This window comes from Acanthochromis polyacanthus, chromosome 4, assembly GCF_021347895.1.
Source record: "Acanthochromis polyacanthus isolate Apoly-LR-REF ecotype Palm Island chromosome 4, KAUST_Apoly_ChrSc, whole genome shotgun sequence".
Classification (NCBI taxonomy): Eukaryota; Metazoa; Chordata; class Actinopteri; family Pomacentridae; genus Acanthochromis; species Acanthochromis polyacanthus.
Genome location: NC_067116.1, coordinates 33,049,590 through 33,293,135, shown reverse-complemented (window position 1 = coordinate 33,293,135; position 243,546 = coordinate 33,049,590). Strand labels below are relative to the sequence as shown.

At 40.3% G+C, this 243,546-nt stretch overlaps 11 protein-coding genes across 20 annotated transcripts; 4 read left to right on the top strand and 7 right to left on the bottom strand.

Annotated features, from left to right (window-relative positions):
* Positions 1-9,926: 9,926 nt before the first annotated feature.
* Positions 9,927-19,658, bottom strand: plcxd1 (phosphatidylinositol-specific phospholipase C, X domain containing 1). Of its 3 annotated transcripts, none has more exons than XM_022216040.2 (7): positions 19,081-19,658; positions 18,813-18,936; positions 16,037-16,179; positions 15,827-15,955; positions 12,802-12,957; positions 10,874-11,054; positions 9,927-10,796 (listed from the first exon to the last, which is right to left on the bottom strand). In XM_022216040.2, the coding sequence occupies exons 2-7, from the start codon at positions 18,925-18,927 to the stop codon at positions 10,552-10,554; spliced, it is 969 nt and encodes a 322-aa protein (XP_022071732.1). In that variant the 5' UTR covers positions 18,928-18,936; positions 19,081-19,658; the 3' UTR covers positions 9,927-10,551. The 3 variants fall into 3 exon arrangements, with proteins under 3 accessions (XP_022071732.1, XP_022071733.1, XP_022071734.1); XM_022216041.2 differs by having other exon boundaries at positions 18,813-18,933; XM_022216042.2 differs by lacking the exon at positions 19,081-19,658 and having other exon boundaries at positions 16,037-16,136; positions 18,813-18,933.
* Positions 19,659-22,189: 2,531 nt separating this feature from the next.
* Positions 22,190-36,500, bottom strand: jade3 (jade family PHD finger 3). Its single transcript, XM_022216038.2, has 12 exons — positions 36,300-36,500; positions 31,905-31,973; positions 31,709-31,768; positions 31,255-31,337; positions 31,001-31,158; positions 30,702-30,892; positions 30,305-30,516; positions 28,407-28,574; positions 28,202-28,318; positions 26,318-26,776; positions 25,503-25,620; positions 22,190-24,943 (listed from the first exon to the last, which is right to left on the bottom strand). Exons 3-12 carry the CDS (start codon positions 31,755-31,757, stop codon positions 24,138-24,140), a joined length of 2,361 nt encoding a protein of 786 aa, XP_022071730.2. The 5' UTR covers positions 31,758-31,768; positions 31,905-31,973; positions 36,300-36,500; the 3' UTR covers positions 22,190-24,137.
* Positions 36,501-38,340: 1,840 nt separating this feature from the next.
* rp2 (RP2 activator of ARL3 GTPase) lies at positions 38,341-45,733 on the bottom strand. The gene is made up of 5 exons (XM_022216043.2): positions 45,423-45,733; positions 42,666-43,334; positions 41,701-41,815; positions 40,726-40,811; positions 38,341-40,628 (listed from the first exon to the last, which is right to left on the bottom strand). Exons 1-5 carry the CDS (start codon positions 45,582-45,584, stop codon positions 40,545-40,547), a joined length of 1,116 nt encoding a protein of 371 aa, XP_022071735.1. The 5' UTR covers positions 45,585-45,733; the 3' UTR covers positions 38,341-40,544.
* A 5,216-nt stretch (positions 45,734-50,949) lies between these two features.
* On the top strand, positions 50,950-100,285 carry slc9a7 (solute carrier family 9 member 7). 2 transcript variants are annotated; one of them, XM_022216049.2, is made up of 16 exons: positions 50,950-51,665; positions 54,406-54,608; positions 54,695-54,772; positions 61,604-61,680; positions 61,786-61,898; positions 62,006-62,111; positions 64,459-64,600; positions 64,704-64,809; positions 66,733-66,821; positions 69,097-69,210; positions 70,074-70,185; positions 70,271-70,424; positions 86,037-86,100; positions 88,504-88,586; positions 91,730-91,835; positions 96,527-100,285. In XM_022216049.2, the coding sequence occupies exons 1-16, from the start codon at positions 51,392-51,394 to the stop codon at positions 96,788-96,790; spliced, it is 2,085 nt and encodes a 694-aa protein (XP_022071741.1). In that variant the 5' UTR covers positions 50,950-51,391; the 3' UTR covers positions 96,791-100,285. The 2 variants fall into 2 exon arrangements, with proteins under 2 accessions (XP_022071741.1, XP_022071742.1); XM_022216050.2 differs by lacking the exon at positions 96,527-100,285 and adding an exon at positions 96,387-96,511.
* A 1,766-nt stretch (positions 100,286-102,051) lies between these two features.
* On the bottom strand, positions 102,052-106,770 carry chst7 (carbohydrate (N-acetylglucosamine 6-O) sulfotransferase 7). Its single transcript, XM_022216047.2, has 2 exons — positions 105,391-106,770; positions 102,052-103,059 (listed from the first exon to the last, which is right to left on the bottom strand). The coding sequence occupies exon 1, from the start codon at positions 106,679-106,681 to the stop codon at positions 105,413-105,415; it is 1,269 nt and encodes a 422-aa protein (XP_022071739.1). The 5' UTR covers positions 106,682-106,770; the 3' UTR covers positions 102,052-103,059; positions 105,391-105,412.
* A 5,581-nt stretch (positions 106,771-112,351) lies between these two features.
* Positions 112,352-122,798, top strand: tubgcp5 (tubulin, gamma complex associated protein 5). Its single transcript, XM_022216048.2, has 23 exons — positions 112,352-112,725; positions 112,840-112,893; positions 113,446-113,554; positions 113,770-113,866; positions 113,959-114,038; positions 114,146-114,281; positions 114,409-114,526; positions 114,961-115,050; positions 116,190-116,283; positions 116,374-116,626; positions 118,000-118,202; positions 118,287-118,402; positions 118,484-118,752; positions 118,855-119,053; positions 119,374-119,562; positions 119,652-119,834; positions 119,956-120,040; positions 120,122-120,242; positions 120,680-120,831; positions 121,406-121,531; positions 121,930-122,018; positions 122,238-122,338; positions 122,487-122,798. The coding sequence occupies exons 1-23, from the start codon at positions 112,592-112,594 to the stop codon at positions 122,531-122,533; spliced, it is 3,045 nt and encodes a 1,014-aa protein (XP_022071740.1). The 5' UTR covers positions 112,352-112,591; the 3' UTR covers positions 122,534-122,798.
* A 2,530-nt stretch (positions 122,799-125,328) lies between these two features.
* cyfip1 (cytoplasmic FMR1 interacting protein 1) lies at positions 125,329-163,207 on the top strand. 2 transcript variants are annotated; one of them, XM_051947171.1, is made up of 31 exons: positions 125,329-125,613; positions 134,973-135,090; positions 136,005-136,094; positions 136,643-136,720; positions 137,574-137,675; positions 137,781-137,962; positions 138,920-139,016; positions 139,363-139,491; positions 139,595-139,699; positions 140,521-140,612; positions 140,710-140,827; positions 142,343-142,465; positions 142,593-142,718; positions 142,802-142,968; positions 143,295-143,442; positions 144,779-144,932; positions 145,043-145,199; positions 146,121-146,217; positions 146,772-146,848; positions 148,394-148,502; positions 148,595-148,714; positions 148,920-149,119; positions 151,484-151,571; positions 157,627-157,770; positions 157,998-158,088; positions 158,856-158,986; positions 159,106-159,178; positions 159,907-160,001; positions 160,147-160,385; positions 161,443-161,590; positions 162,548-163,207. In XM_051947171.1, the coding sequence occupies exons 2-31, from the start codon at positions 134,974-134,976 to the stop codon at positions 162,710-162,712; spliced, it is 3,762 nt and encodes a 1,253-aa protein (XP_051803131.1). In that variant the 5' UTR covers positions 125,329-125,613; position 134,973; the 3' UTR covers positions 162,713-163,207. The 2 variants fall into 2 exon arrangements, with proteins under 2 accessions (XP_051803131.1, XP_051803130.1); XM_051947170.1 differs by having other exon boundaries at positions 134,970-135,090.
* On the bottom strand, positions 151,612-154,913 carry LOC110945676 (fibronectin type III domain-containing protein 9). Its single transcript, XM_022187264.2, has 2 exons — positions 154,728-154,913; positions 151,612-152,825 (listed from the first exon to the last, which is right to left on the bottom strand). Exon 2 carries the CDS (start codon positions 152,751-152,753, stop codon positions 152,118-152,120), a length of 636 nt encoding a protein of 211 aa, XP_022042956.1. The 5' UTR covers positions 152,754-152,825; positions 154,728-154,913; the 3' UTR covers positions 151,612-152,117.
* nipa2 (NIPA magnesium transporter 2) lies at positions 163,130-169,410 on the bottom strand. 3 transcript variants are annotated; one of them, XM_022201951.2, is made up of 6 exons: positions 169,082-169,410; positions 168,078-168,308; positions 167,329-167,385; positions 165,403-165,493; positions 165,114-165,274; positions 163,130-164,322 (listed from the first exon to the last, which is right to left on the bottom strand). In XM_022201951.2, exons 2-6 carry the CDS (start codon positions 168,214-168,216, stop codon positions 163,667-163,669), a joined length of 1,104 nt encoding a protein of 367 aa, XP_022057643.1. In that variant the 5' UTR covers positions 168,217-168,308; positions 169,082-169,410; the 3' UTR covers positions 163,130-163,666. The 3 variants fall into 3 exon arrangements, with proteins under 3 accessions (XP_022057643.1, XP_022057642.1, XP_051803132.1); XM_022201950.2 differs by having other exon boundaries at positions 169,238-169,410; XM_051947172.1 differs by lacking the exon at positions 169,082-169,410 and adding an exon at positions 168,687-169,064.
* Positions 169,411-170,241: 831 nt separating this feature from the next.
* On the bottom strand, positions 170,242-175,760 carry nipa1 (NIPA magnesium transporter 1). Its single transcript, XM_022201945.2, has 5 exons — positions 175,553-175,760; positions 175,382-175,429; positions 174,505-174,595; positions 172,919-173,076; positions 170,242-172,728 (listed from the first exon to the last, which is right to left on the bottom strand). The coding sequence occupies exons 1-5, from the start codon at positions 175,683-175,685 to the stop codon at positions 172,217-172,219; spliced, it is 942 nt and encodes a 313-aa protein (XP_022057637.1). The 5' UTR covers positions 175,686-175,760; the 3' UTR covers positions 170,242-172,216.
* Positions 175,761-175,920: 160 nt separating this feature from the next.
* Positions 175,921-233,118, top strand: herc2 (HECT and RLD domain containing E3 ubiquitin protein ligase 2). Of its 4 annotated transcripts, none has more exons than XM_051946927.1 (91): positions 175,921-176,063; positions 177,469-177,577; positions 179,096-179,189; positions 179,392-179,523; positions 182,069-182,291; positions 183,887-183,987; positions 186,183-186,324; positions 187,304-187,408; positions 187,522-187,693; positions 187,909-188,082; positions 189,551-189,739; positions 189,874-190,025; positions 191,036-191,193; positions 191,290-191,403; positions 191,496-191,747; positions 191,835-192,028; positions 192,110-192,310; positions 193,417-193,645; positions 193,780-193,904; positions 194,492-194,670; positions 194,761-194,945; positions 195,033-195,188; positions 195,287-195,472; positions 195,583-195,759; positions 196,237-196,340; positions 196,434-196,584; positions 196,694-196,908; positions 197,011-197,143; positions 197,380-197,507; positions 197,669-197,864; positions 197,955-198,088; positions 198,460-198,636; positions 198,718-198,854; positions 199,030-199,181; positions 199,750-199,941; positions 200,057-200,244; positions 200,338-200,530; positions 200,637-200,819; positions 200,913-201,097; positions 201,387-201,534; positions 201,619-201,815; positions 201,937-202,167; positions 202,263-202,401; positions 202,667-202,813; positions 203,534-203,676; positions 204,289-204,556; positions 204,663-204,805; positions 204,947-205,045; positions 205,130-205,298; positions 208,408-208,533; positions 208,668-208,776; positions 208,863-209,002; positions 209,091-209,281; positions 209,391-209,496; positions 209,672-209,763; positions 209,865-210,040; positions 210,387-210,498; positions 211,463-211,544; positions 211,624-211,858; positions 212,167-212,344; positions 212,683-212,764; positions 213,037-213,208; positions 213,291-213,435; positions 213,869-214,094; positions 215,170-215,341; positions 215,655-215,841; positions 216,445-216,588; positions 216,676-216,867; positions 216,959-217,112; positions 217,236-217,343; positions 217,437-217,568; positions 217,746-217,904; positions 218,065-218,183; positions 218,931-219,056; positions 219,169-219,324; positions 219,425-219,739; positions 219,854-220,068; positions 220,208-220,385; positions 220,473-220,634; positions 222,616-222,707; positions 222,788-222,927; positions 223,112-223,296; positions 223,473-223,670; positions 223,802-223,885; positions 225,954-226,095; positions 226,205-226,399; positions 226,664-226,776; positions 228,960-229,150; positions 229,226-229,331; positions 229,418-229,630; positions 232,193-233,118. In XM_051946927.1, exons 2-91 carry the CDS (start codon positions 177,506-177,508, stop codon positions 232,463-232,465), a joined length of 14,487 nt encoding a protein of 4,828 aa, XP_051802887.1. In that variant the 5' UTR covers positions 175,921-176,063; positions 177,469-177,505; the 3' UTR covers positions 232,466-233,118. The 4 variants fall into 4 exon arrangements, with proteins under 4 accessions (XP_051802887.1, XP_051802886.1, XP_051802885.1 ...); XM_051946926.1 differs by having other exon boundaries at positions 223,109-223,296; XM_051946925.1 differs by having other exon boundaries at positions 191,290-191,409.
* The last annotated feature ends 10,428 nt before the right edge of the window (positions 233,119-243,546 follow it).

Here is a 243,546-nt window from a genome sequence, read left to right as displayed (position 1 = left end):
AATGTAACATAACGTCATGTCAGGTCTTTGCTCTTCCTTTTTCTGCCTCACGTAAGTTAACCGCTAATTATCAATGAAATAAGTATCCAATCGACTGAGCCCGTAACACACGTGCTGCTCAATATCCAGAACACCATTTGGAGTCAGAGTTGTGCGATGGGTCGTTTGAAAAAAGGCAGAAGTATCGCTCAGTGGGAAGAGTGGCTGATTGGCACCCGGGAGGCCGGGGCTCGATTCCAGGTGTGAGTGAGTGAGTGAGATGGGCATAGGGAGTATAGGAGTGAGTGAGTGAGTGAGTGAGATAGGCATAGGGAGTATAGCTCAGTGGGTAGAGTGAGATAGGCATGGGGAGTATAGCTCAGTGGGTAGAGTGGCTGGATGGCACCCGGGAGGCTGGAGTTCAATTCCAGGTGTGATTGAGTGAGATAGGCATAGGAGAATCGGAGTGAGTGAGTGAGATAGGCATACGGAGTATAGGAGTGAGTGAGATGGGCATAGGGAGTATAGCTCAGTGGGTAGAGTGGTTGGCTGGCACCCAGGAGGCCGGGGTTCGATTCCAGGTGTGAGTGAGATAGGCATAGGGAGTATAGGAGTGAGTGGGTGAGATAGGCATAGGGAATATAGGAATGAGTGAGATAAGCATAGGCAGTATAGCTCAGTGGGTAGAGTGGTTGGCTGGCACCTAGGAGGCCGGGGTTCGATTCCAGGTGTGAGTGACATAGGCATAGGGAGTATAGGATTGAGTGAGTGAGATGAGTATGGGAGTGAGTGAGATAGGCATAGGGAGTATAGCTCAGTGGGTAGAGTGACTGGCTGGCACTCGGGAGGCCGGGGTTCAATTCCAGGAGTGAGTGAGATAGGAATAGGGAGTATAGGAGTGAGTGAGTGAGATAAGTATAGGAGTGAGTCAGATAGGCATAGGGAGTATCGCTCAGTGGGTAGAGTGGCTGGCTGGCACCCGGGAGGCCGGGGTTCGATTCCAGGTGTGAGTGAGTGAGATAGGCATAGGGAGTATAGGAGTGAGTGAGTGGGTGAGATAGGCATAGGGAGTAGAGGAGTGAGTGAGTGAGATGAGTATAGGAGTGAGTGGGATAGGCATAGGGAGGACAGCTCAGTGGGTAGAGTGGTTGGCTGGCACCCGGGAGGCCGGGGATCGATTCCAGGTGTGAGTGAATGAGACAGGCAAAGGCAGTATAGCTCAGTGGGTGAGTGAGATTGGCATAGGAAGTATAGTTCAGTGGGCAGAGTGGTTGGCTGGCACCCGGGAGGCCGGGGTTCGGTTCCGTGAGTGAGATCGGAATAGGGAGTATAGGAGTGAGTTAGTGAGACGGGCATCGGGAGTATAGCTCAGTGGGTGAGTGAGATAGGCACAGGGAGTATCGGAGTGAGTGAGATAAGCATTGGGAGTATCGCTCAGTGGGTAGAGTGGCTGGTTGACACCAGGGAGGCCGGGACTCGATTCCAGGTGTGAGTGAGTGAGATAGGCATAGGGAGTATTGGTGTGAGTGAATGAGATAGGCATAGGGAGTATAGCTCAGTGGGTAGAGTGAGATGGGCATAGGGAGCATAGCTCAGTGGGGAGAGTGAGTGGCTGGCACCCGGGAGGCTGGGGTTCGATTCCAGGTGTGAGTGAGTGAGATAGGCAAAGGGAGTATAGGAGTGAGTGAGATAGGGAGTATAGGAGTGAGTGAGATAGGCATCGGGAATATAGCTCAATGTGTAGAGTTGCTGGCTGGCACCCGGGAGGCCGGGGTTCGATTCCAGGTGTGAGTGAATGAGATAGGCATAGGGAGTATAGCTCAGTGGGTAGAGTGAGATGGGCATAGGGAGCATAGCTCAGTGGGGAGAGTGAGTGGCTGGCACCCGGGAGGCTGGGGTTCGATTCCAGGTGTGAGTGAGTGAGATAGGCAAAGGGAGTATAGGAGTGAGTGAGATAGGGAGTATAGGAGTGAGTGAGTGAGATGAGTATAGGAGTGAGTGAGATAGGCATAGAGAATATAGCTCAGTGGGTAGAGTGGCTGGCTGGCTGGTTCGATTCCAGGTGTGAGTGAGTGAAATAGGCATAGGGAGTATAGGAGTGAGTGAGATAGGCAAAGGGAGTATAGGAGTGAGTGAGTGAGATAGGCATAGGGAGTAGAGGAGTGAGTGAGTCAGATGAGTATAGGAGTGAGTGGGATAGGCATAGGGAGGATAACTCAGTGGGTAGAGTGAATGGCTGGCACCCGGGAGGCCGGGTTTCGATTCCAGGTGTGAGTGAGTGAGATAGGCATAGGGAGTGTAGGAGTGAGTGAGATAGGCATAGGGAGTATAGCTCAGTGGGCAGAGTGGCTGGCTGGCACCCGGGAGGCTGGGGTTCAATTCCAGGTGTGAGTAAGTAACTGAGTGAGTGAGACAGTGAGATTGGCATAGGGAGTATAGGAATGAGTGAGATAAGCATAGGCAGTGTTGCTCAGTGGGTAGAGTGGCTGGCTGGCACCCGGGAGGCCGGGGTTTGATTCCAGGTGTGAGTGACATAGGCATAGGGAATATCGGAGTGAGTGAGATAAGCATTGGGAGTATCGCTCAGTGGGTAGAGTGGCTGGTTGACACCAGGGAGGCCGGGACTCGATTCCAGGAGTGAGTGAGTGAGATAGGCATAGGGAGTATAGCTCAGTGGGTGAGTGAGATAGGCATAGGGAGTACTGGTGTGAGTGAGTGAGATAGGCATCGGGAGTATAGGAGTGAGTGAGATGGGCATCGGGAGTATAGCTCAGTGGGGAGACTGAGATAGGCATGGGGAGTATAGCTCAGTGGGTAGAGTAGCTGGCTGGCACCCGGGAGGCCGGGGTTCGATTCCAGGTGTGATTGAGTGAGATAGGCATAGGAGAATCGGAGTGAGTGAATGAGATAGGCATAGGGAGTATTGGAGTGACTGAGTGAGGTGAGAGTAGGAGTGAGTAAGATAGGCATAGGGAGTATAGGTGTGAGTGAGATAAGCAAAGGGAGTATAGCTCCATGGGTAGAGTGGCTGGCTGGCACCCGGGAGCCCAGGGTTCGATTCCAAGTGTGATTGAGATAGGCATCGGGACTATCGGAGTGAGTGAGATGGGCATAGGGAGTATAGCTCAGTGGGTGAGTGAGATAGGCATAGGGAGTATTGGTGTGAGTGAATGAGATAGGCATCGGGAGTATAGGAGTGAGTGAGATGGGCATCGGGAGTATAGCTCAGTGGGGAGACTGAGATAGGCATGGGGAGTATAGCTCAGTGGGTAGAGTAGCTGGCTGGCACCCGGGAGGCCGGGGTTCGATTCCAGGTGTGATTGAGTGAGATAGGCATAGGAGAATCGGAGTGAGTGAATGAGATAGGCATAGGGAGTATTGGAGTGACTGAGTGAGGTGAGAGTAGGAGTGAGTAAGATAGGCATAGGGAGTATAGGTGTGAGTGAGATAAGCAAAGGGAGTATAGCTCCATGGGTAGAGTGGCTGGCTGGCACCCGGGAGCCCAGGGTTCGATTCCAAGTGTGAGTGAGATAGGCATCGGGACTATTGGAGTGAGTGAGATGGGCATAGGGAGTATAGCTCAGTGGGTAGAGTGGTTGGCTGGCACCCAGGAGGCCGGGGTTCGATTCCAGGTGTGAGTGAGTGATTGAGTGAGAAGGGCATAGTGAGTATAGCTCAGTGGGTGAGTGAGATTGGCATAGGGAGTATAGGAATGAGTGAGATAAGCATAGGCAGTATAGCTCAGTGGGTAGAGTGGCTGGCTGGCACCCGGGAGGCCGGGATTCGATTCCAGGAGTGAGTGAGTGAGATAGGCATAGGGAGTGTAGGAGTGGGTGAGTCAGATAGGAATAGTTAGTATAGGATTGAGTGAGTGAGATGAGTATAGGAGTGAGTGAGATAGGCATAGGGAGTATAGCTCAGTGGGTAGAGTGACTGGCTGGCACCCGGGAGGCCGGGGTTTGATTCCAGGTGTGAGTGAGTGAGTGAGTGACATAGGCATAGGGAGTAGAGGATTGAGTGAGTGAGATAAGCATAGGGAGTATAGCTCAGTGGGTAGAGTGGCTGGCTGGCACCCGGGAGGCCGGGGATCGATTCCAGGTGTGAGTGAGATAGGCATAGGGAGTATCGGAGTGAGTGAGATAAGCATTGGGAGTATTGCTCAGTGGGTAGAGTGGCTGGTTGACACCAGGGAGGCCGGGACTCGATTCCAGGTGTGAGTGAGTGAGTGAGATAGGCATCGGGAGTATAGCTCAGTGGGGAGACTGAGATAGGCATGGGGAGTATAGCTCAGTGGGTAGAGTAGCTGGCTGGCACCCGGGAGGCCGGGGTTCGATTCCAGGTGTGAGTGAGTGAGATAGGCATAGGGACTGTCGGAGTGAGTGAGTGAGATGAGTATAGGAGTGAGTGAGATAGGCATGGGGAGTATAGCTCAGTGGGTAGAGTGGCTGGCTGGCACCTGGGAGGATAGGGTTCGATTCCAGGTGTGAGTGAGTGAGATAAGCATAGGGATGATAGGAGTGAGTGAGATAGGCATAGGGAGTATAGCTCAGTGAGTGAGTGAGATAGGCATAGGGAGTATACCTCAGTGGGTAGAGTGGCTGGCTGGCACCCAGGAGGCTGGGGTTCGATTCCAGGTATGAGTAAGTGAGTGAGACAGTGAGATTGGCAGAGGGAGTATAGGAATGAGTGAGATAGGCATAGGAAGGATAGCTCAGTGAGTAGAGTGGTTGGCTGGCACCCGGGAGGCTGGGGTTCGATTCCAGGTGTGAGTGATTGAGACAGGCATAGGCAGTATTGCTCAGTGGGTGACTGAGATAGGAATAGGAAGTATAGGACTGACTGAGTGAGATGAGAGTAGGAGTGAGTGAGATAGGAATAGGGAGTATAGCTCAGTGGGAAGAGTGGCTGGCTGGTACCCAGGACGCCGGGGTTCGATTCCAGGTGTGAGTGAGTGAGATGGGCAGAGGGAGCATAGCTCAGTGGGGAGAGTGACTGGCTGGCACCCGGGAGGCTGGGGTTCGATTCCAGGTGTGAGTGAGTGAGATAGGCATAGGGAGTATAGGAGTGAGTGAGTGCGTGAGATAGGCATCGGGAGTATAGCTCAGTGGGTAGAGTGAGATAGGCATGGGGAGTATCGCTCAGTGGGTAGAGTGGCTGGATGGCACCCGGGAGGCTGGGGTTCGATTCCAGGTGTGAGTGAGTGAGATAGGCATAGGGACTGTCGGAGTGAGTAAGTGAGTTCGTGAGATGAGTATAGGAGTGAGTGAGATAGGCATAGGGAGTATAGGAGTGACTGAGTGAGATGAGAGTAGGAGTGAGTGAGATAGGCATAGGGAGTATAGCTCAGTGGGTAGAGTGGCTTGCTGTCACCCGGGAGGCAGGGGTGTAATTCCAGGTGTGAGTGAGTAAGATAGGCATAGGGAGAATAGGAGTCAGTGAGTGAGATAGAGCTCCCGGCTCTCTTCCTTTTTCTGCCTCACGTAAGTTAACCGTTAATTATCAATGAAATAAGTATCCAATCGACCGAGCCCGTAACACACGTGCTGCTCAATATCCAGAACACCATTTGGAGTCAGAGTTGTGGGATGGGTCGTTTGAAAAAAGGCAGAAAAAGGAAGAGCAAAGACCTGACGTGACGTTATGTTACATTATGTTATGATACACATTTGGACACAATTAATATGTTTTGTGAATTTTTCATGTATTTTATACTGTAATTATGAGCATTACAGCTCTATAAGTCCCAGGTCATGTGATCTTTTGGCTAAATAGATTTAGACCTGCTTCATTACACAGACTTTATTATTGGTTTTGGAGACTATTAATATTTTTTTAGTGAGTTTTTAATTAATTTCAATATGTAAATATTAGTATTTTAGCTCAATAGCTCCCAAGTCATGTGACCTACAGACACCAAATCTATGCAGGATTAGAGCATCTCATAGAGTGATCAAGACACAGCACTTTTTACTCCATCTGGATACTTTGCATATTTTATATTGATATTTAACTGTAAATATTAGCATTTTGGCTCAATAGCTCCCAGGTCATGCGACCTCGAGACTCCAAATCAATAAGGATTGACAGGACTATAAAAGGTGATCAAGACACACCAGGTTTTATTACATTTGAATGCTTTATGAATTTATTATTAATTTTTTACAGTAAGTATTAGCATTTTAGCTCAATAGCTACGAAGTCATGTGACCCAAAGACTCCAAATCTATTTGGGATTATAGTATGAAACAGACTGATCAAGACACAGCACTTTTTATACCATTTGGATACTCAATGAATTTATTATTAATTTTTTACAGTAAGTATTAGCATTTTAGCTCAGTAGCTCGCAGGTCAAGTGACGTATTGACCCCAAACCGGTGCAGAATGATAGTGCTACTAAAGATGGTCAACATACGGCAATTTATATTTAATTTCTGGTCTTTATTGATTTTTAACAGTTTTTTTACAGTAAATATTAGCTTTTTTGCTCAATAGCTCTCAGGTCATGTGACGTATTGACCCCAAACTAATGCAGAATGATAGTGCTACTAAGGATGGTCACCATACGGCAATTTATATTTGATTTCTGGTCTTTATTGATTTTTAACATTTTTTTTACAGTAAATATTAGCATTTTAGCTCAATAGCTCTCAGGTCATGTGACTAATTGACCCCAAACTAATGCAGAATGATAGTGCTACTAAAGATGGTAAACATACGCCAATTTATATTTGATTTCTGGTCTTTATTGATTTTAACAGTTTTTTTTACAGTAAATATTAGCCTTTTTGCTCAATAGCTCTCAGGTCATGTGACGTATTGACCCCAAACTAATGCAGAATCACAATGCTACCTTACCTGGTCAGCATACGCCAAAGAACAAGAAATAGTTTGGCTTAAAAGATTTTAAAGCAAAAAATTAAACATTTTTTAATGTAAGTATCAGCATGTCTTCTCATTTCGGTCCAGATCATGTGACTTTTCGACTGAGGTTTATTTTATTATCACACTAATAGATCACTGGGATGACACACATCACTTTTTATTTGAATTCACAATTTTTAAGACAGACAGACAGACAGATAGATAAACAAGTTTTCAGCTTCTTATACTTCAAGCTATTTATTTAGTGTAAATATTAGCCGTACAATTCGAAAGTTAACCGTTAAGCTGAGTCAGTTACTTAAAACATCCCTGTATAATACATCTGCGAATGCAGCGCTTTATTTTTTAAACCGGAAATAGTTGATGCGCGGTCGTGCATTTACCGTAAGCTGACGATAAGAGCGCACTGAAAAGTGTGCGGCTGGCTTGACTACGGAGAAACGAGAGGCGGCTGGCTTGACCGCAGTCATTTCTCAGTACTGGACAGATGTAATGACAGAGATTAGGTCAGTAATACACCTGGAATTAGATTTTTACTTTGTATATCCCCATAATTTACTCAATTTGCACCATAACCAACACTGCAGGGTCCTAACCTCAATGTTTAAAATTATTAGGTAATTTATAACAAAAATCTGTTGCTTTAGATGTACATTAAAAACAACAGTGTCTTGATTTGACATTTTTTTTATCCGTTACATATGACCATCTCAGACCAGTCTTTTAATAGGAGCCTTCACCAAACACGCCCAAAGGATTGAATTACTCTGCAGGTGTCGGCTCTTTATGCTGAACTCTGGAAAATCCGGTTTTTCACTGTGCATCTGAATACAATGCAGAAGGGCGGTGGTGGAGTATGTGGGTGTGTGGGTGGGGGGAGAATTACCAGCGAACCTAAAAGGAAAACAAGTGAAGCTGGTGACAAGCAAATCCTTCGACTGTAGAACCCCAAAGTTCCCCTAAACATGTGGAGAAAGACAGTAAGTGCCCGTGATCCAACTCACTCCATCCTATTTATGAAACATGGAGGAGGTCAGATCCTGGTCTGCGTCTGAATCGTTGCTTCTGGAACCGACTGGCTCGCTGCTGGATGCGTTCAAAAGTGTGCAGACAAATTCTACCTTTGTGTAAATCAGCTCCTCCAATCTGATTGGTCGGATCTTCATCCTGCAACAACACAATGACCTAAAACTCGCTGCTTGTGCAACCAAAGCTTTTATCAGGAATAAAACCTGACAGATCTTAGATCAGTCACACTACTGAGCGTTTTACCAGCTTAAAACAAATATTAACTGAAGGCAGCTGCTTGAAAGACCTTAAAAATCATTTTCAAAGAAGACACTAAATGTTCACTAATGTCACTGCATCCCAGACAAGATGCCGCCTTTACACCCAAAAATCCTTTGACATTTGTCATTGAATTTACATTTGCTCATATTAAAAAGATTACTCAAGATTAGGATGCTTCTTTGCATGAATGACAGTGATAAAAATCCTTACTTTTGTATCATTTGCATGTTTTATCTCAAATTCAGTCCCTTAAAGTAGCAAAAACATCACATTTCTCTCTCTTGCTAACAGCTACCTCATGAGAAAAGTACTTTCACCTTCGGCTACAACAGTGGAAACAAATGCCAGCCAGGAAGAGCAGCTCCTGTTACTCTGTGGGTCAGACCTTGTTTAATTTTTAGTGCGGGACACTGGCTTTAAATTATGGAGAGAGAGTTACAAAGCAGAAACTGCACAGTTTAAAGGATAAGACAAACTGATGTGATAGAAAATGAGAGTAAGCAAGACTGAAATGATGCTTTAAAAAAAGTCGCATATATGTTTATCAGCTTAAGGAAATAAAATGATCTAATTGCATATATATATATATATATATATATATATATATATATATATATATATATATATATATATATGTATGTATGTATGTATGTATGTTATACTACCACTCGTGGAGACTTGCTGGTCAATCATGCTGCTGCACAATGTGATTGGATTTTATTTATTAAAATAAAAGTGATCACAAAAGAGAAACCACAAAAACCCTAAACGGAAGAAGATGCATAATTAGGATTATTTTAGGATTTCAGATTTAAAACTCAACTATTATTCAATTTTTAAGCACAACAATGAAGCAGAATTGGCAAATTTTAGCCTCCTGCATATTCAAATGTACTATATTTACTTTTACTCCTTCTAGTAAAAGTAGCCACATCAGAACTGATTTTAAATTTTGTTGGTTTTTAGAACTCTTCATGGGCATCTGACAGGTTATATTACACTATAAAAGCCTGGTTGTTGGCAGAAACAGTTTGACTGTTCCTGAATCTTACCTTGAGACTAAAAGTGGCTGGACTTTATAGTTTATGCTCCTAAACTACCTTTTTCTTTCTTTTAACTGCTGTGCCATTTTACTGTGGTTATTTTAGAAATTGTCTGAGTCTTCTCTGTATTTCAATGCCTGCATTGTAGAGCATCATATAACTTTGTTTCAGGAAAGTGCTGTATGGAAAAAAAAAAGTAAAAATTATTCCTCATTAATTGAACAACACACAGTCTATAAATTTCCAGTGGCACATTCAGCCTTAAGACTAAATCCATTATTTAATAACCACTCGCTACCATTAGTGGGAGTTTCCCTTATGTTATAAATAGCTTTAAACCTCAGGCACACAGTCAGACGATATAAGAATAACAAACTCATCCGAGTTGAAAAGTTTTCTGTGAATTATGCACCTGTTTTTCCTCTTGTCGGCCATTATTGTGGAACTGAACTGACCCCAGAGTCGCAGCAGCATTTCACACAACTGATGTAATACTAGCTATTCTATAGAAACACATACTGCAGGAGAAAACAAAAGCTATTTTCCCCTCTGTGGCCCTTTAGGGACCCCATGGTTTGACATTCCCTGTGGCCAAAAACACTGAACACATGGTGACCTTATTTGTGAGACTGAAACAAATGGTCCAGCACAGGTGTACAAAGAGGAAAACCTCATGAGCTACACTTCCAAAATGAAGTGAAAACATACCGATCTAAATAAAATGAGATATTTTGCATAAAAATGCTCATGTTTATTGGAAAAGCTTATCTCCACAGGCACAGCGGTGCAGCGTCATGTTAAATCAAGGCTGAACCTCTCGGCTAAAGTAGTAAAACAGTCAACGTTGGGTTCATGCAAGTAGGTTTTCCATGCATTTTGCATAAGTTTCATGTCTTTTCTACATTCTCTATGGGTAAATAAGCGTATTGTAGCTGATACAGTTTACTGCTCATGTTATAATTATAAAAGTTTGTGTTCTACATTAGTCATATGTGCTCATTGAATACGTTGTGCTTACTCGTCTAAAATGCCTACGTTCAGGTGAGATTAGCTGGATCGTTATTGCTTTGGTCAGCGTAACATAAACCTGGCTGCCTCGCTGACTTGTGAAAACTGATACAGTACATTGCATAAATATTGAACTGAATGTAAACAAACAAGTGCAGGTCAAAATATCCAAAAAAAGCAGCTTTCAGACTGAAATGCACATGTCACTGCGTCCAGCAAGTGCATTAATGTTTAAATGAATAATTCAAGTATTTTTCTGCCACTCTTAACAAAACAAGCTTGAGTGTATTTCATGCTGTGATTCACATTTTTTCGTTGCTGGAGAACCATGCTTATTGGCAGAAAGTCATGAGGACCATTTCAGTAGTTTCTCGTTCAGTGTAACAACAGTCGGTACAAAGTGGCTCTCTGTGATAAAGTCCCCGGCGATGATGTTCAGAGAGCCGACTCTGGAGCCGGGAGTTTGTTCTTTAACCCAACTGAGCAGTGTTGGGTACGTGGACATCACTAAGTCCTTCAGGGACTCTGTCGGATGTGTACAGATGTACTTCAGGTCTTCTGTCAGATTGATTCCTGTGACAAAGAAACCTCCTGAAACACAAATCGGCAGACATTAAATGCATCCTATTCATTGCATGTGTTTGATATCATAGGTAACAGTAAATTACCTGGTCTGCCATGTTGTTTCCTGTGTTCGAACTCTTCAATAAGAGCCTCAGCTTTGCATTTGTTGGCCCACCAGTAAGGAATGTGCGGCCACAGTTCACTGTGACAGCTGGAAATGGTGTGTTCATAGGACACAATCACTTGGTAGCCTAAAGCCCACAGGTTTCGAAGAGTTAATGGTTCCTGAAAGCAACAAAATAATGGGGTTAGTTTCACTTCTGTGTGACCTCTAAGGATGTATTGATCAGCTTCATTTGTTCATTGGTTCCTACTGAAGATCTAAATCTCCACAAAAGACGTCCCAAATATCTGGTCTCACCAGTTGGGCACTGTAGTTTTAATCAAATGTTAGTCAAACAGGAGTATGTAGTGTATTTGTTAGACTGTTTTCAGCTGTGGACATATTTGGTGCCTTAGTGACCATCTACATCTGGATCGATCAATCAATCAATCAACTTTATTTCTAAAGCACTTTAAAAATCTACACTGTTGACCAAACTGCTGTACATGTTAAAATAAATAAAATACTAATAAAAATACTAATAAAATAGTGTGAGCATAAAAATACCACATAAAATACAGGTTGTACAATAAAAGCCAGCTCTAAGCTGAGCCATACGCCAAGTTAAAAAAATGTGTTTTTAAAAGAGATTTAAAAGTAGAGAGAGAGTCTGCCAATCTGATATGTAGTGGGAGCTCATTCCACAATTTAGGAGCAGCCACAGAAAAAGCACGATCCCCTCTCGATTTCTTTTTAGCCTTTGGCACCACCAGTAAAGCCTGATCTGCTGACCTCAGTGAGTGAGATGGGATCTGCACATCACACTAAAACCATCAGCCTAATATTGTGTAGGTTCTCCTTGGGCTACCAAAACAGCTTGAACTCTCTGGGATAAGAACAGAGGACCTCTAGAGGTGTCCTGTGGCATCTGGAACCTGGACATTGATAATAGCTCATTTAGGTCCTTTAGGTTGCAGAGTGGAGCCCCCAAGAATCAGGCTTGCTTCGGTCAGATTGGGATCTGGGGAGTTAAGAGGCTGAGTCGACACCTTGGGCTCTTTGTCGTGTTCCTCAAGCTGTTCCTGATCAGTTTTTGCAATGTCCATTATCTGTGGGGATTTTCAGTTTTCCAGGTCCTGGTAATCCTAATTGGTTCAGTAGAAGTCAATTAGTGTTTTGGTTTTTGATAATGTTTCATCTATCATCCAGTTGGCTTCCTCAGGAGTCCAAGGTATTAATTCTCATGTCTGACAGATAGATACTTTATTAATCCTGAGGGAAACAATCCACCTGCATGTAAAGGATCACGTACGTTCCTTTGAGAACAACAATGCCCACTAGTGAGCCTCGGCAGCTCCCTTCTGGACAGAGAAGATAGATGGTTTGAGATAAAAGTAAGGGGTGGAAGCCACCTCTGTACAAAGGATGGGGTCTATAACACCACTTATCAGGTACTTATAATGCAGTTCTAAGGTTGCTCCCCAGTTAATTTCACAACTATTCACACCTTGCAATTTGACTGAACTCTTCACCACACGGTTAAAACTGAGGAACCCTTTTGGATGAAAGTGAAATATCTTCAGGAACCAAAAACTTCTGGTTGCCTTCTACAAAAGCGCTTAAGTTTGCATTATAATGAGATCATCAGTGCCATTAACTTCAACTGTAAATGGTTTTAATGTTGTGCTTCATTGATTTACATCTGACTGAGTAAAAATAAACTACAGTGAACATGCACAGCCGCAGTGTGCCTCACTGATGTGGTGTTAGTTTTCTGACAACAGTGGAGCTCTGCTGTACAGAGGAATAAGACACATACAACTTTGGATTCACAGCTGTTTTCTGGGATTTGCTGACAATAAGAAACTTGTAAAATATAATGAGACTTAATTTTTAAATTCATATACAAAAGAAGAAGCACAGCTGTACCGTTTTGGGGCAGAGTTTGGAGGTGAATGCGTTGCGGATGGTTGTGAGCAGCAGCATGTGCAGCTCCTGGTTCAGGCCGAGGAAGTGGCTGAAGGAGAGGATGACCACCTCTTTGGGATGAGCGTCCAGCCACTCTCTTATCTCCATCAGGACGGTCTGTCAGCGAAACACAAGGCACCATTTACAAATCACAGCCTTACTGTAAAAGCTTGCAGCGCTCTCTAAACTTGTAACGCTGCCAGGTGCAGTTATCAGGCAGGACTGCTTTTTGGCTTCAGTCTGCAAAAAGATGAAAATATCAAAGTCTGTAACAACTTGAAAGAAGTGCTCTGGATAGATTAGTTTTTTCTTCTGAACACTGCAACTTTGCAGGAGGTCTCAGGAGATTTAAATACACTGCATTTATCATGTAGTGCCTGAAATACCTTCTGCTGCATGGCGCACGACTTTCATCCAGGAATTGTGAAGCAATTTACATGGATTGATTGCATTGTAATGTGACTTATTTCAGAAAATGCATTCATTCAACCTAATGGGAACAGCTTAGTCTAACCTTTTTAATGTTCTCTCAGAGTCTAAGCTGAACTAAATGACATTGTGTCAAAGAAGTCATCACTGACTTTTTGCTTTTTTCAGAGGGCCAAAAAATATCACCGCTCAACAACCAACGCTGGCATATCATCTAAAATCAGCAGGCCAGTGTATCTGCATTAGGATGGTACACCACTTTTTGTGTTTAATGCTTGACTCTTTGAGTGTGAACATCTCACAAATGGCACATTTTTAATATGTCTGGTTGAATAATTTCTGGGGGCTGCACAGTGGGCTAGTGGTTAGCACTTTCACCTTGCAGCAAGACGATCCCGGTTCAAATCCCGGGGTGGGCCTGGGATCTTTCTGCATGGAGTTTGCATGTTCTCCCTGTGCATGAGTGGGTTTTCTCCGGGTACTCCGGCTTCCTCCCACAGTCCAAAAATATGCTGAGGTTAATTGGTTCCTCTAAATTGCCTGTAGGTGTGAATGTGAGTGTGATTGTGTGTCTGTATATGTAGCCCTGTGACAGACTGGTGACCTGTGTAGGGTGTCCCCTGCCTTCAGCTGGGATAGGCTCCAGCACCCCTGTGACTCTAGTGAGGATAAAAGCGGTGTATAGAGAATGGATGGATGGATGGATGGATGAATAATTTCTATATAACATTGGGTAAATTCAGTGAGCCTTGTGAAGCCTCCACTCTCATTCAAAAGGGAAAAATTCTGTCATGAGGAGAATTGCCAAATCAAATAACTAAGTCAAAATGATTGAACAAGCTGCAAATACTAGCTTTTTAAATTATTTCTAACTCTTTAAAGCTAATAAGGCTAGCCAATAGGATGCACTTAGTACACTGTAGCCCGTTTAGATTATTTAGAGAAAACATGCAGATTTTTTTTCTCCACAATCAATCGATTGGTGGAAGCGTTTGAACGCCTTATCTTTGGACCTTCATGCCATCTACATATGTTCTCCACAAGATGCATCACCAACAGTCAACACCAACCTTAAACTCATTTAATTAACAATCAAACTTCAAATTGATGACGTGCTCCTTGCTACTGAATGTGAACAGTTTTGGGTTATATTTATGATTGCTGTCATATAAAGTGCTTTCTAACTTTTCTTGTGTTATTGAAAAACGCCACGTAGCCCTATACACTGCAGTCAATTCCGCCTGAAATTTCTACTGAAGTTCGCTAATATCTATCCATCTATTCTCTATACACCGCTTTATCCTCACTAGGGTTGCGGGGGGTGCTGGAGCCTATCCCAAATATGGGACGTGCAGCGCGAGGTGCATGTTCACGAAAACTAGCTATTTGTGGATTGTTTACTGATTTCAAGACATGTTTTGGACAAAATATTTTACTGGCTTGTTTTGTCTGGATGTCCAAGGTTGGATTATGGCCGTTTTTTGCGGAATATTTTCATCTGTGACTAGTTATGAGCCTTCAAAGGTGTTGTGCTGTTTACATTATTAGTTGTTTGTTGGAGAAATGTGTTTATATTACCCGCTGTGGTAATCACATCTGAAAGTGGTTTATACTGGCGGATTCATGAGAATCTAAGCTTTCCATGGGTGTATAATGTTTGTATAATCGCGTTTGCAGCTTCAGACATTTAAGGAAATGCTTATGCAGATCTCAAAGCATCCCGCGAGCGGGCCGCTGAAGCTTAACGGGTTTAATAGAATAATGCTTTGCGATTCATGTCTTCTATTAATAGGTGGGAAATGTGATTGGTTGCAGATTTTCAACCACTCTCTATTCAAGATGGCTTCTCTGATGACGATTTGGCACCGAAATGTTGTAAATAATGTATTCTTGGAAGGTTATAATGCATTTTTGCAAGTTAGACGGTTTATGGGAATATATTTGAAACTACTTTCATCTGCTTGTCTCTCTCCTACCCGTCTCATGAAATAGATGTGCAGGAGTCCCGATGATATATAATGCCTACGTGTCCTCGAGTAAAACTACATAACTTAAAAAAGGAAACTTTCATTCATTTGATGTAAAAATCATCCCCATTTAATTTACACAACTCAGTGGTTTTGCTGACACAGCTACCCTAGATCTAGCAGCATATGGTGGTGAATGTTAGCAAACTTCAGACAGACATTGCTCCATATGTGACACTGCTGAATAAGTATAATAATTCTATAACTATTTGCTTCTTGTGCTTGTGTAACACCACATTTTAACATTTTCAGTTACCTTGCAATTGTCACTTGTGGTCATAGTGTTCAGGAAAAAGCACGCAAGGTCGACACATCAAAAATGATAAAGATTATGTTGATTCAACGGGGGTTTTCTTTTTAACAGAACATGACAAATAAAACAGTAAATTTACAGTTTAACGTATTTTCTGGAGGCTTTAGTGTCAGTGTTGGCTGAGCTTAGTCCTTTTCTGTTTTTCTCTCTAAATGCAAATTAATTTCAGGAGCATACATTTCACTGTGACAACTTCATTTGTGTGTCTTTACTTCACCTGAACAGTGAGCGTGGTGTAAACACCGTGGTAGAAGTACAGATCGGTGGAGCTGTCGTTGGGCCGGTGAGCGATTCTCAGGTCACAGTATCTGACCCCACAGTCCAGCTGCTGCTTTATAGTGAACTCCTGCAAGACATCACATGCAGAATTCATTACAGGAGCTCCGCTTTTTAGTGTCACTAAACATATTTCACAATGACTAATTACCTGTGTTATTGCCCACTTGTACACAAAGGGCCGAATGAGCGGCTTCATGTACTTGTCCAGCTTTTGAAGCAGGTCTGGCTGCATGAGGTCAACAGGGGATCTGTCGTTCATATCCAGACAGTAGGTTATTGCATTGTGGCTGCCTAAATGGGGCAAACATAATACACTTAATCACCATAAGACATGATTGGTTCATGCAATAGCTGCTGAGCTCTGAGAGCTCAACACGCTGCAGTTCACATATTTCACAACACACAAAGGCAATGCAGCTACAGAAATCTGGTTGGTGAATTTGCAGCCCACAAATGTCACAATATCACATTTTTATAACAAGATTATTGTAACCAAAAGAGTTTATGATAACAGAATGATTACAGTATTTGTAGAAATTTTGAAAAAAAGATATCTTTAATTTTGTTTATTGTCTATTTCTTGCACATTTGATGCACTCAAAATACAAGTGAAGAGAGTCTGGAAACATATTCGGAACAAAGTGTACAAAAAAAGGACAATTAATCAACTAAACTGGCAGTGAAAAGACAACCAGATGAACTGATAATCAAAAAACCTCAAGTCCAAATGTCTGCCATCATTATAGGGTGTCCCTAAAGTCTGGACACATCGGCAAAAATATTTAAATCTATTGAAATTAATCTCTATTTGATAGCCATATTTAATCTGTGGAGGCAAAAAATATATAGTTAATGAGAATTCCTATATGTCCAGACTTTAGTGGAATCACCTTCTGTATTGGAGTTTGGACCAGAGGCCTGAACCATGGAGCAAATTCAGTATAGTCTGGATACCAAAGCTGATGATCAACTTGTTAAGTAATGCAGGGTTTCTGAGTCTAGCTTTGAGTACGTTCATCTTAAAGGGGCTGTTTTGGTACCAGTTCACCAATCACAAACATGGACAAGAACACACTATAAACATAAACACAGGAAGGAAAGCTGATTTAAAAAAAAAAAAAAAAAAGCAGAGTGTGTGAGTGTGTAAGTTAACAGACTGATCAGTTTCCCAGCCCCATCATTAAGGTGTGAGTTAATTAAAACTGTGTATTACATTAGTGTGCTGCTTAGATGCAGACTTTCCTTATCAGATAGTTTTACTCTCACTCTTGCATCTCCAACCCTGGTGGTGTTAAATGGTCTTCAGTGCAAGTAAAGAACAAATATTTAGATATTTAAACACAATTCAAACCAGTAAGAAGGCTTACTGCTAATCTTACAAGCCCAAAAGCACATTCAGTGCTTTTATCATTTTCTTTTTATCGTTATAGCACTGTAAGTCCTTTACAATGATTGTGTTGAAATTGTTTGTAGGCAGCAGGAAAAAAAGGAAGCAAAAGAGACTCAAAGCAAAAGCCAAAAAGTTTCCTCTGCTGAGAGTCTACTAAAAAAAAATTAAGTTTTTAATTGCAATTTCAAAAATAATTTAGAGTTATTTTGCTAAATATTGTCATTTTGTTAATTACAGATAATAACTAGTAAAATCACTGATTAAAGTACTGAAGTTAATCATGTGCTCATCAAAAAAATTGTATTTTTATACATTTTTACACTGTTTGTAAAAAATTACATTATTTATTGCATTTTAAATCAACAAAAAACAATATTTTATTTTTTTATTTTATAGATATTTGCTATGATTTAAAAGGGAAAAAAATGTTAATATTAAGGACTGACAAATGGTAATTTTTTAACTGTTATTTTACAGATTTGTTCAACTGCAGATTACAGAAAAAACACATTAACATCATGACTAAAAAAAAAAAAAACATGACAAAAAAATAGACCAAATTTGTGCATAATATTCTCTTACAAACAGTAATGTGTGCTTTTACACACTACCCTTTTTTTTTACACATTGGTGACGAATGCTGTTTCCTCATATGTTGTGACTCGGTAATCTTTCTGAAAACTCAAGAAACACTGTTTTATAAACACAGTACAGAGGCATAACTGTTGTTGGCTAATCCCATTAAATCAGTACCTGATGAAATATTTTACTGATGTCAATCTAATACTTGCCTAGTTAGCCTTATAATCCAACAGTTATAGCAGTAAAATTACACACTTTTACTGCATTTAAATACCTGAAAATATCATTATTGTACAGATATTTCCCAGTATTTTACAACACAGTGTTCCATGTTTGTTTTCTGGCACAATTGCTGCTATACTAACACTTTTTTAATTTCTACATAAGTTGTTTTACAGTGTATTTCCTATATTTAATATCTATGCTCCTTGAGCCCCAATAGGATTTTCTAGGAATGTTGACGGCATTTTCCAGGAGAACTAATAATAGGCAGATACCTCAAACATATTTACCCTTTAAAGCAGTGAAGGCCCACAGAAAACCCTGAGTTAAACCTAAAGCTACTCTGCTAAACTTAAATCCTGCTCTGTAAGGCCTCAGGTAGATACTGATGCTTTACAGTGCAATAAAATAACATATCAGTATTTTAATTAATAAATATCACTGCTATCATCAATATTGGCAACTGTATGTTTCTGTACTTAATTATTTGCGCTGCTTTTCTGTATTTGGTTGTGTTTTTAGTACATTTTACTATGGAGTAGGCTACATGTGTTGTGATGTCCATCTCATTTGTTTGCCTCCTGTTCATTTGCATCTGTTTTCTTTAGCTGCAGCACACTGAGCTCTTCCATTGTCACCTCAAACTGCACGTTTGTCATTACTGTGGTTGCACTAAAGGCGCCACGCTGCTGCTGAAAGCCTCCACCTGACAGCCACATGGCAGCTTTACCTGGGATGGCCAGGTGGTACAGGGGGGTGTCCCACAGGGCGCAGGGCAGCTCAGACATCCAGCTCTCCATGGGCAGCTCAGCCAGGCTCAGCTCGGACACCAGCACCGAGGACATGCTGAGCTGCTGATGAACACACATGTAATGATCACAGTCTGTTATTGTGGGAGGCGGCTGCAGTGCATTCTGGTTAGTTTCGGGGCTGACATTATTCTGCGGGAAACTTCAGTAACGTGAGCGGTGCAGCCCTGTTTTTGAGCTCGCACTTACTTGATCAAACTGCTGCTTCTTCCTCTTGACGCCCAATCAGCCGAACCGGACCAACCAGCCGCCAACAGAAACTCGCTGTTAGAAGCCAGAAACAGCTGCCCATCGCAGATCAGGAGGAAGTGTCACGTCTGTGGCATCAAACATGTATGATGCGAACCGCTGATTTAAAAAAAGAAGAAGAAGAAGAAGAAGAAGAAGAAGAAACGCGTCCTTCCAGCAGCAGCAGCAGCTCAGCCCGGTTACCTTTCACACCTGCTCGGACGCAGAGGACGCAGGGCCCGGAGCATGTTTAGATAATCGATTATCCATAACCGATCCGGGTGCCGGGACGCTGGGTGAGTCCCGGGACGAGCCGCCCGGGTGTCCGTCGGTCCCCGAGGTGCAGCAGGATGTGCAGGAGGGCGGCACCGCTCCGGCTCACAGATCAGCAGATGCAGAGTCTCTCCTCTTAAAGAGCCCACTGAAACAGGCTGTAATGAATCACACAGGGACGACTGGGATGCTGCTGCTGCTGCAAGGCTTTCTGGAGCTGGAAACTACCAAAAAAATACTGCAGCAGTGTTGAGATCTGTACACAGAGGCTGCTCATGGTGAAACACCCGGAGAGACCTGGTGGGTGTGGACTCAGGTGTGGCTCCTGGCTGGCTGGGCTTGCAAGTGGGTGGAATAAGCCTTTAAAACTATGAGTACTTGGACGGTATTTGGGAGTATTTTGGGTTTAATAAATCTTTGAAACAGTAGCTGCAGTGACAGAAAATAGCATTTCAGGTGGAATATACCTTTAAAATCATAAGTTACAGAACATATTGGGTTGAACAAGCCTTTAAAATTATAAGTACATGGACATAAGCATCTAATATCTAATATCTAAAGTTGTGGGCAAAAAAAAGTACTATTTGGTTACAATAAACCTTTAAAACCACAATTATTTGGACAAAAAAGCAAAAAATGTATTTTAATTTACAAGTTGTGGAAACTATTTTTTTTTTTTGCGGAATAAGCCTTTAAAGTATAAATACTTGGATGGTATTTGGTCGTAATTTGTGTATAATAAACTTTTGAAACAGTAGGTGCACTGACAGAAAATAGTGTTTTGGGTGGAATCTACCTTTAAAATCTTAAGTTACAGAACATATGTAATGTAACAAGCCTTCAAAACTGTAAATGCATGGACATAAACATCTAACACCTAAAGTTGTAGGTTAAAAAAAATATTATTTGGTTACAATAAACCTTTAAAACCACAATTAGTTGGACAAAAAATGCAGTATTTTGAATCACAAGTTGTGGAACCTAAGTAATATTTAGGTGGAATAAGCCTTTAAAGTTATAAGCAATCAGACAGAATGAAGTAATAAACATTTAAAACCATAAGTTGTTCGACAAAAAATATTACTTGGGTGGAATACAACTTTAAAATTACAAGTATTAGACAAATGTTTTACATTTTTGGTGAAATAAACATTTAAAATCGCAAGCTAATGTCACCTTGTCAGAACTCTTTGAATCCAATAATGATTCAAAAGAGTATAATCTGAACAGCGAGCCTTATTTAATGATGAGCTGTTTACAGTTCATAGGTTGTGATTTGACACAAGCCAGAAAAAGTTGGGAACTGTTAGCCTAGATGATAGAAAAACTGAGGTCTCCTTTCTTAAAGATGTGAGGAAGATGTTTCCAAGCAAACATAGCCATATTCAAACTCCCTGAAAGCTGTAGGTCCACTCCAACTCCCGCTACTTTTAAATCAAAGCTCAAGACTTTTCTGTTTGCCACTGCTTTCCTATTATAGTTTATTTTACCTTGTTTTAAATGCAAATTGTGATTTTAAAAAACAGATTTCTAATTTTCCTTTTCTTTTTTCTGCTTTATTATATTTGTCATTTTAATCGTGCCCTTTAATGCTTGTCTGAATGGTTCCAGTGCTTTTAGTGTTCTCATGTAAAGCACGTTGAGCTGCCTTCGTGTGTGAAATGTGCGATACAAATAAAGCTGCCTTTCCTTGCCTTGCCAAAAGTTGTAAATGGTCTCATGATTTACTACATTTTAGAAATAACGGTTAAGTGTTAAAACGGGACATTTCAGCGTAGAGGTCAACCTTTGGACTTAAATGGGCTTCCCAGCAGGAAATTGATTGAGTTGTCTGTTTGTTTGTGATCATTTGGTTGCTCGGGTCTTTCTCAGCTTTTTCAGCAGCTCAATAAACCCTGAAACAGCACTAACCAGTGAGGAGAAGCAAACGAAAAGAAAAAAAGAACTGCCTCCAGAGCCAAACTTTATGACCTCCTATTGAACCTCAGTAAACACTTTCCTTCCTGTTTCTCCGTATTAAAAGCCTTCTGCACTGCGCATATTGTATCACATCATTGGTGACGCACAAGTTTAGGTTCTAACGACACTAAAGACTGCATTTAATTTGGTTGTAACAGCTCCTGGTTGTTCACACTGACGCTAAAAGTGCTCAGAGCCTTCATTATGTAACATTATTAGCTGAACCTGCTGTGCTCATCGGTGTTTTTCCTGCCTCAGAATCTCAGACTCTTTGGCAGACGACTACAATGACAGTTCGCATGATCGGTCAGCATAAAGTAGAAGCAGTGAGTCTTTATTTGCCTTGTTTGTCACAAATCTGTGTTTTTCTGTCTATTCTGGCCATTTGTGAACAACAAAAATGAGATATACCCTCAAGTAAACAAACCCCCAATTAATAAAGCAATGAGAAAACTTTATTGCTTTTCTGATTCTCAGTTCTTATTAATTTACTGCTGGTGATTTTCCGTTGCTCTTAAAACTTCCTCTATGCAGTAAAACCCCGTTTATATTCAAGATATGACCCACATACAGGTCTATTTGCAGACGGTGGCTTTTGTTGACGTGACAATGCTGCCATCTAGCTTTTATTTCAAACAGCTGATACAAAGCGTAAAATGGTTTTAAAAATAGCACTATTTACGTGTATTTTCCTTCTACATTCACATTCATTTGAGCTAAAACTATGCAAAGGCTAAACATGATGCACGGTTCACTCGCTTCATTGCTGCTAGCAGATATACAGGACATATTTATTGTAATGAGTTTTGCATAAATTCACACAGCTACACACAGAAAATGAACATTCATTTCAACAATTTATTGAAAAACGTACTTTCCAAATGAGAAAACAAAAAGTGTTAATGCACCTGTTTTGGCAATTCAAAATCCACTCCAAACTCAACAGTGTTTGATGTCGCCTGATTGTAGTCGTGTGCAACATAATATCAAAAAAATTAGAAGTGAAAAGGCAAACAGAACAAAAATGAGTCCTTGTTGATGTAGTGTGTAACTGCAAAATGTTTATGGGTGATGAAGGGTCACAGTTGGAGTCCATGGATGCCATTTCTGTCCTGCTTTCTCTTGTCCCAGTAAAAATGTAATTCACATCAGATTTGTATCTAAATGAGGGTCTCTTTACAGGACATGATGCCACATTACAGTTCAGTGTGTTTACTGGAGAATGACGGTGAAATATCATTTAACAACTTTCACTTAAACATGTCTTTTGCAACGTTTCAGCTCAATCTAACACCGAGAAGTTCCAAACCTTTCATCTGATTCTTTTATCACAAATCAGATTTAAATTAGGGGTAGACCAACATGGCTTTTTGAACACTGATACCAAGGAAACCAATAACAGTTGGAAACTATGAAACTGGTCTATTACAATTTAGAGGAACACAAAACTTTGTTCATATTAATTTGTTCATTCACATTTATATATATTTTCCCTTTAGTGTTGTTTTAACTGCAATAACTGGTGACACTACAGGACATCAGAGTGACTGCAGATACAGCATATCTGCACTAATAAATGTATGGGGAAATGATTACAAAAAAATAAAAGAAGGAAAAATGCCAATCATCAGATCCAATAATTGGTCGACCTGCAATTCAAATCACCATTTTGTCAATTGTATGGCATTTTTATTAAGATACCTTTAAACAGCAAGGCATTTGCAACATTTTTTGTTGAGTAAAGCAAAGGTTTTGTTGTAAAACGGGTTTAAAAAAAATAGGGTATTACTCAAACATATTGACTTGGCATCTGTATAAAAAAACTTCTAAATCCAGCCCTAATAAACCATTCATGCCAAGTTGTTGAGTGTGAAATCAGGGACATAAATAACAGCAGTGACTCGAGGTTTCACAGCTCGTTTTCACAATTTAAAAAGCTGTGATAGTGAGGACTGATGGTGTCATGATCTGAAAACACAAATAAAGGCAAAAGGCAGTCTGAATGTCATCGATCTGTTCTCAGTTTTTGTTTTTATGCATCCAGTTACTGAAGGACACATCTTGGAATGTAGTTATGCTTTCTTCACTTTTACACATTTCTTCCAGTCTTGAGATACAAACTCGGTAACTCACGTTGCGTTTTATCTCACCAGGATGTGGTTTAGTGTAACCAGCCCTGCATACAAAAGGCATTTTTTGTCATCCGAAGTGACTCAACTAACTTGAAAAATGTCATCAAATCAGTGACCCACTTGTGACTGATAACATGTGAGAATAAGTGCAGCAGATGCTCTACAGTTCACTACAGCATTTCTATCTGTCTTGCCTGTTTTAATTTTTGACCATGCTGACTTTTGAGTATCGATAACATGGAACATTTGTGGTTGAGTTACACATTATTTACATCCCAATTTGACTTTTTTTTTTCTATACAGCAGTTTCAGTTAAAGGCAAATCAAACCTGTGTCTATCCAACAGGAGTGTTTAATACAAAGTTGTGCGCAGTACAATTTAATAATGGCCACAAACGAAAGGCAAGCACGATAATCTCAGAAGACTGACATATTTGTTCCTTTCTACCCAACGCTGAGCTTCTTCATAAATCCTGACAACACCCTTCATGCTTCTCCTGCTGCTTGTGTTCAGCACCGTTAGCACTGTGGCTTGGTCCCTGATAGAGATGATGATGATGATGATGATGATGATGATGGTGTGGCACTTGGCCCAGACTGCCGGAGGGTCGGGAGGGAAGAACAGCAGCAGTGAGTGGAGTAAACAAACAGCCGTCACCTCTGCATGCTGTGTCTGGAGCTCAGTGACTGCTTCCCTTTCCTCGGAGTGTTTGACAGCCCGACCTGCCGCCTGCGTCTCCCTTTGGCCTCCGGCTCTGAATCGCTGAGCTCCAGGTCTGGACAGTAGCCGTCGCTGTCCTGGTAAGCTCGCACGGTTTTCACTTTGTGTTCAGAAACAGGTTTGGCCCAAAGCCTCTCCTTGGTTGAACCCTTTCGGGACAGTTTGTCAGAGGCCCGCAGGTCCTCTGTGGTCCGTACCAAGTTAATGGTTGCCTCTTTGAAGGACCTGCCAAAGTGCTCTATGGCTGACTTGCGAAAGCTGCTCTTGTCCAAAGCCTCACTTGAAGTGTCCCGGTCACTGGGCGTCTGGCAGGAACTGTCCTTCTGAGCCACGTACTTCTCTAAGAGGCCGTTAGGTTTGGCCGAACATGTTCGGTCTTGGTCCAGTTTGCCGTTACTGTTGGAAGAATGGCCGTGGAGCGCAGCGTGCAGAGCTAAAGGTTTCCCGGTTGGTTTAACGGGCAGTGCCGGACTGCTCGAGTGACTCGAGGAAGACAGTCGGCCGTTGGAGCGCTCCTCTCTCAGACCTCGGCTGTGCAGCTGAGGCTTCCCCTGACCGAGTCCTTCACCTGTATGTTCAGTGACATTCCCACTATTGTCCGGGCAGAGCGGCCCATTGCCAGACTTGGAACCGGAATTTCCATTTCCAAGACTCGAAGCTTTGGGCATTTTCAGCTTGAGAGTAATCCTGGGAGTAGGGCGAAACAGCATACTCTCCACTGGGAACGAAGCAGGAAGACCTGCAGGAAGAAAGGCAAACTAAATGTAGTCATTGTTCGTTAAGTAGTCTTAGATAGCCTGATTAATCTCCCCAGCAATTTGTCAGAGCTGAAGAATGGTCTGGTATGGAGAAGAAAAATGCTCTAGCATTTCTATTCATTAACAAATAACATTTCAATTCAACTTTATTTATATAGCGCCAATTATTATAACTACAAATTGTCTCAAGACAGAATCCATATGCCTGACCCCCCAGAGCAGCCTTAAGGCGACAATGGCAAGAAAAATTCCTTTTTAACGTTAAGAAGCCTTGAGCAGAACCCAGTTCTTTATATGGGGGGGGACTCGTCTGCCTGCTGGCTGGCAGGTTGAGAGGAACAGAAGAGGGAGAGAAGTAGAAGTAGAGGGGGAGAGGGAAGGGGAGATGGGTGGGCATTGTGATGGTGCTAAGTCAAGGCCACATCAAATGAGCAGCAGAGATGACAGACTTATACCTGAAGGTTACACTGAATGAGTCAAACTATTCCTGATGTAATATCAAGCTCTTGGTGCTGATTATAATTTGACATTTGTGCTTACCAGCAGAGACTTCTTGGTTCATGAGCTTCACGTGTAAGTTGAACATCTGCTCCTGAGCTTTACTCTGCAGCAGCTTCAGCTTCTCCCGTCGACTCACCATGTAACACAAATTCCTCACCTGCACAATGAGAAAAATGTCATTATGTTAATTTAAGAGTTTAATTTAGAACTTTGAATCACAGTGGTTTAATTGTATTTCTGTCACTTGCTGGAAAAAAAAGCTTTCAGTATAAAACTGGACACAAACTGATATAAATGACAAATGTAAAACAGAAATAACTGATAAGAGCCTAAAGATCTGGCTTCTTTCTCAGTCAGTCAAGCATCAGGATTCTCCATTGAAATCAAAGTATATTCCAAACTTCAGGTCTTGCCCCAAATTCAGTAAAGTCCACACTTATATGATTTCAATCTGTTGCAAAACGATGAAATACAATTGAAAATTTGATTGCAACAAGAGAGTTCAGCTTAGAAAAAAATTCTTTAACATTTCAACTCTGACCCTAAATCAGTTTTTTAATAACGTCTACTGAGGGCAGACAAAAAGCCAAAGGCAGTTATGTGCATATTTTTACCAATATCAACAAAATATGCAAAATATGTTTAGAAGTTGTTCAAAAAATAAACAGCACTGAAAGACGACAGTGTGATTATTGACCAAAACATGAATTTTAACACAAACCAGTTCTGAATCAAAGAAATGAACACAGTCAAGTTAAGAAATACAACCTACACCGAGACTGGACATGCTCTGTAATCTGAAAGAAGCAACTCAGCACTAAGGAGTCTCCACTGCAGTGGAAAACAGCACCCACCCTCTCCAAATCTTGTCGCAGGTGCATGAACATCCGCATGCGTGTGTGGATGCTGTCCTCCTGCGGCTGCAGCACCAGGTTCTCCTCGTCCTCTTTAGGGGGCAGCAGAGCTTTGTTGAAGTTGGATTTCCTCTTCAACTTCCAGTACTGATAGATGAAGTCTGCCAGGCGCTCAGAGAGCCCGAGGGCCTGGGCCAGCTCCTCCAGCTGGATTAGAGTGTAGAACTCCTCCTCCAGCTCCTGCAGTCTCTGTGCCCGCTGGCCCACCTTCCCCGCCTCACCAGGGGGTTTAGAACGAGCTGGGCTCAGGCCCGCCTCCCCAGACTTAGATTTGCTGTGCTTGAGGCAGTAAGACTTGAACTTAACCTCATCCCCCTCATCCAAGATGGTCTTCATCTCCAGGCTGTGCTCAAAGGCGCAGGTCACATGGAAGGGGGTGGTGCAGTTCTTTACCGAACACTGAACAGAGGGGGAAAAAAAAGGACAGGAAAATACATTTACATGGACTATAACTCAACTGCTGTCAGTAAGAAGATTACGGTAAGAGCAGGATTTACATAATTTGCAGAGTGTCCGTTTTTTTCAGCAACTTAACTTCACACACTGAACAAAATGAATTTCAGTTGGTTTTAGTTCAATTGGTGGGGCAGCGGCTGACTGTCGCCTCACAGGTAGAAGGTCCTGCTTTTAAATCTTTTCAGCTGTTGGTGTGAATGTGAGCATGTGTGGTTGTCTGTTGGCCCTGTGACTGTCTGGCTCTCAGTGTTGACCGACCTGTTCAGGCCTGAAGTCAGCTGGTCTAAGCTCAGCCCCCCACACACTCTACAGGTTAAAGTTGTGTATAAAAAGGATGGATGTTTCATAATTAGATTACTGTCTGGAAAGTAGTGACTGAACATACAACATACAAGTTGTACAATAAAGGCACAATGTACAATGTGTGGAAAAAATGTGTAATTGTGATTTTTCTGATAGATATTCAGTTGAGCTGCGCGGTGGCTAGCTAGCAGTGGCACAGATAAAAGATCCCCAGTTTGCGTACCAGCCTGGGATCTTTCTGCGTGGAGTTTGCATGTTCTCCCTGTGCATGCGTGGGTTTTCTCTGGGTACTCCAGCTTCCTCCCACAGTCCAAAAATATGCTGAGGATAATTGGTGATTCTCAACTGTCCCTAGATGTGAATGTGAATGTGATTGTTTGTCTCTTCATGTAGCCCTGTGACCCGCAACCTGTCCAGGTGTCCCCTGCCTTCACCCTAAATCAGCTGGGATAGACTCCAGCCCAACTGCAACCCTAATGAAGACTAAGTGGTGTATAGAGAATGAATAGATACTGTGATTTGATTTGCAACATCATTTTTTAAAATCCTGCTTCAGATCAATATACTCTGTAACAGATGAAAACATGTGATGTGAAATAATCGCTGAGATTTCATCAAAAGTGCGACTGTCATGAATTTGTAAAGCCACCGCTACAGTTCAGACTCTGGGTCAGACACAGATCATAAAATATTTCCTAAATTGCAGCTTTTGCAATTTGCTTGCTGCGTTGTTTAAAATTTCTGTGATTTAGATGAGAAATGAACTAATTGTTCATTACCAGAAGTATTTATGATGGTTCTTTGTCACGATGTATAAATGTGACCTTCAAGGAATAGTTTAAGAAAACGTGGATCAATACCAGTCTCCTGTCTGTATGCTAAATATGAAGTTAGTCTGCAAACTGATTTGCAAATGCCAGAGAGTTGAGAGCTTAGTGAACAAAAATGAGTAAAAAATGACTTCCACAGGATGCAACACAGCCCCAGAGCACTAATGATCTGTCACACCAGACTAATTAGCTGAAAAGCATTCCACAAAACTACCAGAAACCTAATAGCACTCACCTGGATACATGCGCCTGTCTTTAGTTTGCACAGACTGCAGATGAGAGACCAGCGGCTGGGTGGGATGTGGGAGACTTTGGTGATGGGCTCCATCCTCTCAGGACAAGCGATGCTCACCTACACAAGCAAAACACAATGACAGACTTACACTTACTGCAGAAAGACCTGAAGAGATGAGGAGGATATACTGTCAGGGTTTATTTACCTCTGGTATCCACAGGGCACAGCTTACATGTGCCCACTTGGTGCCAGCACGTGTTGCCTTCATGGCACCGCCCTTCTGGGGACACAGAAGGCACTGCGGGTCAATGCCGAGGACACACGTCCTGCACAGCCAGTTTCCAACAGGCACTTTAACGATGCCGTAACAGGCCTGTGGGGAGAACAGCGGGTTGGAACATCGTGTGAGCAAAGTGAACTTACAGTAACGTTCACACTCAGCAGGATTGGTTTAATTAAAATAGATAATGCTGCCGTTTCTCTGTGAACTGAAGTCACGTTGTCCTGTGTTTCACATTAACTGGAGGATAATGAATCGACACTGGACAATGACTTCGGGTGGGGTTTGTTTGCTATTTTATTACAAAGAGGCTGTGACTTTAAATCAGTTAAGAATAACTTTCAATATTGCTCCGTTTCTTTTCTATTTGAATGGTATTAACATGAGTAGCAAACCTTCTTCACTCACATTTAATACATCTGTGGATGTGATGTTGTTTTGTTCCACATGTTGCTGCCATTGTGCTTTTTGTTTATTAGAACACCTATTAAACTGGAGAACAGCACTGTTTCACTTCAGGTACTTCTCTACGTCAGGGAATTCATGTCTGTTTCATTAGGATGTAACACTGGTAGAATATTTAGAATTTCGTCGAGGCATTGGACAGTCTGCAGAGAATTCATGCGGCTTCTTAGTTGAATCTCTTTGGATTCTTGGTTTCTGGAATCATTTTTGAAACGTGTGTGATAAGTCAGCCATAGGGAGGTACCTGTTGTCTGCACAGGAAAGTGTTAATCAGATTATGCTATAAATGATCAAAGAATTATATTATGTACACAAGCATATAATGACATATAACAGAGTAAGAGCTTTGTATCATCCCCTGTTTGGGAACATGCATATATATATAAAATCTGCATCCTATAAAGAAAGAAAGACCTTTCTTGCAGACTAGCGATATTTGACCCTGTGCTGTTTTGCAATTACTTTGAACAAGTGTGAATGCTGCCATCACTGTGTGAACCAAGATCCACCTGTTAATGGAACTCTGATGCAGTTTGACTAATATATGAAAGCAGTATGGAGCAAAAAGGAACCAAAAGCAGGACAGAATATTCAAGCACAGGGGCCATGATCTGTACAGCTCAGTGCAGATGTTGGAACTATCACCTCCCTGCAGTCTATCTTAGTTTGAGTGTGCAACAGAGGAATTCCCACTGCTGTTTTGACTCCTTTATATGCTGTTTGTGAGCTCTCAGCAGGTTAAAAAACATCCCCATAATTACACAAATCCAGCATTTAACTCTGCACACAGCATTGTTTTGGAAGTTTCGGAAGTTCGGCAAGCTCCTATTCAAAATATAAATGCTGCCTTTTGTTCTGTATCTATGGTTTCAGTATTAAAAACATCAGTTTCAACACTAAGCAGACCAGCACTAACATGTATAATTTCTGCTTTGGTTCAGACCATGTTAGCTGAACTCCAAGTGTGAACGCATCCTGTGTCTGTGTATAAGTGGCTCATTCACTGTCAGCAAAATTTGAAAATATTCAGTCAAATGTGGAGACAGAAAAATCATGTCTCATGTTTAAAAGTAATCCCCAAATATTCAGTCTAATGATGTAAAATAAGGCAGAATCATTCAGCTTTTCGAAGGATGCAGGAAAATGATCTCAGATGAACAAAATGAACAGAGTTTGAAGTCCCATTCATCAGTATTTTAACCTGTAGTTATCTGATAGTCACTTGGCCATCACATTTCTTGCTACTGAGAACCCTACAGTCACATTATTAACTGACAACTGTTTTTTTTTCATTCAACTGATAGACTGTCTGATGAGCAAACATGCTGCCTGTATTATTAAATTGAGATGTCGTCCACCTGGTGCACACAGATGTTGCATTTGTCGCAGAACACCATGTCGTTTCCTTCTTCGCTGTCTGGGGAGCGGCACACATCGCAGATGACGTCCTCGTCGTACTCAATCCCCAGACCCTCCACTGTCTCGATGGCGTGGTTCATGTTGTCATGGCACTGCCTCTCCAGCGCCTCCATGGCTCGCTCCATCGTCAGCTCGTCGATGGGCTCCTCCCCTGAGGACAGACCAAGGCAACAACCCCGCACAGTCAGAGAAGCTCCAGCACTGTTCATCCTTAATGCTCCCATTTCCAGCTTAGGGAGATCGGTGTCTTTAGATACTGACTGTTCTGTACAACATCACCAGGAAGCACACTATGAATTTTATGCTGGATTATCTCTTTACAGTCCTGTTCCTTACCCATGCGTTCCAGCTCTCGGTTGAGTGCGTGCAGCCAGTAGAGGTCCATGTCGTCCAGATCGTAGCGACACATGATCTCTGCCAGCTCTTTGATGTTGACATAACCAGGTTCTGTTGACTCCGAGCCCGAGCACTGGACATACTTCCTCTGGTGTGTGTAAAGAACTTCTTTGGGCTTCTCTGCAATAATTCTGAACATAAAACCAAAACCTGTCAGCACTGGAAGGCTCCTGTAAGGTATTGCCATAAGAAAGTAGCACATTTAGATAGATTTTTCCCTGTTCAGACCTCTGGATTACCTGACTGATGCTTCTGGGATGGTGTCTGGACTTGCAAGTACCTGGACTCCCTTCTCCCACTCCTGCTTCCAGGTGTCTGCCAGCAGGTAGTAATCCTCCGGGCAGACATGGTGGGAGTCGGGCAGCTTCATGGCACTGATCAGGTCTTTTCTGAACACCTGCAGGAGAAGCCGAGGCACACAAGTAGTCAGTAAATTATAATTAACAACACTCAGTGCTCAGCAGTCTGATGGGATGGTTAGGATGGGTCTTACTTCAGCCGGCTTCTTGGGGTTGGAGGCCGGGGTTCCTGGTTTGCTGCCATACTTGTTAGAGGAGCAGAAGGAGGTCGAAGGACCTAAACAAAGAAAAAGAGTGCGACATTCAACATCTAGCTATCAGGAAGGGTCAGGACGGACGGTTTAATGAAGTGAGTTTTCTGTTAGCTGTCTTAGTGTATCTACCTATCCACACTCATATGTGTGTAACTACTGCAGGTGAAATGGATCACTGTTAGCACTGCTAACTCAGGAACAAACTATCTTAATTGGTTTCTAAGATATGCAAAGAAATGAGACGATACACATCTAAAAGCACAAACAAAACACACTTCAAACTGGCTTCATGGTAACAAGTTTCAGAAGATAATCAACCCTTGGATTAATTTTGCGGACCAGTAAAGAAAATGAAATGCAGTCCAGCTGAGGTTATCGGGTCTCTCAGACTTACTCTCATTGTCAGAACTGTCACTGCTGCTGGAGGATCTGAGACGTTTCATCCTGTAACATCCTGCAGAGGAGAAGACCAAAGGACGGACATTAAAACATGGACAAAAATGGCTTTAAGGTCCTCTAAAACAAGAGGCTTGTGTTTCAATCCTTAAACAAATCTCTTAAGATGCAATACAAAGAAGACTGTTACGTACCATAAATTTCACATTGAAAAGCATGCTAGTGGATTCTTCTGCTAAACCGTTAACCCCTTTATTTTATTCCTGCAAAAAAAACACAAAAAAACAAAACAAAGGTCAATCTGATAAGTACAAGAAATGACCACTATAACACAGAAGATCTCTTCTGACTCTGCCTTGTTGGGTCTCTTCTTTATGCAGAATATATATTTTGATCAAATCAAATAATGATTTGATCAAAAAATATTAGAAGAATATTCAGTACCAACTCTAAGGTCTAACAGTAAAATAAGTCCAGGCTAAGTTCATATATTTTATTTCTCTTACACTACTAGCTGATGATGTCAGAAAATACTTTAATGAAGCTTAACATTGTGAAATACTAGGAGTATGAAGCTGAAGAACTGAGATAAATATTTTGTTGAGACATGTGGAATGACGTTATATCACCTGGTAGGCAATAAAACCACCATTACAAGCTGTATCTTGCTCAAAAACAGGCTCAATAGATTACGAGAGGCAGGAAGCATTCAAGTAAATGTGATACAGCTTTCGATGAAATGACACCTCTGAATGTAAAAGTACAGCCAATGAAAAGTAAACAGACATTTTCAAGAAATTATTCAATGATGAGAAATGCAACACCTTCAAAAACAGTTTATATCTGCAATTAATAATGATAATTTGCCATGAAAATGCTTCAGGAAAATTTTAATTATCCTTCTTGGAAAAGCATGCAGTCAAAATAGTTTTCAAACGTGTTTTTTCTAAATATGATGAAACTAAATGAATTGGGGCTGCAAGTAACAATGATTCTCACTGTCAGTCATATTATTGATTAATCAATTAGTGTTTGACCCATAAAATGTCAGAAAATGGTGAAAAATATCAATAAGTGTTTCCCAAAACCAACCCAAACTGATGTTTAATGTTTTATCCACAACCCAAATATATTGAGTTTACTGTCATACAAGAAGAATGAAACCTGAGACACAAGAAGTTGGAATCAGAGACTTTTTAAACATTTCATAGGAGATCATTTAGTTTAATATTATAATTCTAAATCATGAATAGCATGTTGGAGCTCTAATATGAATACTACAAATGATTAAATGTGGTAGATAATAATTTTGATAAGATCTGGTTCTGGTAAATAAAAAAAAATAGAATTTTTAAAAATAATTTGATTACTGTAAAACATTTAGCAACAAGTATTTAGTTGCAAATTATCCTCAGGGTTTCTTGGTGCTTCGGCGCAAAATTCAACCCAACCCAGAGGAAATGAAGCGATTAATGAGGAGGTGAACACACAAACAAAGAATAGCAACAAAAAAACAAATAAAACATTTAGCTCCGAAAGCTCGAAACTGATAGCCTAGCCGCGCTAGACAACCCACGGCAACGAATTTAATTCTCTGCCAGGGTGGGTCTAGTTACCCTCCATAAGGCTCGAGGCTGGATTCTCCTAAAACTGGCCGGACAAATCACCATGAAGTGTAGAGTCAGAAGGCGGGCGTAACGAAGTGACGACAGAGGCGTGATGATTCTGACAGAAACAACCAGCGCACAATAAACAGTTATCTTTCGACTCGGCTTTGGCCACAGCCCTTAAAGATTTGAAGCTAAAATTCAACTTGAAAGATAAACAAAGGACGGCACTGAAGTGTTTCATTGAGAAGAAAGACGTATTTGGACTTATGCCGACGGGATATGGCAAATCCTTAATATACCAGTTGGCTCCGCTGGTTGGGAAGCTAATGGGACTTAGCCACAATCCGCCGGAGCTCTAGGAACTACGTCAGCCTATTCGTTGCACTGATTGGTTGTATACCTACCCAATTGCTGCAGAGTGATTTGAAAGACAACCTTTTAGCCCGCCTCCCTCCCTGTCAAGCAGTCCTAGACCCTTGCGTCTTCAGAATATGGGTCTAGCACTGCTAGGCTACGAAACTGAAACATTTAGTACAAAGTCTGCAAGGCCACATGAATTTAGAGACGTTTTCCATAAATATTAATGAAGAAAGTCTATGAAGTGGACTGAGAGGTCCAGGTGAATTAGTATGGAATAATCCTACTACAACATAAACTTACTTTAGTGCAATTTAAGGGCAAAAACAATAAAAATCAACACTTCATGTATGAACTGGACATCATTTATCCCTAATTTAATCAGCAGTGCTGGTCTTGTCTGACTGAACACACATTCAGAGATGGAAACGTGTGTCAACAGCAGCTGCTCTGTGTTTCCAGTGCTCTGCTGTGCTTTGTGTTGCAGAGGACACACACTTACATACATCAGTGTGTTTAACTTATACTATGGTATGTAGAGGAGCTGGCTTCGTGCCTTTTCCTCCTCCTGTCCTCATGGGGAATGTGAGGCATGTCCTGTCTGTTGAAACAGCGTACTGTATGCGAGGCAGCTCCGGGTTTGAGTCCGTCAGTATTTTGAAACCTTAATGAGTCGTCCCGGCGGTTCAGTCGGCTAAAGGCAAACACTGTGGACTGTGGTGTCTGTCCCGTTTCACTTCCCTTCAACTGAAACTCAGAAAACCAAAGACTCTGTCTGCTGAGTTACACTTTAATGATCCACTGATATTGTTAGTAGGTTATACTATAGGAATCAACCAGTTATTGGATCTGGTATTCACCTCAGATAGCCCTGTAGACTAATGTGTGACCAGCAGCTACATCCCGTACAAAGTGTGACGTCGCAGTCAGCGTTTCAACATCTACAGGAGTCCTGTGGTTTTCTGTGTTTGACAGGAGGGGCAATAGGACTGTCTGCATTAGAGATCCACAAATTCCCTGGAGCCAGTCAGAATCAGTTTTACTGCCGTGCAGGTTTTGAGGTGGTAGTCTGGTGCATTACAGTGAATTCTGACCAGTAAGGACTTTTTAAAGAACGGAAAAAAGATTTTTAAAAAAGCAGGTGTTATAGGTCAAATAAACATCACCATGTGTAGTAAATCCAGGGACTTTTAGATAGTAAAAAAGCAATAGAAATAATTATAATATACAGGAATGTGCAAATTTACACAGCATTATTATTAGTAGTATTACAACATTGTGTATACCATCATTAAGAGTACACCTATGTGGATGTGTGCACATGGGGAATTCCTGCTGAAATACAACATGAATTGACCTGTGTGTCACGCCACTCCATACAATCAATAGCAAAGCTTTATAGAGGACTATGTACATGCTCAGAGAACCACAGGGAAATTCTAACCCTTACGTACTTTGAATTCTAATATCAGCAATTTAAAAAAAAAAAAAAAGGCATAACCTGGACCAATCATTCCAGATTTTTACTTAAATAAAATCTTGTAATACCGAACAACAAAACTGGCAGGTTGAGAGTGGTTAGATAAAAGTTTTGCACTATTTGTGTCATGTAGTGCTGCACTTTTGCCACACATTGACTCACTGACCTTGTTCATACTGGGTTGTGGAATGCTGTCCTGCTCTTTCTGAAGGGCTCAGTGAAGTTGATGGTCACTTTTGGGGACAAAGATCACGTTGTCGGACACTTGCAGCCACTTGTGGACATTCAAGTGCCCGGTTACTGCCCATTCTAGTCTTTTTTCTTGTCATCTGTGGCTTTGTGTTAATAAACAAAGCTGCATTTTAAGGTGATATTTGTAATCAGTTGTCAAAGGACTGTGTGTACTTGTCACACATGACTAAGATGTTGATAAACTCAGTTTTAAAGCAGCTCTAACACGTTTAACGCTTAAAATGAACCTTTTCTCAGCTATTATAACATAAATTACAGTTTTCAATAGAACATCTGCATGCTGTGATTGTACTTCTATATATTAGTATGTGATTTATTTACTCTTGTTATGACATAGCATTCAAGTAGCTTCTACACTACAACAGAATAACAGGATAACTGGCATTTAGTTGTGGCTTTTACTGTTTGCGTGGCAACTCCAGCCTTTCATTGGTCGCCCCTGTGAAAAACCTCTGGTGGCACCGCTGCTCTTCTAGTCTGTACCGTCCTGGGAGTAATATCTGTAACTTTACTGAGCTCTAACCACGCTGGGTGCTTTTTAAAACCAAGCCCACAGAGAAGTCTTGGCGCCAAACACACACTCCGGCCTGCTGCTCCCTCCGCAGGCTGAGAAATCAAACATGGGCGCCACCACCATACAAAGATGTCACTTCCTACAGTCGTTAAGGCCACTATTTCTAAAGCTAAGCCGGGTTTATTTTTAGCCAGAAACAACTATAAGCTCTCAGAAAGACGTCAATCAAATGCTTCCGTTAAAAAAGCGAAAATATCCTCAGAAAAGCAGAAAAAGGAGGAGGCCCCGTGGCCTGGATAAACCATCCAGGGCAAATCCTGGCACACTGAGCCCCACTGAACACACGAGCATATTGTTCACATTCCTCCCATCTTACCTCCAGTCCCCGCTCGGCTGTCCGCTTTATTCCTGTCACAAACACCCGCAGACAGCTCTCACAGACAGATAGTAGTAGAAAAACACGGGCTCCGGCTGTAGATTTGGGTTAAATGTGGGGTTTTTGTATCCCAGCACTCAGTGGGAATCTACAGGGCAGCAATCTGTCCACCAACACGGCACAACAGCTCTATTGTACCGCGCGTCCCGCCGGGTCCTAAACCCCGCCGAATTCACCGCCAGCCCGGGTGCGCTCGATTTCTCCCCTGGCGCTAACCTCCATGTGTAAAACAAAGAAGTGGCGTGATCAGATTTGTACATCAGAGGACATATATTTTGTTGCTGTTGTTTTGCCTTAGAAAACAGTCAAATCTCATGACTGTCTATGCATCCCGCATGTTATTTACTCAATTACAGTACATGTTATTAATGTTTACTACTGTGTAATACCACATTTCCTACTTGTGCTGCAATATTACAGTTGAACATGTGCAGCTTTACATGAATATAATTTACATTCCTTAATCTATTTATGTTACTTAAAGTGCCCCATCCCTCATCAGTCAGTTTATTTTTAATTAACTGTTCATACCACATACATACCATTTATCTTATTGTTACTCCACCAAGGAACAAGGCAGAGTTATGTGACGACTGGGGTACATTTGTCCATCTGTTAGTCTGTCTGTCTTTCTGTGCGCAACAATACTCAAAAACGGAATAACAAATTTAGAGGAAATTTTCAGGTAAGGTCAGAAATGACACAAGGACCACCTGATTAGATTTTGGCATAGATGTAGCTCCACGGGATCCACGGATTTGTTTCAAGATTTCTGTACCATTGCGAGATAGCAGAAACTGTAACTATGACAACAAGTGAATGCTATGTCAGCCGAGTGCTGACAATCACATGATTGCGATCCTACTACAAATACATCCTTGCTGATTTATTAGGACTTATCTGTCGGAAATCATACAATGACTAAGCAGCGTTTGCAGAGTACCACGCTGTCTGAGTGCTTTTTCGGTTTGATTATAGAACGTCCTGTGCTTTGTGTTTTATTTACATTTCCACGCACTCAACAGAGTAGCGCTCCGAATTCCATGCAGATTGTAACTGAATGCAAAACTTCCAATTACAATAAAGGCTTTCTGATTCTCATTTCTACAGACAGTAGAGAAATGTTTGCTATACACAGAAACATCTGCCACAAGAAATGGAATGTTATGTAATTCTAATTTCACTTGAACTTAAATATTTGTCTAAAAATGAATGTGAATTCTAAAATTCCGTATCCAGTTTTCAAAATTCAAATGATCTTCTTGTAATTCAAAACAAAATTCCTTGTGATCCATATTCTAGTGATTCAAATTCAATTTCAGTTTTGGATTAATGCATTGAATTTGAAGTTATGTAATTGAAATTCCCTTTTTTAAATGCAAATTTTTTTAAGTTGAGCAATTTAAATTCAAAATGATCTTGAATTACATCACCCCAAATCGAATTTAATGGACTGAAATTTAATTCAATCCTATATTTAATATTAAATTCTGCTCTTGTGTATTTGTAAATAGAGACTGTTTGCACTACTTTTAAGATTTTTAAGACTTTCATCTTGCACCTTCTGTTTGCACTGAAAAGGAGAAACTCTCCAATCTTTTTGTACACTGCATGACAAAAGACATTCTGTTCTGTTTTCTTCTATTCTATTCTAGTATTTTAAATTCAACTTACTGTGACACACTATATTTAATTCAGTTTGACTAATCAATTCACTTTTTAAAAAAAATACAGTTGAGCAATTTATGTGACTCAGTTTCTACTAGCACATAATTCTGTTTATACACTATCCTGTGATACACAAGTATGAATGAAATACATGATAATAAATAATTCTTTTAAATTCATGTAGAGTCCCTGTCATCCAGAATTGTGGGTGCAACTGGATGTTATACCGCTCATCTTGCATATAACTTCAGTATAAATCAATATTTGTCCAGGGCCTGAACAGGACAATCAATAACCAGTCAGAGAATCAATCTGATCTTCTACGGCTTTTATTGTGACTCTGCCAACTGATAAAGACAGGCTGTCATTTAAGTGTAGAAACGACAAATTACTGACAATTGTGCATCATAAAGACACGACGCTCTACAAAAACTGTATGCTGAAGTACAAAAGTTTTACCATACAAAAGTACATCACATGAAGTCCCTATGTTTTATATTCTCAAAGGCAACTGTACAAAATGGTTTGATTTAGGAGACTTAATTTCACTTAGGGCTGAAAGACTTGAAGAAAAAAATCTATATTTTTTCAACCAGATACTGCAATTCGATTTGTGATAGAAGTTTTTAAGGTCAAGCTTTGGCTCAGTGTTTACTGTGTAACAGATTTAAAGCATGTGATGGAGCATTACACCACGTGAGACACCGCTAAAAGTGTAACTACGACACAACAGGGACGGCATGAATTTGTAAAACCACTGTCATGACAGTTAGAACCTTAGATCACATGTGCTGCAGAATTGGTGTCTATGAAATAATGAGACTTGGCTCATTCCAGAACCACAGCATGCATGCCTGAACCACGTAGTTTACATTGATTAATGGGTACAAACAACATCTGAAAGCTTCAATGTGTTCAGTTAATAAAACCTAATTACAGGGTTCGCCTCATTATTAAATAGCCACACTTCATGCATCCTAAATTGCAGCCTTTTGTGATTTGCTAATTGCATTGATTAATTGTTCAGCTTTAATTTAACTTCAACAAAACCTGAACATATTTTATTACAGATAAATGAGTAAATTACAGGCAAAAATGGCATAAAATCCAGCTGTTAGCCACTGAATAGAACAGTTAATAATAACCTGAATGATGCCATTTAAGGAGGTGGAAGTGAAATAACTGAAACGAAAGCTGCAAACTGTGATTCACCGAGGGAGACGGCACATTTTAAATAAACTCTCCATGACTCACTCTGCTGAGAAATGCTCGAATGAGTGTCTTCCCATTAGAAAAATGGTTTTAATCGCTAACAATTAGGCAATGCGGGTCTCCAACACCAAGAAAAACCATTCGCTGATTTGAAAAGTGATGTTCATAAATCACCTATGACAGACAAATTATTGGTCGGACAGGCATGTTTGCATTTCCCACTGGTTCAAAAATAACTCAAAGTGAACTTCAAAAGCTCTTTACAAAAGAAGGACAAGTTGATCAAGTTACAAAGAGGAACCAAAGAGCTTCCCTTAACTCTGACGCCCGTTTGTCATCTCACATATTCTCATTATTTGCAAATGTCAGCTGATAAACCAAGTGTTAGTGCAGATGGTGGTGATAATGGCAACTATAGTAACTAAGGACAGATCATTTACTATATTGTGAAACGGTTGTTGGCTCAAGTTTGTCAGACTACAACAGTTTTCATGCAGCTTTCTTTCAGTCATCTTATTTGTAGAGTACAAAATGATATCACACATAATGAATCTTTTACAAGAAATCTTAATGAAGGACATTATTTTGCTCCTATACAAAAAAATGACATTCACTAGAGATTATAAAACAATAGTACAAAATTAAAAAGAAAAAAAAAATCACATAAGGTGCCTTCATCAAAAAACCTACCATTGTACACAATTTTGTATAAACAGCAAGTTACACACAACCTTTCACAAACCAGCTTTGGCCTACCTAATATCCTCCTACACAGCATTTTCCAAATATACACATTTTAAAAGTCCACTTTCTAAACTACAGACACAGATAAATCCTCATTGGAAATAAAAAATACACTTTTTATATACAAAACATTTTCCCTCAGGCATTCCTGTGCTTGTTTTTTTTTTTTCACTGCTATGAATGTTTTCAGACAGTAATGAAACGCTTTAAATAAAAAGGAAATTACATTTACAGCAAGGAGCTACATTCACAATGGATAAAAGCAACAGAATTACCAAATACATTCATAGAAATATAAATATTCACAGCACTCGCAGCGACTAAATGGATCAGTGGTTTACAGCAAATGGTTCTGAATGATAAGGGGTGGACTGCTGGAAGTGAGTTCCTCTATCCAAAGCTTTGTCAAACACAGTCCTTAACATTTTCCATTCCTACCTCATTTTTAAAGACGTAAAGAGGCAAATAGTTATTGATCATACTCAGCCCAGTCCAGTGGACGGGCAGGAGGGGTAGAAAAATCTCAATCAATTCAGGCGGTTTGCTTTGATATCAAACCCATTACAAGCCCATCTGCATGTCAGCGAAGTTGAAGAAGTTGTCCACGTCTCGTGAGGATGTATTTTTGTTATCAGAGACAAAAACCTGTGGAGAACAACAGAAAATATTCTCAACATGTAGGATTTATTTTAAAACAGTGAGCCTGTAAAACAACACATGCAATAAAACACAGTATTATTACCTTGGTCCCATTGAAGATTTCACTGGCAATGTTCTTGCAGGCTTCCACAACTCCGTCTCCGTTCAGCTCGAGGGCAATGACGGGACCTTTGGTAATAAGATACGAAGGTCATGTTGAGGAAACTAAGCTGTGTAGTTTTCAAAGGTGGGGGTACAGGCTTGTGATACTCATTGCTGTGATAAAAAGAACAAAAGAATCTAGACACACAATCAGCTGTCTGCCAAAAAAACCTGGAGAAAAAGAAACTAAAAGAAACGTTGGCCATGTACGAAAGAAAAATGGAGAGAGCTCTTTGTACGACAGCTGGTTTCAGTCATGTTTCTGTCGAGAGGTGAAGATGACAGTCCATCAGTCATGCAAGTCAAATGTTTGCCATGGTAGTACTAATACAGAAAAGATGTCTCCATCTGCCGTGAAGCATATCAAGTCTTATGCTAAAAAGTTTTTAAAAAATCATCTCAAGTCAGGATAAAAACTTATGGGGGAGTTTTGGGGGTTTTTTTGCCTTTGAATTTTCTCTGCAACAAGTACCACATCTGCACGCAAACACCAGCAGTAAGAATGGTATCATTCAAAATCCTGTAAGCATGTTCACCAGAAAAACGTTAGAAAGCAAAAGGCACACTGTGGCATGGGAAGGATTACATTTTCTTTTACATATTTGGGTGTCAGAGGGAATGCAAAAGAAACAAGAGCTTTAAAGTTCTCGTTGATCGCATTACCAGAAAACAGGAAACTAGGGAACTGACCTCTGCTAGCAGTTTACGCGTTTTAACACACACATTGCTTCTTTCACTGTTGTAATACAAACACTACAACTCTTCTTGGCACATGTAGAGTATAAATATGCTGCTGCTGCTGTTGGGTTTATGAAACAGTTTTGTCACAACACATCTTACATACGTGGCTGAGCTCCAGATCAGCTAATTTATTGGAGCAACAACAACAAAACACACACAAAAAAGAGAAAACTACCTTTAGTAATCCACTCCACGAGATCATCTGCACTGTTCTGAAATACTCTCTTCACATCTTCAGGTCGCATTGAGACTTCCTTTGTCTGAATCAGGACAAAACCTTTCGCAGTTGCCTGTGAAATTTAGATGGAAACAAGTTATGTAATAAACTGAAGTTATTTAAACAATCCTCTATGCATACCCACAGAGGACACAATCTTGAAAGATGCGTCTTACTACCACACGTCTTCACCATCCCACATGTGGATCCGGTTTCATGCTTATGTGGTAGAGTAATGCAACAGTTCAAACATGACTGGAATGTTTGGGAAGCAGCACAGCCAGCTTAGCATGGTGGCTGAGCACTGGAGCTAAAGTGCACAAGGCCTTGTTGGTAAGCAAAAGATTATTATTATTATTAGCAATATTATAGAATCTGAAGTGATAAACATTGAACATTTTTGCCTGAAACTACTAAGTAATGAAAACCCATGGCAGTGCACTGAAATGTTAAACATATTTAACATTTCTCAAGTAAAAAGAAGTATAAAGTAGTAAAAAGAAGCATCCCTTTCACTCTTTTCGAGTCCTAGTCGGATATTTATTCAGAAGAAATAAGTGGTTGGTTTGATAAGACAAGTTATCTTTGATCTACTTTTCTCCTGAGAGTAATACATGCTTCAGTGGTGACGCAACTCATTTCACTTGGAGGATAACGATTGCAGATTGTAATGTGTGTTTTGGAATAATCTGAGAACAGTGGACATAAAAACGTGATTAGATTTCCTCCATGTGTGTTAATTTTCACTCCTACTCTTTCCTGTGATAACTGTGCTTTTAACTTTCTTCTAACTCACCGAACAATATTTAAAACGATTAAAACGGGGCTGTGTTATCACTGATAGAGCTCTGATGCTTCACTCTCAAGCTATCGGCATTTTATAAGTTGTATACAAACGCAGTGAAACCTTGTCAAAATCTCACCTCATCAATCAGTTTCCGGGCATTTGCAGTCGTGTACTCTCCAGCGAAGAAAACAAAGAGGCAGGACTCCTCGCTGTCCTTACGCCTCCCTCCTTTTGTCAAAGGCACAATGCTGCGTGCAGCTTCAGCGGAGATCCGAACCGACTTGAAGTCAGACTCCGGGTCTGGCGTCGGAACAAAATCCAGGACAGCTGAAGCCTCTGGCAACAAGCTCCAGTTGTTCTCTCCGGACACCGGCGTGAAGTCGTGGATGTTGCTCCAGTTGTTGTTGAATATGCTGAGTCCGGCATCTTTGAAGTGGAAGGCCAGCTCGGGGTAGTAGTACTGGAAGCAGCCGAACTTCATACCGGTAGAGGACTCGATGATGGGCTGAGTGGCGCAGCACAAGAACACCTCCATCTTTTTACAGTCTCGTGTGCGAAACTGCTGACAGGCCACCACGCACTTGATGTCTTTGCAGTCTCTGAAAAACACGCTGCCTTTGACAGGTCCTAGAAAGATGCGGCAGTTGACGCAGTCGTCGATGGTGATGGTCGCCGAGTGGTCGAACACATAGATGTTGCAGTTCTCACACTCCTGGATGACAAACTGTTGCCCGTTGAGTTTTCCAGGCAGACGACCCACCGTGACGTCTTTGAGCCCTGTCAGCATGTAGTCTTTGGGGTCAACCTGAGTGGAGAGAAAGATGAATAAATAAGAACTCAATGTTTTTTAACCTATCTCAATAATAATATTTAACTCTCATTCTACCAACAATTGGCATATCTGACTATTTTATTTTATTTATTGACTTACTTACTATTATGATTACTATTATTTTTGGCTTTATGGTTTTACCCTTTATTTTCTTTTATCCCACTTGCTTTTCACCCCCTTAAATAGATATAGCATTTTTGGTGCTTTTATCATTTTATTCAGGGTTGTGGTATCGATTTATTTTGGAAATCTTTTACCATGTTTAACTCTCTTCCTCCACTTTTCCCTGTCTAGTCATTTTTCTTGGCCTCCCTGAGTATCCTTATCATTTTCAATACTCTCATTTCTTCTCAAAGCATTATTAGTTGTGCACATGATGTCATCTGAAAAATATGTTGTTTTTTTAATCCACATTAAAACTTAGAATCAGATTTACTATTCTTTTATTCAGGTATCATTTCAAGGACATCATATTTACATGTCTCAAAATTGAAATACAGCAAATTTGGCCAATTCTGACCTCTTTTCCATTGTTACATAAAAAAGGCCCCAAAAATCATCACAACATCCTGATCATGCTCAATAATATTCACGACAAACTACTTTAGTCTTATCCTGTATCACAAAACATAAATATTTTACTTGATAGTTATGAAACATTCATTTCTGACTTTAAGCATCACCTTCACAAGAGCAACTATTTTTTTACTGTCCTTTTTTCCTCACTTCTATCACACTGCTCAACAAACAACGGCTCAATTTCAAGTCTTGATGTTTCCAGCCACATATCTGATCTGCATTGTTGATCTCTGGATCCCTTTTTTGTTCTTTTGGCATTATGTATGTGTTGACACAAACTGTAACACACTGCTCCTACTAGTGCAACATGTACATGATCACTTTTAATATACGGTTTTACATGTGGCTTATCTTTAACTGAGCTCAAGAGGAAATTTGTGTCCAACTTCTGCAGAAAGACTAGCAGAGTGTCCCTACACTTCCTGATAATGCACAATAGTTTAAATTAACACCTATAGCACACATGAAGTCAACAAATAGCTCCATCAACTGCAACTGCTTGGAATTAGGTGCTTTTGACTGGGGAACTCCTATGACCCGAATGTGTTGCTATATATTTTTTTTTAAAAAGCACCACTTGTAAAACAGAAACAGAAAGCTATTGCATAGAGTGATTCTTAACAAAATGATGGACACGAATGTGAAAAACTGGTTTGACAGACTATAGACTGTTACATTAATTCGACACTAACAACACGCTGTACATCACTGTGCCTATTTTTATGTTTCACTTCAACAATTTGAGTCTTTCAGTGCATCAGTAGTGCTTGCTTTTGACCCCGTTAACTTGCAGGTGGTTTTCGGTCTATTTTCAGACTGTACAACCGGATTCGTGGTGTTGTGTGCTAGTTTGTACAGCAAATTTAAAGTGCAATATCCCGTGAGTGAAACCGGAAGTTGAACCACCACCTCGTTAACGCCTATAATGTCTGAACAGGCCTGAGTTAAGTGAGGTCAGCAGTGGAGCAGGGAACTACACGGTGCTGTGTAGTAATCCGATAATGAGATAAAGCTGGAAAGAGAGAGAGGGAGGCTTGGAGCATGAAAACTCAAGAGTGTTGTCAATTTATAACGAGCATTGCATGCCTCTCCTGGCTGAATTATCACGATAGTTGTGCTGCTGCGCCACGAATCTCTGCGACTAACTGGGGTTAGTTTACATTGGGTGCTGTAGCACTGAGGAAATCAGTTTAGAAATGCATTTATCATGTTTAGGCGACGTTTTCATGTATATTTACATCACAGCAGACAGTTATCATTGATGTTTCGTTACACAAACGTGATGTACATGTTTAAACTAACGGTGTAAGCTCACTGCACCTCTCAGACTAAATTGGCTACCTGGAGGCGCCTGGACACACAAGGTAAGAAGTGTTCGAGGTTCAGGTAAGCTAAAATTAACCAGCTAAGAACCCGATTTACCAGAATACTGCCATTAAGGTTATTTTAGCACTTTATTTTGATTTTTTCAGGAGCCGTTACCTTTTCTCTCTTATCCCAGCTATACTGTTTCGGAGCCTCGTCGGTGTTGTTGCCAAGGGGAACCGCGTTACTTGTCGTAGTTTCGACAGTCGTTGTTGTCGGCGTACGATCCTCTTTTTCCGACGACTTTCTTTTGGATTTCTTCGAAAAGAAGCACCCCATCCTGCTTGTTCGATAGTGACCAGTTTTATAACCGTAACGTTAGCTTGAAGAACACGACAAATGTGCGGCAGAAGCTTAGCCACTTCAGTTGACAAGTTTTTTTTAGCTTCCCGTTTCCCTGCTTCGTTTCGCAACCAATCGATAACGTGAGGGTCGCTGTAGTAGCCAATCACAGAGCGAGATGATGTGACGTAATCACGCAAAGGAGGTGTGTGCCCATGAGACGTTTAGGGACAAGTGTAGGAAAACATAAGATTTCTGCAAACACGGTGCGTTTTAATTCCCTTTTATGTACAGAAAATGTAAACAAAGACAAACCAAGTGTGCCTGTATTTAACTGTTTAAAACAGTCGCCAATAACTAAAGTACAATGTATACATTTTAATATTTCATGAGATTATATAAAAACATGCAGCAACAAAAATATCTGCAAAATAAGCAAGGCAGCTTTTTGCTATATATATATATATATATATATATATATATATATATTGCAAATATATGGGTATGTATAAGTGTGTGTGTGTGTGTGTGTGCATAAAGATGTATGTTCGCCAAATACTGACTTTGTTACATTTTGCATTGTGAAAAAAATAGTTCTGAGTTTTTTCTTTACAAAAAAGCAGCACAGAAACCAGGATGAAACTTCTGAAATTCATTTTTAAAGCAAAAATAAAATATATGAAAAATGGATCACGAAAAAAATAGGCCAAAATTGAATAAAACTTTGTAAGATCAACTTCTGCAAAAACAAAATGTATGAAATATTACATATTGAAAGCACTAGCAACAACCAAGAGCTATTGAGGATTTAATTAAATGTGCTAACTGCACCTGTCGTGACTGTATAATATATTCTAGTGTAATGATGACATTTATCCATCGTCTCTGTTTCTGTGGAAAAGTACAATTAGTAATGTTGCTCATCACATAGCAGGGCTCTATAAATTCAGACTAACATCACCACTTTCATGAGTGGTGAGTGAGAAGGGAAATCTAAAAAAATGTTATTTTACTAGATTCCCATGAACGCACCGTTATTGCCACACTCGACACACCCCTCTGGGTCAATTTCAGTGAATTTTACTTATATAGCACATTAGAAATAAATGAGCTAAAATACTCTCCAACAGAAAAACAGGATTAATTTACCTCACAGATTTATTATTAAGGTTGAAATCTGACTGAATTACCTGAAACATCAGGGTTAAGAACCTACAATATTACATAGACTAAATTACTTTACTAATTCAAAGGTTAAAGTCTGTTCCTTTCAAACTTAGACAGAAATTCTCTCAAAATGTAAAGATGCCCTGTCAGCAAGCATATTAGCAACAGTAGAGGAAGAGACATCCGTGAGAGTTGTTTTCTTTAACCATAAAAAGTAGCTTATACTTAATGGCTTGTGTAAAGTGTTTTTACATAAAACAAAAACATGTGTTGAAATAGTATGACTGAAAAGGTCCTGATGCAAATAATTCATATTGATTTGTGGTAGTTTTGCTTTAACTGCCTGTCCGGTTTATAGCTGCACTTGGAGTGCTGATAAGAAATTTGGGTTACAATAAAAAACAATTATGCAAAACCCACCACAGCGACATGTAACCATCCAGTCGCATGTCAGATAAGCTTGCAACTTAAGCCACTCTGCCACTCTAATAATAGGTAATCTCCCCCTCATGCGTCTGTGAAAGATGCTCTGAAGCCTGTCCTTTTTGTACATCCCCTTTTCATTCAGTCTGCATGTGTAACCACGAGGACTGACAAACAAAATGCTAAAGCTGCAGAGCTTATATAATAGCTGTGTATGGAAACTTCTCTAGGAGTATCTGAGTGTTAAATTTAACAGAAAAAACATCCGGAGAGAATTGAAAGTGAAATCACAGCTGAAGTAGAGGTAAGTTGCTTAAGTCTTGCGAACATTTTCACCACACTAGCTGTGTGTGACAGTCCCAGTGAATGAATATCCTATTATACAGCATCATCTGATGCACTGAGAGTCTTTTAAATTGCATTGTGTTGAATTAACTTCCACAGATTCACCTTTTTCTCATCCACACAAGGCTTTCTTTCTCCAATGTGACTACCAGTGGGCTTCACAGGGAATATATATGACTTGCAAACAGGTACTTGAGCCTTTTTTTATTATATCAGAGTGAAACCATCACCACTTGAGTTATATAGCTGCATACATAATAAACAAGACATGGCTGGATTAACCTGTTGTGGTGCCCTGAGGCTGTTGACCCCCCCCCCCCCCCCCCCCCCCACACACACACACACACACACACCCTCTGTACTTTGTATATGTACCCTGTCACCTCCAAGATCCCTTGAAATAGCTGTCATTCACTGCTTAAAATTCGGTTTATTCAAGTAATGCAGTATGTGAGTAAAATGTAAAATATATGTTTGGATTTCCACAGTATCATCCGATGGGGGGGGTTGCAAACCTGTTCTTTGTAAATGGCAGTAAACTATGCCAAATATTAACACTGAAATCAGTAAAATCAACAAAAAGCAATTCAAATTCAATTCAAAAGAACTTTATTTTTCCGATAGGAACTTCATTTGTGCCAGAGCATCTGTGTGTAAGTTGTACATACAAAAATAATATACATAATAAACACAAGCAGCATACTATACATACAAGACGTCCAACATACCAGAGATAGTAGATAAGAAGACTGATAAAATAAAAAACTTACATGTTATCCTTACAAAAAATTAAATACTAAATATATAAATAATTAAAAACATTTTTAAGAGGTGGTAACAAAATAGATAAAATGGCTCGATCATTCTTATGAATGATCGAGCCATCAGACTTATGTCTGATGGATGTAGACACAAAACTTGACATGGCTCTCCTGGTCTTAAAAATGAGTGACCTGTGGGTAGCAAACTGTAGTATCTGTACAGTGTGTGAGTGGTGTGTGAAGCTATCTGTGTTCCCTTAAGTTTTGTCCTTCTGTTGTAGATGCTAATGAGTGCTTCTTGCTCCAGTCCGATTATTTTACTGCACATTGTTATAATTTTGTTTAGTGGATTGCGATGGATGGTGGATAGAGACCCAAACCAGGATGAGATGTTGAAAGTGATAACTGATTCAATGAAACATTTATAGAAAGCCATTAAAACTGACTGGTGAACCTGAAGTTTTCGGAGTTTCCTTAAGAAAAAGAGGTGCTGTTGGCATTTAAGGCGCTGTTGGCATTTAGTTGAGCTGAGTCAATGTACTGACAACAAATGAAAGATTTGTCTACTGCATAGTCTGTATGTGAAACATTAACCCTTGTGTCGTCCTGCGGGTCAAATGAACCCATTTTAAAGTTTGAAAATGTGGAAAAAAATGCATATTTTCACAGTGAACACTTCCACATTTTCAACATTTTTGGGAAATTTTTGAACAATTTTTGGTGGAAAAAGAAATGTTTAAAAAAACACATGTTTTTTTAAGAACATTCGGAAAAAATCAGGTTGATTTATTCCCCCGAATGTTCTTAAGGAAAATATTAGAACTTTTGCTGATATATATATGGGATCACTTTAGATATTTTTAGGATTTTTTTGGAACATTTTCATTCATTTTTTGAAAATATTTACAATTTGTTGTAAATTTAAGTTTTTATGTCTTGCCAAATGTGGGGATTTAAAAAAAACAAACAAATTTTTTAAGGAAAAGTTTTAATGCATTTTCTTCCTGAAGATTTTGCAATTTTTTTTATAAATTTGGGGATTTTTTTTGCAGACCTTTTTGGATTTCTTTCATACAAGGGTACAATATTTTGTTGGTGCCTGTGATTGAGGACAACAGGAGGGTTAAGACAGGAGCATCCAGTGTGTATGATGCAACATTTTAATCCAAACTGCATCACTAAACTATACATCAGAATCACCAACATGAGGATGTTTGCACTTCTCAAATCTGAGGCCCCAATAAATAAAGTAAGGCTGAAGTTATGTTTTGCTGATGTGCTCAGTCTGTGAGATGCCTGCATGAAGCCCAAAATGTGTGTCTGCATCTGCTGTCTGTGCAGCGACTACATTATAGTATGCATGCTTGGTAGGAGTATGTATAACACTGGCCTAATTCTGTCCTAATAATACCAGCTATGTGTCGTTGTGTCTGCAGTTAGCCATTTACGCATCTCCAAGAATAAGACATGTACGGAAGTAAAGAAAGAAACCTGCATTGACTTGTTTTGGCCACCAGGGGGCAATGCGACAAGCTGTAGCCCCAACACTGACTTGTTAAGTCTGTGTAAAGTAGAAACAGCTAATGTATAAGAAAAGGTTGTCTTTTACACATCCAGCAGATATGGAACAACATTAACATTCATTTTAAATCATCTTTCTGGCAACCTAACAAACGTAAGTCTAATATTTACTTTAATCTTTGCTCTCTTTTTAGTCTCCAGTCGCACCACATCTGAGGGAAACATGTAACCTGCTACCTTAGCTAGCTGCTAACTTTGCTACTTTACTAGGTTTACTACTTTTATCCAAATCTCAAGACGCTAGAAAGCAAATCTCGTTCAGAAATCGTGCGATTTCAGAACGAGATTTGCTTTCTAGCATCCTGAGATTTGGATACAGACCACAACAAATAGCCATTCTCATCTCTTGTATGTTGTGCGACACTCGTTGAGACTATCCGAGTTGGTCAGTGTGGGGGGGGAAAAAAGCATGTTAGGGCAGACTTTGAGGGGGGGGGGGCAAGTTGCCCCATACTTTTCGCTAGCTGAGCTGCGAAGCTGCCTGCCTGGCTAAATACTGGAGCTATGTCGAAAATTAATTTCTCCATAACTCACATGTATGAAATGACATATGAAAACAGACCCCAGGTTGAAAAAAACCGAAGTTCCCCTTTAATTTCACTCATGTGGGCTATATTTTTAAGATTACAACATACAGAATAATTGCAAAACGGACACTTTTTTATTTTGTAAATGAAAGCCGTCAGTAAATCGTGTTAATCACAGTGTAAACAAGGATATTAGACATCTCAAACACATAGCCTACAGCTTAAACACAGGAAACAATGTCATATTATTGCCTATAATAATCCTGAATAGAATAGAAATACTGTGTTGAGCCTAAAGGGGAAAATTCTGCAAATGTTATGTCTGATTCACTATAAACTGCAAACATTTATTTGGTTACAAGAAACATTTGAATTTCACAAATATGTATCTTTTACTGCCACCACAGGCATAAAGTTTTGCATGTTTGCCTGCTATACAAATACAGAATGCTTTGCCTATAAAGCTATAAAACAACACGTGTAATCAGCAGACAATAACATTTTGACCAACTACCAGTGTAAATAATTTGATCTGAACACAACTGTGCCTTTTTTTTAAAAATCTAGAAACACTAATCGGTGCAGCTTTAAGTCTGAGGTTCCAGAAATACCTCCCTCCCCTCCAGCTGTGGCCCTATGATACCTCTCACCTCCACCACCTTCACGACCACATGATCCTGGTAGGATATTTGCTGCTTCTTTTAATTTCAACCACCAGCCTGGATTTCCTGTTTTGAGGAGGATGGAGCTGTTGAAATGCACAATCATCAGAATCCCCGGACAGTGACTCAGTAGGTTGTACTCGGCGGCGGTTCGGTCTCCTCCACAAGGACAGCGCAGCGGCTCTCTGCGGAGCGCCCGTTTTCACATCGTGTACCTTTAAAAGGTTGAACCCCGGCGCGGATTGTGGCTCCCCTCTCGGCTCGGCTGCGTTCACCATCCAGCAGTGACATGGCACAGAGGCGGTGAGCTGCCAGCAGCCGCAGCAGCATCCTGCGCCATGGACGCGCTCCGACGGCCGAAGCGGAGCGCAGCGCTGGACGCGATCATGATGCCCGTGTGGATCCTACTGAGCTCCGTGTCCGGGCTGAAGGCGGAGGACGACGGAATGGAAGAACTTGCCACGGAGAAGGAGGCTGAGGAAAGTCACCGACAGGACAGCGTCAATCTGCTGACATTCATTCTGCTGCTGACCTTAACGATCCTCACCATATGGCTCTTTAAACACAGAAGGGTTCGTTTCCTTCACGAAACCGGCCTGGCAATGATTTACGGTGAGGTTTATGGATTACATTTTGGATGCACGCACACACACACTGATGCATGCACACACACTCTCTCTCTCCTTCACACCACCACCTTCCCGCAGGCTTTGCATGATTCAGTCTCCCTTGTGGTTACGCAGCGGCTGCACGGAGGCGATGAGGAGACAAACCCGAGGACGCACGCATGATTTACGGCTGAATAAACGCACCGACGCGCCTCCGCATTTCCAACAGCTCACATTGCTCCTAATTGGCTGGGCCAGTGCTAATTTCTAGAAGGTGCTTTGGGCTGCTCAGCCTCGTCTGCTCTCCACTAGGCTGCTGCATGTGAAGCTTTACCCCCGACTGACTGGGAATGGCATGCAGGCTTTTAAACATGACATTACATAACACACACTGTACTGTTTAACCTCCTGTGACACCACAATAATACACAATTGCACCTTATACTGTTTTTATGGAGCACTTGCAAAATATCAATCTGAAATGTTAGATTCAGTCACCATATGTTCATCTTTCAAGCTCTGATAGTACATTTTATGGAGAACTTATTTTAAAAAAAAACATGTTTAGTTTGCTGCTCAGAGTTCTGTAAGGTTAAATTTCACCAACATAATCATCAAAAAGCGACAAAAACAAGATGAGAAGGCCAAAAAAATGACAAAATCAAACGTTTGGATTGATGTCATCAGCTGTAGTCTGGATGTATTTCTGTGCCAGTGAGTTCATTATTCCTACAGGGACCTCTATATAGGCTAGGCATGGATGTTCACAGCGTGCATTCATGTAATGCACACTGTTATCTATGCAAATTAACAGTGAAATCGGCAAAGATCAGCCGTTTTTTTCCAACGGATAAATTCATGTAAAGCATCCAAATCCCTCTGATTAAACGCTAGGAATAGTTGGAAACCCCTCGCTGCCAGATAAACCTGAGGTAAATGTCTGAGATGAAGAATTCACACGTGAATTCTGTGCTGCATTCCTCTTCGTGGCTTATCACAGCAGTCCCAGTCAGTCAACGCTGTGAATGTCACTTATTAACCAGGCACATCCGCATGATAAAGGCAGACTTTGATTTGTTTTTTGGGGTTATAAAAGCAAACTGGTCTTTGGTGGTGTTCCAACTACGCTGCCTCTTTCCAGCTCCACAATTTTGAGCCATGTGCTGCAGCAGGAGGTCAAACAAGGAAACCGACCGTAATGTTAGAGCTGTGATTTGCTATTTACAGAGATGGGAACATAATTTGACAAACGCGGAGCTTGCGTGCACACTTTTATATGTACAGTAAGACAGGCTGAATCATCATGTGGATCATTATCTCGTTAGAAATGATTCCCAGAAAGATTGTTTTGGTGAGACGCAGTGATGTTTAAGTCTGCACCATACAAAATCAGACTGTTTATGTGTTGGACGCTCAGCAGTATGACAGCGTTGCCAAGTAGAAACCTCATCGCAGCTTTGACTTGCTGCCTGAAGAACAGCCTCTACAAAGAAAGTTGTTTTTTTCATGTCCATGTAGATTCTCTCTAATCCAGGTCGTGATAATCCGAAAGGTGCTTAAGCGAAAGCCACCTAGAACGTCTTTTTCACTCTTAAAGACGTATCATCTCTTATCCAAGAGTCTTACTCAGTTCTAACTGACTAGTGGGGAGTTCCAGACATGTCTTTAACCCTCCTGTTGTCCTCATTTACAGGCACCAAAAAATGTTGTTTTCTTATCTGAAAAAATCCCAAAAATTCAGCCAAAAATTCTCCAAATTTCTGAGAATTCCAATAATTCCTTAATAGTTGCATTTATTTAAAAAAAAATCCCCCAATTTTGACAAGAAAATTCTTGTAAATATTTTTTAAAAAATTAGTAAAAATCTTCCAAAAAATCCTAACAATATCTAAAGTGATTACATATATCAGTTAAACTTCTAATATTTTCTTCAAGAACATTCACAAAAAAATCAACCAACATCTAGTGAATTTCGCTGGATTTTGGTTGATTTTTTTTTTTTTTTTTTGTGAATGTTCTGAAAGAAACATTTTTAACAATTCTTTTTTTTGCACCAAAAAATGTGTAAGATTTCCCAAAAATGTTGAAAATGTGGTCATCAGAAGTTTCTCTGTGGAATTATTTTTTTCCACATTTTCAAACTTTAAACCGGTCAATTTTGACCCACAGGACAACATGAGGGTTAAGGCCACCTGAAGTCCCCTACTTGTTTTTTTTATGTTATCAAATGCCAGTTTTCCTTCCTAGTCCAGACCCATGGAAAGAACCTAAAATTTCTGTAATTTGAGTATACACCGCAAGAAAGCGAAACCGCCAGTGGTTAAATCAGTCCCTGAAATAAACCGCCTTCTGCGTGTGTTAGGCCAAAGCCAGAGTGTGATGTTCATGATTAACCCTGTTGCAGAAACAACCAGCCAGTGCAGCTCTGGCAGCGTTGCTTCCCCATGTCTCCTGCAGATAACTGCCGTCTGATAGGAGGATTTATGTCCTCTAACTGCCTGCCTCATTCCCTTTCTTCCCGGCTGAAGCTCTCTCCGTGAGATTTAGCTTATCATCCTCCCATTTTTCTTTCTTTGCTCGGCTGCTCGCTGTGTGTCACTGCCTGATCCTGTGGGCTCGTAAAGTACAAGCACCTGAAAAACTGTCTAGTGCTGAGCTTCTTTGGTGACATTTAGTTTTACCTCACATTCATTAGCTGATTAATTGTAAAGGTTAAACCCATGATTCTTTTTCTGTCTTCTCAGGGTTGCTGGTAGGTGTGATTCTGCGCTACGGCATTCCTGCAACCAGCTACCACAATAAGACGCCTCCGAGCTGCTCGCTGAAGGAAGGACCTGCCAGCACCCTGCTGCTTAATGTCAGCGGCAAGTTCTTTGAGTACACCCTCAAAGGGGAGATCAACTCCAGAGAGATTCACAATGTGGAGCAGAATGATATGTTGCGCAAGGTAACAGTGAAACAAGAACGACTCAATTCAGCTCTGCATTTCTGCCACATTCACCCTGTTAACTCTACATTTGCTGTCTTCTCCAGGTGACCTTTGACCCTGAAGTGTTCTTCAACATACTGCTGCCTCCCATTATTTTCCATGCCGGGTACAGTCTGAAGAAGGTAAGAAGTCATGAGTGCTTTAAAAACAAATTTAACGTTGCGTGAGGTGATTTCGGGCCAGGTGGACGTATCGCTTGCCACAAACTGCTGTTTTCATTGGACAGATGGTTTGTGAAGAAAAAAAGTGATTGGCCAGACTATGAGAGTGTTCAGTGTTTTCTGAACATAAGTGGCCCTTTTGAGGGGAAGTCCAGAGCAGATGTCTTTCGTTTCCTCTCGGCATTCTCGCTGACACAGAAAAAACGGCTGACGCTGACAATATGAGCAGTTTCTGCTTTTGATTGTTGTAAAGTGTTCTCTAGGGTCTTGGACAAGGCTTTGTTAGGAGAGTCCTTGTGTGGCTCTTACTCTCACTACTTATCCATCACTGTATTTCCAGCGTGTGAATTTCAACTACGGCAGGTTAGTCTCTGCTATGCATGAAGACTGTGGGTTGGTTTGGTGCTTTAATGTTCTGACCTTGAAATAATGGAGAGTGAAATGTGTTTAAGCAGCTGCTGACATTTGATCGATGGACTTAATGCGAGGACATCTCCATCCTATCATGCAGTGATAAATCATACCAAGGAGAAATCAGATGAATGATTATAAATGGCCTTCTGCTTTCCCACTGTGCAGACAAGAAGATGACAATGGTTTAATGTGAAATGGTTGAATTGTAGTTTAGTTTGTAGCAGTGATGGGGTGTAGCTGTAATGGTGGCAATGATGGCAGGTTGGAGGAATGATTCGTGTCAAAATGTCTCATCAAAAAGATCTGAGACTCCACCTAGGAAAAAATGAAACAAAAACTGTTCTTGATTTACATTTGGCACCATCCCCACAGTAGTCTCTTTCTGGAGCAATAAAATGCTCCCAGTGCTTCTGCAACACGTCAGGCCTGTTTTGTAATCATGTACATCACAATCTATGATACGAGTGGAATGTGCTAAACTGTGTCACAGTGATGACTCCCTCAACTTGGAATTTCATTTTTGGGAAGAGGAAGAAATACACAGGAAGCAAAATCTAGTGAGTAAGACAGGTGGGGTGTGATGATTGTGTTGTTGTGGTACAAACCTAAGCATAATTACCATACAGTGGCTGGGTGTGCCGCACAGTGAAATTCCCACATGCTGTTGAACCACAGATCAGGTTGTTCACACTGAGCGTTCTTCCTCAAACGCCTCAGGACATTACTGTAAAACTTTGCCTTGACAGTCCAACCTAATCACTGTTACACAACCACATGTGTGTTGAAGAAAACCGTGCGTGCTCCTGGTGTGCTTCTGATCTCATGGGCCTTGTCTGATCTTAGGTTTTGGTTGGTTTTGCTGTTTCTTCTGTCAGTGGTAGCTGCAGACCTGATTCTGATCACCGGCCATGATCCTCACATGAAGGTTGGATTATTCTGGCTGTTATCTTCTGTTATCCAGTTTAAGGTTTACAAAGAAATCACAAATGCCCAGATTAGTGGTCACAAATAAAAATAGACGTGTTCTGTTACTAGGTTTTAAGTTGCAGATTTTGCATTTCTGTTGAATGATGAAATGTTAATTGGTGTGTTGTAGGTTATTGTAGTCATTGATGGGATTGCCATGATTATTGAGGGAACAGTAGGCGTGTATTATGCAGTTCTACTTGTCATCACAGCTTTAAATATCCTTAGAGAGCTTTCTTTGGTACTTTAGAAGATGCTGATGGTGAACGAGTAGGGAAATGGTTTCTTTATGTGGTTTAGTCACTTTAGGTTGTTTTGGTGGTCACAAAAGGTCTTCAAACTGACAGAATTCAGAAGCAGAAATTTTCTTTTTCAACAAAACGTTTAGGTTTTTGGTGAAGCTGACTAGTAGCGATGAGCTTGTACATGTTGCACACACAGGACAGTGACGTGCTCTGTGTTCGTGCACCACGTACACTATCGGAACCTTTGGATCAGCCCTCGTATGTAATGAATTCCTATGAAGTATCCGCGTTCATAGTCCTTAGAAAATGACTTCTAGTGACTTTTGGTGATCCCTTGACTTTCCCTGTGGCCCCACCAGCATGTAAAAGAGTTTGACCTTATTCTGTTAAACATCTACATCATGGATTGGGCCAAAGGGTGAGTACAGACATCATGATCTCCAGAGGAGGAATCCCACTGTGTTCGATATTTTATTGAATTTTCCTTTAATTTAGCAAGAATGTGCAGTGAACTTTTAGGTTTAAGATTGAGATGTCTCACAATTATTGGCTGAATTGCTTTGGCCATTTAATGCCATCATCTTAACCAAATACTTGCAAAACTAATGTCATTTCCATCAGCTTTAACTATCCTTTGTGTTTTCTGTTAATTGGCAAAAAAAATGACACTGAAGATGGTGGTTGTCAAGATCAGCATATTAGCATTGTTTTTGTGAAAGTACAAGAACGCATTTTGTTGAGCGACTATAAAATTTCCAAAATCTTATTTCATGAAATATTCCTTTGAATGTCGTTCAGTTTAGCATTTAGTGAATAGAAGTAAACCCTTGCAGGGTCTCCAGTGTGCTAATATGTCCTGCTGCTCGTGACTGTTTAACTGCAATTTAACTCGATGAGCCCAAGGTTATCTTCAGGGTAATTACAATACTTTTATTTTAAGCTCTTATCTTGGTCAGAATTAGAGCTAGCCATACATGCTATATTTAATTTTTTTCTAAACCACCTAGGTCAGGGGTATCAAACATAAGGCCTGCATGCCAAAAGCAACCCACCAGAGGGTCCAGTCTGGCCCACAGGATGACTTTGCAAAGGATAAAAACTACAAAGATGAAAATGAATAGTTACTGTGGACATATTTAAAGGCTTTGAACATTGAGCAATATAATGTCAGTCAGCAGCTTTAGTACAAAAGAATTTGGTTTGGTGGGACTCTGTTCTTGCCCTGCTACAACTTTTTATGTATAAATTTTATACATTTACGTGGCAGGGGGAGAACTTAACCTTCAATTCAATTTTATTTATATAGCGTCAATTACAGTCAAGTCGTCTCAAGACGCTTTACAGAACCCATATGCCTGACCCCCAGAGCAAGCCCAAAGGCGACAGTGGCAAGGAAAAACACCCTTTTAACAGGGAAGAAACCTCGAGCAGAACCCGGCTCTATATAGGGGGGACCCATCTGCCTGCTGGCCGGGCGGGTTGAGAAGGACAGAGGAGGGCAAGGGGGAGGGATGGGAGAAGAGGGAGGGGTGGGAAAGCAAGGAAAACACATCACATTTGGATACATGCATGACAGGATATGTGACACAGACAAAGTATAAGCTAACATTGAAAACTGACTCATAGTTTACTCTTATGATGTACGGCTCTGACATTAAATATACTACATATATAACTAGCAGTAAAATTCAAACAGTATATAAGTTAGCATAACAAGTATAGTGAAGGCAATGCAGAGTTGACTGGTGGAAAAGGGGAGCTGGAAGCAGAGGGCTGGAGGAAGGTCAGCAGCAGCATCCCACAGTGGACATGATGGAGACTGGACAAGCTGGTGGAATATCGACCGCAGATCTGAAGCATCCAGCTCTGGGACCAGGGACACTCGGAGAAATAGCACAGGGGGAAACAGAGTGAATGTACTGCAATAACGGTATACATATTAAATGTAAAGGTAGATAGAGAAGGGCTCAGTGCGTCAAGAAAAGTCCCCCAGCAGCCTAGGCCTATAGCAGCATGACTAGGGGCAGAACGAAGGGACGTCCAAGAGGGAGTCAGCTGTGCAATGAAGACACAAGCCGAACCCCTGTGGGTCACCCAGTCAGTCCCAACTATAAGATTTGTCAAAAAGGAACGTTTTAAGCCTGGTCTTAAAAATAGAGAGGGTATCTGCCTCCCGAACTCAAACTGGGCGCAGGTTCCACAGGAGAGGCGCCTGATAACTGAAGGCTCTGCCTCCCATTCTACTTTTAGAAATTCTAGGAACAACAAGTAAGCCTGCAGTTTGAGAGCGAAGAGTTCTACTAGGATAATAAGGTACTATCAGATCTTTAAGATATGATGCAGATTGGTTATTAAGAGCTTTATATGTCAGAAGAAGGATTTTAAATTCTATTCTGGATTTAACAGGAAGCCAGTGAAGAGAAGCAAGTATAGGGGAAATATGATCTCTTTTGCTAACTCCTGTCAGTACTCTCGCAGCAGCGTTTTGGATCAACTGTAGATGTTTGAGAGAGCTATTTGGACAACCCGATAATAAGGAATTGCAATAGTCAAGCCTGGAAGTAACAAAAGCATGAACAAATTTTTCTGCATCACTCTGAGACAGAATGTTCCTGATTTTTACAATATTACGCAGGTGAAAAAAGGAAGTCCTACAGACTTGCTTTATGTGCGAGTTAAAGGACATGTCCTGGTCAAAAATAACTCCAAGATTCCTCACAGTAGTACTGGAGGCCAATGTGATGCCATCCAGAGTAACTATTTGCTTTGAAAGTGAGTTTCTAAGATGTTTGGGGCCAAATACAATGACTTCAGTTTTGTCTGAATTTAGCAGTAGGAAGTTAAAAGTCATCCAGGTTTTAATGTCCTTAAGACAATCTTGCAGTCTAGCTAACTGATCAGTTTCATCTGGCTTCATAGATAAATACAATTGTGTGTCATCTGCATAACAATGGAAGTTAATACAATGCTTCCTAATAATATTGCCTAAAGGAAGCATGTATAATGTGAAAAGTATAGGTCCTAAGACAGAACCCTGAGGAACTCCATGATTAACTTTAGTATGCTCAGAAGAGTTATTGTTGACATGCACAAACTGGAACCTATCTGATAAGTAGGATTTAAACCAATCCAGTGCTGTCCCTTTAATGCCAATTGAATGTTCTAGACCCTGTAATAAAATTTTGTGGTTGATTGTGTCAAACGCTGCTCTAAGATCTAACAAAACAAGTATAGAGACTAGTCCATTATCTGATGCTATGAGAAGGTCATTAGTAACTTTCACTAGAGCTGTTTCTGTGCTATGATGCACTCTGAAGCCTGACTGAAGCATTTCAAACGAATTATTCCTTTGTCAGTGTTCACATAATTGATTTGCAACTGTTCTTTCCAGAATTTTAGAGAGAAATGGTAGGTTGGATATTGGTCTATAGTTAGCTAACACATCTGGATCTAAAGTTGGCTTTTTAAGCAAAGGTTTGATGACAGCAACCTTAAAAGCCTGTGGTACATAGCCTGTTACTAGAGAGAGATTAATCAGATCTAACATTGAACCTTCTTCCGTTATAGTTCCCACTTTAGTTTGTATGGCGTGTCAGTTCAGGTGGTCAGGATTTCTACACGGATGTGGAAATCCTGACCACACATTTAAAAAGATATCTAGATCTTGACAAGTTGTTTTGATCATAAAGTGAAATACCACATTGTTCTTTTATACCTTTGTAGATAAACTGTGATCTGTAACTTGTAATCCATGTGTCTAAATAATAATCTGAAACTTGATATTGTTGAAATTTCACTTAATTTTTCAGGTTGAATCAGAATATATATATTTTATTGCCAAGTAGGTTTTCACAAGTGCCTACCAAGATGATCAAAAAGCAAAAAGTAACAGAAATATTGCTGTTCATAATGTTTTGTGAAAAGATAGCTCAATAAATGTAAACATTTTCAGAATATGCTTGTTCTTTCTGCACTGGAGCAAATTGTCATCATTTTACTCACCAAAGAGTTCAAACCAGGCAGTTGATTAAATTTGATGTGAATTCTAAATATTTTTTTTCTTGCCAGGACTTTGTTGCACAGACAAACCAGTAGCATTGTTAGAAAGTTCACTGGTGTGACTTTAATGAAGGTGACTCTTTTGTCCTGCCGATGCACTCCTAAACTCAGTGATGTTCAGTTTACATTCACAAACAGGAAATCAGAAAATCCTCACATTTTAGAAGTTGAAACAAACAAATATTTGACATTATTGATCCATGTTTTCAGCACTAATATACTCCAAACAGATAAATACACCCATCAAAATTAAATTTAGCATGTGCCAGGCATCGGTTTGTATGTTGGAAAAGTGTTGTTTCAAATAATCACAGCAGGATAGTTTAGAGCTACTACAAAAGAATGTGTCTGCAGGTTTTTGTGTTTTTCTTGTGAAAGTGTAATTCAGGATGGAATTTGCTGAGTTAAACAGAGCTCAGGAAATAGGAAGAACGAGGTCACGTCAACCTAAAAGTTGCGTGATTTTTTTTTTTCCAAGGTTCCCTGTCGCAATGAGAGTTCAGGAGCTTTAGAGAAAAACTATGCAGCCAGGTGTTTGCATGCTTCTTCGACCGCACTTTCTGTTAATCGTCTGTTTTTGATCATCTCAACGCTCCCAGGAGTGTAACTGATGTGCAGATGTTGGTCTAATTAACCACATGCCATCTAGTTGAGCTGCTACAGAAGATCTGACAAGTATATCCTGAACAAAAAACAAAAAAAGCAAACATGGTCTTTGTTACTGTGTGACAGTCACTGAGGAAAAGGCACATTTCCTTTTCAGAAGTCTGATTCAACAGTTTTCGTTTCTGACTCTGCACAGGGAGCTGTGGGTTGCTCCATTTGGAAACGATCTAGAGAAGCTTTTGTGGGTTTTTTTTTTGCTGCTTGTTTGCTCCAAAACCAGTCAAACAGCTGGATGTGTGTTTGTGTTTCTAGTCGTGTTTGACAGGGAGTTACTCTCCCACCCGCTGGCCGTTCCAGACCCGAAGGCTTCAGGCTCTCATGTTGAAAGACATTTTCATTTATTGCTGTGAGAAATTAGTTCCTGAAAGTGATATTCTTGTGAAACCTGCACATTAAGCTGTTTGTTCCCTTCCAATGTCTTCTTTTTTTTTCACTTTTCCAGAGACACTTCTTCAGGAATCTGGGCTCCATCATAACCTATGCGTTTCTTGGTACTGCCATCTCTTGTTTTGTTATTGGGTGAGCGTCCCCTTTCTGTTTATCAAATCAAGCCCCACAGTTGTCTGCCATTTAATCCAAACATGCTGTATATTCTGCTTCTCTCCGCTGGACGTCTCCCTGCAGAAACCTGATGTACGGTGTGGTCAAGCTGATGCAAGCGGTCGGACAGCTGACGGACAAGTTCTACTACACCGACTGCCTTTTCTTTGGTGCCATCATTTCTGCCACAGATCCAGGTATGAGACACGCATGCAAACAAGCGGATGAGAAAACGGGAAGCCGTTTCTTGCTGTCTTTGTGAGATTGCATGTTGATTGAACTTGTCCTTCATCTCCGTGTGCAGTGACGGTGTTGGCCATCTTTAATGAGCTCCACGCAGACGGGGATCTCTACGCTCTGCTGTTTGGAGAAAGTGTGATGAATGATGCAGTGGCCATCGTGCTCTCCTCGTGAGTCAAATGTCTGCTTTATCCAGCAGTCGAATGTAACTAAGTAGATTTGCTCAAGTATTTTTAACATCTTTATTTCATGCTATTTTACGCTCAACTTATTCTTGCTGTCCGTATGTAGACTTTGGTACAAATCTGCCATTTCCATCCTGCATTTCACACGACTTTCTAATCCGCTACAGCTAACGTGTGTTACCATTTTTAAAATTCCCTTTCACTATGTTTAACAACGGCAATAACCTACAAAAGCGACAACCTACATGTTGGAAATTTTGACCTGCTTGTCTTTTTCTGTGAATTTTAATGACAATGTTTCCCTCCCTGTGTGCAAAAGTTCCACCAGAAAATTTCTCTTGTCACTATTTTGCAGCTCACAATGATGCTGTTTGGTTTAAGTAAATACACACACTTTAAAAATTTCCCCCAGATAGCAGAATGATGGTTAGATGCAGTCAGACCATTCTTCAGAGCTGACAAAGCCGTGTAGAGATCAGTCTGGTTGTGTCAGACTCTATTCTATAATACAGATTTAAATATGAAACTTTTTTCTCCACTGCATCTATTTGACAACTTTGACTACTAGTAACTTTTAAAATTAAGATTTTTGGATGTAAAGCACATGTTATGTTAGTATTTTAACTTCCCTATTGCTACAGACAAGTAGAGCTTAGAGTGAATAGCAGTGATGGAAGAAGTATTCAGATCCTTCAAGAAAAAGTACCAACACAGGGGTCGACCATATAAAGACAAAGGTGACTAAATAAGAATTATAACAATATATTTAGAGATGCACAGATATTCCTACCTTCATTGTTTAGTAACATTTCATACAATAAGCATTTTATAGTGGTTAAAGCAGAACCTTCAGGCCTTTAACTTGACTAAAAGTACTAATACAGCAATGAACAAGCTCTCCATTACAATGAACAGTTCAGCATGAAAAACCCTGCTTTAGTAAAACTCCATAAATGTTAGAAGCAGAATGTAGATGATTAATAATGAAGCATCAATGTGTCGGCAGCGTGTTATCTACTCTAAATCTTTTATCTTTTTTTTGTGGATAAATGTGAGCGCTCATCATATGATCAATGTCACAGACAAAAGGAAAACAAACTTCTGATCCACAGATGTTTTCAGCTTTTCTCTGATCTTTGATTTTTGCTGAGACGTTCAATCATTGGAGCAGTTATTGACATAAAACTACGTGAGAAGTTCAGAGGGAGCAATCATTTTGGTGGACCTGTCGAGAATTGATGGACATTTTCTATGTTGCTTTTTGTGAGAATCCATTAAAGGTTGGAAACTGTGTTGCGTTTTACACATTTGTTTTATGCCAAGTGTTTATCCTGAGAATAGCTTAAGCTGTCAAATAAATATAATGGAGTAGAATGTGCAATTTTTTTGTTTTTGTAATACAGTGGAAGTATGAGGTAGCAGAAAATGGAAATACTCCTGTGAAATATCTCAAAGATATACTTAAATGAATTACCCGAGTAAATGCTTTTAGTTACTTTACACCACTGAAAAACAATTTAACATTACCTATTGTATTTGAAATGTGAGGATTTGCTGATTTTCCTTTTAATCAGTTATTTGGCTGTTTGGACTATTGGTTGGATGATTGGTTGGTTCATTTGTCACCAGTTTCTAAATATGTATGCATGACACAATTAATTATGAAAGTGATCACCAGAAAAATCCAGAATTGAAATAGTAATTAGTTGCCGTCTTTTTGAAAATTAGCTGCATCTCAACTAATTAAAATGCTTGCACGTTAATACATGAGTGATGCTAATCAAATAATATATGTGCTAAAGTACACCAGTACCAGGAGTCATTTTTCTGCGTTTTCAACCTTTACTTGTATAACTTTAAGTACATTTCCTGATTACATTTACATACATTTATCACTGATATATTTTGAATGCAGCACAGTTGTAACAGAGTGTTTTATTATTACTTTTATTTAAGTAAAGGCTATGAATACCACATGCTCGTTCCTGCTGCACACAATCGTTTTTCTACCTGTGTGCTTTGTGAGTCCCTTTTTTTTCGAGCTCTTGTTAAAATTCAGCGCTGACATGTGAAACAGCAGCACAGCTTTGCATCGCTGCTCCTCAGGACAGACAGACGGACAGACAGACGGCGCTCTGCCTCCCTCTGCTGGGAGATTACAAATCACATCCTACTAGAGATATTTCGTGGCAAACAGTGCGGTTCACATACAGAACATATCAAGAAATACTGCACATTTATTTTACAAAAAAGTAGAAAATACGTTAAACCTCATGACATATTCAGGAAAGAATATCTGCCAAACCATGCTCTTTTTTTGTGTGTGTTTCAGGTCTATCGTGGCCTACCAGCCCAGTGGTGCAAACACTCACATGTTTGACGCTTCAGCCTTTTTCAAGTCGGTGGGCGTTTTTCTGGGTATCTTCAGCGGCTCCTTTCTGATGGGTGCAGCCACGGGAGTCGTCACCGCTCTCATATCCTTCTCTGTGTGCGTCATTTGAAATGAAATTACACTTTGATTCCCACACCGATTTGTTTACTGCAGCAGTGTTTATAGTTCTTTAACTGAACTCTCACGTCACCAAGTTCACCAAACTGCACTGCTTCCCGCTGCTGGAGACGGCCCTCTTCTTCCTCATGTCCTGGAGTACTTTCCTGCTGGCTGAGGCCTGCGGGTTCACAGGTGAGATATGTCAGATTTACAGTGGGGAGGAAATGTGGGAAGGAGGCATTAAGTATGTGTTATAAGGATACTGAGAGAAGCCTTCATGTTTAGTGTCTGTCAGACTTGTAAATCTATGCTATAAGCTATGTAAAATGCAGTGTAACAGAAATGTAAGGCCACGTCACACATAGGAAGGCATTGTGGAGCCTAAAAAAAAAAAAGATTTCCTGTCAACAGGTTATAAAAATATGGAAAAAAGTGATTTTTTTTTTGTCACACAGCACAAACTTATATTCAGCTTTCCTGCTCTTTTTTCCACAGTTTGCCATCTTTTGAGTTTGTTTTAGGTTTTTACGCCAAAATTAGTCACAGGATACATTTGTCTTTCTGTGGTAGAATGCTATAGCTTCAGCACTTGAGGACAAAAAAAAGTATGGTCAAGCTTTAAAAACACTAACTCTTACATTTGTCATTGGGATGGATGGATGGATGGATGGATGGATGCGGTGTGGAGGTGCTTGATAGGCACATTCCACTTTCTGCCATATTAGCTGAAACACATCATACAACAGCATTTGTTTCTGCTCAATGCAAAAAGAGAACTTGCATGTTTCTCATTTTCCACATAGCTAATCTATCAGAATACTTTCTCTGATAGAACATCATTTATTCTAATTATACAGCCATGGCCATAAGTTTGGACACAAGTACCATGACGCTTGTGAATCTTAGAAATACCACAAAATTGTCACTTACAATACAGTACACAACTCCTGAGAACTATATTAAGTTTCATATTTAAAAAAAACATCAAAAGAGTTTGGTGTCATTTTGTTATTCTTACCAAATTCGGTTGTGAAAGTACTGCATTTTTTTTTGTTATTTTCTTCTAATATTATGTTTTGGGAACAAAGTTGTTCCAATTGTTGGAATTTATTGATAATATTATATCCCTTGTTGATTTGTTGACTAATTAAACTGGTGCTGTCAAAAAAATATTAGTTATGTTCTGTCATAGACATCAAAACAGACATAGTAAGTCATGCTGTGTCCAAACTTATGGCCATGGCTGTAAGGTTCTTGGACGCACCTTTAAGACATGGAGTTTGTTGACATGGTAGACTTCATATGTGCTGAACAAAATGAGATGAACACTAAAAGAAAGGCTTGGTTGCAAAAAATTATATTATATTTTGGCTTCAGAAAAGCTGACATTGACCAAAGACAACTACTCTGTCAGCACTATCATGCAATTGTTGCTACTACAAAAGGCAACACAACTAATTTGTTTGACAGTTTAAATCGCCACCGATGCGCTCTGGATGATGGGAGACAAATCTGAATGTCACCTAAAGCAAAACAAACTGCTTTGGATCCTTTAGCCAGAACCATTTAGGAAAGTTTCTAAACAGTTCACACTCAAAAAATCTTTACAGTCAAAAATTATTCTTCAAAAACTTTTGACATTGGGGTGATTTTGTCATCTCGAATGATTTTTAGAATGATTAAATCTTTCCAAATGGCTTTCTGTACATTTCATATCAGAATTTTTATTGCAGCAACTAAAAATACTTGAACTTTAGTCATTTTACCATTTTACATTGTTGCATCTTTTAATTCAAGCTCACATAATGTTGATTGTGCAAGAAACCCATATTTATGAGCAGTTTAAACTAAGTACTGCTGCACCATCAGCAGCGTTAAATCTGTCTATAATACAAACTAAATATGACAGGGACTTAAATGCAGATTATGCAGCAGATGAAATTAGCAGATATTAAATTGCGCTGTAGTGAAGCAATAAGAGGACTGACAATTAGTTTAGTTTGGATGTTTCTTGTGAATTGAAATGACACAGCCTGTCTGCGCAAAGCAGTTGTCTGCTGAAGTCACTGCCTTAAACCCATTAATGTGTACATGTTTTTGTGTGTTGTCATCCAGGCGTCGTAGCTGTGCTGTTTTGTGGCATCACCCAGGCTCACTACACCTACAACAACCTCTCTGAAGAGTCCACCAAACGCACCAAGCAGGTAGCTTCCAATTGCTTCTGTCTCATGCAGCCCCTTTTTATTTTTGGATCGTTCTGAGCCCCCTGATGGTGTGAGCTGGGTGCTGGTGCCAGATGGCGCGACGATCAGCCTGCTGTGACCTTAATCGGGGCTGTCTGAGGACATCCCTCCTGACGTGACTGTTCAATTTCCCAGAGGGGGTTCAGTCTTGAGGACAGGGTGCAGATTAACACGTAGACAACATGCAGCGTGACACATTTTGGATCAGGACACTGGCTACTGTTATTAGGTTTCAAGGAATGATTCCAACACATAGCGGAGTAGAAAGGTTAATGCACGTCACTTAGATTAAAACACAAGCGGGGACAGTTCTTCTTCTCGACACTCTAGTTTTACATGTCTCCTTGTTGGTGTGTTTGCCCTTGTCCTTTACCTCAGAGCAGTGTAGATGTAGCCTCTGTAATCATCATGGCAGTCAGCAAGTCTGCAGCTCAGTCTGGAAGAGAAAAGAAACAACAGCTTCCAACTGTTTTCTGGATTCAGACCAAATAAATGAGGCAATTGGCTCAGAGAACCAGGACTCTGTTAACTCTTTAATGCTCCGATATGCAAGATATAACATTAATACAGCAGCCAACAACTATCTGCTCTGTAAAGGAATAATGGAGCAAAAATAGTAAAGTGGAGTGTTCTAAGCATAAACTGTGAATAAACAGACTTAACTTTGGAGTTTAAAAAGTGATGCCAACATAAAGGTGCTTCAAACTTGCAGTCTTTCTAAAAGCCAGCAGGGGGCGATAGGTTGCAGAAAGAAATGAGATTGTTTTTAAGTCTATGAGGAAATTACCCTACTTACTTGATTTATTACCTCAGTAAAAATTTTCCTAATGAGTTTATGGTCTCAGTCCCTAGCTTCTATGCTCTTTAAATATAACATGGTGTTGATTTAGTAAACTGTTGTCTCATTTAAAACAAAGTAGGTGATAAAGCCGGTTATATTTGATGTCGGGGCAACCTTGTGATTGACAGTTTGCTCCTGTATTGCTGTGCACAGTGTCTCTAGACTCTCTAGTCAGATCTACTGCTTGATCATTACATCCGGTTTCAAATCACCAGCATGCCGAAAACTAAATTCCAAACTCAAGGCTTCAAAAGCAGTCCGCAAGCCAATGTGTGGCATCACTATATGAAAGTAAAGTCAACCATCAGCTCTTAGGTTATCATTTTTGTAAATGTAGTGTTGTTGTTGTGAAACTATTCAATGTTAGTGGAGTTTATGTAGCATAGTTTCATTATGAAAGAGTTACTAAAGGGTCAAAAAGGTTAGAGGCCTTCCAGAGAACACATGTTTACACCCCTAAAAGGTTTTTGGTTTAGGAAAGATGGAGTCAGTCTTTCTTACATGGTATGGACAACTATGCCATAAGGTTTAAACTTATAACCTTTTTACAGGGAGCCAATAGGAAAGGAGTTTATGTTAACTTGAGTAATGGGTCCTTACTGAATCAGAATGCAATGATGTAATTTTAGCATAAATTTATGGACAACCCATATTCAAGGGTAGAATCCAGGTATATAAAATATCCCCATCAACTGTCACTATGTTCATTGTCTATATACAGTCTTTGGTTTTATATTTTCGTGACCAATCCAGCTGGACATGTGTGTCAGTGCATGTGAATCCCTCCCTTTGAAACTGTTGGCAAACTGTGTTCATAAACATATTAAAAGTGAACTCCCATGCTGCACTGGAAAAGCAGAAGTGCAGTCCAGTGTTTAACCTGTCCCCCAAAAAACAAGGAATTTAAAACCAAACTATTTTATTTATGTGCTGTCATTTCATTTCAGCTCAGTGAGAGTTACTGCCGCTGTTCTTAATTTTCTGAACTGCTGTGCCTTCTGTACTCATGTTTGTTTTGCTTGGTCTTTGCATCTGTGTCCCAACATAAATCTACTCCGATCCAACTGTGGAAACAGACAAACACGGAGTGGAACATACACAAGATGAGAGCAGTTCAGTGTATTTTATGGTGATAACTTCGCCTTGTAACTGGATAATTTTTTGCTAAGGCTTGTGTGCACAGCCTCCCTGGTTGTGAATGAATATGAAGAGAAGGGGAAGGTTTAAGCAACATGCATGTTTTCTTTTTTTTTTTTCTTTTTTTTTAAGTCTGAGATACTCCTATTCTAGTGACATCCAGAACCTTTAGAGCTCATCTTGTGGATGTTCTTTAATCCTGTAACTATTTATTGAAATTGTATTGAAGTCATGCTGATTATGATGTTTTGTTTGCAGCTCTTTGAGGCCCTTCACTTCCTGGCTGAGAACTTCATCTTCTCCTACATGGGTTTGGCTCTGTTCACCTTCCAGAATCACATCTTCAGTCCCATCTTCATTCTTGGAGCCTTCGTATCCTTTCAGTGCCCAACAGGCTGTTTCCAATCTGGAATATCTCTTTCACAGACTTTTTCCATAGCTGCACATGTGATCCATAGTTGATGACTTGGAGACGGCTAGGATGTCCTTGTAGACGAGCCAAAGTGGATCCCACTGCAGAATTTTAGTGTCATTCACCTACAAACAGGTCATTTTAGGAAAGAAGTTTTGGATCTTTAATCTGTGGCTTAGATCAGGAAATCCTGCAAAACTGCAGTGCACCCACACCAGAAAAAGAGAAACACATCAGTTTCGTGTTTTAACATGCTTTTCATTTTAATGCGATGCACAAACTTATTACATCATAACAAGAGACTTTTCTTTCTGTTTATCTTAAACTTGAGACATGGTGAGAATCCGCTGTCATTGATGATGGATGATATTATGATAAGTCAAGTTTCCATGAGGAATGATGCTACCTCTGCAGGGTCAGACTCATTCTTCACCCTGTCCAGCCTCATGCATCTTCAAATCTGTCTTTGTGTTTGCACATGCATCACAATATCATCCATCACAGTAAATAACAGCAGAATCTCATCATGTTTCAACAAAAGCACAAAATAGATCGTATATACTTCATGTTATAACAATATTAGTTATTAACTTAAGTGAAAAATTTCACCAAATAAAAAGAAAGATGCTACGCTGTTATCATAGGATAAGTTTCTTGTTTTAACATGATCAGTTTGCATCTGTCAGAACATGAAAAGAATCTTGTTACAACAATAAACTGATCCATTTTTTACTTATGTAGCAGCAGTATGCTTTGTAAATTGCTCTCTGAATTTCTGCAGCTTTAAACTGCTTGCTTGAAAACTTCTTAACCCGCCCATCAGATGGCCATATTCATTGGAAGAGCTCTCAACATCTACCCGCTGTCCTTCCTTCTCAACCTCGGTCGAAGGCACAAAATCAAGGGAAACTTCCAGCACATGATGATGTTTGCTGGTATGAATAAAACAACCTTGTTTTGCTTCATTCTCTCCATTAAATGGGTCTCAGTGTGATGATTTTTGATTTTCACCTTCTGCAGGTCTGCGTGGGGCGATGGCGTTTGCTTTGGCCATCCGAGACACGGCTACCTACGCCCGCCAGATGATGTTCACCACCACGCTGCTCATCGTCTTCTTCACTGTCTGGGTGTTCGGTGGGGGAACCACGCCCATGCTGTCCTGGCTACACATCAGGTAACTAAATGCTTTCTAACTTAGAAAAAAATCTTCCTTTTGCACAACAAAAAAATTAAATAGTATTAGAGTTGATATCCACGGAGTATTCTACATTTACCATTTCTAGAGAAAGATCAGAGATAAATCAAAACTCTGACAAAGACAAACCTTGAATATACACAGCATGAACAGCTTTCTAAACTGTACTTACTACGACTACCTGATTGTGACTGCCCGAAAAAGGAAGGAAATGTTTGGGATTATTGTCTTTTGAGATCTAATTCATCTTTACTGGGGTTTAGAGATAAATGAATGTTTGAATTTGCTTGTACGTGAGAATTAGATCTTGTTGCAGTTCCATCTAAATCCATACGCAGATCTTTTCCCAAATTTTAAGGAAATAGTCGGAAAAGAGGCTCAACATTGACAGTTTATGGAGCAACCAAGAAATTATTGTTAGTTCGAGCAAATTTTTTTTTTCAACATTTTTCACTACCGTTTAAAAGTTTGGGGTCATCCAGGCAATTTCGTGTTTTCCATGAAAGCTCACACTTTTATTCATATGCTAACATAATCGCACAAGGGTTTTCTAATCATCAGTTATCCTTTCATCACCATTAGCTAACACAGTGTAGCATTAGAACACAGGAGTGATGGTTGCTGGAAATGTTCCTCTGTACCCCTACGTAGATATTTCATTAAAAATCTGCCGTTTCCAGCTAGAATAGTCATTTACCACATGAACAATGTCTAGACTGCATTTCTGATTCATTTAAAGTTGTCTTCATTGGAAAAAAGCTTTTCTTTCAAAAATAAGGACATTTCTAAGTGACCCCAAACTTTTGTGTGTATTTGTAGATGCATTATAAGCTAGAGGCGTAATTCAAAATATTGGCAAGTAAAGATTAAATTAACAGAAAATGTAGGCATATGAATAGAACTTCTGATAGAAGTTGACGCAAAAAAAGCCCAGCTAAATTACTAAGATATTAAATAGGACAAGTAAGATTTGAGACAAAGTGACTCAACTCAAACAAGAACAGCTGGAAGTGAGATAAGACAAAATTAAAGACCTAATTTGCAAAAAGAAGAGACATGAGGCAAGACTGATCTGCAGGTTATTCCAGGTTGCAGGCACACAGTGAGTGGAAAAACAGCCGATATCTGAAACAAGATCTAATCATTTGACTGTATTCAGAAGGGGATCAAATTAAGAAGGCAACAGTAATGGCCTCATAAATAAATAAATTTATTGTCTATAAGTCCAACCTCAGCGTACAGCTCACAGTGATGAGTGTTTTAACTATCAGCAGTTATTAATCTTCATGCAGAGTGATAAATAATACCGAAGAGCTGAAGCATGACTGTAAAAAGTGTCACAGTAATACTAGTACTGATAGAAAAGTTGCCTGAGTCAGCTGCTATGAAGACAAAAAAAACATGATTTATTCTGCTAAAAGAGGCCTTTTTGAAAATTTAATTTACCCATGAATTTACTCATTATAATCAAAAGTGACCTTCTTATTGATTTAAATTCCAAGATACTTGTACTCCATAGCTCTTTCACTGTTATTACTATTTATGGTAGAGATGACAGCATTATTATAGTCAGCATTTTGGCTCTTAGCAGGTGTTTCTCATTTCAAAAATGCAATTCAGTGTGCAGGATAAAGAGTGGTACAGCTACTGTGGTTTGGTGACCACAGTTCATGCACAGCCTGCAAACTACTGCAGCTGAAATGATAGAAATGACAGCAAGCAAGTGAAATAACCACAATTAACCTTCTACAGAAATTATAGAAAGACGTCATAGAAAGAGAAGTGACACCTGGCTGCTGGTGAGAAAGCTAAGCGTCAATAAAATTTAAAAATAATTTTTTTTTTTTTCAGCAGGTTAGCTGTTGTTGTCTTAAATGAATGAGAGACTAAATACAGTGAAGGAAGAAAAATAACTGAGCAACTAGCTTAGTAGTTTAACCACAATCAACATTTTTTATTTGAATGCATTCAATGCCATTTGTTTTGTTATATCTACATTTAAATAACATATTTGTGATAAATTGTAAATCATAATTTAATGGACAGACAAAAACGCTAAATGAAAACACAGATAAGAGGTGGAAGAATCCTGTACCAACACCACAGTGGACTAAAAGTCATGCATTTAAATTTATACTTAAGTGGAAGTATAATAGTATTCACATCAAAATATACCCAAGATGTTCTTTAGCAGGATATATTGAGCATTAAACAAATTAAATTAGTTTTAATACACTAATGTATGCCTTTTCTCTTTCAATTTGTGGTGGAAATGTCTTCATTCATGTAAAAGGACAAAGGCATGTGTTCTAAATGTTGAGGGAGACGTACCTCCTGAATCCACACTGAAGTCTACATCTGTGTACTTGAGAACAAGTACTTTTCATCACTCGATGTATTAAAGTTTAATTTCTTCAAGAAACCAGTCAAAGTAGAGATAAGATACTTATCTGAGAAGTGCTATGGTAATTGTTCTTTTTATATCTGGGCGTAAAATGATTGAAAAAGAGATGAACTGAAGTCATTAATAGAATCTGTTACTGAGTTTGCCAGCTGGCTTTAAAACTGCTTCTGCTTAAAATGCTTCTTTCTCAACATGACTGTATTTGCAGTAGAGCTATACAATAAATCATTTTATTCGTGAACTATTTCATTAATCACCAACTTTTCTAATAATCGAATAATCAGTATCAGCAACTTTTTAACCCTGTAAGACCCAAATATGGGAAAAAAATAGCAAAAATCATATGTATATATGAACCCAAATACAAGAAAATTTGCAAAAGATGAGCAAACAATAATAGAAAAAACCTGATCTTGTATTTCTGCAACACTGATTTTTACAGGGTTAAGAAGAAAAACGTCATCATCAAAAACATTTCATTCCAAATTCTTAAATGCAAATATTTTCTGTTCATTTGCTCCTCTATGACTAAATATCTTTGGGTAACGCTGATCACCATGTGTCACAAGTTTACTGACACTTTTTTTAGTCCAGACAACCGAACAGTTCATAAAAAACAGTCAATGCTTTAGTTAGTTGCAGCCTTATTCTGCAGTGTGTTTTTGTGTATGTACCAGTTTCAGTAAAGCACAGCTACTTTCTCCTACAACCACTGGTCATCATTACTCTGATTATGTGCTGCCTGATAGGACTGTCCAGGAGATGGGGCCAGAGTTCTCCACGGCTGCTTGTTTTCCATCTCCTGGTTCCTTCATTTACACCCGCTGGGACTATTGTTGCATTCACAGTGTTTTCCACCACGGGATCTGCACCGCCTCGCTGATCTCTTAAGCCAGCAGTGACACTGACTCTAATCACCTCGAGCTCGATGTGTCGCTGCAATGATTTGGTTTCTCTGCTATCAGTCTGCGTCGAGCTCAGCGTCACTTTGTTTTTTGTGTGACCACGATGCACTGGGAGCCGCTATTTGTCACGATAAAGCGGATTATGCGCCGATGCTGTGTCTGTATGCGCGTGAACATACTCTGCTTAATATGAGTAATGCCTCTTCGGACCGAGCAAGAACTATTGTGCTCAGTGGAGGTTTAGAGCGCTGCCAAAATCTCCCTGTGAGCTTGTTGCCACGGTAACCAGGACATGTGGCACATAGCAGGCGGATGTCAGCCGTGTATGGCGACCTGGGTTGATTTTAAGCAGTTTTTTTGACTTTTTGGAAATAATATTAAAGATATCTGTGATGTTGTTGTTTAATTAAACAGAAGTAGAATTAACTTCTATTTTCTGAATTGAATTAATTTCATTTAATTATATGTATTATCATTGTACTGGTGCAACTAAAAAAAGAATATCATGTACAACTTATTTTTTGTAATTTAATTTACAATTTCTATATATTGTTTTCTATATTAATTACACAGGAAGTGAAATATTTCAAGGTTTTTTGTTTGAATACTAGTTTACTCAAAATCAAATATCCTAATAATTTGAGATACTGGATTTCAATAGCTATAAGCCATTTGGTGATTAAAATGAGTCATCAGTAGCTACAAAATACAGACAGATCATTTAAAATAAACACAACTAACAAAGGGCCATACCAAAATAAAAAATAAAAAACATCGACAGAGTTAGCAAAACAAAAATAGATGTACCAGAAGCTGGCAGCAGTTTTAAAATAACGTAGGTGTAAGTCTGTTGAATCCATTCATCCATTGAGAAAAAGTCTCAATGTATGAAAACCTTCATACAAGACAGAGGTTAGCGCGGTAACAATCTGAACTCTTGAAGGATACACCGCTTTATCCTCACTAGGGTCGCTGGAGCCCACCTCAGCTGACTCGGGCGAAGGCAGGGGACACCCTGGACAGGTCGCCAGTCTGTCGCAGGGCTACATAGAAGCAATCGCACTCACATTCACACCTACGGACAGTTTAGAGTTATCAATTAACCTCAGCATATTTTTGGACTGTGGGAGGAAGCCGGAGTACCCGGAGAAAACCCACGCATGCACAGCGAGAACATGCAAACTCCATGCAGAAAGATCCCTGGCCCAGGCCGGGATTTGAACCGGGGATCTTCTTGCTGCAAGGTGAAAGTGCTAACCACTAGGCCACTGTTTAGCCCCAGTTGAATCCAATTCAATTCAATTCAGTTGTTGTACATGACGCTGCTCATGTGAGGCTTCTCATTGGACGATGGTTCAGCAAAGCATCTGAACACTTTTAGCAGAACTAATGGGTGGATAAGACTGTTGGAAAATGCCTTGAAGTAGAAGAATCTCATCAACAGAGAGATTGTTTCAAAATTTGCAAGAACTCTTGACATGTGGTTAAACAACTTGTCACATGTGATTATGGTTGTGCGTGTTTTATAAAGTCAAGCAGCCTTCCACTCCCTGTAGCTTCTAACATACCACTATATCTGCAACATCATTTCAACAAGTAGAAACTCTAATTTAAGATATCTGTAGTTACATTTTGACCAGTCAGAATTTTTAGGAGACATTTACAATGTGATTCTGCCATAAGGTTGTTTAAAAAGACAACTTACGGATCTTAAAATTGAGAAGTGAGAACAAATGACACCACTTTCACCATTTATGTGTATTAAGTTTCTCATTATAGACAATTCAGTGACTAATGACTAGTCTAGATATTAATAGTATGTAATTCTCACTTGTCATATTTCTAGTTTAAGGTCTCTTCAATCAAAACGTCTACATCATCCTTTTGTCGGTCAGTATAGCCTTCTTTAACCCTTGCCTCAGGTTAAATCAGGACCAGCTCTCCGTTTAAAGGGTTAGATTCTATCTGCCTATTAGTATTCCACCTAACAGGTTTCAGCAGAATAATTAAGCTGGTGTCGAGGAATACTCGACTAGGTCCTAACTGTCTTCTTCCAAACGTCTTACCCCTCTTACTTCAATAAATACTCTCTCACTAAGCAGCCCTCCTAAGTAGTAGAATTGATTTATTGACCACGTTTGTTAACGACAGCTTTCCTCTTAAAACTGTGGCACTTGTTGATATTCCTAGGTTCGTTTTAGAGGTTTGGAAAACTAACCCCAGGGGTAATGTTTAAATAACTAGTTGGATTAAAGTAACCTTTAAGAACCATTAGATTTAATGCACACAATCAGCTTAACTTTTTACCACTATGCAGAATAGGTGAATCATAATAATCTCATAAGACTTCTCTTTAAATGCAATATAGCGTTTTATTAAGCAATTATTAGCAGGGGCACAGCATTAATTCATGATTAAACAATTTCATTATTTCAGATTATTTCAAACTAAACTAAACTAAGCTGAGCGTACCTGAGAATCTTCTCTAATTAGTAAATTTAGGAGAGAGAGCGGACAGCGCGGCCACCGCTGTTTCACCCAGTCTTGACCTGCATCTGGTTGAACTCCTCTGTAGACCAGCAGACTCGGTACGAAGTCTTCTTTGTGGGCAGAGGGTGTTCTTCCTAGGCAGGGGGAGTGGAGAGGTCCCGATAGTCAATCGTTGGTCTGGCAGTTATCTTTAGTAGCAGCTGGAACACAAGTGCGGGCGTCTCAGCTGACTTCTCAGTCGGATGGTGGTGGTGGAAAGCCCCTGTCTCATCAGGCTGCGGTGGGTCACTGGGTCCTCCAGCCCCTGGAGTGGAGCAGCCCTCTGCTGCTGCCTCCTGTGCCTCTCTGGATGCCATGGGTGCTTGCCTCTCTTCATCTCTTTGGACAACTGTAGACCTCTCAGGACTCTCCTTTCAGCAGAGTGTGGTCCTCGCTTGTTGAACAAAGTCAGAAAAAGACTTTGCCTCCAACGATGTTCTCAGCGAACTCTGAAGCCTAAGTCCCGCGTTGTCTTCACGTCTCTTGGGCAAAAGGGTCCGATGAAGATTCTTCAGAACTCTGGCGATGCTCCCCGGCAGCTCCGGCGAGCAGCATCTCTCCCCTCCGGGGGAGAACTCCGAATTCAGTGTCTTTGACTCTCTCTTTTTATAGTGTCATCCTCTAATACACACATCTCTGGCTAGGTACGCCCCTGACACCGTCTAACTCATGCAATCAACTTATCACATACATCAGTAATACAGAAGTCATGGTTTTACAGCAAATACACAGCATCCACCTTCCGTTGTTAACACACACACACACATTGCTTGAGACATGTTGCCAAGACCATATTTGGCCACAGAACTTCCTCAATGTCCTCCTTTCTGCAGTGTCATGGTGACTTCTGCTTTTTGCCCTACACACAGCTCAGAACAGCACAGATTACTTCCATTCAAAACTCATTTAGTTACACTGAATCACTTTTTAAATCATTCTTCTTAGCATGATCAAATAACTCATTTTAAATCATTCTCTTCTATAGCAATCATCATTTTCAGAATATATATCAGCCTATTAAAATCATTCTTGCATCAAGCATAAGCATAATCATGTGGTTAACTTATATAGTTTCTCATTTTAACTTTTCATTGGTTTGCTTAAAGCTTTTATTTAGGTGGTGGTTGCTCCTGGGATCTCAAATAACTAGGCCCCACTTGACACTTTTAAGGTATCTTAAATTAAGTTGTAGTCAAAATGACCTTGTAGATATCTTAAACGGGGATTTTATCTTGTCAGAATGTAATTCAAATATCTTGACTTACGGTTTTGCCTCGTAAAAATGACATTGCAAATATCTGTAATGTTAATTAAAACCCAACTTTTAAATGTTAAAATGGCTACTCACAGTTATGACGCATCAGAATTAAACCGTAGATATCTGAAACTGGAACGAATATTAGTCAGAAATGTTAATTTTGAATAATCAACTACTACTTTCAAAAGTTGAAATGGGTTGCCTTATTGAAGACCAGTCAGAATTATACTGTTGATATCTGCAGCTGGAATTAATAGTAGTCATAATTCAATTGCAGATATCTGTAATGAGAAGCCCCACACACGCATAAATGGTGAAGGTGGCATCATTTCTCTTAAAGCGGATGTCATAGTGGATGTCTGAAATGCTCTTTTTGAGATGAATTCAGTCTAGCTATTACTTTAAATGTTAAAATTGCTCGCCATGACTGTGCCCCTCTGCAGCTGCATAAATTTGCACATTTTTACTCTTTATGGAGGACACTTTCAAATCTGTGAAGGATATTAAAACAAACTTCTTACAGTCCATCACTGAAGAATGTGTCTCCCCTTTTCTTCATGTTAAAGATGAATTTTCAGGAAGTCATTTATAAGTATTCATGTCAGAGGCTTCTGGCTGTGAGGATCATTAGGCAGCAGGGTGATGTGATGCGGGATAGAAAACAGCTGGTGTGAGAGGAGTCACTGCCGTTATTGGATTTTTGATGGATGGTCTTTAGCAGGCAGGCGTGCGGCTTATCTCGAAGCTCGGCAGTGCAGTCATCAGTCGAGAATCAAGATCCCTCAGTGCTCACAGTGGAAGAAGAGCTGCTAATCTCTCAACTCCAACCGGGGGACTTTTCGGCCCTATCTGCCCCGTCATCTGTTCAGTGTATTTCAGTGTGATGTCTCAGTAATGAGCATTTTGAGGAAAGATTGCTGTAGTAGTTTTTTAGCTTGGAGTGTGGTCCAACTTCCTTTTTAAAGGAAGGAAGGAATTCAATCTTAGGTTTTAAAGGAACCTAAGATTGAATTTTGCAATTAAATACTGATGAAACGCAAAACAACTGACAGAATTGGCAGCGGTAGTCAAAATATGAGTCTGAATGTTAGTTAATATGTGAAAGAACTCGGCCAAAAATGCTGAAACAGGTTTTAAAATGATTCTGAAAGAAGCAGAAGTGGTGGTCAAAATACAGTTTATTTATTGAAAAACAGTGAAATTGAAACCAGTTGTATTTTTAACAGATATCACAGTGAAACTTCCAGAGTAAGTTACTTACAATCAGTCAATCCTTTCTCTATTCCAAGTTTTCTGAAATTTAATGCATAAATGTAGAAATGAATGTAATAATGCACCGATTAGCATTTATCTCCAGAACAGAATTCAGAACTGTGCATGAAGCCAGCTTCAAAATTCTTCCTGTTTTGGTGACGTATTAGAGTCAGAGGTTTTTACTCAGGAGATTTCTCTTGTTATCGCTTCATAAATCAAGAAATACTGCCAGCAACCAAGAAAGAAGTCAATTTTCACCATGTTTGGGAGAAAAATACGCCAGTCGGGTTATGAATGATGTATGAACAAACCCCTAGGTAAAAAGCCTTCAGAATATAGATAAGAATAAAACAGGCGAGTTACATTCCTACTGAGGTGGAGATTTCTGCCTCAATGCAAGAGAAAAAAACTCAGTTACAAAAACAGCCTTTAAAGATATATGTTGTACGATTCCGTACATTTTGTGTTCATGGGTGGAAATTTTAACTAATATACTATATTAACATGAAATGTCCCCAGTTGATTACTAACATTAAAACGATTATTTCATATATATATATATATATATATATATATATATGCAAATTAAGTATTATCTCATTAATATACACACACATTTTAAAAATAGAAAAAACTTAAATGTGCATATAGATTTTGGATGTTTGTTATGGAGGCAAAGATCTAGAAATTGAGCGATATGTGACAATAGCATGTTTCAGCCTGTATTCTCTCACCTCAAGTGAAACTACTAAATGATGTACGACACAAATCTAGAAAAAAATTAGCAAATAAAATAAACATTATCTATCTATCAAAACTGATGTATTTCTGCAGCCGTGGGTTTTACAGGGTTAATTTAAGCGCTGAGTGAGGCTGAAGTAAGTGAAAGTTTAAACACTGAGAGGACAAAGGTGTGAAGAATAAATCTTTAAATGACAGCTGAACTGTGATCACTGATAGCAGATGAACGCTGTTAATCAGTATCAGATGAAAGCTGCAGAGTTATTCATTCAATTTGCCAACACAGAAAACAGCTGAACTGAAAGTAGAAGAGCTGCAGTTAGTTCATCCATCATTATTTTTAATGTGTGAGTCTGAACATCTGCTGAGCCTCGGTGCCAAAACTGAGGATTAGTTCATGTCCTCAAAACAGAGGATCATATCTGTCTGAGATAGTTGCTAATTATTGTTTTAAAAGTTATGTTATTGGCCTTTTTTGTGCACAGTGGAGAGAGAGAGACCAGAAACATGGGGAGAAGAGTGGGGGGTAGACTTGCAGTAAATGGCCATGGGCTGGACCTGAACCCATGACTGTAGCTCTTGTTTATGGGTCACTCAACCTGTTAAGCTACAGGGGTGCCCTCTAATTATTGTTATTAAAACACTGAGTGGTCACCATTATCTGCTGTAACTTTTATTTGCTGCACTGTATTACAGTACTGCTGACAAGAACAATATGCTTCTAACTTTTCTTAAAAATACAGAAATGTTGTAATCTGTATGCAAAATCCATGTCTGATTCTTGAAAAATAACATGCAATCACTGTTTTTAGTTACTGTTTACTTAACTCATAATCCTTTGCAATTGAAATCTATTTGTCAAGGGAGACCTGGCCAAGAAGGCACACCATTATAAAGTTACAAAAAGTTAAACAATTCAGCATGATAACAACAGACAAAGGACGAAAGTAAACCACATCAAAACGACCAAGGGATTAAAGATGCACAAAACAAAATCCAGCTTTAGAATATCAATTGTGCTCTTTAGTTGCACAGCTTTTTATCTGAGCTTTGAACTCTCTCATGAGAACAAAGTCATTAAGCTGCAGTGTGTTGAAGGTTATTCCATGACCAGGGTGCAGAATAGGAGAAGTCCTGGGAACCCTGTAGAGCAGCAGTGAGAATCAGGACAGCGTTTACCCAGTGTTGCTTTGTGAATGTTTACTGGTGCTGCTGTCTGCTTAGGCTACATGACAATGAAGAAACAATAATGTGTACTGGATAATGAATTAGATTTTTTTTTAAAAATAGAGAGAGCTGTGATGCACAGTAAAGGCAGCAACGTGTAATTACAGCAGTTTGCATATAAGTCGCTCAAGAACGTAGTCTGTACAAGCATTTTCCTATCTGCTAAAGTAAGAAGGACACTATTTTGACAATAAAAACACAGCCTAACCTTCAGCTTAGTCACCAGATGCCAAATATATATCTATACATCTTCTATGGGTCCTATCAACCAGATATTTGTAGGAAAAGTGTTGAAGTTTTTCCAATCCTAAAGTTAAAATGCTGCAGTATTTAAGATCTGAGGTAGAGGTCTGGAAAAGATCATAAATTTGTATTTCTTAGTATTCAACACAAACTTTAAATCATGCAGTGATAACTAAATAAGGAGCAGTCAGCAAACGTCAAAGAAAACAGAACTGAATACACTCGTGTCATCTGCATAGAGATGCACTTTAACTGTATTCATGCCCTTCCCAAATGTATTTAAATTAGCTCAACATTCATTGGTGGGCAAATTTATCGTGTTGAATGATGTTCCTTTAAATGTGCTGAATCTAAAATGCTGATCTGACTAGTGTTTGTGTTCCAGTTCCTCTTATGAGTTTCCTTTTTTGTCTTTTCTGCACAGACCAAATCTCAGTTTATGAAGAATCTGTAAACATGTGCTTCAGGTTTTAATGCACTTAATGCATATTGTTTATGATGTGACAGATTTGGGAACGGAAAAAAATTACAGGAAGAGCGACGTCAGCATGGAGAGTGGCAGTACCTCAGGTGCTGTATGTGAACGTGAACAAACTGTCCGACAGTAGCTGGTGTTGGGAAAGCGTGTGTTGTCTTCGATGGGGTTTTTCTTCTCATTGTCTGCTTCTGTATTTTTCTGGTGAAGGGGAACATTGGGCATCTATAAAGGGCCATGGAACAAATGACAAACTGTCAAAGACCGAGTTGGATGGTTTAGGGTCAGAATATTTTTAACTGATTTTGCAGCTTTTAAATCAACTGAGCAGAGAGTTTACTGCATTACACGCCAGCCTGCTTCTGCTGGAGGTGCTTCTTCTTTTGAATTTACTGTAGCATTATGCAATAAAGTGCTTCATTCCAGGCATTTCTCTGAATCAGTTGTAGTTTTCCTTTTGTCTCTCAGTTGACTGTCCACTAGTTTTTCACACAGCAATGCAAAGAACAAATCACACTCTGTAACCCAGAAGGAGCTCAGCAGGCTTGTGTGAACTGCTCTGAAAAGTACTTGCAAAAGACGAAGGCAATGAGCAGAAACCGAGAGCTGTGCCAAGTCGTGTGTCCGTTTTTTACTCTGCTCGGGATTGCGTGTCCTTCCTAGACGACTGGAAAATCGTGCAAACAAAACTGCTTGCAAGGAATATTTGATGGATTAAAGGGGAGTAGAGGATGTTTACAGGATTAGGATTAAAGGTTGGTGGGTGAGCTAAAGTCAGTGGAGCACTCTGTTACATAAGTATGCAAGTATATGAAGATGTTTTTGTCTTATCAGAAAGGAAATGCACGCTGGGTTGGGTCTCTTTCTCTTTTGGTGGCGTTTTGGTTAGCGTGTGTTGCAACCTCAGGTCCGTTCCTCAAACATCCTTCCTGATTCTGCACTTTGTTTTTGCAGATCTTTTGACCTCTGTGCAGCTTCCTCTCCTTGAAGATCCTCATTGCATGTTTTTGAGAAAGGAGAAAAACCTGAAAGGCAGCTGAATACTCGCGTCCTGCGCCGTCTTAAGCTGCAAAGATGGAAAGCAGAGAGACGCTGCAGTTACTCAGTCACTCTGAGTGGATGCTTCCTCTGTATGACAGTGGTGGAGAAGTCTAAAGAAAACTACAGCCATTATTTGCACCCTCGACTGTACAGTACCAGGAGCAGCATAAAATGTAACCATAGGCATTTTTCTGCCTTGACCTCTGTCCACGAGGATTAGAGTCGGCTTACGTGAATTAAAATCTGCTCGTGTTCAGTTTTAATCCTTCTCTGTTGGTAAGATACACCGGGAGAAATTATTCATGACCAGCTCAGAAAACTAAAAATATATGTGAGTGAGATGAGAAAATGAACCATGAAAACATCTGTACAGTAAAAAATTAACATCAACCGCAGGTTAGCTTGACTTAGCCCAAAAAATGAAGACAGGGAAACAACAAGGAAGATGCCTTGCAAAGCATTGATATTTATGTTAATTTACAACTTTGATTTTGTACAGATTAAACAGCCAAGATATAATAAGTTAATTGGTGAACTGAAGTGCTGGAAAAGCAGATTTTTAACCTTTAACCTCTGGACAGAAACTTGTCTTGCTGTTTCTGGCCTGTCTGGAAATATAAAATACACGGCTGCTGCTGGTAGCTTATTATACAGATATAAAACAACACATATGAGGGTAGAATTGATGTTCTTATTTAATTCTTAGAAATAAACCTTTAAGTAGTGGTGATTTAAAGATGCTACACACTAAAATGAATTGGGTTAAAATAGTTGATGTTTTGGTTAACCCTCGTGTCGTCCTGTGGGTCAAAATTGACCCGTTTTAAAATTTGAAAATGTGGAAGAAAAATATATTTTTACAGTGAAGCTTCTGATTTCCACATTTTCAACATTTTTGGGAAATCTTTGAACATTTTTTGGTGGGGGGGGAGAAATGTTAAAAATGTTTCTTCAGAACATTCACAAAAAAATATCAACCAAAATCCAGCAAATTTCACTGGATTTTGGTCGATTTTTTTTTTTTTTATTATTATTATTTTTTGTGAATGTTCTTAAAGAAAATATTGAAAGTTTTACTGATATATATGTAATCACTTTAGATATTTTAGGATTTTTGGGAAGATTTTTACTCATTTTTAAAAAATATTTACAATAATTTTCTTGCCAATTTTGGGGGATTTTTTTTTAAATAAAACTTTTAAGGGAAACTTTTAAGGAATTATTGGAATTTTCTCCCAAATTTTTTTTTGCAAATTTTCAGAAATTTGGGGAATTTTTTTTGCTGAATTTTTGGATTTTTTTCAGACAAGGAAACACTATTTTTTGATGCTCGTAAATGAGGACAACAGGAGGGTTAACATAGCATCACTACCACCGGGCCACCAACAAATTTGAACACAATGGGTTGTTGTGACTCAGAATTGGTTCTAATACATAAAACTGTGCTCAGGATGCAAACTATAGGGCAGCCGGACTGTTCTTCAACTCCCTTCGCAGTCATTGATTTAACTCCTAAAAGCTCATCTCTGTACATCATTGGACATTTTCTCCGCGAAGATAATCCTTTCGTACTTTAAATGAGTTAGTGCTAACTCTGCACTATTGCCTCCTCTTTGCTGATCTGTGAAGTCCCTGCCTCTCTGTCCACTCACTTCTCCAACTTTTATTACATCCCGAGCACACCAGCTCTCCTATGAGTTTCAGACTTCGCTGCGCAACACAACAGCAAACTGCAATATTGTTCAGCCACACATGCTCGAACCAGAAACCACATCTGAAGAAGAATAGGTTGTTTTCTCTTGTTGGAATTGCAGGCTGTTTTTTCGGGATGGGCCTGGAACTTTATGTGTGATCCGAGCAAAACAACCGCCTCTCCTGTAGAACCTGTTTGAGGTACAAGTTCTTCCTGCGGGGCAGCTCAACACTCACTCGTTAAAGTGTTGTTTGTAAAGTGAGGAGAACAAACAACATTTTTTTTCGGCACTTTTCTCTCTTTTTAAATACCGTCATCTCGTAAAATTTGACATGTAGGCTGGCATAACAACCCCTCCGCAGTGTTTGTCTACACACTGATAGAACTGGAGATATGGCCAGTGACTACTATTGGTTGTGGTTTTGCTCCAACTAATTAATGCTGTAGTTGAAGCTGTTCTACATCCCACATCACAATGGAGACAGAAAGCCTGAAAGAGCAGATTCTAAGGCTATTACCGCAAACTGCACCTAGTAATGATTTCTTTGCTTCGTTGGGTCTTCGTTGCAGTTTCTAGGTGGAAATTCTCAGCTGTGATGTTACTTCAAAAATCAAGTTGACTCGTTAGCAAGGAAAAAAAGCCCTCTTGGAAACCTTATTAGTGAAACATTGTGGGGTCCTGCCCTGCATTTCTATTTCCTTTCATCATGGATGAAGCACAGAATTAGACTATTATTGTTGTATAACTCACAGCAAGTCCACTTTAATTAAAGATTCTGACGTGCATGCTGTTCTTGGCAACACCATCGTAGCATAGAGGCACGATATCATAGACTTCACTTTAACTCAAAGACCAGAGAACTTTCTTTATACTAGCAGCTGTAAAACAAAACAAAAGAACAAACTGAACTCTGTGGCGCTGAACTCAGACGGCAGCATCTGCTTTAATCCGTTTCCTTATTCTTACAACTGATTTTCTCATCAATGGGAATAAATAAAATCTAAATCAAATGCTTTATTGTTTTTGCCCACAAAAAAGTGAAAACAAGTTATGGTTTGGTTCGCACACTAGATGTGAACTTTACTGTCTCTTTCATTTGTTTTTGTTTTTAAAGTAAAAGACACAATTTGTTACTGATCATGAATAAAAATGTCACATGTTCTGCACCATTGGCAAACCAAAGCCTGAGTTTGACCTTGTTTGAGGCTGACCGTGTGGTTTTCCATCCATGTTTACGTTAATTCCTGCTATGTTGATCCAAACTGTGTGAAAAAGAAATCACAGTTGTTTCCTGCTTGCTAAACTGTTCGTCTGTCATGGGGTCGGACTTAACATGGTGTCTCCCCTGCTGGTGAAAATCAAACTTGTGGTTTTGGGTTACGAGCTAAAATCTTTTTCCTAAAGTTACTGCCGTCTGCTGAGCTACTCGGAATGTGGAATGCCTTAATGTTTCTGTTTTGCAGACTCTTGTTTTTGCTGTTTGATGCTAATTTGCGACATTTGTCTGACGAACAGGCTTAGCTGTGAGAACTTTGAGGCTTTGCTTTTCACAGCAACTTCAAATAGAGCATAAAGAGGCTACATACACATTCTGCAGCGTGATTTGAAAGTGAAACGTCTCAAAATTCATGACAACATGCATCGACAAAAAACAACCAGACGCCACAAATGAGGAAAACGCAGACCAACAGGATGAGGTTGCTGACAAATGCTGTTTATTGGCATCCAATCGACCAAGTATGAGAATTTACGAGCTACCCCCAAAGTAAATCACATTTTCATGATTTGTTGATATTTTCGCTTTTCCTCCCATGCTGCAGGGTCGATGTGGATCCAGATCAGGACCAGCAGCCGTGTGGAGACAGTTTCCAGGTCTTACAAGGGGTGAGGACATCACTTACACTCACTTATTGTGTTTTTAGTCAATGCTGCTGAAACTGTTCTACTTCTGCTCTTTTTTGTCGATGTGCACGACAGTCAGCAGGTCTGCCCACATAAATAGTCCAGTTTGTGGTGAACTTGCTGAGCGAGACAGCAGAAGCAGAACAGTCCCATTTGTCACACCGTGCAGGATTCTTTCACCTACTTTCAGTTTTATTTTACATATAACAACTAGAAAAGCACTCTGAGAGCACATACCTCCGCCATACCGTGTGTGTGTGTGTGTGTGTGTGTGTGTGTGTGTGTGTGTGTGTGTGTGTGTGTGTGTGTGTGTGTGTGTGTGTGTGTGTGTGTGTGTGTGTGTGTGTGTGTGTGTGTGTGTGTGTGTGTGTGTGTGTGTGTCTCTGTCTCTGTGTGTGTCTCTGTCTCTGTGTGTGTCTGTGTCTCTGTGTGTGTGTGTGTGTCTGTGTCTCTGTGTGTGTCTGTCTGTGTCTGTGTGTGTCTGTTTGTCTGTTAACAGCATAACTCAAAAAGTTGTGGACGGATTTTCACCAAATTTTTTCTCTTACTCTTGCTCTTCCGGACATCCTGTAAAAAATTTGGTGAAAATCCGTCCACAACTTTTTGAGTTATGCTGTTAACAGACAAACAGACAGACACACACACACACAGACGGACAGACAGACAAACAAACTCCGGTGATTACATAACCTCCTGGCGGAGGTAATAAATCCTGTCCACACTGTTCTGCCCCACGCTGCACTGTAGGTTAATATTTAACAGAATGCTTTGATTTTGGTATCTTATGTAATGTTAGTGATTAAACACTGATCAGTTGGTTTCAGATTTTGGAGTTAGAAGGACTCTTCGGCATTTTGGGAAACATCATTTTGAGAGCTTTGATATTTACTTTAAATATGATTGGATTTTTTTACAGAGACAGGATTTGGAATTAAATGTTCTGTGCCTCCAGGAGGTATCATAATCCCAAACATTATTCCCATGCCGATGGCTGCAGGGCTTCATTTGTGAATAACCTATTTAACTGTATTTGATAGTTAATGATTTGCTGCAAACTTCAACGCAGGTTTTGGTTTTAAATTATCTGAACATTGCAGGCGTAGGAATATTCACAATCCGCTTTTTCAAGACTTTTACAGGATGAACCTCTTTCATGGCCTGATTTTCAAACACAAATGAGTTTTTGTTAGAGCCTGACAATCACAAGGAATAAAAAAATGTGTTTATTAATATCAGAGTTGTATTGAAAATCCAATGTATTCCACACACTAGTTAGCAGCTTACTGTGAAGACAAAGCTTGACTCCGCACCACTGAAGTGTGCAGCTACTGTTTCTAAGCTGGATCTTCTTTAATCTACTTTTAGCTCCTTGGTTCTTTTGATGTGCTTTACTCTTTTTTCTGTGTCTGCTGTTGTCTTGCTCAGGGTTTTTATTGGCCAGATCTTCCTTAAAAAAAATTAATCTCAAAGAACTACCTGGTTGAATATAATGTTAAAAATGTGCTACAATCTGCTCAGCTTTGATGCAGGCTCTGCTACATGTGCTGCAGACAGTGTGGAGAGCTGTAGCTGCACCATGTGATGATACCATTTTCACAAACCCAAACCCCAAACACCCTTTAATGCATTATCTTCTGTTAAAAAAAAAAAAAAGACAGGACTGGCCGACAGTGTCAGTCAGCTGATGTCAGTTGAGCTGTAATTAATTTTCTTTAAGCTGAAAATGAAAAATCAACTGCTGGAAAACAAAAACATGGCATTTTTTAAATGATAGAATGGGTATTTATCAGTTTTATTCATTATTCCTTTAACAGGAAGTGTAGAAATTACTGTTTAATCACATTATATACAATTAATCATGCTAACAAAATATGCTTTGTGAGAGCTTTTGACAAAGTTCCACTGCATTCGAATAGCATTTTTGAAGTAAATTGTTCTGATTTGCAAGATTTGAGAAGAAATGTATTTACACAAGGCCTCTGATGGTCACTACAGCATCAACAGCAGCACTTCAACCAAACACAACAGTTTAACTTGTAATACATAACTGTTAGATGGTATTGGAAGTATGGAAATATTCTGGAGAACAATGAAAAACAAAAAAACGCCAGAGGCAATGTGTGGCCCCGATGCATGCTGGGATCTTTCGGTTATATCCGCCTCATATTGCTGCAGTCATATGATTATCTGAATGCTGATCCTGACGATAGCAAAAATCACGCGCTCACTTTCCTGTAGCCCAATGCCGCTGTTCATCAGCTTTTTTGGATCTAAAATTCCCTTTAAAGATCCTCTAACAGACTCTGAGGAATCTCTGCGTCCACATATTGTTGTGGAGTGAATCTATAATGTGTAAATGTGTTGCTTTTCCATGTGTGTCTGCAGGACGGCTCCCAGGCAGAAGGACAGAGTAAAACCAAGCAGGAGAGTGCGTGGCTCTTCAGACTGTGGTACACCTTTGATCACAAGTATCCTTTCTGTGCCCTGCTTCACTGAAACAAACAAATATGTGCATCATTTGCTTTCAAGCCATGAAGTAATTGTTTGTTTGAACTAGTCTAGCTGTTTGTGGTCCCATCAGGTTTCATATCCATCAGGATGATTGTCCAGAGCCTTATGCTGACCGGATCATCCTTGGATTAACTTACATGAGCTCACATAATATTTGCTTTCCCTGTTCACTGTGGCTGCATAAACAGACTTAAGTTAATGTGTTTAGCAGCTCTCCCGCTCATTTCCTGCCTCCTTCCCATCTCGACGGAGCGATTGTCTCCCCAGGTGGCTGATTGTGTGGCTGCTTTTGAGCGCAGCAGCTGTTTGTTACGGCCGAGACTTTCCCCCTGGTGACACATGCTGCATGCAGCTGAAGCCAAACAGGGTGGACTTCTCCCATTTCCCAGAACTGAGGTAAACATTTATGACACAGAGAATGATTTCTGGGTACCGGAGTGTGCGACTGACTGCTGAGTTCGACAGCTGATTTTGATGCATGTCCTGACAAGGTGCCGGCTGCTTTTCTCCACACAAAGACCCGACCGCTTGAGCAGGGCGCCGACTTTTCCCAGAGAGCAATTCAGCCTGACTTATTAGAAATAAGAGGCAGAGGAGCCTGCTGGTTCCCTTGGCTTCACTGCTGCTAAGCATCACAAAATCACTTTGCGCTCAGCTGCTTCCAGCTCCTCATGTTCACTCATACAAAATACTGTATGGAGGATGAACAAGGCTCAGTTGATTTTGTTTCTGTAAGCACTGAGGAGGCTGAATGTGGAAAAAATAACATTTTTACCTATATATATTTTTTTAAATCATTCATTGTTATTTTACAGATTGTTCCTAGTTTGTGACATTATAGATAATAACTAGCAAAACCACTGAAAAAGCATTTATTTACATGTTAACTGTAAAAACACAGGCCAAACCTGTGAATTATGTCTACATCAAAAATCAGAAATGACAAATAGTAGACCCTCCAGAAAAACGCGATTATGCGATCGCATGAATTCCCGCATTAATCACCAAAATGCCGCTGAATATGCGGGGGTCAATTATTTCCCAAAAGGCCGCATAATCCCCGCAAAACGGCGCGTAATTCCCGTAAGAATCTCACATTTCCACGAAAAAAAGACAAATATGCGGGTCCCGCTTGATTTCACAATTTCCGCATAAAATGAGAAAACTATAACCAATATAAATGGAGTTGTGAGTTTTTATGTAACGCCCGGCCTGACGGCATCAGTTCGCGCATTCACACACACACTAGAAGCACGAGCTGATGCGGAGCACTGCGCTCAGAGACGAAAGACAAGAATGGCGAATGCTCAAAGATCACATTTAACTACGAATATTTCAGCCAGAGACCAGGCAAAACAGTACCCAGATTTACTGCACGAAAGTGAGGGGGAACTTTTTTGCACCCCGTGCAACATCGTTCTGAAGCACCGAAGAAAATCAACCATGTTGCAGCACTTCAGAAGCGGGAAAAACGGAAGTGAAAAGGGTAGCCTAGTAACAGGATGTAGGAGAAGAATCACCTTTTTTTCCCAGTTCTTACATATTTTGCATCTTTTTGCATATTTCACAACTATTTGCATAATTTGCAACTTTCCGCAATTTCCCCGCATAGAATGGCATAAAAACCCCGCATATTTATTCGCGTAATCAAGGATTTTAGCCCATTCTGGAGGGTCTAAAATAGGACTTTCCTTGCCATGACCCTGCATCATGTGTGTTTTTCTCCAAAGATTCTTTTACTGTGACCATACAGTTACCCGAATTTATTCTGTATTTAAATCAGAAATAAGGGTGGTGTTTTACAGCATCACTGTAGATAATAGAGAAATTATTTATATAAAGGGTTAAAATTTGATAAATAATTTTCTTTGTTTCATTAAATTACAGATCATAACTAGTAAAATTACAGAAAAAAAATATCATTTTACATGTGAATCCTAAAAAAATAAAACAAGCCAAAGCTTTAAATTATGTCCACATCAAAATTATGATTTTATAAATGATAATTTATTGGTTTCCCATGTTTCACTGTAAAAGCACAACTTTTTAAAAAATTATATTTAAATAATCCAAAAGAATTGCTGTTATTCGAAGGAAATATGTATATTAAATATCGAAAAACTGTAAATAATTTGTTGTTAGTGTTGCTGTTACTGATTTTCTCTGTAATACTAAATAACATGTCTTACAAGTACATAGTAAAATCACAGAAAAAGTTTTAATTTACACATTAACTGTAAGAACAATAAGGCAGAACTGTACTTAAGGTTCACATCAAAAATCAGTATTTTTACAAACACTTATTAGTTTTTTAAAATCTGACTATTTTACTATATTTAAATTACATAAAAATATAATTTTACAGATACAGTTTTTGAACCTTATAATATTCCACTATTTTTAATGTATTTTTTCTGGCACCCTTGCTCCTCTTATATGGAAGTTTTGCAGAAGTGTACGTGAAACTTACTTTGTGATGAGATGTCACAAGGTTCAGACCATTTAATAATGTTCATCTTACGGAAAGAATAATTTTTTCGATCAAACTCATGCTTACTGAGTTTCAGTGTTTCTGTAAACCTGAACGTTCCACCAGCTCAGCTTTTGTTCATATGACGGCAACATGTTGTAAATCAGTGAGGCTCATATTCTTAGACCCGAGCACAGAATTTGATTTAATAATCCATAATTTAATAATTGCTAATCTCAAACAGAAGCTCATAGAGGTTGAAGCTCTAAATATAGACATTGTCCGCCTTATTTTTCCATAATTCATGTGTTTATGTTGAGTTTCTGCAGGAGGAGAAGGAGAACTCACTGCTGGGTGTATGCTTATGAACACTAAGTGCACAGCTGAATGGAATAGTTTTGATTGATATTTGACTACTACCTTCCACAAAATGGTTCATTAAGCCGTAATTAACAGATTTATTAATAGTTAATAGTTCATCTACTGATGTCTTTATAGCTTACTTTAAAAAGCAGCGAGTTTTGTGTTCACGAAGACGGCAACAGTATACAGACGTGCAGATTTAATCAGTGTTTGTTCTTGTTAAGAGTTGTTGAGCACTTTGGGCTGTTCTCCTTAAATACTGCCCAGTTACCTGAAGCCCATCCTGACCCACAGCGGCCCACCTCTCACCACCACTCTGCCCAGTTACTGCGGACCGCTGGCCAGCTGTCTGACCAGCCCACAGGCTTACGAGGTGAGTGTCTGGCTGCACAAAAACACAGCGTGCAGCAACAAAACAAACAGTGACCTGGTGCATGACCAGTGAGCTGTGAAAAATCCATGTTCGCACGGCAGAAAGTGGAGAAAATCCATTTCCTGCATGCTGTCTGGTCAGAGCTTTATCAAAGAAAGTTCTCAAATTTGATGATAAACACTTAGAGAGTGAGGTGAGAAGGGTGAAATAGGGTCTGATTGAAGTGTAAACCAAAACTGCTGCTGTAAATCGGCTTTTCCAGAGCAGCTGGTAGACTCCAGACTCTATGCAGCTTTTTCAAACGGTTTGAAAGAGTGTAAAGTCAAACACATGGCGACATGGACTTACTGTGTGATAGAAAAAAACCTGTCTGGGTGGCAGGAATCCCATCATCAACACACTGTAGTCATTAAGTTGTGGATCAGTTCTGGTAATAAACGTTCAGTTTGCCAAGTTCACAGGAAGCTCCTCCAGGAAATCAGTAGCTGGTCGACTGTGAGCAAGACTCACAAAACAAGATTCCTCTAACTTGAACTAAAATTAGGGAAATATCTTATAATGGCTTTTTAAACTGTTGCTGAAGAGACAAATGTGCTGATAGATGTTAAACACTGTATGCAGCTTCATCTTGGGAGCTTTAAAAATGTTCTTCTTTGCTCCAAATTTACAATCTCTCTTCAGAATGTGCATGTTGTCTGGAGGTCAGTGCCTGCAGCTGAAAAACACAATTATTTAATCGTATACTCATGTTTAAAATAACAATGCTTATAGTTTGGTTAGCAGAGCATGGAAAATTAGACATTTCCGGATGTTCCAGTGGATAAAAACAATGAAAATGCTTTGTGACATAAACTTTGTTGGGAAATGCAGCTTCACTTTAAGGAGATTGAGCTTTGAGCTGCATTTTTATTCGATGTTATTAGTGTGAATAGAATGACAATTCATGTGTAAATGTGTGCTCTGTAAATAAAAAACAACACTTACCACAAATATAAAAATATGTAAACGCTCAAAAATATAGTAAATACAAAACAAATCTGCAAGTACACAAATAAGTTCCGTTTAAAAAGAAAAAGAATGTCATCCTAACATTTTAGACTATTAAGAAGACATCCAGAATATTTTTTTCTATTTGTAAATTGAAAAAGCATTTGTCATCTCAGTAAGTGTGACATGAAAACGTTCTGTAAAATGTCATATCTTTTACAAAATTTGAAATCTTGCTATGACTTGTAGGTTGTGTTTGTTAGCCTGTGGAGTGATGTCATTTGGTTGCAGTGGTCTTTGTCCTGATCTGCTGCGTTTACCAGCGTCATAAACATGCCTTCTTTTTAGCATTTAACATTTGAACACCAGCATAATGAATGCAGATCTTTTGCTGAAGTAAAAATATCAATACCACGACTGAAAAATACTTTGTTACAAGTAAAAGCCGACAATTCAAAGCTCATTTAAATAAAATTATGTGATTATTATCAGCAAAATGTGCTTTAAGTCCAAAGTAAAAGTATTCATTGCACACTAGAATGGGCTCTGTAAAAGTTCTATTTTTATTTGTTATACGGTTTGTTATTGCTGCTGCATGAATGTGTAAGTAGCGTTTTTATTCCTCTTCTGACTGACTCAGGCGCAGCTGATTATACTTGTATTGGTTGTCATGAATTATAATCAAATGTATGTCCATGCAGGCCATTTTATCTATGTGGTTCCATAAAGAATGTTCAGTACATCTAGTAAAGAATGTTTACTAGATGTACTGAACTTTAGAATCATAGAAATGAAAACACTATAAAAATTTAGACAAGTGGAAAATCATGTTAGAAAGCTGTACATGTACAAGAAAAATCCACATGGAGACAACTGAGAAGCCTTGTTCTAAATCAATTAACTGCTGGTCAGGATGTAAAGTTTCAAATGAGGTTTTATAAGAATACTCTGTGAGCGTCATCATGCGTCATCGTGTTTTTTTAGAAGACGTGCTGCAAGCCTTGAATCACAAGATGTACTGAAAACTACGATTGTTCAGGGTTTGAATGTAAACAAAACCCCCCGAGGCTGATCACACACTATGTAGTGATGCAGCTCAAGACAGGAGGTGAAGAAAAGGCCATAATCAGACTTTAGGGAGAATTATGATGTACTTTATAATAGCGTAGTATTAAGGTCCAACTGTGCTTTAAAGGAAAAGCTGTCGGGTAAGTGTAGTAATATTTCTCTCTGCAGTATAATGGAGTCTAAGTGCAGGGTGACACAAAAAAACGGGAAGTTTTTAACAATCCAATAAAACCAAGAGTGATGGAAGAAAAATATTTAATTCATAGTAATTAAAACCTTAAAACATGCCATTTAAGAAACAATGATGGAATTTTCATCTTTTAAAAATTACTTCCTGTAGATGGCGTCCTCTTGTACGAATGCAGGAAAAATTTTTGATTTTTTTTCTTGTGGGGCTATCTCAAGAGTAAAGTGCACACGACACGACCAAGAACTCTGGATGAGTTAAAACGGAGAATTCAGGATGAAATTCACAGTATCCCAGCTGAGATGTTGCAGCGGTCGATGAGGAATCTCAACAGCAGATTTCAAGAACGCATTCGTACAGGAGGACGCCATCTACAGGAAGTCATTCTAAACGTATCTGTGGACATGAGCTGATGTTTGACTTTCATCTTGGTGATTTAATGGTGCAGCATTTTACTTTTATCTACTTTGATCTATATTCTTACCTTGAGCAGCTGCTGACAGAAGCTGTTTAACAGAAACAGTTGTCACATGAGTGACACCATCAGTCTTGGCCCGCTCTGCTCCTCCTCAACTCTCCCATCGTCTTCATGTTGATGTACATTTTGAGTAATGTCTTCTGTGCTGTTGGTTTCATTTATATTGCACTTGGGTTCACAGAAAACATACTTATCTCGCTTCTTTAAGGCAAACTAAGAGTAACTTATCAGTAAGTTTGATAAAAAGTGACAAAAAAAGATAAAAAGGATACTGTATAGAAAACATGTTTTGGTGTTGCTAGAATTTTTAAAATGTTGATTTTAGAAATGTTTTAAATAAGCTGTAACCAAAACATTTCGCAGCTTAAAGTAGCAGTTTTCTTTTCCGATGTTCAGCGCTGAGTCGGTGCTGCAGGAAGGCTCTCTGTGAATACTGAAGGTTTCTCTCTCAGGAGAACAGTAATATCGTCAAAGCATTCTCAGTGGCTGCCAGTAAACACAAAGAGCCGAGGCCTTCAGCGAGAGAGAAAATGGACGGTCGAGTCTCCTTTTTACATTCAGCGGGGACAAAAGGGCCCTTTCAGTGCCACCTCAATGATGACCAGTGTTCTGAAAGACACTGCGCTCTGATATTTTAAAGACAGAAATGGCCATTGAAGCAATGGTCACACTTGGATTCACTCTGGCAAAGTCTCCTTTTCATCTCATGTGAAATACTTGCACACGGAGGCTTGTTTTTCAGTTATACGCTCCTTTCACCGTGACCCACAGAGCCCTGCGCTTAGACAATCTAAACTGCATTTCTGCACCATAAAGTAGAAGTAGATTGTCTCTTATTCAATTTTAAATCCTCGAGAGTGAAGTCTTCAGTTCTGCGTTCAGAAATGTTTTCCCCTCCTGGTTTGTTGCTGTTGGTTTGCCTGCGTAGGGCTGCCAGCCAGGAGAGGCATGAATTTAGGTGGTTGTTCCTATAATCAGGGCTCTGTGTCTCCAAGTAGGGGGAGACTGGATTAAATAAAGCTCCTTGCCTGGTTCCACTTTGGCTCTGGAAGTGAAAAAATGCCTCAAAAACAAAACAGATGTTTGTTTCCTTTTGACCTCAAATTTGCAAGACTTTGAAAATACGGTGTTAAAAAATGCATGTCAGGCTTTTAAATATCTAATGAACAATTCAGTTCATTCACACCACGAGAAATTAAAGGTTAATGAAAACACAAAAACCAGTCATGCACTAGTCCGCCTCCTAATACGGTCCAACTGTCTGTGAACCAAAGCTTCCAGCCCATTGGTTCCTAGTAAAGACTTTAATCTCCAAAAATGGGTCACAAATGTACAGTTTAATTTTCTAAAAAGGCTGAACAGTTTTGTTAGCCGTGCATTTGTCTGGTCCTATTTTCAGATGCATGTTTAATACTCATTTTGCGCTTCAGGATGCAGTGCAGAATTTGGGATGGCAACTGTGTCACTGTTTGAATTAGAAAGGAACCTCGAGATAATTGTTGGAGAGAAATGGTTATGTAATACTTTTTGATCCTTTCCATAGAGTAATCCCTGCATCGACCCGGCTCATCGTGTTCTCCCCGAGGACATGGGCCAACTATCGATCGTCAGCTAGTCGATTAGAGCCGTGAGAACCTCCGTGTTTGAGAGCTTAACCAGGATGCAACATGTGCTTCTGAGCGGACTTCTCATGCCGCTGTGGGCTGGTTTGCGTGTTGCTGAGCAGCTTGTGGTTTTCTGCTATGTTTGTTTTTAATTTCTCTTTAATCCAGTTGATGCAGTGCAGGCCACTAAGTGAAAGTCTCCTCCCTACCCCTCTGTAAATCCACAGTGTCCCTTATGAGCCTTTGCACCGTTAATGTCAGTCTGTTCTCGCCATGTGTTCTCTCTGCGGCGTCCTACATCTGTAATGTGTCGTCCCCACGTTCTCCGTCCCTCCCCCCTCATGTTCCACTCTGGGTTTGTTTTCAGAACCACGAGCAGCTGAGGGACCCCGACACCGACCTCATCCGCAACGACGCCGACCTGACCTTCACGTTCGGCGACACTTCCATCACGGCCAACGGGGCCTCAGGCGGCGGGGCGGACGCTGCTGGGGGGTCGGGCTGGAGCGCCAATGGAAAGAGGAGCGGCAGCACGTCTGAGGAGGCGCTGGAGCGTGAGCTGGACTCCCGCGAGCAGGAGCTGCTGAGCCGAGGCACACGGCTGGTTTTCCCCATCGAGGACCACGTCTGACCTCGACTCGGCCCCCGCCTGAGCCGCCGACCTCCCTGACCCGACCCACGGACCGCCTCGCCCCTCAGCTCCCTCCACCTCTGTGCAGGCAGAGCTTCAGAGAAAAGACAGAACGGAGATATGGGAGTAGACAGGAGGGTCAGAGTGACTCCCTGTAGGCCGGGGAGCTCAGCACACGGAGCATTTCATCCTCATTACAGAAATGGAGTTTATCCTCCAGGAGATACGAGCGTCAAGAGAGAACGTCTCTGTTTGTCTGCTGCATAAACAGGAGGGAAACCGGGACGTGGGGACAAAATGCCCCCATGAAAGGTTCAATCTGCACTTCTGAACGTGTGGCTCAGTGTGTTCAGCTGGGAAAGAAGCAGAAACGTGATCAGTCTGTCTTCACAGTGCACCAGTCAGCAGCGACACAACGCTCAGAGCCCCAGACCCATCTAGATGTGGCAGAGGCCTCACAGACTGAGTTCCATTTCTGCCATCCATCCAAAGCTGCTAACAGTCCAGTGATTGAGAAAAACATCCATTCTTTCACACAAAAGCATTCATTTGAGGCGCTTGAGGCCTGTGAGGAGCACAGAGCTGGACGGCCAACACGTTTCCTTCGTCATGGGTAAAGAACGTGAGCATGTAAATAGCTACAATGCTGAGCTTTGTTCCTCTTTATCGGAGCCGCTCGTCTCAGTGCTTTACACTCAGTGACTGTTACAGATAACGTGTGTGTGTCTTGTCTTTGAGCAGGCTGGGATCCTTTTCTGTGTTCTGGACTGTTTTTAACGCCAATAACACAATTGAGGGACTAATTTTATTGTTTCTTATGAAAAAAGACTGATTTTCCCAAATTGTAGAAACAGGCATGCACCCTAATGCAGTTTAGGAAAATACAGACAAGGCCTCATTGTGTTTTTTCTTTTTTTGCAAAAAAAATGTTAATTAAATGAGAAGAAAAAAATCTAGTCATCAAAGGAACTGCTGCAACTCTTGTCATGCTGATATATCTGCTGATGAGTTTCTTGATTAATCGCTTCATTGGTTAATTTGTTTGAGAGGCCAGTTTTTATAGAAGGCAAAATGACAAAGAACAGATGTAAATCCTCACATTGGAGAGGCTAAAACCAGCGAATGTTTGACTTTTTTGATTGCAAAATGACTGATTTATTTCAGCTGACCGACTAATTCCATTCGTTGTTGCAGCTCAATATTTAAGTGACTTGTTGCGTTTCGAAATGCAGCACAGCATAAGAAACGCTGCAACCAGTACCACGTCTTTACCTGGTTTTACTTTGAACTTATGGCCCCAAAGTTTCAGACATGTGAAACTTAAAATCCGAACTAAATAAAAGGCAGAGACCCCTGACACTAACCACAGACAACAGGAGATTAATAAAAGAAGTGCTTGCATATAAACTAAACCTTTACCTTCATCAGCAGTGTGTTGACACATAAACATTGATGTCTCTGGGCTCTTTACCCACATATTAACCCCAATATATATAAATATTAACACACTTTCATTAACAGAATTTCCCTGTTTGTTTCCTGTTCTTTCTTGGAGCTTTTCTGAGTTCACATTTGTCTGCTTACATTTTCACCTTAACCCTCCCGTTGTCCTCATTTACAGGCACCAAAAAAATATTGTTTCCTTGTCTGAAAAAAATCCAAAAATTCAGCCAAAAAAATCCCAAAATTTTTGAAAATTTGCAAAACCTTCAGGAAGAAAATTAAAAATTTCCTTTAAAAATTTTATTTAAAAAAAATCCAAAATTTGTCAAAAAAAACTTCTTGTAAATATTTTCAAAAAATTAGTAAAAATCTTCCAAAAAAAATCCTAAAAATATCTGAAGTGATTACATATATAAGTAAAACTTCTAATATTTTCTTTAAGAACATTCACAAAAAAATCAACCAAAATCCAGCAAAGTTCGCTGGATTTTGGTTGATTTTTTTGTACTCTATTTTTCTTGCTACACTAACCAGCTGGTGGCATAGTGAGCACATTTTTAATCTCCTCATCTAACTCTATCAGAAAACTAATAAATGCCAAACAACTGTGCAGCTAATTTGCCTCATTCATTCCTCCTTGCTGCACATGAATAATGCTAAACTCGAGACTTCCTTCAGCTTTAATTACAAGTAACCCGATCATCCGTCTTTCTGAAAACACAGATAATGAACAGGAACATACTGTATGATGTTCTCCATTAATAAAAAGACTTGAACCGTCTACGGTTCCTGTTTTGGTATCGTATTACCCCATATTTTCTCAACACTAGACTGGTTCTTCCATTCACTTGTTGCTTAACTCACATGTCTTCAGTATTTCACTTTTTCTATTTGTCCCACTCGACATTTTCAGCACCCGACCACACAAACGGACTGATTTGCATCGCCCATGAGCAACACACGTGAAATTATTAATACCGGATCTTCTAACCACATTTCCTCACTGTTTGCAGTTCTGAAATTCCTCCTATGCAGTACGATTATAAGCGGAAACCTGTTGATTTGCATAGTTTCCTCCTCAAGATGCTACATTGAGCTCTTATCCAATAAATGCAACCAGCAGCGTATGACCTTGGGCTTACAACGCTCCACTCAGACACTTCAGAGTGGTGCAGCAGCTGGTTTGAAGCAACAGCTGGGAATAAGAGGTTTTTCTTCTGTTGATTCTTGCTCCTTATTTAGTCCCGACACCTGAACCGGTCCTCGTTTTAAATTCACCACACGGCACACGTCGCCTTTTGTTTCCCTTCCTTCCGACTGCACACAGAGCCTGTTGCATTTATGTATGAGCACACGGGGGCAGGTGTGAAAGGCGTTACTGTGAATCCGAGGCTTTCGTGTGAGGGAGAAGCACCCCCCCCCCCCCCCCCCCCGTACAACTTTGGAGACGTGTACGAGGAAATGAATCTGCGTAGTTATGTAAATCTGTTGCCAATCTGTAAGCAGTGTGGCTCCTCTAAACTGCAGTGAAGCTGTTTAGCATCAGCTTTCAGTGTCTGACGGAATAATCACTTGTTTGACTGTGATATGGAAAGGTTGCACAGCCCCAAGAAAAGTACATGCAGCAGATGTTATTGTGTGTCTGGAATGTGAAAAGCAAACTGATTTTTTTTCTTCCCCACAATTCCTGCTGTATCGGCTGACATTAGTGCAGAGAAACTGGAGTTTTTCTTCAGGAGCACTTTGTCGACATCGTGAGCGACTTAAACGACGGCTGAAGACAGATAAATGAGCGGAGTTCGGCACTTTACCTCGAGCAGAGGACACTCTTATGTAACCTTCCTGTGCACTCTCCGTTTCTCTCTCCAGACTGTTGTGCTGTCACTTGTCTTGCCGGCTATATTTAAATGCTCTCTGTACCTGAGAAATATGAGATGTAGCCCGATCGTCTATACGTGCACCTGTTGTTTCTAGTAGCAACCGGCTGCCAGGCTCCATCCGCCATCAGTTTGCATGTCAACATGTTAATAAAAAGACTAATTCTGAGCCACATGCTGTTGTTGTGTATTGTTTTGTATTTTTTGATCAACTGTTACTTCAAAAATGTCGATGTACTGTTTGTATATCGATATGTATGTTTTAACCCTCCTGTTGTCTTTGTTTACAGGCACCAAAAAATATTGTTTCCCTGTCTGGGGAAAAAAAAAAAATCAAAAAATTCAGCAAAAAAATTCCACAAATTTCTGAAACTTTACAAAACTTTCAGGAAGAAAATTCCAATAATTCCTTCAAAGTTTCCCTTTAAAGTTTTATTTTTAAAAATCCCCCAAATTTGGCAAGAAAATTCTTGTAAATATTTTCAAAAAATTAGTAAAAATCTTCCAAAAAATCCTAAAAATATCTAAAGTCATTACATATACATCAGTAAAACTTCTAATATTTTCTTTAAGAACATTCACAAAAAAAAATCAACCAAAATCCAGCGTATTTCGCTGGATTTTGGTTGATTTTTTTACGTGAATGTTCATAAGAAACATTTTTAATATTTCTCTTTTTTCCACCAAAAATTTTTCAAAGATTTCCTAAAAATGTTGAAAATGTGAACATCAGAAGTTTCACTGTGAATTTTTATTTTTTTTTCTCCACATTTTCAAACTTTAAAACGGGTCGGTTTGATCTGCAGGACGACATGAGGGTTAAAATAAACTAGTTTGCTTTTAGTTTTGATGCCACTGAGGAAATAATCTAGGTAAATTGTGTGTACATGTCTGATATTTTTACAACTGGTAAAGTTATTACCATCAATATAATCTCCATAGACAGCCATTAAATTCTTATATCAGCCACAAATCGTTCAATATTGTTCTAATGATCTGTAGTGTCTGATTACATTTGAACAACACATCCAGTTTGAGATGGACACTTTGTTTTATGAGTGTTTATGGCTTTCAGTCCTATTGCATTTTAAACGTAAGTCCTGTAGACGATACATAAGATAAAGTCCTCACTGCTGCCCACTAATCCTTCAAATCCCAACCAGGATTACAAGTCCCACAGGGGGTACTTCCACACTAGTCTGGGGGTACGTGAGAAGTTTAGCATAATTAATCTGACACTGACAGAAATTACAATTTACCTAAATAACTGAGTAGACCTGAACAACTAAATCGAACCAATAATCTGTAGAAAAGACAAAAGGACGACATAAATTATTTAAAAAGACGAGTAATGGTGGAAAAAGTGAGTCAATGGTTAATACAGCAGCATGAAAGTATGGCTAAGACATGGATTTGTTGAGTAAAATAAATTGTTAGCGAAACACAATGGATGATCAGTGAAAATTAGGCAAAATGGTTGGAAATTATTAGCTTGGAGTATAAATAAATAGCTGAAAATAAGGGATATATGGTAAAATATAATGCTTAAGCTAATAAATACATAGCTCAGATTAAATTGATATTAACTTAGTTGGATATAAAAATACTTTAACAATGTAAATTTTTGTATGATTATGTGTCAAATAAGAACTATTTTTGAATTATTTCAAAAGAGCAGATTTGAACATGAGGGGAAGTTGTTTTGGGTGACATGTTGGATTTAAGTCTATGGAGGCCAGCGGTGCATTATTGTATTCATAATTTCAGTTTTCAAAATGCTCATTTATGCGCACTGATCAACTCTGAAAAAGCATGCAGTTTATAATGTTTAAAATCCAACTGGAAAATGTCATTTAAACCTCCCATTCGTTCCCATTAGATCAGTAACTCAGCTAGCAGACAAATCCTTCCAACCAGCATTAATGCTCACAGCAGTCACAGTCACTTTCATTTGTAGTTTTTCCCCCTTTATTTTAGTCAGTTTAAATAGTCTAAAAGTTACTTCCTTCTTTGACAAGAGAACGTCTCCATGGAATTCACCTTGAACATTTACTCGAGAACCAACTTGTGAAGTTGAACACGTGGATGCTGTAAAAACCGCAACACATCCTTCAAATCAGAGTGATATCACGGCTATTTACAGTGTTTTAGACAAAAACAAAACTACAAACAACAGGTAACAGTGCGAGTCAGTACCGTGTGATGTGTTTGTGAGAAGAAGTTCACTGGGCAGAGGCAGCTCTCCAAGTAGTCTGAGGGACATTCGAAAATCTCACACCCATGTGAGTGTTTTGTCAACGGGGCGCTGCAGCTGTCTGGATTCCTGAGGGGTCGGGGGTGGAACAATAGCTCCTCAGTGAGGCCTCTTTTTCCAGAAAACACTGTAGTTTCTCCTTTGAATTCTCTACATTAGTGCTGTTAGTGAGCTGGGTGCAGTTTAGTGTCAGTAATGCTCGAGATTACCGCCATGCTTAGTCATAGAGCGGACGGATAAGTCACGCAGGTGAGAGCGAACCTGATGCTGCCACTCTGGATCCTGGCAGTCATCTCCACAGAAGGACCCATCTCTGGCTTTTTATGGCCCTCGGCTGCAGGGGATTTGAGGAGGGATTAGTGCTGCTAAAAGGACAGAAGGATAGAGGCCGGGCAGTGTAACGGCAGCACAGACCGGCCTCGTCCGTCTCGTTTTATCCCCCTCCCCACATTCTCTCGGACCCTGCTGGTGTCAAACAGATAACATTGTGAAAATAAGCTGCCTTCTCCTCGTTTCTAATTCGGCTGTCTGTGACTGAGCTGCTCTTTCCACTTGGATTTTCTCCAGTCCATTGACCCGCCTCGGCTCGAGGAAAAACAGCCCAAAAGGCGCGCTTGAGAACTCCTAGCGGAACCGCATTCCAGCTCCTTGTTTTGTTATTCCACCTTTTGCCCTCAGCTTCGAATAGCAGGACGCTGGATGAGAGAGAGAGAGAGAGAGAGAAAAAAATCAGCTGAGGATTAAAATAAAACCCTTAAATTATGACGCAGCTGCACTGAAACACATGCGGGAGACACGTTCATAGTGCTGTCAGGGCTGCAGCTGTCCTGCCACGGCCTGCAGGCAGCTCTTAAGGGCCTTGCTTGTGAGAGTCGGCGGTGACAGCCTGGTTGTAACCCCGGGAGCTCCATCCCATCACGAACAGCCGCGCACAATGATCCCCTTCTTGACAGCACAGTCTGAGGCCCAGTGACTCCCTGCCAGCCCCCCGCTATCCATGAGAGCACCCAGCATTGCCAGGGACAAAACAATGAGGCCTCTATTAAACAGCAGGTCATTAAAGTGGGGGGAATACTTCTGACTGTCTCACTAGCATCCCTCACACTGGTGTCAACTGTGTTTAAATGGCAATGCTATAAAATTATATTATCTGGATTCGGGGTTCAGCCTTTGCAGATTTTATGTTTGAGTTTTGAAGTTAAATACGCTTCAAAACTAATTAAAATCTGAAAAACAGCACGTGATTACCCCATGGAAAGGGGACGTTTGAAAGGCAGCTGCTAAACTGTGACATATTAACCCTCCTGTTGTCCTCATTTACAGGGACCAAAAACTGTGTTTCCTTGTCTGAAAAAAATCCAAAAATTCAGCAAATAATTCCCCAAATTTCTGAAATTAAAACTTTCAGGAAGAAAATTCAAATAATTCCTTAAAAGTTTTATTTTTTTTAAACATCGCCCAAATTTGGCTAGAAAATTCCTGTAAATATTTTCAAAAAATTAGTAAAAATCTTCAAAAAAAATTCTAAAAATATCTAAAGTGACTACATATATATCAGTAAAACTTCTAATATTTTCTTTAAGAAAATTCACAAAAAAGTCAACCAAAATCTGATGAATTTCACTGGATTTTAGTTGAATTTTTTGTGAATGTTCTGAAGAAACATTTGTAACATTTCTTTTTTTCCACCCAAAAATGTTCAAAGATTTCCCAAAAATGTTGAAAATGTGGACATCAGAAGTTTCACTGTGAAAATATGTATTTTTCTACATTTTCAAACTTTAAAAGGGTCAATCTGAACCACAGGACAACACGAGGGGAGTGATTGTTTTTGGTGATAAGAGTAAAGAGCAAAGCTACTGCCTGAACAAGATAGCATGATGTGGGACTGAGATGAGAAAATTAATAATTTATATTCATACAAGTAACTGCATGTTTAAGTTTGCACACAAAAGTGATTCCACATTACAATAAGCCAATAAGTAGCACATTTCTGCATATAAACATAAATATATCAATCACCTTTCTATCTCTTCAAAGTCTTTGCATTTGCTCATTTAGGTATTCTCAGAAAGTTTCCTGTCTATTAACATACAACACTTCTATTTACTATAATGCACCAAATCCCCATCCTTCTATGTGAAAACATACTTGGCAATAAAACTGAATTGCATTCCAAACCAAAACTTCCCCTTTTCTGCAAATGCAAGCTGAAAACATCCTTCTGCACAGTAAAGGTCAACCATTCAAGGAAAGCAACAACAAGCAAAATATGCCTTTGAGTGGGAAGAGATTTTCAGATGCATCCACCATGGTATGCCTGCAGTGTGCACAGAATCAAAATGCGATGGTCTGTTGCTATACTCTGGTTTCAATTTGCCTCAGTCAGGCTGAGGTCATAAGTTATGGAGCCACAGAGTGTAGCAGCAGACTTCCTGTGCTGACAAATATGTAGCTTTAAAAAAAAGGGTAAGTGATGCACAGATGACTCTTATGGTTTGTTCCACAGCCAAACACTGCTTTAAGTCTCCTTTTGTTTTGCTTTAACCATCCTGTTGTCAAGTTTTTTTTTTCTTCTCTGAAAAAAATGCATAAAATTCACAAATTTCTAAAAATTTGCAAAACCTTCAGGAAGAAAAATTACAATAATTCCTTAAAAGTTTTATTTAAAAAATAATTTAGCTAGAAAATTCTTGTAAATGTTTTCAAAAAATGAGGAAAAATCTTCCAAAAAATCCTAAAAATATCTAAAGTGATTACATGTTTATCAGTAAAACTTCTAATATTTTCTTTAAGAACATTCACCAAAAAAAATCAACCAAAATCCAGTGAAATTTGCTGGATTTTGATTGATTTTTTTTTTTGGTGAATGTTCCTAAAGAAACATTTTTAACATTTTTTTCCACCAAAAAATGTTGAAAATGTAAACACCAGAAGTGTCACTGTGAAAATATATGTATTTTCTCCACATTTTCAAACTTTAAAACGGGTCAACACGTAGGTTAAACCCCTCTGAGTGTCCCTACCTTGACATCTGGTGGCACATCCTCATGTCGCTTTGTCCAGGCTGTTCTTCTGGTAGCCCAGATGCCTCATGACTTCACTGCAGTAGGCCTCCACCTGATTAATCTGCTCCACATTCAGCCTCTCCCTCCAGGCAAAGATAGCCTCCTTTGCATCCCTGGATGATATCAGGAACGGCTTGTCTGAGGAGTAGCCGTGGCCGTGCGTCATGTTGAGCGCGAACTTCTCCAGAGCGGGGAAGCTGGAGAGGTTGGAGAAGCGGTAGAGCCTCTGCAGCTCCTCCATGGGGTGCAGCACCAGGTCCTCGTAGCGGATGCGGAGGTAGTTCCTCCTCACCCAGGGAGGCGCGTTCACCACCAGCATCATGTCGCTGAGCCAGTTGTCGCAGATGAGCTCCATGGCGCTGGACACGTAGCTCTCCGCCCGGTTCACTCTGTTGCTGGGCACCAGCAGCCGCTTGTACTTGTCGGTCTGCTTCTTGCTGCGCAGCACCTGGATGCTCTCCTTCACTAGGGCCTGCTTGGACTTGAGCCGCGAGTTGTGCACGGCCCTGGGGTCTCTGAAGAGCTGGATGATCTGCAGGTTTATCGCAGGGTCTTTCATCAGCGGGACCAGCGTGCTCAGGTCCAAAACGCGCACTCCTTTGATCACCATCACCGGGTACTTCTTGCACTCCCTCTCCAGCTCCCTGATGTCCCTCCTCTGGCACTTCGCGCACTGGTCCTCCTTTACCAGCCCGATTTCGTGGCGCTTGTGCGCGTCGCAGAGCGGCTCCGAGCAGATCACCTTGTTCATCTTCCAGCCGAAGATGAAGGAGGTGGTGATGTTCTGCGAGCCTGCGTAAAGTTTGAGCACGGAGAAGTCGCAGCGGAACAGGGCGTTCATCATGTCCCGCACTGCGCCCTGGAGGCTCCCCGCGTCCCCCGGGTACAGAGCCTGCCAGATGTGCCACATGGGCTCGTACAAGTAGAAAACATCTGGGTGCTGGTTGAACAGCTCCCCCAGGAAGGAGGAGCCCGTCCTCCAGGTGGCATGCAGGTAGATATGTATCCGAGCCTGGCTCCTGTTGGCGGCGGGCTCCGTGGCGTCGCTGCCGTTCACTTTGTATCCGTTATCCCACAGGAGCGCCACCGTGTTGTCCAGATCTGGGCATCTGGGCTGTTGCTGCGGCAGTCCGTGCTTCGCGTGCTGGACGGATTTATCCCGGTAATCTAACACGTACGGGATTAGCAGAAGTAAACCAGAATATGCCAGAATCAAAACCAAGTATTTCTTGTTGAGCCTCCGCTTCATTTCCTCTCGCCAGGAGCGGGGCTGGGGGCTGGACAGCTCGTTGTGTTGAGGTCTGCGCTGTGCTTTGTGAGGCTCCGTGGTCTGAGCACTAAAGTTATGTGTGAGCTAGCCCCGCCCCTATGTCGACGAAATTAACGGATTAATTCCACTTCCTGCTTGCACACCAAGTTTTATCTAAAAAAGAAATCTCTATGAATTATCTGTTCGACAACCGTCGTTATTTTCTCTATTTACATTTTCTTATCGTCTTATTTTCTTTGTGAGGCAGTCATAACTAAGGCGGAGGAGGGGCGACGTTAAATTGCACTATCGAAGAGGCTTAAAGAAAAGATGTTCCGACGGATACTACCTGCAGTAACCATTGGCGCGCAAAGCATTATTGGAGTTCAACAGTGTTTTCTTCGTATTTCACTTTTAAGCACTCACCACTCTTGAGATTTGTGTTGTTTTGCTTCCGTAACATGTCGTGTGTCTGCACAATGTATACGAAATTTCCACAATGCACATTTAAGTTTTATTTACATCATTTTTCCTCTTTGCATCTGTAGATTTACACTGTAATAGAGCAAGAAAGAGATAACACAGAAGTAGTTCTAAGGCATGTTGCTGTAGTATTTTGAGAGTACAAAATACGCTTCTGTAATTCCTTAAAAAGATGTACATACACAGACTTTTTTACAGTTTACAAGAGTCATATGGAGGCCTACAAAAATTAAATACTTACTTGTAACATGTGAAAGCTTAAAAATAAGATTTTTGAGGAAAGTTGCACCCATGGACCTCCAAGTTTTGCTTTTCAATACCATAGAATGTATGTTAATGTTACTTTTTTGATACTTTGTCTATATCATCATCTAATATGATAACATAATAGCTAAATAGCAGTAAAAAATGTATCATTATTCGTTTAAAAGGCTGCATTGCTGGCCTTTGTGTCAAGCTAATAACGTTATGATATTATTAGCTTGCACTAGCTCTAGCTAGCTTTATATCTTTTCCACTGTATGCTAAGCATCTGTGGTGATGTGACATTATTTTCATGTCAGGACTCTGAATATCAGTGACAATAAAGTTATAAGCTCTGTAACAATGAAAGATTGGTGTTATTCAGCATTTATGTTTATCTTATTTAAGTTAATCTTATGCATAATTACGAACTGACAAAGAATTATTATTTCTTTGTCGTAGGACCAGAAAAGTCCATTTTAGTGACACAAACTTTTCACCATTATCTCTATGTTTTACAGTTTTGTTTTGTCTTTTTTAACAGAAGGGTTCAATTCAATTCAATATACTTTATTTAGTCGGGAGGTTTAGTGACATTTGACTTCAAGTCATGATGCAAAGGTCTCCTTTGGCATGGAAGTACCTTAGGGCCATAGAAATAAATTTATACTAAGACACAATTAAGATCACATTTTAGCCATATTTTAGATTCCCATATCTTTCTTCTGTGATAGCTAGAATGACAAATTTGGTGTCAAAGTGTACATTTTTGGGGTCATGGAATCCAATAAAATAGGTTCCAAGACTAGAAAAAGAAAACATTCTCCTTACCATAACAATTGAAAGTAAAATATGCAATTCATTTAAAGAAAAAAAAAAGTATGGCAAAAACACAGTAGATTCACAACTCAGTAAGAATTTAATAAATACCACCTTAAAGTGTGGAATATGTGTATTATGGATGCACAGAAACTGAGCAGTGAGACAAGTTCATAACTACAGTCTTGGAAAAAAATTATTAGACCGCCCTTGTTTTCTTCAATTTCTTGTTCATTTCAGTGCCTGGTACCACTAAAGGTACCATGTAGGAGATTCTGATTAGTCGGCAGTGACAGATCCAGGAGGAAGTGCAGGAACAAGTCTGGGTGTCCGTTTGGTCTCTGTAAGGCCTCATTCACAGCTGTCCAGTAGAAAAAAAACTGAACAATTTTGGAGCAGTTCAGTCCAATGGGATGTTGTTTGTTCTTCTTCCAGCAGGCTGATTCGAGAGTTGATGAAGGTTTGATGGACAGACAGCGCGCTCTGGATGCAGCAGCCTGAGCTGCCGTTGGCAGGGCAGCTCAAATTAAATTTCATTGTATATGAAAGTGTGCAATGACAATAAAGTTCTTCTCATTCTCATGAAGAGCAGCCAGAAACTCCTGAACGCTCAGATGGACGAAGCAGAACACCTTGTCCTGGTACAGCCTGCTGGACTGCTGCTGGTTGTCAGGTTTGTTTCCTCGTTCAGCTTCACACATGAATAAAGTTACAGACATCTGGGAACACGAGTTCAACATGTAAGGAGGAGTTTTACTGCTTTTATCTCCTTTTCTTCTACATTTTGACTTTACTGCAGCTGGCATGAATATATGTGATGCTGTTCTCTGCAGCATTGCCTCAGTCCAAAGTTCACTGTTTGCTCTGTAATATTCACATCTTTAACAAACTTTCCTCATAGCAGCTGTTATGCTGACATCTGCTGGACAAACACAACTACACTGTACATAAAGAGAAGCAGTTGGCTTCAGAAACAGGATTTTAAATGTGTTCCTGAATCAATCTGCTGCACATTCTTCACAAAGACGTGTTTCTTACTGGATTTGTTTCACTGTTGAAACTGGTAAAAAGCATTTAGGTTCATAATAAGGCTCCTTAACCCTCGTGTAATCCTGTGGGTCAAAATTGACCTGTTTTAAGGTTTGAAAACGTGGAGAAAAAAAAACATTTCACTTCTGATGTCCAAATTTTCAACATTTTTGGGAAATCTTTGAACATTTTTTGGTGGAAAAAATAATTGTTACAAATGTTTCTTCAAGAACATTCACAAAAAAATGTGAATGTTCTTAAAGAAAATATTAGAGGTTTTACTGATATATATGTAATCACTTTAGATATTTTTATGATTTTTTTGGAAGATTTTTACTCATTTTTTGAAAATAATTACAAGAATTTTCTTGCCGAATTTGGTGGATTTTTTAAAATAATATTTTGAAGGGAAATTTTTTAAGAAATTATTGGAATTTTCTTCCTGAAGGTTTTTTCAGAAATTTGGGGAGTTTTTCTTCCGAATTTTTGGATTTTTTTCAGACAAAGAAACAATATTGTTTGGTCCTCATTAATGAGGACAACAGGAGGGTTAATGAAACTGACTGAAAGAGAGCAGAAATTAGCCACTTGGAACAACATTTAGCTAAAAGGCAGCACATACGTGGTATCATTACACAAGTATTTGATGCTTGTTTATAATAAAATCAGTATTTCTGTGTGCTTTTCTTTGATATGAGGTTATTTTGTCATCATTCCTGCATATTCACACCGTCGGATTAAAGTGATCCTTTAAACAGTTCAGCAGGAAAGATGCAGCTGAACACTTGTGCAGGGATTTACCGTGAAGCCATCATGAGAAAGAAGAGATTCCAAACAGTCTTCATCTGCGCCTTTAAAGTCTTATGTCTCACACTGGCAGCGCTGTCTCCACACTACACAGATGCTGTCTGCAGCACAGGTGAGACACCTGTAAGAATGTCTACTGTACGAGGAAGTTTCAAAAGTGCTGGAAACCAACTCTTCACTACAATAATGGATCCAACAGCTCCGAGGAGAGTTCATATTTAACATCTCTTAGCTGGTAATTGCTTCATACTGGAACAGTCTTCAAGTTGGACTAATAAACTGCAGCATGGTTCAACGTATTAACATCTATCTGAGAATGTGCACAACTCTGAGAGTAAACTGAACACACATCATGTGCATCTGGATGCAACATATTTTGTACATATGCTGCATTCCAAATCACTTCTTTCTTCTTTTACTTCCAGTCTGAACTCCAGCTGCCCTCATTAAGTCCTGATTGTTTCATGCAGCACGGATACAACTAACAATCACTTCAACTTTCACCGTCTGTGGAGTGAAATGGGCTGTCATCTGTTTGCTCTCTAAGCTTATTGATACTCATGCAATGTTGGTGACGTAACTGTGCAGAGGATTGTGACTCAGAATGGACAGAAAAGCATGTTGGCTGCACACTTCAGAATCCCTCCACAGGTAGTAGAAATCCTGGTTTTAGTAAACTACATTCAACATGCTGTGTATCAAGACAGACTAAGTCACATCAAATAGCTTTTCAGACATTTATGCAGATTACATAATTTCTGAGGGCTGGGGGACCGGCATGTGTTTAGTCTCCAACAGCTGGCGTGTGCTGTGCCAGGGAGGATGGTACGACCGCTGATCCTTTTGGACATCTATTGCTTGTCTTTACTGTCAACACGAACGCTGACCATCAGCAGTGAAAGCACAGTACAGGGCGAAATACTGACACATCACCTCTGACAACACCACACACACACACCCACACACACATACACACACATGTTTGTTTTTCTATACCGGTGGGGACTTACCATTGACTCCCATTCATATCTAACTCCTAACCCTTACCCTAACCCTAACCTTAACCATCACCAAATCAATGCCTAACCCTAAACAAACGTTTTTGCACTTTTACATTTTTTATTAACAACAATATGGCCAAGAAAACGGTGTTGCCACCCGTGGGGACCTCATTTTAGGTCTTTATAGCAAATAGTCAGGTCAAAGTCCCCACCGGTATAGCAGAAACAAGTACACACATACACACACACACACACACACACACACACACACACACACACACACACACACACACACACACACACCTCAGAAAGGATAAGATATCAGAGAGTGTGAAGAAAAAATGCCCTCAACTGGAAGAAACAAGCACGGGTTGGATATCACAGATGGATCTGACACCCAACACTCAAATCTCACTACTGTCTGGACAAAGGACACAGTCTCATGATTCAGCCCTCTCCCGTTTTCTTTCCAAACTGTCCCAGCTCTCTTACCTGTCACACTTGCATGTATGGAAAGGCAGCTGGTTCCAAACTGAAGCAAATATATGAGTTCTAGAATATTTGTAGTGCACTGGCGGACATTTTTGAAAAAAAACTTGTTTATTTCCGACACAAGATGTGATCTCACTTGTGTCTTAGGATAAATTTATTTGTATGACCCTGAGGTCCTTTCATACCAAAGGGGACCTTTGCATCATGACTTAAAGTCAAAGGCCTATTTTTTGGCCTTAACCTCCCTACTAATTGTCCCACTTGGGGAAATTTATCTTGTACTCAATAGCTGTGCCATCAAAGAAATCTCAACAATTACAAAACAGTATTGCACATAAAACAGTATTGCGCATAAAAACAGTATTGTACAGAAAAATTGTATTGCACATATCCCAAACATTACACATAACACAAACATACACCATAGTAGAAACACTATAAAAATAATTGCACAATCCAATTGGTTCACATGTCATTCATAGTCTAATTTATGGAAAACTGTATTCCTATTTTTTCCCAGTATTTTCTGATTTATGGAGTGACAAAAAAGAGATATTCAAAATTCCCTCTACAAAAGCATTTGACTCCAATAAATTGACAAAGTAACACAAGAACTTTGGAACTTTATCCTATGTTAAGATTACCGCTCCTGAAATAAATTTTTAAATGAATGACACTTCGTTTGCATATTTATACGTAATCCAAAAACGATTTACCGAAATTAATCAAATTCTGTTAAAAGTTTCTTTGGTAGGGTCTTTCTGAAACTTATTTTGATATCACGCATGCGCACTGATCTTTGTTTGTTGTGGAGGCAGACGCAGCGCGGCACTGGAGGAATCAATGGACCAGTGGAGAGGGTATCTGCAGTAGCCCAGCCTGAATAAATGGCACAATTTAACGCATTTTTTGCTTGTGGTAGCCTTTAAACTTGCAAAACCAGCAGGTGAACTCCCGGACTGAAGGGCAGCGAGCTACATGTAACGTTAGATGCTCGTACCGTGAAGCTAACCGCTGCACTGCTGTCAACATCAACATGGCTCACTGGAGCACCTTCGAAAAGGAGACAGAAAAGGAAACCAAGAAGTTGATCAGATGTATCAGCAAGGTCGAGGACGAGGAGGACCAGAATTTCCAGCTGGCGCTAAAGTTTGCTTGGTCAAATTTCAGGTGAGTTAGCCGTTGACAGGACGGAAGCTAGCTTCTCAGCGGCTAACTTGTAACCAAAATGTTAGCTAGCCACTAACGGTAATGCTAATAACCGATTATCTCCTTTCTTGTCAGGTTTCATCGTTATTTGGACGTTGACAGTCATAAAATTCAAAGGAGTATAAGTGGGTGAGTGAGTCTTTGGGTTCTAGTTGCTCTTTCGTTGTCATTTATAGGGACGTACTGTTGTTTTATTAATCTGGGGTCTATAGATGAGGGCAAGGGGTGTCACTGAGGGAGTATATCTAACTTACTGTTACAGACAACCTGAGACATCAGGGCTTTTCTGTTCTGTTTTCTATTATTCTGAAAGGTATCAAGTTCCCAGGTAGATGTTATTCTACAGAGGGTGGTAATGGCACACTGGACTCATTGTCAGTATTGATATCTGTGATACTTCAATGCTGGTATAAAATGTGGCAGTAATGTAGATCATAAGCTGGTCAGCTTAACACTTTCATTTGAATTTGGAATCATTTAATCACATTGATAGAAAAACTAAGCTATTGATTTGACAATTGGTATATTTCTGAGTGCCTTGGGCCTGGAAATGCCATGCAATTCCAAGATAAAATCTGTCCCTATAGATGCCATTTCGAATGTCGATCAACTGATTTTTCCCCCCTGTGTCCTTGCTAAAGTTGCACAAAGCTGTCATGCATAATCTGCCATGTTTTTCAGAATCTACGAGAAGCTAATGGTCCACTCAGACCTGAGTAAAGCAGGAAGCTGGATGAGATTGACTGAAGAGTTCCTGAACTCACCTTTACCAAATACAGATGGAGCAAAGGTATGGCACAGACGGGGACAGATGGGAAAATTAACTACTGAGTAGACTAAAAGTCTGTGACCTAATGCTATCATTCATTGATACTTTTCACCCAGCCCATGTTTTCTTTTACCAAAACAAAAGCATGTTGACAGTACATGTGAAAATAGTACAGCAAATTGTATGATTTACAACTTTGTATTGATGCATTAGTTTCCTTTGTTTTTTCCCTTCAGACTGATGCACACTACAGCATACTATCACTGCTGCTCTTCTTATCAGGGTCCCCCTCAAATACAAACTTTACTGAGAAACCCAGGCTGAAGGAGGCTGGTGAGTTGATGTTCACTTTGATACTTTAATCTTGCTTAAAGACTCTTGCATCTCCATGTTAACTGTGATCTCTTCAACTCATATTTGTGCAGAACCAGAGGACAACTTTGACTGGGCTAAATATCTGATGGAAGGCGAGGACATAGACATTGGGCCGTACCCAGATACTCCTGTAAGTAAATCAGCAACATTAATGACCACAACACCTACACGTCATTTAACTTTTCACCGTCCAGTTTAGTTGAACATCTATCTAAGCTAGTTTTGGCTGATTTCTAGGAATGGTCTGAGGAGGAGAGCGAGGACGAAGACAGTCAGCAGCCAATCAGCAGGGAGGACTCTGGGATCCAGTTGGACAGAACCCCTCAGGAGGACCAGGACAACACCAACAAAACAGTTCCAGTCACATGGACAGGTGCAAACAAAACGCCTCTCAAAATAACACGGTTGCGGAAGCTTTTATGGTTAAAGAACAATGTGACACTACCAAAATAAACACTTGTGTCTGCATTAAAGCCACGTTTGAATTTATGTGTTTCCAGTGGGTGAGCCAGACGCCCGGGCCTGGCTTGAACAGCATGTAGTGACTCCGTATTGGGTGGCTCACGCTCCTCGTTTCCCTCACAGCTTGCATTTACACTCCAACTTGCTCAATGTTTGGTAAGACCTCATTAGTTGTGAATTCCTTCACCTTAGGACATAAGATAATTCTTTAACTTATTATACAAAACACATTTTGGGAACAAAATGGGTATGGAGTCTTAATTTTGGTAAAGAAGAAATACAATTTTAGTTGTTTGTAGACAAAAATCGCAAGTAATATATATGTCAGCTTCAGTTATGATGAGCAAAACTCATATTTTTATGGGAAATGTAACAGTTTAAATAACCAGAACAATGCAAATTGCATGCCAGATAAATCAGAAGTCTATATTTCTGAAATGAACTCCAGCCTAGACTAGTAGTGTGACTGTACATCTGTGAATTGTTGAAAATAGTATACTTGGCTAACATAGTCTTTACCAAGAGATATTTGTGAGTTAAGATGATAGAAAGTGTTGTTTGTATTTACCCCCAGTCTCTCTCCTCCTCAGGGATCAGCACTTGTACAACACTGATCCACTGTATCTGCCTGAAGAGAAGGCCTTTGTTACAGAGACCCAAGTAATACGGGAGACATTGTGGTAAGATGTAATGATGCTGCAGTGCATGACTGTACAAACCTTAACTCCTGCTTTCTCACAAGATTTATTATGTCGTTAGAGGGCTGAAGTCAACCGACGAAAATCTTGGTCAACCGAAATTCTACCAACTCTTCAGTAAATCTTAATGCGCCCTACTAGCCTTAATGAATTATACAACATGAGTTTGCAACATATTAAATCATTTTAGACGGGTTTTTAACTATATTATATCAGCTGTTGATACCAGCACGAGAACTATTGAGGAATACAACAGACAAGTTATCCTGCCGTTTTTTAGATATCTGCCACGTTCGTAATTTGGCTGCAATAAATAGACTGCTATTTGCAGAGTTTACGCTTGACTTTTTGGCCATCCATATGAACAAAATACAGCCGCTGTGACGACTTCTTTGACATGGTGCCAATTATTTTGGAGCTAACTCCAAGGAAATGTTCAGTAAGTGTTTAATACGGTGGGTTTGTTGGGCTCAAAACTGTGAAAAGCGGAGGTGTTCACAGGTAGTCTGTTCCTACTGCTGCCCAAAATAACAAATTCATCTTGGAAGGTTGCCGATGAAGTGCTTTTCTCCTGATTAAAGTAATACCAATGATTGTCCAAGCAGTGAGAATTTGATCGGATGAGAGCATTTCAACCAACGGATTAACCTGGTGACTTCAGCGCTATCGGGTTGATCCCCAAATATTTGAGTTCTTGGTGGATTAAAGGGAAAATACGTCTCTTATTAATATTAATATTGATTTTGTGTTATGAATTCTGATATCTGATATTGGCTTTTTTGCCAGTAACGGATATGCTGATATTGTCCGATACCGGTATATGTGGACTTAGAAATAATTCCAAACCACATATTGTGAGTCAGGCACATCAAGCTTGTTACTTCAGCCATACTTGCAGGGTTTGAAATGAAAAATAATCCTAAACCTGAACTTTTTTTGCTTTTGGGTGGGGGTCAGGGTACAGTCTAGCTAATTAATAAGAAATGAAGATATCTGGCTTCGCAAACGCCGACTACAGATTATAGTAATAGCAAACAATGTCAGTAGGTTGTGGTAGGTACTCCATCTGGCTACAACATGATGCAAATATGAAGCTAAAGTGTTTGTCTGTTGTGTTGCAGGCTTCTCTCTGGGGTTAAGAAACACTTTATATTCCAACACCATGATGGAAAAGTATCCGTAAGGAACAACGTGGTGGTAACTCATCTGACCAGTGTAAGTTCAAACTCCAGAAGTTTCTTGTGTTTAAATAAATGTGTCCTCTGTTGGTTGTAGGAAACAGCCTTCTCTTCTTTTGTGCTGCAGAACTGCCTGCGCTCTGTGCTGGAGCATATCGCTGTGTACGGGCAGGCGGTGTTCAGGCTGCAGAGGTTCATCGACGAGGTGACGGGTTACAGCTCGGAGCCCTGCCCGCCAGGCTCAGGTTCCTCCTACGGCTCCAAGAAGGGCTCTGAGCCTCCCTTCAGGACCTACCAGGCTTTTGTCTGGGCGCTCAACAAGTACTTTACCGGCTTCAAAGAGGAGCTGACCACAATTGAGAGGGAGCTCATATGCAATGGCAAGTGCAAGTTTGTTTAAAGGGTTGAAATCAATGAGGAATTCTGAGTTTAATTACTATTAAATGGTTGTCTAGACAGAGCCCCGAGTTTTAATAAGATGCTGTGTGCTTTTGGTTCTTTAATTACCGGGCGGATGGTTTCTTGCTACTTGTAGAGCTAACTTTGTGCTGTCTGGTTAGCATCATAAATTAATGATAGATGTTGACAGTATTAACATTAGAGTCCCGGAACGTTGTCAGTTGATCTGGGGTCCGTAATTCACGACAACAGTTTAAATATTTGTTCTTTTCTTTGCTGTTCATGGAAGATTTCATAGAATGTTCACCTTTCCAAAAATCATTTTAATAACGTCCTGCAGTGTGTGATGAATCATTTTAAACTCTTGTAGCTCGTATCCGTCAGAGGTTAGAGAGAAAAATATCTGAAGCGTCTCCTCTTGCATGTGGTGCATTTTAATTGTAACCTTTACTGTTCATACAAATTCTTCAGTGATGAGGGGGGAGGCAGGGTACTGTACAAACCAGATCTTTATTCCTTTTCATCAATGACAGTGAACGCAGTGTATATCATTACATACCAAAGAATGCAGCGGAGTTACGTGACGATCGGCGTCTGTTTGTCTGCTTATCTGTGCGTGACATTACGGATTTGGATGAAATTTTCAGGGAGGGTCAGAAATGACACAAGGACCAAGAGATTAGATTTTGGCAGTGATCCGGATTCATGGATTTGTTAAACATTTCTGTATCGTTGCGAGATAGCAGCACAGCATCACTGTAACTATGACAACCAATGAATGTTATGTCAGCTGCCTGCTGATGATCACATGATTCCAATCCTACTACAGATCCACCGCTATGGACTTATCAGGACTTATCCATCAGAAATCATACAATGACTGAGCATCCTTGGCAGAGTACTGCGCTCTCTGAGTGTTTTCCTTGTTGTTTTACTGCTTTTAGAACAGAGTAACTCACTTCTCACAACATTGAACCAACAGGTTACCCACTAGACCACATTGTTAACAGGAAAGACTGGACTTTTAACAAGAGTGTCGCTCTAAGTCAGATACCTCTTATTAATTAGCCCCCAGCAAAGTACACATTCTCCCAAAGATAAATGAGTGTTTGACTTGAAGAATCTGACTCAAATCAGGGAACTCGAACTGCTTCCGATCAGACACTTAATATGGTATAGACTGTCATGACAGAATGGCATGGTGATTTTTATTCACCTGCTATGGATGCAGACCTGCCCACATGCTGTTACTTTACTGACTTGTCCACACCTTTAGTTTTTACCCAAGAGTCTGGATCATGTGAGGTTTCTTTCTTACGTCAGTCACTGTTTGACCAGTAGTCCTCTTTTCCAGATGAGACGGTGACTCTGTCTGCAGTTCTGGAGCGACTCAGCCCCCATTTGGCTCAGATCAAAGTGCTGCACAAAGTCTTCTGCACAGGAGTGGCTGAAGTCCCTCCTGCCACCCCGAATGTTGTGCGGGCCTCTCACTTGCTCAACACCCTCTACAAAGCTATCATTGAGTATGACAGCGTTGGGGAAGCGTCAGAACAAGCAGTGAGTGCTTTTACACACAATGCAAAATTCCTGGATGTTTACACAAGAATAAATCTAAATGCGTGATCATTCTTTTTTTGCTAGGTGGCTCTATTATTTTCTCTATGGACAGAGACGGTCCGACCATATTTAGAAATTGTGGATGAGTGGATTGTTCATGGCCATCTGTTTGACCCCGCCAAAGAGTTCATCATCCAAAGGTATGCAGCAGACATGTTTGACAAGAATCTTATTTTAGAATTCGGCAGCTGAGTTCTTTCTTGTCCTTTTTTGTTGCCCAGAAACAAAGACGTCCCAGTGAACCACAGGGACTTCTGGTACGCCACCTACACGCTGTACAGTGTGTCAGAGACGGTGGAGAACGAGGAGAAGCTGAACGATGCGGCCAGCGGCAGCTCCGGAGGGGATCAAGGCTCCAGCAACAGGCAGCTCACCATGGTGTCCTTCCTCAAGCCTGTGCTCAAGCAGATCATCATGGCGGGGAAGTCAATGCAGTTGCTCAAAAATCTGGACTGTAAGGATACTGAGCAGTCAGACAGATCCTCCAGAGGTCAGTGTTTGATCCCACCAGAGCTGCTTCGCTGTATCGATGCACTTCAGCTGTTTTGGTAATGTTTTAACGAATGTGAATATTCCAAATATTCCATTGCAGATGCAGAGAGGAAGAGTTTGTACACATTGTTTCTGGAGTCTGTGCAGTCACGCCTCTGCAGCCAGGAACAATCCCCAACAGACACTGTGACTGAACAACAGGCCACTAAGAGGAGTCTGGTAAAGATGCAGTCCATCATTGCACAGCACCTGGAGATCGATGACGTCCATGATCCCTTGTTGGCCATCAACTTTGCCAGGTAAAAAATAACAACAATAAATTGCTAATAATGCTGCAGAATGCTGAAGCACTTTTGTCGGGTTTAGGAATAATTCATGAAGCAATTTTAAATGTTAGAACGTGAAAGCTGTTAACATTATTTAGAAGAATGTAGCTCAGGGTTTTAATAGGGTCATTAACTGAGCTGCTAGTTTGGAAAAACTTCATTATATAATGCCATTTTTGCAACTGTTGGTTTTATAATCTCCCAAATGGTATTTCCAGTTTGAAGGGATTATATTTGTTTGTCCTAGACTGTTTTAAAATCTGAAGTTGCTCTGCTCTGCCCTTCCTCCTCAGGCTCTACTTGGAGCAGAGCGATTTCCACGAGCGTTTCTCCGGAGGTGATTTCATCGTTGACCGCTCGTCTCAGTCCGTCACATGTCAGACGTTTGAGCTCACCCTGCGTTCCTGCCTCTACCCCCACATCGAGAGGCGGTACATCGAGTGCTGTGGGAACCTGATGAAGACTCTGAAAAAAGACTACAAGTAAGCATCATTCTTTGGTTTAAATGAGCAGGAACTCTTAATTGTTTTGTTAGTACACAGAGCACTTGAGATCCTTGATGTCTCCACAGGCTGCTGGAATACCTCCAAGCCATGAGGAACTACTTCCTGCTAGAAGCCGGTGACACCATGTACGACTTTTACACAGCAATCTTTGATAAAGTGCAGGAGAAGGAGAGCTGGCAGCAGCTGTCATTTCTCAACGTGCAGCTGCAGGAGGCAGTTGGACAGCGCTACCCAGAGGATAGTAGCAGGTACTGCATGCATTTAATGAGCAAAAAAATCACACTGAAGATGTTTTCTGACAAGTAGAAGGCCAGCTTACATTTATGCTGCAGAAACATCAATATTTTCTCTTTTTTTCATGTTTTATAGGTTGTCAATCTTTTTGGAGACAATTGACCCTTCCAGGAAAAAACACCCAGTTAATAATCTAGAAGTGCTTACTCTGAGTTACAAGGTCAGCAGTGTAAATACATTTGCTGAAAGATTGTTTATATTCTTTGAAACTGTAACGTTAACATTTTCATGCCATTCACAGGTTCCCTGGCCTGTTGACATTGTGATCAGCTCTGAGTGTCAAAAGATCTACAATCAGGTGTTTCTCCTCCTGCTGCAGATCAAATGGGCCAAATACAGTTTGGACACACTTCGATTCAGTGGTAAGAGCTTGGATTAAAGCTCAGATGATTATTTGCGTGATAGAGAAGGAATATGTCATTAGTCATTGTAGTAATTTTCCAGTAAAAATTTACGTCAACTTTGACAAATGCCTTTCCGTCTTTTACTCTTTTTTATATCATTACAAACTGAATATTTTGGAGTTTTGACATTATTCATCAGACAAAACAAGACATTTAAAGATGTTATTTTTGGCCCTGGGAAAGTGTGATTTGCTAACTATAACAAACTGATTCTTAAAGATAATTAATAATAATAAATAAATGTTGATTGCAGTCCTAGTAAGGTGTGGTATGGAATGGATTAGGATGGTAGAAACAAGTCAGATGGCAGTCGTACATAAATATCATCAGTATGTTGAGAGTCCCTCCTCTACATTCTGTAAGTGCTATTGCTAATGTTTGTTTGTTTCTAATAGATTTCACAGATGTCACTAAGAAGCTGGAGGGAACCCTTCCTGAGGAAGTGAAGATCAAAGAGCCAGTAAACCAGCAGATTCACAGAATGTGTCTGCTGAGGGTTAAACTGATGCACTTTGTCAACAGCCTTCACAACTACATCATGACCAGAGTAAGAGGACTTGAGAATAGACCTTTTCAGAGCAGACATTTTGACATGTTACAGCAAGAGAAGAACAGCTGTTACTAATAACAATAACACGAATAACATGCAATCTTTTTATTACTTAGGTAAACTATGTTATTTGAGCAGACAAATAATATAGTTTACCAGTGTCAGAACCCTTGAACTATTCCTCCAGCACCAAAAATATTGATTTAATCCTGACAAAATGTTCATTTGAGAGCATATGTACCAACCGATCGATCAGTCGAGCTGCAGACCAAAGCCATAGTCCTAGAGCACTGTGGGTTATGTTGCATCCTTCATAACTGCGGTGTCCGTAGTTTCATTCTGCCTAAGGACATTTGCTGCAGGTCATATCCCCTCTTCGTCCTCCCCTGTTTTCTGTCAGCATCTTTACTGTCCACTATCAAAAAAAAAGGCCCAAAATATTATCAACAGTCCGAAACATACCCAATTCTGTTTCAAGTTTCAAGCCAAAGGGTCCAAAACCATCAGTCCTTTAAATGTAATAGAATCATTTTCATGCTATGTTGAATCTCCTTGCTTTGGATGTTTTCAGATTCTGCACAGCACAGGACTGGAGTTTCAGCACCAAGTTCAGGAAGCAAAAGACTTGGACCAGCTGATCAAGATCCATTACAGATATCTGGCAACGATCCACGACCGCTGCCTGCTGAGAGAAAAGGTAAGCTCACACAGTGAGTTCTGTTAACATAAGGTCAGGTTAACGGCAGGTTCCTGCCCACTGTTGTTGACCGTTTGCTCATAGAGAATGTAATGGCAGGTTTGGCTTAAGTTCTCTGCTCTCTGTTTAAAGTTCATAAGGTACTTACTATGTTAAACGCTGTGAGGTGACGTGTTGTGAATTGGTGCTATATAAATAAGACCGAATTGAATTAAAATTTCATTGAAATAAGTTAGACACTACTAAAGTGTTGCAGTACCAGCTCCAGCATCATTTTTCCAACACTTGAACTGCTCTGTAACTCTAACTATAATTTCTATTCAGGCTGAGACAGCTGGGCAGGGTGGACTTCCTACATTTATTTCTGACTATTGTTTAATGCGGCTGTGTTTTCTCAGGTCAGTTTTGTGAAGGAGGCGATTATGAAGGTTCTCAATCTAGTCCTCATCTTCTCGGATCGATGGCAAGCTGGATTTGGGGCCTGGAAGTAAGACCTTGCTTTTATAGACGGGAAAAAATAATAATTATAGTTGCAATTTATTGTGTCAATCACTGTTTTTGTAGTAATACTGTAAAAAAAATTGACAGACCGACAATTCTACAGATACATCAGAAGAAGAAGCCACAGTCTGTCCATTGGAAATTGAACTGCTTCTATGACTTTCTGACCTGTTTGTAACTAAATACTGTCTCTCTTTCAATTCAGGATTGAGTCTATTGACAAAATGGAGTCAGATTTCAAAAACTGTCACATGTTCCTTGTGACAATACTCAACAAGGCAGTATGTCGTGGCTCCTTTCCTCACTGTAAGTAAATCCTCTTGTTTAAGTCCTAGTTTCTGCTGATTTCCAGTTAATTACATGTTTTCCTGAAGCTCTGCAAGTGCATTTCTTTTACTTTATACCATATGGATAAGCAGTAATAACGGACTTTTCTGTGCTTTCTCTGGTGCAGTGGAGTCTCTGGCCCTCTCTCTGATGGCAGGATTTGAGCAGTGCTGAAGAACCGTCCATGTTCTGGCATCATGGACTGAACTCCACTGTTTGCCTTTCTGTCTGGTCTTTTCTCTGACTGCTGTCGTTGTTGTTGATGTGTAAATTCTGATGTCACTGTCTGCTCCGACTGTTAGAGATGGACTAGTTTCAGCTGAACACACTGCTTGTGAAAACACATTCAGCTTCTGTATTAAAAAAAATGCAACTTTTTGTAACGCGTCTTTCATGAACTGTTATTTTTAATGTGAATAAATAAAGCACAATAAATCCAGCACAGTGATGGAGGTTTATACCATGTTGTAACTGAATATAATTTAATGTAGAGCAGCAATTTAACAAGTTTCATTGGTCTGATTTTCTCTAATGCAGCTCTGAAATTCAGCTCTTGGTTTATTGACTATATCCCAATCTATCGCAGTGGATGCTTGCACAAGAAATACAGAAATATACAAATGAGCTGACCTTATTTTGTAAAGGTTAATGGCATATCATGATATTATGGCTCCAGTTTCTGACATTTAGGATAAGATTATTTGTAAATATGTGCATTTTTTAATAAATGATTAAAGATTTTTTTGCTAGAATAAAAGTTTGTATTGCTTTGTCTTGCCGTCACATACTTTATGCAGTTTATCGGTACTGAGGTTTGTTAAATTAGATTTTAACAGTAAAGTGGAAACTAACCACTTCACAAAGCTCAGTTATGTCCAGCTAATGAATAAACTAAATGGACTCTATGATCCATATGGGTTAGGTATAAAAGTGTGTTTTCCAAATGGTCCATTACTTTCTCATTGCACAAGCTGTAAAACTGCTTGGTTTAAATCAAACTGATGAATGTAGGTAAACGTACACCACCTGGAATGTATTAATGACAAACATTGTAGAAGACAGAGATTAGACTCATCCTATTAGCCTTATTTGTTGTATGAGTTCAATGAGGGGGGCAAAGAGGCTCAGTGGTAAGTACTGCAGCCACTCATTAGTCATTAGTTACATGGTGTTTAAGTCTTCTTTAGTTGTGCAGATTCTCAGGTTTTCTTGTACTCCCGAAAGACTAGATGTAAATGTGTTTCTGTGGGTATATTTACAAGGTTGTAAGATCACCCAATGTGGATATTCTCTGGTTCTCCATGACACTGAATAAGATGAATGATGTGAAGCATAAATTAATGGATTAAAATCAGTTCAAGAAGAGGTCCTACTTTGGTAAAACAATACAAAAAGAAAATTTGGAAAGAACAGACTGATATTTGTTAATGTATGATAAATAATCATAAAGAAAGTGTCAAGAGAAGTGCAGGGTAAAGATCCAGTTAGTGAGTGGTGGTGGATAAATTAGGTAAAATAGCAATTTATGATATCAACAATTGAAATTATATTAGTAGCCATACGGTGGTATGGACAAAAAACAAAAATGCAGTGTATCAGCGACAGTCTCAAAAGCACAGATTCAGATTTGCAGGGATCACAAATACAGTCATGGAAAAAATTATTAGACCACCCTTGTTTTCTTCAGTTTCTTGTTGATTTCATGCCTGGTACCAATAAAGGTATATTACCTGAAGAATACAATGAGCACAACAAAAATGCAGCTGATTACATAATACTTTATGTCATATTTGAGATGCTTAATGTTAATTGTTTTCCCAGGGTATATGAGAAGCCATTTCATGAGTTTTTAGGGGAGACAGAGACAGATTTTAAAATGTAGTATTTTTAAAAATATATATATTTTATTTCTTTAAACAGTCAGTTGTAATTGTTATGTTGATTAAAATAGAAGTTCATAATATCAACAAGTAATGATGCACTGGTGGTTCACTTTGAATCAATCAAAAGTGTGAAGTTATATCTGAGCCATTTCAAAGTTGGTGTTGTATCTTCTTCCCCTAACTTAGAAGGCCACCTGGAACAATGACAAAGACCCCATTAGCTATGTAAGCGGGGTAAATTTAACCTTGCCAGCAAGTTGATTTCTCGCGATATTTGTGAGTTCACAAATCTCTCAAGAAACCATCTTGCACTGCTCCCGCATTCACTGTTCGTACAGAGCCAAGTTGGCACGGGCCAATCAAACAGCAGTATTCGTGTGTGGGGCGGGATATTTGGGTCTGAAGAAGACACCAAGCGCCAGTAGATCAAAACAAACACACAGAGGACAACGATTGTGTAGCTGCTACTATTAAGTCAGTTTTAGCTGAATCTCCTATCGCTTCTTTGAAGGAAGAGAGGCGCTTTGCGCATTTCTGGATGGTAAAGATGTTTGTGCTTTTTTACCTATGGGTTTTGGTAAGAGTTTAATCTACCAATTGGCTCCGCTCGTTGTGAAGATCCCGCGATTGGCTAAAAACAAACCTGTCAGAGGCGGGACATACTGTTGCATTGTCCAATCCGTGCCTCTTTCCTCCCAACGGATTTACATGGAGCGGTCCCAGATTGATATTGTGGAGTACTATCAAGTACTACACAATTATTAATCTGGCTATTGCCAGGTTAGGGTAAATTAAATTAAAGTAGAAACCTATAATATATATGTAACTTCACATTTGCTATCTGGTGGTATGGACAACGTTTTAAAAAAATGTTGTGACTGTACAATTGTTTTGTTTATCGATCTATTTATTAAAATACTAGATTTTGGATAACTGCTAAATTTTCTTGAGTGAATTTTTTTTTTTGCAAACACGGGCCCATGGGCCTCATCCAGAGTGCAGCTGGGTGGGCGGAGGGTCGGGCACTAATCGGCCTCCATACCCGCCGGCAGGTTACATTCCTCCGCCGCCACCTTCCATCCCTCCGTCCTGCCCTAGTGGAGGAGGCTGAGCACCGCAGCTGCAGCTCTCAGCGTAGTTTCCTGCCGAGTTTCCCTGTTTGAGGGACAGGAACTCCCTACTCGGCTGCTCTCCCCCGCCCATGATAATAACACCGACCGAGGGAAGATTCCTCAGGCCGACGACAGGGAAAAAGTAGTCGGTTTTGGAGTCGTCCAAACCCGGGACTTGCTGGGTCAACATTCCGGCTACATGGAGCAGTAGAGGCGGATAGAAACACTCAAGTTGTCCCTGCTAACCGATCAAGTCAGGGTGAGTTGAAATGATTGATCGCGAAGTTGCTCTCGGAGAGTGTGTGTTTCCAAAACTCGGATAGAAAAAAGTTGTGCTGCATGTTTTTGGGTGTATCGTTTTGAACTTTTGAGCGCGTCGTTGAAGTTAAAACCAGACTTTAATTTCAAACAGACTTGATATTAATTAGCTTGAAGAGTTTTAAAGGCTTGTTTCACCGTAAAGCCGTTTTCCTGGATCACAGGCCCGAGCTGTGACTAATCTCGGGCCACGGAGCAGGGATACAGCCATTACCACGGTGGGAGGCAGGGCTTTTCCACTTTTAAATAACGATTTTATCAAACTTTTTCTGCTCTGGATTCAATTCCCAACGAGTTTTTAAACAAGTTAGCACATGGAGCGGAGAGTTGTGTGTCCGCCAGGTGTGGTAGCCGCAGTAGGATTGAAGTTAGCCACTTTAAAAAACGTCAAAGTTGCATACTAACAAACAAGCTAACTGCATTTCAGCGAGTGTAAAACGTTAAGGTGAATGTTTTCATATTATTCCTTTATTTTTCCTTTCAGTTGGTTCTTTTGGGAATTACTGTAGCAAACCAGGATAGCTGGTGCGTTCAGGGACCCGACTGTCCTCCCAACTATCCTTGTGTTGCGTTCCATGTAAATATCAGCTCAGACAGCCTTTTCAGACAATAGAAAATATGTACGTTGCATGAATGTTTGTTGATGGCTTCTTCACTCCTCTACAGTTTTCACCATATTTCGACATTTTGAAGATTAATCGGTATGAGAATGAAAAAAAGTCAAGATTCTCTGATTCCAGCTTCTTAAATTTGAATGTTTACTGGTTTTGTTACTCTTGTATCACCGTAATCTGAACATTGTTGGGTTGTATACAAAAAATAAAAAATTAGAATGCTATGGTAAGGATATACTGATCTGCATCCTTTTCTGAAAATGTAAAGACCCAAACAAGTCATTTATTGGTTTATACAGTTTCTCTGTTTTCAAGCTTTGTCACTACTCTGTAACAGTAATCTGACTATTTTTGGGTCAGGGACAAAAGAAGACATTTGAGAATGTCAACTGTGACTTTAAGAAACGCTGATCAACATTTGCCACCATTTTATAGAGCAAACATCTAATCGTTTCATCAGTCTGAGTAATTCGTTTTTCAAAAATTGTTAAAATGTTGATTGGCTTGCTGGATTGTATGGTACTTTTATGGCTTCCTTGTATTAATGCAGTTGTATAAAACCTTTTTTTCCACAGAATCCTAAATACTTTGGGGTGTACTTAATATCTTTAGCTGGGAATTAATGTAGCAGTCAAGACAGCTGTTGCATTTAAGGACTTGATGGTACTCCCAACCATCCTGGTGTTGCATTTCCAGCACAGTTGTTCATTGTAAACCCCAACATGGATGGTCTTTTGAAACAGTAGAAAATGTGTATGTCACACAAGTATTTGATGATGGTTTCCTTGTACCTCTGATTGAACTGATGTACCACCTTTAAAACAATGCAAGTGAGATCCTAATCTAGGAGGGTGACACATTTCCTATTGTTTTGTTGCTCCACTGCAGAACCAGAAAGTTCAAATGACAGATTCAGTCAGAAGCTGCAACCATAAATGGAGTAGTTGCCAACTATTAACCTAATCTCCAGATCATTTAACAGATTCATTGATTTGAGTAAATTTTGAAGAAAAAGTGTCTAAATCCCCTGAACCTTACGTCTAAAATTTCAATTTTTTTTTTTTTTTGGGGGGGGGGGGGGGGGGGGGGGTTTCTTGACTCCTTCCTGTAATTAAACTGAACACGTGTGGGTTGTGGATAAAACAAAACAACTCTGATTGACAGTTTTCATCATTTGCTGATATTGTGTAGAGCCAGCAGCTCCTCGATTAGTTGAGAGAATAATTGGCAGATTAATCTACCAGAAAATCATCGTTATCTGCGGCCTTAATCGAGACCAACTCAAATACAAATGTATGTTGTGAAATAGTGATTTTTGCTTTGGTGCATTTTATTTATTGCCTTTAGTTATCCTTCATCAGTGTTAGCTTGTAGGGTACAAGAGGAGGGAGGAAGGAAGGAAGGAAGGAAGGCATGAAGATACCGTCGGTAAAACCGCATCTGTAATTTTGGTGAAAGCGGTGGAGTTATTTTTCTGTGGTTCAGTTTCTCTTTAACACACACTGTAAACCCAAATGAAAATGGCACACCTCAAGTGGTACCGATGAAGCCACTGAAACTGAGTGGGTTACTATTTTTCTATCTTTAGATTTGTTGTATTGCTTTAAAAGGTTAAACTACTTTATGGTTTTCTGTGTAATTTTTTATGCTAAATTAGCATTTGCAGATGGAGGTTCCCTTTAGATGTCTGAGTCTAAATACAACAGGTTGGCTGAATGGTGTGGAAGTGAATGGTAAAAATGTACATGACTCATTAATTTACTTGTTTGTGTTCCGAGCAGACCAAGCACATGTGTTTGGGTTCAAGATTATACTGTATATGCTATAGAGTGAAATATGCACCACTGAGTAGTTGGGAAGTAGGGTAATGTGGAGTGAACAGGGGTTTTCCTGGCTCAGAATGGACTTTTGGGAGTGACTGCATGATAGTTGGATCAGTTCATACAAAGTGAAATCAATGAATCTGCATTACATTGTTTGACCGAAGTTTATGCCTTTTACTGTTGTTTCTGATCATTTAATGAACAGAAATGTCTACTATGCTTGTTTTATTGAAACATCAGTAAACAAAAGTGGTTACAGATGTGTGTTAATTGTTTAATATTCAGATTCTTGTCATTTTGGCACTGGTGATTTTCCTTTGGCTACAACACCAAACAGTTCTCTATGCTGGAAAAACCCTGGTAAACACTGCTGTTTTGGAAAAGTGAAGTCATGTATTTGCACTGACTGATGGGGATTAGTTTTGCATTGATAAGCGGTAACTGTGGTTTTGATATCTTGCAAAGTAGGTGTTGAAACAGCGAGTTTTCACACCTCTACTTAGAGAAACATCTGTAACTTCCTTCAGGCTGGCATGGTTTGACACAACTAGCTAGTGAAGTCACAAATGGGTTTCATTGGAACTGTTCTCTGTTTTCTGGTTGCCATGATTCACGTGGATGTTTTGTAGGGGATATAATCTTGCTGTTTTTTCTGTTTCTCACTTTGAGAAGCATAAATTATGTGGTTTCCTCCTTCTTTACATGCGACAGGATCTTTGAGAGTGTGATCTGCTGGTATGCGTTTTTAACAAAACATTTAATCTTGTCATCAGCAGCTGCATTTTATCTTCGCAAACATTGCTCTCTCACAGATTGATGTTTCCCCTTTTTAAAAATAATGTTGCTTTACCGTTGTTTGCATACATACAGATTATTTTACACAAATGCTTATGCAAAAAATATGTCCAGTTATCTCACTTGTGTCCAGCCATGCATAAAGTCAGCTTGAGGTTTTAAGATATATACGGTGCAATTAGACGATCTTCACAATATAGGAAAAAATGCATTTGTAAAAACTCCCGAGGAATATGACTTTATAAACAATAACCCAGTTTGTTTGATTCAATCAGCTTTTTTGTCTAACGTACCACCACAGCCCAGATTTGATTAAAAAAGTTTCGGTTAATTTACCCACGTCTAGCTCGTAGTGTGGCTAAAGCTAAATGTTTGAACTGTTTACTTTTTGCTAAATATTACTGCTGTGTCAGTTACTTTTATGCTATTTCGACTTTATCATTTTTAGCTACTGTAGATATGTTTATCTGTTACTTTTAGCTAACCGTGCAAACCATTAATGCTGGATTGTAAGTCTGTGTTTTGACTGTGAAGCCTATAAGTTCAGTTGGTTAACTCTTTCAGCTGTTTATCATCCGTTTTTTGTCTTTTAAACCATTTATCCATTATTTCAAGTGACTATTTCAATCATTTAGCCTTGAACTTGGCCGACTATTTGAACTCATTTATTACTTTTAGCTAACGGTTTCCTATGTTCTAGCTCACTATGTTAGCTGTTTTTCAGTTATTCTTGTTAGCAAATTCGACCATTCATCCATTTTTTTTTAACTGTTTCAATAATTTACCCTTTGTCTTTGGTAACTTGACTATTTCAACAATTTTTTCTCCATTATTTTTGGCTGTTCGAAAAAAATTTTGAACTATTTTTTTTAACATTCATCCATATTTTAAAAAAAAAACATTTCCAACGATTTCAACAGTTAATCTATTACTTTTTGCTAATTATTTGAGCTATTTGCAAGTTGTTTTTCAGGTATTAGAAAATTGTAGCTAATATTTTCTGTACATTTTTCAACAATCTAGCTTTTGATTCGGGTTTGCCAACTCTTCCAACTGTCTATAAATTACTTTTACTGATATATTAAAACCGTCTATCAGTTTACGATGATATTCAGTTATGGCCATTTCTCTAACACTTTTTGCTGATATTTAAATAGTTTGTTCAGAACTTCCATTTGTAGATTTTTTTCTAAATCGATTTTATTGATTTTTAATGTTTGTCCTATGCCCTAGTCGTCTTACAGGTAGAGATGAGCTCTCAGACCTTACTGAGAATAGTATTTGTAGAGACTGTTTCTATGGCAGAGTGTGGTCCCTTCTTTTGCTTCTTTTTGTTAAATTCGTTACACTTTTTATCCGTTGGTTATTGTTGTTGCTTTATGTTTGCATGATTTCTAAAAATGCTAAAAATCTGAAGTGAACTCTTACTGTTATGATCAGTGCAGTTGCCTGGTGGTTACTTTGTGCTTACCTCTGCTTGGCTCACTAAGGTTACCTATTTGAGGCTGGTTTAAGCTCCTTACTGTGTCATTACGCAGTGTGTCCTGCAAACACATGGTGTGCAGCTTCAGCAGTCGGTGTAAGAGCCTGCAACCTGGCAGAATAAATTAACACTTAAAGACGCGTGACTTTTCTAATGTGTCTGTTGCCTGTCTCTTAGAAGAGGAGACAGCTCTAGACTCTGTAACAGGAACTGTGCACTACAGCAAAAGCCGCCAAGGTTCCTTTTTTTATTATTGGACATGGTTTCTCTTCAGAGTTAAAGTTGACCAATAGGTTCAAAAATAGCTGCACTTTCCGCTTAGTGCTTTTTCCCTCCTAAATTAAGATTCTAAGCATAAAACGTAGTTGTTAAACTGTGTGTCTTTTTTAAATGTTTAATTTTCAGTTTGTTGGACATCAGGCTGCACGTTTAGTGTCAGTTTGTCCTTCTCTTGAAGTCAACAGAGCATCACATGCTCTCAGTGTCTGTGGTTCACAGTTCCCTGTTTTGTCAGGTTTTGATGACTGATGTGTAGTTGTGATACTGCTTAGCCAACTGTTTGCAGTTCACTTTTGAGTTTGGCATAATTCATTAATGAGCAATGTTTGGAACTGTGCTTTACATATCTCTTCCCATCTGACTTCCTTCTCTACTCTAACTACATTTAGAAACTAACCACACCTATTTATACTCCTTGGCTCTATGGTTAAATAAAATTTGTTGTTGCACTGTGCACTTTCAGAGCCAGCGTAAATATTTCCACCCACCTAATTATAAGGCTGCAAGTAATGATTATTTCATTGCTGATTAAACTGTTGGTTATCTTCTCAATATAATTGCTGTATCTGTTTGGTTTATAAAATGCTGGTAATTTTTTTAAGGGGCTGCAATTTCTACACTTTTCACCCAATATAATCACAATTCATTCAATATAATCAAATACAAGAAGTCTGTCACTGTGTGATTTATGTGCCAAAAAGCACCAAGATGATAGGAAATGTGCCACCCTCCACACTTAGAAACTGACATGCATTGTGTTTTAGGTGACAAATCAGTTTCTGTCACTGTTATGCTGCATCTCAAAGCGTTAGCATGAGAACTTCAGTGAACTCAGAACACATTTTCAATCCAAGAACTAATAAGCGCTATCTATAGAAATTCAGTAGCCCTCCCAGAGTTTTTCTTTGTCCCAGGACAAACCTTTCTTTTGATATGTCGTTAATGCAAAGAAGCCTTAAAAATACCCCACCAAATAAAGAGCTAACCAACATTTTTGCCTTCATGTTCTGATGTCACGGATGGTGGCCACAGTACACATGCCCGGTAGAAATCTTTGTAGAGTGCATGCCTCGGCTTGTATTAGGTCATCTAGGTTTTATGTATGTGTTTCACGATAAATGAAACAAATATTTCTTAAATAAAAAGTCAGATTTACTCCTATTGTCCAACAGCATCTCCAACTTAATATCTTTATCAACTTTCCTGAAGTTGAATGATTACATTACTTACACAGCTTCACTGGGTGGCACTTTAATCTAAGATTAAATGATGATTCTTTTCTTAGCATTCAATAACCACATATCCTATGAGTCACAGGGGTGGGACCCTGATTCTGTTTTTTGCCAGAACAGTTTCCAGACCAAAAGAACCATGTCCTGTGACATTTTTTTAAGAGTAAAATTAATTAAATTTGAGCATGTAACAAGCAAGAAAATAAAGCAAAAATAACAAAATGAGCAAAGAACACTTAAAGAAATAGCTGCCTCGATAAATATTACATGTCTGAAAAGGAATATGAAGAAGCGTACACTTATGTGGAACACAACGTCAGTGTTCACAAGATTTTTCTTTTTACTTGAAATATGTACTCCAGCTTCCTTCACCAAGTATATACTGCATGCACTGCCCGTAGTCCCAATTGTGTGCATACTGCAGCGTCATGCAGCATGCATACAATTGGGAGAGACTATTTTATTATGGTGTTGTGCCTAAAGCTTTGACCATCGCAGTTTGTAATGTGAAATGAACTGTCATCTGTCTGTGCATGCTGGGGTTGTTTAGTCTCGCTCGAGACACTGACATATGGGAAGAAGCTGTGCAGAAGATTGTGGGTCAGAATAGACAGAAAGGCATGCTGGCTTGCATACAGCAAATCCTACTAGATGGACATCCTGGTATTTCTGGTATGCTACATTTGACATTCTATGGATTGGGCCATGCAAAATAATTTTTTGGCATAGTATGATAGTACGGATATTGGAATGCTCGTAAAGCTTTTTAAAATGAAATTTTAAGTTTTAACCCCCCTCTGAGAACTTTAATTTTTACCATATAACCTCCCTAATTGAGGGGATTTCACAAGAAAACAGTCAAACCGAGCAGATCAGTGAGCCTTTTTTGAGTGCTGACAAAGACATAAATAAATATTAGCCTTGGAATGCAGAATCATACAGGGTTGTTTACGTGTATAGATTCTCTGCTGTTTGTACTTTCATCTGCAGAGGAGTAGGTCAGTGACCCCATCTGACCCTGATCCTGTATACGCAGTGACCGCCAGGCTTTTGTGTTACTGGTTTGTTGCTGTGGATTGTTTGACTCGCTGTCAGTTCTGATTGCAGTAGGTTTTTTGATTGTTCGTTCAGGGTCACTGATGTCCAACAGTCAGCAGTCAGCAGTAGAGTGAGACTGAAACCATACCAGGCCGTAACACTTACTAATGCAGTACTGAACTATTTACATCTCGTCTCATTTTGTTGAGAACATTGAGAAATGAGAGATTACAGGACAACTACAGGATATATATCCGCTCTATTAAAAAGAATGGATTTATATGATTAACCTGATGCTAATTAATACATAAAATAAAAAGCAGTACGGAATTATCATGCTGTTGCAGTTGTGTTCTATAGTTAGGGATTTCCCTGCAGAATGTTGCAATGTCTCTTCACATACAAATAGCATAATCATTCCACCACTAAAACAGCCACAAATAACCATTAAGTCACATTCACTTTAGTGCATTAAGGTTTTTATTTACACATCTATAAATGAACTAGATGCCAGTAAAATGCATCCAGGCATGTTGATGGGAATACAAATCCATCACCAAATGAATGGGGTAACAAAAAGAAAAAAAGTGGCCAGATGAATAAGCAAAAGCCAGGTAGATGTCGCACTGTTGTCAGCAGTGCTGAGGTCATGATTCAGCACTGACCTTGTTGCTTGATACTGAGGCTGTTTATGCAGGAAGCATTGTGCAGTCTGATGTTTGCACAAAGGGGAACCTGGCCAAACTATAAAGCTCCTTTAGAGGAATTGTTGAGAGTATTCAGTTGCAGTAATGTTTTAAAAGAAGACACTGAAGTTCCCTGTCTCTGGGAGGGAATTCCACAGCTTAAGCAAATGAACAGCGAGGGCCTGATCACGTCTGGTCACAAGGAGAGATGTAGGAACACTCAGAAGGTTCCTGTCTGAGGATCTCAAACAGCAATCAGTCTCATGAGCAGCTGAAAGATCATATATGCAAGCTGGTGCCAGGCTGTGTACGTAAATGTCAAAATCAATTCAAAAACTAACTGAGGTCAGCACGAATTGGACTAATGTGGTCACTTCTACTGGAACAAGGCAAAAGCAGAGCAGCATCATTTCAGATTAATTGAAGCCTTTGAATGTTTGCCTCAATGATACTGGAGTGAAGTACAGGACACACAGTCAAGTCTGGAGGTCATGATCGCATGGACTGACCTTGTCTGTCTGAAAAAGAAAGTCCGACACAAGACTGTACAACCTTGGTCATCTTTTTGTGATTTTTTTTTTTTTTTTAAGTACGTTTTTTTTGCAGTTTTTAGGTTGAAGTTCAGATTGGTTGCCTTTCTGCTGCCTCGAGGCTAAGCAGCTGCAAGTTTGTGCGACACACTCGAGTCTTTTCCTGTAAGCACGAGCTCCAGTGTCTGCTGTTCTCAAACACAAAATGTTCAAGTGGCTTTAGGGGTGCGATTGGTAGCTGGTGCACCTACATGCGCTGTTTTTCTGCTCATCGAAAACAACACATGTAGAAAATATCACTTGGTTTCATCTGGAACAAATCTGACATTAGAACGCCCTGTTTCACTGTTTTTAAGTCATTGTGGGCACACACCTAAATGAGCACACCGCAGCCCCCTAACAACCTCTGCCACAGCCTGCAAAGTGGGGCATTAAGAGAACATGGGTAAATTGTAGTATCTATCGATAAGCAGATGGTTAGATGTTTTGCCTGTGACAAAGTGGAAGCTGGGACCACATAAGAGAGTCGGTCGCATCGGTGCTACCAGCGAAATAGTCCTACTTTTTTGTGTTGTGCTAATAAGTAAATGTTGGCATGCTCACACGCTAAGATGTTGGTGATAGTAACATTACACATGCCTGATGCCAAGAGCCTGTTAACTGCTAGGAGGACCGTATATTATTAATCATGGTTGATTGTTGCTATTCAGTTTGTGTACAAAGGCAGCTGTTCATACATTAGTTTTATATCGGCATCAGTATGGTTCCTGTGGTTTGAACAGAAGTTGTAAACCTGTCCCTTCTCTGACCTTTTCAGCAGCATGGCGTCCACAGTGACTTTAGAGGACGCTCTCTCCAACGTGGACCTGCTGGAGGAACTGCCGCTCCCGGACCAGCAGCCATGCATCGAGCCCCTCCCCTCCTCGGTCATGTATCAGGTTAGTGCGTTTGACCGCTGTCTAATCTATGCACAATGATACACACATCCTCTGCTACTTTAGATACAGCACTTTCTGATGTTTGATGGCGGATTCAACAGCAGACATATACGCTAAATTGTATTGTATGTGCAAATTTACAACCAAAAACAAATAAAGTTGAATCGAAAGGGGAAAATGATGGGGTCATTGCTTATTAACTTTCCAGGAATGTAATTTACAAACTGCTAAAGGACTTTCTGTAAAGATACCACTAGACTACGACTGTGCACTGCTGTCTGCTCAGCTGTGACACATATTCTACATGTGCTACATGTTCTACATGTTCTACATGTGCTACATGTGCTGCAGACAGAGTTGGAAACAACGAAGTCGTAGAGTTCACTGTTGGACAAACTATGTGATCACATTTTTCTAAAAAATTACATCCTTTTCTGCATGTGTTCTATAAAAAAGGAAGATTTTCCTTGCAGACATCATGTACCCCATATTCACCAATAATATTGGATATGTTAAGGATTAATATTATTAGTTCCTTTGAATGCAAAAAGATCTTGTATAAATCACTTAATACACAAACCATCATCAACCAATGCGAGAACAAGGGAGCTAGGAACAGAAAGCAGACAAACACAATTTATAGTAATAATTTGCATTATCTACTGTAGCATTCTCCAATGGGTTTATTTAATGAAATATCATTTATCTTTAGTAATCATTCTGTTATTATTATTAAGAGTGCAGCTACATGCACCAGTTAACTAATGACTCCACCGTTCTGTCCAACTTAAATTACCGACACTTGGTACGTTAAATCTGTTTGCTGGGCAGATTACATTCGTTTCATTGACAAAAAGACAACTGATTTGTTGCATTATTGTGAGCATTTTTGTTTTGTTTCCATCTTCCCGCAGCCCAACTTTAACACGAACTTTGAGGACCGGAATGCATTTGTTACCGGCATCGCCAGATACATCGAGCAGGCCACCGTCCACTCCAGCATGGTACAGTACACCAGTCCCGTCTCTGGGAAATCACTCATTAGCGCTTCAGTGTGCGCGTCATTCCTGCCTGTCTCACCTTTGTAATGACATGCTGGGAAAAATAAATTCACCAGAATGGGGTCAAAGGCTTGTTGGAAACAGGATCTGGTTAGAGGCTTGCCAGTCCTTCCACAACATTTGGTATTGTCTAGCAGGAGACACACAGGATCCAAGACCAGAAGCAAATTGCCTTAGGACAAACGGGTGCTTTGGACCGTCTCCTAACAGGAATAGTGGAGCTTTGTGTCTAATTAGTGAGGGGGTAATTGTTTGGAGTCTGAATCAAACAGCTCTTTGTTTTCAGGCAGGGCAGGATTAAAGCACTGATGTACTTCTCCACCACCCACCGAGAGTAAATGACTTACAAAACAGACAATGGTCCATCCATGTCTTAGTCCTTGTGTGCTTTTAAGGGTTTTTTATTTTGAAAATGTGTGCTACTTTGGAATCATTTTTTTTCGTCGACGATTTAGTGACTTAATCTCTACTGTCACTGATTTATTAACCAGAATGACATGTTGGAGGAGGGGCAGGAGTACGCCATCATGCTCTACACCTGGAGGAGCTGCTCACGTGCTATACCACAGGTAAACACTGCACATCTGCTCACATCGCAACTTCTTGTGTTGTGACAAATCGACTCGTGCTAGTCTACAAGTCAATTTGTAGATCAGCAAAACATTTCAATCTGCCATTTCTAGAATCTACACATTTCTTTTAGTCTTTTGCCAAGTTTGTATTTGCCAGGTTTTACTCAGTTGTTGTTTTTTTTTCTTTTACTTTTTACCTGTGCTCATTCCATGCCAAGAAAATGACAAATATTTGTTGTTTCAACTTATCTAAATTTCCGATTTTTTTGCTTTTTGTTGCTCTGTGATGGTAGAAAATTGTTTGAAATTTTCATTGTTGGCATTTCACTTTTTGGATTTGGGAAATTGTGATAGCACACATTTCTAACAAATTTCATATAAAGACAGAACTATTACTTCAGAGCAAATACCATGCAGATTAATAGATAATAATAGAATTGTTAGATTCAGCCACAATGTTCCTGCATAGAGGAATTTGTGACACCTCCCCAAAAATGTTTTAGAGTGCCAAAGAGAAAATTACCAGCAGCAAAATGAAAATAATGAATAATCACGAAAAAGTCCAAACATTTGAAAGAGGTTTTTTAAATACAGTTCCATTAATTCAAGTGTAAGGGGCATTTTTGAGGTAAATGGTTAGAAATGGCCAGAAAATGCTTCTTTATCTTTACTGTATGTAGACTGATCTTGTTTAGTCGCATGTGTAGTCACCACACAAAGCCCTGTTCAGAGCCCGGAAATACCCTCATGATGTCAACAAAGCTGTCTTATCTTTTATTCAATTTTGGCATTTCACTTTCTCCAGCCCTAAACAGTTTTTCCATATCTTTTTGCTTTTCTTCTCTCTCAGGTGAAATGCAACGAGCAGCCGAACAGAGTGGAGATCTATGAGAAGACAGTGGAGGTCCTGGAGCCTGAAGTCACCAAGCTGATGAATTTCATGTACTTTCAGGTAATATCACGCTTTTAATCAGCAGATTCTCTCATTGATTGCCTACTGATGAAGCCTAGCAATAGTTTTGGTTTTTAATGAACAGTAGAATTTATTTTCATGCAGCGCACAGCCATCGACCGTTTCTGTGGGGAGGTCCGTCGTCTGTGTCACACTGAGCGCAGAAAGGATTTTGTGTCTGAGGCGTATCTGCTAACCCTCGGGAAGTTCATCAACATGTTCGCTGTGCTCGACGAGCTGAAGAACATGAAGTGCAGCGTCAAGAACGACCACTCGGCATACAAACGGTACCCAGTAGCTTTTAGAGTAACTTGCATGCATTCACTCAGCTGGTTACCACTACGGGCACTAGGGGGCAGCATCAGTCAGCACACTTAGAAACCATTTTCTGTCTCTTTTCCTTTTTGTCTGTCTGTCTACAGGGGAACTGGCTAAAAATCTGTACAGGATGGATAGAAGAGAGTGTCCAGGAATATAGGAAGAATATTGATGGACATCTTTAAACTTAGTTATGCCAGAAAATATTGATAGCACAACATAAATATTTCAAATGAAATTTTTTTAAGTGCCGTTTTGAAACTACACTTGTATGTTAATGAACTGTTCACTGTGTAGTAGTGTAACAGACTGTGATTGATCTGCATTCTGTATGGATCCCCATAGACAGTTTGGCAAGCATGTGAAGAGTGGACTAATGGAGAAGTTCAATCAGCACATGGTGTCAAATACAGTTTACTGCAGCCGTTACTTTTTAAAGGAAATAAAAGCACTGAGATAACGCAGCCCAGATATGACGCAGAGAGATAAACATACAACCATAAAAACATACTTCTACTTCTTCCTTAAATCTCGATGTAGGGTTATAGTGACATGACACAAAAAAAGTGTGCTCACGTGGTTAGAAGCAGTATCTTCCATGACTGAAATTGTATGATATGATTTATTTATGAGTTTTGTAATCTCTGTTCCTCACAAGAGAAGGTCTTTGAATAGAAACTAGATTATTCCTCAACAAGTTCTACAATTGTAAGGAGCTCCCTTTTCAAGGTTTTCTGTGATTTACAGACATTTATTATTGATGTGCACCATAGATAATGGCAAAATAAGTTGCATTCATTCCAAAAAATTTGAGCATCATGTTTCATAACTCATCCTTCACATCTCTCCCCCTAATGCTAATAGACTGCTATAATAAAGGTACTTAATGTTTTCTTTCTAAAGCACTGTTTGTTTCTCCTGCTCAGAGCTGCTCAGTTCCTCAGAAAAATGTCTGAACCTTCATCCATTCAGGAGTCTCAGAACTTGTCCATGTTCCTGGCAAACCACAACAAAATCACTCAGGTTTGTGTTAAGGGCATCATATTATATGTGAGACATTGTAAAACCTAAATAATTTTATATGTACAAGTATTTCTGCAAACATACGCAACATTAATCTGTTGATTTATAAGTTGTGAATGTTTATGAATTAGAAAATGCCACTATTTTCATTCTTGTTAGGAATGACACCAATGTTACAATAAATTGCTTTACTACTCTTTTTATTCTCCTTATGTAGCTCTTAAGACTATGATTAAGCAATGCCAGGATAATATCACAGAATGTTGAAATGAGTTTGAAATTAAGCGGCAATCTGTTTAAAAACTAGTACATTTTGAATTATTTTTCAATCATCTCTTCCTTCCAGTCATTGCAGCAGCAGCTGGAGGTGATAAACGGATACGAAGAGCTGCTGGCAGACATCGTCAACCTGTGTGTCGATTACTATGACAACAAGCTGTACCTGACTCCCAGCGAGAAACACATGCTGCTCAAAGTAAGTAATGCTGTGCACCTATAGCCCCTCTCATCGTAAACAATTTACTGGAGCATTGTTGACAGTAGTGGACATCTTTTATGTAACTGCTGCTCTTCCTCAGGTAATGGGATTTGGTTTGTACCTTATGGATGGAAACAGCAGCAACATCTATAAACTCGATGCCAAGAAGAGAATTAACCTGACCAAGATTGACAAGTTTTTCAAGGTACAGACGACTGCAAATTATACCATCTATAAAGTGCATAACAATATAACGTCTTGACTCGTTTGAAAATGTGTCATGATTTTTGTTAAATAAAGGCAAAATGTAAAAAGATGTGGTATAAATAAAGAAACAGAAAAAGCAGCAAAATGAGGCTTGGCACCTATATTTTATACCAGCGGCTCTACAATGAATGTTCACTTTTCTAAAGTGTGATTAGAGTACAGTGAACATTATTAATGCCGTTAATTATAACTAAATAATTGGAACATGTGCCATTAATGTGACTTGCATTTAGAAAAATTATGCCCTGGATATGTCAACATGTATGTCTATTGACAAAGTCGAATTAAAAATATCTGCAAAGGAGTTTGAATCCACGTCAAAGATGTTTGTCAGAAAGCCATGGAAAATACCTGTTACACTTTGAAGTGATTTCTCAGTGATGATGAAATGGAGAAAAACACCACATGCTCAGAGCTGAGACACTGAAGCACGTTAATGTTTGCTGTTTTTGCGGAAAAATTATTGAAACAGTGAGTTTACTGTCCGTTTATTAATAGAGTAATTGATTAACCATTAAACTTTTTGTTGAAATTTGAATCTCATTGTAGGTTTTCCTCAACATTTAAGTCTTTAATTGAAATAACACTAAAACTTATTCAAGAAAATTAAATGTTTTACTCTTCTTCTACATTGAGTTGTGTGCATCTCCTTCTTGTCATTTGTTTAACTACATCTGCTAAAGGTTGTTGCATTTTACCACAGTTTGCAATGATATTCTATGATATTAATACACATCTGTGGGTTCTTGGCGTTCACAGCAACTCCAGGTGGTCCCGCTGTTTGGTGACATGCAGATCGAGTTGTCCCGCTACATCAAGACCAGCGCTCACTTTGAAGATAACAAATCCAGGTGAGTTGTTAGTGTTGGAATGTGTTAATTTCTTGGCAGGAATATATCTCTACAGTCCTCGCTCTACTTTTTTTTCCCTCTCTCCTCCCCTCCTCAGATGGACTTGCACATCTATATCCAGCAGCCCCCAGTACAACATCTGTGAGCAAATGATTCAGATCAGGGAGGATCACATGCGCTTCATCTCTGAGCTGGCTCGCTACAGCAACAGCGAGGTTAGCGTGGATTCCTGTAGTTGTGCAATACTCAAATGTTCCTCTGGTGATTAGTGCTCATCATTTGAAGCATGTGTATTATAATGATTAACCGCTGAAGAGTGGATCCGCAGTGTATCTCATATGAGCCCATTTTAAAAGAAAAAGAAACCTACCCTACATTCACCATCAGGCTGACAGTTCTGTCTGCAAGTAAGCTTTACAAGCTCTTCCTTATGTGAGGGATATTTGAATTCTCAGCTGTGATGTAACAAGCTTTTAAGCAGATGTCTTGCCTCAGTGGATTTCCTGGGGTCATAACTCGCTGTGATTTAGATGGAAATTCAACTTGTAGATCACAACTGCATTGAGGACACATTGAGAGGGGGAGAAGTACTTTTATCAGGGCAGTTTTTTTCCTGAGATTTGCTGAATAGTTTGGCCTTTTTGCCTGTTTTTACAGATTATTAGCACTCTGAACTTGAGGCTGTTTTTGGGTGTCTCTCTCTATGGTCTCATTGTTCACAGCATTATAAAATCCTGCACCTCTATAGAAACAACACAGCCATGGCAGAGGAACCTCAAAATGTCTTTTTGCAGTTTGATACACTTAAAATGCTATGAATCCTAAACAAAAAACTTGCCTCTTTATTTTATTAAAAAAACAAATAAAAAATTCTGGAATCAACATTTTCAGATTTTTTTTCAGTGCCCATAAGTATTAGCAACACTGGAAAAAGTGGCATCTCTTCATATCATAGATATTTTACTTCTAGATTTTTAAACACAGCCTGCAATTCAGCCTAGTTCAGCCAGAAAGTCCCCACATTTTGTCACATGACTGTTGGTCACAGCGGAGTCACTCTGTGTTTCAGAGTTGCAGGGAGGAGTACAGAATTTTTTCTTTTTTATAAATAGACTCTGTTTTTTGTAAATGGTGTACTTCTGTTTAAATTTAAAATGAGACATGTAGAATAGTGATGTTGATAAAATATCACAATTTTAAGCTCACATTTTATTTTTGCAAACCGAAGTCACACAACGTTGTCTCAACAATAAAAATAATAACATTAATAAAGGCATTTGAAAATATTATACCAATCTGTACAAGTGGGTTGTTAAAGCTTCTTAAACTGAGGGACTCACTGAGCTATTGTGAGCTTGGTGGAGTAAGGGGGAGCTTGAATGGTAAAAGCATGGTCCTCCTTTGTGTTAAGCCTGAATTATTAACAGCAATTGTTTTTCTGATCCGAGAGGTGAAGGTGCAGAATAAAGGGTTAATAGTTCTGAGATGTAGAACTGAGCCAGACCATGCCGAGATTTAAAAATGATCAATAAAATGTTAAACGAAGTGTGAGTCAGCGTAATTGTTCCAGGACTGGAGTAGGGTGTTCTTTGTGAGTTTGTGAGCGGTCTAGCTGCTGTATTTTAAACAACTGTAAACAGGCAATTGCTGCATCGTAGTGAATAGTTAGTTGCGGTAGTAGCTGTATGGAGTGTGCATTCAGTGAGGTGTGTTAATTTGTGTCCCTGTAGGTGGTGACTGGATCAGGGCGCCAAGAAGCCCAAAAGACTGATTCTGAGTACAGGAAGCTGTTTGACTTGGCCCTGCAGGGCATGCAGCTGCTCTCCCAGTGGAGCGCTCACGTCATGGAAGTGGTGAGGAAGCACAAACTGTACAGAGAGGAACATACATGACATTAATAATTTCTGCTGAATATCATTTAAATCATATTGATGACTTCTGTTTGGTCTTATCTGTTTAAAAACAACTTTTGGCCCACAGTACTCCTGGAAACTGGTTCATCCAACAGACAAATACTCCAACAAAGAGTGTCCTGACAATGCTGAGGAGTATGAGAGAGCCACCAGATACAACTACACCAGCGAGGAGAAGTTTGCCCTTGTAGAGGTGTGTTATAATGTCGCATACACAGATTATGTGTTTTTACTACTAGCAGGCCTGTTGTTCATCGAGTATTGTCCGTTTGTCAGGTGATTGCCATGATAAAGGGACTGCAGGTGCTGATGGGGCGCATGGAGAGTGTGTTCAATCACGCCATCCGTCACACCATCTACTCAGCTCTGCAGGACTTTGCTCAGGTCACTCTGCGTGACCCGCTGCGGCAGGCTATCAAGAAGAAGAAAAATGTCATCCAGAGGTATGGCTAACACCGCTGTCAAAACAACACCAATAATGCCGAAAATGCCACTGCATGCTAATTATAGACTTCCACTTGTTGTTTTGGTGCATTCTGAGGTAAAATCAAAACTGTTGGATCCAGCACCGCAGTAAAAACAGAAACATTGACAGGGCAGATCAGGGGTTAGGTGTTAGGTGGCTGCCCAACCCAGAGGACAGCCACCTAATATTTACTCAGTACTTTATCACGCTTCTAAATGACAGGAAGTTGAATGCAGCTACACTGGTGCATGTAACTGTCTGTTCCAGTGCAAAGACCGTTTTTGAATTGTCCTCTTATTGCAGTGTCCTCCAGGCCATTCGGAAGACCGTCTGTGACTGGGAGACTGGGAGGGAGCCTCACAATGACCCTGCCCTGCGTGGAGAAAAAGATCCGAAGGGTGGCTTTGACATTAAGGTTCCTCGCCGTGCTGTGGGTCCCTCCAGCACACAGGTACAACCACACCGCCTCTGCTGATTAATCCGTCGTTTACTCTTTGCACCTACTTTCCTCGAATGATCTTTTCCCACACCTTGAAGGTTTTGCTGGACTTAGGTCTGCAGATTCATGTGCCGTCATTAACCAGGCTTATAAAGCTCCCAGGGCCTCTCTAGCACGTGATGTTTGAGTTCAGGTCTGCAACACGTCATGTCAACGCTTACTCACCTCTGGATAAGGGAGATAATAAGAGCCTCTTAGACAGAGCTGGTCTGCATCATAAACCAGTTTGTTTTGTATTCTGTATTGTTTTATCCTCAGTCATTCTTCTCAGAGTGCACTTGTGGGATTCTGTTTAAATCTTTATAATCTGTGCATTACTGAAAAGTAATCGTATGTGCAAGTATGTTATCACACTTTGTTTCTTGGTAGCAGCTTCTGTTGTATTTCTTACACCACACAGATATATCAGCTTACAAGTGATTTCCAAGAATTATCTGTATTCTAGGTGCATTACGGTAAAGGTCAGTGAAACAACCATCTTCTGCATATATGTGGCTTGAATTTACAGAATCCAACTGAAGAGTTTTCAGTAGTAAATGATAGAGATCAGGAAAGTCTACTTTTGATGAGACAATATTCTCAGTCATGTGGGAGGCAACATGGAGAGCTTTTGTAACCAAGCTAATCAGCTGTACTGAATTTAGAACACAGCTATTAGGAGTAAAAACAATCTTTTCAAACAGTAGATACAAACATTGCTACTTCATTAAGTTTCTGAGGTTCTAAGGTTTTAACTGCAGCTGATAAACTGACTCTGTGACGGCTCATCTGACTTGCCGTCAGATTCGGATCCATCCTGTCTCCATGTTGGGGATAACCTATAATTTTGAGCTGCTGTTGTTTTACGGGCATAAGCACAACTCTTTCTTGCTTTGGAGGCGCTCATTGATTCCACAAAAAGCATGAAGCTCCTGTTAACATTTGGCAAAATCTGAGTTAAATTTTTTACTGACCAGTTTCGTTCATCTGATCAGTTATGTCTTCATCGCAGTAAGGCTTTATTCTTACGGACATTGTGGCTTGTAACTTAAATTGTAGACCAAAGACAATTAGAAAGCTATTTAAGGATTTGGGGACCTTTTTAACTCTCTGTGATGTTTTTGCACCAATATTAGCGCTAAAGTGCTTCACAGAACCTGACGAAGGCTAAATTGCTTGTGCATGGCCATTAATGTTACTGCATGCAGGACAGACTTACATGAGGTGTTTTCAGATAATGTCACAAGTAATAGCCACCAAGACTTCACTTCCATTGTTTCTCTCTTTTTGTATATATATATATATGCAGCTCTACATGGTGAGGACAATGCTGGAGTCTCTTATTGCAGACAAAAGCGGTTCAAAGAAGACTTTGCGCAGCAGCCTTGAGGGCCCCACCATCCTGGACATTGAGAAGTTCCACCGGGAGTCCTTCTTCTACACACATCTGCTCAATTTTAGCGGTAAGAAGGAACACCAGTTAGATCCTGTAGCCTTTTGAAAGCTGTATAACAGCCATCAAATGGAGACTTTTTCTAAAATCTGCTCCTGTCCCCCCTTTCTTCCATTTCAGAGACCTTGCAGCAGTGTTGTGACCTCTCTCAGCTGTGGTTCAGAGAGTTCTTCCTGGAGCTCACCATGGGTCGCAGGATCCAGTTCCCCATTGAGATGTCCATGCCGTGGATCCTCACCGACCACATCCTAGAGACCAAGGAGGCTTCTATGATGGAGTAAAAATGTTTTTATATTTAAAATCCTACTGCTGATAGAAATATTTCAGACATATTTATGCTCATCCTTAAAAAATGTCTTTATCTTTTAGACATCTAAGCATTTTAGTTGTTAATCTGTCATTTTATTTTTAGCTTTCTACATGTCAAGCATCATATAATTTGCTGGTTAGCAGTACAGAAGCAATACAATGTCTTTGTTCTTTACCAACCAAATGATGCGCTTTAAATTTGATAACACAGATGTACGGCTGTGTGAGGGTTTTTTCTTTCGTGGTTGTTCAGGGGCATTCAGCAACTTCAGTGATTGTTTCTTCTTATCTTGCATTTTAGAAAGGACTCTGGGTTAAATCCCCAAAAATTAGGATTAAGCGTAAATGTTTTCATGTCTGTTTTAAATCTTTGCTGCAGGATTATGTTGATACGGGGCAGGTTTTACATAAGCCATTAAGCACAACAACTGGCATGAGCCACAAATGCAGTAATTCTTCAAATGTTCATCCGAAATTGCTGAAAACAGTCGCTGTTTGAGCCATATAGATGTTTCATATTGACAGTAATTGTTTAATGAAACTCAAATGAATTTGTATTTCTCTCCAGATATCACATATTTATTTAGCTGTGTAGAATATGAGAACTGTGTTACTTTTGCAGCTTTGCAGTTATTTGAAGCGCATTGGCAGAAATGCTGTACAATGCAAACAGTGACTTTAATGTATTATGTTACATACATAGTTTTACATATTACTGATAATGGTTGGCACACTTTCCCTGAACTGAAAAAAATCATCAGGATTCCATTTATCTCTTTCAACCATATTTCAAAGACAGCTTGTTTTCATGTTGTGTCACTCTTGCAGGGGCTCTTGAATCTAAATGAAGGCACTTCAGAATAACACTGTCCTCTTTAACCCCCTGCAGGTATGTGCTGTATCCTCTGGATCTGTACAACGACAGTGCACACTATGCCCTGACCAAATTCAAGAAGCAGTTCCTTTATGATGAAATAGAGGCTGAGGTAAATTGCATAATTTGTATGTAGTCTTTTCGATATCCCGGATGATTTGTTGGTGTTTTTTATTTTTATTTTTGGTGAGCTTAACCTTTAGCATGCAAAGGAGAAGATGCACTGCAGAATTCCACTTTTCTAAATATGCCTGTTGCCATGTTACTGAAGCAAATTCTGTTCATTTTATTTCCTCATTATTGTCATTGGTCCGTCCATCATGAGATTGTGTGTTGCTGTATTTCTAGTCATTGTGAAAAGGGTTACATAAATGCAACTGATGTAACTAAAGAAAGCTTTGTTGAACAAATACATGTATGTGAGGTGACATCATTTTTTTTCTGCTAAGCTGCTAAAACTAGTGAAATTAGTATTTTTCTCACCAAGCCAGTGAGAAAAATAGTAATTTCTGTTTCCTGGTAGCATCATGCTACATGATTTTAAATATTTTCTTCAAACACAACATTTCAAAATTGCCCAAAAAAAGTGTTGTTGTTTTTTTCTCTGTCAGATTGAAATCTGTTCTGAAATATGCACGCTAATTTGAAACTCTGATGTTTTTTCAGGTCAATCTGTGCTTTGATCAGTTTGTCTACAAGCTGGCTGATCAGATATTTGCCTACTACAAGATCCTAGCTGGAAGGTAGGTTACTTCTTTTTCCCTTTTTATTGTTATTCAATAAATAATGATGTAGTGCGTGTGTTGTTTTTGTAACTTAGTGATTCCCAAACAGAGTGCGGTATGAGTAGCTAAATTGAATGTTGACATCAGTATAATTGTTTTAAGGTAGAAATAGCAATCCAAAAAGACCTTAACTGGTTTGTAGTTGTACTGCCTAAAAACCTAAATAAAAGTCTTAGCAGACACTTAGAGCATTTCAGACAGAAAGTGAGAAGAGATGCTACAGCCTGTATAGTATGAGAAGAATATTGAGTTTCATGAACGCTAAAGCACGTAACCATTTTCAAGGAGAACCTAAAAATTGTTTTACAAACCTGTGAAGTGGTCCTAAAATGGGCTCTTTGAAATGACTACCTAAATACCGCTTCATTTAGACTAGTCAGTGATTACATCTGATGTCCTTTTTTCATGAAAGAAAGTGTAGACATCAAGTCAGAACAGCTGTGAGTTTAAAGCTGACGGTGTTTTAGTCTAATTTTCCCTGCTGTTTAATACTTCAATATCTATATCTGGCATTTGTAATTGCTGTTGTAAATATCAACACCGCTGCAAATGGCGGCCCAGAGCAGCGTTCATAAATGCTAAATGCTGTTTGCAGTAGCATTTCTAAACACAGACTGGTGTTATTAAACCATTATCAACAACAGCAGGGAAAATGAGATGGATAATGACCTTATCATTTTTGTAGCAGTGGCTAATGGGAGACACAGCCTGGTTCCTTTTACTGTGATCCGCGTCAGAGTTTCAAAATTAACTAGAGGAAGCTTCAGTAATGAAACCAGTGTTTGAACAGATGCACAGGACCTATAAAAAGTATTCACACCCATAGTAGTTTGCTCCTTTTATTGCTTTTCTGCACTGAGTCACTGTCATTGTTCGTATGTTGCAGCCTCCTTCCCCTTTGAACCTTATGGAGGTCGTAACAATCCCGATCAATCTAATTTGGCATTTTGGATGAGAATTTAGAAAAAACAACTCTTTCATGTCAAAGTGAAACGGATTCATCATCACAAACAGGCCATCCCCACTGTAAAGCATGGTAGTGGCGGCAACATTATGATGTGGGGATGCAGCAGGCCCTGGAAGGTTTGTAAAGGTAGAGGGTGAAATGAATGTAGCAAAATATAGTGGAATCATAGAGGACAACCTGATGCTGTCTGCAAGAGAACTGTGATCCTTGAGATTTGTATTCCAGCAAGACAATGAGTGAAAGCGTCCAACCAGAACTATGCAGTGGTTTAAAGACTACAAGATGAATGTTCCAGAGAGTCCAAGCCAGGCACTGTATACAGTGAGATAATATAATGCTTCAGTGGTGGTTTTCTGTTTGAGTTTTGCAAATTAAACCAACTCCAGCAGGAGAACCCTTGTTTGCATTGATGTAAAGGAGATATGTCTGACTGCCACTTATTTCGTATTTCATTCCAGAATAGATAGTTTTTAAAAAGCTGATTCACACTTGTGCAAGGTCCTTGACTCTTTCTCCGTTTATTTTAAATCCTGTAGTCTTCTGCTTGACAAACGTTTGAGAAGTGACTGCAAGAACCAAGGCGCCAACATTCCCTGGCCAGCCTCCAACCGCTATGAGACTCTGCTGAAGCAGCGTCACGTCCAGGTATATGCCTCACCAATCATGCATTTTGCTCTGTCGTCTTCATTATTTTGCCCTAATGTTTTGTCTCTCTTACTAACTTCTTTGAACCTCAGCTCCTCGGCCGCTCCATTGATCTGAACAGACTTATCTCTCAGAGGGTTTCAGCTGCTCTTTACAAATCTCTGGAGCTCGCCATCAATCGCTTCGAGAGTGAGGACCTTACCTCAATCATGGTACGTTATTTCAGACTTTATTAAGGACACAAGTGATGGCACGTATTTAGGTAACATTCTCTTTTCTACCTATGATCATACAGTTGGATCATACAGTATTTTAGTGCGTTTCTGGAGGCTTAGTTAAAAATTGTCATTGGACTGAGTTAGAGACATTTGTTGGTGTGCAATTGTGGACTTTTTTTTGTGTGTTACTTGACTAAAGGAACTGGATGGTCTTCTGGAGATCAACCGCATGACGCACAAGCTCCTCAGTAAGTTTTTGACTCTGGACAGCCTGGACGCCATGTTTCGCGAAGCCAACCACAACGTCTCGGCTCCCTACGGCAGAATAACACTGCACGTCTTCTGGGAGCTCAACTATGACTTCTTGCCCAACTATTGCTACAACGGCTCCACTAACAGGTGCGTTACTTTTGGAGTTTCAAGACCCTGCTGGTTGTTTAATGTGTTTTGTTTGCTCATTGTTAACTGTTTAGCTATTTCATCCTGATATTTGTTGAAAGGAGATACAATAGAAAATAGACAACAACAGCTAATGGTTTTCCAAAAAATGAATTCAAGCCTGTGTGCTTTAATCTTACTTAATGGACATTTAGTCACTGTAGTAGTCTTTATTATCCCCCGCCTCCACGAAGTGGAAAAGGGGGATATAGGTTTGGCCTCCGTCCGTCCGTCCGTGCTTCCTTGCGTCCGTCCGTGCTTCCTTGCGTCCGTCCGTCCGTCCGAGATGAAGGGGATAGCTTTTCTCGGAAACTATTACAGCTAGGATTACGAAATTTAGTGTGTAGCTTCACACCATGGACACCTTGATCAAGTTCGAAAATGAGACTTGTGTGATAATATTTAACAGAGTTATGGCCCTTGATCACTATTTTGGATATAGACTCATAAACCTCACATGTGGCGGGGGATATTGATGACCATGTCATCTTGTTTTAGCAGGAACAAAGTGGCAGTAAGTTGCTTACTTGTGCTCAAATACCCATTCAAGAAAAAGCATGGTCAAAATTATGGAAAGGTCAGAATGATCAGCGCAGTTCTAAACAAATAAATGGAAATAGAAATGCAAATACTTCCAACTGCCTCTGTCGTAGCAAAGCTGGATCTACCAGCTGGACAGAGCATGCAACTGCCATTATCTAATCATGTTGCCCCGGACCTGTGTCCAAATCACTTTAAAAGCCTCCATTCAATATCTTCTTTTACTTTATAATATTTGGAGGACGTCTTTCTTATCTGCTTCACCAAATTGCTTTAAACCTAAAACCTCGGGCAAAGTCGTAGCATTTCTGCGACTTATTATTGATATTGCTAAACACTCAAATAACACGTAAAGAACATTGTGCTAGAAAGGAATGGATCTATCTGTGTGATCTGTTTCACACTTACGGTGTATTGCTGTGGTCTAGTGGAAGTGCAGAGTTGATTTAAGGTTGGTTGACGAACAGTCCTTCTATTATGACTAAAAGTAATTTTCTGTTAATTTTTCACAACGGTATGTTTTCAACAACAACGTTCTCAGCACACCTTCATTATCAAAGACAGCTGACTGCAACTGAGTCTAAATTCACACTGCATCTAAACTTATGACCACCCAATGTAAAGTTATTTTGGACGGTATCTATTTAACCAGCAGCTCTCCCAGTATCTATTTTATCACTGCAGCGGTTATGTCAAAGCAAGCAGAAGTTGAGTGTCTGTTTCAATTATGTAGCAATGGCTGACTCAGTTAGCATTTACTCTGCTCTCCAGGCAATTTGTGTTTATTAACACATGCAGGCGTGTGCTCTGTTCAGTAAGTGTATCATTCAAAACTATGTCCTTTTTCAAAACAGTAATGTTTTTGCAAATGTTAGCTCTGCTTCACAGGCTCACTCTGCCTGTTTTTGCTTCATGAAGTAACACTCACACAAGGCAAACTGCATAAAGTAGTGTTAAATGTTTTTCTAACGTCAGTCTACATGATGGAATGAATCTGGACAGCAGTTACAGACCAATGTAGTTGAATCATTGTAGCTAAATATTGGCAGCCTGAATCAGCTCTGTGTTTGCCGACACACTCCATTCCTCCTACAATGAACAACATCAATCACTCATTAATTGCCCAAACTCAAGTTAAATAAAGGACTTTAAGTTTGATATTATAAAACTAAGATACCCAGCAGATACTGACATATTGCCAGAGTTGGAGCATGTGAACTTTGATAATCTTTCTTAAAAAGGAGAGTGATGAATCGATTTTCATTTTCTTACAGTCAACTAATCTATTATTTGACCGAGCGTTTAGCCCAGAGGCTTCAGTGCAAGTTAATTTAAGCACAACAATATACCGGAAACCCTGTAGGTAAAAGCCAACAGCATGAAGCTTTGTTAAAATGTGTGAGACCCTGTAGCACAGTTCAGAGCTGAGGTTTACCCACAATACATGAGCGCTAATAAATCACTCCATTGGACTCACTGTATTGTGTGTTTGGTTATAAGCTTCTTTAAAGAAACCACATCAGGAAAAGGCTTTAATCTATGGATGAAGGACGCATCCGCAGCAGTAACTAAGCAGGTTTTGAACTTGTTCACTTGTTGTGTAAGCTCAGTGTTTGTTCTGTTCATATTTTATTTATATAATTTGTACAAGGTAAACCTGTTCCTGCAGCACAATGCTGCTATTGAGGTATACGGGCTCTTACAAGTGTGTGGGTGTTTTTATTGTCTGTATTATGTCTTTATGTCTGTGATAGCAGAGACAATAATCCCTATCTGTGTGTGCAGGTTTGTGCGTACCATCCTGCCTTTCTCTCAGGAGTTCCAGAGAGATAAGCCACCCAACGCTCAGCCTCACTATCTGTACGGGTCCAAGGTCAGTACGGTTTGTCTTTAAGCATCACAGCCACAGAAAGCATGATACGTAGTCACTTTATTTTCTTGGATTTCATGTGGAGGATTTCTTTAGTGTTAAAGCCAAACATTTACTACATATCACTATGGTAAATCTATAGAATGAAAGTGGAAAAACATCATTATGGGAGACCGTGTGTGAAGTCTCTTAAATTATGTGCAAAATAAATAGAACAAATGTAAATGTTTGTGTCAAAAAAATCTAGCAGTTTACCACAGGAACAGAATGATCAAAAAGTACTTTGTGAGTTTCTATAAGAAAAGATTCATATTCAGTGGAACAAATTAATAATAATAATAGATTGTTTAGGTTTTTTTTTTGTTGGTTCCTTTTCTAAACCTTTGTCATTGAAAACTTTAAAGTAGTCTTCTAATATTTTGTCTTAAATGGTTCCTGTGAAAACGTGTATTCCCCTAAGCACAAATAGGATTTCATCAGTGGATAAAAATACTCTATGACAATTCAGTCTGTGCAGAACAATACTGTGATGACCTTAATCCAGTTGATTCATGCTGGCTCACTGCCAGACAGCTTAGGCAGCGTCCTCAGCTCATGGTCTTGGTTAATTATGTGGCCAGTGGGCTGCGCTGAGAGCAGGGAGGGTTGTAAGCTGTGGGCATGTTTGGTGCTGTCCTCGCTGCCTCTTGGAGTGTAGAGGGGTCCGGATGAGGACATGTCTGGATGGGTCGAATTGCCCACCACCTGGAGGCTGTCTGCAGCCCGGCCGGGAATGGAGCAGGCGGTGTGAAGACATCCCCACAACAGGATGCCAGCGATGACCAGGAGCAAGATGCAGCAGGTCAGCCAGACGCCCATAGCAAGCTCCCATCCAGCCCTGTCGTGGCCATCGCTGTTCTCGCTCAGAGTGCTGAACACTTGGCACTGGTCTCGCACCGGATTGGCGGCCTGACACGTCACACACAGGAAGTAGGCGGTCTGGGGCAGGAGGTTGGCGATGTGCGTGGTGGTCTGACTGACGGGGATGCGCTCCTCATACGAGAAACGTTTGCGCTTGTAGCCCAAGAAGAGGCTGTTCCAGTTGGGGTCGTACATGACGCTGTAGAAGGTGTCCAGGCAGCTGGGGGACGCCGGCCAGCTCACCCTGGCTGAGGTGGAGGAGATGTTGTAGACTACAATCGACATGACGAGGAGCCGAGTCGATATCAGGGAGGGGCTTCCTCTGTTGTTACAGTTGTCGTACGCTGTAAACCTGAACTGGAAGACAGAGATGATGTAAACACAGAGTGAGACACTAGCCGTGTTGTCGTGTAATGAGCAAATGAATGGGAAGCAAGTTTATGAAAACTTTGAAATCAGGCTTGTTTCCGTTAACTGCTTTGGAGCACAAAACTATGCTGCGAGAATAAATAAACAAAAGTGTTTTCCAACCACTGAAGAAGAAACAAACAAAACTTTGGCAATCTATGACAGAAAATGGAGAGAACTGTTCAGGAATTGTTTTCAATCGGGAAAGTTTTATTTATTTTTTCATGTCGGATGGTATTTGCCACGTTTCATGCTGTTTAGAGACCACGTATGAAGCAGAAGTAACTGATCAGTCAAGGGAAATGTTCGCATCATCATCAACTCTTATTTGAACCTGTCAACGACCAACTCAGCTGAGCATAAAAACTATTTTGTGATCAGTACTCCAAAATGCGCATAAAAATACATTATGGAAACAAGGTAAGTGGCAGAAGTAACTTCAGACAACACAATAGCTCCCGTAGCATAGTTTTACATGCATTTTGAAGCATCACATTCTAAAAGTTAATGGAAATGGAAAAAGTCGGAAAAATTTACCCTTGTTTCACAAAAACATTTTTACATTTGTTCTTGACTTTATGGATTTAAAACAGTTAATGCGCTTCATAGTAGATGAAAACACTTTTCTTGAACAGACCAGCATCACAGACAGCTTGATTCTCACAGACAGCGTCAGACGTGACATGAAAGAATAATTACAAATTTCTTCTTGTCTGAAAAACCTGAAGACTAAATGGAGCCTCTATTACTAACAGTCATTAAATCAGCATAAAAATATCAGTGTTGGCCTTGTGGTGCGTTTTGGGCATGATTACAACATCTTTCGACTCTCTTGATTTTCAGTACTTTTCTCCTGGGTGCATCAAAAATAACCCTGAATACTGAATCGCCTGGGGCTAAGTTACAATTTAAAAAAAATCATGTAATTATATCCTGATTTTAAATTCTGCTCACAGTGTATCATGTCAAACACAATTACTGAAAACCACGGTGGCCACCCGCCCCGACCTCGCTCATATCATGCAAAGCAATAAAAAGTAAACAACAATATCGGAGGATAATAAGCATTGTATGAAGGATTATCTGGGACAAACTGCACTGGTGGGAGGGTTCTGTGCAGATGTTCAGCAAATGACATAATGCAGGATGATTTCTGAAGAGGCTCGTCTGTGCTGCAGGTCACCTGTTACAAGAGAGAGGTGATGATCTGTCAACCTTGAGCTGTTAAAACCCACTGGGCAGGATTTAGTAGAATGGTCACTGGCTTTAGCTTTGATTATCTATAGTGCATATTGAAAATTGCATTTTTCTTTTACAGAATACTAAATAATAACATGCTTTTGACCCCAAACAGATGTTGACATATTTGATTGTGGAGGAGATTTTGGGGTTTTAAAAGCATGCGTCTGAGAAAATCCCATATTTTATCTTCTGGTCTGAAATGGCAGAGTGAAATAATGTTTACTTTGCCTCCTCTCCTTCAGACTAACACAGGGGAGCCGTGAACATTTAAAGTATATGGTTTAGTTATGTTATTTTTGCTCTGCGCTGCATATTTTTCCAAAAAGAGCCATCATACAAAAATAGCAAAGCAGTCACATTTTGAAACACAGCTGGTCTCACTAAATTGTATGTTTACAGTTGTTTCTTGATGCATTTTATCATATAGAAAGTTAAAGCAGCAAAATCACATCTGACTTTGATGTACAAGTCACTGGAAATACTTCAGTAAATGCCTCATTTCACACGTTGTTTTTTTTTTTTTTTTGCATCAGCTGCAATCTGCAATTAATTGGATACAAAATAGTGGTCCTTAATTCAGAGCATTAAATGAATAGGGGCGAGACTTACCAGATCAACTGTGCCAGCACGTGTTGAACACTCAATCTGTACTGCCTGAGGTGTCCAGATGATCCTATGCTGCTGCTATTTAGTCATATTAACATCTATTTCACCGTCTGAGCTCTGACGCTTGATGCTCCTGTGTGGGTTTGCAACCTCAGGACTGAAGCAGAGATCAGTGTGTCCTTATCTCCACTGTGGCCACACTAGAGGGAGTGTTGCTGGATTAGAGCAACAACAGCAGCTTCATCTCTGTGCAGCAGGGAAGAGAGGGAGCGACTCTCCCCTGCATCTAAACGGGTCATTATATGCATATTGTATTTAAATGATTGGAAATTCTGATGTTTTAATTTTGTTTTTCACCCCCAATTTTTGCCCTGCTCATTTATTTAGAGACCTTGTAGTGATACTGATCATTAATTTCCTCTTGATGGGCACTCTGGCCCATGCAACGGTATCCTAAATATCTACTGGTGGGATCTGGGGACGAACTGAAATGTGGTTCAGTTGGTCGATCCATCTGTTCCCCTGTTTGTTCCCCAGAAAAATCTCTTACCAACTGCCAGCCAGATTGCTCATGATATTTGCTGTAGCTTTCCGTGGTCCCCAGAGGATGATCCAACTGTTGCACTGGCACTCATGTTTCTACCACGATTGCACATCTACAAAAAAAATTAAAAATCTGAAGGGCACATTGCTGCAAAGCATATCATTTGCATCTTTAACACTAGATCTTTCCTCTTGTGCCGCCCTTAGGCTAAAATCTGCACACAAGATGTCTCGTGATTTACCACACACATAAAAATATTTCTGAGCGCATTCATGCCAGTTTTTAGCCATCCAGGCTATTACATTTTACTGAGGCGTTCATGGGCCCCAGGCAGTAAGTTGACTATTGTCATGACTTTGGTGATTCCCTGACGTCTCCTCTGGCCACATCATGACGTGAAAACATTTCGCTCTGTCCCAGACTTTGGTTTATTACCAAGTTTCTGCAAAAATTCTGCCGTGTGCTGTACTTTGGGGTATAGTAATTAGTAAATGCTGGCATGCTAAAACCCTAAACCAAAGTCATGCTGAAATTACACTAAAGCTGAAAGCTGTGCTGTACCTGCCACTACTTTACATTGTATTTAGAAAATGGACAGTCTAATCCAGGACATTTAATATTACTATCTGTAGATCTGATAACATTTCTCAGATAATACGCACTTCAAGAGTTGTAGATTTGCTGCACTAGCTGGTTGTGCCACCTTCCTTTAGGAGGCAGTGACATTAAGTACAGCTCCAGGTTGGAAAGCAGAGTGTTGTGGGGGTTTAGCTAGTGAAGAATCACCATGACGAAGTCCTCTGTGCTGCTTAATGACCTCTGTCTGGAGGCGCTGTGTTTGACACCAGCTGGGATCGACTCGGGCAGTATTTCTTTATTCCAGTGGCACATGTAACAGAGGCGATTTTGCAGTAAATGTTGTGTCCATTGACCATCAGCGATGCCAGCACAGGGCAAATGTCAAATGTCCACAGTTTGCGTTAACAGTAAATCAGTTATTGATCGATAATGATGCATTTATTGAGAAAATACTTAGAAATTAGCATTCCTAACAGCACAAATTGTGCTCTCTCTTCGTGACACTTGTGTCACAGCGGACACAAAGTATCAGGTTTAGGTCTGAGTCGACACATGCTTGAAACAGACATTCCTAGTCCCAATGGTTTGAAGTCTCCTACAATACAGTGCAGTATTCATTTAGTAAGTTATGGTCTCATTTAGAGTATAATAGATGATAGAGAAGAGTGTGTGTTAGAACAAGGCTACTCTATGGCCATGCATATCCTGAAGTTTTCAGTCAAACCCACTGCTTGCTTGTCACCTTCAGTGCCAAAAAAAACAACAAGATGTCGATGGCCAAATTCAAGATTTCAAAATGGTAGTGAGTGGTGTCATGACCACTAGGTCCATTTAATCTTCTATACAGTTAATGGTACAGCCTTACTGTTGGCCCATCGTTTCCTCATCTGTGAAAACAATCTCTGCAGAAGTCCGTAGGGGGCGCAGTAACAGGAGTTAGGCTTGGTTTAATTTATTCATAATAAAAAAAGATCATTTTAAAAGGTGCTGTGTATATGAATTCAATAAAAACATGTAAAAGTAGTGACAGCTGCAGTTAAGAACAGCTAAAACCTTGGAATTTTCTCAGTGGATTTAATGAGATCACCTTTAAGTTTTGTAAAAGCATATTTCAAATATGTGGGGCACAGCAGCATAAAGTAGATCTTCCTAACTCTGCACTGAAAGCTTTTTGTAAAATAGCTTTATGAACAAAAAAAGAAATGCCCGGTGCCTCCTCAATGACAGAGCAGGAAAGCCGGTTTTTTATCCAGTAAGCAATGGTGTGAACCTTCACTATCTCCTGTGATAAAGCGACATACTGCATCTGAAGGTTTGAGAGTGGAACTGGTTATCCATAAATAACTATCATCCAGTATAGAGGAGGAAACAATGTTGTAAATAAAAGAAAACAAAATGTACTTCCAAAAGAGAAAGCTGTATTTCATTGTCAGCTTTGAACACATCATGTCAGTATGGATTTTCAGCTTTACATCAACCCAGTTTTGTTTAAAGTAATTTTTGAAATTCCCCGGCAGAAACTGTTAATGTGCTTTTGGATGTTGAAAGTGTTACCAGCGTGACAAAGTGACTCAGCTCTGCTGCAGCCACTAATACACCCACATGAGTCAAACTTACCCTTCAGCACCCATTTGTTAAAAATGGCAAGGCTTCTAGCAAGCAGTGACTTTAGTACAAAAAACCCAAAACATTTATCATCCATCGTCCTTGCTTCCTGATGCTTCAAATAATCTTTATTCAAACTGTTTCTCTCTGTCACCTGTCTTTCTCGGCTTGCAGACCTTGAACCTGGCGTACAGCAGCATATTTGGCACCTACCGAAACTTTGTGGGCCCCCCACACATCAAAGCCATGTGCAGGCTGTTGGGCTACCAGGGCATCGCTGTGGTAATGGAGGAGCTGCTGAAGGTCGTCAAAAGCCTGGTGAGTGTGAAGGGAAAGCCATAATGGTGTGTAGGAGGCCCAATTTCAATGCTGCTGCTACAGATGGAGGATGCCACTGTGAGGAGGCTGCTTTCATTTAGTTATGAATGAGAGTAAAGTTGTCATATATAAGATAAATGGTAAAAAGTGGTAATTACTGTTGGTTCAATTTGCTTGTCGTCATGACCTTTTAAGTGATTGAACAGTGCTCTCCTTTCATTGAATAGCTTCAAGGTACCATAATGCAATACGTGAAGACCCTGATGGAAGTGATGCCTAAGATCTGCAGGCTGCCACGTCATGAGTATGGCTCCCCAGGTAGGTGCAAAACTCGCCTCTCCTCTTTGTTGGCCTAATGCAGCATCCAGGATTATTTTTCTTCTCTTCTTCATTTATTTTACAGCAAATAAGTACATTTTTCCTTTGGTTGTCCTTGGAGCATGTCACTATGTTTTGCTGCACTCCACTCAAAATAAGACTTAAAATGATCTTTACCTGAATTCAGTGCATCTCCTGCAGGGCAACATATAAAATACATTTTACCCAAAACACCCCACTTGCTGAAGATTTGTTTATTTTTAGACTAATTTTTTACCGATTTCATAAGCACCTCACACACAGGCTACGCTAACTGTTAGCTGGACATCTGTGCACAGAGAAGCCTCTAGTCTCCCCACTTAGCTGCCACAGCGACCAAAAAGCATGATGACAGGAGTGTAATAAAGTGTTACAATGTCTGATTTACCCAAATTGAAAGCCAGTAATTTTGTCCACATGGGATTTTTTTAATATTAGCTGACTTTTTCTTGTGTTGTCCATGCTGGTATCTCAGTCACTGATGTTCATTTAATTGTGGGCCCAAATTCTCATTAAAATTCCAGTAATTTTAAAGCCTTTCACCACCCCAGTAGTCCCTAGATGCTGTTCCACCTAAGGCAAACGTGTAGGGAGTTGGAGTTACCGTAATCATAACTGTGTGCTGCTATAGTTACTGTTGCTGAATAATTTACAGTATGTGCATTATTAACGTTACATAAATAATGTTTTAATGAGAGATGAAACAACTTGGCTGTGTGTCTTTTCAGGTATCCTGGAGTTCTTCCACCACCAGCTGAAGGACATCGTTGAGTACGCTGAGCTGAAGACGGTGTGTTTCCAGAACCTGAGGGAAGTCGGCAACGCCCTCCTGTTCTGTCTGCTGAGTGAGCAGAGTCTGGTACGGATCTAGATAAGATCAGGGAAACACAACCAGTTCAGAATCCAATGTAAACGGTGTGTCATGCATTTTTATGTGCTTACCAGTTGTTCTGAGGTTTCACTGTGTTCTCCTTCCAGTCGCAGGAAGAAGTTTGTGATTTGCTGCATGCTGCACCTTTCCAGAACATTCTCCCCAGAGTCCACGTCAAAGGTAAAAATGGGAAATGATATACAGAGACTTTATTAGCTGTTAGTATTTTAAATTATGGTCCTATTTAGAATAAAAAAGATGACAGTTTTGGAGTGGGGTGACCTAGTGATGGACAGGTTTCCACTGTACCTGCATTGTGTTGTGTCCTTGAGTTCTCAGTCAGATAACATGTGGGATGACGTAAATAAACCAAAATGTTTCTGTTTTTATGGTAATGAAGGAACAAGTCAGTTGTTGCAACAGTACTGATGCATTTTAACAGTGGAGCTCCCCTGAGGATTACTTTGGAGTCTGACTACATAGATAGATAGATAGACTTTTTTGTCTGTCCCAAATGGTGACAGAAATTCTTCTTTGACAGGCTCCAACTATAAAATACAGCACAAAAAAACACAAACTCACAAAATAGATGTCTAAAAGAAATGTTAAAAATAAATATGTAGTGCTCAGTGTCTTATTTTATTTTGTTCAGGGTGGTTATTGCAGTGGGAATAAAGGATTTTTTGTAGACATTTTTGTGGGCCTGTGGGTCTTTGTAACGTCTACCTGATGACAGGAACTGGAAGGAGTGATGAAGGGGTGAGAGGGATCCTCTGTGATCAGGGTGACTTTCCTGATCACAGAGCGGTAAATTAGTTCATAGTAGTTCATATGCAAGATCAGCTGTTTGTTTTTTTTATGGGATTTGTTGACGGTACAAATACACTTTTCTTTTCCTTGCTGTTCAGAGGGGGAACGCCTGGATGCCAAGATGAAGCGCTTGGAAGCCAAATACACAGCACTGCATATGGTTCCACTGATAGAGCGCCTGGGCACCCCACAGGTAGGGGCTACTTAAACAGCCTGCATGGGAAGCTGTCTTTACTGCTTTGATTACAGAATCAGCAGCTGAACCACGCTCCAAATGAAAGATCTGTGCTCTGCCGGTCTTTTTAATACCGCTGTCTCCTGCTCTGCTTCTCTCTCAGCAAATAGCCATCGCTCGTGAGGGCGACCTCCTCACCAAAGAGAGGTTGTGCTGCGGTCTGTCCATGTTCGAGGTCATCCTCACACGCGTGCGAGGCTTCTTGGAAGACCCCATCTGGCGTGGGCCGTTACCAAGCAACGGCGTGATGCACGTGGACGAGTGTGTGGAGTTCCACCGCCTCTGGAGCGCCATGCAGTTTGTGTACTGCATCCCTGTGGGAGCCCACGAGTTCACAGTGGAGTGAGTGCAGCAGCACACACATCTTCTCATGACTTGAAATGCCACATCTTCACCGTTGACTGAATGTAGAAGATGAACGTTGCCTCCAGGTCTGACCAACAGGGGGCGACTCCTCTGTTTGCTAAAATAAGTCTAATTGTATAGACATTTATGAGAAACTGGCCTTTCTTCTCACTTGATCTGTTATCTCAGTTAACATTTTCCTCATGAGTTTATGTCTCAGTAGCTACTTTTAAGTCTCCCTTCACCTCCTGTTGTCCTCATTTATGGGCACCAAAAAAAATGTTTCCTTGTCTGAAAAAAATCCAAAAATTCAGCAGAAAAATTCTCAGAATTTCAGAAAATTTGCAAAACCTTCAGGAAGAAAATTCCAATAATTCCTTAAAAGTTTCCCTTAAAATTTTTATTTAAAAAAAAAATCCCCCAAATTTGGCAAGAAAATTCTTGAAAATATTTTTTAAAAAATGAGTACAAATCTTCAAAAAAATCCTAAAAATATCTGAAGTGATTACATGTATATCAGTAAAACTTCTAATATTTTCTTTAAAAACATTCACATAAAAAAATCAACCAAAATCCAGCGAAATTTGCTGGATGTTGGTTGTTTTTTTGTTTTTGTCAGTGTTCTTAAGAAACATTTGTAACATTTCTTTTTTTCCACCAAAAAATGTTCAAAGATTTCCCCAAAATGTTGAAAATGTGAACATCAGAAGTTTCACTGTGAAATTTATTTTTTCTCCACATTTTCAAACTTTAAACCGGTACATTTTTGACCAGCAGGACGACACGAAGGTTAATCCAATATGATGTGTTTATTGGCTAATTTAGACTAAAACAGGCAATGAAGCAGAGAATGTTTAAGGCTACCTTGTAAGTGAGAGATTGCTGCTGTGTAACCCAAACCCATTATATCTGGCTTCTATAGATTAGTATGGCAGTGTCCGAACTGACCAACTAAAGGCTGTAAAATACCGCTCAACAAACCAGTTGGTGAAGTCACAGTGGCTATGTCTGTCCTCTATGAGTTATACTCACACACCTCATTCCCGTTCTTCAGGCAGTGCTTTGGAGACGGCCTCCACTGGGCCGGCTGCATGATCATCGCCCTCCTGGGACAACAAAGACGCTTCGACATCCTCGACTTCAGCTACCATCTCCTCAAGGTGCAGAAACACGACGGCAAGGACGAGGTCATCAAGAGTGTGGTGAGTCGGATAAACAAGACCGTTAAACACAACCTTTAGAAGGAAGTTCATCACAGGACAGGCTTTAAATGGAACAGCAGCCATGCACAGTAGGTTCAGCACCTGCATATTTCAGTGACCTTTTTCCAAATTCATTTCTATTTTTATCATAAAACTGGAGACATCAAAAAGGAACATGACCAGTTATAGCATTCAGTCTGTATTATTTTCTGTATGCTTGTCATCATGGATCATGCATAAAATTAGACTACATGTTTATGTTTCATGCATGAAGGAACTCTAAAACCTGCCAGCAAAAGGCATGTTTTGTTTAGTTTTCTCTTTTAAATCACAAAAATACCTTTTTATTAGTCAGAAATTATGTGAACATAAAGAATCTCAGGATTTTTAACTTTTCAACAGCAATGGAGCTACTTGTCTTAATTATATTTTCATCAGAATCACTTTGTTGTACATATCTCATTTAATAAATTGCCAATCTTTGCAGATACTGTAACAAACAAAAAAACTCTGTATTCATTGTATTCCTCCATGAATTGTGGCTTTTAGCTTCACTTTTAGCCACAGGTTTTGTTTACACAGAGAATAAGGAACCAAACAAAGTAATTAAATATTTTTTGTATGTAGAGTTACCATTTAATGTCGGTAATACCTATGGAAACTAGAAAAAAATGTTCTATTTGTTCGCATATTTGTAAAGTAAGTAAAACAAATTCAACTCTTTACTCTTTTATGACTTAAGCCATTACAACCAAGCAGTCATACTTCCACAGACATTTGAGTTCTCTCTTTTTCTACCTATTGTTCTGCTGTTTCCATAGAAGTGCATGACTTTATATTGCAGTGAAAAAAGAGCTCCAAAACTGCTTAGAATTCATAGGGTCAAGCTACCAAAACATTAAATGAGTGCAAGCCTTTGTTTGATCACAATGCTCCGTGTGTTCTGTTTCTCTTCAGCCCCTGAAGAAGATGGTGGACAGAATCCGCAAATTCCAAGTGCTCAACAATGAGATTTTTGCCATCCTGAACAAGTACCTGAAGTCTGGAGATGGAGAGAACATGCCGGTGGAACACGTGCGATGCTTCCAGCCGCCGATTCACCAGTCGCTCGCCAGCAGCTGAGATGCTCTGTGGACCAGCGTGAACTTCCAAACACTGTCAGCATTACCAGCCTACCACCAATATTACTCCTCATCTCCTTTAGGTCTTCAGTAGCCAAGGACCATTAAATGTAGTAAGTTGGGCCACTTTTTTTGTCAGAATATTTTTTTTTTTGTATTCACTTGTGCCTTATCAGAAAAGAATAGACACATCAACTTTTTGGATAAACTATTCTTTGTTTTGTACTTGCAGAATCTATAGATCAGGGAGGGGAAATTAGTTTTATCAGATACGTATTTAAGGGTTTGCAGTGGTGGAATATTGAGGGTGAACAGTAACCTATTTTAAGTGAGGGTGGAAATAAATCTGTATTTTCTACACTGTTGAACATGCATGCTAAACATTTTAAATGAAATGGAAAAGTAACAAAGCTCATACTCTTGTTAAGCATTTATTCACTGTGCCTTGTGTTTCAAATGTTTTAATCATTTTAATTCAATAAATATGTAACAAATCTGTTGGTTTCACCGAGCTTTTCATGTAAAAACTACAAAAAAAAAGTTCAGAATGACTCCCAACAAAAATCGTTACTTTCAAGTATCACAAAAACTCAAATTATAGTGAATGTCCTATCAAATGTCACTGTCAGGAGGACCTCATATAGAATATATATTAAAACTTCATCTTCGTTGATTTATAGAAAGTAAGTCAGTGCATGATATGCATGTACATATAACAAAACATTTCTTCAGAAAAACTTATTTACAGCGCTACAGAGGAATGAAATTAGGTTCTAACGGTAACCGAATATGACCAGCTCATATTCTGAGAAAAGTAAGGCAAATTAAAACATCAAATACAATCCACTGGTCTGTCCGAGTTACTCTCCCCACACAGCTGATTGTCTTATTGTTTCATACGCCATGTCTGCAGCAATGCCATGGCTAAGTCAGTAGGGAGCTGAGAAAAAGTTCCTCAGTGATCCAATGAGGAGCTCATTGCTCCGTTCCTTCTGGAGACGCTATCAAAAGGCAAGCCTATCTCTCTGTCCATGTCCTCGGTGGACTCGTCGTGTAGCAGTTCGTAGGTGCTGTGGGAAGCCACGCCGTTGGCAGCAGGAAAGGCTCGCTCCTCCTTCCTCATGGACACGGCGAGAGTGGCCAAACTGACGCTAATGTCTTTGAAGGCGTGGAGCAGGAAGATGCCCACGATGATTGTGAGGAAGCCGCTGAGGGTCCCGATGACGTCGTCGGTGCCCATGTGCTCCCACTCTTTGAAGAGGATGGCGGAGCAGGTGAGCACGGACGTGGTGAAGAACACGTAGTAGATGGGCGTCACCAGGGACGTGTTGAATATGTCCAGAGCCTTGTTCAAGTAGTTGATCTGTGTGCTCACGCAGCCCACCAGACCCAACAGCAGGATCCACGCCAGTGGGTTTCTCACCACGCTTTTCCCAGCGATGGCTTCCTTGATGGCGATGCCCAGTCCTTTGACACAGGACACCGATAGAGCCCCGATCACTGAGCAGATGGTGATGTAGACGAGGATGTTGGTCTGACCGTGACGGGGACCCACGACGAATATAAAGATGAGCGCCACGATGATGACTACAGTGGCAAAGAATAAAAACCCTACGAAAAACAGAGAAAAGGGCTGTTAAACAGGACAAGAAGGTAACTTTTTTTTTTTAGGCTATAACACTGAGCACCAAGCAGTTGAGGTTAGTTTTTTTTTTTTTGGCCTCTGTCACAGTCTTATGTTTTACTACAGTCTAAAGTCCTGGACCTCTATAGAAACAGCACAACCATGGTGAGAACTAAAGAGAACTCAAAAAGGTCTTTGGTACAGTATAACCGTGTTATGCCATAAATCCACAAAACCAATTAAAAAAAATTATGTTTTTTGATAATTTCTTTTTGGCTCCACATGTTATTTACACATTTAACTTGTTTCCATACAATAGCTGCAGTGCAAGTCCAGCCCAAAAAAAGTCCACAAATTTATGTGTCTACACAGTTGTGGATTTTCAACCGGTCAAATATGATTTTTTTTTTACCATAGATGTGGGAAATTTTTCTTACATTACTGGAAGTCCTGTTCAAAAACTGTGAGAAACCTGAAAATATTACGATTCTGTCTCTATGGTTTCTGGTTGTGTAAATAATGCAGTGGTGGTAATCTTTTTAAAGATAACGTGTTTTAAATCTGCTAGAAGGTTTTGGGATTCAGACGGTTAAATCAAGACAATAAGCAGGATTGTATACGCTGTATTGTGGAAAATAAGCACTGACATAGGTAATAAAGCATCTGAATATCTTCACTATTCTTACTGTTTACGTATCAACATTTTAATGATGACATAAAAACGAAGTGAAACGGGAAATATCTCTGAAGAGGATTTCTCGTGTCGTTTCCTCTGTACCTGGGTCCACCAGCTTGTTGGCCATTTCCTCGAGGCTGCTTATCTCTTCCTCTTGCGGGGCGTGAATCACCATGGTGGTGGAGCCCAAGATGCTGAGCAGACAGCCGAGCTTCCCATGCAGGTTTAACCGCTCTGTCAAAAAGTATGACGACAGCACCGCGCTGCAAACAACATTTAACAGCATTTACAGTCAGTCAGCCGCTCCAGCGACTCCACAAATCCAATTACAAGTGTAACGTGAACTCAGACAACGTTTAAGTGTCCAGTTCATGCAGTGAGTCACGTGTACCTGACGAGCACGCTGAGGGCTCCCAGTGGAGTGACCAGTGTCGCAGGAGCAAAGGCATACGCTGCAAAGTTAGCTGCTTCCCCAGCGCCCACTGTAAAAGGTTAGGACAAATTAGGTTAACTACCAAATGTGAAAGGGATGCCTTTAGCTCTGTCCACATGTGGGATTCATGACATTGCTGCTTCAACAAACCGCTAAAGTGGCACCATTCTGTCCTTACGACACACAATATTGATCATACATGTAAAAGTGAAACGAAAGCCTCTATACTTAGAATTTCCATAATACTAAAACTGTATTTGTGTTAGGCTTGGGCGGTATTACGGTAATACCATATACTGCTGGTGTTTAAAAATAGCAGCGGTATCAGTTCCAATACCGTCATGAAAAAAATGCAATGGTGTGTGGCTCCGTTATGAGAGAGGGAGAGAAAGCAGCGTGTGTGTGTGTGTGAGAGGGGGAGAGTGAGATGTCCGAGCGACCCTGAATGCAGCGCGAGCGAGGAAGACGACACAGTCGGTTCAGGGCGGAAGAGAAAAGAAATGTGTAGCTGCTGGGTTAGCGCAACTGTTTGGTTCAGCCACTGTTATTTTACAATAAAGGCTGCAGTATTCTTCAATAAGGCCGGGCTCCTGTGTCTTTGCCTTCTATGACTGCTGAGGAAGTGAAGTGGGTTAACCCCGAAGTAACAACAGTAACTTCGCCCCTGGACAACTGTCCTCCCCTGGGCTTCCTGACCACGGTCGGGAGCTGAGCAGGAAAGGTTAACATAAGGATTAAATATTAAATAAAAGTCATTTAATGCCTAAAATTGATGTCCAGTCCACTTGTGTGGTTGAATTTTCAGTTTTACTTAAACAGTTATGTTTTAGCTTACTTTTGGAGACTTTCAATAAAGTTTATGAACGTGACATCGTCACGTGACAGCGCGGGGGAGGGGGTGGCAGATACCGCATGGAGTGACTTGCTGTCAAAAAAGAACAACTTCTGCAGTTTGGGAGTATTTCGGGTTCCAGGCAAACGAGAAAGGAGAGCCGGTAAATACCGATGAAGCAATTTGTAAATTCTGCAATCAAAAGGTGATCTCGAGAGATGGAAACACCTCTAACCTAAGGACGCATCTCGAATCAACCACCCACTCACTGCTGCGAGTATTCAATTTCCGAACGTGAAGGCACAAGTCAGTAACAGTAATAGTCACGGTAATACCGTATACCTCGGTAAAATGTGAAGGAAGTTTGACTATCAAAATTTGGATACCGCCCAAGCCTAATTTGTGAGTGATGTTAGGATTTTGCTTTTCAAATTGATACCACATATATAAATAGTATAACAATGATACTAATATCATTCATTGTGTAATTAATGTCAGTGGGAAAAGACACCATATCAATTCACACAACTCCAAGTACATCGCTTGTGTACTGAAAATGATACCGAAACATTAGCAGGTCTGTCTCTGTGATACCCCCTCACGTCATTTAAAGAAGCCGTCACATTCAGATAGCGTTTGATTCACAGAGAGGAGCTAATGTAATGAAGGTAGACATATGCGGGTAAACACTGCAGTGCTGCCGGAGGTTTACTGTCTGTTGCAACAATATTAAGCACAAAGATACGTTCCCATGTTTACAAATGTCTGGTTAGAAAAGTCAGAAGACATCTTAAGGTCTGATGTGAGAATGTACTTTTGCATAATAAAATACAGCAATATAAAAAGTTCTAAAGAAACAACAGCAACCTAACATGTTTTTCACCAACCTTCATATAATTCAAGTGGAGGATCCACACACACACACACACACACACACACACACACACACACACACACACACACACACACACACACACACACACATATATATATGCTAAATGTGCATGAAACTTATCACATTACTTATGTAAAACTACAGTGTTGTAACTTACTTGATAATAAACCAGCCCACCACAGCCATTCTTTTAGATATGCATGACCTCCCTGGCCTGAAAAGCAAAAACACAAACAAAAGCATTTCATTACACGTGAATTCACTCATTTAAATAGCACTTGCATGTAAGCAAAAATCTGAATTACACAACCACAGTGATTCAAGTCAGGCAGCTGCTTTGGATTTGAGCTGAAGGTCAAGTGAAACACTGAAGTTAATGATTGCTAGGTATTAGGAGAGTGTCGATGACTCATACAAACACACACACCTACACAGGTGAGCACAACCAGACAAGCCTGAAATGTAGAGAAGAACTAAGCAGGTATGCTGATGGGACGGCTCTACTGGTCTGACTTTGCAGCTAGTTTTCATAGTTGCACAACTACAGCAGGGAGTGCCTTAAACTCAGCTGACGCAGTCCAACATTGTGTCCCTTTAGTTGCCTTTCGAGGTGCATCTAATGGGTAGTTTCACTGTTGCCTATTCTAGCAATTGTTTTCTTGATTAATCGATTAGTTGTTTGGTCTATAAACTGGCAGAAAATGCCAGTGTTTCCCAAATGTCTTGTTTTGTCCACAACCCAAACAGGATATGTTTAGTGTCATAGAGGAGGAAAGAAACCAGGAATATCTCAATTTATAAAGCTGAAATCAGAGGATTTTCTGACTGATAATCAGAACAGTTGGAGATGTTAGCAGTTGACTAAACCATTATTGTGTGTATCAGATGCTCAGAAAAGACCACTACCTGCCCGCATCGATCCCTTCCTCGCCAGCCTCAGAAGTCCTTTCTTCTTGAGGATGAAACTGCCCCCGATGAAGATGCTGGAGCTGATGGCCAGTCCCAGACCAATGTAGAAATCGTACTTCCCCCTGTCCTGACCCATAGTGAGGCTGGATGCGTTGGTGTAGTCTGTCACATTTACGAGCAAACAGTGCAGATGCTGACCTACAGCACAGTCGTGGCCGGTCCAGACACCTGAGAGCAGAGCACAGGGATCCCAGAGACAATATGCTCGTCAGTCTTTGACAAACTGATTTGTTGTTTCGTCTATATAATGTCAGAAATTGGTAAAACATGTCGATCAGTGCACCCAAACCCAAGATGATGCCCTTAGATTGGCAGATATTTAGCTTACTGTCACCGAGAAGCAAAGAAACCAGAACAAATTCACATTTAAGAAGCTGCAAGCAGAGAATTTTGCTTTTTTTCTCCAGTTACAACTGCTCAAACTGACTGATCAGTAATCACAATAGTTGGCGAATAATTTAATAGCTGACAATTAGTTCATTAATCAATGTAGCTGCTGTGAAAACGCGACAGAGTGAGGTCCTCATCATCACAGCTGGGACCTACCGTTTCCACAGGAGACATTACAGTTCATGTTTTCACGAGTGGGAAGAACCTATCAGAGAAACAGCATATTTAAGACTAACTACCGTCTGGTCCCATACAAACACACCGCAGTGACTGCTGAACAGCCAACCGGTTGTTTGAGTTTTGTAAGTACATGCATGCAAAGCCTTGTGCAACCTGCTATGTAAATACGTTTATTTCAACAAGCCTCTGGAATTCAGGAAGTGGCACGCCACTCAGGTTAACCTGGGCAAGGCTAGGTGCAGCCTGAGCTAGCCTGAGTCGCCCTTTAGCGGTGTTGGTTTGGTCATTAAGCGCCTATTATCAGTCCGTACACTTTTCTGAACACTACTTCGACAGTAGCACTCGCGTTAACTCTGTTGTGTTCCACTTACTGTGAAGTATTTCGTCACCAGTTGTGGTTGAATCCCTCGATAGCCACGTTAGCTTCCATTAGCACACGGCTAGCTGGTTAGCTAGCGAAGTCAGTTAGCGCCAAGGGAGAACGTGAAAGTGACTTGATCGCTGTGTTTCGGAAGTTAGTTTAATACCTGCTGAAAGGTGGTGGGTTTCCCCGACAAGAAGAAAGCGCCGGCGGCTGGAGGTTGGCTAACAGCTAGCCTGCTTCCTGGCTCCGTGGATCACCATCACATACTGCTCCATCCACGCTCTGCCCATCCACACCGACCGCTTGACGACTGCCGCACTGCGAGGCTCTTCTGCTTATCGAAGGAGGAGATGTGACCATTGAACTGTGAACCCTCCGCAGGCAGACATCCAGAAGCACAGACAATCCACTGAAACACAACACCCAGGAGGATTTATTAAACTTAATTAGAGAAATTACTTCAGCTATAAACAAAATGCTGGAGTGTGAAAATCATTACTTACAAAAAAATCAACAAAAACCCCAATAACATCAATCAGTCATTCTCAAAGTCATTTAGTGTCTAGTTCTTTAAACATTTTAATCTATTTCATTAGTCTTTTAACACTAGAGTTCTGTTAACTATTTTCATTTTAGAATCATAAATAAATGTTACTAATATGTAAATTTGGGTCACACACTGGACTACAATGGATTTGAATTCAGTGGCATATTCAGTTTTCAAAATCAATTTCTATCTAATAAATTCAGTTGTGATTAGATTCAGTTTCGATTCATTTTCAAATGATGTAATTCAAATACATTTTTAAAATACGCTTATTCAGGAATCAGGTTGAGCAATTCAAATTCAAACTAGGCGATTTTGCATCATTTCAATTCATTTTTCTAAGTTAAATTTATGTGATTCTAATGCTTTTTCAGTCTAGTACGTACAAAATTTGAAATATTTAATTTAAATTAATTACTTCCAACTTTAAGATGAGCTGTTGAAATTACATGATTCGAATTCAACTTCACTTTCAGTCTAATACATTCAATTTCAAATGATACTACTCAAATTTTGTTTTTATTGCAAGTATTCAGTTTGAGCAATTCACATTAGGTGAATCAAATTTAATTTCTGCCCACACACATATTTCAGACCTTAGCATTCTCTCAGTTCCTCAGTCAAGTCAAATCAAGTTTATTTATACTTGACATTTTAAAACAACCTGAGTTGAGGATCGCACATAATTTGAGCGTACGTGTTGTAAGAACAGGCAACAGCAAAAATATGTGCAAAAAAAGCATGACACAGCACAGGAGAAAACAGATTTTGTAAACCAAAATAAAATTAACACAAAATACTTAAAGACAAATGATTTCAGAATCAGATCAATTAAAAAAAGACAGAAAAAGACATTTAAAACCTGCATTCACATCGGACACAATGACAAAACAGAACCAAAGGAATATGTTTGACATCACTTGTTTAAATCCAACCAAACACTCAGTCACTGTTGATATTCATCTTCTACACAACTCCTGCGCTAAAGAGACTGCTTCTGAAATTACTCTGAATAATTCAAGGCACACTGAATAAGTCAAAGTGTCGGTGACTCCACACTCAGACAGTCTGGCAACTGGGAGTAAGGCAGAACATTTAAGGTGCCTATTAAAGCCTCGAGAGCAAAGTAATTAGCAGAATTATTTACAATGTTTGGCTAAATGGGTATAAATATAACGCTGACAAATTACTACTGATGGGTTCCATGAGGATGAGAGCTGCTTTCATGAGTAGGAATGAAAATGAAACAGGAATGACCATGTAGAAAAACTAAAAAAAACAACAATATTGTGCATTCACATTTGATATTTGTTACTGCAGGGAAGCTAAAGAGAACTGGAAATACAGCTAAGCCTAATACTGTCCAGTCAAATTTTGAATTATAGTGAATTTATATTTGACCAGTAGGTTTCTTTTGACAGTAAATTATATAAATAAGTGACAAAAGAGGGTCAGACACTGGGTTAAAGAAGTATCTGCCTTTAAATGTCTGGCCCAGGTTTGTTCAGATTTATCGGGTGGTCTTGGTGAGGATCGCTGCACTGATTTGTGGCCTCTACCATTCTTGTCAGCACGGGGGTCATTTCTGGCTTCCTACCACGTCCACTGAGACTTTTCCCAGTGTGGAACTCTTGTACTATGTCATTATTGCTTTGCACTGTGGCCACTAACACTTGAAAACACTTTTATATAACTTTATAGCCTTTTATCATCTTGTGAGCAGTCACATTGTGCAACTCTCTGTCACTGATAGACAGTAATAGCTCACTGGCTCTTTGGTTTTAGCCACGACTTCCGGATACCATATGGAATGAAATAGAAGCTGCATTTTCTCAAAAATCTGACAATTTCAAGGTGCATTTTTAGTGAAAAGGTGAAAATATGCATAGAAATAGTTAACCCTCCTGTTGTCAAAATTGACCCATTTTAAAGTTTGAAAATGTGGAAAAAAATATATATTTTCACAATAAAACTTCTGATGTCCACGTTTTCAATATTTTTGGGGAAATCTTTGAACATTTTTTGGTGGTAAAAAAGAAATGTTAAAAATGTTTCTTAAGAACATTCACATAAAAATCAACCAAAATTTCGCTGGATTTTGGTTGATTTTTATGTGAATGTTCTTAAGAGAACATTAGAAGTTTTACTGATATATATATATATATGTAATTACTTTAGATATTTTTAGGATTTTTTTGGGAAGTTTTTACTCATTTTTGAAAATATCTACAAGAATTTTCTTGCCAAATTTGGGGGATTTTCTAAAATAAACTTTTAAGGCAAACTTTTAAGGAATTATTGGAATTTTCTTCCTGACGGTTTTGCAAATTTTCAGAAATTTGGGGAATTTTTTTTGCGGAATGTTTGGATTTTTTTCAGACAAGGAAACAATATTTTTTGGTGCCTGTAAATGGGGACAACAGAAGGGTTAAAACCTGTCACTAACAGACAATGTCTTATTGTCTTGTCTTGACTATGTAATTTCCAACCGGCTGGTCAAAACAATAACTATCATAAATCAAAATTTGGCATAAGTACGAAAAACTTTGGCCTTAGCTGTGAGACACAAAAGTCACGTTAATATGAAGGCATCAATCAGTCCGTCTTTTCCCGTCCCTCCTCTTTCTTCTTCCAAACAATCGAAGCCTCTTGAGAGATGCGGAGTAAAACCACCCCGACACACACCGTCGCAAAGCCGCAAAACATGGCGAGGCCGTCGGTCACAGTTAGAGCCGTCCACTCCCTGAAGAGGAGAGCGGAGGCAACAATCACAGTGGATGTGAACGTCACGTAGTATATCGCTTCAAATATGTTGGAGCTGAAACACTCCAAGGCTTTGTTGATGAAGAAGAACTGCGTGAGGATGCTGATGGCCAGCGTCCCCAGCAGGATCAGGAAGAGAACCAGAGCTCTGCCGCTGGACGGACCATCACCAAACGCGTCCGGAGCCACCAGGCCGAGTCCTTTGCTGCTCGGAACCGTGAAGTTTCCGAAGAGAGAACAAATGGCGACGTAGACCATGACGTTTGATCTGCCGTGAGCTGGAGCGATCCACACGATCAGAGCGATGAGCAGCAGAACCACCAACAGGGCATAAATTACAAACACTGAGGATGAGAGAGGAATCTTTCACTGATACATTCACTGTTATTTTTATTATGATGTATGACAACAGCCCAGAATAAGGTGTTGATGTTGAATCAACGCCTTAGAAGAGTTGCTAGTGATTGTCTCAAACACTGACTGTCACAAGGTGATATTGTAAATTAAACGGCAAATAAAGACACTTCTTGTCACCTGGGTCCAACAGCCTTTCCTCCAGCTCCAGTCTTGACGTTGCTTCTGCCTTCGGGGCATGAATGATGAGCACAACAGAGCCACAGCAACACAACACGCAGCCGAGCTTCCCCAGGATGTTTAAATGCTCTTCCAGGATCCAAGCAGCCAGAACAGCCCTGCACCACACAAAACAGCACTTTGTTACAAGCTAGAGTCCTGGAAATATTTAAACGATTTTATCTCTTGTCTCTGCACTTTTGGACTTATTTGATTCTTCAGTGATGCAGCAACTGTTGCCCTGCAACATTTAGGCAATTTATCAATTAGTTGTCAACGATTACATCGATCTATTTATCTATAAAACTGTTTTGACAATTAACTCATTGGTTTGAGAGTTTGTTGGGGGGTTTTTTTAGAAAAAAAGGAGAAATTCTCTGTTTCCTGTTTCCTTAAATCTGATCGTTTCTACTTTCTTTACTCCTTTTTGACAGTAAACTTTATATTTTCAGGTTGTGGAAAAACTATGACATTTGATAACATTAGCGTGGGTTTTGGGACACACTGGTGGACAATGTTCACTGTTCTCTGCATCTTTTATCATAAACAGCAAAATGATTAATTAAGAAAACAACTGACACTGAAAATAATCATTTATTGCAGTCCAACACAGTGAGGTTAAACCACCTGACAACAGTTTAATATCATCATCCTAGCATGATTTAGAAAAAGTCAATCATTAACCACTATATACAGTGCCTCGTCAGCAAATGTGTCTGAGATAAGAAGAAGTGTCTTTGTAAGAGTACAACTGAAAAAAACGAAATGACATGTTTGAATAAATACAGAGCTAAACTTTCAATTCAAAACCAAAAGTCTATAATTGAATTAGACATGTATAGTGACAGTGTGTTTGTAATTTTGCCCGACTATCTGCCCGAAACAGCTTCTTCCCCGAAGCTGTCAGGCTGTTGAACTGTAGCAGGTCTCTGCAGACCGTTTTCGATCATCACCACCTCTCCCCACAAACACACATGCATGCACACATCCCCACATACACACACATGCATACACACGCACACACACACACATGCACATATTCATACACACACTGCACTACTGCACTAGGTTCTTTATTTATTGATCTACGGTCAACCACTACTTCAGAGCCAAAGCTCCTGTCTGTATTGCACTAACTGATGGTCTCATTGCACATCTATTTATGTTGTAGGTTGTATATATTAGTAGTGTCTTTTTATAGTTGTATTGTCTTTTATGGAAGTTTTTATATTGTCTTTATGGCTGAAACCGGGGCCAGGGTCCAATTTCGTATTGTTGCATGTGCAAATGTGGAATGATATGACAATAAAGAACCTTTGATACACTAATGGGGAAAAAAGGAGAAATTCCGTTCTGACTTCTTTTTTTAAGTCTCGGCAGACTCTTGTAATTTTCTTTGTTGGTTTGTTTCTTTAAAACGTTGGACAGACCATAACAGAGGTGGAACATTACAGTGGATGTGCTATATAACAGGGGAACACTAAAGGATGGCTTTACATGTGCTTGTATATGTTGATGTGTATACATTTCTGACTTATTACACTTACCCAAATAAAACTCCAAGGGCTCCTAGAGGTGTAACTATCACAGCAGGGGCTAAGTTGTATGCCACGAAGTTCCCAATTTGACCAATAATCACTAAAGAGATAAACAGACGGTTATGTCAAGACATCTGAATCAGAATCAGCTTTAATGGCAAAGTATGTGAACACACTGGCATCTTCATAGCTCTCAAAGTACTTACACAAAATAAAGTTTTAAAGGAAAACCTGTCTGAACTACTATGCACAACTACAGACATGTGTAAAAGAGCATTTTAAAGTGAAATAGAGCTTTAGTGCAAAATTACAGTGAACTCAGTAGTGTACAAATACAGTAATTAAGCAGTAAATACAAAGATACTGACACCTTATGGGTTTGAATGTACATCAAAAAGAAGCTTTTCTACACCTTAGGCGTATATTTTGGGGGACAGATAGAGGACGTATACCCCTCAGTATTTGTGACTTCCCTTAAAAACATGCGAAAAGTGAAAGACTTTTACTTCCTGAAACAATGTCCCAGAGGGAAGTGGGTCTTTTTTTGCTCAGAACTGTATCATTTTTCTTTTACTTTCAGTATATTAATTATGAACTCAAACAACCACTAAATTCATTTTCAAAAATGTAAATATATTATAATATGTTCCATTATATTTGAATTGTCACTTTAGTGTGTGTTTTTACATACATATAAGCAATTCCACAATAAATTGGCTCAGAAGATATGTACAGAAATTCACGACAATGCAGGAAATTATGCGTTTTACACTCAAATGTTTCCTGAAGGAGGTGCCTGGGAAACCAACTTTATGTGACCTCAGCATTTAAATGAAGCCAACATCCAGGAAATGAATCGCATGTCGACAGATGCCGCTGTACTCACTGCTCAGGGTGCCACTCCACCACACCACGTCTGTCAGATACCTGCCTCCTGTGGGAAATGCATTAAAGATTTTACTGTTTATAAGAATACCATTGAAATAGCATTCCCCACTCCAACTGTGTGGGTGTTCTTCAACAAAGGGCTGTATTCATGAACTGTTTCTCTGCCTACCTCTGTGCCGGGAACGTAAAATTCCCTTTTTCTGAAGCACAAATGTCGACCCATTGATGAAACTCGATATTACAGCTATTATTATTCCAATATTTTGCGACGAAACTCCCGGAACTTCTGTGTGACCTGCCATAGTTGAGGATGTGTGGACTGAACTGCAGCACAGTTTCCTCTTAGAAATGGTTTCCTGGGGACGCAGCGCCACCCAGCGGACATTTTGTTCCTTCCGCCCCGCCCCTCCTTTGTCCCGCCTCCTATCTGAAAGCAGCGCATATTTTAGAACACCGTATAGCACGAGTGGGCGGAGTAGACTGCAGCCAAAGCTCAGTTTAGTAGCACCGCCCCGACGGTATGTGGCGATAAATATCTATCGCGTACAATCCTGCACTACGTAATTTGTTTCCATGCCTCGTGCCCCAGTCCGCGACCTGTCAATCAAGTCCATTATGAACGTCTTGTTAATGCAGCAGAGCAGCTGAGGGGACGAGAATAACCTGAGAAGACACTGCAGGTAATTTAGAAATTTATTCTTAGAATTAGCCTGTTTCACGATGTGTTGCCGAACTCGCCGAAACGCTGCATCTCTTTCGTTTCGGTGTCATGTCACAGGAGCTCATTCACCGTTGCCTGGAGGATGAGAGCCAGTTTAGCTCTGGCTAGCCTACGCTGTGGTTGTGTTAGCTGGTTAGCAAGCTATGTAAGTAGCCGTAGTTAGCCACCAAGCTAATGTGAATGTTACTCAGCATTAGGTGTTGCTTTAATTATGCTGTGTCAGTGTACGTTATTACCCTCTGCACTAGTATCTATTGTCACATTTTAGCAAGGCTCAAATCTCGGTTTTACGGATAGCAGTGCCTTTGCTAGCTGCCGATGCTACGATATTCACATTTTCTCTCAACGTTTCATTTAATGTTGTATCTGCACGTCTTTGGCCTTAAGTCATATCGTTATCTGCATAAGGTAAGGTAATCTAAGGCACAGGTAACAGTGGTTTTTGGTTAAGTTACAACTACACTCATGTATGTAACTGACATAATTGACCCAGCAAAGGGTAAAGCACTTTATGTAAAGTTATCTCTAACATCCCTGTTGAACAGTCAGGACAAAAATAACACAATTTTGTTGTAGATGCAAAAGTTAATCTAATTGCTGTCTAATGTAAATTAATTATTAAAATATCTGTCAGTGAATTTGAGTGATTCAATGCTACGTTATGTACATTGCTTCTGGACTTAACTCTTGTTTACATTTGTGTGAAAATACCAGTTATGCCGATTTTCCCTGACTGTGTGTCTTCACCAGTTCAAGGTTTTGTTTGTAATTCAAGTTTTCATCTTACGACACAAAGATATGAACCTTCAGTTTAAGTTTATTGGAAGCTGGAAACGAGGGCTGCAACTAATTTTCATTTACATTGTTTTCAATGGGTAGACTAATGCCTCGATGAAGTGAATACTTGTTTGGTCTTTAAAATATTAGATAGTGTCTAGCAGTGTTCCCAAAGCCCAAGATAATGTCCTCAAACATTTTGTTTTATCCACAACTTAGAATTTTTTAGTGTACTGGCATGAAGGAGTACAGAAAGGAGGAAGTAATTGCATTTAAAAAAAAAAGAAGAAGCTGGAATTGGAAAATTTAGATTTTATTTTTTAAAATGTATTTTAAAAATTACCTTTTAAAATATTACAACCAATAAATCGATCGTCGAAGTAGTTGGTGATTAATTTAATAATTGACAACTAATTCATCAGTTGATTAAGTGTTTCAAGTCCACTGGAAACAAGCCTGGAAAGGAGCATGCTGATGTGCACCCTGAAAGGACAAGCTTTCTGAATACACCCTGGATATCATCGTTATTTTTGACCTTGTAAATTTGTCTTATACTAAAGTACATCATTTTGTTGTGTGTCTTCTAGGTTGGCTGCACTTGCAGCCAGGAGAGGAGAGGGGAAGATGCCTTCTCCATCTTTTACCCTCGATGCTCAGCTGAGATTTCATGACAAATGGCTGAAGATAGACTTGCAGGTATGTATGCATCCAGAAAGGACACTTCAATATTAAAAATGCTGCTTTTTTTGCATTAAGAGGACAGGTTGTTGTTTTGTGGGTTTAGTCACATGAAAGGGTTGAGAGGTGAAAATCTCCAAAATTTGACAATATTTCTGATCTTTGCGTAAGTTGTCAGGTTACATTTTCCTGTCTGAGCTGAGAAAATGTTAAATGTTATGGTTACTATCTGAGTCACCAGGTTGACAGTGTCTGATGTTTAATGACCTTCAATACTCAATGACTAAACAGCAGTACTGATGATATAACAAGGTGCACCAAGATGATGTTTGTCTGAAGCTCTTCAATTAATAAATGCATTCCTATACCTCCTCTGTAAACATGGCACGTTGCTTAGTTTATTTCAAAAATTTGATGTCACTGATGACACATGGTCTTTTTTTTTTTGAAAGATTTTTGCTCTGATGTCAAAAACGGATAACATACATGTTACACTTGCCACATCTGTCATCTAGCCTGAACTCCTTACCATATACATCCCAAATTCTACATTTTGAAGCTGTTCTCCATCAAACAGAGAATTGAGTGTCGTGGATACACCTCTCAAACCTCATCACATAAGGCATATCTGCACCTGCTGGCTGGTAGGCTGATTGCAGGCATGATTATTGTTTTTCCTGAAATGGGAAAAGACGTACAATCTATAATAATACGGTCAGCCAGTGGACAAGTTATTTCTTGAAAAGGTCTTTGTTGTGAAAAACAGTCATGTTGGTAGTAATTATGAGTTCTTCTACTCATACAGGATGAATCTAGTGAAGACTGGTAGACATTCTCATACCTAGAAAATAGATTGCAGTGAGTTGTCTGCTCTCGCCTCCACAAATTGCATACTGTCTGGACTCAGTCTGGCCTTGAAAATGAGTTTGCAGCATCAAATGAGGACTTAAATCGGAGAACAGTGTCATGTTTTTCCATCGTCACAGCTGTCTCCAGTGCTGGAGGATGCACAACTTTAGTGTAGTGCGTCTGGTCGGAGTCATGTGTGAGCTAACATGTTTTTGACATTTGAGATCTCGGATCCTTGAAAGCAAGTGTTGGTTTTCAACTGACGAGAATTTCTTTGTGGAGCAAATTCATGCATGAAGGGTGCACCACTAAGCAGATGACACACAGATTTTTTTTTCAGCAGATTTATTCTGGAATCCATTGAAACTCAGAGATAAAACAGCTATTTTTGTACTGAGTTATGAAGACTGCACAAGAGATTTTCATCAATGTGTCAAACTGATGAAGGAATTTGCATATGCTCCAAATGTTGGCTCCTTTAAAGAGGAATGAAGTACAAGCAAATATCACACACAGTCGATTATTTAATGGAGTCATAGCTGGTCACATTGGATCTATTTTAGCTGCTATTATGTTGGAACGCTTTCATAATGTGATAGAAACATTGAAATGTTCATCTGATGAAGTGGATTTTTTAATAATATAATCAGTGATGAATATTGTTTTTTCACCGTTTACTTTTTGTAGCGGGCATTCTCTCCAGAGGGACTAAGCGAGATGTGGAATGAAATGGTGAAAGATGAGGAGATAGCATTCAACGGAGAAGAATCTGCTCACCCAGGTATGCTTCTGTGACATTAAGTACTCGTTTACCCCCCCAGTGCTTCTGACAGATTTACACATAGCTGCCATCTGGTCATGATAACCTGCAACATTTTTGCTCTCTGTCTAAGGATGATACTTGAGACGGGGGCGGGGGTGCTGTGTTTAACCTTGCTGCAGTCAACGAAGGTTAATGTCATCATTTCTTTTGACTCTTTCAGAAGATTGCACTGATTGTTTTGGAACCCAGAAGAAGGATGAGCCCAATGACAAAGAAAAGAAAGAGGAGGAGGAGACGTCAACATCCGTGCATCACTCCATCATTGAGACCTGGGACTGGGGCCGGCAGCCAGGTGAGAACGCTGCCTGAACGAGGTTAAAGTTTGGGGCGCTGTGGTATCTCCTACTGCTGCCTGCTACCATGTTGCCCTGTCCTCCTTCTGTGACTCTTGTCATTTTGCAACTTTCTGTTTCCAAGTAGGGTAATTAATACCATGCTGACACCAGATGGTTTCACAACACCTAAATGTCGACTAGATACAATTATACTGACCATTTCGACACATGGCCGGCCTCTCTGTTTATCGCTTTCACGTCTGTCGGTCGCTGCTGGTGTGTACATGTTTTGCTGGCACGTGAGGTGTGGAAACTCTGAAATGACAACTTGCAGTCTGCAGGTCTGAGCAGCTATTTTTACCCCACAGAGTGTAATCTTGGTAGGCATTACGATGTGGTTGAGAGCGGGGCAGCTTCCCTCACCCATGTTGTGTTTACTGGTGGGACTGGGTGGGGACAGTGTCATGGAGGTGGGAGATAAGCGTTAGTTGAGGGGGATGGGGGGGCCTGGTTGACATGCCCAGTGAATGTAGGTTTTGCTTGTAGCTACTTGGCTGCTTCTCTCTTTAATATTGACTGAACCAGGAAATCGCACGGGTCTGATTGTACAGTGAGTGTAACTGGATCGCTACATGGACGAGAGCTCTGTCATTGATGCTTAAAGTTCAAACTCCATACTTCCTGCTTTTCCATTGTGTGTTCAGATATCTGGAACATGTCGGTCCCAATAGCTACAACTCAGACCTCAGCTATTGTGTTCAAAATCAGGATGGCAACGCATCAAATGACAGCTTTGCTGTGATTCCAAGAAGTGAATGTGGGTTTCATCTCTTCACCATGTTAGATATTTCACAAAGGTGTAATTAGAACCCCTCCGATTTTGATATTTCTTTAGTAAAAGATACTTCTCATCCATGGCTAATGTAAAAATAAATAGTAAGAGTGTGACTGGGATCCATATCTGTTCTGACAGCCGAGCACAGCTGACTGTAGTGCGGCTCATACAACCTCAGGCCAGTCTGGCTTACATAAAGCTTAAGTGGATTTCAGACCTGCTATTTTGGCCCATCCTGGCTTCCCTGCAGCGCTGCTGTATAGACACACAATACAGCTTTTTATCTTGAACCAGATGTAAACAAAATCCTGTTGTCATAAGCCAGTGGGGAAAATTGTGAATGGGGTTAATTTCTTTTTAAGAAAAACAGTCAAGCCTACAGGTAATAAGCTTTATTGTCACAGGATCCTTCCTTGAAACACTAAACTGTGAGTGAAATGATTTACTTGATATAAATGTGTTTTTTTTTTCATGCCAAACCTTACATACCTATAATGCACTGTAAATCTCTGGTGTATGATATAAATTTATAAATAAACTTTTAATACCAGATAGCAGCTTAAATGATTAATACGCAGCAGTATGTTTTCAGAGTGACAAAAATGGTTTCACTGTTGAATGTTTTTGTTTGTCCTGTATCATCCACTTTATGTCTTGAACTGTTAAATGTGTTGAAGTGCTTCACAAGTCCAAATGCTAGCTTTTATTGGTTGTATGTAGTTTTTTGTTTCTATCATGGGAGACATGGTTTCATTTGGGTCACACAAAGTAGCATGGTGGTTTTGTGCCCAAACTAAAAACCATAGTGTAAGATATGTAACATATTTAACATGCACTGTGTTCACTTCATCTCACTCCATCTGGATGTATTGGCTTCACGTAACTTTTCTTAATAGGTCAGGCCTGCTAACATATCCATATCACTTACACCATGGCATGAGTTTGGACTACATGCTGTCATATTAATGGACAGGCAGACAGACAGAAGTGACATTCTTTAAGTCGTGAAGTGATTTAGGGAAGGCTTGCTCCACATTTTAGCATCAATATGGCTCCAAGAACATCACAGAAAGCAAAATCCTAAAACACCTCTCTCATTCACGCTGCTCTACAATTTCACATCTATTGCAAACTCAAATGCCATGAAAGTGAAGCTTTGAGCTGTTTGCAGGAGATTTTAAATATCTGAAGCATCAGACAGCAGTATGATCCGCATGATCACCGCCAAAACAAGAAAGCTGCAGCATTTTTGCGTGTGTAACAATGGCATTATGTCATTAATCTCTTATAATAATAAATGATCCCAGACATGGAGACATGATCAGTCAGCATGCACTCTTCTTAAGATCAGACAGTTGAGCTGTTATTCAGAGTTACACTTTATAAGCTGCAGTTGAATCATTTGTTACGTAGCAGTTTTATGTTTTTTAGTGCATTGTTATGCATTGTACATCACTTGACGTGCTTTCCAGTCTCACGTGATAGTGCACATGTACTATGGCTTTTCCCATCACTGTGGTTCTGACTGAATGATGCTTTGAAGGAAATTAATGTAAAGCTGACTTACATGTGAATAACAGGATGCTGTCACTTTAACAGATTGCTGTACCCCAAAGAAACTTTAACAAAGCTTATTTTTCTCTGATAAGTAATTAAGGCGGATACATAACATGTTATTTTTGCATGATGCACATTTCTATTTGATCACCCTTTCCTTGTGTGCGTAGATGAGACCGAGTTGAAGGACTGTCTCATGGTCCTGGTTGACGACCAGCAGAAGCTCTCGGCTCAGATGGCCAAAAGCACCCTGTCTGCCCAACGTCTGCGCCAGCGCCTGGTCATCCTGGAGCGCTATCTCATCTCTCTGAGCCACAGCATGATGGAGGAGAAGTACAAGGTCCGCTGGAAGACGCCACCCAGCCCACCCCTGCCTGCTGCCGACAATAAGAGGTAAAACTAATGAAGCTACGTGAAGATTGAGAGTTCAGTAGCTGGCTATCTGGAGCTGCTCTGTGTGGAGTGCACATGTTGTCTTTGTTGCTGTGTGGCTTTGCTCTGGGTGCAGTTCCTCACAATCCTGAGATGTGCAGTTTAGGACCGGAGATTCTGGATCCATTTTGATGTTGATGTGAATATGGTTTCCTCAAAGGTTCTATGCCAGGACTGACTGATCAGTTCAGGGTAAACCGAGTTTGACTTCAGGTCTGCATTAACTGAGACACAAAACCACATAGAGTTCCACATAAACACATTGAGTTCTACCGTAATGACTATTCAGATGGCTAGAGAGTCACAAATGTTGTCCAAAAAAAAGCCGTGGTGCTTTGTTGGTGTTTTCATCGAGAAGCAGAGTTAGTTCAGAGCTTCTCAATGTCCAAAAAGTCAATCCAGACCCAACCCATACCTGTGTTATTGATACAATGCATTATGAAGTATGACGTTTTCTTTTTGAAATGAAACGATTAATTATTAATGACGTTAAATAGGCAGTGTAGCTGGAGATTATTCACAGTGATCCTGCGCTGGTGAATGTGGATTTAATGTCTTATTTCCTTATTGTTGACATTAACGTCATAGTGGTGTTACCTGCTGGAGACACAACTGTGTGTTGTAGCTGCCGAGCTCCCACGTGAATTTGCTGTCAGCTCCTCAATCACAGGGTATCGTGTTTTTTCCTGTAAACACTTTCTAGAAAATTTAAATGTGAAAATATGTCTAAAATAGAAATTAATGAATGAATTATGTTTTTCAGAAGTTGCAGTGAGTTGATTAAATGTTATGTTGCTTTTTTCCAGTCATTCTGGACTTCTGACCTCAAATATAAATCACATGCGTCATTCTTCTTGCTATAATCAGTGCTTTCTTTCTGTATAGTTTCCTTTGGGTTTTGTGCATCCCTCTCACTGTAGAGTTGAACCTTCCAGCTTCCAGTATGAGTGCACGCTGTGTTTCCTTGCGTAAGCCCCTTAAGCACACTTCAGTGCTCACTTTATATGCATAGTATATGTAGGACCTACTTATACATAGACTTTGCCAGAGATTGTCCCAAAATTCTTTAAGGTTTTTCTGCTTACGTATGCAGCAGTTGTAAGGTTTCTTTCTGGCTACATCATTAGATTTTACTGTTTATTTGTTCCCTGTCTTTGTTTAGTTGTCTTATCAAGTGTCAGGAAAATCACAAGTGTTTTTTTTTGTTTTTTTTTTTAATCAAAATGATTTATCGCCCTTTACCAGTCAGCCATTGTTTGTACTGGTGGTTTGGTGTTATGAATTTTAAGTTGCGGCTTAACTGTTACGCAGGCCACGTTTGTGACCCTCTGTGGGTGCTTAATATATGCTATTTGGCTCTGCTTAAACTGTCTTTGTGTTATGTAATTTTAGGAAAAATACAATGATTTTCCAAAGTGCATGAAAATTGTATAACAATTTGGATAATGAGGATAATGATAACCATCCTAAACCAACAAGTAACACACTGGAGCTGATCCTGATGAGTTGATACAGCTTGCAGTTTGAATTGATCCCGTGTGTTTGTGTTATTTCAGCCCTCGTCCGGCCAGTAAAGGTGTGGAAGGCTTGGCCAGAGTCGGCTCCAGGGCTGCCCTCTCGTTTGCCTTTGCTTTCCTGCGTCGAGCGTGGAGGTCAGGTAAGAACGTCACAGGATACTGACAGTAAAGATGTGTTGTCCTCTAGTCGTGGTGATGAAAGCCGCTGTCGTGGAATGTAATATAGCTTTGCCTGACAGCTGTTGATGAATGCGGTGCACCATGTTACAAGCTACTTATAGTAAACAATCCAGCATATTTCGCAATGCTATGTTTTGAACCTGAGCTCGTGGTGGCTGTAAGATCAAGGACTGTGAGAGACAGCAGAATAGGGCCAAGGGGTCATTCCTACTGCTTAGGTATGAGAACGTGAAAATGAATGTCTGGACTTGGTTATATGTCGTCTGTCTTCATGCAGTAACCCTGTAAATCCCAAAATCAAACCGTGGGTTTGAAAGGCTTGTTATCTATGACAAATCACAAGTATTACACCATTTAGCAGAGTTAGAAACTTTAAAAAAATTATTTAATTTTTAACTCTGAGAGTCCTTTATCTAATCGTGTTTCGTATGTGATTCCATTAGGAAAAATGAACCAAATCTAAGCTTGAAATGGTGGTTTAGTCACAATAACTTTATTCTGCAGTTCTCATTGAAAGAGTAACAAAAAAATAAACCATTGGCACCAGATTCTGTGAAAAATACAAAAAATCTAAGCTCCTCAGCACATCCGAGAAGCCCTGAGTGACTCATCTGGGACTAACGGTATCCTGACAAAAATCTGACTATTGCAGGCTGTGTTTACTCAGAGCAGAGAGGAGATGAGCATGGAAATAAATTATAGAGATCGAGAGCAAAATAAAACGTATGAGAAATAAAAAATGTGGCTCTAGAACAGTAAACAGAGGAGTAAGTTGTCAGAAATTTGCTTTAAGGTACATTCAGCGAGTCCACAGTAGCATGGAAAAACAGTTTGTTGAGGTTGTAAAAATGTAAATGGTTAAATATCTGTAACATGTTGAGCCCTTATTTTTTTTTCCAGTATTGGTAACACTTGGAACATTATTGCACATATTGATTCCAATTTTTGTTTTCAATTTTTCTAAATTATGTAATCAGCTAAATTAGTTTTTATGATTTAAGGCGTTATAAGAATATCATACTGGACGTAAAGACTTTCTGGACTTCTCTCTACTTGTGGCCATGATTGTGCTGCTTTCATAGTGATGAAAGACTTTATATTGCAGTGAAAAATGAGCCCAATGTAAGTGATGAATGAGCAAGGGGCAAAAAATGGCCACAAACTGATTAAAGTTTAGAGGGGTTATAGCACCAACGTACTCATTACAGATGGATAATTAGGAACAATGAACGCACCATCCTTGTGTCCCAGAAACGTTCAATATATAGAATTTTTATTTTACGTTGTAATCTGCGGTGCTGCTCTGTATTGATCTGTAGTTTCAAACATCAGTCTTTCTCCTGTACACGTAAACAGCGTGAACAAACATACTTTAATATAATGCAGACTTGCACAATGCATCCGCAGACTAGGACACGTAACATGCAATTTCTGAACCTGCATCTTAATGTGTTTTCAAGTCAAAGTCATATTAATAAATGTCAAATCCGGCAGTGACTTTGCTCTTTATTCATATCCGTCATTGTTATCTTTGCAAGTGGAGATGCTGTTTTTGTTACCGATGTGAGGTTGAGAGCTGCCTGTCTGCAGGGACTGGGTGGGAACAAAGCGCTGGCCTCCTCTGTAGCCTTCCTGTAACATGAGACACACACACACACACACACACACACACACACACACTTAAGCCTGTCATCCTCATTGTAGCCGTGTTCCTGGAATACACTGTAAGAACAACAGAAGTACAACCGTGTGTCCTTTCACCTGCCGCCTGCTGAGTGAGCACATGAGCAAATCCTGGCTATTACAAGGCTTTCCTGGTATTCATTCAGTGCGATTAGTTAATATCAAGATTACAGATTAAATGCAGTAATATATGAACACATAAAAGCTTCAAACAGGGCTCATATTTGTCAAAAGTCACAAATAATCAGTGATGTAAAACTAGCTCTCATTTCCATCTTGTAAATAATATTGATGTTAAATCAGAGACTGTGTTTTAGACTAATTTCAGATGTTTGCACTGTATGTATCATTAAATGCTTTTATGATATTTCTATGTCCAGTATCTGTGTCAAATTTAGAAAAACCTGGGGATACTGAAAACTACTCTAAGTAGGAAATTTATAAAGCAGAATCTGTTTGTGCTTTGCTGCAGGAGATGATGCAGATCTTTGTAGTGAACTTCTCCAGGAGTCTCTGGATGCCCTGCGAGCTCTACCTGAGGCTACTCTGTTTGACGAAGGGACTGTATCATCAGTGTGGCTGGAGGTTGTTGAGAGAGCCACAAAATTCCTCAGGTTTGTTGCATACTGATCAGTTGCTTTTAGGGTTCACAGTTAATCGAACTTAAATGCCGATTGCGTTCGACTGCAATATTGACCTTTAAAATGCCTGCTCTGCTCATAGAAAACAATCCATGTAGATGAAATCATTTGGTTTCAAGTGTGTAACGGCTGATTTCAAGCAAATTTTCGATCCCACAACTGTCTCAGTTGCTTGGCTGCAATCTCTGCTCTCTTGAATGAAATGAGAAAGTGGAATACAAATATTTAGTTCCTAAAATCAGTAATAATTGAGATAAATAGTCCCAAAGTTTATGAAAATATTTGTGAATAGCATTTTGGCCATAATTGTACATGCATGGTCCATCAGACTCCTGAACTCTAAACACCTGTCTACCTGAATGCACAATGTCAGTTTTCGCTGCTTTCGTGCACTTTCTTGACATATTTATTCAATTTTACTGGTTCTAATTCTATTTTATTCAATTATTCCATTTCATTTACCTCCCATATTGTATATATCTGGTCTCCTTTGCAGATGTTGTCATTTTTAATATTGTTTTGTTATATATGTACATTTGATTTAATTGATATTTTATTTCTTACTGCTTGTTGTTGTGCCCTGTCCAGTGGAAGCTATTTTTATTATTTTTTCATGCCATGTTTGATGACAATAAAGCCATTCTAATTGTAATACTAATTGCTGTGTGATATGGCTATATATTAGATAAATAATTGAAACGAATTCTAAACTGTAGCTTTTCTCTGTTCTATATTACTCTAAATTGGATATCTTGTGAGTTTAGACAGATGGTCATTACCAGTCAAAACAAACAAACTTTTGATGTCATTGGACTAGCATTTTTCTGTTTTCTGATGTGTTACAAATATTTAATCTAAAAAAACACAATCAGCATTGCCATTATTTGCAGTCGTACTGTGATATTTTGGATAATCTTGTGTGATTCTCCTGTGTTGGCTCCTTTGGGATCAGTGATGTACATGGAAGTGCCAGCACAAAAGGTAACATTCCTCTTCAGGACCAGCATCTAGCCTTGGCCATCCTGCTGGAGCTGGCTGTACAAAGGGGCACTCTCAGGTAACCAGATATCCTTAATACATGCTTATTTGCTTATGCTGATATTGTGCTTGATTTGTAACGCACCGCTTTCTTTGTGCTCATTCACTCTTTTTGTCCTCGTGGCCTTCCAGTCAGCTGCTGTCGGCTGTTTTGTTGCTGCTGCGTCTGTGGGAAAGCGGCACCAGAGAGATGGACAATGAACGCTCCACGCAGGGAACCAGCGCTCCTCTGTTGCCTCTTCTGCAGCGCTTTCAGAACATCCATAGCAGCAAAGAGGAGCCTGTTCCTGAAGAGGAATCTGAGGTGAACATTTTCTCTCCTGACCCACTATTTTTATGCACATTAGAAATGGAACAATATCACTAAAAGATACAATAGTGAGAGAATAAGAAACACCTCCAACAAAATGTTATCAAATGATCTGTTGCCTTGTGTGTTGCTAACGTCTCTGTTTGACTGAAATCGTTCATGTTGTCCTGTCACGTCTTGAAACTAATAATAATTGTGTTGATTTTCAGATCCTCACAGCCCCTCTCAGTCCAAACGAGAGTTTCCTGCGCTATCTGACCTTGCCTCAGGATAACGACCTGGCCATCGACCTTCGTCAAACAGCTGTGGTTATCATGGCCCACCTGGACCGCTTGGCTTCTCCATGCAGCCCTCCACACTGCAACTCCCCTACATCACACAAGGTGAAAACTCCTACTATCTATCCATCAGTGCTGAAGTAATTAGTTATATTCTTTTTTTTAGGTCAGTGATGCTGCTACTTCCCTTTAGAACTGTTTAACCTCAGTGAGTCCTTGACTATTTTCAATGTCACTTCCTTTACTTTAGTAGGACAGTCTAAGCTATCCAGATCTATAATTTATTATGTCAGTACTTGCAGATCTTTTTATTTTAGCCTGTATATCAAGGGAGAAACAATACTGAATAGTATGTTAAGTTTTTTAACATATTTCACCATGCATTGCTGGCAAAGGGATATCTTTTCATGAATGCCAAGGAGAGATTGTCTGGAATGGCTATATCAGAACCGTCATGGTGGAACACTGTATGACTTAGATACTGGGGAAAAAATATGTTAGGTCCTGATTTAAATAAATGTCTTTCAGTTTATTCACTAAAATGTTCACTTGCAGTAGCCTATTTGTAGTGGTAAATGTGGCAAAAAATTAGAAAAGATATAACTGCAGTAGTTTGATCTGACCTCTCAATGGTATTTCTTAATTATATACAAATATGTAACTAGTGTAATTGCAAAATTGCGGCTCTATTTCTTGTCATGTGATTGTCAAACTATGAACAAGGCTGTCATGACAGGTTCATGAGTAGATCAGTATGCTGATTAAATTTGATCTGAATTCTAAATATTTATTTTCCTGCCATCACTTTGTTGCAGAGACAAGCAGCTAGAATGGTTGGAAGGTTGAAGTTGTGTAGTTTGATTTAATATGTGTTATACTGTGCTACAGTAGATATGAGAGACATTCACCTGAGAAGAAGGGATGTGAATTTCGCCCCAAAGTGCTTCCATTGGCCTCTAAGGGTTAAATCTTTGCTGGTATGATAAGGTGTGACAACAAACATGAGTAAGCATCATCATCAGACTTAATTGATTGACAACACGGCTCCTCCTATTAAATAATCATGAGATGACTTCACATAGACGTCACCACATGTCGACTTGAGTAGCTAAAGACTGTTGTGAGTCAGTGAAAACACGAATATCCGAATGTGTCAAAATTTTAGACGTTTTATTTGTCACATGCTTGTACGGTATGTGCAATGCAATGTGACTGTTCCACAAGGCTGTGTAATTACAATAACACATGATAAAAACATTCCAAACAATAGAAAACAAGTCATAAGTATGTTTTATCTCTGCTTCCAAGTCATGCAGAGTTGTTTTAAATCCATGTAACAAGATCAGCTTTATAAGATTCTGGCAATTTGCAGCAGTATCAGGGTTCTTAGACGTCCTTTCTCTCAATTCAATGCTGATTCTGGGAACAGATGGCAGGAAAAAGTCCTTGGAGTGAAGACAATAGCTTCCCGTACTTATTTGGCAGATATAGATAGAACTGCATACGTAGTTTTATTAAAGCCAGAAACCCTCAAAATGAAACTGGCTCTCTCCTTTTGTCTCTTTTGTTCCAGGGGACCTTGCAGGAAGTAATTGCTTGGGGACTGTTAGGTTGGAAACTTTATGCCAACGTTAATGGACCCATCCAGTGTAAAGCCCTGTCGAGCCTCGGTGTCACACAAATTGTCTGTTCAGAAAAGGGCTTTCTCATCCTGTCCAGCAGTGGTGCTGTTTACACCCAGAACTACAAGAGCACAACCCTGGTCAGTTCTGCTGCTCAGGTGTTTTCTGTTTTTTATTATTTCGCACAAACCATTTTTCTGAGTAAGAAGCAAGTATCTGATCCCTTCATCTTTGTGTCTACTCGTCATTCAGTCACTGAATTATTTTGTTGCAGGCTCCTATGCTAATCCACGTTCTGAGCTCCAGAAAGATTGTGAAGCTCGCTGCTCATCCTGATGGGCAGCACTACTTGGCCTTGTCCTCCAATGGGGAGGTGTTCTCTTGGGGCTGTGGTGATGGTGGCCGTCTTGGACATGGAGACACAACGTAAGCAACTACAGAAACTTTTTTTTTTTACTAGAAACTAGAGATTATTTACTTTAAGGCCTTCCTAGTTTCGCGTTTCCACCCTGTCATGTCGGGGAATTTATGTAGCTGTGTGGAGATTCTGTTTCTTCCATGTTGGAAAGACTCACAGACATTAAATTTGTAGAGTTTGGATATTTGGGGCAGTAAATTCAGTTTTTGGGAGTCTAGTGATTTTTAATTATTGATCAAACATATGGAGGAAATATACAATACATTATTTCCCAAATCTAGGACACTCCTGTTAATGTTTTATGCTTTTACCCCAAAGACAGCATCAACACTTAACACAAACTGCATTTAAGGCAGGAATGAAAAACCCTGAGACTAACAGTTCCTTAAAAAAAAGACCATATTATGCATAGTTAATTTTTCATAATTATATGTTTGGAGTGTATTGCAATATGTTTACATGCTGTAATGTTCTAAAAGCACAATATTTTTTTAATGCTATACATTGCTGCAGTATCTCTTCACCGTCTTTCTGAGATACTCAGTTTTATCTTAAAGAGGCTGTTCTCCCTAAAGCCCTCTCCTGAAAAGCCCAGTCTACCCTCATTGGTTGTTGGTTATATACTGCTACACAGCCCTAGAGGTTGACCAAGGCCTGCCAAACTAGACAACCATTATGCAGATGTGTTACAGTGTTATCTAGTTAAGTAACGAAGGAAAAGTCTGGACTTCAGATGGAGTTTTTCGATCACGAAAGGAACAGCGTTTTCTGTGGGTGAGAATGACTCCCTTTGGTCTGAATTTTGGACTTTTTAAGATTGCAGTTTTTTAAATCTACACAATGAAAGACAAAAAGCATAATATGGGCTCCTTCAGCAGAGCCTGTTATTTATAAACTCCAAAAACCACAAAAGATTACTTTTTACAGTAATTAAAATAGTTCCTTAAAGACTTCCTGTTGTTCAAAAATTCTTGAATCTATCAACAGAACAATATCCCCATTGTTACTTTTATTCCAGATACATAGAGGAACCGACAATGATTGCAGCCTTCAATGGGAAACAGACAGGAAAGCATGTGGTGCACATTGCTTGTGGGAGCACATACAGTGCTGCAATCACAGCTGATGGCGAGCTCTATACGTGGGGTAGAGGGAACTACGGTCGCCTGGGTCATGGTGAGCTCCTCGTGCACTGAATGTGGTGAACATTGTCCTAAATAATGGCGTCTTTGTCTGTTTTTTCCTGACAAGTTGTTTTCTGTCTGTTTCTAGGCTCCAGTGAGGACCAGACTACACCAATGCTCGTGACAGCACTGAAAGGACTGAAAGTGATGGATGTGGCATGTGGAAGCGGTGATGCTCAAACGCTTGCTGTGACAGAAAATGGTAAGGGTAAGGATCATATTTTACTTGAATTTGATCATTTAATTGGCACAGACTGTAGCATTAGCGCTCACTCTCTCTGTCTGTTTCCACAGGACAGGTGTGGTCCTGGGGCGATGGAGATTATGGTAAACTGGGCCGAGGAGGCAGCGATGGCTGCAAGACGCCGAAGCTGGTGGAGAAGCTGCAGGACCTGGACATAGTGAAGGTGTGCTGTGGCAGCCAGTTTTCAGTAGCTCTCACCAAAGATGGCCAAGTGTACACCTGGGGGAAGGGAGACAATCAGCGTCTTGGTCATGGCACTGATGAGCATGTACGCTACCCAAAGTTGCTCGACAGTCTGCAAGGTGAGCTGACTGTATGGCAGTTAATGGTGGTTTTCAGAAGCTTATAGAATGCAAAGACTTACTTCTGTGTGTCATGTTTGCAATCAGGAAAGAAGGTTGTGGATGTCGCTGTGGGATCTACACACTGCCTCGCCCTCACTGATGATGGAGAGGTGCACAGCTGGGGCAGCAACGATAAGCTACAACACTTTGATACACTATTTTCCAACAAGAAGCAGCCAAAGGCACTCCCAGGTCTCAACTCCAAACACATAGTGGGGATCTCATGTGGCCCAGGGCAGGTGAGATATACAACTGTCATTGGTGATTTTCATATGCTTATAATGACAGGAGACAGAGTCAACCAGTGTGTTTATTTTTAGAGCTTCGCCTGGTCCTCCTGCTCAGAGTGGTCTGTCGGGCAGCGTGTGCCCTTTGTGGTGGATGTTTGCCCCATGACCTTTGAGCAGCTGGACCTGCTCCTACGGCAGGTCAGCGAGGGCATGGACGGCAGCTCGGACTGGCCTCCTCCGCAGGAGAAGGAGTGTATGGTGGTCGCCACACTAAACCTGCTCAGGCTCCAGGTAAGCAACAGCCAGCTTAGAAAATGTTTTGAGTTCCTCCCTCATACCTAGTTTGTGTCCAGTAGCAGCACAATCACAGTAGACTAATGGAGTGGAGTCTGTTTATGATACAAACAAACCCCAAGACATTTATAGACATTTATTTGCTCCTGTCAGATTTATACTCGATGTGGGCTCACTTTTCAATACAGACATAAAGTCCTGCATTTCTATGGAGATGGCACAAACATGTTGAGAAGTAGAGTGAGCTAAAGATTGCCTTTTGTGTTGTATATCAAAAGTGTAAAGCTTTAATTTCTGTAAATAAGAGAAATAACAGAAGTTGAATTTCTTTCATTATTTCTTCAACAACACAGTTAAAAACATGGAATCAATCGATGTAGCATTTTTTTCCCCAAGTGCCCACAACTTGCCAATACTGAAAAAACACGTTGATTCTACATACTATAGATGTTTTACTATTTACATTTTTACATCCTCTACAAGCTGTAAAAACTCTTTTCCACACTACTCTTGTCATCAACTCTTGAAAGACATTTAACTGTTGAATGTATCGTCCACTGTCTTGCTGACAATGTGTTCCTCTGCATATTGTTTTTGATTCATACTGGTTTTATTTTATTGTTCAAGTTTGTTTTAGTTTCCTCTCAGTCTCTCAAGTTTATTTTCATTCTTGTTTCCTGTCTGCTCTGTGTACACAGGGCTTGCCTTCTTTGTTGCATTGTGAAGTGCAGAATTTTTATTTTTTTATAAGATCTGGTGAAGATGGCTTATTTTGGCAAATCTTTAAATATGAGTTATAGAGTAAAATAATTTTTGAATCACTATCATGATTTTAAGCTTAGATTTGTTACATTTTTCCAATGGAAGCCCACATCACACTTTTAATTCAAGTGTTTACAGTTTCTAGCTCCTTTTAAACCTGCTGGCAGGCTTTGGAGTTCTCTCTCTCCAATATGAGTATTTGCAGGACTTTGTGTTTTGTGATGCTAAGCTAAATAGCTGTAGGTTTTCTGAAATTTTATAAACTAAAACATCAATTGATTAAGAAATATTTACCGGATTAATCAATAATACAGCAATAAACTTCCCCCCTTTCTCCTCAGCTCCATGCAGCTATCAGTAACCAGGTGGATCCAGAAGAGCTGGGACTGGGACTTGGCAGCGTTCTGCTTAACAACCTCAAACAAACAGTAGTAGTGCTTGCCAGCAATGCCGGCGTGCTAAATACTGTCCAGGCAGCTGCTCAAGCCGTCCTCCAAAGCGGCTGGTCAGTGCTGCTGCCCACAGCCGAAGAAAGGGCGAGAGCACTGTCCTCCCTTCTGCCTAATGCTGGCGAGTTCACATCAATACATCTCCTGACACTGATTCAACATGACAAACACTTAATCTTCCATTATCTCTGTTTCCTGTGATAGTTGCCAACATGTTTGAGACTCAGTCTGAGATTTTTATTATGATTTTTCCAGCATCTGGAAATGAGATGAGTGTGAGTCCAGGACGGCGCTTCATGATCGACCTGTTGGTCAGCAGCTTAATGGCTGATGGAGGCTTGGAATCTGCACTGAATGCAGCCATCACTGCTGAGATACAGGTCAGTGTGTTTAATGCATGACTCATCACTGCTGTCCTCTCTCACATAAAGTATTCATAGCTGCAGAGCTTTGTCTATTTATGTACCAACATGTACAGAAAGATTTGTCTTTGGACTGAGATTCGGTTTCAGTTTCAAATCTCTGAGAAAGCAACTGTCAGGATTCATCATTGTTTTTCATCTAGTCTTTTTCAGCTCATGAGCCGGCAACACTACGTTTTACTGGTTCCAGGCAAATTACACCATTGTAGACTTTTAGATTGTATATTTTTTCCACTTCCCTGAGTAAAATGGTGGATTCACAACTTTGCTTATTGAATGTGGCTTAACACAAGCTCCACACCCAAACATCTCCACTTTAGTAGCACTTGCATACAACAAAATTTCTAGTTTTATTTCTGCCAATATTCTGAAGGTTCTTATCTAGGAGTTTTTTTTTTCATAATTCATCCATAGCCTGATTTATTTATCCATTTTATTCCTACAAACAAACATATTTTTATGGCTGTTGTCAGTATTTTCTGATTTATGGAGTAATAAAAAAGTAAACAAAGGAATCACACTTGATTGTTTTGTTTTCATGACAGGATATTGAAGCCAAGAAGGAGGCTCAAAAAGAGAAGGAGATTGATGAACAGGAGGCCAATGCCTCCACCATGCATCGTTGTCGCACCATGCTAGACAAAGATCTCATCAACACCGGCATCTACGAGTCGGCAGGGAAACAAAGCCTGCCTCTGGTGCAGCTTGTTCAGCAGCTTTTGAGGTAATTTTACTTTACCCTAAGCACTTATACAGCTCGTACAGCTTAACTGCTTACTCTTTACTAGCAGGTCCACTTATTTGAACTCTACAGGAACATCGCGTCCCAGACAATCGCAAGACTGAAGGATGTTGCTCGGCGCATCTCCAACTATTTAGAAGCAGAGCATGTCAGCAAGGAGCGCTCTGCGTCTCTAGACCTGCTGCTTCGCTTCCAAAGGCTGCTGGTCAGCAAGTTGTACCTGGGTGTCAACGGCACCGAGAATGTCAATGGATACAGTAAGTCATCACTGAGATGTTTTCTTTACTCATCCTGATTTATCAGCTTTAGATGGACAATGTTTGATTTCCCTGGTGCTTGTGCAGATCCTGAGCTTTTGGGTGTCGGCTCACTGTTAAAGAAGTACATCGCTTTGCTGTGCACTCACATTGGAGACATCCTGCCAGTGGCAACAAGCATCGCCTCTACTGGTCGCCGTCACTTTGCTGAAGTTTCTCGTGTTATTGAAGGAGATCTAACTGGTAAATTGCCTCCCTAAAGCAGCATTAACTACACACAGACTCTTAAAGAGCTTGTGAGACACTTATGCAGTCATGTCTTACTGTTTGTTCTGTGATAGGAGTGCTTCTGCCTGAGTTGGTGGTGTCCATCGTCCTCCTCCTTACCATTGATGCCGGTCTGATGCAGGAGACTGGTTCCATTCCTCTCCTGGCTGGACTCCTTGAACACTTGGACCGTTTCAACCACCTGGCCCCAGGACATGAGAGGGATGACAATGAAGATCTGGCCTGGCCAGGCATTATGGGTATAACACCATCTGTAACTCATATTTCTGAAGCATTTTTTTTTTCAATTTAGATGTTATTGATTGTATTGTGGTCTAGAATGTAACTAGCTTTTCTACTGCGGTGGCAGGGTCATTCTTTACAGGGCAAAGTTCAAAGAACAATGAGGAGGTTTCACTCATCCGTAAGGCTGACCTGGAAAACCACAACAAAGATGGCGGCTTCTGGACCGTAATTGATGGAAAGGTGTATGACATCAAAGACTTCCAGGCTCAGTCCCAGTCACTAACAGGAAACAGTATCTTGGGTACGATTTTTTTCAAAGTTTTGAAATAATGTGACACACAATTAATTCTGATTTTTTTTTTTAAATTTAATTCATTTGTGTCACAGAGTACATAATAGTGGCTAGGGATGCAAATAGTAAACTATCCTTACTCATAGACGGTCACTTTAACTATCAGTTTATTGTTGAAATGAATGTAAATACAATGGAGGCTTTTCCCATATGCTGAGAGAATCTTTTTTTTTTTTTTACCACTGATACCTAATGTACCATAAAACCAGCTTGGTTACATTAGGAATTTTGAAAAACAGACAAAATAAACACTTGCTTATCTGAAGTATGAATTTGAGTGATAAATAAAAGGATAGTATTATGAAAGTAGTAAATTAAATAATAGAAAATACTGACTTAATTTTGCTATTCAACAATTGTGCCTTGGCTTGTGCTTTATTAATATAATGTAATTAAATTGGATAAACAAAATGTCTCTTTGTACAGCCCAGTTTGCAGGAGAGGACCCTGTAGTTGCTTTGGAAGCCGCCCTACAGTTTGAGGACACCAGGGAGTCCATGCAGGCCTTCTGTGTTGGGCAATATATGGAGGTACAAGTTGTTCCATTATACATTTTATGAATGCAACTTCTCACTTTATTAGTGGTTCTACTCTTTAATATTGGGACTTTTTTTCATTTACAGCCCAACCAGGAAACAGTCACCACTCCAGACCTCAGCAGTCTGTCCTCGCCTCTTATTGATACTGAGAGAAACTTGGGGTTGCTGCTGGGTCTTCATGCCTCCTACCTGGCCAAGAGCACCCCCCTGTCCCCCATGGAGATTGAATGTGCCAGTGGGTTGAATGATTTTAAAGCAACGTGGTTCAAATCTAAATGAGTCATTAGAAATAATCCTTTGTGTTGAATTTAATTTGAATTGAAATCTCTGATGTATTTGCACAGAATGGCTCCAGTCCTCCATATTCTCTGGGGGCCTGCAGACCAGTCAGATCCACTACAACTACAATGAAGAAAAAGATGAAGACCACTGCAGCTCCCTGGGCACAACCACTCCAGATAAGGCCAAACTTTACTCTCGCAGAATAACTCTCAGCGACCACGCACAGCCTTTCCTGCAGGCCATTGCTGACAACAACACTCAGGACCACACTGTGAAGGTACAAGCACGACCAAAAAAACTGAAGCGGGCTGGTACACAGCAGGCATGAAGCTGAGGGGTTGTCCTTTCATGCTTTGCTTTTTTGTTTGTGATATTCTAGGACTTCTTATGCCAAATAGAGCGTTGCTGTAAGCAGTACCATCTTATTACACCCATCACCTTCCCTCCGGAACACCCTGTGGAGGAAGTCGGCCGCCTGCTGCTCTGCTGCTTGCTGAAACATCAAGACCTTGGTAACCTAGCAACTGACTCAGACTGGTTGTTTGAGGAGGAATTACTGACTAATTTTGGCTCACTTTGTCATTGAAAATGATTTTTGTTATCAGTCACGCTAAGATGCAACTTCAATCTTTAATCCTTTCTGCATTTTTACAGTCTTGAAGATAGAAGTTCAGACAAATGTGGTCATTACATGTGTAATCACTTGGATTTGTACAGCAGTTTAATGTAAAGCTTTTTTCTATCCCAGGTCACATTGCTCTGTCACTTGTTAGTCAGTGTGCCTTGGGTGTGGACCAAGGGAAACAGAGGTCCCTCCCTAAATCTGTGATTGACGTGTGCCGCATGGTCTACCAAGCAAAGTGTTCTTTAATCAAGGTATGATTCCTGCATTTGAGATATTTAGGCATCATGATAAAAATACTTCACAAAGACTCCCTGGTATAAAATGTTGCACAGTTTTTCTGTAATTAAAAAGAGGAGTAACAAGGATGAATATGGCTGTTAATGACATGTTTGCCTTATCTCACTTATTTTAGACCCATCAGGAACAAGGTCGCTCCTATAAGGAGGTGTGTGCCCCTGTTATCGAGCGTCTGCGCTTTTTATTTAATGAGTTGCGACCAGCTGTAAGCAATGACCTATCTATAGTGTCCAAACTGAAGCTGCTGAGCTCTCAGCCACGCTGGAGGAGGATCACCCAGAAACTAATCAGGGACCGAAGGAAAAAAAGAGGTGAGATATTAGAAAATCTTCTGCAGAGTGAAAGGTTTTTATTTCCTTGTGTCGCTGCTGTTTCTGAATTTAAATGTGTTCTTTTTTTAGTGCCTAAGAAGTCAGAGTCTGCTGACATAGAAGAGCCAAAGCTGGAGAATGAAGGGACCAATGGAGAGGAACTTAATGTGCACATCAGCCCCACACCTGCTGACAGGAAATCACCCACTGGCAGGACTGCCAAGGTAGTTTACCAGGACTTAATAACTAAAGGATTTTATTATATATTTTTTTAAAAATGCACAAAAATGTAAAAAAAAAAAATCCCAAGAGGCCCCTTTTTTGTAATTTATTTTTGGATTTAATATTCCAAAATGATGGAGTTTTATCCTTTACTGGAAAAATAACCAGTTAATCACCCTCAGACACAAAATAACAGAAATATTAATGTGAAGGATTGAGTTCAAGTGCATGATTGGATAGACTGAATTTGTGAGGAAACTTTTATTGCACTTTTACTATCACCAATACGGGTTAAGTTAATACATTGTTACATAGACAACACAGTGTCTATATTTTCACGGTTTGATGTTCCTGCGTTTTTATTACTTTGCAGCAAGACAAGTGGCAGCCACTTTTGAACACTGTAGCCAATGTCCAGAAGTACCGGTGGCTCAAACACAGCGTTCAGGGGGCCTTTTCTCAGTCCAGCCTTATGGCCACCATAGTGGAATTTGCACTGAAAGAGGAGCCTCTGGATGTGGAGAAAATGAGGAAGTGTCTTCTAAAGCAGGTGGGAATCAGCGTGACCATGTTTAAAATAAGAAAGGTTAGGTATTTAATGTTATTGACACATTTAAACACTGTTTTATAGCTTGAGCGGGCCGAGGTGAGGCTGGAGGGCATTGACACGATGCTGAAGTTGGCCTCAAAAAGCTTCCTGCTACCGTCTGTGCAGTACGCGATGCTCTGTGGCTGGCAAAGGGTCATACCAGAAGGGACCAACATTGGGTAGGTGACCAGTTTTAAATTTATATTAAAAAGATAAAAACATGTGCATTGTTCTACTTATTTCTTGAATTGAAATCGCATTATATTGCTTTACAATTATTCACTGGAAACCTATAAGCTGTTGATTTGATCTTGTGTCTCGAGAGCCTTCTAATGCATCAACTCTCTTTCGCAGAGAGCCCTTGTCTGACTGCCTGAAGGACGTGGATCTGATCCCTCCCTTTAACCGCATGCTTTTGGAGGTGACGTTTGGAAAGCTGTATTCCTGGGCCATCCAGAACGTTCGCAACATCCTGCTCGAGGCCAGCGCCCGCTTCAAAGAGCTGGGTGAGTGGCCTGACTCTATAGTTCATGTCAACAAGCTAACCTGGTACTCGTTTGTAATGTCATTTGGATGCCTCCATGCCGGTCCACACTCTCAAGAATGTGATATCTCCTGAACATGAGGGCTTTCTTCAAACTTGGCAAAGGTGTTCACATTTATTCAGTGACTGATTAATTTTTGGTGGTCAAAGGGCACTGGCCACAGCTCCAGAATTCATGTTGTATTTATGACAAAATTTCTCACAATGTCGACTGCGATAAACTCAAAAGATATTAAATTTTATATCTAAAAGGTCAAGATTTCACTATATTACAATGTCCTATGAAGACACGGTGTTGGAAGTTATTCAACCCCATAACTCAGTAAGAGTATGGGAGATTGTGACCATAGTTCACATTTTGTCAGTTAATGACGAAGTGACAATAATCTTGGGTATCCACCGGTATATATAATGAGTCTGGACAGACTTGAAACTTCACTGGTCTGGAGAGGCATACAGTTCCAAGACAGTATTCTGGTCGCATCTGTTCTCCAGAAACTCACTCATTCACAATCTATTCTTGTGTGCAGGTGTGCAGCCTGTTCCACTGCAGACAATCACCAATGAGAACCCGGCTGGACCAAGCCTTGGCACCATTCCACAGGCCCGCTTCCTTCTGGCCATGATCCATATGCTGTCCCTGAAACACGGGTCTAATAGCCTCAGTCTCTTGCTAAATTCTGGCATATTGGCCCTCACACAAAGTATACTCAGGCTCATAGGTGAGTGCTGTCCAGTCACACACATACAGCCTGCCCAGAATAGCAGCAGAAGGACATCTGTCTATATTCATGATGGAGGTGTTTGATGTCTCTTTTGTGTCATTTGTGTTCCCAGGACCCAGCACAGACAGCAGCGAGGAGGACCTGAGTTTATGTGCACATGGAGGTTCAGCCACAGTACTGGAGGAGTCCAGAAAGGAAGCAGCCCCGGCTCCTCTACCTGCCTCTGGACCAGAGCTGGCTGCCATGATGAAGATCGGCACCAGGGTGATGCGGGGAGTCGACTGGAAATGGGGAGATCAGGTACTTGAATCCGTTTTTCAGTGGCATTTTAGCTAATGATCTGTGGTAAAAACGTTTCAAATCTAACATTGTGCATGCTTTCTTTTTTTTTAGGATGGTCCAGCACCAGGTCTCGGCAGGGTCATCGGGGAACTTGGTGAGGATGGTTGGATCAGAGTTCAGTGGGATACAAGCAGCACAAACTCCTACAGGATGGGCAAAGAGGGAAAGTATGACCTTAAACTTGCAGAGCCACCTCCAGCTGCCCAGCCCCCCACTGAGGACTCAGACACAGAGGATGACACAGGTCAGTTTGCAATCCAGTCTTACTAGAGATCACAACTACAGACAAAATATGAGGTTCACATCTTGACATTTACAGTCTCTTCTCTTTTTTTTTTTTTTTTTAACAGAAGGTGAGCTGATGGAGAAGAGCAGCCATCCAACAGCAATGATGCTGACCAGCACAGTCAACCTGCTGAAGACACTGTCTCTGTCAGCTGGGATCTATGCAGAGGTGCTGCAAACAGACGCTACACGGACCCTGTGTGGGCTACTGAGGATGCTTGTGGAAAGTGGAGCTAATGACAAATCAGGTAACTCAGCTGCCATGTTGGTGAAGTTACTTTTTGTACAAGACTTGTTATTAGGTAGTAAGTAAGTTTAACTTGACCCATCTTTGTTGCCAGGCTGTCACTCCCACAGGTTGGTGTCTCGGGAGCAGCACAGGAGCTGGTGTACTCTGGGCTTCATACGCAGCATTGCTCTGATGCCACAGATGTGCAGCACCCTCAGCACGTCTGCATGGATCGGCTTACTCATCCGAATTGTTGAGGGACACCAGTCCTTTAATGCCATAACTTTGCAGAGACAGGTGGGTGAACACGATTAAGTACAATCAATGAGGATCAGGTCAGATGAGATCATATTGACTAACTAATCAACGTGACTGCATTTCTAGTGATTAAAATATTTAATGATGCACACCACAGTTTTTTTTCTTCTACTTTCCGCAGTCACAAAACAAAAGTTAAAGATTTGGAGTACCCATATTTGACCAAAAAAACCCTGTGTATTTGCTGTGTCTGAAAATAGAATGTCACTTTTTACAAACAGTATTTCTGTGGTTGTATCATCCCTTGTCTTGCACCTTATGTTTCCAGATCCTGGCATTACGTCTCCTGCAGGCGGTCCTGCCTTCATGGGACAAGACAGAGCGATCTCAGGATATGAAATTCTTGGTGGAGAAATTATTCAACTTTTTGGGAAGCCTGCTGAGCACCTGCTCATCAGACCTGCCACTTCTCAGAGGTACTGCCATTGATCAGGCTTTAGGTGAAAAATCAGATGTATTCATTGTAGTACGAGTTTTTGAGTGATTATTTTCTCTCACAGAAGGTTCACTGCGAAGGAGGAAGTCACGTCCGCAGGCATCTCTTACAGCCACTCACAGCAGCACTCTGGCAGAGGAGATTGTTGCCGTCCTACGAACGCTGCACTCTCTCAGCCAGTGGAACAGCCTGATAAACGATTACATCAACACTCAGCTGAGCTCCATTGGAGATGTTATGGCAGGCTGCCAGTCTGAAGCTGTAAGATTTATTGCACTTTGATGGATTCAATCACTGTGTTGCAAGATGGCTTTCATTCTGACTTTACTGATACATTCAGTTCTAACAAAGTGCTCTTTACTCTTAATGTCATTAATTACAGTGCTTCTTGGAGGAATATTTTCCTGATTCAGAGGGTCCCAGAGTGGGCAGTCTGATGGCAGTTCTGGCAGTGATCGGTGGGATTGATGGGCGCCTCAGGTTAGGCGGTCAGGTCATTCATGAGGAGTATGGAGAAGGAACAGTCACACGCATCACTCCAAAAGGACGCATTACTGTCCAGTTTCATGAGATGAGGACCTGCAGGGTTTGCTTGCTCAGTCATCTCAAACCGGTATGACAGTGTTAAGATGGTCGTGCACAAACGACTTGTAAACTGGCTCTACTTTGTGTACAACCTGACTTCATGTTATGGTTATTTTCCCTCAGCTGCCTGCTGTGTCCTTCAGCGTGCAGAATCTGCCCTTCACTGAGCCCATGTTGGCGGTTTGGGCCCAGCTGGTCAGCCTGGCTGGAAGCAAACTGGAGAAACAACGCATGAAGAAGTCCCTCAGCCGTGGACTTACAGGTGCAGAACGCAGCACAAATATTGTAAACTTGATAGTTTAGTGACTGATAAATATAATGCTAAAAGATCATTGGCATTATTTATGAAATTTTCAGTTCAATTGCCCTCAAAAATATGCAAACTCTTCTAATGCCATCTTGCATGTCTTATTCTTTCTTTGAAATAATGATTACCGTAAGTTATAAGATTAGAAGGCTTCCCTAATTTACTGCTCAGAGCCAAAAGGTTAGTCCAGTGGATTTAGTCTACCCTGTTGTGTTTCCAGCTGACCAGGTGGACATCCATTTGCTGCGCTGTCAGCAGCTGAGGCTGTATATTCTAAAGGCAGGAAGGGCACTGCTCTCTCATCAGGACAAACTCAGGCAGATCCTCTCCCAGCCAGCTGTTGTGGACATTGGACCCAACCCCAGTGGTAAGCTGTCACCCTGCGAAAGGATTATTAGTCTTGTAAACAAACCTGTGACGTGCATTCAGCAGTCTCAGATATATTTAAGTGTTCTTGCGTTGTTTTGATTTTTTTAATAATTGTAGACTGAATGTTATTTCATAGAAACAAGCCCAGCTGGAATATGTGTCTGAAGCTCACCAACGTCTGAATGTCTTCGAGAAGATAAAGTTTTGGGTCACAGCTAGTGATTCCTGTCTTTAATTTGCTGATTATTTTCTTGTTGTTTGGTCTAAGATGCCAGAAATGATAGAAAATGTCATCCATAGTTAAATGTCTTCCTATGTCCTCAACCCCAAGATATTCAGTTTACTGACATGGGGATGGAAAGAAACTGGAAAATATTTATTCTAAAAACCTGAGAGAGAATTGTTACTTTTTTATTTTCTTAAAATAATCTTGGAGGGTAATATTTGGGCTAGTGCTGGTGTGTGGACATTTGGTCATGATGTCTCTTTGTACACTTACACCAAATTCCTTGGATTTTCCACACCATCACCTGTATGGGTGGTCAAATTTAGCAGTGTCTTATTAACCAGCCTGCATACCTTGCATTATGTGGATGTTTCCTTGAGATTACATGTGCGTGGATGCACAGTGAGTTGCTGATTACCTCAGTGAAAAATGTTAGATTAGATTTAGGTTTTGCATTTTATCTCATTGCACTTCTGTCTTTTTGTTCTTCAGAGGATCCAGTTGTGTCGTCTCCTGATGTGGGAGACTTGTCTCCTGAGGGTCCACTGCCTCCACTGATCCTCCTGCAGCAGCTGCTGTCTGCTGCCACTCAGCCCTCTCCCATCAAGGCTATTTTTGACAGGCAAGAGATGGAGGTACGTCACATCAGATCAGGTTTATTTCTAGAGCACATTTTAAAACAAACTGTGCACATTGTAGCACAGGCAGTGACAAAAATGTGTACATAAAAGCAAGGCAGAAAGCAGGATAAAAACTTGTAAAACCAACTGTTAAAATGAAATGAAATAGCTATAACATACTAAAAAAACAAGACAAATCAAGATAATTTGTAAAATCACATTCTAAATTAAGATAAATGTAAAATGGTTTAATGTTAAGACCACAAACGGCAACCAAAAGCCATTGGAAACGTGTATGTTATCAAATTGTTTAAGTGTCTGTGGAGGAGGAACATTTAATTAAAAAAGGAAGGCAGTTCCAAAGTTTTGGAGCTGCTACAGTGAAAGGCACAATTTCACTTACCCACCAGCCTCAGTCATGAAACATTTCAGAAACAGTTGTACTGAGGATCTAAGAAGCTGAGTGGTAGAGTAGGGTACCACGCTGCTGACCCATGCATCATTTTATAAGCAAATAAAAGCTTAAGGTCAGTAGATTTTACTTCAGAAATATGATGTTAATGTCAGTAATGTTACATCCATCAGTGCTGCTGTATTTGGTCTGACCTGAGCATTATCCCTTTGCAGGCGGCAGCTCTGGCGGTGTGTCAGTACCTGGCTGTGGAATCTGCCCATCCATCGTCTCCGTTGTTTGAGGAGAGCAGCTCCAGTGAGGCCACCACACCTGTCACCATACAGCATGTCAGACCACCCAAACAGAAGAAACAGAAGACCTCGCCTGTCCCTCCTTTACCCATAGTCCTTCAGCTTATGGAGATGGGGTTCCCACGGAAAAACATCGAGTTTGCCTTGAAGTCATTGTCTGGAACTACAGGCAGTGCCTCTGGTGTCCCAGGTACAGTACACTGCAGTGCATGCTTCTTACTGTATTTGTGTCATAGTACTGTTTGATATATTGCATTGAGATATAGCGTTGGGAAGTAATTGAGCGTGTACATCAGGTGTTGAGGCTCTGGTGAGCTGGCTGCTGGACCATCCAGACATTCACGTCACTGAGTTGTCAGACGCCGACACTGTGTCCGATGAATACTCTGATGAGGAGGTGCTGGAGGAGCTGGAGGAAGCAGAGCCGACATTCACTGTGGTGGGTTGCTTTCCCTTTTTTATGCGCAATCACCAACACAAAAACAGACTGAGTCACTTGTCCTTCAACTTGTGAAATTCATAAATCAAGACATGATTTCATAGTAATTTTATTTCTAACATTGTCTGTCTGTTACCTCAGCCCCCAGGTGCAGTCGTGACTGAAAGCCAGACATTTAAAAAGAGATCAGATTTCCAAAGCAACGATGATTATGCCGTTTATGTTAGAGAGAACATTCAGGTAAGAACACCAGACTTTTAAATTTTTCTAAAGCTATCCTAAGGAAATATAAGATAGGTCTGATGGCTCTGGGCTTCACTGCAGGTGGGGATGATGGTGAAGTGCTGCAGAACGTACGAGGAAGTGTATGATGGAGATGTCGGTAAAGTGATAAAGCTGGACAGAGATGGACTTCATGACTTAAATGTACAGTGTGACTGGCAGCAGAAAGGAGGAACATACTGGGTGCGCTACATCCACATTGAACTTCTTGGTAAGCTTATGTGATTTTTGATAAGACACACAACTGGTAGTAATAAGAAGTGAATAATTCTAGGTAGGGATGCGGTGATAACTTAGAATAATGGAAGATGTAGATGCTGAAATGACATCAGTACTTACATCTGATGCATTTTTTGTAAAAGCCTTCATTTCTTTTTAACAAGTGTTTTTCTTTCATGTCACTACAGAATTTCTGCGCTAATGACATCAATTATTTTTGACTGCGATCATTGTTCAGCTGCACTCCGCGTTACAGTTTTAGACCACAGTGGCAATAGCAAAGTCTAACTCAGTTCAGTGTAAAAGTTTTCGCAAACTCAAGCTTTCAAAAGTATGAGAGTACTTCAAAATATTATATATGGGACACCACAGCAGCACAACGCAATGCACGAGCACCTGAAGAGAGAAAACACATGAGTCATTCCATCTCATTTCAACAAATCTGAGGAAATTTTGTTGCATGACCTCCTCTGATCATCTCCAAACTTTTTTTTTAACTATCCCAACATAAGAATAGATTACTTGCAAAGTTTTAACATCATATGATTGCTATTTGCTAAGTTATAAAATATTTAAATCCCTATTTTTCCACTCGGAAATTGATATGTTAGGTAGAAAGGCTTGATTTAGGAAGATAATACTGGGAACTGACTGATGATATAGACTTACAAGTGATCTGAAGGGTTCAAACACCTTAACAATAGAGCAGGAAAAAAAATTTGGAATGAATATACCCATTTCTCTGTGGTACAGGGCAATTTAAAAATTTGGCGAAAATGGCATTTTTCAAGAATTCAGGCATTTTTTTCACAAATTTTAATAAGTAACAAGGTTCATATGTTATAAAAATCTCAAAGTACCTTAAAAGTTCTCTCTAACCTAAAAATATCCAAGAGCTAGCTAGTCTCCTTAGACCTCAAAACGATGCCTATTTATGAAACAGACTGAAAAACACCATACATATATTGGCACAGAAACCAATGTGGGACATGGAGTAGAAACATGAAACTTTGTCTGTATAACAATAAACATCCGAATAATTGATATCTGAAGTATCAACATTGTTTCTTGAATCCTTCATGGCCAATTTAACCAAGAAATGCACTATGTTTTATAGGCGTTTTTTTAGGAATTCTAACTAATATATTGCAGTTAAAATGAGTTATATTGCCTTAGGTCCCATGTAAAACATGTAATTTGTCCCCAACTTATCACACCACTATTTCTGTCCTTTGAACTGCTTGAATTTCTCTGAAATCAGGCCATCATCTGCACCAGATATGTGGTACTGTCCACCACGGCGTGTTGAAGGAGCAGTGATTGGACAGAGGATGTGGGCTGTAGGCACCCACACTACGTCATCCTTTCTAGGCCATGTGAACTTCTTGCTGGGACCTTTTGGGTGCATGAATTTCACTTGCAAATCTTCAAATTCAGCTGATAAGTCAAATACGATACCGAGGCTGTCCTGAGAATGCAGTCTGGGAGTGATGCCATTTCTTCTTATTCAGTTACTGTATGAAAGAAAAAACAATGTCTATATAATAATTAACTTCAGATATGCCCTTTGTAACTTATACTACGATGCTGATGCTTCAGATTCATCTTTCATCTTTAGTTGGTCATGTAAATGGTTCCTAAAAACAAAAACGAGGATCAAAATGTATAGTAAATTGATTCAGCAGTTGCTCATCTTTGGCACAAGAAACAAATATGAAAGTAAGTTCACACATACTTCACACATACTAGTTCCTCCAAAAAAAATTTGAACCGCGTACCATGTATCCCACATGCACTTTTTAATGCCTAAAGTTAGGCTATTTTGGGTCTACACCTGAGTTCAACAGCCTATAAATCAATAAATAAGCTTTATTTTAATGTTTTAAAACTTTTACCTTATGCAACTTTCATTAGTAAAGAAGAAAATTCATTCTTTCAATGTCTTTTCACAAGAATAAGTCCTAAAATAGAGGCATGAAAAACCCAAAATAAAGTCGCCCATGAAATAATAAGGATATTTTGGGAAATTCCACAGTCCAGTATTTTTTATTTTCATTCATTTCTATACTTTTCTCACCAGAAGGGTAAAAGTTTTGGAAGGGGAAAAAATTCTGACCATGTAAAAGGAGTATAAATTGCTTTTTTAGTAGTTTAAAACCCTAAAATCATAGGCGAGGATTAAGTTTGGACTGACTATGGGTATTAGATTAGATCATTACTGCTTATACTGTATGTTTATAACCATAATACTTTGCATTTGTTCATAAAATTACCCAAATAAAGCCCAAAAAAAATTTTGGGAGGATCTGAGAAAGTGGTGCAACAAGCATTTGTTGAATTGACATGGAATGACTCACATGAGCTGTTCGATTCAGAGGCACTTTACATCGTGTTAGCTTCTCTCCTGCTCTCTGTGCTCACAGATCATTTAATCCAGCTGAATTCCTAAGAAGGCTATTTTCATCTACATGTTTGTCTGTTTCTGTTGTCAGTCAGCAAAATGAGCATGAAATAGGGACTGAAATGCTGCTTATTAAGACTACATGTTAACCAGCAGTCACTTTCAAACTGCTGCTCTGCACCGCTAAAATCTTGATTTAAAGCTGTCTGACAAACTCACCAAACATAGAAGTTAACAACAATGATGAAGCTGCGAATTTTGAAGTTCTTACATAGAATAGGAAACTAGAAAAGGAGTTTATTTAACAGTTTAATGCTGTAAAATATCTGCATTGTCTGTTTTGCACTTTTAATCTATAGATGCAATTAAATTTTTTCACTTTAAGGGATTTAATGGAAACTTTCTTTTTGTGCTGTACTACTGACTTTTATAATGCGTTTTTATTATTTAGTTTTGACTCTTCATCTTCAACCGAACGGTTTTCAGCGTTCACATGTGAACCTTTTTTCTCCAATTTTTGCTATGCTGCATTATGCAAGGACACACTTTTCATAGTTTTTCGGAGAGAATTAATAAGTTAATCGACTAATTGATGAAATAGTCAATAGACTAATGAAAAGTGGAATAGTCGGTGGGAGCCTTAAGCTTGGGAAAACAGTGGCAAATGTTTTCTCCTCACCCTTTGACATTTCTTTTCCAGGATTTCCACCTCAAAGTTCTCCTTCCCATATAAAAATTGGTGACAAAGTGAGGGTGAAGCCCACAGTCACAACACCAAAGTACAAATGGGGCTCTGTCACTCACAGGAGTGTTGGGGTTGTAAAAGGTAAGACCAGCTACTGTGGCCTTTAAACTGTCTTCCCCATTTTTTATTCTATTCATGAGCTCCTGAACACATTGTTATATTGCTGTCACCACAATCCTCTGTTTACTGTACTAATCAAAGTAAATGTTTTTTAGCTTTCAGTGCCAATGGGAAGGATGTGATCGTAGACTTCCCTCAGCAGTCCCACTGGACTGGTTTGTTGTCTGAGATGGAGCTGGTGCCCAGTGTTCATCCTGGAGTGAGGTAAAGATAACTTAAAGCTTCTCATTTCCACAATCAAATATTTATCTCAAAATGTTGTCTCAATGCAAATTCTGTTCGACCTGCAGGTGTGATGGCTGTCAGATGTTCCCCATTGTCGGCCCAAGATTCAAATGCAGAAACTGCGATGACTTCGACTTCTGTGAAAACTGCTTTAAGACGCGCAAACACAACACTAGACATTCCTTTGGCAGAATCAACGAGCCTGGTTAGTCACACATTCATCAGACAGTATCTGTGCTGCTTCTGTGTGGGCCTGTGTGAATGAACCTGCTGTTCATCTTCTCTGCAATTAGGCCAGTCTCCAGCTTTTTGCGGCCGCTCTGGAAAACAGCTCAAGAAGCATCACAGCAGCCAGCGCGGGATGCTGATTGACGATTGGTCTCGTGCTGTCAAGAGCCTCAACGTGTCCTCTTCGGTTAACCAGGCTTCACGGCTCATTGACTGCAGTGATCAGTGTTGGCAGTCCTCGGGCTCACAGGGAAAGGTGGGAGATGGAATTGTATACTCTATCAGGGTAGAGGACAGTCTATTTAGTTTGCTTTATTAAAGTGTAATGCATCAGCTGACAGACTTTTCCATTATTTTCCTTGCAGCACTGGATACGACTTGAGCTTTTCCCAGACGTTCTTGTGCACAGGCTGAAGATGATTGTAGATCCGGCAGACAGCAGCTACATGCCCTCACTAGTGGTGGTGTCAGGTGAGTGAAATTTGTGTAGTTTTTTGTTAAAAATATACTAATGTTCATATTTGGTTCATTTGTTTTCTAGTTATATTCTGCAGTAATTGTGCTACTTTCTGGTTTCTTGATTCTGCATGGTACTTTTTACATATTTTGTCATTCAAAAGTAATGTTTTATTTCCTTCGTATACAGGTGGAAGCTCTTTGAACAATCTAATTGAGCTCAAGACAATCAACATCAATCCCACAGACACAACTGTCCTCCTCCTGAGTGACTGTACTGAGGTAGGTTGGATAAAGTCCTAGTAATAAACATCATCTTCTAATCACTGTTTATTAGCTTTTGCGGTGTGATAGCTTGAATGCTGTCTTCTCTCCTTCTGCAGTATCACAGATACATCGAGATTGCAATCAAGCAGTGCCGCAGCTCTGGTATCGACTGCAAGATTCACGGACTCGGCATTGTGGGACGCATCAGAGCAGAGGATGAAGACCTGGCTACCGTCCCTTTCCTGGCATCTGACAATGAGGAAGAGGATGATGACAAAACTGCAACTGGAAGGTAAAGTAGGCCAAGGAGTAAATATTTAATCGCTGGAATTTCCAGTGCTCTTTACATTGAAGTGTGGTATGGTTATAGATGCAACTTTAGAAGATGTGACAAAATCTGGCAGGAGGTTATTTTAATACTGCATGTTTACAGTTTAAGTGCGTCATTAAACCCATTGTTTAAAGTCTGATTCTGCTGACATACCTTGATAGATTTCTATGTACTGATGCATTAATCTGTTTCCATAATGGCAGGTAACTATACAGCTATGTTAACTGGAATGTGACCTTTCCTGCAGTGGAAAATCAAAATGTGAATCAATTTTCAGGCTCTCACTGTGCCTTTCTTTGCCTTTCAGTCTCGCTCGGAAGAAGTCATCAGGATTGGAGTCGGCAGCCACCATCAGGACCAAAGTGTTTGTTTGGGGGCTGAATGACAAGGACCAGCTGGGAGGACTCAAAGGATCTAAGGTGCCGTTTGCTTATTATACAATAATTCAAGTTCACGGCTTGTAGGCTTGTCTGTAATTGTCCCAAATTAGAAACTCTTCACTGTCATCTGAAGACTATTAGGTGGGTTATAGAAATAATGACAAATTTGTTCAATTAAACCAACAATTCACATGTTACAACTCCATCATGATGTACATAATAATGTGCAAAAGCAGTTTGAGCTTTTCCAAGTGTTTTCCAAAGCAAGTGGCGGCCATTATATTTTCATTTTTGAGCGTTGTTACTGATTTTAATGTTGGTGTGCCATATTTTTGTAATCTGTGAGGCTCATGTTAAATATTGAGAGCACATTTTTTGGTCAGTCAAAGTGGAGATAATTTGAACTATTTATCTTAACTTAATCTGTAACAATGCAGGGTTTTCTTGCCCATAGAGGAATTGTACTAGTTTTGCTAATTGGGTTTTTGCTGTTTATTCAGACAATACTGAGGTTAACTTGTTCAAATAACAGAAAATGCACAGATTTCTGCCAATAAAGATCACTGACTCATTGCTTTTACTGCATGTAGAATGCATCAAGCTTACTGTCATGTAGTCACACCATGAAAGGCCCATTATGAGCCACTAAAAACCCTAAGATGTTCTTGATTAACCTGTACGTTGCAAGAGTGGAGAGTAAATGTACTTGATTACTTTCACTCAAAGGCTACAATTAAAATTTCCAGCATAGGTATGTGCTCTGTCTTGTGATTTTACTGGAAAACATTGGGTTTGTTAATCTAGTTCCTGGTTATTTAGAAACAAGATGAGGTGCTTAACTATAGCAACGTGCCTTAGTGTGTAGTTGGTCGCACCAAGGTGAATCTCGCAGTGAGCAAATTTAGTAAAAGAACAGGGACCGGATGCTTCCTTGGGGTGAGCCTTGGTGAGGGGCTCAGACGCCCCTGCATCCTCTAATCACTTTTGTTTGTGTTCTTCACAGATCAAGGTGCCTTCCTTCTCTGAAACCCTCTCTGCCCTCAATGTGGTGCAAGTGGCTGGTGGTTCCAAAAGTCTCTTTGCAGGTGAGATAGTAAACGCTTTTGGGGTTTCTATTTTTTCACATGTAGAGTACAGTAGCTAACTAATGTGTTGTTCCTACAGTGACCGTGGAGGGGAAGATTTATGCGTGTGGAGAGGCTACGAACGGCAGGTTAGGTCTGGGCCTCTCCAGTGGGACCATCCCAATCCCCCGTCAGATCACTGCACTCAGTAACTACGTGGTGAAGAAGGTGGCAGTGCACTCAGGTGGACGTCACGCCATGGCACTGACTGTGGACGGGAAGGTCTTTTCCTGGGGCGAAGGAGACGACGGCAAACTAGGACACTTTAGTAGAATGTATGTTATTTTACACAGATATTGTGCACACCTTAGGGACTCTACATGTTTTTTCAGACCCTGTAAAATGTATCGATTCCACACAACAACCAAGTAAAATGTCAACAAATTTCAGACCACCTCAAGGCGCTTTAATATTTAGATTTTACCTGTAAATATCTGAGTATTAGTTAGACTTTCTTCAATTTTTCTCACCATTGTGCTGACTGTTAATTACTCCTAATTCAGAGGGTTTCCTGGTAAACATCTTCAGAGAGTATGTGATAGACAGCAGTTTAAAATCTTTCCTTTGCCATCTTTCCTTAAAGGAACTGTGACAAGCCCCGATTGATTGAAGCACTGAAGACAAAACGCATCCGTGACATCGCCTGTGGCAGCTCTCACAGCGCTGCAATCACCTCCAGTGGGGAGCTGTACAGCTGGGGTTTGGGGGAATATGGCCGCCTCGGACATGGAGACAACACTACTCAACTGAGACCCAAACTGGTACGTCTGTGGTTTCAACCTCAACCTTTGTCTACTTTGCAGGATTGGTAAAAGGCTTTGCATTAATTGTGGGTGTCATTCTGAGAACAGACTCGGGAATAAACTGCTCTGAAAGTGTGATTTTTACTCTGACTTCACCTTACAGAGCTCCTGCACTTTAAACTGCTATTAACAAAGACAAGTATTTACTCCCAGTAACCTAATTGTGCTGCATTGTACTTTATTTGTTTGCTGTTTTTGCTGTCTGGAGTCCTAATGCACTACACAGTGTAGAAATGTACCTTTAATTCACAGTGCATGATTTTTGTTTTTATCTGATTCCTTTGCCCGTCCTTTAGGTGAAAGTGCTTCTGGGCCATCGTGTTATTCAGGTGGCTTGTGGCAGCAGGGACGCTCAGACTCTTGCTCTCACTGATGAAGGTATTCCTCTTAATTCACTTTAAGGTAGCCTGTGGAGTTTCTCCTTACTAGCAGCAGTTTTGATGATTTACACTACATCCACACTAATACATTTTCTTTTTAAAACACTGTTTTAATGGTGTCCAGACAAGCATTTTAGCATTAATCTCTGTGCACATTAACATGCCTGAGTTAAAATGACTTCCAGGAAAGAAAGCTTTAGAGATTTTTTCTCCAAGAGGTGATTCCGTTTCTTGTTGCATGTTGGTAATATGTGTCTTTGTTTCTGTCAGGGCTGGTGTTCTCGTGGGGTGACGGGGATTTTGGGAAGCTTGGTCGTGGAGGTAGTGAGGGCTGCAACATTCCTCAGAACATCGAGCGGCTCAACGGGCAGGGCGTCTGCCAGATAGAGTGTGGAGCACAGTTCTCCCTGGCTCTGACTAAATCTGGAGTGGTGTGGACCTGGTAGGACCAATTAATGATACACTTACGTGATCATCTAAGCAGGCTTTCGTGTGACCACTAACTGTTCGTATTTCCAAAACAGGGGCAAAGGCGACTATTTCCGATTAGGCCACGGCACTGATGTCCACGTGCGGAAACCCCAGATGGTGGAGGGACTGAGAGGGAAGAAGATTGTCCATGTTGCTGTCGGAGCGTTGCACTGCCTGGCTGTCACCGACACAGGACAGGTTTGTACGGACCTCCACAAACAGTGTGTTATAAATCAGAGCACGCCGTTCACTCCACTCATTTACTGCCATGGCACTGTTCCAGATGTGTGAGTTTCTCCTCCGGCAGCTGATTTATCGACTCCTACTCCACTTCCCAGGCACCTCTGACCTTTTTGTTACACAGCTTATTTCACCTTGTATAAAACATTTCCTCTGAGCAAATTTAATAATGTTAGCACATCACTTCTCATGATGAGAGGCAGCTACTCAATATTTCAAGAAGTTGTTCAGATTGAGAGCTTGCACGAATGCCTGCACTTCTTACTTTCCCTGAGTTCTTGTACTGTTCAGCAGTGTAGGGAAAATGGAGGTGACAAGCTAATTTTGAAGGCATCACGTAACTTTTATACTGACAAAACAAAACCCAGTAACCATTTCATGTTTCTGTCAGGTTTTTGCGTGGGGTGACAATGACCACGGACAGCAGGGAAATGGCACCACCACGGTCAACAGGAAGCCGACGCTGGTTCAGGGTCTGGAAGGACAAAAGATCACTCGAGTGGCATGTGGCTCCTCCCACAGTGTCGCCTGGACCACTGTGGATGTCACCACCCCCTCAGTTCATGAGCCAGTCCTGTTCCAGACAGCCAGGGACTCCCTTGGAGCATCATACTTGGGTAATTGTCCTTTTCTTCACATATGTTTAGCCACAAAGAGGAGCTGTTCAGTCATTTTCAGAGCGGGGCCCATATTTACTGTTTCAAGTGAAATCTTTGCCTTATGCTGGCACTACAGGCCGTGTTTTTCATGTACCAGTTTTTGCCCCCATAGCATGTCTTTCTAGTCTTTAAAGGCCATTAGTGTAAAATGATTCTTTTTTTTCCTATTCTAAGTCAAAAATCTCCTCTTCAGCTTTCCTTCTGCTAATATTGTGAAGGTTTTTAAAGAATGTTTTGTTAGTATATCACTCATGGTCGGATTTATAGAACATTTTATTCCAAATAACACATCATGAACACATTTTTCTCAGTAATGACAGTACACAATATCAAAATTTCGTTTGACTCGAGGAGTTGGAACCTAACTTTATCAGCTGTTCAGATTTTTCTTCCTAAAATCTTCTCAAATCAGGACATTTTTAGACATATTTGCATGTTTAGTATAAACTTTTAGAAAACCTGTAAAGCAAAAATTCATTGTCATATTTAAAATAACGATTAGTGGAAGGTTCTTAGTATTATCTATTCGTCAAAATGTTACTCTATTGACCTGATGTGTCTCACCTTAAGTGAAAGATAACATGAACAATGTCTTTAGGCAAAATCTTTCTTAAGTCTTTGGTTCTGATGAGCAACATGTGTGATCCAGAATGGGGTTCATTTAGTCTTTTATTAGCATTTGATTTTAACTTTTGACAGCTTTATCAGTGCCAATATCTTGTGTCAGGGGTGCAAACAGCATAGTCAAAGTTTTGTAGTATTTCACAGCTGTTTTATTATAACGTCTACTATTTCTACACTGCTGTATGCCAAATAGTTTAGAGTGGTGATAATTTTATACGTCGATTACTGCAAAAGATAATCGCTTTTAATTGCTGTGGCAGATGGAGAGTAAATCTTTATCTCTGACTGCCTGTTACTCTTCACACACAGCAAAGAATTATTTCACTCCTCAAACTGGAAGCTGGAGCTGTTTTACATTGCTTGACATCCCTGACAGTGCGCTTCATTGTTTTGATGTTGTACACGGCAGGTGTCCAGTCAGACAGTGACTCATCAGCAGCAAGCAACAAGATGAGTGGGCAGAGCAGCGTGAAGCCTAATCGACCCTCGCTGGCCAAGATACTCCTCAGTCTGGATGGCAACCTGGCCAAACAGCAGGCTCTGTCTCATGTGCTGTCAGCCCTCCAAATCATGTATGCAAGGTACGCTGTGCGCACGACTGGAAATATCCCGTTGCAGTGACACAGGAGCCTCCTAGGGAACAAGTACACTGCCTTTATATTTAGTGTGGGTCATTCAGAGTACAGGGTAAGTAGCTCTACAATTTAGTTGGATTTCATGTGAGAAGCAAGTTGAGACGTGTGTTTGTTTAACAGAAGGTAATATTCTGCTGAGGTCGGAGTTCAAAACATGAAATGAGATATTTGACCTCTAAAGGTTTTATCTGCTGACTGATGCTGGTTATTGTCATCTGTCGGTTTTACTGATGACAAGATGCTTTTCGGGTTCCCCCAGGGATGCGGTGGTCGGTGCTCTGATGCCAGCCAGCATGATTCTGCCAGCAGAGTGTCCTTCCAGTTCACCTATTCCCCCGTTAGACTCCTCCTCCTCCTCCAGCGTGAGTGATGAAGAAGGGCCTCCCATCCCACCTGAAGCTGAAGAACGGGTCAGCCCTAATCCCTGGCAAGACAAGAAGGGGGAGGTCAGGAACATAATATATACTTCTTCTAAATTTAGAATGGCTTTAATTTCACTGCATTATCCCTAAAACCTAATTTATTAATGGCAGTGACAATGTTCTCATGCTTTTTGGCTATTTGTCATCAAAGCGCAGCCTCATCTGTATTTTGTGCTGATTTTACTGTAAAGCTGTAACCTCACAGTGTGCATTTTTATCAGTGATGACCAGGTGTGTAGATGCAACCATCAGCAAACTACATATGGGTCCATTTTTGGAAGCACCAGCGGCTCTCATAGGTCTTTGATCATAATTACAACTTTTACCAAGTTTATGCAACAACTTTAAGTTATTCGTCTGTTTTCATTCACCCACCATGGTTACTGGTGGTAGCAGCAAGAGCAGCTTCACACTGAGGCAAACACTTGCTAAGCAATTCTAGAAATAAAATGGAGGTTTATCTTGTGCCAGTTCAGCTAACTTTTTCATCTTGTTAAGATGTATCATGTTGTGTTTTTTGTAAGCTAGAATATACATCATGAGTGAAATATGCAGAGTTGCCTGCTTGCTGATATAATCTGTTAATGAATAATTTGGTGAGCACGTGGGTATTTTGTGTGTAAACAGGTTCCCTCCTCTGAAGATGCCATCACTCCATCATCAGCTGTCACTCCCTCCGCCTGTGGAGCCTCCTCACGTCCCTTCATCCCCGTCACCGACGACCCCGGAGCAGCCAGCATCATTGCTGAGACCATGACAAAGACTAAAGAGGTTAGTCTGTTTAATAACAAGCAGAAAAATTGTGGTAACTCCAGCTGTATCTGTCTAACTCTGCCTTTTTCGTTGTTTTCTGTTCAGGACTCTGAGAGTCAGAGTAAAGTAGTCGGTCCAGAGCCTCAGTACCTCGACGAGTTCACAAGTCTGCTGGTGCCTGATGATACCCGAGTGATGGTGGACCTGCTCAAGCTGGCAGTGTCATGTCGCTCTGGGGAGAAAGGCAAGGAGGTGCTGTCCGCTGTGCTGTCTGGCATGGGCACAGCTTATCCACAGGTAATGTGCTGTATTCCTTAATAGAACGTGCATGTTGGCCTGCGATTTGTACTGTAGAAAGTCAGCTGTTAACAGTCACTGTCTTCTGCAGGTTGCTGACATGCTCCTGGAATTGTGTGTCACTGAATTGGAGGACGTTGCAACGGACTCACAAAGCGGTCGTCTGTCCTCACAGCCAGTTGTTGTAGAGAGCAGCCATCCGTACACAGATGACACTTCGACTAGCGGCACTGTAAAGATCCCAGGTAAAACATAAATCAACTGGAATTGCACGCACTTAAAAGAGCAAGATCATTTGTTGGATCTTACAGGAGCTCAGTATGACAGATCACTTGGATGTAGCCAACAATTTGTTCTTTGCTCTGTAGGAGCCGAGGGTCTGAGGATAGAGTTTGACCGACAGTGTTCAACCGAGAGACGTCACGACCCGCTAACCATCATGGATGGAGCCAATAGGATCGTCTCTGTCAGATCAGGTAATACAGAGACTGTTTAAAAACAAAACAAACATCATAAATTACAAGCAACAGCAAGGGGATCAAAAATTCATGATGCTGTATGTGTTTCAGGTCGGGAATGGTCAGACTGGTCCAGTGAATTAAGGATCCCTGGAGATGAGCTCAAGTGGAAATTCACCAGTGATGGTTCAGTTAATGGTTGGGGCTGGCGCTTCACTGTGTATCCCATCATGCCTGCCGCTGGTGAGTCGTGTTGAATTTATACAACCAATTTCTGACACTGGTTGGTTTATTACTGTACTCATGCTGTACCTCTCATACACTTAAATACGAGCCCTTTGTCAGAACGGAGCTGATATGTAGTCATGCTGTAACGGAACGTTCCTCGGTTTGTGACCCTTTTTTCTTATTTTCCACCAGGTCCCAAAGACTTGCTGTCTGATCGCTGTATCTTGTCCTGCCCCTCCATGGACTTAGTCACATGTCTCTTGGACTTCAGGCTTAACTTTGCTTCCAACAGGAGCATTGTTCCTCGTTTAGCTGCCTCCCTCGCTGCTTGTGCTCAGCTTAGTGCTCTAGGTACAGTGTGATCGTCATGATTCACCATGATTAAGCTCCTGCATAGTCTAAATAAAACAAGAATTTGTTAGAATTTCTCCTCGGTAATACAATTCTGAAGAAATTTAATTATTTTTATCAATGAAATGTTCATATACATTTTTTTTAAAATCATATGTAGCTGCTGGACACAGGATGTGGGCTCTGCAGAGGCTACGAAAGCTTCTGACCACAGAGTACGGTCAGTCCATCAACATAAACAGACTACTGGGCGACAGCGAAGGCGAGGCTCGCTCCATGGTGAGTACAGTGTGATACTTACTGTTAATATACTGTCAGAATACTTTCAGTAAAATAGTTTTTGTGTATAAATCATGGTAATTCATAGGATTGTGCACAATATTAGTAGAAATTTTGTTGACAAAGTTTAGTTTTTGTAAAGTACATGTGAACATTTGTATAGTTTGATGCTTTTTAGAATTTAAAAAAAAATGCATTACAGACAACGTGCAGATCTGCTGAAGCAAACAGACAATCATTGGTATGACAAATGTAATAAATACCATTAAAGGCGAGTAACTAACATAGCTTTGTGATAGCGCTTGAATTTGTTGTGGTTGTAATATTTGAGTGTAGTGAACTTGGGCACTGGTCAGTGGCATTGCCGTGTTCACTGCATATCTGGACTTTAGTTGTTTTTCTGTTTATTTTTTTATTTTTAGTGGTTGACATGATTTGTGGCTGTTTTTTTTTCTATGTATATTTGTACCTGATCTATCCGTCTTGATCTGTTCTTTCACACCACAAACAGTAACGTAATCGAAGTGCGTTTCTCATGAAGTCTGCACTGTCAGCGGTTCATGAGTGTTTGAAATATGATGTGAGAGATAATGTTATTCATCTCCTGCAGTCAAAACAAAGAATAACAATGACAAAGATTTAAAAAAAAAAAAAGCAGGGATACTTTATGGAGTGCCAAGCCATTATTTAGAATAATGAGTCTTGTCTATTTAACAATGAAGTAACTGATAATCTATTTTCTTTCAGAGTTTCACTGGCAGTGCACTGGCTGCTCTTGTAAAAGGTCTACCAGAGGCTCTGCAGAGGCAGTACGAGTATGAAGACCCCATCGTGAGAGGAGGGAAGCAGCTGCTTCATAGTCCATTTTTTAAGGTACTCAATTGTTTCCTTGCCTCCACTATGGCTTCATATGTTGACAGTGTGCTGGATTTTTTCTAGGTTTTATAAATAGTTTTCTCAGAAGTTAATTTTAACATTTTGTCAGGTTTTGGTTGCTCTTGCTTGCGACCTCGAGCTCGACACTTTACCTTGCTGTGCTGAGACCCATAAGTGGGCCTGGTTCCGCCGCTACTGCACCGCCTCCAGAGTGGCTGTCGCTCTGGACAAGAGAACCTCTCTACCGAGACCTTTCCTGGACGAGGTGGGTGCCAGGCTGTGCCAGCCGCCTTGAGTTTTCTTCATCGGTCGTTGACCTAAAAATGTTCCTAATCCATTTTCCTTCATTGCTTATTCCTCTGAAGGTTACAAAGAAGATTCGTGAGCTCATGGCAGATCACGAGAGCATGAATGGACTTCATGAGAGTCACGACTTGTTCAAGCGTGAGCACGACGAGCAGCTCGTACAGTGGATGAACCGGCGGCCAGACGACTGGACGCTCTCCGCTGGGGGAAGCGGCACCATCTATGGCTGGGGCCACAACCACAGAGGGCAGCTGGGGGGCATCGAGGGGGCAAAAGTCAAAGTACCCACACCGACTGAAGCCCTCGCCACTCTGCGGCCTGTCCAGCTTATCGGAGGGGAGCAGACTCTGTTTGCTGTTACTGCTGACGGAAAGGTCTCATCTCCCTTTGCTTTTGTCAAGCCAAATATAAACTGTATGGACTTCATGCTGCGCATTTTTGTACTTTCGAGGAAATTGTAAAATAACTTATTTTATCTTGATTCTCAGCTGTATGCAACAGGATATGGAGCAGGGGGCAGACTGGGTATTGGAGGCACTGAGTCTGTATCCACCCCGACTTTACTGGAGTCCATTCAGCACGTCTTCATCAGGAAGGTGGCTGTGAACTCTGGAGGGAAGCACTGCCTTGCCCTGTCCTCTGAGGGGGAGGTCTACTCCTGGGGAGAGGCTGAGGATGGAAAACTCGGCCATGGGAACAGAAGGTTACATTAACTAAATAACACTTTCACCTTCAGTTTGCAGCTCATAACACACACAGTTTCAATACAAGCCCATGTCACTGTAAGCATTAAGGACAGTGTAAACAGTTTTTGTAATAACTGAGACTCCTCTTGGCTTCAGCCCCTGTGACCGTCCTCGTGTAATTGAGTCCCTGAGGGGAGTGGAAGTGGTTGATATCGCAGCCGGAGGAGCACACAGCGCCTGCATCACGGCCAGCGGAGAGCTCTTCACCTGGGGCAAGGGTCGCTATGGACGACTGGGCCATGGGGACAGCGAGGACCAGCTTAAACCCAAGCTGGTGTGTGTGTGTGGCTCTCTTTCTCACAGGACTCAAAACTTTGTGCACTCAACATGAAACGAGTAACTGTCTGTGTGGTTTATCCAGGTGGATGCACTGCAGGGTCACAGGGTCATCGATGTGGCCTGCGGCAGCGGGGACGCCCAGACGCTGTGTCTAACTGATGATGACATGGTCTGGTCCTGGGGAGATGGGGACTACGGCAAATTGGGTCGGGGAGGCAGTGACGGCTGCAAAATCCCCATGAAGGTAAGACAGATTACACAGCAGTGTGGACTTGAGGTCAGCAAAGGCATTACTTTATACTTACACTCGACCTTAGCAAAGACTATTATTCTCGAAATGGGTTTTCTCTTTCCTTTAAGATCAATAAGCCCAGCTGTTATTTATACTTCTAAGTGCTGTTGGCTGAAAATCGTGGACAGGGAATTGGGGTTAAAGGCACAATATAACATTTTTGGAAATACTCTTCAGAAAGCACCACTCTTAGCACAAGTATCATGTGTCAGACACTGTTGGCTCACAGTGCTGGTTTTAATACAGATGTATCTTTAGACACATTAGCCATGTTTCTATAACACTTTTCCACTTTGCAAAACAGTTTATAAACTCGTCTGAAGAGGTTTTTAACTTTTTCTAAAGCATTAATGTGCACCTTGACACTTCGAAACACCATTTTTGTGTAAGTTCTGACACAGCAAACATTTAGCCCATCTGACTGATCAGCTGCTTGCGCTTAGGCACGAAACTTAAAACCTGACCAAGAATAATTATAACTTTCCTGATCCAAAACAATTTCTGAAGACCTCTCTCCATTTTTGTTTGTTTACTCTTCTTCTACAGGGTTTTTTTTAGCAGTTGACAAACAACTGATTTTGTTTCTGTCATCTTCTTCTCATTCATTACAGCCGTGTGTAACATAATTTATAGTGCGATTTTCTAGCAACACAAGACTGCTCAGTTGTTTTCTCTCCAAAGCAGTTAATGGAAATGAGCCTAATTCGCTTTTTGTGATATTTCAAAAGTTTTTACTTGCTGGATGTATTAACCTAAATGCGCTATAAATAAACATCAAAAGCTAAATCATTAAATCATTTTAGATTGGTCAGTTTGTACTGTGATGTTGGTTGTTGAGCTGTAATATGCAAACTGCTGTTAAAGAGTTTTTGGTAATCCTTTTTAGAACAGAGGGGCACAGCTTTTTTTGACATGATGTCATTTAGTATGAAATCAATTTTGAGTAAATGTTCAGTAAGCATCAAATCTGTTTGAAATGTGGTTAACATTCAGGATGTTGAGTTCAAAATTGTAACAATACAGGGGGGTTTACATGTAGTCTGTTCTACCCGCTGCCAAGAAAATTGTTTATTTTCTGCAAGGCTGTTGATGTTGCACATTTCTCCTTATGAAAGTAGCACTAAAAATAATTAGGTCAGCTTAGCGCATATTGACCAAACAATTAAACAGATAGCCTGAAGAATGCAGCTTATAATTTATTTTTGGAATGCAGATAAGTGGGCACCATTCATGTGTGTAAAAGTTCCTGAGACCAGAGGAGTAGCTATTTAGGCTTGAAGGCAGTTAGATCAAACTACATATCAAGCCATATGGATCAGCAAACTTAGCTTAGCCTGAGTGGACACAAGAAGTAGATATAAGGCCAAGTCATGACTCCAAGAATCTGTTGGTGTAAGTAGGTCAGGGCAAGAGAATGGTGTGGCATCTATCCACAAGGTCTCATGATTTCATGCTGACTAAGATATCACTGCAGGACCTAGTGATAAATCAGACTTCTTTTAACATGAATTCCAGGTTTGTATTGGCACCATCATCGGGTACAAATGAACACTAATTAAAGGTATTTGATAGATTAATGGCAGCTACAAAGTTACAAATTAATGTCAGCATTTGAATCATTTAGGTTTATCTTGGTTTGTTTCAGTGGAGCAGGAGTGCTTTTCTTTTTAGCTGTTCTCTGTGGAACATTCCAAACAACAGGATCTCACTTGAGCACCAGCTGTTTTAATGCTATGTTTATGTTCAAAATCCTGCACATTGCACCTTTTTAAATAGATGATCTGCTTACAGAGATACAACATAACTAAACAAGACCAATGTCCTTAAGACACAATGGGCTTTGTGTACATTATGGAGAGCGATTGAGAGCTGCTGTAAAATCTTGTCTTTTTTTTATTCACACGATTCATGAAATATTGCTTTTTGTCTTCAGATCGACTCTCTCACCGGCCTCGGAGTGGTCAAAGTGGAGTGCGGCTCTCAGTTTTCAGTGGCTCTTACTAAGTCTGGAGCAGTGTACACATGGTATGTATAGAGATGACCTGCCAGGTTTTTCAATGTGTTTGTGACAAGAAAGCTCACTGTGTGTGTTGTGCGATTTAAAGGGGCAAAGGCGACTACCATCGCCTGGGCCACGGCTCCGATGACCACGTTCGTCGACCCAGACAGGTGCAGGGACTACAGGGTAAAAAAGTCATTGCCATCGCCACAGGGTCACTGCACTGTGTGTGCTGCACGGAGGATGGTAAGTAGAACTTTAAATGCATTATTCAGCCTTTTTTTTATTTGATCCTCAAAGGTGTATCGTTCTGCTCATTGCAGATATGCTTTCTTTTTGCATTTTGTTGTCATTGAGTCCCAACAGTTCAGCTTAGTCAGGCTGGATTGCTGCTTCACAAAGGGCTTTGTTGTTGTGTTTGGCTCAGGAGAAGTGTACACATGGGGCGACAACGATGAGGGCCAACTTGGAGATGGTACCACTAATGCCATCCAGAGGCCTCGGCTGGTTGCTGCGCTGCAGGGCAAGAAAATCAACAGGGTGGCCTGTGGATCTGCTCACACTCTGGCCTGGTCCACCAGCAAGCCCACTAATGCTGGAAAACTTCCTGCACAGGTACTGTACTTCCTCCAACAGCGACTTTGAAACATTATTTCTCAGTCCACAGCTTCCAATAGATGGCAGTAATGTTTTGCAGAGACAAGTATCATTAAATCAAAGCCACTTTCTGAACATCTTATGACCATCTCTGCAAACCGTTGATCTTTAAATATCTGTGTGGTGTGTTTAAGGTTCCTATGGAGTACAACCACCTGCAGGAGATCCCCATCATGGCCCTGAGGAACAGGCTGCTGCTGCTGCATCACATCTCAGAGCTCTTCTGCCCTTGTATACCCATGTTTGACCTGGAGGGTCGCCTGGGTCAGACAGGTCACGGCCCTTCAGTGGGCTTCGACACTCTCAGGGGGATCCTCATCTCCCAGGGCAAGGTGAGACAGCATGGAACTTAAAAACAGAAACAGGCATATAAAACATAGAGAGCAGAATAATGTTCTATGTTTGTTTGGCACTAAAACTCACACTTCCTTCATTTGGTTGGACATTTTTTTCATCTTAACAGGAAGCAGCTTTTAGAAAGGTGGTTCAAGCCACGATGGTGAGAGACAGGCAGCACGGACCGGTGGTGGAGTTGAACAGGATACAGGTACGGCTGCAAATAAATGCAAACAGCACACGTTTTAAGTACACTATGGTCGCTCATAATACAAGAACCAGCTCTAACAGTCAGATTCTAAATTAATCATTAGGAAAATTTCATTGTTGATCCCGCTTACTCACGCTAGTTTATGAACAGTATCCACTATCTGTCGACAGAATTAGTCAAGGTAGTTAAATGTCTGAGTTTCTTCCTACCTCCTAATACATCATCTTAATAATAAATTGTGAGTGTGACATAGTTCTCACTTATGTTGCTTCTGTTGAGTTGCTTGATAGCAGGTGAGTATTACAAATTGTGTGACCTTCCTGTAACAGTCATCTTTATTTAGCAAAGACTACAGTTTTTGGACTTTGCACTTACAGTAAAGTAGCTAAAATAAACAAGAAAATATTAAAGAAACAAGAGAAAAGACCACTGTCTCTATGGTTATGATTACTTCATCCAACTCTGCGTTTCCTCTAACATTTATCTGTGGTGAGAAGTGTTTCACAACTCTGCTGTGAAGAATGGTTATGAACAAGAATCCTAAATTCACAACACAAACTTTCAGTAACTATTCTGCTGATCAAGGCATGTTACTGCTGACTGAAGTTGCTTTTCAACTCCTTGTAGCAGCACTTTACTGCAGTTTTGTGCTATTTCTGTCACACAACAGCACAGACTGACTTCACACAACAAACAAACTGGTCTAAATTACTACCTTCCTTAAAGTGGATCTACAATCAGGCTGTAATCAGGCCGTATTAATCTCATTGACACTTCATATAATAAGTGTTTGTAGAGATGGGGAGTGGTGGAAGAATTACTTAGGTGTTTGATTAGATTAGATTCCACTTACCATAATTGTCATTGCACAGTGTACCAAGTACCCCACTAGTTTAGCATCTTACCAGAAGTGCAAAAGAGCAGTAAAGTGCATTATATAGAGAATGAATATTATGGACAGAGAGTTATGAACAAATAAGTATGTAAATATAATAGCTGTGGGCACAATATAAACACAGATAAATGTGCACCACTCTTCAAATGTTTGAGTTCACCCATGCATTCATGTTTTCCATGAAAACTCACACTTTTATCCATGTGCTAACAGAATTGCACAAAGGTTTTCTAATCATCAGTTAGTCTTTCAACACCATTGGCTACATTCTAAATGACCCAAAACTTTTGAACAGTAGTATATGTGGAAAGGTTGGGGTTAACATGCTGTATGAAGAGTATGGACAGTAAGATTTATGCAGCATATAATGGGATGAAATGGAGGAATTATACAGTCTATATGCACAGTATGAACGATGTAGTTGTTATGATCTGTATGAACAGTGTATTGTTATTGGATAAAAGTGCTGATCCTTACACTGTAAAAGCCCTGCATTGAAAGTTTGCCGTAAAGTACAGGTATCCAAGCATAATCAGGAAAGTGTACTATGGCATTAAAAGTAAAAATGTTGACAGTTATACTGTAACAGAGTATATTTTGTCATTGGATGATTAGATTTTTCCTCATTATATAACTAGAAATTGGGATTTTACTGTTGCAGTAACTCTAACTTCCTGCCTCTCAAAGAATCACATTTGACATTCATCAAGAACCAAAATCGATGAGCAGAATCTTTAGAGTACAAACATTACCCAGCCCATTTTTATCATTTTTATCTCCTTTCAAGTCTCCTGCCCTCCCTCTAGCTGTACTTCCCTCCCCCCTCTCTCGCTGTGAGGCTGCGTTCCAGACTGACTCCTCAGCATTACATGTGATGTCTTTCATAAGGGGATTTTTTCGTGGTGTGTGATCTACACTCCTTCCTGTCTGAAGGGAGTCTTGCTCTGAGTTTTACACTTTCCTCCACATAGTCTAGACTTGCCCCGCTGCCTCTCCCCCTCACCTCCCCTCTCCCCACCATGTAACTCTGTCTTTGGAGGGCAGAGCTGTCATATCCAGCCGTTCATGCATATCAGCCCTTCCTCTCTATCTAGCAGGAAGTTATTAGGCACAGAACAGAAACAAATCAAACCATAATCTCATCCTTTTTCCCCCTTCTTCTTCACCCTGCAGGTGAAGCGTTCCCGTAGCAAAGGGGGCTTGGCAGGTCCTGACGGAACCAAGTCTGTATTTGGTCAGATGTGTGCCAAAATGAGTTCATTCAGCCCTGACAGCCTGCTGCTCCCCCACCGAGTGTGGAAGGTTAAATTTGTAGGTGGGTGTCCACCCCTCCCTCACACTTCACTCAGCATTGTCTTTAGAAGTAACATCTATCTGTCAGTTAAATTTCCCATATGTTTTAAATACACATTTTTTTCCCTTAGGGGAGTCCGTTGATGACTGTGGTGGCGGCTACAGCGAGTCCATTGCAGAAATGTGTGAGGAGCTGCAGAACGCTCTGACTCCCCTGCTCATCGTCACCCCTAACGGCCGCGACGAGTCGGGCGCCAACAGGGACTGTTTCCTGCTGAACCCAGCAGCCAAGTCCCCTCTTCACATGAGCATGTTCCGCTTCCTAGGTATAATCCAGTTAATCTCCCAGACAGGTCTGGGGTGTTAATCCTCGATAAACAAAAACTGAAAATATGCTTTTAATTTAAAAAGTACAAATAGTTTATGCACATTTGTTTTGCTGATAAAACACCTGACTTGCACTGTTGAGCATGTTTTCTGTTCATGCAGATTTTCCTTTTTGTTTGTTGAATGCATTTTCCGCCACATGGTGACAGATGATTGCTCATGTCTGATCTGTGAGTAATGCGCTCTGCTTGCTGCGTCTGCAGGAGTGCTCCTAGGTATTGCAATCCGGACTGGAAGCCCTCTTAGCCTGAATCTGGCAGAGCCTGTATGGAAGCAGCTGGCAGGCATGAACCTGACCATCGCTGACCTCAGTGAGGTACGTCCACAGTCCTGCTCCTCAGAACACAATGGAGCTCTCAGTGTGCATTGATGAGGACTTACTTGGTGTGAAAATATAACTAATATTTCAAACACTGGGCCTCATGCCAGAACTACTCATATGAGTGCATTTGTACTGAAGTGTCACTTAGGAGTGATGAAAGAGATTTTTATTCCTGGAAGTTTCTCAAGAGCAAACAGAATTCATTAGTGGTCCAGACCCATCAAATTGGTCAATAACAGACATTCTGCCGCATTAATGAGAAACGCTTGTTTGTATTAAATTATGAGACAGCAAATCCGATCACAGTGAAGCACGAAATGACCGTTTCCAGAAATAATCACATGACCCGAAGCCATGTCTGTGTCACATTCACATACAGTGGAATGAGCTAGTCAGAGTATATATTACAGCTCCCTGACACTAGAACATCACAAGCATTGAAGCAATACTTTAGAAAGTCAAACAGATACACCCTGTCATATATACTGTCCCTTAAATCCTTAAACCCTACAGTGAAGGGATCTCATGGCTTCCTAATGATGTCAAATGCACTTGGATGACATTGTTTCTGTCTGTATTTGGGGCTCAGGTGGTAGAGCAGGTCATCCAATGATCGAAGGGTCGGTGGTTCGATTCCCGCTCTGTCCTACTCATGTGCTGTTGTGTCCTTGGGCAAGACACTTTACCCACCTTGCCTCCAGTGCTGCTCTCACACTGGAGTATGAATGTTGGTGGTGGTCAGAGGGGCTGTAGGCGTGGATTGCAGCCTCCGTCAGTCTGCCCCAGATCAGCTGTGCCATGGCTACAAATGTAGTTTTCCACCACCAGAGTGAGAATGTGTGAGTGAATGAACAGTGGATTCATTGTGAAGCGCTTTGAGTGCCTTGAAAAGCGCTATATAAATCTAATCCATTGTAATTATTTGACCAAAGAGTCACTAATAGTCAATACAAAGTTGATTTAAGGAATCACCTTAATTCTAGGGGTCACATTTCTATCCTGATGGGAGTGATCTCTTCAAGGATGACAGTATCTTTATCCATAGGATGCAATGGAAATGGTTTGTTGAGTGTGAAAATGCAGTGAATTACAATTGGGGGAAATTTTGTCCTCTTCAGAACACCAAATGAGGGAATACCTTTTGGAAAATTGGTTATCATCCTTTCAGTAGAGTTCAGAGACTCTGAGAATAAATGCAACAGTGCACTAAAGCTGTTCTGGTGGCACATAGTGGCCAAACACCTTGTTAAGACCCATTATGTTGGTTTTTCCTTTAATTTGTCACTCGTCTGTTGTTAATCTGGTTACCGAAGAACTGCATTTGTTTCACCTTTCTAAGAGGAAGTGGTGGCAGTGGAGCCGAATCGTCTGAACAGATGGGATTCTTCAGTTTATAGTTTATAACAATTTGTGTAGTTAAGAGAGTTTGGAGAATCTGACTCATAAAAGTAAACCCCAGAGAAAAGAGTAAGAGTTTTGGAATATGAAAATGTTAATCATGTGAGGCCCGTCTTCTCATAATGACCATTTGGAACTTTTTACAGCAGCATCACTCGTTTTAACTCTGTAGACTTCACATGGGCTCTGGTGGTCTCTATCATCTCTTCCTTCCAGTTAGAAAAAGCAATGTTTCTCTTTATATCAGACATTGTATAACTTTTAAACCCTCACGGTGTGATTATAACGTGCAAAAAGAACACATTCCTATACATTCCTCCTCAGATTAAAACCTAAGCCAATCAGCTCACTGCTCTCTAATGGTACCGAGTTCTCCAGACATTTCTGGAAGGTCACACTGTACCTGCTCCTCAGAAGTCTACATTCAGTTTATGACAGAGCCACAGCCTTGACTATTGCCTAAGAGATGGTGTGAGTCCACTCCTGCCCTCACGCTCTGATCATGAGCTCCTGAACCGTCTTTGGGAAGCGAGTGAAATGGGGAAAAAAGGCCCTTTTCACTCACAAAGCTGCTCTTGTTTTGTGGTTTTGCCCCTGAGATATTAAAAAGGTTAGGTGGCTGCTGAATTCAGCACAAGACTGGAAAGAGTAGATCTGGAAGCTCACAGGAACTGTGTTGTGGACATGAGTGCACTTAAACACATGCTTTTATACACACAAATAATAATAAATTACAGTTTATTAAGAGAAAAATCAATGCGGCACTTTTGTGTTCTCAGGTTGATAAGGATTTTATTCCTGGCTTGATGTACATCCGTGACAACGAGGCCACAGCTGAGGAGTTTGAGGCAATGACACTTCCCTTCACGGTGCCCAACGCCAGCGGTCAGGACATCCAGCTCAGCTCCAAATACTCCCACATCACCCTGGAGAACCGAGCCGAATACGTCCGCCTGGCCATTAACTACAGGTGAGAAAACATGCCCAGTGAACACACACATTTGTGGTTTGGTTTGTGTTTATACCTTTTTTTGTCACCCTGCAGACTACATGAGTTTGACGAGCAGGTATCTGCAGTGCGCGAAGGAATGGCTCGAGTGGTTCCCGTCCCCCTCCTGTCACTTTTCACCGGTTACGAGCTGGAAACGATGGTGAGCGAGAACAGTTGTAGGTAGACAAACTACCTCTGTCTTCCAGCTGTGAGCAGATTTTGCAACAGATTTTTCCTTCTCCTCAGGTGTGTGGAAGCCCAGACATCCCGCTCCACCTGCTGAAGTCAGTAGCCACCTATAAGGGGGTGGAGCCAACGGCACCGCTCATCCAGTGGTTCTGGGAGGTGATGGAGTCCTTCTCCAACACAGAGAGGTCTCTCTTCCTGAGGTTTGTCTGGGGTCGCACTCGCCTGCCACGAACCATCGCTGACTTCCGGGGACGGGATTTTGTTGTGCAGGTGAGAAGGTTGACTCTGACAAAGCTTACCCGTGGAAGTTTTTAATGGTGGGTCCTCCTTTGAATGGTGATGAGTGGTGCAACACTCACTGCAGTATTTTAGCTACAAATATGGAACTATTTTCTCAACTGACAATTGACAGCCTTCCAAAACATCCATCCATCCATAGTCTATACACGGAGGCTCTGGAGTCTATCCCAGCTGACTTGGGGCGAAGGCAGGGGACACCTTGGACAGGCCACCAGTCTATCACAGGGTTACACAGAGGGACAAACACTTACGAACAATTTAGAATCACCAGGTAATCTCAGCATGTTTTTGAACTTTGGGAGGAAGGCCAGAGTTCCCACTGAAAACCCACACATGAATAGGGAGAACATGCAAACTCCATGCAGAAAGATCCCAGACCCAGACTGGGCTGTGAGCCGGAGATCTTCTAGCTACAACACAACAGTGCTGCCCACTGAGCAGTTCATTAATCGACAACACCAAAGGAACTGACTGAGACTAGGGCACAGTGTTCTTGTAATAGAATACATTAACTTGATAACAAAGTATGAGCTCTGGCTGGTAGGCATTAAGTGTCACAGGAGACTTTGTCATGGTGGCTCTGTACTACCACAGTGCTCTCTGCTTGCTCTCAGACTCTTCAGATTTCTCCTGTTTAACCCTGTGATGTGGGTCAGCAGATACCCATTTTCTATTGGATTTGGGTCACTTTTGACTCATGTTGAGCATCAAAGGGTTAAACAGTGAGAGGCTCCACTTGGTGGTGCAACCGGGTACTGCAACTAATGTAAAATACACTCTCTGACATGCATGTCTTTGTCTTCTGCCATATCGGTTTAAACATTTTAACTGGTAAAATGGCAATTGATCGTTTAACAAGTAATCACTACCATCTCTAGTTTTATCACTATAGAAAGAAATATAGCAATGTGTCAACAAAGGCATGGGAAACTAACCTGGCAATAGCCAGATTAATAATTGTGTAGTACTTGATAGTACTCCACAATATCAATCTGGGACCGCTCCATGTAAATCCGTTCAGAGGAAAGAGGCACGGATTGGACAATGCAACAGTATGTCCCGCCTCTGACAGGTTTGTTTTTAGCCAATCGCGGGATCTTCACAACGAGCGGAGCCAATTGGTAGATTAAACTCTTACCAAAACCCGTAGGTGAAAAAGCACAAACATCTTTACCATCCAGAAATGCACAAAGAGCCTCTCGTTGTTCTTCCTTCAAAGAAGCATCTACACCATCGTTGTCCTCCGTTGCCATGTTTGTTTTGATCTACTGGCGCTTGGTGTCGTCTGGAGTGGTGTCGTCTTCACACCCGGATATCCCGCCCCACACACGAATACTGCTGCGTGATTGGCCCGTGCCAACTTGGCTCTGTACGAACAGTGAAAGCGGGAGCGGTACAAGATGCTTTCTTGAGAGATTTGTGAACTCACAAATATCGCGAGAAATCAACTTGCTGGCAAGGTTAATGGGAAACCGGCAACTGTGAAACTGTTTCTCGTTTTCCTTGTCTTCTCTGCAATTGTGAGAGATTCAAGGAACCAAAAAGAAAATAATTGAGGAAATATATTAATGGAGAAAGAAGACTTTCTTTCTTTTCCAGTTACACCAGAAGCAGAATGAGTTTCTCAAGACTGCAGCACAGTTGGGTCAGCAGCAAATACTGGTGTATGTCCACAGATATGAAAAATGATCTAAATATTAAGAATTACTTCCACTATTACTTCTGCCCGCTTGTTTTTGCCTTCCTGTTTTGAATTTTTGTTCGGTGACTGTTGGTCACAGCTGGGTCACTAATGGTTCTGCAGTTGCAGTGAAGAGTGCATAGGTTTTAGTTTTTGTACAGAATCTGTACATGATTTATTTATTTATTTATTTTACAGAAATTGAACATAGAATAAAAACGTTTTTGATGAATTTAGGTTTGGTTAATTTCCCCAGTGGAAACCACACTTCACAGCTGAGTATTTTGCAGACCATCAGAAAGTGGGAAATCCAACCATTCTTCCTGTTTTTATAGTTTGTGGCTCCGATAAATGGTGCTATTTTGTTGATTTCTAAAAAAGAATTCTTTTCTTTTAAGATCTCAGTGTAGACACTAACAAACACTGTCAGTCATTCTTTTAACTCACCTGAGTTGTATTTTTCTCTTCATAATGATATTGTGGTAAAGCAGCACTAGTCACTGAGAGAGTCTAAATAAAGCACTGAACCCGTCTAATAATAGACCTACGCTAAGGTTGGTCTCATGCATCCTCTGAAATCCGTCCTCGCTCCTCTGAGCAGAAATCTGAACCCTGAAACATCCTTCATGATGGTGAACCAGAGGACATGTAGACATCAAATAAAGCCTCCCATTGTAGGCTTCAGATTCCTCCTGATAGTAGTGATGTAAAATGTGTGACTAACAGGCCACAAAATGTGTTTAATGACAAACAGTGAAGTGAAAAATCCCACTGGGTGCTTTTAAATTCAGAGTTATTTGTTTTGTGGACTTTCATTGCTTTAATATGGACCTGATCTTGTTTGTCTCCAGGTGCTGGATAAGTACAACCCTCCTGACCACTTTCTGCCGGAGTCCTACACATGTTTCTTCCTGCTCAAGCTGCCCAGGTACTCATGTAAGCAGGTGCTGGAAGAGAAACTAAAATATGCCATTCACTTCTGCAAGTCCATCGATACCGACGACTACGCGCGCATCGCCCTGTCCGGAGAGCCGGCGGCCGACGACAGCAGCGAGGACTCCGATAACGAGGACGCCGACTCCTTCGCTTCAGACTCCACCCAGGACTACCTAACTGGACACTGAGCCTTTTTCAAAGAAGATCTGCCACAGACAGACTGCGTTTAAATCACCCGATGCACACGTTCATGCAGGCATTCAGCGAAGACAAACGTCTGCGGCGGGTGAAATGTGCAATGAGCTTTAAAAGCATTATAAGCTAAAGAGAGGAACAAACACAGGTTTGCTCTGATGTAGTTTCTTTAAAGTAAAGTGGGGTGATCAGCTGCACACGTGATTGTTGTGTTACATGAGAATTATGTATATTATTACAGTTACAGAGTAAAAAAAACAGGCTCCAGCCTAGCACTGTGGTAGATTCTCCTTCTGGTTTGTGTGAATTACCTGTCCTTAGGTTGTATATAGAAAAAATTGATGTGACAAAACGGTAGTATTACTTTTTTTGTTTCTTGGTAATAGCCATGTTTCTTTATAAAAATAAACATTTTTAACTTAAACAAAAAGAACAGTCAGTGTTTCTCACCCGGCTCACGGCAGTCAGAGCCTACTGAAGGGTCATTTTAAGATTCCTGTATTTACCCCCACCCCTCCACCATGTTTGTGCACTGTCTCCTGAAAGAATGTATATAATATGATTGTGCCATGCATTCACAGAAGGTCCCATTCCTGCATAATAAATGTTAATACATTTCTGTTAATAAATACAATGAAAAACAAAAGCCTTTCAAATGTTTTTTTTTTTTAAATGGATGCAATGATTTGGTGCTGGAGCGATGTGTTTAGCTACAATTTAATGTGTTTACCAACTACTTGTCATGGGAAAGGCTTTTGGAAGGAACACATGTACAGTGTATACAGCACAAAATGATTCATTTCCATGCAAAATTTACATAAAATATAAATCTAAATAGATTTTTATATGACCAACAAGTGACAAAACATAACTTTGTACCAACAGATGTTAATGTTAAAACCCAAAGTTATTCCATCCCTTTATCAGTAATCAGTGGCAAAACTTTTGTCACCAGAGCAGGTTCTTATTGCTACCAAGGTTTCTGCATGTTTACAGTGTGATTTTGCTGTTTGTTTTTTGTACTGATCTGCAGGTCTTTGAGGTTGTAAGGCTTCCTTGCTGTTACTCTCTGGTCTTCAGTTCTTTCCCCAGATTCTTGAAGGGTTTCAGGTCTGGACTTGGACTCTGCTGTCTGTTAGCTATTTCTTGACCACTGTTTCTGGATGGTCTTGTTGGAAGGTCCAGTGCTGCTCAAGGCCAAGTTTTCAGTCTAATGTTTTCCTCCTGTGTGTGTGTGTGTGTGTGTGTGTGTGTGTGTGTGTGTGTGTGTGTGTGTGTGTGTGTGTGTGTGTGTGTGTGTGTTCTTGTGTTCTTGTGTTCTTGTACTTGCTACATGGTGAGTACCATTTTCTGCATTTAACTATCAAAGTGAGGACATTTTGACCGGTCCTCACTTTGAAACAGCCATGTTTGAGGGTGAAGACTTGTTTTTAGAGAACAGGTATGAATTGAGGTTTGGTTAGGGTAAGGATTAGGGTTAGGCAATCAGTTGTGATGGTTAAGGTTAGGGTAAGGCTCTAGGAAATGCATTACGCCTATGGATGTCCTCACTAAGATAGAAGTACAAACGTGTGTGTGTGTGTTAAGTTATGCTGTTTACTTTGATAAGGTGGCCTGGTGTGACGGCTGAAGATGACAGATGAAATGAGACAAAATCTGCTTGTATATTCTCTGTCTCTGGTGAGCTTGGCTGAAGTATTTTAGTGATTAGCATTAGCATGTAGCACTAGCAAGTTTACTTAGCTGGCTTGTATAGTTTCTTTGTCAGTGGTCAGTTTGCTTTGGACATGGTAGTAGTCTTTCCGCTAGTATTAGCATTTAGAGGGCTTTGGAGAGTTTATAAGTATAGCTTCTTTGTCACTTTTTAGAAGTTGGCACTCGCTAACTGGTAGCATCTGCACTGGTCACTACCTGGAGCATCTCCTAATTGGGCCTGGGTCAGCTGAACGTGGCAGTGCTGTTTGGATGGTGTAGGAGCAGTGTGAACTGGCATTAGGGGGGTGAATCTGGGACACCAGTGTTCACTGCCTAGCCTCCTGGAGGTGTTGTGGGACTACACAGGCGAACCACCGTTGAAAGGTTTCCACCTGATGACCCCCAGAGATGTGTTAGGAATCCCTGCTCACTGGTGTGTATAGTGATGGGTCAGGGATCCTAGGTCCTTCATTAAGTGCACATCCTTTTTGTTTGGAGCACAAGTGTCTTGTGTTTAAACTAACTTAACTAATGCTGTTTAGTTTGACAAGGTTACCTGGTCTGTCAGCTGAAAACACCCCCAAAGCATTCCATCACCATTCCACCATGTCTGGCCTTGGGGATGGTGTCCTTGTGGTTCAATGCTTCTCCTTTCATTCACCAAACAAAAGCAACATCTCTGTGTCTACTACCTTAATTTTCGTCTCCTCCGATGACAGAGATGATGACAAACAGCGTCTTTCTTTGTCCTAATGAGTTTTCCAACAGCTGGGGGAGCTTTTGTGACCCTGTCTTGGAGAAGTGGGTTCCTCTTTGGTTGGCGTCCACAGCGACAATCTTGTGTTGTCCTCAGAGTTACTCAGATTCATCAGGACGGTCTTTGTGGTGATCCTATGATTCTTCTTGGTCTCTACCACTCTTGGCAGCACAGGATCACTTATTACCACGACCCTTGGGACTTTTTACAGCTTGGAACTTCATTTTCTGGTTTTGCTTTACTTTGTGGCCACTGGGACTTGAAAACATTAAATAACAGTGTTCCCTGTCTTGTAGGAAGCCACAATACACATCTCTCTCAGGGATGAACCCGAACAGCAAGCGAACTTGGCTCTTTGGTTTTAGCCATGACTTGCAATTGACTAATTACTGATTAGAGAGCAAATACATCGTCTGTTCTCAGTATTTGGTGTATTAGAATGCTGCAGAACAACGTAGAAATGACCAGAACCATTAATAATGGTATAGAAGCTGCATTTCCTCATAAATTTGCAACATTTTTAACCCTCTCGTTGTCCTCATTTACGGGCCCCAAAATGTTTCCTTGTCTGAAAAAAAATCCAAAAATTCAGCAAAAAAATTTCCCAAATTTCTGAAAATTCCAATAATTCCTGAAAAGTTTCCCTTAAAATATTTTTTTTTAAAAATCCTCCAAATTTGGCAAGAAAATTCTTGTAAATATTTTTTTAAAAAATGAGTAAAAATCTTTCAAAAAATCCTAATAATATCTTAAGTGATTCCATGTATATCAGTAAAACTTCTAATATTTTCTTTAAGAACATTCACATAGAAATCAACCAAAATCCAGCAAAATTCACTGGATTTTGGTTGATTTTTTGTGAATGTTCTTCAAGAAACATTTTTAACATTTCCTTTTTTCCACCAAAAAATGTTCAAAAATTTCCCAAAAAATGTTGAAAATGTGGACGTCAGAAGTTTCACTGTGAAAATAGATTTTTTACCACATTTTCAAACTTTAAAATGGGTCCATTTTGACCTGCAGGACGACATGAGGGTTAATATATGAATAGCTTTGTACATGGTGTCTTTACTTAAAAAGTTTTAAGAAACACAGCAATAGTTCAAATATCCTCTCTAACACAACACCTTGCCACCGTTTGTTGCTTGTTTACTTCAGAACAAACCTAGTGGTCCAGTAATTTTCACTGTAAATCCAAAACTGGGTTTTGGCGTGAGTAGTTTGAGAGCAGCAGATCTCCTGTTTGATCTCTGACCGGTCAGATCATGTGCTGCATGCTATCCTTAAACCCCCAGTCTCTCTTCACTGCTCCTGTCAAACGCAAGCTAAAAAAAGCCCCAAAATAAAGCTTTAAAAAGAAAAAAAAAACTATACACAAACTAATTCCAGCAGACATCAGAATGACATGTCATTTCCTGGATTTCTTTCTCTCGCTACATAAATCTTTCTCAGACATCGAAGCCTGGATTAAGGTTATTGTTTAATGTGTTTGGAAAGAGTTTTTAAAGGCTGCTCTTCTCACGAAACCACTGTGTGTTTTTCTTTTTCTTTTTTACCAATCTAGGTCATTTGGGTTTCATCCCTCTTTTCATCAGACGGGTGCTTTAGCCGGAATTAAATGTGAATTGCTCTTTGACTTCTTCAAGAATCCCTTTTTAATATACAGCAGAATGGTGGTGGAGCTTTACCTTGATGGTGGTCAACATGTCACCCTGCAGAGATTCGAGAAATCTCCACTAATTACCTCTGTGACATGTTTTTGTCAGCTGTTGCTCCGATGTCGTGGATTCCAGCGCCTCCCTCACGTGCTGGGAAAAAGGTGATGTTATTTAGAGGGTTGGGGGTCTGTAAGACTTTGCTGCAGGTTCGTTATAGTGTTTTAAGCCTTAGTAACCTCTTGTTAGTATCTCTGTCTGTGTGTGTGTGTCTGTGTGTGCCTTCTACGTCCTCTACCTCGTAAAATCATGCATGTGGAGTCACGAGAGGGAGGGGAAAAAAAGCTCTCTGTTTTATGAAGGCTTGATTTGGCTTAAAAATCATTCGCATTCTTTGTAGACTTAGTGCCTTTTTTCAGTAATAACCACAAAGTGCATTACTGCTGGTGGGAGTCAGGTGCTTTAACAGAGACCAGGCTGAAGGCAAGGAGAGGAATGAACAACCTCCTTCATCTGCAGCAGTGTTGCATAAACTGGTCAGCAGCCGCACAGCAGAAATAGCAGTGGATGTCTTCATTTTCCCTCCCATGTTAGGAATAATTATGTATTTTAATGTTTACATGTCAGTTTGTACTACTCATGTTAGCCATAAATCATGTTTATAATGTTTTTCAATATGTTTACTGGCTTTTTACTCTTCTAAAAGTTCTTTTTAGAGCTGGTTTTGGTTATTTAACATTACGTTTCTGCTTCACTTGGAAGAAAAAATGAGGAATGACCGGGCCGAAGTGGACACTAAACAGAAATGTAAATGCAGCACAGAAGTGGTCCTCTTTCCTGACTTCTTGCCAAAAGTTTCAGAACTGTTCATCTGGTGAAAAATTCTCAGCCACTGAGTTAGTATACAGTCAGGTGTGACATTAAAAGATGATAATCAGACAGTGGGACCAGCACACAGATGCTCCTTTGACTACAGAAGTTCACCTTTTACCCTCCTGTTGTCCTCATTTACAGGCACCAAAAAATATTGTTCCTTTGTCTGAAAAAAATCCAAAAATTCAACAAAAAAAATCCCGAAAATTATGAAAATTTGCAAACCTTACCTTCAGGAAGAAAATTCTAGTAATTTCTTCAAGGTTTCCCTTAAAGGTTTCATGTTTTTTTTAAAAATCCCCCAAATTTGACATGAAGATGTATCAACCCTCCTGCTGTCCTCATTTACGGGCATCTGGACCTTCAGGTGGCTCATTGTTCGCATCATGCTGGGAGCTGGTCTTATTAAAATCAGAGCCGACAAATACTGGAGAGACCTCACCTGCATGGACTGCCATTATGAGACCCATCCATCCAATATTGTTTCCTTGTCTGAAAAAATGAGCAAAAAATTCCCCAAATTTCTGGAAATTTGCAAAAATGTTCAGGAAGAAAATTCCAATAATTCCTTAAAAGTTTTATTTAAAAAAAAAAACTCCCCTACATTTGGCAAGAAATTTCTTGTAAATATTTTCATAAAATGAGTGAAAAAAATCCCCAAAATATCTAAAGTGATTACATATATATCAGTAAAACTTCTGATGTTTTCTTGAAGAACACTCACAAAACAATCAACCAAAATCCAGCAAATTTCACTGGATTTTGGTTGATTGTTTTGTGAATGTTCTCAAGAAACATTTTAACATTTCTTTTTTTCCACCAAAAAATATTCAAAGATTTCCCAAAAATGTTGAAAATGTGGACGTCAGAAGTTTCACTGTGGAAATATGGTTTTTTTCCCACATTTTCAAACTTAATTTGATTAATCCTCGTGTTAATCAAATATAACAGGGTGTATATATATATTGTTGTTCGGTGTACATACAGTGCAGTAAGGTTTAAAGACCGACTCGAAACAAATGTGAACGTTTCCTTTAAAGATTCCCTGCTTTCCAGGAAGTGACGTGTCAGTTTCTAGGCACATTTTACAATCAGCTGTAAAAATAAGGAGACTTGTGAAGCTGCTGCTTGTGGTCAAGATTCTCTGTTGTAAACCGAATTCCCAAGAAACAAATGCCTTTAAGAGTTTTAATATCAGCTGATCATATGTATACAAAGTCATACTCTCACAAGACAAGAGCAACGATGTAAAGTCACACTTTACCTTATGGGTTAGTTTTCTCTTGTGCTCCTTGTGCAGATCAGTCTCGGGTAAAAAAAAGTTTTGTTCACTAATGAGGCACCTTGTTAGCCTCTGCAAGGGTGGGTCTAGTTACCCTCCATAAGGCTCGAGGCTGGATTCTCCTAAAACTGGCCGGACCAATCACCCTGAAGTGTAGAGTCAGAAGGCGGGCGTAACTAAGTGACGACAGAGGCGCGACGATTCTGACAGAAACAACCGGAAACAACTAGCCTAGCGGCGCTAGACAACCCACGGTAACGAATTTAATTCTCTGCCAGGATCGACAACAAAAACGACAACAGTCGTTGAGCTCCATTAGCACCGACTCTGAATAATCTTTCTGTTAACATGTCTGTAATATACTTGAGCTTCACCCATTGACTGTATAAATAAGGCTTCACCGAACTCCCACATCCTCTGATTTCCGGCGCTCTAGGAGCCTATTCGTTGCGCTGATTGGTTGTATACCTACCCAATTGCTGCAGAGTGATTTGATAGTTTTAGCCCGCCTCCCTCCCTGTTGAGCGTGCCTAGACCATAGACCCTTGCGTCTTCATGGGTTTAGCGCGGCTAGGCTAGCACCTTGTCACTCCTGAGAGGGATTCATGTGGACCTTTTTTACTTCCATCCTCTCTGAATCTGGGCTCTGATTTACATCCACAAGGGAAACAAGATGAGGCTTCCTGAGAGGCTCCTCAGCACAAACAGCAGTGGATGAGACACAAGCTTTGACATGAGAGACCACAGTTAACACATTAAATATGCAAAAGAATAGCATACTTTCTGTTTGCAACTCATGAATATTTCCGCTTTCGATTAACCTGACAGTTGTTTGGTCGATAAAATGTCACAAAAAGGTGAAAATGTGTTTCCTGGTCTCTGCATGGTGCCAAAATATCCAGTTTACTGTAACAGAAACCAGAAAAAACTCACATTTAAGAAGCTGAAATCTGTTTTTATTCTTAAAAATATTACATAAACTGATAAATGGATTATCATAATAGTTGACAACTAATCAGTTAACTGATTAAGCGCTGCAGATCTAGTGTGAGCTGTAATATTGTTATGGTAAAGCAGTAAAATACAGTGTTTCCATCATGTTGACCTGTTTAACCCTCATGTCGTTCCAAAGTTTGAAAATGTGGGGGAAAAAATGTTTTCACAGTGAAACTTCTGATGTCCACATTTTCAACATTCGGTGGAAAAAAGAAATGTTGAAATGTGTCTTAAGAACATTCACAAACAAATAAACGAAAATCCAGTGAATTTCGCTGCATTGAAACTACAGTGAGATGTTGTATTTTTAACATGCAACTGTTTTTCGGCCTTTGTTGCAACACAGTAGTGACAAACATTAACAGAATTATCATTTCGTACAACAATCAAGCAAAAAAAAAAAAAAAAAGAGCCCCTAATGCTCATTGTGTTTTTAGAATGGGGTGCAGCTTTACACAAAACATCATGTTGAGCTGCTCAACACGTCCACAGACAAGATTCAGGCCACTGCGTCGGATCACGCGGGTGGAGGATGCTGCTCGGCTGGGACGGTTCAGACAGATAGGCTCAGAGCAGCAGCTCAGAGTGTCTGCAGCAGCATGTGACTGCATGTGGGAGGAAGATAAAAGAGCTGACGGCCTGCAACTTCCAAGAAGCTTTTCCTTGTATTCATATCCAAGTTTCTATCTGTGTGTATCTAAGGAGAGACACTGCAGGTAAAGAGCTTAACTAACAGATATCAGCAGGAAACTGTCTCAACCCATTCTCTACAATAGTACAATGATTTCTGATAAGACAAGGTTTCTGAATTTTTCTGTTTAAATAATCAAAGAAGCAAAAATGCCCCAATTTGCATCAATTTTCAAAACATAAATTTGAATATTGGGATAAAATAAACTACTAAATTCTTGTTTTGACATATTAGTGAAACATTTTCTTGTAAGACATTTTAAATATCTCTTTTTTAATCACTCCATTTTCTTTTAGGACTAAAATGTTTTATCAATCTGACTCCCTCTGTATGAATCTTTCAAATATAGATAGAAACAAACCTGAAGGGTCTGATGTATGCACGTGCTCCTGAAGTAGAAAAACAACCATTAAAGATATGTATTGTATTGGAAAATGTATTTTTGTTTTTTTGCCTCTTTTTCTCATACGCTGCCTTTCCATGAATTATTACTAGTGATAATTCATTTAGGGCATTTTTGTTCCATCTGTTAAAGGGGCTAAGCCAAAGCTTTAAGCCACTGAGAGCGCCCAACCGGGAATCACAAAAACGTAATTGACGCGCTTAATAACCGTACTAATAAATGAATGTCCAACTCGTTTTAACTTGCCTTCCACACAGTGTCTTTATTGGCTTTCCAAAAAACTCCAAAGTGCACAAGCTCCCATTCATAAGTTATCTTTCACGGTTCGGCATTCCGTGTACAGCATTCCAAATACAGCATTCCACGGTCAAAAACTGATTTGTCCCTTCCGGCTGGAAACTCTACCAAGCCACAAAGGTTCCTACCTTTTATAGGCAAAATTGACAATCAATTACAAGTACTGACACCACTATAATTACAATAATTCCAAATCTGCTCCTACACCATCTGTGCAGATTTTTACCTCTTAACTCAGTTCTGTGACTTTCAAACAGAAGGTTTACATCAGTGGACTAAAGACCCAGAGGCCAGCTGGCCCCTGAGCCTGTTCACTGATTAATACACGGGTTCATATCCATGCTAATCATGGAACAGACAAAGGTCCATTGTACTTCTAGACACTGCTTATATGTATAGCTGGGAATGTGTAGTTGGTTTCATAAATTCATGTGATTAAATAATTGTTACAAACTGTGATTTTAGATTTTCTTCTTTCCAGTGTTCATTGAACTTTTTGATGTGCAGTTTTATTTGGAAAAAATAACCAAGTACAAGTGATATAAAAATAACTGTGACACTTCATCCAAATTACTTTAATCCACATGTTTATTTTTTAAAAAGCAGTCTTGAACAAATAAAAAAACAACAAAAAGAAAGCTCTCTCTCTAATGCAACCACAAGTGACTCATGAGTGAAACAATTATGTGAAAAAATAACATCTATTTGGCTGAACGGCATGCTTTGTTTACAGAGTAGACAGGAGGAAAGTATGAGATTGAGAGCAAAAGATAAAATCTTTGACCAATAAACTGAATGCAGCATGACTCAAAAACAACATACAGAGAAGCCAGTTGTCAGCAAGATACATGCAGCATGGTGAAACATCTTTCTAAAGTTGATGTGTTGAGCAATGGGAAAAATATCTAGTTCAAAGAGACTGTAAGAATATTAGTAAAATGTCTATACTATGAAAAGTCACTATTTTGAACTGTATTGAGAACATCTATATGCTCTTGTAAAATGTTGTCCATATTGATTCCATTTTTTAAAATTTTATAAATAATTGCAGAAATTCAACTTAAAAGTTCTCATTTGTGTGATTTATGGCATTATAGCTTGTTGTACTGCCAAGAAGACATTTTTTAGTTCTGCCTGCTTCTATCCATGGTTGGGCTGTTTCCAGAGAGGTGCAAAACTTTATACTGCACTGACAATTAGACCACAGTATGTCAAAATGTGACTGAAAAAAAAATACAGCTGAAACTGCTTGTGGTTCAGAGTCTGACTCTTTTCACCCAAAGAGCAGCTGACTTTCATACACAGGAATCGGGCAGGTTTTTACAGCCCTGAAGACTCAGAAGATCATGGGAGAACATCCTTCAGCCTCAGGGTGGCAAATTAAAGGCTCAGGCAGTGTCCACCACATTTACTGGGAGGCTTGACGTGATGACTGGTGGTTGGTGGCTGCACTGTGTTGAGGACAGGCAGGCCAACTGATGGTGGATTGGAAATATTCAGTGGGATATGACCATATCAGCCAGACACCATATCTTTGAAGTCCTCCTTTGAAACTGTTTGGTAAAGGTTACAGAGGTGATCAGAGGAATCCTCTGTCCTAACGCACAATTAAACACCAATTGCTGCCAGCAGTTTCTCATCGGATACTGAATCCAGTTTCTTTGCAAGGTCACCAAATTCAATCGTGTCTCTCCAAAAAAGAAAAAAAAAACAGCCTACTGAGAAAATCTGAGTCCTTTTGAGGAGACTGAACATATTAAACCATTTAAACTTCACAAAATGTACTTTTTTTAGATTTAGGAATTGTTCTTCCAAGTAGCTCAGCATTTGCAAAGCTATAACCTCTACTGAAGGACTGGTGGACTAAATTATCTTTAATATATGTGGACCAGGAAGGTTTGACTTGAACACTACATGTAAACCCCTGTTTGTAAAAAAAAAAAAAAAAAAAAAGATCATCAGCTTCACAAGAGCACCAAAACTTCAGCAGCTCTCCTCTGAGCCGTTGAGGCGATCAGGCTCTTGATCCAAGAAGACTTTCTTCTCGTTGCGGCTTGGCTTTGAGCCACTTCTCCCAGAGCCCTGATGAATTGCCAGTGGCGGTGCCATTGTTGCTCTCGGGATGGTTAGTTAGCTATCTGCTGAGCCACAGAAGTCACTGAATTGGCTGCACATGATCCTCTTGGTTCTACAGTATACCCAGAAAGAAAGAGAGTGAATATAGCTAAAGCCTCCAAAGCTGCATGTGGAGACAACAGCTGATTCTCACCAGTCTGCACACGAGTGTAGTGATAGTGAAAGGAATGTCTGAGGCTTGAACTTTACTCCACCTAGTAGCTGCTCTGGAGTTTTCTGTTGGCCTGCAGTTGTCAAGGATTTATTTTTTAGATGTTAGTGCAAAAGCCAATTTAAAGAGGTAGTGGCA

Coding starts and splice junctions, on each gene's coding strand:
- plcxd1 (XM_022216040.2), bottom strand. CDS start 18,927: ATGTCCTCGGTGCTGGTGTCCGAGCTGAGCCTGGCTGAGCTGCCCATG. Junction 11,055..12,801: donor CCAAACTCTGCCCCAAAACG/GTACAGCTGTGC, acceptor TGTTGCTTTCAG/GAACCATTAACTCTTCGAAA. Junction 10,797..10,873: donor GAAACAACATGGCAGACCAG/GTAATTTACTGT, acceptor TTTGTGTTTCAG/GAGGTTTCTTTGTCACAGGA.
- jade3 (XM_022216038.2), bottom strand. CDS start 31,757: ATGAAACGTCTCAGATCCTCCAGCAGCAGTGACAGTTCTGACAATGAG. Junction 30,517..30,701: donor CCGAGAGCTGGAACGCATGG/GTAAGGAACAGG, acceptor GTCTGTCCTCAG/GGGAGGAGCCCATCGACGAG. Junction 24,944..25,502: donor GAACCAAGAAGTCTCTGCTG/GTAAGCACAAAT, acceptor TTCTTCCTGCAG/GTCTTCCTGCTTCGTTCCCA.
- rp2 (XM_022216043.2), bottom strand. CDS start 45,584: ATGGGGTGCTTCTTTTCGAAGAAATCCAAAAGAAAGTCGTCGGAAAAA. Junction 40,812..41,700: donor CGTGGAGTGGATTACTAAAG/GTAGTTTTCTCT, acceptor TTATTACCAAAG/GTCCCGTCATTGCCCTCGAG. Junction 40,629..40,725: donor AAATCTTCAATGGGACCAAG/GTAATAATACTG, acceptor TGTTCTCCACAG/GTTTTTGTCTCTGATAACAA.
- slc9a7 (XM_022216049.2), top strand. CDS start 51,392: ATGGACGCGCTCCGACGGCCGAAGCGGAGCGCAGCGCTGGACGCGATC. Junction 66,822..69,096: donor CCACCAAACGCACCAAGCAG/GTAGCTTCCAAT, acceptor TTTTGTTTGCAG/CTCTTTGAGGCCCTTCACTT. Junction 88,587..91,729: donor TGGTACACCTTTGATCACAA/GTATCCTTTCTG, acceptor AATACTGCCCAG/TTACCTGAAGCCCATCCTGA.
- chst7 (XM_022216047.2), bottom strand. CDS start 106,681: ATGAAGCGGAGGCTCAACAAGAAATACTTGGTTTTGATTCTGGCATAT.
- tubgcp5 (XM_022216048.2), top strand. CDS start 112,592: ATGGCTCACTGGAGCACCTTCGAAAAGGAGACAGAAAAGGAAACCAAG. Junction 120,041..120,121: donor TGCTTACTCTGAGTTACAAG/GTCAGCAGTGTA, acceptor TGCCATTCACAG/GTTCCCTGGCCTGTTGACAT. Junction 120,243..120,679: donor GGACACACTTCGATTCAGTG/GTAAGAGCTTGG, acceptor TGTTTCTAATAG/ATTTCACAGATGTCACTAAG.
- cyfip1 (XM_051947171.1), top strand. CDS start 134,974: ATGGCGTCCACAGTGACTTTAGAGGACGCTCTCTCCAACGTGGACCTG. Junction 136,721..137,573: donor GCTCACGTGCTATACCACAG/GTAAACACTGCA, acceptor CTTCTCTCTCAG/GTGAAATGCAACGAGCAGCC. Junction 142,719..142,801: donor AGAAGTTTGCCCTTGTAGAG/GTGTGTTATAAT, acceptor TCCGTTTGTCAG/GTGATTGCCATGATAAAGGG.
- LOC110945676 (XM_022187264.2), bottom strand. CDS start 152,753: ATGTCGATTGTAGTCTACAACATCTCCTCCACCTCAGCCAGGGTGAGC.
- nipa2 (XM_051947172.1), bottom strand. CDS start 168,714: ATGAACTGTAATGTCTCCTGTGGAAACG. Junction 168,309..168,686: donor TAATGTCTCCTGTGGAAACG/GTAGGTCCCAGC, acceptor CTCTGCTCTCAG/GTGTCTGGACCGGCCACGAC. Junction 164,323..165,113: donor CAACAAGCTGGTGGACCCAG/GTACAGAGGAAA, acceptor TGTTTTTCGTAG/GGTTTTTATTCTTTGCCACT.
- nipa1 (XM_022201945.2), bottom strand. CDS start 175,685: ATGGCAGGTCACACAGAAGTTCCGGGAGTTTCGTCGCAAAATATTGGA. Junction 174,596..175,381: donor GTGGAGTGGCACCCTGAGCA/GTGAGTACAGCG, acceptor TTATCTCTTTAG/TGATTATTGGTCAAATTGGG. Junction 172,729..172,918: donor GGAAAGGCTGTTGGACCCAG/GTGACAAGAAGT, acceptor TCTCATCCTCAG/TGTTTGTAATTTATGCCCTG.
- herc2 (XM_022201953.2), top strand. CDS start 177,506: ATGCCTTCTCCATCTTTTACCCTCGATGCTCAGCTGAGATTTCATGAC. Junction 192,029..192,109: donor TCTCATGTGGCCCAGGGCAG/GTGAGATATACA, acceptor GTTTATTTTTAG/AGCTTCGCCTGGTCCTCCTG. Junction 217,113..217,235: donor CGGCACTGTAAAGATCCCAG/GTAAAACATAAA, acceptor TTTGCTCTGTAG/GAGCCGAGGGTCTGAGGATA.